Source organism: Hypanus sabinus, chromosome 6 (genome assembly GCF_030144855.1).
Source record: "Hypanus sabinus isolate sHypSab1 chromosome 6, sHypSab1.hap1, whole genome shotgun sequence".
In the NCBI taxonomy this organism is placed as follows: domain Eukaryota; kingdom Metazoa; phylum Chordata; class Chondrichthyes; order Myliobatiformes; family Dasyatidae; genus Hypanus; species Hypanus sabinus.
Genome location: NC_082711.1, coordinates 46394974 through 46625787, shown reverse-complemented (window position 1 = coordinate 46625787; position 230814 = coordinate 46394974). Strand labels below are relative to the sequence as shown.

Below are 230814 nucleotides of genomic sequence, written 5' to 3'. Positions count from 1 at the left end.
GCGGCACAGGGTAGCGGTCCGGCGTGGTAGCCTCGTTCAGCCAGCGGTATCGCCGCATGGTCTCCAGCCTCCTGTTGCTTTGGGCACCATGTGCAGGGGGGAGGTCCATGGGCTGTCGGACCGCCGGATGATCCCCAATTCCTCCATCCTCTGGAACTCCTCCTTCGCCAGTCGGAGCTTGTCCGGGGGAAGCCGCCGAGCGCGGGCGTGGAGGGGTGGTCCCTGGGTCGGGATGTGGTGCTGTACGCCGTGTCAGGGCATGGCCACTGTGAACTGCGGTGCCAGAACCGATGGGAAATCCGCCAGGACCCTGGTGAAGTCGTTGTCGGACAGCGTGATGGAGCCGGGGTGAGGGGCTGGCAACTGGGCTGCACCCAGGGAGAATGTCTGAAAGGTCTCAGCGTGTACCAGTCTCTTCCTGGGCAGGTCGACCAGTAGGCTGTGAGCCCGCAAAAAATCTGCACCCAGAAGCGGTTGGGCTACGGCGGCCAGTGTAAAGTCCCACGTGAACTGGCTGGAGCCGAACCGTAGCTGCACCTGACGGGTGCCATAGGTCCTTACTGTGCTGCCATTCATGGCCCTCGGGGGGGACCCGGTGCCCTGCTGCGGGTGTCGTAACTCGTCGGAGGTAAAACGTTGATCTCGGCACCAGTGTCGACCAAAAACCAGCGTCCCGACCTTCTATCCCACACATACAGGAGGCTATCCCGATGGCCAGCCGCCGTAGCCATCAGCGGCAGCTGGCCCTGGCGTTTCCCGGGAACTTGCAGGGCGGGCGACAACGGCGGGCTTCAGTGCCCCACCGCTGGTGGTAGAAGCACCAGTGTTCATTGGGCCGGGGGTTGGCGGGCTCTGTGGCCGGGCCTTGACTGGTTTGCTGCTGGGAGCATGGCTGGGAGATCTGTGCGATGAACGCCCCACTCACCTTTTTGGCGTTCCACAGCAAGTCCGCCCGGGCTGCCACCTTCCAGGGGTCACTGAAATCCGCGTCGGACAGCAGCAGGCGTATGTCCTCGGGCAGCTGCTCCAGGAATGCCTGCTCAAACATGAGGCAGGGTGTGTGTCCGTCGGCCAGAGACAACATCTCATTCATTAAAGCCGAAGGAGGTCTGTTGCCCAAGCCATCCAGGTGCAGTAAACAGGCAGCCCGCTTGCATCGTGAGAGTCCGAAAGTCCTGAGGAGCAGGGCTTTGAATTCCGTGTACTTGCCGTCTGCCGGGGGCGACTGTACGAACTCCGCGACCTGGGCCGCTGTGTCCTGGTCGAGGGAGCTCACCACGTAGTAGTAGCGGGTGTCTTCTGAGGTGATCTGGAGAACGTGGAATTGGGCTTCGGCTTGCTGGAACCATAGGTTCGGTCGCTGTGTCCAGAAACCCGGCAGTTTCAACGAAACCGCATGAACAGAGGCGGCGTCGGTCATTTCTGGTCCAAAAATCGTTTGGACCGTTGGGGTCACCAATTGTAGCGGTGTGCTACATGCAGCGCTAAAATTACGACATGGAGTCAGTAACTTCAGTCGAAGGAAAAAACTTTATTCAAAATCCTCAGCCTCACTTTTAAGCCTCCCTCAACCTGCCCCCCGTGGCGCAGAGGCTCCAAAGCTCTGTGCTCGCAAACCCCTGTAGGCTATCTAATTGTGAGCCGGTTCAATGTGCCAGGAAATGGGTCGCCACAATAAGACCATAAGACACAGGACCATTTGAAGTGTGTGAGGGAAGAGAAGTGTGTACAGTTACTATTACGAGGGAGAAGGTGCTCAAAAAGCTGAAAGACCTAAAGGTAAATAAGACACCTGGACCAGATGAACTGCACCCTATAGCTTTGAAAGATGTAGCAGTAGAGATTGTGGAGGCATTAGTAATGATCTTTCAAAAACCATTGGACTCTGGCATGGTGCCAGAGTACTTAGTGACACAGGACAAGATAGAACAAAGGGAAAATCTTGGCCAATGAAACTGTTGGAATTTTTTGAGGCGATTACATGTAGGATAGATAAAGGAATGTTGTATATTTGGACTTTCAGAAGGCTTTTGACAAGGTGCCACACATGAGGCTGCTTGCCAGGTTAAGAGCCTGTGGTATTACAGGAGGCAGTGAGTGGAAGTAAAAGGAACCTTTTCTGGATGGCTGCCAGTGACTAGCGGTGTTCTGCAGGGATCGGTGTTGGACCAGCTTCTTTTTATCCAGTATATCAATGATTAAGATGATGGAATAGATGGCTTTGTTGCCAAGTTTGCAGATGATATGAAGATTGGTGGAGGGGCAGGTAGTGTTGAGGAAATAGGTAGGCTGCAGAAGGACTTAGACAGATTAGCAGAATGAGCAAGAAAGTGACAAATGAAATACGATGTTGGAAAATGCATGGTCATGCACTTTGGTAGAAGAAATGAATGTGCAGACTATTTTCTAAATGGGGAGAAAATTCAAAAATCTGAGATGCAAAGGGACTTGGGTGTTCTTGTACAGAACAACCTGAAGATTAACTTGCAGGTAGAGCCACTGATGAGGAAGGCAAATGCAATGTTAGCATTCATTTCAAGAGGTCTAGAGTACAAGAGCAGGGGTATAATTCTAAGGCTTTACAATGCACTGGTGAGGCCAAACCTCGAGTACTGAGAACATTGTTGGGCCTCTCATCTAAGACATACTGGCATTTGAGAGTTCAGAGGAGGTTCACAAGGATGATTCCGGGAATGAAAGAACAAGGAATATTTGATAGCTCTGGGTCTGTACTCGCTGAAATTTAGAAGGATGAAGAGAGTTTTCATTAAAACCATTCAAATGTTGAAAAGCCTAGATAGAGTAGATGCTAAGAGGATGTTTCCCATGGTAGGGGAGTCTAGGGCAAGAGGGCACAGCCTCAGGATAGAGTGGCATCCATTTAAAATAGATGTGAAGAAATTTCATTCGCCAGAGGGTGGTAAATTTGTGGAATTTGTTACCACAGGCAGTTGTGGAGGCTAGGCGTTGGGTGTATTTAAGGCAGATATTGACAAGTTCTTGATTGGACACGGCATCAAAGGTTATGGGGAGAAGGCTGGGGAGTGGGTCTGAGTAGGGTAAAAAGGATCAGCCATAATTGAATGCTGGAGCAGACTCAATGGGCCAAATTACCTAATTCTGCTCCTATGTCTTATGGTCTAACCCTATTCCGCCATTCCTTCATGGCTAATTTATTATCTCACAACCCCATTCTCCTGCCTTTACCCATGCCCCTTGACAACCTAACTAAGCATGAACCTATTAACCTCCACTTTAAATGGACCTAATGATTTGCCCTCCACAGGCATCTGTGGCAATACATTCCAAAGATTTGCAACCCTTTGGTTAAAGACATTCCTCATTATCTCTGTTGTAAATGGATTTCCCTCTATTCTGAGGTTGTGCCCTCTGAGCCTAGACTCCCCCACTATAGGAAACATCCCTCCACATTCACTCAAAACAGACCTTTCAATATTCACGAGGTTTCAGTGAGATCCCTCCTAATTATCTAGAAGCAATCCCACACATCATTCCCTGCAACTTCCGCCATCTTCACAAGACCTACCATCAAACACACCTTTACCTAACCCCACTCTCCACTCTCTGCACGGATCACTCCCTCTGTGATTGTCTTGTCCACTCACCTTTCACTACTGATCTCCATCTTGGCATTTTCCCTAGAAGCAGCAGAAATGCTACACCTGCCCATTCACCACCTCTCTCACCTCCATTCAGGGCCCTAACCAGTCCTTCTAGATGAAGCAACACTACACCTGCAAATCTGTTTAGTCCAGTGCTCTGATGCGGAATCCTCTACGTCGGTGAGACCCAATGTAGATCTGGGGATTGCTCTGTTGAGCACACCTGCTCCATCTGCAACAACTGGGATTTCCTGGTTGTCTACCATCTTAATTCCTCTCCCCATTCCCACTCTGACATGTCAGTCCATGGCCTCTTCTGCCATGATGCCACCCTCAGGTTGGAGGAGCAATGTCTCATATTCCTTCTCGGTAACCTTCAACCAAATGGAATGAACATTGACTTCTCCAACTTCATCACCCAAGGATGCCCTCTTCTCTTTTTTACCATCAGGAAGGAGGTACAGAAGCCTGAAGGCACACACTCAGTTATTTCCCCACTGCCATATGATTCCTAAATGAGCATTGAACCCATGAACATTGCCTCATTTTTTAAATATATTATTTCTGATTTTTCATTATTTTTAATCAATTCAAAATACACATAGGGTTGTGGAGGTGGATATGATAGGATCTTTTAGGAGACTCCTGGATAGGTGCCTGGAGCTTAGAAAAATAGAGGGCTATGGGTAGCCCTAGTTAACTTCTAAATTAAGTACATGTTTGGCACGGCATTGTGGACTGAAGGGCTTGTATAGTGCTGTAGTTTTTTCTATGTTTCTATATACCTGCACATACTTACTGTAATTGATTTACAGTTTTTTCTTTCTATATTATCATTGAACTGCTGCTGCTATGTTAACAAATTTCATGACACGTGCCTATGATAATAAAACCCAATTCTGATTCCGATTCTATTTGATGAAGGCTTTCTAGATTGGAATGAGTTTTCATAAGGAAAATAATACTGGATTATTTCCTCTGGTTTGCAAGATTGAAATAAGACCATAAGTTTAACATAATTATAAAATGTGGTAGGGGATTAAAACAAATATGCTGAAACCATTAAACAGGTCGTATAACATCTTCATCGAGGGTCTTTGATCTGAAACACTAAATGGTGTTTCTCTCTTTACAGATGTTTCTAGCTCACTGAGTGGTTCCAGCATTTTCTGTATTTATATTTATTTATTTTGTGATACAGTGTGGAGTAGACCCCTCCAGCCCTTCAATAGCACCCCTGCAATTCCTGATAAACCCAATTAACACTAACCCAATCATGAGACAATTTACAATGACCAATTAACCTGCCTGGTTGGTATGTCTTTGGATTGTGAGAGAAAAGCAGAGTACCCAGGGAAAACCCATACATTCCACATACAGACTCCTCACAGACGGTACCAGAATTAAACTCTGAACTCTGGAACACCCCAAGCTGTAACAGCGTTGTGCTAACCGTTGCAACACCATGGCACCCAATCTTTATTCTTAATTGTTATTTGTGAAATACTGTAGATCGAATACAGGCAAAGGGAGTAGCTCTGGAAATCCCTTTGTCCAGATTGAACAAGTTGGAGAAAAGGGCCTGTTCCCAGGATCATATGTTTTTTTAAATGAGAATTCAGTCAGTATGTAAATGGTTAATGTCCTTCATCAACAGTAATGCTGCAGTCATAACCATCTGAATTTCACATCAGTGTATGCGTATGTGTAGAAAAACGTCCCTGTTTGGTCTCCTCATTCTTTGTTGATAAAATACTTCAGACGTTGCAGATGGAATCCAATTAAAGTGCTGTCTCACACATAAGGGAGGCTGTGATTGATCTCAACTGAACAGAGAACCAGGCAAGTCAGACAAGTTCCTCCCTAGCTCCATGGGATTAAATGATTTCAGTGTGTTACTAATAGAATGAATGTGACAGAAACACATTTCTGAGTTAATCACTTGCTGATCTTCTAGAAGAGTAGAAACTAAGAGCAATTAAAAAGGAATTTGTTTAACTAAGGGCTCTGATGTCACCATATGTTATGAAACTGTTTACTTGGTTGCCCAGATTGCATCTTAAACCTTCTCCAAAATACAAGTTAATGCACTGGCATGTTTTCATTCAGTATTCTCCTCCTCTATCACTACTAAGCAGTAACCTAGAACTCACTCTTTCAGCTTCTTTGCCTTGATTGTTCATGCCTCCTTTCAAAATTTCCTCAAAATTCCACAAGGGATAGGAGATGGAGCAAGAGAAGGGAAATATCTGGTATGAGGCAAAGGAGAAGAGGAGGGAGGATAAAGTAGAGCAGAAAGATGTCTGGGGTAGAAGAGGAGAGGAGAGGAGGGGAAAGGTGGAAGGGATGGAGAAACGGAAGGAAGCATGAGGAGGAGAGGGGAGGTCAGTAGGAGGGGAGCAAATAGAAGAGAGGAAGGTGTGGGTAGGGGGGCCTGGTGAAAGGACAGGAAAATGGGGAGATGGTCGAAATGATTGAAGGGTAGGAATACAAAGGGAGAGACGAAGAAGGTGTGTGTGCATAATAAAGAACTTTAGTTCCCAGAGTGACATTGGTGAACAGGACACACATACTCTTGGCGGGCTGGAGTGTCCCAGGTAAAATGTGGTCGAGCTGAAGCCATTCTGTAAGTAAGCAATGTGCCAGGTTGTTCTTACCAATGCAAGTTTATCTTTATTAAGAACAAGCATTAAATGATGTCAGAGGTCGACGTGAGGTCAAAATACAAAGCATAACTGAATACCACCAATGACCAAGAAAGAGATGCTAGGTTCCAACAGAAAGAAGCTGCTGGCAAGAGAGCAAACTGTCTCGAAGTTCACCAAGAAATTGAGGTGAGAGCCTAAATATCCCTTCAACGGATAACCCAAGTCCTCCCACAACTATGCAGTTTACCAGCAATCCAACAGCTAACTGGGAACGCTTCAAATAGCGATTCAATATATATTTAGCAGCCAGGAGAGCTGGAGGCGTGGATGAAAAATTGGAGGTGTCTATTTTTCTACATGTAATTGGCGAACATGGTTTGGACATCTACAACAGCTTTCAAATTGATGAGACAGACTTTAAATTGGACACTCTGATGACAAAATTTGAGGAGTATTTTGTCCCAAATAAAAGCATCATGTTCTTTTCCTATGAACAGAAACAAGGTGTTATCTTTGACGAATACTTAGCTGATCTTCGCACACTGAGGAAGTCCTGTGTGTTTGAAGATTTGAGAGACTCACTAGTTAAGGATAGAATAGTCTGTGGAATCCCAGATAATGGTCTCAGAGAAAACTTGCTCCATGAAAAATATTTGATGCTAGAAAAGACTGAATATGTGTAGGGCAGCAAAGACCATACAGGCACAAACTAAGGAACTGCACAGAACAGAAACAACAATCCATGCTGTGAAAACAGAAGGGCAGAGCACAAGGCATTTCCCAAAGCAACATCAAAGAAAAGAGGTAGGCTGAAACAGCAAATGCAGCAGAAGTGGAGGGAGAGTAATTACAAAGATGCGCTCTGATTATGGAAAGTCCTGCAACTAATGTGGGAAGAAGAATCACTTTGCAAAGTGCTACAAAATGCAACCAAGAGAAAGGTGTACATGGTTGCTAAGGAAATGGAGGAGGAAGTCTTTGCAGATTCATTACAGACTTCTGGGTCTTTGTAAATTCTCTACAGACTGTCGGATGTTTGTAACCATATAACCATATAACAATTACAGCACGGAAACAGGCCATCTCAGCCCTTCTAGTCTGTGCCAAACACTTACTCTCACCTAGACCAACCAACCTGCACTCAGCCCATAACCCTCTATTCCTTTCCTGTCCATATACCTATCCAATTTTACTTGAAATGACATTATCGAACCTGCCTCTACCACTTCTACTGGAAGCTCGTTCCACACACCTACCACACTCTGAGTGAGGAAGTTCCCCCTCGTGTTACCCCTAAACTTTTGCCCCCAACTCTCAACTCATGTCCTCTTGTTTGAATCTCCCCTACTCTCAATGGAAAAAGACTATCCATGTCAACTCTATCTCCCTCATAATTTTAAGTACCTCTGTCAAGTCCCCCCTCAACCTTTTATGCTCCAAAGAATAAAGATCTAACTTGTTCAACCTTTCTCTATCACTTAGGTGCTGAAACCCAGGTAACATCCTAGTAAATCTTCTCTGTACTCTCTCTATTTTGTTGACATCGTTCCTATAATTCGGTGACCAGAACTGTACACAATACTCCAAATTTGGCCTCACCAATGCCTTGTACAATTTTAACATTACATCCCAACTCTTATACTCAATGCTCTGATTTATAAAGGCCAGCATACCAAAAGCTTTCTTCGCCACCCTACCCACATGAGATTCCACCTTCAGGGAACTAAGCACCATTATTCCCAGATCACTCTGTTCTACTGCATTCTTCGATGTCCTATTTTAATTAGTCCTACCAAAATGTAGCATCTCACACTTATCAGCATTAAACCCCATCTGCCATCTTTCAGCCCACTCTTCTAACTGGCCTAAATCTCTCTGCAAGCTTTGAAAACCTACTTCATTATCCACAACGCCACCTATCCTAGTATCTATACGCCACCTATACTTACTAATCTAATTTACCACCCCATCATCCAGATCATTAATGTGTATGACAAACAACATTGGACCCAGTACAGACCCTGAGGCACACCACTAGTCACCGGCCTCCAACCTGACAAACAGTTATCCACCATTGCTCACCGGCATCCCCATCCAGCCACTGTTGAACCCATTTTACTACTTCAATATTAATACTTAACGATTCAACCTTCCTAACTAACCTTCTGTTTTCCTCTACAGATTACTGGGTCTTTGTAGATTCTCCACAGACTGCTGGTGCTGGTAAAACAGAATGGATCATTCCAGTGACTGTGAGTCCAACAGTAATTCCATTCAAGCTTGACCCAAGATAATCTGTGGATGATTACATGACTGTTAACATAAAGAGCAAGATTTACCCAGTTAAGCTAAAAGTGTCTGGCTACACTGGGAAGAACCTTCTAGTAAAAGAGGGCTGTATAGTGACCTTCAGGCTCAAAGGGCAACAGCTAATGATTGTAGATAAGAAGCACTCAGTTAGTATTAGGTCTGAGTGCACGTGAAAATCTCAGCTTGATGGAAAAAGTGTTCATAGTGGCTTCACACACCAAAGATGACCAGGCAAAACTGATGAAGAGCACACAGATGTCTTCGAGGAGCTCGGATGCTCACTAGGTGTAACTCAAGAAACTCGCAACAATTGTTTCTCGCAGATTTATGGGGACATTGTATTACATTTGGTTTTCTTTAAACAAGGCAGATGAGTTATTATGTGTGTACATAATAAAGAACTTCAGTTCCCAATGTGCAATGCAGGCAATTCAGCCGGAATCGGAAGTGATGATGGTAAAGTAGGAGCACGCACTAAAGTGTGGAGCTAGAAACCGTGATTGTTAATAAATGTGCTAGCATTTGGAAACCCACACAAAGTTGTCTTTTACCAAGAACAAACAGAGGGGAGGGGAAAGCAGGGGTCAACATAGGGACTGAAGGAAGCATAGGAGAGGGAAGGGCAGGAGGAAAGGAGGGAGGAATAGAACGAGAGAATAGGGAGAGGCTGTATAGGGAAGGAATAGGGACAGAAAGAAGAGAGGGAGTCTGAAAAGGATGAGAAAGAGAGTGGAAGGAGGTGATGGGAAAGTCAGTGATCCAGGTAACCCTAGTCACATAAACCAGTCACCAAAAAAAAAGGAAAAACAAACTGGCTGTGGTGAACTACATATACCTGTCTGGACACGCTCCCTGCTGACTGTTCCTGTGGCTCCTCCCACAGACCCCGGTATAAAGGCAATTGGAGACACAGATCCTTCCTCAGTCTCCAAGATGTTGTGTGATGGTCACTTGCTGCTTGTGCTTTCTTCCAGCCAATAAAAGCCTACCTTAACCCACGTCTCAGTGTTATTGATGGTGCATCACTGGCTCTGTCAGAAGAGAGTGCTTTACTTCCACACTTGTGTGTGTGTGTGTGTGTGTGAGATCAATCCTCATAATATGCAGCACTGCAGTTTCCCATTGGTGCTGCCACTGCTTTGAACCTACTACAGAACAGAAGACAGTAAAATATCCTTTGCACACAAGAGTTGCATTGTGAGACAGTTAGTGGTTCCACAGCTTTTTTTAAGCACTAGTTCCAATATGCACATGTCTTCTGTGAATGAGGAATGTCATTTGTATTCCTGGTGAATCTTCAAAACCCTTCCACTAAAAATGCAAAGCTCTTTAAAAAAAAGACTTTCCCACAGCTTCATTCTAACAACATACCTCTGGGAAATAAGAACACGATAAATAGAAGCAGGAGTAGTCCTGCCAATCTGTCCCACAATTCATCACTGATCTATAGGTACTGAGCACCATTTCCCTCGATTCACTAAATGCTCAGAAATCTCTCAATAGCTGCTTTTAATGAATGTGATGACTGAGCATCCACAACCCTTACGAAGAGAGAATATTCCTCATCTCAGTCATAAGGAACTTATTCCTTATTCTCAAACAGTGTCCCTTCTATCCCCCATAGTCTTAGATTTCCCCATCAGATGAAGTTCCCTTCAAAAGCATAAGTATTTACTAAGTTATGATGAAAATGTTGGTTTGTTAAAACTCAAAGAAAACACATACTACGGCAGGTTGCAATCATGGCTAGAACCAGATCAGAGACTTTCAGGCCTAGTGACCAAGAGGTCCACTTACAGTCTCTGGAAAGCCATCTCACAGGCACAGTGGCAACTCCGGACTAAACCTGAATCAATGAAGAAAGCTTTACAGCTGTGACAAGGCTTAAATGCTATCACCTCTTACCTGAGGGGTGATTGATAAGTCCGTGGCCTATGGTAGAAGGAGTCAATTTTAGAAAACCTAGCACATTTATTTTTCAACACAGACCCCTCCCACATTACACACTTAGTCCAGTGGGCATGGATCATACGGATCTTGGACCTCCAGAAAGTGTCCACAGCATGGCTGATTGATAAGTTCGTGGCCTAAGGTAGAAGGAGATGATTTATACAGCTCTTGTTACATGCACATGCAGTTCAACTCTTCGAGAGATTATGCAGAAAGTTTGAAGTTAATAATTCATCGGGTGATTGATAAGTTCATGGCCTAAGGTAGAAGGAGATAAGTTATTAACTTCAAACTATCCAGGCCATGCTTTCTTCTCACTGTTACCATCAGGGAAAAGGTACAGGAGCCTCAGGATTCACACTGCCAAGTTCAGGAGCAGTTATTACTCTTCAACCACCAGGCTTCAGAACCACAGCAGATAACTTCACTCAGTTTCACTTATACCTTCACTGAACTGTTCCCACAAGCTATGTACTCACTTTCAAGGATTCTTCATCTCATCTTCTCAATATTTACTGCTTATTTATATCATTTTTTTCAGTTCAAGATGGTAATACCTGTGGTACAGGCATAGCCAAGCACATTTAATTCAGCATATTTGTGGTGTTCTTCACTTATTGATTTCTGTGTGTTGTGTGTGTTTGGAATGGCTATATCTATTAAGTAAGTTGTTCTTGCTTGTTTATCTTGTAATAGTATATCCAGATCTTTAACCATAGCTCGATAGTTCCATTTACTATCAGAGAATGTATACAACATACAACATGCACTTCTTGTTCTTCACAGACATCCACAAAGACAGAAAAGTGCCCCAAAGAATAAGTGACAACAAAAATGATAATACCTCAAAGCCCCTGTTCTCCCCCTCCCACACACAAGCAGCAGCAAGCAACAATCCTCCCCCATCCCACTTACACTTACTTCAGCCAAAAAAAAGCATCAGCACCCTCCACCTACCAAGCAATAGCAAAGCTCCCAAGAAAGACCATTATCTTCAATACAATAAAAACAAATTGCATACCCAACAATTTGACATACTTTGGGCTCTCTCTCTCCCCCTAATAAAGGGACAGAGAGGTGCTCCCCTTTCACAGTGAGAGGGCAAACCAACAAAGACAAAAAACTCGCTGATTATGATGTAAAGGTCTGCTGTGTCACTTTTTTTCCAAGTTTTTCAATACTCCCCCACTAACAAAGGAAAGAGAAAAAGCACGCAATTCACCGAGTACAGAGCCCCCGGCAGCCAATCCACTGTTCCCAATGTTCCTTTTTCTCCAACGACACTTCAGTCGGTGGCACTGACAGAGAAACAGCCCATCCACAGGGCTGTGAACCCTCAGAACCCCAAAGGCGTGCTCATCTTCTAGGCCACGTCTTTGGGATATCGAAAAATGGCCAGTCATAAGACCCAGGAGTAGGTCCCACATCCATAAAGAACTGAAATTTGAGTGTAGCCCTAGGTCAAGATCTTCAGTGAAACCCCATCCACTTAAAAAAGGAAAAAGAGAGCCATTAAAGATATAAATTAAGCTGTTCTGCAAATGACCTCAAAGGAGTCACTGTTGACTGCCATCATAGCTCCACCTCACAATGTATTGATCATAATATAATTTGTAGGACCCTGACTCTAAGACTGCATCAGAATTGTATTTTTTGCAAGGTATTGTCTCTTTTATCAGTTTGTACTTTAAAGCAATATTTTGGTGAATGGCGTTGGTAACTTTATTGTGCCTGTGTAAGTAATCAGATTGTATTAAACTTTTGCAGGATCTTGTAATGTGTTGGATTCTTTCCAGTTTCTCTTGGCATTTTCTGCATTTGTCATCGTGAATTTGTTGGACTTTTGTAATTATGAAAATTTTTCTGTTAACCACTTGCTCCTGTATTGCCAGAAATTTTTTGGGAAGAGGTCTCCAACTCTGAGCCAGGCGTCCAGTGCTTCCTTGTCAACATCTCGACTGCTCGGATCATGGGGATGTCTTCCATGGAGGCTCATGCTCTTCCATTGGTCAACATTTTCTTTTACAGTGATCATCTCTTCGTTTATCTGGGTTGCGCTTTCATTTAAGTTTAGTCGTGTATACTTCTTTTTAGAATTGCATATGCTCATGTGGAGTGCTGAATCTGGTTTTATTATTTTTATTATTATTATTATTATTATTGTTGTTGTTGTTATTGTTATTGTTGTTGTTGTTGTTGTTATTTAGTCAGCTCAATCTTGGGTACCAGCCTACAAACGTACCCAGGACATCTTCAGGGAGTGGTGTCTCAGAAAGGCAGCGTCCATTATTAAGGATCCCCAGCACCCAGGGCATGCCCTTTTCTCTCTGTTACCATCAGATATGAGGTACAGAAGCCTGAAGGCACACACTCAGCAATTCAGGAACAGCTTCTCCCCCTCTGCCATCTGATTCCAAAATGGACATTGAAACTGTGAACACTACCTCACCTTTATATTATTTCCATTTTTGTATGATTTTTAATCTATTCAATATATGTAAACAGTAATTGACTTATTTATTTTTTATTATTATTTTATTATTTTTCTTCTTCTTCTATATTGCATATTGCATTGAACTGCTGCTGCTAAGTTAACAAATTTTACGACACATGCCGGTGATAATAAACCTGATTCTGATTCTGATTTTTATTGTACTTGCACAGTTTGCTTACTTTTGCAAACTGGTTGTCCACCCTGTTGCTGCAGCTTTTCATTGATTCTATTATTGTTCTTGGATTTATTGAGTAGGCCTACAAGAAAATGAATCTCAAGGTTGTATATGGAGACATATACAGTCGGCCCTCCTTATCTGCAGGGGATTGGTTCCGGGACCCCTGAGGATACCAAGAAATGCAGATGCTCAAGTCCCCTATTTAACCTGTTTCAATGCGGTGGACTTTAGGACCCGGCAGAGCACCAGACCTTATTCAACCTGTCACAGTGTGGTGGACTTTAGAAGCCGGCGGGGCTCAGGACTCGTCACCCGTGGCTACTGCTGAATCCGCAGTGTTTCTGTTCCATTGACGGAAAACAATCACAATTGAAAATAAAGTGGAAATAATAAAGCGATCAGAAAGAGGTGAAGAGCCATTGGTCATTGGAAAAGCGTTAGGCTACTGTAGGTCAACGATCGGAACAACTTTAAAGGATAGAGTGAGAACAATGGAGCATGTGAAAGGCCCCGCCCCAAAGAAAGCTACAATTATTACTAAGCAACTCAGTGATTTAATTATTGAAATACATACGTTTCTTAAGTGTCTTATATGCATAGAAAGGTAGAATATATACTATATACTAAGACAAACATTTGACTAACTGGCACTAAATAATACCGGATGTACCTTGTTCCAACTCACTTATAAAACCTAATACAAAGTAAATGCTATGTAAGTAGTTGTTATACTGCATTGTTTAGGGAATAATGACAAGAAAAAAAGTCTGTACATGCTCAAACAACGAGTGCTGGAGAGAAACTTCTGTTTTTTTTATCCCGATCCACGGTAAACTATGCACATCCTCCTGTATACTTTAAATCATCTCTAGGTTACTTATAATACCTAATACAATGTAAATGCTATGTAAAATAATTGTTATACTATATTGTTTAGGGAATAATGACAAGAAAATAAGTCTGAACATACTCAAACAACAAGTGCTGGAGAAAGAACTTCCGCGTTTTCCAGAACCCATGGTTGGTTGAATCTGCGCATACAGGAGAAAACCAAGCATTCATGGGAAATCTACAGTCACAGGGAAAATGTGCATACTCCACATGGACAATACTGGAGGTCAGGATTCAACTGTTGTTACTGGATATGAGACAGTACAACTACTAGTTATGACACTGTGCTGTCCAGGTTGAGATCTCAGTGCAATTCCCACCTCTTATTTAACCCTGATCTGAGCTTAACCATTGACGGATGCCTTCACACAGATGGACCCCATGCTTCAGGCCTCCACCTGAACCTCTTGACCTTCTTCTCTACTCTCACTCCACTTTTAGTCACCTACCCCAGAGTTTTATATCAACATCTATATGCTTACAATCATCTGAAGCTGAAATTCCATCGTTAGCCCAGGAGATGGAGCTGCACACCTCTGTTTTGTGACCGTGTCCATGAGGTTGGAGGAAAGTGGACAGGATGGAGCTTTAGATAAGTTGATGAATTTTGTGATCAGAAATGGGCTGAATAAAGCTAACACGTATCCAAAAGAAGTGTAATGGTTTGCATGCAGCTCAGGTGTTAAAGGAGAAAGAGAACAAACTGAACCATGTGATCACAGAAACAGACCATACAGCCCATCAGATCCATGTCAATTATTTCGTCCATCTGCACAAATCCCATTTACATTCGACCTATAACCCGTGTCCTGTCTGTTCACACTCCTGTTTAAATAACTCAAAAAGGACAGATTGTATCTGATTTCACCACATCCTCTGACAGTGAGTTAAAGACCTCAACCACTTGGTCACTCTCTGTTTAAAAAACCTTCCCCTCAAATCCCTTTTAAAAATCCTTCCTACTACCTTAAATGTATGGCTTCATGTTCTTGATAATTCCTTGCCATGCGTAAAAGAATCTATCTAATTATCAATGCCTGTCATGATTTTACATACCTGTTTGGCTCACTTATCAGTCATCTTTTCTCTAGGACACGCCCAGCTTATACACTCTCTTCCCATAACTAAAACCCTCCCGTCCTGGAAACATCTTGGTGAATCCTTTCTGTACTCTGTCAATCACCACTATACCCTTCCTATAATATAGCAACCAAACCTGCAGACAATACTCCAGGAATTCCAACTTTTATATTCTATTTCAAAGGGGATTTGATGAATTTTTGCACAAGAAGTGGCTGAGTGGTTGAAGTCTAGAACTGGCAGCCAGAGGGAGGTGATGGAAGCGGACGCAATCTCCGCATTTAAGCGTTGTTTGTATTGGCCCTGACTGACTATAAAAGCAAACACTTTCTTCACCGCTCCTGCTATTTGTGTTCCAGCTTCAGAGCACTACGGACTTGAACCCCAAGTTCTGTGTTCCTCAACATTCATTAGATTCCTGCATGTGTCTTACCCCTATATGACTTCCCAAAAAACAGCATTTAGCACATGTCAACATTAAGTTCCATCTGCCAGTGCTCCACCCATCTGCGGTCGTGTCAGACAACCTTCATGACTATCCACAACACCACCAATTAGCCAGCCTGTCAAGTACCATGTACCAAATAACAAGTGTCTTAATTTCTATATTTGAATGACATGTAGGACCTTGTCACATGTTTTATAGAAAATATAGGTGATGTCTAAGCCATGTCTATTGCCCTGCCATTATCAATCTTATTAATTATTTCCCCAAAAAACTCAATGAAATCTGCAAAAGAGAAGGCTCCCCACACAAAACCATGCTGATTACCCCTGAACTAATTATATTTGAAATGAACCTTACCCTTTGGGATTTTCTCCAGTATTTTCCCTATCACCTACACAAGCCTCACCTGCATTTATCTGGCTTCTCTCTGCTGACCTTAATAAATAAAGAAGAAACATCAGCTATGCACTAATCTTCTGGAAAATCTTCTGTGGTAACAATTTCTTTCAGGGTCCCAGCTTTCTCCTCCTTTCCTTCTAGTAGCAACCTGTGGGATTGATCTCATCTGGGGATTTAGCAATCTTCATTCATCTAACAACTGTTCCTTATTAATCCTCCAATTTTGAGGAATTGAGGAGATTTGCTATGCTATCAAAGACTCTAGCAAATTTCTCTGGATGTACCTTGGAGACCATTCTAGCTGGTTGCATCATTGTCTGGTATGGAAGGACCACTGCGCAGGATCAGAGAATGCTGCAGAGGGTTGTAAACTCAGCCAGCTCCATCATGTGCACAGTCTCCCCACCAAGGAGGACATCTTCAAAAGGCAATGGTTCAAAAAGGCAGCATACAGCCTACCACCAAAAAGATGTCCTCTTCACGTTACTACCATCAGGGAGGAGATAAATACTGTAAAGCCTGAAGACACACACTCAATGTTTTAGAAACAGCTTCTTCCCCTTTGCCATCAATTTCTGAACAGTTCATGAATATCATATTATTTTTGCTTTCTTTTTGTACTACTAATTTATTTTTTAATATATTTCTTATGATAATGTATAGTATAGTTTAGGTATTGCACTGTACTGCTGCCACAGTTTCATGACATATGTCAATGATAATAAATCTGACTCTGATTATGCACATACCTCTCCCTGAACTCATTTCATTCCATTTCCTCCACAGCTGTGTGATGTTGCATGCAAAAAGCACAGAATATTTGCATTGGAGAAATGCAAGCTAAGGGCCCTTATCTAAGAGTCCCTTATTTAAGAAAGGACGTGCTGGGGTTGGAGAGGGTCCAGAGGAAGTTCATGAGACAGTTAATGTACGAGGACTGGTTGATGGCTCTGGGCATGTATTCACTGGCATTTAGAAGAATGAAGTGGGGAGGTGGAGGATCTCATTGAAACCTATAGAATATTCAAAGCCCTAAATAGAGTGGACGTGGAATATTTTCTATGGTGGGGGAGTCTAGGACCAGAGTACACAGCCTCAGAATAGAGGAACATCCCTTTAGAACAGAGCTGAGGAACATCTTTAGCCAGAGAGTGATAAATCTGTGCAGTTCATTGCCACAGATAGCTGTTGAGGCCAACTCACAGGGTATATCTAAAGTACAGATTAATAGGTTCTTGATTAGAAAGGGCATCAAAGGTTACAGGGAGAAGGCAGGAGACTGGGATTGAGAGGGATAATAAATCAACCATGATGGAATGCCAGAGCCGATATGTGTAAAATGTTTATATCTTATTAATAACCTTCAAAGAAGGAAAATGGTGTTCTATCTGTCCAGCCTTAAATGTGACTCTTGTCTAACTTAATATTGTCGATTCCTAATGGCATACCTCTAACAAAAGAAACTGCTAATTCTCGGCCCAATCAGAGATCAGTAACTCTGAGCAAGTTAAAGAATCTTTGCTCAGCTTGGTGCTCTCTTTCCATTGGTGCCAATAATGCAGATCACAGTGTGTTGTTGAGTGTGCCAACACTTACATTAACATGATTAACACAGGTAATCAGTAGTTCCACTTGTCAAAAACTGTTACCTTTCAGATCTATGGGACCCATGGTGGAATCAGACTCTTGCTTGCATAACCATTTATGGGAGAGGGCAGAAAATGAGGAAATCCATTCTTACAAACATCATTCAGCAGTCTACACTTGAGAATATATTAATCACCAATTCTCTGTTTATAAATATTGTACTGAATGGTTTTCAAACCCTGCAGTAATGAAAGCATACACTTCTCTGCACACAAGATTCTGCAGATATTGGAAATCTTTAACAACACACACAAAATGCTGGCAAAACTCAGCAAATCTGGTAGTACCTATCAAGGAGAATAAAGGGTCGATACTTCAGGCTGAGACCCTTCATCAGGACTGAGAAGGGTCTCAGCCCGATCTGACTCTTTAATCCCCTCCGTAGATGCTCCATGACTTGCTGAGTTAGTAACTCCGGCATCTTCTGTATTGATCTACATTTCACTGGTAGGCTTGCACAATACAATAAAGACCTTTCAATAGCACTGGGTTCATACTTCATACTCAAGTCCATTTTCAAACTTAATATTTTCTTATTCTTTCTTGCTTTATCTTATTCAAATATCATTTTAATGTTAACTCCTGTAACTTTCCGTGGATATCTTACAGCCAATTCTGTATTCAGAACTTGCATTTTAAACAAGTGCTAACCATTGTGACGCTTTACCCAGCCAAAGTGCTTCATGATCAATAAAGCACATCAGAGATGCAGTTGGTATCATGGGAAAAGCATTGTAATATCTGACAAATGACTTGAGAAATGAGTAGATAAATTGTTGCTGTACTGATCAATTGCTTTGTAATTTAACTGGGTCAATTGGAATTGGAATGTTTGTGAGCAGAGGACTGCAGTCTGAGATTCATCATTAAGAAAATAATTGAGAACATAGAACTGTATGGCACAGGAACAGCCTCTTTGGCCCATCAAGTCTGTACTAACCATGACACCTTTCTAAAGTAATCCTATCTGCCAGCAAATGATCTGTGTATTGGTTTGTGCTTTTTAAACACTGCTGTGGTCTCCTTGACAGTGCAGTTCAGACTCCTATCACACTCTATAAAAAATGCTGCACATCTTTAATTTTTCTCCTTCTCACCTTGAATCTAAGCCCTCTTGCATAATCCTATCAAGGTGAAATGATTTTGCATATCTTCCCTATCTCATAATTTTATATACCTCTATCAGACCACCCCTCTCAGACCACCTCTCATCCAGCAAGGCTCCAGAGAAAACAATCCAAGTTTATCCAAACTCTTCTTATAACTAAAACACTCCAATCCAGACAACATGCTGGTGAACCTCTACCACACACTCTCGAAAGCCTAACCATATTTCCTATGGTGTGGTAACCAGAACAGCACATAATATCAAAATTAAGCCTAACCAAGTGTTTGTACAGCTCCAGAATGACTCCCCTACTGTTATAATCAATGCTCAACTGATGAAGGTAATTTGCAACCCTATCCACCTACATTGCATTTTCAGGGAGCTATAGACTTGTGTTTTTTTTTCCCCCTGATTATTTATTTATTTGTTTGTTTGTTTGTTTATTGATTGATTGAAATTTTAAAACAAGAAGTGAAAGTTCTTAATAATGAAATTTATTTTCTCAATTAGCACTTGGCTTTTCTCCAGAAATTTACTTTAGATCCCAAACCTTCTCAATGAATGCCTCCATAATCCCAATACCAATAATAACATTACCAACATCTCCAACTACCAACACCTAATTATCTCTAAAATGCAGAGGATTGCAGACCTTAATGTAACGATTGAAAGGAAATTCACACTTAATTCATCTGTAAGATTTTTCAAGTGCAGTGGCGGTGAACACAGTGCTCACAATGAAGTGTTCAGTGGGTTAGCTCTTGGTGCTCCTGTGAATAGGAATGGCAAGAATAAAAGGAAATCATACCATTCATCCTGACAAACAGGAATTACTTTTCAAGTGGTCAAATTGGTGCAAGGTTGCTAGAAGCTAAATCTAACACAATTGTATCAGCCACAAACATTTAATCCTATTAATGGAAGATATTAATTTGCTCTCTCCAACGGCCATCACTCCCGGGAAAAAATTCAGCATCAAATCCAATCATACTTTTACATTGCAACAAAATACATGTTGAACTAAGAATAATACAGGCAAATGTATCTCCTTTCAATTTCACTCACTCCAGTCCAATAATCGCTGATGAAACAAAATACATTATCAATATATCAGTTCCTAGGAATGTGTATCACCAGCAGCCTCTCTTGGTCCAAATACATAGAAGCCATAGCCAAGAAATTGCACTGGCATCCTTACTTCCTAAGGCATCTAAGGAAAGTTAGCATGTCCCCTTTGACCCCCACCAACTCTTCTCAAAGCACCATAGAAAGCATCCTAATCAGATGCATGATGGCTTGGCAACCTCTCTACCCAAGACCACGGGTAACTGCAGAAAGCTGTGTACACACTCAGAGCATCACTGAAACCAATCTCCCCACCATGGACTCTGTCTATGCTTCTCACTACCTCAGTAAAGATGCCAGCATAATCAAAGACTACATCCACTCCGGACATTCTCTCTTCTGATCTGACTAACAGAGCAGGAGATACAGAAGCCTAAAAACATGTATTTCCAAGCTCAAGAACAGCTTCTATGCCACTGTATAAGTCTTAAGAATAGTTCTCAAGAACTATTAGGTGGACTTTTGACATCACAACCTATCTTGTTACAGCCTTCACCTGATTGTCTACTTGCCCTGCACTTTCTCTGTAATTGTACTACTTCATTTGACTTTATTTACTTGATTTGTATTTCAGGGAGCGCGAAGCACAGAAGCAAATATCACCGTGATGATACGCTCTAGTATCAATTGTTTGGTGACAATAAGGTATCTATATTCCACATTGTTATTGTTTTCCCTTGTTCAATGAACTAATGTGATGAAATGATCTGTAGGACAACATACTAAGCAAAGTTTAGTGTTAGCAAGACCAAGGACTAGATAGTGGACTTCAGGAAGGGAAGTAGGGAGAATACACACCAGTCCTTATTGGGGTGGGGGGGGGGGGAGTCCAGCAGTGGAAAGGATGAACAGCTTTTAGTATTCTGGAGGATCTGTCCTGGGCTCAATGCATTGATGCAATCATGAGGAAGCCATGCCAGTGGTTCTATTTCTTTAGGAGTTTGAGGAGATTTGGTATGTTACCAAAGACTCTGACATATTTCAAAGACATGTTACCAAAGGCTCTGAGCCTGGAGATGTTAGTCATGAAGAGCTTAAAATATGGAAGAGAACACTGAACTAATGGGCTAAGCCCAGTGGAAGCAGACAAACCAAATGCCTTGTTCTTGCCATGCGCTTGAAGGAATGAAAGCTGCCATTTTTTGAAGCTGCTCTGTAACCTCCATTTTGTGAGCTACCTTGTGAACTGTTTTTGCTCAGGAATAGTTCAATCAAAGTGCTTTAAAATGGACACATAGATGTTTCTGATAATCGGATAAACTAGAGATAATTTCCAAATTAGAAGTTATTTCTGAGGTGTTCTTTGGTACAATAGCATGTGCAGGTTTATGAATAGGAGAGTTTGCGCCTGACCTGAGTAAGTTGAACCTAGTAGCTGGCTGATTAAGAACAAAGAGACATTAATTACAAGTTGTCACTTGCAAAAGAGCAATAAATTGATGCTGGCTTGGACTACATCCAATGGAAATCTGATACAGGTCAGTCAGATGACCTCAAGCTAATGAGATTGAAACACAACATTTGAACTATTAGGGAAAGAGTATGTAATGCCCTGGTTAAGAATACCTTTTATTGCATGCTGTTAGTTATTTTTTGCAACAACCTTTCTGAAAAAGGTGTTCTGTTAGTTAAGCTTCATAGCCTAGTGTTTTGGCTTCTGCTAAGATTAGGAACTCTTTGCTCTGCTTGGGAATGTTGTATCAGCCAATCTGGTTTATCTTGGTAACATTCTATAACATTTTGTCCAGGTGGATGCCGTGAAACACTCGAGAGAACTGGGTGGCATCAAATTTCCGACAGACAGTGATCTGGTTTTGTGTTTTTGGTTGGAAGGGGTTGCAAGAAGAACAGAGGTGCAGAGAAGAATTCAAAGGAAGGTGTTCACAGAATTACACCCAGAGTGGAGACCCTGATGGAAGAAATGCTTTGTGCAGTTGAATGGTTCCAAGGAGGAAGTGCCAATACTTATGAGTTAGCCAGTTTGTTCATAATGTTCTTCAAGGGAAGTTTTGAACTGTGTTTGGCACTGTAAGTACTTAAAGCAATACACCCAACTACTTCAGAAACGAGCCTCAACATTTATGTGCATATTTAGACTGGGTTAACCGTAATGGGCCCTTCTTCTTTCTTTTTTGATTAACTGTTTGTTAAAGTTGAAGTATCAGTAAGTATACTTCCACTTTAATTTCATCACAGTGTAACGTCTGTTATTTCCTGGTGAACAATAATTTTGCATAGTGCAGCATTTACACAGCACTCACCACAATTTCCATTCCGTCATTGGAACATTCCAATTTTCCTGTTGGATTGAACCTGAAACACACCAACCCTAGACGTGTGTTGCTCTTTGGCTTTCCCACCCCCCATTACCCATGAGCTGCTGGGTCATGTGCCTGCGTTAGATAAGGGGCTTGGTTTATTATGAGTCACAGTGAGAGGGTTACAATCGTTGGGGGCTCGTCCAGGATAGAATGCTGTATGAACGTTGTATAAGGATTGATTAAGCTGTTTATTTGTATGTTTAAGCCTGTGTTTTTTGGAAGGTGAAGTGCATCATAATTAAGGTACTTTTTTGTAATTTATTTTTTTATTGAAGTTCATGATCAAACAAACATTTCCATAAGATGTATTTCAGACATTGTACATATATATCATATAATCATATATGTCACAAATCTCCACAAAGTATTTATCTGAGGTATACACTTATCGTAAAGAGTGGAAAGAAAAAAACAAGAAAAAGGAAAAAACTATGTACAAGTAGGGAGTGATCTTTTTTTTTACAACATATTCATTGATTTGTGAGAATAAAATCAGGCCTATGAGGCATTATGTTGCTAAACCATTTTCCCAGTATGAATCAAATTGTTCCAGCTTATGATTAACAGATGCTGTTATCTTCTCCATTTTGTAAATGGCCATTGTAATTTCCATCCATGCATTTAAAGTTGGGCTCTCCTGTGATAACCATTTCCTAGTAACCTCCGTTGATACCCCTTCCCCCACCCATACCTCGTCCCTATTCATATTTTTAGTCTGGTTCTCTTTCTCTCTCTCTTTTTTCCCCCTCACTATAATCTCCCCCCAGACCTACCTTTCTTTCTCTTTTATTTTCCATAATTCTCTACCCTCCCCCTAGCTTGTTTCCCTTTAGCCTATCACTACCCAGCTCGCTACTTCATCCCTCCCCCACTTCTTATCCCCCCTTGACCATCCCATGTTACTTCACTCCTGATGAAGGGTTTCGGCCCGAAATGTCGTCACTACCTCCTCCCATAGATGCTGTCTGGCCTGCTGAGTTCTGCCAGCATTTGGTGTTTTTATTCCCTAGTAAGAGTCTTTTTTACCAGCTACCAACAGTATATTCATTAAATATTTATCTCTTTTCAACCATTCTTGAGGTATAAATCCAAAATCTATGGTCTTACTCTCTAAGGGTATTTCACATTTAAAGATGTCTTGTAGGGCATTGTGTATCCCCCCCCCCCCCCCCAATAGTCTTTGATAACAGGGCAGTTCCAAAAAATATGATAATGATTTGCATTTTGATTTCCACAATTTCTCCAGCAAACAGGGAGGTTACTATCATAATGGGATTTCTGAGAGGGTGTAATAAAATATCGTATCAAGTTTTTCCATCCAGTTCCATTTCTGTGAACTGGTACACTTCCATTGATACCTCCATATTATTGTTCATTCTTCCTCAGTTATAATTATCCCTCCTTCCTTCTCCCATTTTGTTTTAATATATGAAGTTGAATGTGTTTTAAGATTTGACAACCCCTTATACATGAAATGATTCTACTACCGTTATCTGAATTATATGCTTTTCTAAATAGCTCTATCAAGCATGTATTTGCCTTGGTTACATTTTTAAGCGTCTTATTTCTCTTGTCACATCTGTAAATACCGATAAAAATCTTGTTTTTCTAATAATTGTTTCTCTATAAGCATTTCAAAACTGAACAGTGTTCCTTCTTTCATTATGTTATTTCTTTAGCTGTCCAGTCCTTAAACCTAGCATCCAATTTATTTGATGTAAAATCCAAGTCATATGCATACTATTTAAGAATTGCAATATCTCCCTCTAGATTATATTCTTTTATAGTAGCTTTCCATATTTTAAGAATCAATTTCACCCATGGGTTATCAATAGTATTTATGTACCTTTGCAGGTTGTTATCAGCCAAAATTGCTTGTATGGGGATGGGAAGTAACCGCTCCTCAATGTTTTTCCATTGAGCGTCATATGATGGGTTGCACCAACATATCACAGCTCTCAACTGTGCTGCAAAATAATAATCTCTAAGAGAAGGTAGGCCCCATCCCCCTTTTCCTTTGCTAATTGCAAAGTTTTGAGACGAACTCTAGGCATTTATGCTGCCAAATATACCTTGATAACATCTTGTTCCATTCATTGAATTGATTTCGATTAATCTCTGTTGGCAGGGTCTGAAAGAGATATAACAGTCTGGGCAGTATATTCATCTTAATAGACTCAATCCTTGAACTGAGACTGAAAAAAGGAATCAGGTTCCATCTTGCCATATCTTCCTTAATTTTTATATAAAGGCTGATAATTACATTCTGATAATTTTGGCAAATCTTTTAGCATAATGATGCCCAAGTATTTGAGAAAATCTGTTTGCCATGCCCAGGGATATCTACTTTCAATTTCTCTTGGTGGGCTATAGTAATATGAAAGTAATTGGGTTTTATCTATGTTGATCTTATATCCTGATAATTGACTATATTTTTCAAAGGATTGCATCAATTTAGGTAAAGAGTATGTTGGTTGCCCTAGATAGATTAAAATGGCATCCACGTAACAAGCCAATTTATGCTCTGTCCCTTTAATAGTAATTCCCCTGATATCTTCATTTTGTCTGATTTATTGAGCTAATGGTTCCAGATACAATGTGAAGAGTAGTGGTGACCATGCACAACCCTGTCTCGTGCCCCTTTCTAGGGTAAGACTATTTGATAAATATCCATTGATTTTAATCCTAGCGGTAGGGTTGTCATGTAGTGTCTGTATAGTTTTAATAATTGTGTCTTGGAAACAAAATCTATGTAAAACTCTGTAAAGAAAATTCCAATTAACCAAATCAAATGCCTTTTCAGTGTCCATGCTTATCACTATTGCTTCAATTTTATTTTTTTGTATATGATCCATAATGTGAAATGTCCTTCGTATATTGTCTTGTGTTTGGCGTTGTTGTATAAAACCTGTCTGATCATTATATATCAGTATGGGTAGAAACTCCTCTAATCGATTGGCCATGATGGAGGTAAATAATCTATAATCTACATTAAGAACAGATATTGGTCTAAATGACCCGCATTCCATTTTATCCTTGCCTTCTTTCGGTATAGCTGACATTATCGCTTCCTTCCAACTGGGTGGCATTTGTGCCTTTTTTAGAGCCCAGTTCAGTGTGGGGAGTAAAACAGGAATTAACTAATTTTTAAATTCTTTGTACCACTCTGCCATACATCCATCTGATCCTGGTGACTTGCTTAATTTAAGCCTACTAATTGCAGCTTTTAATTCATCTTCAGTTATGTCAGCAGTCATCGTTCTATTTTGTTCTTTGCTTAAAGTGAGTAACACTAGAGAATTCAAGAAGGTGTCAATTTGGGTGTGCTTCAAAAGCTTCTTGAATTTCACTTAGCTTATCTTTTATCATTTTCGTTCTTAGGTCCCTAATTCTATGAATTGTATTTTCTTCTATCTTTTTTTTTCAGTTTCCACACCAGTATTTTCATAGACTTTGATCCACTTTCATAATGTCCCTGTTTCAGAAACATTAAATTTTTCCAGATTTCTTGCATAGCCAAACTATGAATTTAGTTCCTGATGTTTTTAATTTCCCCTAATGTATCCTGTGCCCAATTCAATTTGTGTTTTTCCCTAGTTCCTTCAGTCTATTTTGTAATTCCTCTAATGTTTTATTCCTTATTTTTTCTTATATGAAATCGCTATAATTTTCCCTCTTGAGACAGCCTTCAGAGTATCCCATAAAATGGGAGGTGAAACTTCTCCATTATCATTAAATTCTAAGTAGAGACCAATTTCTTTTTTAATTTGTTCCTTAAAGTATGGATCATTGAGTAGACTTGAATTTAGTTTCCAAATAGTATTCTTTGGTTGTATGTCAAAATCAACAGGTAAATATATACATGCATGGTCACTTACACCTATTGTCCCAATTCCATAGGTGTTTATTTTGTCTTTGTCTTTTCCAAATGTTATGAAATAGTCCATTCTTGTACATACAAAATGGGGAGCAGAATAATGAGTGTAATCCCTTCTGTTGGGGAAAAAGTCCCTCCATATATCAATTAAACCAACATCCTCAAAAAGTGTATTAACTTTCTTGTGTAAGGATTTTGTTTCATAGGTTTTTCTATTGGAGGAGTCTAAGTTTGGTTGTAATTGTAAATTTAAGTTTCCCCCACATATCAGGAAACCTTCTGTTTCCACTACCATAAAATCAGAAATTTTCTGAAAGAAACCAATATCACTTCATAGGGGTGCGTATATATTCAATAGAGTAACTGAATTTCCATCTATATTCTCCCTTACCAGAATATATCTGCCCTCTTTATCTCCCATTTCAAATACTTTTTTCAAAATTTTGCTTACTTGAGATCAGAATAGTAACTCCTCTCCTATGTCCTGATTTATATGAGGAGAAAAACAGATTAGTGAAGCCCATTCTCTTTAGTTTTTTTATGCTCATTATCACTTAAATGAGTTTCCTGTAAATATACTACATGAGCTTGTTCTTTTTATCATTTTGGATAAAATTCTATTACATTTGATTGGATTTAATAGCCCATTGACATTAAAAGAAATGAATCTTATTTTGTCCTTAGCCATCTGTATTTATCTGTCAATGTATCATTGAAATTAGCAGAATAAAACTTAATCGATTTACTCCCTGAACAAATAAGAACCAAGAAACACAAATAATAACAAAAATGGCAACGAATATGTGATTCCAAGGCTGAGGTCTCTGGTAGATGACCCTGCGTTGAGCTAGAGGAAATGTCTAGCTGTGGGGGATAACCCCTCCTACTTGTGAGTTGAGGGCCCCCATTGCAGTATTCATAAAGGTCTGTGAACAAATCCATTACACAGAAAAGATTTCCCTGTGTACTCCTCATATATATATATATATATATATATATATATATATATATTACATAGATACACATATATGCACACATATATATATTCTCATTTTGGTGGGGGAAAAGGAGTAAATGAACAAATAAAGAATAACAACTAAGTAATGTAAAATCCACATTATAATAAGTATTTCTCGAGATAGGTATATCACCGTCTACTTTTGCTTCTGTTTAGCTTCTCAGCATTTTTAAAGTTAGCCAAACCTTATGGCTCTTCTGAAGCAGGTGAGGACTGTCTTTGGAAAACTCCCGGTCTCTTCCTGATATACTTCTCTCGGCCTCTTCCTGTCTCCTGCCTTCTCGATTCTTGCACTATTTCCCAAGCGGAGCAGGATAATTCCTCTGCCAGAATTTCCCTCGGTTTGATCACACTGACAGGCAACCCTCCGGCCTTCATGTCTGTAGTCGCCTCTTCCACTGTCTGATACAGTTGGATCCCATCTTGATAAAACACTCAAAGTTTAGCAGGGTACAGAGTTTGAAATCTAATCCTTTCTTGCTTTAGTATTCGCTTTACTTCAGAGTATTCTTTATGTTTCTGCAGGTCCGGGAGGGTGGGGTAATCTTGGCCGAAATATGTTAATTTATCATCTAAAAACACCCTCTTCTTACCCCAGGCCCTTCGTAGAATCTCCGCCTTGGTACTGTATCAAAGGCTTATCTATCTCGGGTAGGCTTCGGGATGAATGCACGATGTGCTCTCTCAATTTCCAGCTCCATAGTTAAGGGAAGCTCCAGCGCGTCCCGTAGCAATGTGCCGACAAACTCTGTCATTACAAGCCCTCCGCTCCTTCAGCAACGTTGTGTATTCTGATATTTTTCCGCCGTGATCTTCCCTCCAGGTCAAGCAGTTTACCTTCTTGTTGATTTAATAGTTTTATCGTTTCACTTAGTATCCGTTCCATGCTTTGAATGCAATCTTCCACCTTCTCAATTCAAGTCTCTGCCACCACTATTTTTCCATTGATGTTGGCAAGCTCTGACTTAATACCATGTAGATGCTGCTTTATATCTTTCTAGAACTCCCTTAACTCTTTCAAAATTTCGATCATATTCGCCGCTTCACCTGAACGAGGCCCAGCGTTCGCCTCACTAGCACACGGTCAGGTAGGAGAGCTGCTCGCTGCACTCCCCTTGGCCGCAGGCTCCGCAGTGTCGCTTTTCTTATTTCCATTCTTTTTCCCCATTCTTGCCCCTCTTATCAGTTCAAATACTTACGAAAAATACTATAATTGATGGGTTAATGGGGCTTAATACGCGTTTTTCCAAAGGAGCTAGTGACGTAAGCTGCCATTCTTGATGATGACGTCACCAAAACCACCATAATTAAGGTACTTTATTATGGATGCTGCGGAGATTAAGGTCTGGTGCGATACGAAGAGATTACCCATATGAAATGCTTGTGTTCTGAGCAGGGTTCCTGTTTGAATTCCTGATGATCTGCTATTTAGAACACTGTAAACTACGAAGCAAAATTACACTGATAGAAAGGCATTTTGATGAATCAGTTGGTAAGGATTACTCCGGACTACCAGTGACGTGACCAAAGTCATGCTGCCCGATAGGATAGGGGCACCTGGAGAGGCAGGGCCACGGGCAGTCCACATATTTAGAGATGGTGTGAATGTAACTAAGGGTGCTGGATATGCTGAGGGTGAAGATTTTAAAGATAAGTTGTTCTCTTTTCTGCAAAGTGAGGGGAAGGACCTGGCTGATGTGAAAGGTCTAATAGGTTGATTTAAATTCTGAGTTGGTTTCAGCTGTTACATTATTGGTCAATAAATGCCAAAGTTTACCTGTGGCGAGGCAAAGCTATTGCAGTCTGGGAATGTTCTCTGGGGTCAAGTCCACACCCAAGGGGGAAACAAAGATATGAGGCTTGGGCTGAGCAGACATCCCAGTTATTGGAATAATGGCAGTACTCAGATAATATGAAAAAACAGAGACTGGTAGAATGTTTTAAATATCTGGCTGCTGATGTGGTGAGGCTCATTAACCCAGAAAATCTGTTGGTCACATGCAGGCACCCTTGGCATGTCAAACAGCCCAGCTGATCTAATGATGAAGTTTAGGCACACATTCCAGGAAAAAGGAGAGAAGCTTTCTGCCGACCATTTCAAGCTGGATAGACAGCAGCACTGCTTGTGCTATAAAGTGGACATTCAACTGGCTAAGATAAATCAGTTAAGTGTGGGGCAAGTTGTGAAGGGCACGCTGTCACATAACCTGACTGTTCTACACATTTGAATGACTCACAAGATGTGTCCCCTTCCCTCTTTTGCTGAGCTACTTGGAGAGAAGGAAAATATGACGAAGGAGTGGAAGGTTTCCAACAGTCAGTTAATGTCCTCAGTTGTAGCCTTTGTTGCTGAAGAGACTCCTGAACCCACACAAGTAGTAGTTTTTCAAAATGAAGTGAAAATCCTGCAAGCCAATGTATCTTGGTTGATGTCAGCTAGTGCTGCAACGAAGCATGACAAGTCAGCTAGGAACCCTGACACACCTGGAGCACGTTCTAAGCAGAGGAATGCCACTGACAGGGGTCTTTTGACTAAAGAAACAACCAGTATTTTCTGGTACATCTGTGGAGAGGATGGGTATTTCAAGTGGGAGTGTGATGACAGGAAAATCTTCTGAATAGAACCCAGCAGTTACTTAAATAACAAACAAGAGAAAATCTGCAGATGCTGGAAATCCAATTAAAAGGAAGTCAGGAAACCTTGGAGGGATCCAGTAAGGGAATAGATTGGTGTCTCAGAGAGAACATGTTCCAATCAATATATCAAGGGAAATACTAAAGTGCAAAACACAATTCCTGAAGGTTTAATGGGACCAAGCTCTGATGCATCCATATGGTTTGAAGGGTTTTAAGTTACTGCCATACTTAACACAGCTTCTCAAGTTACTTTACTCTACTGATCTTTTTAGAACTGGTATTTGATCATTCACCATTGACACCACTCAGTGCCCTTGAGATTTGAGGGCTTAGTACTGATGATTAATTGTACAATGGTTACTTGTCATTGAAACTGAAATGTTCGGAAGCAGATGTTGGAGTACCTAGGACTATTGAGACACTAGTGTCGGTCTACCCAGATCTTGTCAGAAAAGGCGAAGTTTCCATTCTTGTGGGAACAGGGAAGTTGACAGCGAAGTCATTCAACTTTGGTGACTCCCCAGTACCTGAGGAGTGGAAAAAGAGATCAACTCAGAAGGTAAACATGAGGAAATCTGCAGATGCTGGAAATTCAAGCAACACACACAAAATGCTGGTGGAACACAGCAGGCTAGGCAGCCTCTATAGGAAGAAGCGCTGTCGATGTTTCGGGCCAAAGAGTACTTCCTCCTATAGATGCTGCCTGGCCTGCTGCATTCCATGCATTTTGTGTGTGTTGCTTCAACTCAGAAGGTGTTGGAGCACAAAGGTATATTTTCTACTAACCAGTTTGATTTTGGTTGCTCCAAAAGTAGTCACCACACTATCCAAGGGACAGAGAATGGTCCTGACAGTTAGCTCCAACGGAGACAGAAAATATTTGGCAGCACCTGCTGAAACTGAAGGAAGCTGGACTAATTCGAGAAGTCCCTATGCCTCACTTCTGGTGGTGGTGGTGAAGAAGAAGAATGGGAAGGTATGAATACATGTTGATTATCGAACACTGAACAGACATACAGTCCCAGGCCAATACACTGTTCCACTGACCAAAGTTTCTCTGGCGTGCTTGAGTGGAGCAAAATGGGTCAACGTGTTGGATTTAAGAGTGGGTATTATCAGATACCCATGAGTGAAGCTGATAAGGAAAAGTCAGCTTTCGTACTTTCAGTTTGAAAGAGAGCTCTGGGGCATATCAGCAGCACTTCCCAATGTGCCAGCCGGCAACTTTCCATGAGCCTGTTTGAGGTTCTGGTGTACCTGGATGTTCTCATAGTGTTTGGATCAACACCGGAGGCACAGGAGATGAGGCTACTGAAGGTGTTAGATCAGCTAAAAGTTGAAGATTTAAAACTGTCACTGAACAAGTGCCTGTCCTGTAAAACATCAGTCAACTATGTCAGAGACATAGTCTCTCAGGATGGAATGGCTATGAATCCATCCAAAATAGAGGTGGTAACAACATGGCCAAGGCCCAAGAACGTGAGTGCCCTATGTCCATTCCTCGGATTCTGTGGGTACTACCGGAGATTTGTGAAGGACTACTCCAGAGTAGGCCACCCTTTGAATCAGCTTCTGTGTGGCTACCACCATCCCCCCCCCCCCCCGCCCCCCAGGGAAGAAAGGGAGAACAAATGGAGAAAAAAACAAAGTTTATCTTAGCCCTTCGGAGACTCTTGGGGAAAGATGAGATACAAAGTGTGAAAGAGTCCTGCTGAAAGAGTTGTTGACTAAAGCACCTGTGCTTGCTTTTGCAAACCGCCATTTGTCACATGACACAGCCATGAGGAATTAGGAAGTGTTCTGTATCAAGACGAAGGTAAAGGGCTGAGACCTGTTGTTTTCGTTAGCTGGAGCCTGTCGCCATCCAAATGAAACTCCTGCATACAGATTTGAGTTTCTCACACTGAAATGGGCAGCAGTGAATAAGTTAAATGACCATGTGGTGCCAACTTCAAGGTGAGGACCAATAACAATCCACTGACTTGTATTCTGACCTTGCTGAAATTGGATGCCACTGGTCATCGCTGGTTGGCAGTATTGTCTGCGTATGATTTTGGCCTTAAATATTGGTCAGGGTGTCAGAACATTGACATGGATGCATAGTCACAACATTGTCATGAGGTGCCGGTAACAGACAGAGAGTGAGAATGCTCATGCCTCTGGTGTTACAGCAATGTGCCTGTTTTCCACTTTGATAAAATCAGAGCCAAATCAGGGCCTAATAAAGCTGTTGATCATTTAGGAGCTTCCAGCCATGCCACTCCACCAGCATATTGCAACTTGACCGCACTGACTACGAATCAGTTATCCTCTTTGAGTCCTGTGCAGTTGGCAGCAACCCAGCAAAATCACCCAACGTATAGGTGCCATTTGGTCACCTGTTGTCAAAGGGGATATGGCCCAAGCTGAGAAGACAAAACACCCTACCATACCCCTACCAACGAGGGAATGGGACAGACTGAAATTGAGGAACAAAGTTTCATACAGGGTTATGTCTCCTCCAGCCAGGCCTAAGTGTTCCCAGTTGGTTTTGCCTGAGAGGTACCAGAATACTGTACTAAATGATGACTCAGGTCATTTGGAGTTTGACAGGACCACAGACTCACAGGTTAGTCTGAGATAGGTTCTATTGGCTCCAAGTGAAGCCTGAAGTTGAAGAGTACTGTAAGTTGTGCATCCGATGTATTCAGAGAAAGACGCTACCTGAAAGATTTGCTCCATTATCTCATTTACAAAGTACGGGACCAGTTGCTTTAGTGTGTATGGATTTCCTTTCCATAGAGCCTGGATTCCAGTTGTGCAGCAAATGTCTTGGTCATCATGGATCACTACTCCAAATATGCTCAAGCCTTCCCCACAAAGGATCAGAGCGCATCTACAGTTCCCAAGGTGTTATAGGAGAAATATTTTATTCATCATGGTATCCAGAGGAGGGTACACAGTGATCAGGGAAGGGATTTTTGAGAGTCGGCTCAAACATGAGCTGCTAAGCATGCTTGGAGTCGAGAAGTCAAGGACCAGGCTATATCATCCTCAGGGTGAACCTCAGCCTGAAAAGTGTAACTGGACATTACTAGATATGCTTAGATCTCTGGATGCCTACAAAAAGAACAAGTGGAGTCATTTGGTAAACTGCTACAACTGTACACAGAATGAAGCCACTGGCTACTCGCCATACTATTTGATGTTCAGATGCAAAGCAATATTGCCTGTAGATCTTTCTTTTGCAACCGGCAGTAAGGACTTGCCACAGAAGGCAGATCTCTGGTATATGACCAGCATGAGGAAAGAACTGCAGAAAGCTTACGAGCTAACATCAGTCTCTGCTATCCAGCAAAATCAAGGAAACTAGAAGAGATTTGATCAAACAATCAGCTTTTCTCAACTGATGCTGGATTCAAAGTTTTATTAAGAAATTTGGGGCTACAAGGGAAGCACAAGTTGGCCGGCCACTGGGTTTCTGTGCCTTAGGTAGTGGAAGGCCAGATGCCCCCAAATTTGAAAGTTTTCAAGGAGAAGCCAGAGGATGGGAATGGTCCTATCAAAGTTCTCCATCGGATTCATCTTTTACCTCTAGGGCAGGAAGTACATGGTGACCCAGAGTCTGACACAGAACCTATACCTATTAGGAGAACACCGTGCAGAAGGAGGACAACAGAAGGGCAACAAGCTGAGAATAATGTGGTTTCAGTGAAGAGAAACCAGATGAACCCACTGAATACTGTACAGACTCAGAGGATGAGGAAATGGGAACGTGGTGTGCTTTACCTTGTGCAAACTCCCCAAGAACTGATGAAGAGATGTCTGAATCTACAAACTGGATATAGTGGGGAGGGCTACCAATGGACAGACAGTTGTGATAATAGACAGTGAGGGGAAACTGGGCTCAAATATAATTGGAGGGGTTGCAGGAGTAAAAAAGGTGTGGAGAAGAGCATAAGGAAAGATATTCACAGAACCCCACCAAAGGGGAGACCCTGTTGTAAGTGTTTTGAGCAGATGACTGATTTCAAGGAAGAAGTGCCAATACTTCTGAGTTAGCCGGTTTATTTTTAATGTCCTTCACAGGAACTCTTGAACCGTGGATGGTGCTGTGAGTACTTAAATCAATACACACAACGACTTCAGAAACGAGCTCCATGTGTGCATTTAAGCTGGTTTGACTGTAATGGGCCCTTCTTTCTTGTCCAATTACCTGTTTGTTAAAGTCAAAATATTGGTAAGTACACTTCCACATTGTGCCGGTGTACAGTCGGGTGAACAATAACTTTGCCACAATGTCCATTCCCTCGTCAGAACATTCCAACGTTCCTGTTGGATTGTACCCGAAACACACTGACCATAGGTGTGTGCTGCTCATTGTAAGTGGCCTTCCCACCATTGCCCATGAGAAGCTGGGTCACGTAGCTGTTAGCCAGGGTTAGCTGACGAGCCTGGTTCATTATGAGCCATGGTGAGAGGGTAACAGGTATAAGAATGAGAGCCTAAGTGGCGAGAATCCCAGACACTAACTATTGCAAGGAAGAATCCCATGCTAGTGGCTGGCAGAAGAGTCTTTTGGCCAGCAGGAGATCCCCTATTTCAATGTTATTAATTGGGGAAGCGGTACAGAGAGCACAGTAGAACTCATATTTTAAGTTGTTGGCCTGGGGTCAACATGGTAACGTTACTGTTTGTCCAGAGGCAATAAGGTGAAAGCTTCAACTAATTAAGAGTTGCATACTGAATTACCTAGCTGAGATCACACAGTAATAGTCAACAATGCCACTAAAGACTGACATATTTTTTATAAATACAGTAGCCTGAAGACCCACACTCAATGATTCAGAAACAGCTCCTTCCCCCTTGCTCTCAAATTTCTGAACAGTCCACGAAAACTACCTCATTATTCCTAAGACGCTGATAATAAACTGGAAGCTGATTCGGAATGCCAGACTAGAGAGTTTCGACCTGTCCATTGCTATTCTTTGGGTAAAGCTGCTGGGTCTCCCTCCCTAACAGCATTGTGCAGTTACAGAAGGCAGCTCATCATCGACTTCATATGACCAATTGACTGCTGGCTCAGCCCGAGAAGCTCAACATGTTTGAATCATTAAAAATGTCAATCGGACTCATTCACCAAAATATACAAGGTTCAAAGGAAGAGTTCTCTACCAACCTGTCCCCGCTCTTAACACAGCCCTCTAATAATACAGGTTCATGATAACACCCTAGAAGATGTGAACCACCTCTTTGTCTCCTCAGAGACAACAGGAAGGGTTCAAAGATATTCTCAAATCCTTTTTTTTCCCCAAAAGTTACAGCTACCCCAACCAACACTCAAAGTGGAGAAAGAACTGAGGATCTCAGATACATAGGAAAGAGGCATAGGGAAACCCAGGATATATAGCAAAACTAGCAGACCATTTTGGAATCTACCCACCAATCTGCCCTACCAATACATCTGGCTATTCTGTGTTTCTCACATTGACACAATCAACCAGTTCTAAACCCACAGATATTGAAAACAACCGGACATGTAGTTTCAGGGAAGAGGAAGGAGTTTTGATGGGGAATTTAGAGGAAGGTTGCTCACTGTTAGAGAGTGTGATGTTATTGGATATAATCACTACACTTAAATGGGCAAGGCAGCTAAGGATGTGGACCTAGTGTAAGCAAAATGCTGGAGCAACTCAGCAGGTTAGGCAGCATTTATACATGAGGAATAAACAGTCAATGCTTCAGGCCGATATCCTTTAACAGGGATTAGTGTAGCTGGGCATAAAAGGTTGCAAAAATGTGGAGGAGGTTCTATTTCTCTGCTGAATAACTCTACGAAGCTATGAATCCATGACACAGATACGTCAGAAACAGGTCATGCTCAAACTGAAGCCACCACCCAGGAAGAAATATCCTTGTTTATGTTTCACTTGTCCCTTTGATTTCTTGTGGCTAGGAGTCAATGTTGTAGGCTTCTACAGCCTTTTCCTGTCAACTGTGTTCCCCTATTGGCACTGCCAGCTGCTGCCTGGCAGTGGGCCAGGTGTATCAAGCAATTATGACGAAAAAGTGTGGTATATCAGAAGGCTTGATTCCATGAGTAGGACACCATCAACTAAGACAGATCACAGCACAAGTTATTACCTGCATGGAAGAGCTTACATTTTGTAAACTGGCTGTCATTCTTACTGCAAAACAGCAACAATAACACTTGGTTATTTTTCAAACATATTGGGACATCCTTTAGTTTTAAATAATCACAATAATAGTACAACCCTTCTCCCTTATTATTCACAGAATCTGGATGTGTGGCTCAGTGGTCGGGCCAGTCTTTATCCATCAATCATTATTGTACGTACAGATTGGGATACAGATGCAACTGGTTACTTAACAGATTGACATCTTATGCCCTTACACTTTTCCTACATAGCAATATAGCTCCAAAATAATGTGTTCAGAAAAGATATAGACATCCCTGGTATGGAACAAGTGCTTTGTAAATACTGTTACTTCACGTTCTTCTGGCCTTATAATGGCTCATCCAATGTTTCCTACTTTATTAATTATCCTTCAAATTATGAAACTCCTTAAAGGAGCTTGAAAGTTTCAATATGTTATTATTAAATGTGGTTTCTTACTTTTTTCTTGATTAAAACTGAAATGTTAAATCAGAAAAGCAAACTTGATTCTCTAAGTACTTTGACAAAATATTTAAAACCACTGCACTAGTCATTACTGTCAGAGGAAGTTGGTTTCCCTACTATAAAGGAAATGAGATGCTTTGATATAGAAAATGCATCTGTTATTAAATATGTACATCATTTCCAGATGAAAGCACATTTGGAAAGAATCAAATATAAAGGAATGTTTAAGAAATCCAAGAGCAATATGGAGCCTTGGCCATGTGCTTTCAGTACCGTGAGTACTGTGTGAGGTGGAATACAGGCCATTGCACTGGAACTGCCTGCTGGAACAGGATGTATCATTCCACCCCACCCACTGCACTGGCAAGTATTGCACACAGATCAGAATCCAAATGGTTTCAGAAGAGATAGACCTCAACTCATACCCAACAGCATAGTTTACAGTAAACATCGGAGCAGCTTACGTACAATATAGAACATAGAACAGTACAACACAGGAACAGGCCTTTCGATGCAGAATGTTGTGCTGAAGCCATTAAATTAGTAATCAATTGGCTAACTAACCTCTTCTGCCTACACAACATCTATATCCTCGCACTGTCCTCACATTCACGTGCTTATCTTAAAAGTCCCTAATATACCTGCCTCTACCACCATCCCAGGCAGTGCATCCCAAGCTTTCACAACACTGTGTAAAAAAACATATCTGTCACATCTCCTTTGAAATTAACCCCACTCATCCTGAATGCATGCCCTCTGGTACTAGACATTTCAACCAAGGAGAAAGATACTGTCTGACTACTCTATCTGTATCTTTCATGATCTTATAAACCTCTTTCAGATCTCCCATCAGCCTCTGCTCCTCCAAAGAAAAGAACCTATGGTTGTCCAGCCTCCCATTAGCGCACGCGCCCTCTCATCCAGGCAACATCCTGGTAAATCTCTTCTGCACCCTCTCCAAAGCCTCAACATTCTTCCTCTTATGAGATGACCAGAACTGTATGCAATACTCCAAATGCAGCCTAACTAAAGTTTTATAAAGCTGTTACATATCTTCCAGACTTATGACGTCAATGCCACAACTAACAATGGTAAGCATGCCATATGCCTTCTTAACCACCTGATCAACCTCTTTCAGGGAGCTGTGAACTTGGACCCAAAATCCCCCTGCTCATTATCACTTCAAGGGCCTTGCATTTAATAATGTATTTTACATTAAATGTGTAATGTACTTTACATTTTATATACGGAGGTGCAACACTTCTCATTTAGCCACGTTAAACTCCATCTATCTTTTTATCTGCTCGTATCTACAACTGATAATATGAAGACTGCAATGGACCTATGCAAAAGACACATCTCAGATTTTACTAATAATGTAAGCCCGCCTTGAATGATTTCACAGTACTGAACAAAAAAAATAAATCAGAGGTCTAGAAATAATAAACCTGACTTATAATTACTCTGGGTTTAATATCCTTTTACAGTCTCAAGTGATGGAAGATGGAAATACTCACTCATTTTCTTAATGCTTTCAAACTTATCTCACTATAAACTATATTTCCTCTGCTTTTCTGTTTGTCACACTCTATCACTCATTTTCATACATTCTTTCTAAACTGCGTCTCTCGTTCCCTATTCCCCTTTTCTCCCAAGTGCTGTCACTTCAGGAATTCCCAATGCAATAAATTTCAAATGCAAAGCTTTGATGGAACCCTAATTACTTTGTACAAGGAAGCTAAAGGTTACCAGAAAGATCAGTTTGCTTGTCCTAATAGACAATGATTATTGATTGTTGTCGGGAAGAAAGTGGTATTTATACACTGACCCATTAAAATCCACCACAGGAAATCAGTATCACTTGAATGTGATGTAAAATCAGCATTATTTTATTCCACTTGAGAGAACAAGTAGAGACTATGAAAGAATTATTTCTTGTTCCTTTTGAAACCCAGAACCAAGCTTTCATTTCTTGATTCTTAAGTATAGTTTCTACACATGAACATAAATTAACATTGTTTGTTTTAACTCAAATAAAGCATTAATTAATACATGTCATACATGATATACATGTCATGAGTTCAGAAAGCAAGAGTTATTAGAATACTTCTGAAATATAATCACTATTTATATATACAATTAATGTTCACTGTTAAAAAGGTTACAATGAGCTAGGAAAATAGGTCTTTGGTTAAGATTAACAATTCAGAAATTACTCAATGTTTTCTTTAGTTCACTCTGCTGCCAAGACAGTTATTTTGATAACATAGGAGATGACATTAAGCTAACTGCGACTCAATTCCTTAGGAGTAGTTTAGTATCTTAAAGAGTTTGATATCTGGAAGTTTTAGAAGACTTCAAAATAAAGAGGCTTGTTGGAAGAAGTGATATCCTGCAGAGAAGGAGAGCAAGCAATGGTGGAATTCTGATGGCAATCAGATATTTAATAACATTCAATCACATCCAGCACTCAATATAGTGTATGCAATAGCACTTTCTTATTTGTCTTATACATGTCATGAGTTCAGAAAGCAAGAGTTATTAGAATACCTCTGAAATATAATCACTATTTATATGTACAATTAATGCTCAGTAGGATACTGCAAACAAGGTAAGAGCCTATGGTGTTACAGGAAAGATACCAGCATAGATAAATAATTGTCTGACCAGCCGGAGGCAAGAAGTGGGAATAAAGGTGACCTTTCTTAGTTGACTGCCAGTGACTAGTGCTGTTCCACAGGGTTAGGTGTTGAGATCATTTATTCTTACGTGATGTCAATAAAATGGATGATGAAGTTGATGGCTTTATGGCCAAGCTTGTGGATGATACAAAGGTAGGTCGAGGGGCAGGTAGTGTTGATGAATCAGAGTCTGCAGAAGGGCTTAAACAGATTAGAGGAATGGGCAAAGTGGCGGATGGAATACAGTTTAGGGAAATGCATGCTCATGCACTTTGATAGAAGGAATAAAGGTGTAGACTATTTCCTAAATGGGGAGCAAATTCAGAAATCAAAGGTGAAAAGGGAATTTGGAACCCTCATGCAGGATTCCCTAAAGGTTAACTTGCAAATTGAATCAGTGGTGAGGAAGACAAATGCAATGTTAGTATTCATTTTGAGATAAAAATAACTTGATGGCTCCGGGACTATACTCACAAGAGTTTAGAAGAATAAAGGGGTTCTAATTAATATCTATCAAATTTTGAAAGGCCTAGATAAAGTGGATGTGGAGAGGATATTTCCTACAATGAGGGAGTCTATGCCCAATGGCAGAGCCTCAGAATACAAGGACATCCCTTTAGAGCAGAGATGAGAAGATATTTCTTTAGCCGGAGGGTGGTAAATCTGTGGAAATCATTGTCACAAACAGCTGTGGAGGACAACAAATGGGCCCTAACTATGCCTGCCTTTTTGTTGGCTACATGTAACAATCCATGTTCCAAACCTTCACTGGTAATGCAGCCCAAATCTTTCTGTGCTACATTGACGACTACATTAATTCTGCTTTATGTATCCATGCTGAGCTCATCAATTTCATCAACTTTGCCTCCAACATCCATCCTGCCCTTAAATTCACTTGATCCATTTCTAACACCTCTCTCCCCTTTCTCAATCTCTCTGTCTCAACTCTGGAGACAAACTGTCTACCAATATCTATTATAAACCTACCAAATCCCACCACTATCTTGACTATACCTCTTCCCACCCTGTCTTTTCCCTTTTCTCAGTACCTTCACCTCTGCTGCATCTGTTCCCAGATGAAGCTTTCCTTTCCAGTAATCAAAGATGTCCTCCTTCTTCAAAGAATGGGGTTTCTCTTCCTCCACCATTGATTCTGCCCCCATCCACAACTCCTCCATTTCCCAGACATCCACACTTACCCCATCTTCCTGCTACCTCAAAAGCAATAGAGTTTGTTTTGTCCTCCCCTACCACCCCACAAGCATTCACATCCAACATGATGATTCTCTGCAATGTCCAACACCTTCAACTGGACCATACCACCAAATATAACTTTCCTTCCCCTCACCTTCCCTGCACTCCCTTCATGATTCCCCTGTCCATTCATCCCTCCTCACTATTCTCCCTCCTGGCAGTTACCCTGTGAGCAGCAAAATTGCTGCACCTGCCCATTCCCCTCCTCCCTCACCTCTATTCAGGGCCCGACAGTGTCCTTCCAGGTGAGGCAACATTTCATCTGTGAACCTGTTGGAGTTGTCTATTCTATCCAGTGCTCCCGATGTGACCTCCTCTACATTGGAGAGACCACTCATAAATTAGGGGGACTGCTTTGTCAAGAACCTCCATCTACAAAGAGCAGGACTTCCCTGTGGCCAGCTATCTCCATTTCCATTCCAACATGTCAGTCCACAGCCTCCACTTCCGCCACAACACTCTGATACACCACGAAGGCTCAAAGAATTCATTACACCAATAGATTAAGAAATAGTTATTACTGTACAACCATCAAGCTCTTGAACCAGCAAGGAATAACTTCATTCACTACTCTGAACTGATTCTACGACCTACATCTCAGCCGCAGGGGCACTCTCAGGTTGAAGGACAACACCTCAAATTTCGTCTAGGTATGATGACAACCTGATGACATGAACATCAATTTATCCAGCTTCTAGTAATATTTTCTCCCTTCCCCTTTCCTCTTCATTTCCCCACTCTGGCCTCATACTTCTCTTCACGAGCCTATCACCTCTCCCTGATTCCCCTCCTCCTTCCCTTTCTCTCATGGTCCACTCTCCTCTCCTATCAGATTCCTTCTTCTCCAGCTCTTTATTTCTTCCACCTATCACCTCCCAGCTTCTTATTTCATTCCCCTTTCCCCACACACCTGTCTTCACCTATTACCTTCTGGCTTGTCCTCCTTCCCCTCTCTCCCTGCCCCACCCTCTTCTTCCTTTGCAGTTCTGATGAAGGGTCTAAGTCAAAACATCAACTATGTATTCATCTCCTTAAATGATACCTGACCTGCTGAGTCCTTCCAGTACTTAGTGTATATTGCTCTGGATTTCCAGCATCTGCAGGATCTCGTGTTTAGGTCAAGGACCAATTGCCATTTTCAATATCGGAACACAAGTCCAGAGAAAAGTCAGACTTTGATGCAGAGATGACAATGAGAGTTTATTCATAATTCTACAAGGACATCAGTGGCTCACCCAAGCAACACCGTGAGAAATAACATTCTCAACACTAGGACCCTGAGATTAGCACTAATGGGGCATCTGCTTATATAATACAAGTAACACAGAATCACCAAGCCTATCAAAATAAACTTAACAAGCTTAAACAGAAAGCACCAGGAAACCGTAGAACAAAGAGCAAGTTGCTCAAGAAAACACAAGGAATTCTAAAAGATTAACGACTGTCATTAAACTACAATCAACCAATTCAGATACTTTAAAATCTTTGGAGCCCAACACTCTGATTCCCTACACAGGCTCAAAGAACTCATTACACTAATAGGTTAAGATAGAGGCTAAGATACTGTACAAACATCAAGCTCCTGAACCAGTGTGGATAACTTCATTCACCACTACTGTGAACTGATTCTGTGACCTACAAACTCAGCATCAAGGGCTCCTTACAGCTTATGTCCTCAATATTACTTTGTTATTTGCACATTTTGTCTTCTTTTGTACTTTGTCAGTCTTGGTTTACATATAGTTTTTCATAATGTCTATTGTCTTTCTTTTTCCCTATAACTGCAAGAAAATGAATCTCAAGGTAGTATATGGTAACATAAACATAGTGTGACAATAAATTTACTTTTAATTTTGAACATTTTATCATTGTAACATTTTATTATACCAAAAGTTGTACAGATATTTGGAAATAATAAATGATTTTTAATAATCCTCTGCCATGATATGTTTAAGCTGCAATGTATATATGATAAGCACAAGACATTTTGCAGATGCTGGAAATCCAGAATCTCACAGGTAAAATGCTGGAGGAACTCAGCAGGTCAGGCAATATCTATGGAAGTGAATAAACAGTCGATACTCTGGCTGAGAACCATCACCAAGACTGGAAAGGAAGGGAGAAGAAGCCAGAATACTGTGGGTGGGTGGGGGTGGGGGGGGAAGAGAAGGGGTACAAGCTAGAAGGTGAAATGTGATGGCAGGTAGGTTGGGGAGGATGAAGTAAGAAACTGGGAGTTGATGGGTGGAAAAGATAAAGGGCTAGGGAAGAAGAAATCTGGTGGAGAGGGGAGTGGACCATCAGAAAAAGGGAAAGAGGATGAACACTGTGGGAGGTGACAGGCTGGGTGAAGCCTTTTGTCTTTGGCAGCAAAGTCTGTATGAATAATTATGTGTATATAACAAAATGGAGGAACAAGTTATAATAGTGATTTATTAATAGCAATGGTTCTAGGTTATTAAAAATAAAAACAAGACTTGCAAATGTCCACTGTACATTTTCATATATAAATCTGAAATAAAGCATGCATATAATTCTTAATGGTTTTACTAGAAAACATGAATGTACTAAGTGTGGTTGTAATTAAAACAGACATGATTATCTTGTCTAGAATGTGAACACAACAACAAACAATACAAAACCACATTTGTTTGAAAGAATCTCATATACCACATTATTAGCCAGCTTTCTGTTTTACCATCTCTACAAGTTCCTCTGGGACTAACATGATATTAAAATTACACTGTGGGAATATTAGTAGGGCTGAACTCCACATATCAGGGATCCTCAGAATTTTGATCATCTGGATTACTGATGGGTGAGGTTCAAGAGAGTGTAGGAAATAGATCCCCAGAGAGTTTAAAGGAAACGTGGGTAACAGAAACAGGCAAGACATGATTTCTAAAAACTGACAGCAGATCAGAGCTTTAATAGGCAGATTCCCATTTGCTTCTGCTTCTGATCACAGAATGACTTAGAATAAAAATTGACTTCATTCGATTTTTTAAAGAAATGGCAAATGGGCTCAGCAAATTTTATACCTTAATATTTAACTAGTAATCTTCATATCCATTTGTTTTAGAGATATTTAGAAAGACATTAGCTTTATTTGCCGCATGTATAATCGCTTTTGTGTCAACATCCAACACAGTCGGAGAATGGTGCCACCATAGCATATGCACAACAAACTAACCGTACACATTTTGGAATATGGGAAGAATCCAAGCACCCAGCGGAAATCACAGGGAGAACTTATGAAGTCCTTACAGAGATCAGCAATTGCTGGCACTTCAAAACAGATTCACCGACTGCTATGCTATCATGCTGCCCAGATAGTTTTGATTGTCCATCCTGCATATAATGCAGTGAAAATGTGATCATAATCAAGTTTTCTTCATAAACTAATTGTCTGCAGTTGCATTTTCCACTAGGAAGCATGGGGAAAATATCACTCCATTCACCATGCACAACAGTAAATACAGAATGTTCACCAAAACACTGATTTCCATTCCTGCTGTACAGTCATCAGAACATATTTTCACCACCACACTGGGAGCAGTTTTCTAGATCTAATGAGCTTATTTTTCTCATTTAACAGCTGGTGCAGTGCCAAGGATCTAATAAAAGGCAATGTGAATAATCATAAATCAAAAGACTCCATGCAAGAATTCTTGCTAGATTTTCAACAGAATGATTTGTATTACTCTGAACTGTTGCTAACCTTGTGATCAACTGTTCTTATTAGCTGCACTTAGGTAAAGATAATGATTTTTTCCCTGCAGTACTTTGGCACAATTCACATCGGAAGTATGACTCCCACCGTACTGGAGGGAAAGGTTGTATCCCAGATCCCATAAAAAACTATATTTATTTGTGAAAACATACATTTCAATGCTAAAAGCAATAAGTATCCTATTTACTGCTAGCAGAGGATGATGTGCTAACTCTTGTGTGCACTTGAGCTGAGTCTACTAAACACAAGCAGACCTTACACCCAAAGTCACTACTCACACTGGTGAGAATCTGTAGTTCTTAACTGAAGTCCTCAAGTCCATTCTTCAAGCAAAGTAAAGCCAGGAGCATAGACTTCTGCCTTGCCACCTGCCCCAGTAGTCTCCTCATGGATGGTGCCAAGTAGTGACATTGGAACTGGTTTCGTTGAACATAATGAATAGCAGGGGAAGGAAATTTCTATAGGTCTTCTAGCCACTTACTTCTTGACTGGACAAAGCGTAAATAGGTACATTTCAATTTAAGAAGGGAACTGTAATAATCACATGTCATTTTCCACATACTAATTGGACTAATCAATCTGCTAAGGGTACCATGAATCTAGAATTTCTGCAATATTTGGGGATTGTTTCTTGGAGCAGTTTGTTACCGAACCTACCTGGGTACAGGTTACTTTAGATTTAGTCGTGAGTAACAAGGTAGGATTAATAGAAGGCATTGTGATGAAAAACAAATCACAATATGATGGAATTCTGGACACGGTTTGAGAGCAGACACTTGGGGTCCACAACCAACATTGTCAAATTAAATAAGGACAGTTGCAATGGTATGAAATTGCCTGGACTGGTCTTGGTACATGGGCTACGGGAGAGGTCAGTGGATGAGCAATGGCAGTTATCTGAACATCAACTTCATTACCTAAGCTTATCTCAATGAGAACCAGGAAAAACATTAAATATCAATGGTTAGCAATAGCTAATGAAGACTGTAAAAGAAAATATCAAATCAAAGGCAAGAGAATAGCAAGTAACAAAGACTAGTGGGGACCAGAGGAGTGGTAATATTATAAAGACCCCAGTAGGAAGAGACCAAAAGGTTAATCAGGAGGGAGAAAACTGATCAAAAAAGAAATCTAGCAAGTAGTATCAAAACAAACAACAGGGCTTATTGTGGATATATACAAGTAAGGGAGTAGCTAATGGTAAGTATGGGGACCCTAGAAAGTGAGACTGGTGAAATAATGACCGGAAACAAGGAAATGGCCGATAAATTAAATCAATACTTTGCTACAATCTTCACAGTGGAGCGCACCATGACATCCTAATGATCTTGCATGGGCTGGTTTTAAATACAATGGAAGACCTTGCAACAATCGCCACCATGAGAAACAAGATATAAGAAAACAGGACTAAAAGGCAGAAGATTCACCAGGTCCAAAATGCCCACAATGGTCTTAAAGGAAGCGTTGCAGAGATATAGGACACCATTGGTTGAGGTTCTTCAATATTCACCAAGTTCCAGGAAGATACCTGTAGGCTGAAAAATGAAAAGCACAACTATATTGTTTAAAGAGGGAGGAAGACAAAAAGTGGATTACTCTCGGTCTGCCAGCTCAGTTTGTGTTGCTGATGAGATTGTGGAATCAATATTAAGGAGGAAGTAACTAGTCGTTCAGAGACACTGAATGCAATCAAACCAAATCAATGTAGTTTTAGGATAGGTAAAACCACAAAGTTGTTTGACAAATTTCTTGGAGTTCCTTGAGGTTGTAACAAGTAGCATGGAGCATTTGGGTTTTCAGAAGGCATTTGACAAGACGCCACATAACAGGCTGGTTCATGAGATAAAAGCAAATGATGTTGGGCTAAGTATGTTCGCAGGGATTGAAGATTAGTGATACAGGAAAAGGAGATGAGGCCTGGACCATGCTCAAGGCAGCAGAATTTCAGTGTTAATATTCAATTACACTTGGGAATGTTACAGTTTGTGATCAGCACTAACAGTTTAATTACCTTCTGAAAGGAGCTGGAAAGAAATAGATGGAAAAAGATGTTGCATAAGTCCTGTTCTTATTATATAGTAATTGCACAGCTATTGTATAAATCAGGATATGATGTGTGGAGCTTGCATATTTTCAAGTGATACGTGGTCCTCCAGGCACTCGTTTCCACCGGCATCCCAAAGTTGTGGAGTTTGGTGGGTTAATTGGCCACGCTAAATTTCCTTAGTGAGTAGATGAGTGGTAGAATCTGGGGCTGTGGGGGTGGTAATTTTCTGATGAGTATGTGGGAAGAATAAAATGGGATTAATATAGATGGATACTTGATAGTTGGGCAGAATTAATAGGCTGGAAGACCCATTTCTGTGCTTCATTATTCTAGTCATTATAACACTTTTATTATTATTATTAAAAACAAGGTGTAATGTTGAGACTTAATAAAGCACTGGTGAGGCCTAATTTGGAATATTTTGGGCATTTTAGGCCCCTTATCTTAGATGTGCTGACATTGGAGACGGTTCAAAGAAGATTCACAAAAATGATTCCAGGATTGAATGGCTTGTCATATGAGGAGTGTTTGATAGCCCTGGGAACTCTACTCACTGAAATTCATTAGGATGAGGGGTGACCTCATTATTTAATGTTGAAAAGCCTCAATAGAATAGATGTAGAGAGGATGTTTCCTATGGTGGGGGAGTCGAAGACCAGAGGACACAGCCTCAGAATAGAGTAGCATCCTTTTAGACCAGCGACCAGGAGGAATTCCTTGAGCCAGAGGGTGGTAAATCTATGGAATTCATTTCCACAGGTGGCTGTGGAGGCCATGTCATTGAGTATATTTAAGGCAGAAAGAGATAGATTCTTGATTAGTCAGGCAGAAGGCAGGAGATTGGGGCTGAGAGGGGAAAAGAATAAGCCGTGATGAAATAGTGGAGCAGACTCAATGGGCCAAATGGACAAATTCTGCTGCTATATCTTATGGTATTATTGCATTCACAAAAAGTATACTCATAAAAGATTGAGACCTGTATCATAAAACTTGTCTACTGGATCACCACAGAGGACCTTTGTAGCTGTAATCTTACTGAACATTGTATTAATTACATTTTTGCTGTTTTTCCTATTTAGCATCACTTTCCAAATATTTTGGCTTTTCTTTTCTTTTCACACTGCTATGTTAGGGGTGGGACACCAAATTCAAACTTGCATTCAATTTTTATTCTTCTTCCTTCCACGTTATCACGAGGAGTTCAAACCTATGATCAGTAATAGCTGGAGCCCGTTATCTGAAATCAGTCCAGAAGTGATACTTTTGGTTGATTAAATTTTCCTTCCTGTCATTCTCCTCAGTCAGTAGAGCACTTCATGATGAAACCCACAAAATGGAGAAGCTCGTCCCATGTCGCAGTGCGATCTGATTAATCCGCCCTCGAATACAGTCCAAGGAGATGTATGCCACTGTGCTGTTCCGGACAGCAAATGAAGCATGCAGGCTGACACTTGTCCACTGACTACCTAAAGGCATCTGACCTCCGATCTGTTGTGCGACAACAGAAGGAGGGCTGTGATCGTTCTGCAGCTGCTGCAAAGAAACTTTGACGATATCACACGAGTGAATCAGTTTGACGTTGAACGCAATGCTGGCCACCCCACTGCCGAGGAACACAACATGCTTGTGTGCAAACTGCCCCGATGTTACGAGTACCACCTGCCCCTGCTCGGCTGCGGGCAAAACCTGCTGGAAACTGAGAAGCCTGTTCCTCACTGCCCCGGTGGGCAAGCCGGACCCTGACACGGCTAGTGTGAGGACCGAGGATATTGCCGACGGAATCCAAATGAGGCTAAGAATGCTGATCCCAGACGAGTCCCCAAAGTAGCGCACACTACACTGAGCAGGGGTGTGGATCTGGAAGCTGATCGTGTCCCCGGCGTTGACCACAGCAGCTCCAGAGGCAGATATTGAGGTGTCTCGATAATTGACACCAGATTTATAAACCTGTGTTAACTCCTCAGCGGTTCCATTCCGGTTAATGTAGGAGAGCAACGTGAAGCCTTCGTGGACGCAGGTGTGGCCCATGGCATAGAGTGCCTGGTGATAGACGAACTTCACCACCCCTTCCTCGGTGAATCTCACAGCCCTGCCATCGTGGCACATGGTGACCATGTAGGGGTCAGAGGTGGAGAGGAGCTTGAAGACGGGCCGGTAGTTGGTCTGGTAGTGGATTGAGCTTGACACGTGAGCACTCATTGCCACCGCACCCGTGTCATGGGATAGCCAGAAGAGGCTGAATGGGTTGTGGAGGTGGTAGAAGTTAAAATTGTTGCTCCGGTTGCAGAACTGATTGGGGCTTTTCACAAAGACGTGGAGCGTGTGGCCAGGCTCAACCTCAGCTGAGCTACTCACACCGGCACTCTGGTAGTACTTTCCCTCGGGCTGCTCAATTCGAACACCACTGAGTACATGACCCTCCTCCTCCTCCTCTTCAACACCCTCCGCCTCCACGTTCATCCGCAATGAAAACTGCAGGAAATTCCTGCAGTTGTGCCGGATAGCGATGTTGTAATCGGCCCAGATCAGCCCGTGCTGCCTGAAGACCAGCCTGCCATCTTCATTGCTCAGCAGATGAGACTGGGCATTCCCCTTCAAAGGCAGGTTCAAACCCAGATGAACGGGCGTCTGTCCAAGCTTTATCAACAGGACCTCGGTGCAGGTCGACCAGGATTCTGAGAGGTGGCTTTCAGGCAGCGGGGTGCAAATGGTGTCACTGTGCTGGGAGCAGCGATGAAGCACTGTGCCATCATCACACAGTGAACAGGCCTGGCATTCCTGCATTTCCTTGCTGAAGAAGTAGCCATGCCCACAAAGCCCCGGAGCAGCGTCACGTTCAGCAAAGCCCAGACATCGGAACCCACCTGTTAGGGGAGTAGGAGAGACAAAGGATGAATTGAGGGATCCCCGGTCAAGCTTGCCAATCTTCATTCTATGAACAACCAATATTATAAAAGAGCCTACCTGGAGTGTTAAGGCACTTTAATCGATCACCACAAAGACCGGTCGACTCCGTGCACTCGTCTTTATCCTGGATTTAAGAGGAAAAAAATAGAAAAGCCACCATGACTGAAAGTCATTCAATAAGTGCAAACTTATTGCCAAAGCAAACTTGTGCTAGTGTTAAATGTCTGCAAAAGTGTCTGTCGCCAGTGGCACTCTTCCCCACACATTCACCGGTGGACATCACCAGCAGCAAATACACTCAAACGCTTTTAGCCTCAATGATATCTACAATTTATGGAGATGAGACAGGAAACGTCTTGCAGTATCCCAAACACATAATGAAAAAGAACCCATGTTTGTGCCCACACTTTAGATGAATGCAGATACTACCCTGACAGGCTTATTCGTTTAGTGATACAGCACAGTAACAGGACCATTGGGCCCAATGAGCCCACACCACCCAATAACATCCATGTGACCAACCAGCCTACTAGCCTGTGTGTCTTTGGAATGTGGGAGGATGTAGTCATGGGGAGTACTTACTGACTGACGGTGGCAGATTTGAACCCAGGTCGCTGGCACTGTAAATATTGTTACACTAACCACTGTGCAACCATCTCATCCCATTTAATTCAAGCAATGCTGGACAAATGAGACAAAGAGAATATGTTCTGTTACTTTCATACCCTAGATTACTTATAAATGTGTTCCATCAATAATGCAATAATCCATTACAACCTAACTCTAAAATTCAAGTTTGTGCCTTCAAGAACGCTGAACATCAGAGGCAAAATACAAGATACTGCACGTACTTTATAGCCTGAGTAATGCAACGCATACAGGATGAATTTCTGGATGACAGCATCACACAGACATACTGCACAGACAGAGGTCCTGACCTACTATACCAAAGAAGTATTCCAATAGTCTCAGTACCTATTCTTTTCCCAATTCCTTACAGACAGCAAAGATGGTGACAAGGAGGCGTACAAGAGTGAGATAGATCAGCTGGTTGAGTGGAGTCACAACAACATCCTTGTACTTGTAAGACCAAGGCATTGACGGAGGATTTCAGGAAGGGGTCATCAGAAGAGCACACACCAGTCCTCATTGAGGGATCAGCACTGGAAAGGGTGAGCAGTTTTAAGTCCTTGGTGTCAAGATCTCTCAAGATCTATGCTGAGCCAAACAGGCTAATGCCATTTTGAAGAAGGTTATATTTCATTAGCAATTTGAGGCGATTTGGTATGTCAGCAAACACTTTAACAAATTTCTACGGATGTAGTGTGGAGAGCAAGCTAACTGCTTGTACAACCATCTGGCCTGGAGGGGCCACCGTAGCTTACAGAAGCTTACAAACTCAGCTAGCTCCATCAGTGCTAGCCTCCCCAGTATGGAGGACATCTTCAAACGGCAATGCCTCAAAAACAGGCAGGATCCACTATTAAATATCCCCATAACCTAGATCTCCTTATTATTACCATCAGAGAGCTACACAAACCTGAAGACATACACTCAACATTTTATGAACAACTTCTTTTAGGAATTTTTTTAGGATTTTAACATTTTAGGATGGCTTATGTGAGAATGCTGTTCTTAGACTACAGTTCAGCATTCAACATCATACTCCCTCCAGGCTCGACAAGAAGCTCAGAGACCTCCCCCTTCACCCTGCCTTGTGCAGCTGGATCCTGGACTTCCTGTCAGATCGCCAGCAGGTTGTAAGAGTGGGCTTCCTCACCTCTGCCCCTGAACACAGCAGTCCTAAGCCCCCTCCTTTTCTCTCTGTATACCCATGACTGTGTCGCCACACACAACTCCAATCTGCTAAGTAACTTTGCTGACAATACTACATTGAATAACCTAATCTCAAATTGTAACGAGGTGGCCTACAAAGAAGTCATCACCCTGACACAGTGGTGTCAAGAAAACAACCTCTCCCTCAATGTCGTAAAAACAAAGGAGTTGGTTGTGGACTACAGGAGGAATGGAGACAGGCTCAACCCTATTGACATCAATGGATCTGGGGTTGAGAGGGTGAACAGCTTTAAATTCCTCGGCACACACATCACCAAGGATCTCACGAGGTCTGTACATATGGGCTGTATGCTGAAAAAAGCACCACAGCGCCTCTTTCACCTCAGACAGTTGAGGTTTGGTATGGGCCCCCAGATCCTAAGAACTTTCTGCAGGGGCACAACTGAGAGTATCCTGACTGGCTGCATCACTGCCTGGTATGGAATCTGTACTTCCTTCAAACACAGGACTCTGCAGAGAGTGGTGCGGACAGCCCAGCGCATCAGTAGATGTGGATTTCCCATTATTCAGAACACTTACAAAGAGAGATGTGTAAAAACAGCCTGAAGGATCATTGGAGACCCTAGTCACCCCAACCACAAACTGTTCAGCTGCTACATCCAGGAAACGGTACTGCAGTATAAAAGACAGGGCCAACGGGTTCTGAAACATCTTCTTCCGCCAGGCTATCAGATTGATTAATTTGCACTGATACAATTGTATTTCTATGTTATATTGACTGTCCTGTTGTACATACTATTACAAATTACTATAAATTGCACATTGTACATTTAGACAAAGTAACGTAAAGATTTCTACTCATCTATGTGAAGGATGTAAGTAATAAAGACAATTAAATGCAATTCTTCCCGTTCACCATCAGATTTCTGAACAGAACTGAACCAACCCATAAACACTACCTCAGTATTTTCATCTTATTTATATATATATTTACTGTAATTTATAGTTTTAAGTATTGCATTGTACTGCTGCCACAAAACATGTTTCTCAACATATATTAAACCTAATTCTGATCCCTTTCATCCAGTTCTTTGTTGCAAGTTGCTATTGGAACTACAGTACATCTGCCAAACTCTCAGGCAGTGCAGAAATAACTCAAAGAATTTTCCATTTACATAGAATTAAAGGCTATTCTTTAGTATGTTACCATCAATAAATGTCTTCCGGTAAAATACCCTGTCTTTGGAAATCATTTCTCCATAGTTTTTCTCTGAAGGTCAGTTTTTTCACATTAATCTGCACTGGGGAAATAAGAACAGGGAAGACTGCAGAAGTTTCTTAGTGTGGCAAATAACCTGTAGCACCTGAGCAATTTTCCAAATGCAGAGAGGGGCTACAGATAATCCTACACTTCCCACGCTGATCATCTCTGCAATCACAACCGTTGCAGATAATTTTGCATAAAATATCTCCAACAATACCACTGCCCCATCCAAAACAGGCAACTTTACAACACAGTGCAAATTCAAAATGCCACTTGGAGTTGAAACTGTCACCTCAAAAATTTAAAGGAATAGATATTTCAATCAGTGCCCAGCAGCACATTAGACCACAGGACATAGGAGCAGGCTTACTCATGTGGGCCCTTTGAGTCTGCTCCACCATTCAATCATGACTGATTTATTAATCCTCTCAATCCAATTATCCTGCCTTCTCCCCATACCTTGGATGCCCTTAAGAACCCATCAATCCCACTTTAACTACACCCTTTGACCCAACCTTCACAGCCATCTGAGGCAATGAATTCCACAGATTCACAATCCTCTGGCTAAGGGAATTCCTCCTCATCTCTGTTCTAAAGGCACATTCTTCTATTCTGAGGTTGTGCCCTCTGGTCCTAGACTTCCCCCACTGTATGAAACATCCTCTCAGCATCGCTAGGTCTTTCAATATCCAATAGGTTTCAATTAGACATCCCCTCATTCTGCTAAACCAGCAAGTAAAGGCCCAAAGCCTTAAAAAGCTTCTCCTACACTAACTCTTGTATAGTACATGTTAATTCAATCCTGTAGGACTTAAAACAGTGGGAAGCAATAGGGAGGGTGTAAAGATAGGAATTGACAGCCACTCCCACTAGTTAGACTTGCCTAAAATTCTGAACTGATTTCAATGGCAAAAAGGCATTCATGTGATATTACCAGCATTATTCTAACCACACACATCTTGGCCCCAATGTACTGACAAAAGCTGGCAAAGATCAGGAGGTAGTGAATCCATTTTAAATATTTGAAACATTCTCAAGAGGTACCATCTGGCAATCTATTACGGCCTTGCATTAATTTGTCTGCCTGCACTGCACTTTCTCTGTGACTGTGACACTTTATTCTGCATTTTGTTATCACTTTCCCTTCTACAACCTCAATGCATAGTTGTAATGAATTGATCTGTATGAGTAATATGCAAGACAAGACTTTCCACTGTGCTCCAGTACAAGTGACAACAATAAACCAAGGCTTCTCATCCTCCTCCCAAGACTAAACAAAGTGGAACATGGTATGAACTCAGTAATCAAGAAAAATCCTTGGAGGCAGAAACTGTTAAGTTGATATTGCTTCAAGTCAAGACCACGTATTCTGGTTTTGTTCTAGATTCCAGAAACTGTAGTCCCTCTCATCTCCTCGGACCAGTTAGCCTTATACTGCTTGGAAGCATTTTCGCAATTCCCTTGGAATCACAGCTGGCATCCCCACTCTGAAACACTGACTGACATATTGCAGACATTGTCCACAAGATACTGGGTGGAAATAAACTGCTGGGCACACAACGGAGGTGAGGAACTACCACCCAGGCACAGAGCTCAGAGGTGGCTGGTTGGATCACAATATGCATCCCAAATCCCCTGCCCAAGAATAAAGTCAGTCTTTACCATGATCATTAGTGAACCTTTGTACACACACTTTTACACTTGTTATTCCTCAGAATGACTTCTCAATCCACAACAGCTCCACATGTAGAAAGTTTGATCATAAAAGGAAAAGTGGAGACAAACTGGAGGAAAAACTGTCAACTCTTTCATGATATTTGTCAGGTTTTACTGATGACAGGACAAGGCATGGGGGATTGATGTCATTCTAGGCTTGATAACATCCTCAGCATGTTGGGAGCATCTGTGAAAGTATCAAATCTTTTATTAACCTGAAACCTGAAACATTAAATACAACAGAGTCTGACTTGATAAGTGTTGTTAGTATTTATAAGTCAAGGACAAATTTATTGCCATTGCAGTATACCAAGTAGGTATAGTGTAAGTGTAACAGCACAGACACATAGCATTAGAGACAAAACATTCACAAGAAAAACAAATTATATAAACGTACAACTAGAACAAATAAATGAAGTCTACTGCAGTGCAAATTGGTCATAGCTGTTGTTTACTGGAGTGGTGCAGGCTGGTTCAAGAACAGAATAGTTGAGGGGATGTAGCTGTTCTTGAACCTTGTGGTGGGGAACTTCACAAACACAGAGATTCTGCAGGCGCTGGAAATCTTGAGTGACACACACGAAGTACTGGAGGAACTCAGCAAGTCGAGCAGCATCTATGGAGGGAAATAAATAGATGTTTCTATTGGTTAGAAACGTCAACTGTTAGGTACATGGAGAGGCAGGGCCTGGAGGGATATCCCTTGAACAGGAGGGAATTGGAACTAAGTGAGTGGCCCCTATGTTCAGCATGGATTTGTGGGGCCAAAGGGTCTTCATCCGTGCAATATTAGGTGCTGCCTAACTGCTGCATTTTGTGGGTGTGGAACTTCAGGTTCTGTAACTTGCCCTAAAGGTGACAGTGAGAAGATGCCATGGGCCAAATAATGGTTATGTTTGACGATAGATACTTTTTATGTACTCCTGTATCCATTTTCAATGGTAGGCAGGGATGTGCCCATCACATTGGGATGGAGTTACTACTCTCTGCCGTTTTATGTTCCTGCAATCATGACTGAGTTTTCCAGCATCCTCAATTGTTATAATATATAGCTGGTTAATTAATAACATCCTCCTCTTATTATGATTAATGGCTTCTTGCCAGAACCCACTCAAACAAAGGCATGAACACTAACAAAAAACAGCTGGCACATGGCTGTTGCAAAGCAAAAACTATTTGAAGGAATCTCTTGCAGCCAGGATTCACGACATCTGGCCCTCCTTATTGTAGCCTGTGCAGTTTGGGCGATCTTCCCTTGCTCTATCACAAATCATTACACAATTAGACTTGACTTCCCATACTATTCATTGGGCTACATCAAGAAAATATCCTTTTACCTACCTCTGAGTTGTATGTCAGAAGGGACCCCAATTATCACATGTCAACAGACATCCAAAGGCAAGGAAATGTGGCCCAAATGACATACCGTACCTTTTGTTAAAACTTAAATAGAGAAATATTCCTATCAATGTTTCCACATAATTTCTTGAGCCAAAGTACAGGACATCAAGTTTCTTGGAATCTTCACCAGATCTACACGAATTTAACATAGCTTCCTCTGAGAACAGCAAGTTGGATACAGACAACTAAATAAAGCAACAAAAACACAAGAAATTCTGCAGTTGCTAGAAATACAAATAAACATACACAAAATCCCGGAGAAGCTCAGCGAATCAAGCAGCATCCACGGAACTCGTCTCTTCTCACCAGCCTATCACCTCCAGCTACCCCTCCTCCTTCCCTGTCTCCTATGGTCCACTGTCCATACCTAGCAGATTTTCCTTCCTCACCAGCCCTTTACCTTTCCCACCCACCTGCTTGACCTTTCACCTTGGAAACATAGAAAACCTACAGCACAATACAGGCCCTTCAGCCCACAAAGTTGTGCTGAACATGTCCCTACCTTAGAACTACCTAGGCTTTACCCATACCCCTTTATTTTTCTAAGCTTTTCTAACCTTCTAGTTATCCTCCTTTCCCTCCCCCCACCTTTTTTATTCTGGCATTTTTCCCCTTCCTTTCCAGTCCTGAAGTAGGACCTCAGCCCAAAACATTGACTGTTTGTTCATTTCCATGGATGCAGTCTGACCTGCTAAGTTCCCCCTGCATTTTGTGTGTGTTGCTTTAACTAAAGTATCACACAAAATGCTGGAGGAACATAGCAGGCAAATAAAGCAACAGACAGCATCTGTCTTTTACCATTAAGCAAGAAAATCTTTTGATGTGGAGCTATGTTGAAGAATCTACCCTGTTTTACTGTATTTTTCTTTAAGAGAATTTACCCCATTATCAAACAGATATAAAGACACAGACTTCGGTAAAAGGTTAACCCTTTAATAAATGATCATGAGGAGCCGTTGCCTTGCAACTCTACCATTGTCAGGTTTCATCTTAAATCTAGATGTTAAACATTGGGCAATAGCCAACAGCCTAACATACTCAATCAGCGATTTCAAGAAGCACTTGTTAGGCATCAGTCAGTTCACAAATGTTCTTGCATGATACACAAAATTAGAACTGCACGTCTTAAGTCAGTTCCTCTATTAACTAGACATTCTTGGACAAAAGTTAACAGTACCTCATTAATGGCATGATCTATTGCTAGCCATTGTTAGCCAGCACAAGCAAGGTAGAGTCTGCATTTTATCTTGCCACTCCATCACCCAAATCTTAAGCAATACTTAGCTAGTCAAGCTTGACAAAATTCAAAACTTAATTTTCTTCTTAATTTTTCTTCCACAAGCTATCAACTCAAATCTCAAAGATACAAAGGACATCTCTCAAAAATTATAACTTGCAGTTGATCCTCCCATTGAGATGAAAGTAAATCTATGAGGTAAAGCAAACCACAGATACCATTTATTAAAAGGGCGAGCACTTTTTCCCAGAAAAACAATGATAATATTGCTTGAGGAACTAGTCAAATCAACGTTAATCTGTTGAGAGAGATTCTGCCAATAATGACAGAAAAAAGTGGCACTTAATTTGGAAACCAAAAGTTAGAATAGAGTATATTGCACTTAGATTTGAAAGAATTACATGACATGGCAATTGAGTCTTTGGCTAGTTGCAAATTCAGAAAGATAAAGTAAAATAAAAGGGAAAAGAGAAAGGTGAAGCAGCTCCCTTTTTCACAGGTAGAGCTTCAACAGGGAGGTGAAGTTGCTTCCGCTGTAGCTTTGTGGGTTCTGACAAAAATGTTGAGACCAAGAGGGTAACCGTAGAGATCAAGTTTTTCACAGAGTATGCAGTAAGTGGCTGAGAGGTCAGAAGAATGGGTAGTTTGAGAGGTTGTGGACGCTTTCCTTCATTATGGATAGTGAGATTCTCAATGCCATTCTGTATGTTTCTTCTCCACTTCAGCAGTCATGGGCCAGGGATGCCCAGGTGTCTGTGAAGATGTTACATTTCTTCAAGAAAACTTTCAGTGCATCCTTGAATTGTTTTCACTCTACTCCTGGCAATCTCTAAACATGACAGATCATAGAATAATACATCTGTTTCAGAAGTCTGTCATTAGCATTTACCATAAACAATGTGGTTAAGGGCGTATAACTTGAGCCTCAATACCAGGGATGTTGGCCTGGGATAATATAATGACCTTCGTTCACTTACATTTCCAATCTAACCTCCTACTTGAGTAAAGCTAATCTTCTGAGCTAATGGGAAGCTCTTCAGCCTCTGGTATCTGCACTCTGTAACCAGGGTCACACAATCAACAGTTGTTCACCTATAGGATGGAGTCAATGTTTGTGGTTTGGAAATGATCAGAGATTATCCATTTTCAGTGCTCTCAGTGATAGAATGAGTCTTACACTCACTTGCTAAGCTCCTCCCTACTGTACCACACAGCTCTCCAACAAAAAAATGTCCACGGAAAGACACTGGAGAACAACTACTTTCAATATCTCAGAAACCATCCTTCACAAAGGAAGATAGCAATGACTTCCATTCATTGGCATATGTAAGTTCATATGCCAGCACAGCTTTCATAAAGAAAAAAGACAGCTGATGATCAAGACCTCAAACCTTACACAATACTCAGTCTACAGGTCAAGACTAATATCAACCTTCATAAAGCAAACAACAATGCGGACATGATCTGCAGCAGTCCTGTATCAAACAATTCTAAAGATGTGCATGTACTCACATGGGAGAAGGAAGAGGAGAAATTGCCAGCTTACTGAAACACCAGACCTATCTAGTTAATTTCTGTAGAACTCTGCCTGAAATGTTACTGATGAAACTGCAAAAAAATGTGATAGCATAGTGATGTGCACAACCACCTGAGCAATCCAAATTGATGCCATCAAATCTGACAGACAAATTTTGAGACAGAATTTAACTTGAGGGTTTATAGGAAGGAACTTTGTTGGATTGCTATTAAAGGTCCTGATATTAAAAATAAATTTATTGTCAAAGTACATACAGTATGCATCCAAGTACAATTCTAAGATTTATTTTCTTGTGGCATTTACAGTAAGTACAAAGAACACAATAGAAGCAATGAAAACAATACACACACACAGATGGACAAACTCCCAGTGTGCAAAAAGGAAACTGCTAATATATAAAGAAAAAACAATAATAATAATAAATAGGCAATAAGTATCAGGAACATAAGATGGAGAGTCCTTGAAAGTAAGTCTATAGATTGTGGGCAAAGCTAATGGGAAGCTCTTCAACCTATGGTGTCTGTCATCCAATCAACAGTAGTTCACCTATTGGATGCAGTGAAGTTGTCACCTTTGGTTCAAGGGACTGATGGTTGAGAGGTAATAACTATTTCTGAGCCTATGGATGTGGGACCTGAGGCTCCTGTACCTCCTTCCTAATGGCAGCAGCGAGAAGAGAGCATGGCCTGGATGGTGGTGGTTCTTGATAATGGATGTTGCTTTCTTGCAATAGTGTTCCTTGTTGATGTGATCAATGATGGGGAGGGCTATGCCTGTGATGGTCTGAGCTATTCCTACTACATTTTGTAGGTTTTTTTCCCCCATTCAAAGACATTTGTGTTTCCATACCAGGCTTCAAGAGACTGTCTGTACTTAGCTTCAGAGAAACATGGTATTTTGGATGCAGCACTGCAACTCAATGGCTCCAGCATTCTCTATAAAGCAGGACAACTCAGTCTTTTTAAAGATAGAGCATGCCTTATGGTTAACTCATCACGGTGCACAGCGCTGCTCACACGACTTGGAATATCTAGCAGTCAAAAGTCGTCCGTTTATCTACCGAGGGAGTTTTCCATCATCATTCCTGGTAGTGGTGTGCATTCCACCTCAAGCCAAAGTCAGGCAGGTACTGGAGGAGCTGGGCACTGTGATCAACAGTCACAGAACATGCACCTCAGATGCCTTGCTTATAATTACAGCGATTTCAACCAGGCCAGCTAAAAGAAGTCTTTGAAGAACTACCACCAATATATCACCTGTGGGACCAGAGGAGCCAACACACTTGACCACTGTTATACCACCATCAAGAACATTTACCGTGCCAACCCATGCCCACACTTTGCCTGATCACCCGGCTTTACTTCTACTCAATTTGTAGGCAGAGACTAAAGATTGCAGCACCAGTGGTGAGGACCAAGGTATGGTCAATGAAGGCAGGACTGCTTAGAGTCTGTGAACAAGACAATATTAAGGGACCCATCTTTGAATCTGAATGAATGCACAACAGTTGTCACAGATTTCATCAAAATGAAGATGAGCTGAACACGTTTGATGCACACTTTCAAAGGGAGAATACTGTGCAAACCCCTGCAGATCCCTTTATTATATCTCTTTTCCTGCTGCCAGTCTTTATGTATGCTAGTATCTTTCCTGTAATATCATGGGCCCTTTTCTTGTTAAGCACCTCATGTGTGCACCTTGTCAAAAGCCGTCTGAAAATCTAACATCCACTGACTCTCCTTTATCTATTCAGGCTGTCATTTCCTCTAAGAATTCCAACAAATTTTGTCAAGCAAGATTTCTCCAAGGTAATCATGCTGGCTTGGAGTTATTTTATAATGTGCATCCAAGTACACCAAAACTTCATTCTTAATAATGAACTTGAGTACCTTCCCAACCACCGAAGTCAGGCTAACTAGCCTGTAATTTACTTTCTTCTGACTCCTTCTCTTCTCGAAAAGTGTGGAGTGATTTCTGTGATTTTCCATTCCTTTGGAAGCATTCTAGGATCTACTGATTCTCAAGTGATCATTATTGATGCCTCCACAATCTCTTCAACCACCTCTTTCAGAACCCAGGTTGTGCTAATCAGGTCCAGGTGACTTATCTACTGTACATTCAGACCTTCGCCTAAGAAATCGCAACTACACTCAATTCTGCCCCCAACAGTCTCAAATTTCTAACATACTGCTAACGTCTTCCACAATGAAGACTGATGGAAAATAGTTAAGTTCATCCGCCTTTTCTTTGTCCCCCATTACTATCTCTCTAGTGTCATTTTCCAGCCATCCAATATCAACTCTTGCCTCTCTCTTTTACTCTTTATATATCTGAAAGGAAAACAGTTGGCATTCTCTTTGATATTATTGGCTAGCTTACATTCATATTTCATCTTTTCTCTTGTGTTTTTTTAAAGTTATCTTCTGCTAGTCACCCACGGTTGCCTCATCCACCCTTCAGAATAGTTCTTCATTTTTTGGGATACATCTTTCCTGTGCCTTCTGAATTGCCCCCAGAAACTCCTCCCTTTGCTGTTCTGCTCTCATCCCCCTCAACTTTGGCCAGCTCCTCTCCATGCCTCCGTAATTCCCTTCACTCCACTGTAATAGTGATACATCAGACTTTATCTTCTCCCTCTCAGACTGCAGGGTGAAATCTATCATATTATGATTAATGCCTCCCAAGGGATCATTTACCTTATGCTCCCAACCATATCAAATTTCTGAAAAGTCCACAAAGCCATGAACGCTCTCTCGCTTTTCCTCTATTTCACTATTTGTGTATTTACAATTTATAGTAATTCTTGTCTTGGACTGTACCATTGCCACAAATTCTGATTCTGATTCAGTCTGCTGGAGAAACAGCAGTTCGAGCAGCATCTGCGGGGGGAAAGGAATTGCATCAGGAGCTGCCACCTGTCATAATATAGGATTTGACCCTAAAAGTCAACAATTTGTTTCACGCTCCCGCCTCCATAGATGCTGCTCGACATCTGAGCTCCTCCAGCAGATTGATTGTTGGGTAAAAGATCCATGTTGTTTCACAGGAAGATGCAGTTAGCCACATGGTCTCCACAAACAATGCCCAGGCTACATCGTGGTTCTGTTCCCGAGCACTGTTTGAAAGCTGAAGTGCTCCTAAGTCAGAGGTGAAGAGAAACAGCTCGTGGGAGGGGATCACCGAAACAGCTGTGATGGGTCAGTGAGCATACAGGGGAGGACCAGCCACGGTCCAACTCAGTGAATGATTCTGCTCAGCGCTCTCCACTGTAACACACATAAAACGTTGCTGGAATTCAGCAGGTCAGGCAGCATCTATGTAGAGGAATAAAGAGTCAATTTTTCAGGCTGCGATTCCTTCATTGAGGCTTATCGATGGGGACAGAAGGCGCACAGAAATGACCCGTTCCCAAACAAAACAATGACAATTCCTTCCCAGATCACACAGATACCGCTTGACATGCTAAATTCCTCCAGCATCTGCAGTCTCTTACAACTTCAAAGAGGGTGAAGTTTTTTTAATCCTTCTTGGAAGCAAAAGCCAAGGCAATGACACACAGACAGAAGGAACAGACCTTGCAGACTGAAGCAATGGAAGATCGCTTTACCTGACATATTCGATCAGCAGTGGCAGAGCACTCAGTAACCTGGAAAAACCCCGCCGGGCAAATGGTACACCTCTCACACTGCGGCGGCTCTTTCTGGAAATCACAATATTCATCAGCTTGGCAAATGCCACACTCCAGCAGGTGGTCGCCAACATCAATAACCGTCGCATCTACATCCACCTTATGCACCGCATACGTTTTCTGAAGTTGACTTTGTATCTCGCTCTGCAGGCCTTGAAAATGAGAATCAAACTGGTTCTGAATCTCGGCCTGCAGATTCAAAAATGACGTCTGCTTAATGGTATCAAAGAGCATGCCATACTGGACTTTCACTAGCTCCATCTGTTCAAACATCTTCTTCTGCTGCTCCACAATTTCCCTTTGCTGCTTAATCAAGGTGGCTTGCTGCTCTGCCAGAGTCTGCTGCAAATCACCAATCGTTTTCTGCTGACTCTTCAACATCTCCACGAATTTCTCTTGTCCCTTCGACAACTGGAGTTGCAAGATCAGAGCATCTTCTGATGGCACCTCATTATCTCCTGAAACATTAAGGGAAGGTAACAGTTATTTAATACAGAAACATACTTTTCCGTTGGCTTGCCCACTTAACCAACAAACACTGACCTGTGGTCCTAAGTGCTTCTCCTGACAGCAGTGTACCTGACTGAAACAACTCAAAACAAGGGTTACAGAGGGCAAACAAGGTGCTGGAGGAAGTCAGCAGGTCATGCAACACTTACAGAATGGAATAAACAGTCAGTATTTCAACCCACACAAAATGCTGGAAGAACACAGCAGGCCAGGCAGTATCTATGGAAAAAAGTACAGTTGACGTTTGGGCTGAAGGGTCCCAGTTGAAACATCGACTGTACTCTTTTCCACAGATGCTGCCTGGCCTGCTGAGTTCCTCTAGCATTCTGAGTGTGTTACTTGGATTTCCAGCAGATTTTCTCTTGTTTAATATTTCAACCCAAGTCCCTTACAGAGCAACAAACTCACAAACAACATATGCATAGAAAGTTTAAATTTGCACCTAATAAACAGTTCTCCAACAAAACAATGTGTTGTTTCGATAGTACAAGGAATACAGAGGATATTTACATATTATAATTTATGCATGCTTATGAATAAACTATTTTTTTAATTAAAGAAACTAGTCCTCTAACAATGCAACTGATGCACCATCAATAACTCTCTGAGACGTGAGGCGAGATATCGGCTTTTATTGGCTGGAAGAAAGAACAAGCAGCAATTGACCACCATGCTACATCCTGGAGGCTGAGAGGCCGGGCTCAGGCCCCAATCGCCTTTATACCGGGGTCTGTGGTAGGAGCCACAGGAGCAGTCAACGGTGGGGGGGGGGGGGGGGGTCCAGACAGGTATATATAGTTCACCACAGCAATACTCTACATTCAATTGCATGGAAGACTCAGGCAACCTTGCAGGGTTCAACTTTAAAAAAAAACGCTGAAGGAACTCAGCAAGCCAGGCAGCATCCATAGAGGAGAATAAATAGATTATACTTCGAGTTGAGATCCTTAACCAGAATTGGAAAGGAAGGGGACAGAAGCTAGAATAAAGTGGGGTGGGAATGTGGGGAATACAAGCAGGCAGTTTATAGGCAAGACTAAGTGAGGGGGAAAATGGGTGGGTGGGGTATCAAGGATGAAGGTAGAAGCTGGGAGCTGATACGTAGAAGAGGTTAAAATTTGAAGTAGTAACCTAATAGGAATGGACAGTGAACCATGGATTAAAAAGGGAGAGGGGAACGAGGGAGCTGAGGAGATCAGTGTACATTGGTGAGATCTGATGCAGATTGACAGAATGCTTCACCAGCCACCTTGCACAGTCTGCCACAAAAGGCGAGTTTTCCCAGTGGCTATCAATTTCAAATTCACTTTCCATTACTATTCTGACATGTCTGTCCACGGCATCCTCTAAAGTGATTAGACATTAGTTTCATATATCACATGTGCATCGAAACATACAGTGAAATATATTGTTTGTGTCAAATCAAATCAGTGAGGATTGTACTGGGCTGTCTGGCTCCAATATAGCACATCTACTATTCACTAACTCTAAGCATACAGTACATCTTTGGAATGTGGAAGGAAACCAGAGCTCCTGGAGGAAATACACACGGGGAGAATGTACAAACTCATTGCAGGCAGCAGTTGGAATCGAACCCTGATCTTATAGTGAGTACTGTAAAATGATTGCACTAACCACTAATCTACTGTGCTATCTCACCTACACTACCATGCTGGTTTACTGTCAAGATAAAGCTAAACTCAGGTGGAGGAGTCACACCTCATCCATTATCCGAGTAGCCTCCAACCTGATGGCATGAACATCAATTTCTCTAACTTCCAGTAATCGTTCCGCTGTTCCCCCTTATCCATCTCTTCGCTATTGTGGTTCTCCCCCCCCAACCCCTTCTCTTCACTTGCTGAGCCTCTCCAGCATTTTTTTCTGTGTTGCTCATGGTTTCCAGCATCTGCAGAATCTCATGTTTATATTTTGTTCATTTCTTTTCGGCTGAATAGCACAAAGTCAGGGAGGGGTCTGATTTACAGTTCTGTACTCTGACCCATAACAACTTGACTGTAATCAAAAAGCAACAGAGAGCTGCAGGTGAGATTCATTAGGCAGATTGTTCCTTTCTCCCTTGTATTTCAGACTGACCAAACATCAGGCAGCACTTTAACCTGGGCTTTACTGGTCATGAAACTACATAACACACCAATCTTTCTTTACAAAGGTGGCACTCAGGAAGAACTATAAATGGTACAAAATGGCACATTTAAGGAAAGAGCTGTATTTGAAAAAGGGTGATTATATCTCCTTTACAAACATCCCTTAAAATTGTCTTTTTTGCTTTATTATATCAATTTGTTGGCAAGTTATTCAGGAGATGATCTCTGGCCTTATCATATGGAATTAAAATTAATGCTATCATAGCTGATGAGCAAGCAATGACATTGCTATAGAAAAAGGGATTCCAAGGAAGAGGCCACTTGGGCTCATTTTAAGCCTAGAAAATCTACACATTTACTAGGTCCAAAAGTGGCCTCTGGTCTAAGGCTTGTATATTATATGGAGGCCATCTTCCAATGTAAACTATCCTGTTTTGGGCCAACACAGGTTACAAGGACACTAGAATCAGGAGACTTTAGTTACATCAGTACATCTCAAGTTTGATCTCGTCATCACTGAAGGCACAGCTTCAAAGGTGCAATTGCTGAAGTCATACAGGTAAAGGTTATAGAGGCCAGGCAGCTACACTTCTTTGAAGATGCATTGGTCAATTTTACGTTTGAATGATCTACAACAAAGCCACTCAAAAGGAATTTAACAGACTTGCTTGGTCATGTAACCTTTTCATGGTTCAGTTTTAAGAGAGTGTGCCATTAATAACCTACTGGTTGCTTGGCACCTTATGAGAATACCCAATGCAAATAGTAAAAATCAACTTTATCTACGTAGTAGTATATTGGAAATTCTTTTTTTTAAATCTGAAAAAGTCTGTTCTTCATCTATTACATATATTCAAAGATTAGGTTACAGACAGATTCAAATGAATAGCAAATATCTTGAGGTTAAGGTTAAAAAATACGAAGAAAACTGTATTGTAATGAAATCCTTGAAGAAGCTAAATTAGAAATACAATCAAGCAAATGGCACAGCACAAGAAGTTGGTTAATATGGAATGAAAATTAATCATTGATTCAACAAATACAGATTCCAAACATAAGGCAATTTTATTTTATCCCTTTGGCAAAATAATACCAATTATGGCAGTAGTGAGTTGAATAGTCTGTTCTTTCTACAACCACAATTAACATAAATAACAAGCAATTCTAAACAGAATATAATCAACATTGATGCTTATTATTTTATACCAATATACTACAATTATATATTGTATTTGAGAGAACACATCTTGAATTCAGTCTACCCTTTTGATCTCTGTAACCAAAAATAAATGGTATACTTGCTTTAAAAGAGTTTGCATAAAAGGTTTACTAAATTAGTTTCAGGGAAGACATGTTTTTCACATGGGAAGGATTGAGTAGATTAAAAGTTACAACATTCTTAGAACATGTCGTTCTTAGTACAACATGCATAGGCTGAATGCAAGGAGAGGGTGTTACCTTTGGTGAGGAGTCTAGACCTAGATAGTCGAGTTTCAATGAGTTCATCCAAAAGTAAAAGAAACTGATAAATTTCTAGACATTACGTGGAACAAGGGAAAAAAGAATATTGCTGTAAGTTCAGCATGAAAACAGTGAGGCCAGATTGAAAGGCTTAATGCAAATAAAAAAAAAACAAAAGATTCTGCAGATGCTGGAAATCTTGCTCAAAACACACAAAATGCCGGAGGAACCCAGCAAGTCAGGCAGCATTTATGCAGGTGAATAAAAGTCAATGCTTCCAGCCAAGACCCTTCATCAGGACCGGTAGGCCATAATAAAAGGTGAGAGGAGGCTTGCAGATGATAGATAAGATCAGGTGAGGGGTACATTGGGTGGGTGGGGAATGAAGTAAGCTGGGAGGTGATAGCTGGAAGAGGTAATGGGCTGAAGAAGAGGAATCAAATAGAAGAGAACAATGGACCATGGAATAAAGGGAAGGAGGAGGGGAACCAGAGGGAGCTGATAGGCAGTTGAGGAAAAGAGGTGAGATGGGAGGGTAACCAGAATGCAGAATGGAAAAAAGGGAAGGTGGGAGGGAGGAGTAGAAACATAAAAAACCTACAGCTCAATACGGACCCTTCAGTCCACAAAGCTGAGCCTAACATTCCCTTACTTTAGAAATTACCTAGGGTTACCCATAGCCCTCTGTTTTTCCAAGCTCTATATACCTAAACAGGAGTCTCTTAAAATTGTTTCCGCCTCCACCGCTGTTGCCAGCAGCCCATTCCACACCCTCACCACTCTCTGCGTAAAAAATTTACCCCTGACATCTCCTCTGCACCTACTTCCAAGCACCTTAAAACTGTGCCCTCTCGTGCTAGCCATTTTGCCCCTGGGAAAAAGCCTCTGACTATCCACACAATCACTGCCTCTCATCATCTTATACACCTCTATCAGGTCACCTCTCATCTTCCATCGCTCCAAGGAGAAAAGGCCGAGTTCACTCAACCTATTCTCATAAGGCATGCTCCCCAATCCAGGCAACATCCTTGTAAATCTCCTCTGCACCCTTTCTATCGTTTCCACATCCTTCCTGTAGGGAGGCGACCAGAACTGAGCACAGTACTCCAAGGAGGGTAATTACCAGAGGTTCGAAAAGAACTGATGTTTATGGCATCAGGTTGGAAGCCTAAGCAAATAAAAATAGCTGCTGGAGGTTCTAAGTAAGTCAAGCAGCATTTGAACAGATAAAGGGATGGTCGACATTTCAGCTTAGGTATTCTACATCAAGATTAAGAATGTAGAAGGGAGATAGCCAGTTTAAAGAGCTGAAAGGAAGGAGGTAGAAGCTGGTGAGTATTAGGTGGATCCAAATGAGGTGGGCGAATGAAGCCAGATGGAAGAGGGAATGGGGGAGGCAGAATCAGGTTTAATATCACTGATTTGAAATTTGTCAAGAAGATGACATAAATCAGTAAGCAACCTCACTATCCAGTACATGTCCTCTTCTTATTATTGCCATCATGGAGGTGGTACAGGAGCCTGAAGACACACACCGAAAGATTCATAAACAGCTTCTTCCCCTTTGCAATCAGATTTGTGAGTGGTCCATGAACTCAAACCTGATATTCCTTTCTTTGTTTTAGTTATTTTGTAACCATATAACAATCACAGCACGGAAACCGGCCATCTCGGTCCTCCTAGTCCATGCCGAACTCTTAATCTCACCAAGTCCCACCTACCCGCACTCAGCCCATAACCCTCCACTCCTTTCCTGTCCATATACCTATCCAATTTTACCTTAAATGACACAACTGAACTGGCCTCTACTACTTCTACAGGAAGCTCATTCCACACAGCTATCACTCTCTGAGTAAAGAAATACCCCCTCGTCTTTCCCTTAAACTTCTGCCCCCTAACTCGCAAATCATGTCCTCTAGTTTGAATCTCCCCTACTCTCAATGGAAACAGCCTGTTCACGTCAACTCTATCTATCCCTCTCAAAATTTTAAATACCTCAATCAAATCCCCCCTCAACCTTCTACGCTCCAATGAATAGAGACCTAACTTGTTCAACCTTTCTCTGTAACTTAATTGCTGAAACCCAGGTAACATCGTAGTAAATCGCCTCTGCACTCTCTCTAATTTATTGATATTTTTCCTATAATTCGGTGACCAAAACTGCACACAATATTCTAAATTTGGCCTTACCAATGCCTTGTACAATTTTAACATTACATTCCAACTTCTGTACTCAATGCTTTGATTTATAAAGGCCAGCGTTCCAAAAGCCTTCTTCACCACCCTATCTACATGAGACTCCACCTTCAGGGAACTATGCACTGTTATTCCTAGATCTCTCTGTTCCACTGCATTCCTCAATGCCCTACCATTTACCCTGTATATTCTATTTGGATTATTCCTGCCAAAATGTAGAACCTCACACTTCTCAGCATTAAACTCCATCTGCCAAAGTTCAGCCCATTCTTCTAATTGGCATAAATCTCCCTGCAAGCTTTGAAAATCCACCTCATTATCCACAACACCTTCTACCTTAGTATCATCGGCATACTTACTAATCCAATTTACCACCCCATCATCCAGATCATTTATGTATATTCATCCAGATCATTTATGTAATATGTATTTTGTAATTTATGGTAATTTTATGTCTGCACTATACTGCTACCACTAAACAACAAATTTCACACCGTCTAAGTCAGTGTTAATAAATCTGTGACTGATCCAAAAAGATGTCATCCATTTTACATAGAATGATAATTGTCAGCCCCATTATTCCTTTCACTCAAGACTTCTAAATTCAAATGTTATCGATATTTCAAATGCACTACTTGATCTTAAAGTTATTCTGGAATTCCACTTGGGCCTGCCCAGATAAGGCAATGATGATCTCCAAGTACAATGACTCAAGGTACTAACATGTGATTAGCTGTCATCTAAATACTGCAAGAACAGAAATACTTGAGATATTCAGCAGTTCAGACAGCACATGTGGAAAGAGAAACAGAGTTAACCCAGAGATTCTTCTTCAGATCTTCAACCTGCAATGTAAACTCAGTTTCTCCATCCACAATGCTGCCAGAACTGCTGAGTGTTTCAAGCATTTTCAGTTTTATAGTTGAGTTTTTGTTCAGCAAGTGATCTCTTGAACCACTGTCTACTCTATCTATGCCTCTCAATCTTATAAATCTCTATCAAGTCTCTCTTCAGCCTCTGCTACTCCAGAGAAAAAACCCCAAGATTGTCCAACTTTGCCTTATAACACATACTCCTTAATCCATCTTCTGCACCCTTCTATAATAAGGTGACCAAAAATGACGCAATGAATTTCCTGTTGGATGGATACAAGGCATTTCTACATGCCTTCTCCTCCAAACCCCAAAAATTCAATAATCAAAGCTGGGCTGAGCTGAGCGGAACTTGGAGCACTGAACAGACCCTCTTGTACCGAGGACAGCTGGTGGCTGCCCTTCCTGCGCCCTCTTGCTCTCCCATCACAGTCATTATCTGTGATCCTCTCCCATACTTGTTTTGCTGTTCACTTCCAGTTTATGAAGAGTTCAGGTTATTAGCAGTTCTCAGAAACAGAACCCTGTCATAACCTGTACAGACTATCATGCAATTAACTATGTCTCACTGTGGAAAGAAGAATAAGATATGTCTTTTGATTATTATTCACTGAACAGATAAATGAACACATTATCAGGAGCTGCTGTAAAACTGCTGCATATTGTTATGTGTATTGACCATTCAATCAATTTGTCTTTATTCTACCATTCCTCAGCTATTAAAAGAATCATTCCAGGAGGAAAGTCTGTAATAAAAGAGAAGCATATGGTGAAGGATTAATGGATCGAGCAGGAAGATTAAGCTGACATATCGTATTCTACTTAATTAATCATAAGGAAGGAGGGATAAGGAGAAACTGCAGAACCTTCCTTGGAAGAAAGAAAGGTAGAGTACATGAGAAAGTATGTTGTACATAGCCTGTGGTAAGTTACTTGATAAGCCTTCTCTCATTCTTCCCTTTGTTATATCTACTATAAACCAAGGAAACCAGATGTTTCCTAGTGAATTACAAGACACAGTAATCAGTGAAGTTCAGGTCAAATCATAGATCAAAGTTCAGGTGTTTTATGTCTGAATAATGAGTAAAGTACTATGCTGTCTGGGACTGCTTTTGCTTTACAGTTTTTGATTAATGAACACATGGCTACAACTACAGATAATATCCCAATCTGGCTCCGGAATTACCTACAGCTTGGTTTGGCTCCATGTGTAGCGGGATAGATTTAAAATTGCTCAGCTCATCTGCTGGAGGTCCTTACCCTTCAGAAACTTTGTGCTTAAGCCCTGAAATGTTACCCATGAGGAACTGACCTCTCCTCTCTATGTATACACAAAGAGGTGATCTGATGCACTGGGAGATCACCAAATACATATTCTTACTGGCCCCAAAACTGCAGTATAATTTTCCAGTTGGAAACATCAGAGACCTTGAATGCATTCAGAATCTGATGACACTTACAATTTGACAGCCTCAAATTTATGTGCAACTTTAGTGAACAAAGAAACTTCTCCAACTTCTGAAAAAGTTGTTGACCTGCAGCATTAACTTTGCTCCTCTCCATGAGTGCTGAATGCTTCCACTATCTTCTACTTTTATCTCATACTTCCAACATTGACATTTTCTTCCCTTTCGATTACCCACTGACTTATTGCAATCCTGATAGAAATATATAGTGCATATTCTCTGTAAAGTATCATATAAAATGCCAACATGAAAAACTTGGGTGCTCGGGTGGCAATATATCCCTACCAAAAGAGTTAGAAGGTGCTCCTTCCCTCCACTAGCATGCAGGTGTCACACCTGCTTAGCCCCTTCGATCAGTCACATGAAACCATGGGAGCTGGTGGTGGATGGTCAAATGAGCAGGTGGTGCATACCACAAGTCCTGGTGTTCCCAACCACTGATGCCAGGCAAACAATCTCTGATGAGTATTGACAATGGCTAAGGTCACCCATCTTGTTAAGACACTGCCCAGAAGAAGGCAATAGCAAACCACTTCTGTACAAAAATTTGCCAAGAACAATCATGTTCATAGATAAGGAAAAGCAGAAGAAAATCAGACAGAAGGGGGTCTTAAAGACAGATGGAAGACCTTGATTGCACATGTCATACGACATGGCACATGTGGATGATGACATGAAAAACTGGCATATGTTCAATAAATCACCTCAATGAATATTTTTTATAAAACCCAAAATATTTAGGATCCTCGAGAACTGAAATAAGCACCTAAACAGGCAATAATATTCTGTAGGTCTTATCACTGCATGGCAAGGAAGCTGGCCCTTGGCTACAACACATCCATACTCACCAAGTTGCCAACCTGAACAACTTTCATTGACCTGTACTTGGGCTATATTCCTCTGAAATGTTCCCATCTATGTACCTGTCTAATGTAGCAATTGTACCACTTCCTCTAGCAGTTCATTCCACATAACCACCACTCTGCCTGAAAAGGTGCCCCAATCATCCCCTTTAAATTTTTGCTCTCTTAGGAAAAGACTGTGTCAACTCAACCTGCCTGAGCTTTGACTTACTTTGTAAGCCTATGTAAGGTCATTGAGCAGACATAGAGAAAGAAACCAGGTCAAAATTTCAAGTTAATGATCTTTCTTTAGAATGATATTGATTTTCTGATGCTGTTTAAAAGACATTCTCCTGAAAAATTGGCTCTGGTTTTCCCCCAATGGAGGTTACCTCACCTCAAATAATTTCAAATATTTCCTGCTTTTATTCCTGATTGTTCCTGGAAGATTGTTTCTAGGACCCAATGAGTGAATTGGTGGTTCCTTTCCCTAGATTTTAGTTTAGAAAATATAGTTGTTGAAATCTGAATTAAAACCAGAAACTGCTGGAAACACTTAGCAGGCCAGGCCACATCTGCAGTAAGTTTTTCTACAATAGATGGTGCTTTTACGGAATGAGCTGCCAAAGTGTTTTTAGAGGCAGGTGCAATTAGAACATTTAATAACATTTGGACAGGTTCATGGATAGAAAAGATTGAGGGCAATACGGCCAAGTACAGACAAAGGGGATTTCCATAGAAGTAGTCAGGAAAACATTCCTCAGTCCTCACTGAGGAGTCAGCAGTGGAGCGTGTCTCCACCTGAAACATGTCCAAAGATGCTGCCTGGCCTGCCGAGTTCCTCCCGTGGAGAGGGTGAGCAGCTGTAAGTTCCTGAGCACAACATCCCTGTAGATCAGCCCTAGGTCCAAAACATTGATCCAATCATGAAGGCAGCACGGCAGAGGCTCTGCTTCATCGGGAATTTGAGGAGATTTGGTACCAAAGAAGCTGGCAAATTTCTATCCATGGGGGACATTCTGGCCGGTTACATCACAGCCTGGTAAAGCAACTCCAATACACCTGATTGCAAGAGGCTGCATTGGGTTTTAGACTCAGCCAGCTCCATCATGGGCATTACCCTCCCCATCATTGAGGACATCTCCCCAAGGCACTGCACCCAGCATTAAAGATCCTCAGCACCCAGGACATGCCCCCTTTTAGTTGCCACCATCAGACCATAATACATGGGCCATTCAGCCCATCAAGTCCATTCCACTATTCAATCATGATTTATTTTCCCTCTCATCCCCATTGTCCTGCCCTCTCCCCTTCATCTTTGACATCATCAGATGCCACCGTAGCGTAGCAGCTAGGATGATGCTATCATAGATCAGGGCATTCCAGAGTTTGGAGTTCAGTTCCGGTGCCATTCCATAAGGAGTCTCTGTACACCCTCCCCGTGGAAAGCTTGGGATTCCCCGAGTCTCTGGTTTCCTCCCACTGTCCAATGACATACCGGGTAGGTTGATTGGAAGTTGTCCTGTGATTAGGTTAGAGTTCATTGGGGCTGGGGGTTGCTGAGGCATGGCTCAGAAGGCCAAAAGGACCCATTGCATGCTGAATAAATTCTTAGGGAGGAAGTACAGGATCCCGAAGACCCACATTCAAGGTTTTAGAAAATTTCTTACTCCTTGATTACCATGTTTCTGAATGGCCCATGAAGACTACCTCACTATTCACCTTTTGCACTATTTATTTAATTCGTAACATACGATTTGCTGTGTGAAAGCAACTTTCACATGTCAGTGATAATAAACCTGATTCTGATACTAAACTCTAAAGAGGAACAGTTAACCTGGATAAAATACCTGAGAGAGGTTTCTAAGAATATGGTTCTGACCCTTTCCCAGTTTTTTAATCTGACGCTTCTCTCTCCACAGACGCTGCCTGACTCCTGTGTAACCAACACTTTGCTTTTTATTTCACTCTTCAAGAAGTTTATTTAGTGTAAAGAGATGGAGAAAGTGGCAATACAGAATTAAAATGTTAATCTTGTTTGTTTAGCAGTGTTTCCCTTTGAATTTGCATTTTGAATCGAGATCCCAGAAGACTGTGCCACCGACCTGGTTTGATGTCACACGTCAGCTGAATTCCCAGCGCCGATGCACCCAGCTCGGTGGTGGAGTAGCCGAGATCAGGAATCTCGCTGATGAATTGAGCTGCGGTATCCCGCACGTGGATCGGGCTGGGCTGTCCAAGTTGCTCAGCTCCCAGTGAGAGAGGGGCAACGGGACAGTGGTCCCCAGTACACTGAGCGCCGGCTTTGGGCTTCAGTCGGATCCTCAGGGGCAGCCTGCACTCGATGCCCTTGCATTCTTTCGTCCCGTTGTGCTTGCCTTGTTTCCCTGGGCAATCGCCCCCGGCTCGCAGGCAAGGAGCCTCTCTGTCACCCAGGTTTTCCCTCCTTCTTCCAGCATGCTGGAAATTCTTGGGATCAGCGGTGGACCTAGAAATCGTCCCGCTGCTGCCGTTCCTCGGATATCCTCTAAATGCCGTGCTAGCTCGGTCCGGAGTAAGACCCGAATTGGCCCGGGACGGTGTGAAGGGTCTGGCCTGGCAATGGACTCCGTGACAGAGCCGGCTGCCCTCTCTGCTGACCGCTGTATAACAATGACGACCGCGGCAGATCTCCGCTGTGGCACCGGCGCTCGGCACCGAAGACAGCCAGGTTAGGACAAGCAGGAGTGGGATCAACGCTGAAGGCATCCCGCTTCGTCGCGGCAAAAAAAAATCTTTATTATCTGGGGGGGGAGAAAAGAGAGAAACACGATTCCTAAACATATTTAAATTAAACACTTTCGCTTTCTGTGGAATTTGGCAGCGGTGAAGATTAACAGTGAAACTTTCTTACCTCAAGCAGCAGATGCGACTGTTGGCTTCGAAGCGAGAGTTGTAAACCAAGTTTCTCTTTCTGCCCAGTGTTTACTCATCCCCTCACCCACCAAGACCACTTCAGAAGTCTGTGAGTGGATGCTAAATGTAGCATTCCAGAAACTAATGAGGGGTTTAACCTTTTCACCGCCGTGACACATCAACTGCAGGTAGCGCTTTCGTCAAATATTAAATAAAGCACAATTACAACGACATAACTCGATTAACATTTCGTTGGGGGGGGGGGGGATAGCTCTAAACGGAAAGTTAACACAGGGCAACAAGTGTCCATGGAAGGCGAGCTAACTGGTGCTTGTGGGGACGTTCATCTACATAAGAGTTGGAACAACTAGTCGAGGGTTAACCTCAGGCAGAAAGCAACAGCGGCACAGCCCAACTGATAACAAATAAGCTAATCACTTTCAGATCTTTTAAAGGCTCATCTGTTTTATTTTCCCCAATGCATGATTTTCCTCATGCTTATTCCAAGAAATTCCTGTGAAACCCTCCGTTGTTCGGAGCCGACCGTGGGTATTACGCAAGCCAGTGCAATACGATACAGTTGTCCATGTAGGAGGCTCCCCCCTCTCCATTCAGCTGATGAATCCAAAGGAACGGCGGAGTCTGAGACAGGTTGGCACCAACGGCTTTGCAGGAGTTGTCAATCAGCATTGAACTCAATGTAGCTCCGGATTTTTCCTCGGGGTTTGCTCTCGAAGCCTTCCCCATGAGTGGGTATAGCCGCAAGGCAGCAGAGGTTTGAGTTCAGCGTTTTCCTTCCAGATGAGCTGCCAACCACAGCTGACGAGCCCCATCTGCCCGGAGCAATTGATTTTAAGGCGCCAGTAACCCGCCTTTGCCCCTTCTCCTGTCAGAAGAAATGGTTCCGCCCGCCGGGCTCGGTCGCTAATCCACACGTGAAGGTCAGGATCTGGACTTGGTTGTCAGACGCTATTTGAGACGCACTCCCTTGGGAACATTTAATAGATAGTGGGATCTTATCCCCACTACCTCCCCCAGCTATGACTACCTTAAGGAACCAAAACATTCCTATATTAGTTTGTTGTCCATGGATCCTTCTTACAGTTACCGTTCTATAGATTTGCTAAGTATACTTACAGAAAACGAATCTCAGGGTTGCATGTGATGACATATATGTACTCTGACAATAAATTTTACTTTGAACTTTGAACTAACCACAGTTTAATAACGTTGCAACATAACCCCAGACTTTTGAACTCAATGCCTTGACTAATAAAAGCAAGTATTCCATAAGCCTCCTTAAACACCTTATGGACCTGGCTATACACTTTCAATGAGCTATTGACTTGGATTCCAAGATCTCTTGCTCAGCAATGCTGCTGAGGATCTTGCCCTTAATAGTCTACTATTGTCACAAGGAGGGGTTGGGAGCAGACGCAAGTGCAAGACACAGACACTGAAGTAGGACTATGTTTATCAAGAATACTAGGGAAGCCAAGGAGCGAGGACAAAATATCAACCTGGACCCGAACGTTGAATAACAAACCAGAAAATCTGGACTAGGACTTGGGACTTGGATTTGACTGAGAACTGAGGTCTTGGCAGGGACTAGGTACCTGGGTCTTGACTTGGCTCTTGACTTAGAACTCGGGCTTGACTTGACCAGGTGTTTGGGCTCAGATTCAGATTTGACTCGATCTGGACTGAACCTTGGACACAGGACGCAGGGCTGGGACCCGTCTTGGACACAGGACACGGGCAACCTAGAGTCCACAAAACTCAGTAGCTCCTATAATGGTCCACACTGGCTGAGGCCACGTTTCAGGTAACGAGATTCTTGGTGTAGGATTCTGATGGGGACAGTCCAGCAAAGGAAATGCTGGACCCCTGAGCGATTTATGTTGCAAGCTGGAAATGAGGATCAGCTCCCTCAATCAAGACGCTCAACAGAACCGGGGAAAAAGGAATAACCGAAATACAGAATCCACGGTCCGGACCATGAACCGGAATGCAGACTTCACGGACCAGACCTTGACAACTGTCTCCTTGCATTTACCCTACCGAGGTGCAACACCTCACATTTATCTGGGTTAAACTCCACCTGCCATTTCTCAGCCCATATCCGCAATCGGTGTATATCATGTTGTATTCCTTGCCGGTCTTCCACACTATCCACAACTTCACCAATCTTGGTATCATCCACAAACAGCAGAGCTCCCAGCACAAATCCCTGTGGAACCACTAATTACAGACCTTCAGCACTACCCTCTGCCTTTTATGTGCTGGCCAGTTCTGGATCCAAACAGCTAATTCTCTGTGGACCCCATGCATTTTAATTTTTGGGATGAAGCTTGCTTGCAGGACTGAGAAATTTCTTCATGCAGAGATCAGTGAATCTTTCAGATCTGCTACCCTGAGTGCTGGGGAAATTCAGTCATTGAGTTCACTCAAAACGTGGATTTATATATTATGCACATTTTATTCCACATCTGTCCTTCAACCTCCAACATAACTTTCATAATTCTTTATAACTGTTGAATGTCGTTCCTTTTTGTTGCACATTGCACCTGACCAACACGCCATAATAAATTCCTAATACATGTAAATGTACTGGATATGGCGAATAAAGCTGATTATAGATCATTGAATAGGTACTGTAGATGTTTATCTATTATGGGAATCAAGGATTAAAGTGATTGTGCAGGATTAAAGGAAGCACGATGAAAGAGAAGCTGTGATATTGATGAATGAAAGAACACTAGGCTTACACTCCTGTAAAATCTCTTAAGTTCTTAAACTCCACCTGCATAACATGCCAAGTCTGAGAAAACAAAAGAATTCTCCAGGTGGGTCCCTTCCAAAATCAATAAATAACTGTAGAGTGTCTGCATAAATCACAACATTTGCTGGTTTAATTATAATGAGTTGAGTTCCAAGTAACCTGAATTTACTTGCTCTGATTCAGTTTTAATGACATTTCTTGAATAAATGGCACCTAAGTGATACTTAGCAACATTGGGCAGGAGAAAGAAAGCAAGAAAGCCACAACAGATTAGGAAGAATAATTAATTTTCCTTCAATAGAATAATTATTTTATTGCACGTTGTTTGGTACAGGACAGGGATGAATGAAGAGGAAGGGTAAGTGGGAAAATACATTGATATCTCAGCAGAGTCCCAATACAGACCTGGATTTTCAAAGTATGTCCCACGTGCATTTGCATTTTCCACACAGATTGATAGCAGACTTCATTCGCTTGTGAGTTGGGTGGTGAGAACAAATCTCAAGTATTTAAATTTTACTGCTTTTAGAAGAAAAAGATCAGAATGATACAGCTTGGAAACAGGCCCTTTGATACAACCCGTCCATGTTGGCAAAGGTGCTCACTTAAACTAGTCCCATTTGCCCACGTCGCTCTATCCTTTCCTATCCAAATACTTATCCAGGTGTTTTTTTTAATATAGATATTATCCCTGCTACAACTGCTTTCGCTGGCAGCTTGTTCTATGTAAATGCCAACTATTGCATGAAAAAGAAGTCCTTCAAGTCCTTTTTAAATCTTTCCCTTCTTAAACCTTTAGTTTTTTTGGATTACTTTCTCTGAGAGAAAATAATCACCCTATCTATGCCCCTTACGATTTTAAACACCTCTACAAGGACACCCTGCAGACTCCTACATTCCAAGGGATAAAGTCCTAGCCTACCCAACCTCTCCCAAGAAATTGGTAAATTGATAAATTAGCTCATTATTGTCACTTGTACCAAGGTACAGTCAGTACCTAGTCTTGCACAGCATTCATACAGATCCATTCATTATAACAGTGAATTGGGATAGTGAAAGGTAAACTAATAAGAGATTGCAGAATTAAGTGTAACAGCTAGAGTGAAAGTGCAAGGTTATAACAAGGTAGATTGTGAAGTCAAGAGTCCACCTTATTGTACTAGGGAACCATTCAATAGTCTTCTAACAGCAGGATAGAAGCCATCCTTGAGACTGTTAGTACATGCTTTCAGGTTTTTGTATCTTCTGTCCGATGAGAGAGAGAGAAGAATGAATGTGTGGGTTGGGTAGGGTCCTTGATTATGCTGGTTGCTTTATGGAGGAAACATTTAGTGTAGACAGAGTTGGTGGAGGGAAGACTGGTTTCTGCGATGCCCTGAGCTGTGTCCACAACACTCTTCAATTTTTCTGTGGTCTTGAGCAGAGCTGTTGCCATACCATGGTGACATATCCAGAAAGAATGCTTTCTGTGGTGTCTCAATAAAAAGTGGTAAGGGTCGAAGGGGACATGCCAAAATGAGCAATAAGGTGGATAAATCCCCAGGACATGATGAGATCCGCAGATTTTTGAAGGAGGCAAGAGACGAGATTGCTGGGGCCTTGACCAGTATTTTTGTGTCCTCCCTCGACGTGGTCAAGATTCCAGATGACTGGCAAATGGCTAATGTTGTACCTTTATTTAAGAAGGGAACAAGGGAAAATCCTGTGAACTATAGACAAGTGAGTCTCCCGTCACTTGTAAGTTAATTGCTGGAGAAAATTCTTAAGGGTAGGATATATGAGCATTTGGAAACCCATGGACTAATTCGTGCTTGGCAGGTCGCGCCTTACCAAGCTGATTGAGTCTTTTGAAAAGGTAGTAAGTGAATCTGATGAGGGTAGGGCAGAGGATGTTGCCTACATGGTTTTTAGAAAGTCATGTGGCAAAGTTCCTCATGTGAGGCTAATTCAACATGGGGTCTGCAGTGAATTGACTGCTTGGATTCAGAACTTACAGAGGAGACAGAGGGTAGTGGGTGAATTGACTTATTCAAACTGGAGGTCTGTAATTCGTGGTGTTCCACAGGGATCTGTGCTGGTGCCTCTGCTGTTTGTGATGTACAGTGTGTAAATGTAGATGGGTGGGTTAGTAAATTTGCAGATGTTATCAAGATTTGAGGAGTTGTGGATAGTGTAGAAGACTAGCAAAGGATACAGTACGATATAGATCAGTTGCAGCTATGGGTTGAGAAATAGCAGATGGAGTCTAACCCAGATAGGTCTGATGGGCTGCCCCTCGGTAGTGCAATTGCAAGGATAAAGTTCACTGTTAAGGGCAAGATCCCTAACAGTGGTCCTGAGCAGAGAGAACTTGGAGTCCAAGTTCATAGCTTTTTGAAAATGGCTACACAGGTCAATAGGGTGGTTAAGAAGGCTTATGGAATATTTGCTTTCATTAGTTGAGGCATTGAGTTCAAAAGTTATGCTGCAACTTTGTGAAAATCGGGTCAGGCCACATTTGGAGTTATGCATACAGTTCTGGTTGCCCCACTAAGGGAAGGATGTTGAGGCTTTGGAGAGGGTGCAGAAGAGGTTTACCAGGATGCTGCCTGGATTAAAGTGCGTGTGTTATCACAAGAGGTTGGATAAGCTTGGGTTGCTTTCTCTGGAGCACCGAAGGCTGAGGGGAGATCTGATAGAGGTTTACAAGATAATGAGAGGCATAGATAGAGTGGACAGAGAGTATCTCTTTCCCAAGGTTAAAATGTCTAATACCAGAGGGCATCCATTGAAGGTGGCAGGAGGTGGGTTCAAGGGGGCTGTGAGGGGTACATTTCTTTACTCAGAGTCATGGATGCCTGGAATGTGTTGCCTGGTGGTAAAGACAAATACATTAGAGGCTTTTAAGAGACATTTGAATAGGCACGTGTATGTAAAGAAGATGGAGGGATATGAACATGGTGTAGATGGGATAGATCAGCATTTGGGTTTTTTTGATTTGCTTTTTAGCTGGTTTGGCATAACACTGTGGGCCACAAAGCCTGTTTCTGAGCTGTGGAGGAACGTTGGGAAGTACAGGATCATAGAAATATACCACATCGAAGAAGCTGACCATGACCTTGCCAGCTCAAAATGGATCTGTTTCGCTATCAAACAACACAAACAAAGTGCTGGAGGAACTCAGCAGGCCAGGCAGCATCTATTGAAAAGAGTACTGTTGATGTTTCGAGCCGAGATCCTTTGGCGGGACTGTCGACGTTTTGGGCCGAGATCCTTCAGCAGGACTCCCAAGCTTCCTCCCACTTCCCAGTTTCCAAAGCATGGCTTTCTAAATTCAAGTTCTCATCCAGATTCGTTGCACGTTTGAAGAAGGTTTCAACGTCCAGCATCCTTTCAGTTATCAAATTCAAGACCTCCAGTACTGCCTGGATGAAATACATTTCCTCAGTCAATCTCTAACATTCTTCCAATTCAGTGAAACTTATGTCCCCGTTGCTTACAATCTCTCTATCAAGGGAAATCAGTTCTTTCTCATGAAGTGTCTTGTTTGATACATCAGATCTTTTTTTCCTCCCCATTGATGCTGCCTGGCCTGCTGAGTTCCTCCAGCATTTTGTGTATGTTATGAAGGATTTTCAACATCTACAGAATCTCATGTGTTTATGCTTTCTCTTCACTCTCTTCAAGTATTTTCATACAGTCCTTATTAAACCACCTTGGAGAATTAAGCAACAGGCATACACATCACCAGAATCTGGTGGAAAGGTTTGCAAACTTAACCCAAAAGGTGAATTCTTAAGAAGCCTAGAAGAAGTAAGGCATTCTAGTTCATTGCCATAGACACTTGAATTGAACCCATATAGAGCATTCATAACTGAGCACTGATCCCCTGTCTGTTTGTGCAGATGGGTACAAAAAAGTTGGCATGAAAATGGTGTCTGAAAAACCTGGTTCAATGCTATATGACTCAATGACATTATCCCACTATTGTTGCTAGATTCCAGAAACATATGTGTTATAAGACAGCAGTCTATCTTTTTATTCCTGAGTGTATTATCAAAAATTTTACTGAGATAAAGAAATCCAGTGAAAATATGTACAGGAAGCTGGAGCTCAGCTGGACCTCATTCTCCCAGCCTATAGTTAGGGCAAATTTGGAATACTGTGTGCAGTTCTGCTTCTCACATTACAGGAAAGATGAGGAGACTTTAGAGAGGGTGCAGAAGAGATTCACCCAGGTGTTGTCTGGATTGGAGAGTATTAACCATAAGGAGAGTTTGGACAAACCTGAATTCTTTTCCCTGGAGTCCTGAGTTGAGGGGCAATCTGATAAAAGTACAGCTCTTGTCTATTTTACTTGACTGATGTACAGCCCATACATATGAGCAAGCATTTGGAGACTGGCAGGGTGGATTTGCTCCTTCTACAGGACTGCAGACATCTTTTGCCATCTATCACAAGGGAATTCACTGGAGTATCACCAAATAAAATCTGTCTTCAAGGTGCACTACTGTCAAGGAAAATTTATTCATATATTGTAAGAGCAGAGGGATAAGCTGTTAACTGAGACCGAGGCACAAATAAACACTTCGTCTGAAATTCAGTAGCGAATGGAACCAAATACAGCACAATCATTTGTGAACTTGTCAAATTTCAACACATTTGAAGGAAGATCAGTGATGAAAATGCTTGAGGCGAGGTTTCTGCTCTAAGAAAATGCACTGGTGTTCTGATTCTGGGATGATTAGATTCTGACAACCACAACTACCTTACTTTTTGCCAAGTTACAATCCATCCAATAGAGTGTTTTCCCATTTGGTGCCCATTGATTTCAGTTTTACCTGGAATCCTTGATGCCACACACCACAGAAAGCTACTTTCATGCCAGGAACAGTCACTCTTAACTCATCTCTGGCGTTCATCTCTTTGGTCTAAGGCAGAAGAAATCTGGAGCCAAGTGAGTGATTCTCACAAAACCTAAGCTGGGCATCAGTGAGCAAGTAATTAGTAAGTAATTGCTGCTTGATACCACTGTTAGCCACACCTCGCGTCATTCATTGATGATAAAGAGATGGGGAAATAATTACTCAGAAATGCAATTTTTGGCAATTTTTCACCCTGTTGTAAAGATATATGTTTCAGCACTAGTTATGATGGCAAAGTTGCATGGTACTGGAATGCACTGCACTTTCTTATAACTGTAACACTTCATTCTACATTCTGTTATTGCTTTTTCTTTGTACTATCTCAAAGCACTATTGTACAGAAATTACCTGTACGCACAAGATGCAAAACAAAGTTTTCACTGTCACTCAGTACTGGGGACAAAACTAAACCATTTCACTGGTTTATTGGTAGTAAATAAACCAGTAAATTAAGTTTTATTTCAGCAATAATTTATCAATTTACATAATGGTCCTATAAGTTCAAAATGAGCAATTGAGTAATTGTAAATAGAGTAAAATAGAGCAATAAGTTTTTTGTTATTAATAGCAGCAACAACAAAATGAATCTAAGAGAAGGATCCAACCTATCACTTTGCAACCTAATTGAGCAGGTGTGCTTTTTTTATGTAACGAGAAGGACCCTGAGGGTCTAAAACTATTGTGGCGTTTTCAGCTGAGACATGTTTTCTTCCCCTCCATATCACTCCTCATAAAACTAGAATGATGGAAATTGGATGTGCAGGATCTGTTCGGCCAGCCCACGTCTTTCACCTGAGAAGTCTTATTAAATCAGCACATTTAAGACCGTAAAATGGAAATAGCTTGAAATCTTATGAAAGTGAACTTGCTTAGTTCTTTGAGTATCTTCTGAGGTTTAACAAACAATGCTGCCAATTCAACAAATTTAATAAATTTAATTCAATAAATGAAACATTATATATTAAGCCACCTGACAACCCTGGCTTTGATGGATATTCATTGTGGTTCAGGTCACATTCACCTAAATGCTGCCTTGATATCCACACCAGTGAATTTCAACACGGATTCAGGACCGTGTTAGGGCTCAGTCCATGAGGAGGTCTGGAGCTGGCTGGTCCTGGTGGAACTCAGAATGGCTACTGGTCCTCACAAGACAACGTCCTTTCTCACAGAAACCAAACATCTCTAAATTGCCTATAGTGTTCATCTTTAATTCTTAAATGCTTGTAGATTTTTGTGTGGAAGAGAGCAAATTAATGGGCATTAATTTCAAGTTTAATTGTCATTCAATCATACGTGAATATAGTGAAATGAAATGGCGTTCCTCTGGGCCAGGTTGCAAAACATTTTACCAACAGCACATATAGCACATCTGGTTATGATAGCAGATAGCAGACATATAGTCGTACAGTCACAAAATAAAATATTGCCAAAATCCATGAGTTATGTGGCCTTTAGATTGATGAGGCATGGGAAGTTATTCTGGTCCAGCTTGTTCTTCCAGAGAATGAACACTTGAAGGCAGCACCGAAGGAAAGAAGAGGACCCCCTTCCCCCTCAACCCAACATAGATTCCAGCTTGCCCACAGAGCCCTCTGCTGTCTCCCACACAAGAAACTACAGACATTTAAGAATTAAAAATTAACATTGGAGGCAATTTTGAGATGTTTGGTTCTGTGAAAAAGAACGTGTCTTGTGAGGAACAATAATAGGTTTGGCTTGTTGGAAATTTCAAAAATGGGTAGTTATCTTATTAAAATATAAGATCTTAATTTTATCTTTTATATTAATTTGTGTTATGACTAAAAGACAAGATATTAAATGGAAGACTCTAAACCCAAGAAGTTTTGCTTGAAAATAAAATCAGCTATTTAAATCAGAGGCGAAGAAGCTTTTCCTTTAACTTTTAGAAACTCTCCTCACTAGAGAGATTGAAAGGTGACATCATTCAATACATTTAAATCTAAATTTTGAACACCAGTTTTGATCTTCAACAGACAGAAAACCAAGACCAAGATCAAATCGGGCCTGTTCAAACTGAATTGCAGAGCAGGTTCAAGAGTCTGAAAGGCCTTCTAATGCTTTAAGTTCTTACGTACACAAGTTATAGGGCCAAGGAATGAATGGTCAATTTGACCATGTTGATGGTCAGAAGGAGCTTGGAGTTCAAGCCTGTAGTACCCTGAAAGCCACAGCAATAGTAGATAGGATGATGTAGAAGGCTCATGGCATACTTTCCTCTATAGGACTGGGCTTAGACTTTGATTTTAAATTGCAACTTTACAATACATTGGTGAGGCTGCACTTGGAGTATTGTATGCAGTTCTGGGCATCATGCTATAGGAAGGATGTGGTCATGCTGCGGAGAGTGCAAGAGGAGATTAATCAGGATATTGCTTAGATTGGAGTTTTAGACACTGCGATGTATACAGAGGGGAAATTATCCAACACGCTACAGATTCAAAGCTGAAAATCTGCCAAGAGGGAAAAGAGCATGTGATTAGGTGTGAAACAGAAGGAAGCACTGGAGAATCCCCATTTCTCCTTGAGTGGAGAATCTCTTCATTGCAACCTGAGCTGCATGGAAGTTGATCAAATATCAGTGAGATCAGAAATGCTTGGCTGAAAAGTTAATGTGGAAAGAATGACGAATAAACTCTTCTTAGGATTCCAGCTGGATACTGGTATTGATTTTAACCGACATTTCGATGACAAACTCTGCCAATTTCATCAGGGATGATGCCTAGGCATTTCTAGTTTGGTGGTATTTATACCCCTGTTGTCCATCCCTCCTGATTGGTTAGTCCTCATCCAATCAGGTTTCTGCTGTGCCGACTTGTTTACAATTGAATTCCAGTTCTTACTTAGAGTGAAACCTTCATCTTTCTTAAAATTCTTTTCCTCTATTCTTATTTCAGTGGCTTCTGTCATAAGATAATCTGGTACTCAAGACAGCTGGTGTTTACAGAATTCCCTATGAATGTGGAGCAGTGTACATTGGCCAGACAGGACACATAGTGGAAACACTCATCAAAGAGCACAGGAGATGTATCCATTTGGGTTACCAAATGTCAGTCGCAGAACATTGCAATTGAAATGGCCATAGGGTTAATTTCAAAGGCACAAAGCTACTGTGCCACACCAATAGCTTTTGGGACCACCTGGTGAAGGAAGCCATTGAAATAAAACCAAAGGTAAAGAATTTTAACAGAGATGAATGTATTGCTCTAAGTAAGAACTAGAATTCAATTGTAAACAAGGTGGGACAGTGGAAAACTGATTGGATGAGGGGTAACCAATCAGAAGGGACAGATAACGGTATAATACTGGTGTAAATTTGGTATAAATACTACCAGACTAGACATGTCCAGGCATCATCCCTGATGAAGATGGCAAAGTTAGCAATCAAAAGGTCAGTTAAAATTGATATTTGCACCCGGCTGGAAGCCTGAGATGCGTTTACTCGTCATATACACCGGGAAATCACCAGATCCTTTTTCATGGGAAGGATGAGTTTCAATTGTGGGCCACCAGCAGCAAAGGGAAGCTTTCTCTGTTGGTTGGGGTTTTCACCTAAATTGAGCAGGGACCAATGTCTGTGTAATTCCAATAATTAGGACTATAAGGCTTTGAACTAAGTCATTGGGGATGGGGTCAGGATTCAAATAAGGGAAAATTTAGAAAAATAAAATAAAAGATATAAGACAATAATGCAGGGCAGAAAAATGAACAATTTAACTAGAGTCCAACAGGTATGAACAGAGGATATAAACATTAAACAGTATACCCTTAATGAGAGTCAGTTGTAAAAAGACAACAATGAAGGATCTTTATGTAACGTTCCTAACAAGGTTGGTGAATTGAGAGCATAAATGGAATAGATAAGAAATTTCTCAGAAGTGATGGTTGCAAGGTAACCAAGGATTGGAAATAAATGTTGGAATTGGAGTTGAAATTGATTTATTGGTATTGTATATACCAAGGTAAAGTGAAAAGCTTGCTTTGCAAACTGTTGATACCAGCCAGTTCATTACAACAGTGCATTGAGGTAGTACAAGATGAAACAATAACAGAGTGTACAATAAGGTGTAATGGCTACAGAGAAAATAGAAGAAGAAAATAAGATGGAAGATTATAACAAGGTAGACTATAAGGTCAAGAGAGCATCTTCTCACAGGAGGTAACCAATCAATAGTTTTATACCAGCAGGATTGAGGCTGCTCTTGAGCCTGATTGTATGTGCTTTCAGGCTTTTGTACTTCCTGTTGAAAATCTGGAATTGGAGCTGGGCAAAATAGTACAAAAGGATTAGCAGACTAAGCAGGTATAGATGAAGAATAATCACTCAAAAAATCCCAATCAGAGTTAGAATCATAAACAGAAGAAATTCAGTTTGAGTGGATTTCAGGAACAACAAAGGGCAGGAAAGTTTGGTGAGTGTATTATTTACAAGTTCCCAAAGAGTAACGGTGATGCAGAAATCAGTAAATTAGGGCCAGGTATAACAATGGTGATAAAATAAACAATGACTAATGTACAGGTGGACTGGGAAAACCTAGTCTGTAATACCGCCTACCAGCCTCTCGCTCGCTGCTGCTGAAGAGGCTGTCTGCGCATGACGGTTTCTCTCCCCCCCCCCCCTACTCACTGGTGAAGAAGGAAGGTTCCTGCATTTGGATTATCTCTCTCTCCCTTGCCGTTTTCCAGGGTGGTGCCAGACCAGGTTTGTGCATTGGACCACAGCTCACATTGTGATCTGTCCTCTTGTTTCTGCTTGCTCCTTCTTTTGATGCTATTTTTGAGCAACTTTGAATTGAGTTGAAAGCAGCACGCACAACACACTGGAGGAGCTCAGCAGGTCGGCAGCATCTGTATGAGTGGTAATTCCCTCCCCACCCTTCCCCCATCTCAATTTCACTCTGCCTCCTCTTCCAGCTGCCTATCACTTCCTTCATGGTTCCACCTCCTTCTACTACACATATGCTTTCCCCTTGCATTCCTTCTTCACCTTTCCTGCCTATCCCCTTCTCCACCCCTTGGTCTTTCCCCTTACTAGTTTTTCACCTGGCACCTAACAGCCTTCTCCTTCCCACCCTCACCCCACCTTCTTTATAGGACCCCTGCCCCCTCCCTCTTCAATCCTGACAAAGGGTCTTGGCCCCGAAACATTGACTGTTCTTTTCCACGGATGCCGCCCGACCTGCTGAGTTCCTCCAGCATGTTGTGCTTGTTGCTTTTAACCCTAGGATTTGCAGAGTATTTTTTTGTGATTTGAATTGAGGTGGCCTGCAGATAATCAACCCTCATCTGAACTGAATATGGATACTTTTGTTTTTGTGTATAATATTCCGTGTTTTTACTCATACCTTTTTTAGCCACTGTGGGGTACAGGGGGATGTTTTTCTGTGAGTGGGTTCCATGGCTTTCTCTGTTTCATGGTTGTCTGTGGGGAAGACGAATCTCAGGGTTATACACTGCATACATACTTTAGTAATAACTCAACTTTGAATCCTTTGAAAAGTGTAGAGGGCAAGTTCATGGGACACATGCATGATGTTTTGAGGAGCTTAAAGAAAGAGTGTTCATAATCCTATTTTAAGATTGGTAATACCATAGTTTAACCCAAACACAGGATCTTAATCTAAACAAAGCAAATTATTATTGTACACACAACACCTTATATTCTGTTTGAGTAGCCTCCAACCTGATGGCTTGAACATCAACTTTTCAAACCCAGTAAAGCCTCACCCCTCCCCGCGCCCCTCACCATTCCCCATCCCCTTGGTCCTCTCTCATGTTATCTCCTTGCCCACTCATCACCTCCCTCTGGTGCTCCTCCCCACCCCCCTTTTTCTCTTTCTTCCATAGTCTTCTGTCTCCTTCACTAATCAAATTCCTAGGTCTTTGCTTCATCCCTCCCCACCTCCAAGTTTCACCTTTTGCTTGCTGTTTCTCTCTCCCCTCTTCCCACCTTTCAAATCCATTCCTCAGCATTTTTTCTCCAGTCCTGCCAAAAGGTTTTGGTCTGAAACGTCGACTGTAGTTTTTTCCATAGATGGTGCCCGGCCTGCTGAGTTCCTCCAGCATTTTGTGTGTGTTGTTCGAATTTCCACCATCTGCAGATTTTCTCTCCTTTGCAATTAAATTATTATTGTAGTTGGCTTTGGTAGAATCTGGACCTGTATCATTGAGTATGACTGTACATAAATAATGGCTAATATTTTAAAAATTAAAATATACTTTATAATTTTCATCAATGCTCTCCCACATATTTAAGATATAAAAATCTGGTGAGAAAAATAATCAAATTGCTGCTAAGGAGAGTAGTTAAGATAATATGAAGAAAATTTACAATTTTGCCTAAAAGAACAATAGGCCTGAGGATTGGGGAAATTTGAAATTTATCGAAATGGTGATAAAGACAATAAAGTCAATTACGAGTAATTGTGAATGAAACATAATAAGCCTGTAAAAATATATATATAACTGCATAAAATACAAAGGTTTAGTTAATGTTAATATGAATACTTTATTGACTCTGGCAGGGCCAATTGAGGAACAAAGAAGTGACAGTGAAATTAAGCAGATATATTGTGCTTGTTTTTGTGGAAGATGCAGAAATTTTAGAGAGCAACAGCAAATGAGGAACTGTATAAATCAGCAAAAATATAAAAGGAAGTTGTAGAGCCACAGCATCATGGAAACAGGCCCTTTGGCCCAACTTGTTAATGATAATTGTGTTGTCCACCAAAGTAGTTCAATCTGCCTGCATTTGGACTTCAAGTCTATCTACTAGTCTGTAGCCTTACAGGGTCATGGAGCAGTAAAACACAGAAACAGACCCTTTGAGTCCATACTGAACTGTTATTCTGCCTAGACCATTCAGCCTGCACCTGAACGTTAGCCCTCTATTCCCTTCCCTTCCATATACTTATCCAAACTCCCCTTAAGTGTTGCAATCAAACTCTCATCCACTGCATCTGCTGGCAGATCATCCCACACATCCACTACACTCGGAGTAAAGAAGTTCTCCCTCAGGATCCCATTAATATTTCACTTTTTTTCATTTAACCCATGACCTCCCGCTCTATAACCATACAGCCATATAACAATTACAGCACGGAAAAAGGCCATCTTGGCCCTTCTAGTCCATGCCCAACGCTTACTGTCACCTAGTCCAACCAACCTGCACTCAACCCATAACTCGCCACTCCTTTCCTGTCCATATACCTATCCAATTTCTTAATTTAAAATGCCAAAATCGAACCTGCCTCTACCACTTCTACTTGAAGCTCATTCCACTCAGCTACCACTCTCTGAGTAAAGAAATTCCCCCTCATGCTACCCCTAAACTTTTGCCCCTTAACTCTCATCTCATGTCCTCCTGTTTGAATCTCCCCTACTCTCAATGGAAAAGCCTATCCATGTCAACTCTAGCTATCCCCCTCATAATTTCAAATAACTCTATCGTCCCCCCTCAATCTTCTACGCTCTAGCCCTACCCATCCTCAGTGGAAAGGCTTGCTTGGATTTACCATATCTATAGCTCTCAATTTTGTATACTTTTGTCAAATCTTCCCTCATTCTTTTACACTCTGGGGAATTAACTTCAGAACCAGAAGCAGAATCCGGTTTATGATCACCAGCATGTGTCATGAAATTTATTAACTTAGCAGCAGTAGTTCAATGCAATGCATAACACAGAAGAAAAAATAAATAATAAAATAAATAAATAAATAATCGATTGCCGTATATGTATATTGAATAGATTAAAAATCGTGCAATAAACAAAAATAGTATATGTTAAAAAAGTGAGGTGGTGTTCAAGGGTTCAATGTTCATTTAGGAATCAGATGGCAGAGGGGAAGAAGCTGTTCCTGAATCACTGAGTGTGTGCCTTCAGGATTCTGTACCTCCTACCTGATGGTAACAGTGAGAAAAGGGCATGCTCTAGGTGCGGGAGGTCCTTAATAATGGATGCTGCCTTTCTGAGACACTGCTCCTTGAAGATGTCCTGGGCACTTCCAACCTAATCAACCTTTTCCTGCAACTCAGGTCCTCAAATCCCTGCAATATATGTGTAAATTTTCTCAGTAGTCGTTCAATCCTTCTAGTACTTTAACAATTAATAGGACTAAAAACTAGTAATGCCATGGAACATATTACCTGAAGGCTAAGGTTCTGTCAAAGGTAATGATGGACACAGTGGAAGGACAGATTGTCCTTCAAAATTCTATAGATTCTTTAGCAATTCCCACAGGCTGGAAGGTAGCAAATGCATTATCTAAGAATAGAGAGGATGAGATAACAGGGATCTAGTTAGCCCAATGTCCAATGCCAGTTGTAGGTAAATTATTAAGGGAATGGTAATCAAGCACTTAGCAAATTACGATGGAATTGGACCGAATCTACAAGAAAGGGAAAAAAGTTTGAAAGATTTGTCAGTACTTATTGAGGTTATAATCAGCAAATTGATTAGTTAGAAAATTCTGGATGAGATGCATTTGGACTTTGACATATATTTGGGCTTCCAAAGGCCTTCAATAGAGCACCAAACATGATTTTATAGAGCAAAATTAGAGCACGTGGGAGGGTATAATGTCATTAAGTGAGAGCTGATTAATGTTCAAATACAAGATGTAGAAATAAGCATATTTTTGGAAATATATAAACAGCAAATTTTGGAAATTGAAAATAAAAACAGAAAGTGCCGGAAGGCAGTTGGAGTTCAACCCAGGTAACTGTAAGGTCGTTCATTTTGGAAGGTCAAATATGATGGCAGAATATAGTATTAATGGTAAGACTCTTGGCAGTGTGGAGGATCAGAAGGATCTTGGGGTCTGAGTCCATAGGACACTCAAAGCTGCTACGCAGGTTGACACTGTGGTTAAGAAAGTATACGGTACATTGGCCTTCATCAATCATGGGATTAAGTTTAGGAGCCAAGAGGTAATGTTGCAGCTATATAGGACCCTGGTCAGACCCCACTTGGAGTACTGTGCTCAGTTCTGGTTGCCTCACTACAGGAAGGATGTGGAAACCATAGAAAGGATGCAAAGGAGATTTACAAGGATCTTGCCTGGATTGGAGAATAGGCTTATGAGAATAGGCTGAGTGAACTCGGCCTTTTTTCCTTGGAGTGACGGAGGATGAGAGATGACCTGATAGATGTGTATAAGATAATGAGAGGCATTGATCATGTGGATAGTCAGAGGCTTTTTCCCAGTGCTGAAATGGCTAGCATGAGAGGATACAGTTTTAAGGTGCTTGGAAGTAGGTACAGAGGAGATGTCAGGGGTAAGTTTTTTACGCAGAGAGTGGTGAGTGTGTGAAATGGGCTGTCGGTGACGGTGGTGGAGGCGGATAAGATAGAGTCTTTTAAGAGACTCCTGGACAGGTACATGGAGCTCAGCCCTAGGTAATTAAGGAAGGGACATGTTCAGAACAGCTTTGTGGGCCAAAGGGCCTGTATTGTGCTGTAGGTTTTCTATGTTTCTATGTTTCAGTCAGCACGTTAAGCTGCACCCATAGAGCTACAAAGACTTAACATTTCTGGTCAACGTCCCTTCACCAGATGAAGGTTCCAATTGTCAGTCATCAACATGAAGCAATACATTTGCTTTTCTCTCCACATCTATCTGACCTGCTGGATATTTCCAACACCACCCATTTTTATTTCATATCTATTTTGGATTGGAAGGTTGTAACCAGTAGGAAACCTTAAGGATCAGGGACGTGAGTTGATTTGATCATGCTCTATGTCAATGATTGGGATGATGGTAACTAATTTATTGAAGTCTGTTGATGTTAGTGCAAGTCGTCCATTTTTTATGAGTCTTCAAGGGATTAAGTTCAGTGATTGGGGCATGGTCAGGGAAAATGGAATACAAAGTAGGAAATTGACAGAATATTTTTTAAATATTCTAAATATTAAGAGAATAAAATATTATTGTTTGAAGGGACATGAGTGTCCTTCAACATATATGACTGAAACTTAACACACGGATAGTGTATAGCAAACAATTTGAAAGGTAATTGCAGTTTTGATCTTTATAGCAAGAGTAATTGAGTATAGAGTATAGACTGGAATTACATAGTGCCCAGATGAGACAATGCCCAGAATATTGTGTACAGGTCTCATCTTCTTATCTAGAAAAGATTATACTTGCGATAGAGGAGTGAAACAAAGGTTTACCAGATTGATCCAAAGTTGTCTTTTGAAGAGAAGCTGATGAAAAAGAAATGGAAAGAAGTAAAAAGAGAAACAAGGCTGACTTGATCAGATGAAATGAGCAACACACCTTCTCCAGTAGATGGCATTTAGAAGCTTCTAAGAGTCATTTCTTCTTTAAATTATTTTCAACGAACTTGCAACCAGTTTCCGTTAACACAGGAAACAGTCAGTCCCAGCAAAAATAGTTACCCTCAGAATCAAGCTGGAGGACGTTGTATATTACAAATTTCATGTTCACTGAACAAATCTGAAACTGGTTTGAAGTTCATCAGACATTTAAAGGTGAGTTTTGCTCCATATACTTAGAAATATGTTTTAAAAGATAAAATTAGCGTACGTAGTAGCACATGGAGTGAGAATTAACTACAGTAACTCAGATTCCTTTGCTGATATTGCGTACTGAGATTACTCAAACTTCTAAAGCCATAAATGAAGTAATGAAAATTTGCAGCTGGAAAAAAAAGTGACAAGATAGCGCCTCAGAAAAATTTGCTTTGGTGTTGTAGACTACGCTCGAGTCATACTGTGAAAAATGTAAATCCTGTTATGGTCTATCTTGTAAGAAGCTGACAATAATGGCATATACCAACTCCAGTACCCAGTGTTGGCTTTCTTTCGGTTGAATTGACTTTTCTTATAGCTGTAATACTGTGTGAAGTTTTCAACCAAAATGAATTGACAAAATAGAAATTCATAATATGAAGTATCTAGACCAAACACTAAAAATATCATCCTGGCCACATCAGAAACCAACAAACGATATTTTGGATGTCAGTATGACATTATATGTGAAGGAAAGGCAAGAGTAATTATCGATTAGGTCAAAGGAAAATTGGACATTGGTATACTACAGAACCATAATGTTTCTTTCAAGAATAGAATTTCCTGTGAATGGACAGACTGAAATATTTTAGCACAGGAGGAAAATTCCTGATCTGTTGATGTGAATGTGCCCTCACCAAATCCTCTAGTAATTCCTCCTTTAGGACAGAACCAATATATAAATTGCATTTGCAAAGCTTCTACAACACCAATGGAAGATAAGTGGCTCACTATACATGGTCTGGTCTTTGAGCATCTGAGTAACTTAGCAGCAGTTCCCAAGCTTCAGTTTGGAATGCACCAGGAGTGCTTTGAAATAGAGTTGTAATTGTGCTGAGCCAGGCTTTGAAATAAAGCTGTAATTGTTCATTTATTTCCTTCAAATCTCTGGCCTATCCTTTGAATTTTCAGTTTGGAATTGTCATTTGAAGATAGTAGAAAAGACTAATCCAATGCCACAAAGAACATATATCCAATTCTTAGGATAGCATTTTATAAGAATTTGAAATATAAACCCAGTAGGATCATTTCAAAAATATGGGCTGAAAAATAGCAGATGGAATTTAATGCAGACAAGTGCAAGGTGTTGCACTTTGGTAGGACAAATCAAGGTCGTTCTTACACGGTAGGGCACCGAGGAGTGCAGTAGAACAAAGGGTAGCAGTGAATGGGTGTTTCTCGGACTGGCTGGAGTGACTAGTGGGGTACCACAGGGCTCTGTATTGGGACCACAGCTCTTTACGATTTATGTCAACGATTTAGATGAGGGCATTGAAAACTATATCAGCAAGTTTGCTGACGATACTAAACTGGGTGGCAGTGTGACATGTGAAGAGGACGTTAGGAGAATACAGGGAGACTTGGATAGGCTGGGTGAGTGGGCAGATACTTGGCAGATGTCATTCAATGTGAATAAATGTGAAGTTATCCACTTTGGAAGCAGGAACAAGAGGGCAGAGTATTGTCTGAATGGTGTAGAGTTAGGTAAGGGAGAAATGCAAAGAGACCTAGGAGTCCTAGTTCACCAGTCAATGAAGGTGAATGAGCAAGTGCAACAGGCAGTGAAGAGGGCAAATGGAATTTTGGCCTTTGTTACAAGGGGAATTGAGTACAAGAGCAAGGATGTCCTTTTGCATTTGTACAGGGCTCTGGTGAGACCACACCTGGAATATTGTGTACAGTTTTGGTCTCCAGGTTTAAGGAAGGACATTCTGGCAATTGAGGAAGTGCAGCGTAGATTCACTAGGTTGATTCCTGGGATGGCAGGGCTGTCTTATGCAGAGAGATTGGAAAGATTGGGCTTCTACACGCTGGAATTGAGGAGATTGAGAGGGGATCTGATTGAAACGTTTAAGATAATTAAAGGATTTGATAGGATTGAGGCAGGAAATATGTTCCAGATGTTGGGAGAGTCCAGTACCAGAGGGCATGGATTGAGATTAAGAGGTTAGTTATTTAAAACAGAGTTGAGGAAGAGCTTCTTCTCCCAGAGAGTTGTGGAGGTGTGGAATGCACTGCCTCGGAAGACGGTGGAGGCCAATTCTCTGGATGCTTTCAAGAAGGAGCTAGATAGATATTTGATGGATAGGGGAATCAAGGGATATGGGGACAAGGCAGGGACTGGGTATTGATAGTGAATGATCAGCCATGATCTCAGAATGGCGGTGCAGACTCGAGGGGCCGAATAGTCTACTTCTGCACCTATTGTCTATTGTCTAATACAGATCCATAATTGGTTGAAAGTGACATCATAGGTAGATAGGGATGTAAAGAAAGCTTTTGACATATTGGCCTTTATTAATCAATGTATTGAGTACAGGAGATAGAATGTTATGTTAAATTTGTATAAGACATTGGTGAGACCTAATTTGGAGTATTATGTGCAGTTTTGTCACCTACCTACAGGAAAGATGTAAGTAAGATTGAATGAGTACAGAGAAAATTTACAAAAATGTTGCTGGGTCTGGAGGACCTGAGTTGTATGGAAAGATTGAACAGGTTAGGACTTTATTCCTTGGAATGTAGAAGATGGAGAGGAGATTTGATATGGGGTATACAAAATTACGGGAGGTATAGATAGGGTAAATGCAAGTAGGCTATTTCCACTGAGGTTGGGTGGGACTAGATCTAGAGGTCATTGGTTAAGGGTGAAAGGTGAAATGTTTAAGGGGAACATGAGGGAAAACTTCTTCACTCAGAGGGCTGTGAGAGTGTGGAACGAGCTGACAGCAGATGTGGTGCATGTGAGCTCGATTTCAATGTTTAAGAGAAGTTTGGATGGGTACATGATGGTAGGGGTATGGAGGGCTACAGTCCCAGAGCAAGTTGATGGGACTGACCAGGTTAAATGGTTTCAGCATGGATTAGATGGGTCAAATGGCCTGTTTCTGTGCTGTACTTTTCTATGACCTTATGCCTCTATGACTCTAATACGTGGGCACATCATTTATCAACACACAGAAGAAAACGCAGCACTGCTGTAGTGGCAAAGAGGACTGATGAGATGGTATTAATAATGAGCAATTCTTTCATTAAGGCTTAATCGTGAAAACATTAACCCAGAGCAGTCTTCAAGGGGAGACTAAAGGCACTCTCCCTCCTTGTATCAGGGTCTATTTGTGTCCAGATGAATTTGTTGCCACTTTTCTGCTTCCTGTCCCAAATGTTCTGAAGTGGGAAACAGAGTAATTGCTAATAGTGAAAGACTGGCCTGCATTACCCACACAACAGCTTGCAAATGAGTGCTTGAAACTGAGGACTCATAATTCCCCTTCTGGCTAACAGAGTGTCCCCATTTCATGTTGCAGTAGTAATAGTAATAGCAACATTTCATGTTGCAATAGTAAAACTATTGACACATACTTAGTAGGTGTGGAATAGAGAGGGTTTGTGATGTGAGTTTATTGGATGTCTTTCTTCCTAGAATGAGCTTGACTTGACGTGAAATCCAGGGTGATTCCCAGACTCACTTGGATTCTGGTTACAAAGCACAATGAGTCATGTTGATGCCAAGTAGCAAAAGCAAGGGCTGAGTCTATCATCTGCTTGATGGCAATTAACTTGACGTACATTATACCTTTAACATAGCAAAATATCTTATGACAACTCACAGATTAAGTTGAGAGAAAGCTGAGTTCCAAAAAAGATAGCTGTTCATGCGACTGTTCACTTACACTGTCTGGGGAAACGTTCAGATTTAAAATACGTAACATCTTCCTTTTCCTTTTTCTCAAGAAAAACCACGTCTATTTTAAAATAAATGCCAGAAACATGTATTATTCTTCTTACATCTGAATGGGTCAACTGCAGTGCAAAGTAGCTTTTTATCAAGCTTTTCTGCTGCAGAGTCACGATCAGGGCCACTCAGCTACAAAGCAGCCAGGTTTTTATATGTTGTCTTCCTGTGTGAAGCACGTCTTCTGCCAAGTGGAGCTTGCTGACCCAAACTAGGGTTCCTGTCATCAAACCCCCATTGATAGGTCCTTTTCAAAATTAAGTGACAAGAAACCCCAGAAATCATGCAAAAAGTTTTCATGTTCATCAGATCAGAAGCAGCCAAGCCTGATGATGACGTACAAAATAGATTGGCTGCAATTGTGAGGAATTAACCTAGTAAACCATCTCTTCAGTGCATCCTTCTTTAAATAGGGAAATGAAAACCAGTCATGGTCTGTCTGGCACTCTGTAAAATTTCATCAGAACCTCCTTATGTTTACACTCCATAGCAATGGTGAGGAGGACACAACAAGCCTCCAAAGTGATAGACAGTAAATAGGTTGAGTCAGTGGCCCAGAAATTAACAGGTGAATTGTAATAGGGGAAAAAGTCCAGATTATTGACTTTGGTTACTAATTTTGATATGTCGGGTGAGACTACAAAGTGTTATGGACAAAGATATCTGCAGTATTTGCCACTAACTACAAAAGAATGGCATGCCCATTAAAAAGGTGTTGCAAGTTTGGTCTTTATTGCAAGAAATGCAGAGTACAAAAATAAAGGAAGTTTTGATGTAACTTCACAGGTGCTGTTGAGCCCATAGCAAGTGTTTTGCATAGAGTTTTCATCTACCTAATTAAGGAAGGGTGTACTGCAGAGAAGGTTCACTGTGTGTAATTCCTGAGATGAATGGGTTGAAGTATAAAGAGAGATTGAACAGGCTGAGTCTATATTCACTTCAGTACAGAAGAACATCATGGATTTCAGATGAAAGTTGGGAGTTTTACAGGGACTCTGAGGGATATTTTACACTGAGTGCCTGATATAGAGAACACACTGCCAGAGGAGGTAGTGGAATTAGATATGGTGACTACACTTAAAGAGGCATTTATACAGATGATTAAATAGGCAAGGTATAGAAGAAATGTGGTCCTAATGCAGGAAACGAGATAGGCAGAAAGGTCAGCATAGATTTTGTGAGCTGAAGGGCCCATTTGCACCTTTATGGGTCCAGAGAGAGGTGACCTTATTACATAGAACATAGAAATCTACAGCACATTAAAGGCCCTTCAGCCCACAATGTTGTGCTGACCACTACTCTTGAAGCTGCCGAGAATTACCTTACCACATAGCTCTCTATTTCTCTAAGTTCCATGTCCTATCTAAGAGTCTCTTAAGAGACCCCATTGTATCCACTTCCACCACCGCCGCTGGCAGTGCATTCCACACACCCACCACTCTTTCTGTGAAAAACTTACCTCTGACATGCCCCTTGTTCCTACTTCCAAGCATTTAAAGCTATGCCTCCTCATGTTAGCTATTTCAGCCCTGGGAAAAAGCCTCTGGATATCCACATGATCAATGCTTCTCATCATCTTATACACCTCTGACAGGTCACCTCTCATCCTCCATTGCTCCAAGGAGAAAAAGCCAAGTTCACTCAACCTATTCTCATAAGGCACGTTCTCTAATCCAGGCAACATCCTCTGCACTCTCTCTATAGTATCCACATCCTTCCTGTAGTGAGGTGACCAGAACTGAACACAGTACTCCAAGTGGGGTCTAACTGAGGTCTTATATAGCTGTAACATTACCTCACGGCTCTTGAACTCGATCCCATGGATAATGAATGCCATCACAACATACACCTTCTAAACAAAGCCGTCAACCTGTGCAGCAGCTTTGAGTGTCCTATGGACATGGATCCAAAGAATTCCCTGATCCTCCACACTGCCAAGGGTCTTGCCATTAATATTATACACTGGCTTCAAATTTGTCCTACCTAAATGAACCACTTCACACTTATCTGGGTTGAACTCCATCTGCCACTTCTCAGCCCAGTTCTGCATCCTATCGGTGTCCCGTTGTAACCTTTGACAACCCTCCAGACTATCCACAACATTCCAACTTTTATGTCATCAGTAAACTTACTAACCCACCCTTTTACTTCCTTAAACAACACACATAAAATGCTGGTGGAACACAGCAGGCCACCAACATCCATAAGGAGAAGCTCTGTCGACATTTCGGGCTGAGACCCTTCGTTAGGACTGACGATGTCCTGACTAAGGGTCTCGGCCCGAAATGTCGACAGTGCTTCTCCTTATAGATGCTGCCTGGCCTGCTGTGTTCCGCCAGCATTTTGTGTGTGTTGTTTGAATTTCCAGCATCTGCAGATTTCCTCGTGTTTGCTCTTCTACTTTCTCATCCAGGTCATTTATAACAATCACAAAGAAGAGGGTCCCAGACAGATCCCTGTGGAAGATCACTAGTCACCGTGAAATATCTCAAATTTAAAGGAGGTTGACAATAAAGGTAATGGGAGAATGTTTCTCCCAATAAGGGTAGTCTTGAACTGGGAAAGATAGTTTTTGCCCATTTTAGTGGGAGATGAGATAAAATTTCACTTCTCAGAAAGATGTGTATCATGAAGTTTATTGTTTTATGACAGCAATACAATGCCAGACATAAAAAATACTATAAGCCACAATAAATAAAAAGTGCAAAAATAGAAACAGCAAGGTAGTGTTCATGGATTCGTGGACCTTTCAGAAATCCGATGGTGATGGTCAGGAAGTTCATTCTAAAATGTTGTGTGCGAATCTTCAGACCCTTCCCGAATGCAGTAATGAGAAGAGGACACGTCCCAGTGGTGAGGGTCCAACGATGGGTGTCACCTTCACGAGGAATTGGCTTTTGATGCTGTCCTCGATGGTGGAGAGGGTTGTGATGAATTCTCATTGAAACATAGAAAACCTACAGCATAATACAGACCCTTCAGCCCACAAAGCTGTGCTGTACATGTCCCTACCTTAGAACTACTCCTAATAAAGTATAGCGTCTGCCATGCCTTCTTTATGATTACATGAATATGTTGGGCCCAGGATAGATCCTCTGACAGGCTGACACCCAGGAACTTGAAGCTGCTCACCCTTCCCACTGCTAACCCCCCTCCCCCCATGAGGACTGGTGTGTGTTCTCCCAATTTCCCCTTCTTGAAGTCCACAATCAATTCCTCGGTCTGGCTGCCACTGAGTGCAAGGTGGTTGATGTGACAGCACTCAACCAACCAATCTAGCTCGCTCCTGTATTGCTCCTCATTGCCATACGTGATTCAGCAAACAGCAGTGGGGCCATCGCTGAATTTATAGATGCCATTTGAGCTCTGCCTAGCCACTCAGTCATGAGTATAGAGAGGATTAAGCAGTGAACTAAGCACGCATCATTGAGGTGTGTCTGTCTTCATTGTCAGTGAGGAGGAGATGTTAGGGATCCAGGTGCAGACTGATAGGTTTTGGAGCTTGTTGATTAGTACTGAGGTGTTGATGATGTTGAAAGCTGAGTTGTAATTGATAAGCAATAGCTTGATATATATAGTATATTGCTGTTAACCAGGTGAGTGGAGAGCCAGTGAGACTGCATCCACTGTAAACCTGTTGTGGTGGTAGGCAAACTGCAGTGGATCCAGGTCCAGGTCCTTAACTCAGGCAGGAGTTAGCCATGGACAACCTCTCAAAGTAATCACAGCAGGTGTGCATGTTTCCCAGCGATAGTCATTGATCCAGCTCACCCTGCTCTTCTTAGGCACTGGTATAATTGATGCCCTTTTGAAGAACATGGGAAATTCTGACTGTAGCAGTGAGAGTTTGTAGATGTCCTTGAACACTCCAATCAGTTGGTTGGCACAGGCTAATTGCTTAGTCATAGACTCATAGAAAACTTCAGCACAGAAATGGGCTTTTCAGCCCATCTAGTCCATGCCAAACCATTTAAACTGCCTAGCCCCATCAACCATTTAAGATCTCCCCCCTCTTTTGGCTCTATGCATAAATTACCATTCTAATCTTCCTGAGGACCAACTTTGTCCATTGCAATCCTCTTTCTCTTAACATTTCTGCAAAGGGTCTAAGGATTCTTCTTCACCTTGTCTGCTAGACCAATCTCATGCTTTCTGTTAGCCCTCCTGATTTCCTTCTTAAGTGTTTTCTTGCATTTCTTATACTCCTCAAATACTTCATTTGTTCCAGCCTGCCTATACCTGCTATGCACCCCCTTTTCTCTCTTAAGCACGGACTCAAAACCTCACAATTCTGTTTCTTATGGTTTTAATACTCTTAATGAATAAAAAGATGAGAAATATATTCGACAAAAAAGCAGCACTAAAACCATTCTCCAACCTCTCGTGAATCTTTGACCTCAGGATAAAGTATTCACACAAACACACAAAGGCTCTAGTGTGAATTTGTGACTTTCAGAAGTTGAGGACAAGCCTTAAATCGTTCACAGGTATGTGTACTGCTGTGAGAGTCAAAATGTTGTGTGGGCTCTGTCACTATGCTTCTGTCCTTACAAATACCTCTCTGGGAACTTCCTGCTGAAATGGTATTTTGGATTATGATACTGACTTCCATATGTACTGTATTTCAGAGACTTCTACAGGTTCCTCTGCCACTGACCCTAAACCCTCCTCCATCTTATTACCAGAGAGCTTTGTCTTCTCGCTCCCATCACTTCTTGTAAACAAACCCTAATATCCCTTCCATTCAAACGAATGTAGGTTGTAGATGAGGACCTTTTTCTCGGATCTCAGCTGTGAGGAATAGTGCTACTAACCTGACAGATCTGATGTATCAAGCCCATCACAATTTTTTTCAGATCGACTGTCCATTCCTCCAGCTTTTTGTATGTTGCTCCTGATTCCAGTTTCTGCCATCTCTTCTGTCTTCATTACACTATTTTAAAACCGGGATACTGAATTTTATAAATTCCTTGAGGTTATTTGAAATAGCTTGAGGGACATTAGTAACATTATATTTAAGGCCTGTAAAAAAGCAGGGGCAATTTTACAGGCCTCAAGCAGCACACACAAAATGCTGGAGGAACTCAGCAGGTCAGACAGTATCTAACAATATGAATAAACAGTCATCTTTTCTGGCTGAGACCTTTCTTTGGGACATTTCTGTAGATGCTGTCTGACCTGCTTAGGTCTTCCAGCATTTTGTGTGTGCTGCTTTGGATTTCCAGCATCTGCAGACTTCCCAGTGTTTATGATTTACAGCCCCAGAAGCCTTCACTTAACAATTGCAGTACTGTTACATGACCAGATATTATCTTAAGAGAGGAAACAAACTTATGGCCACATAACAGATGAACATCATGCAGATGCTCAGCTAGTAAAATTAGCAACAATAGATACTCAGGAGCTGTTTCAGATGTGCAGCAACACATGGTGCAAAGCTGTTTTAAGTTTTGACATTTCCATAAAAATATTGAATGAAAGTCAAGAAAAAATGTTGGAAACACTGTTGGATGTATTGCTGGGGATTTCTAGCCTTATCAACTTCATTACTTATTTGGCGACAAGAGGAAAGTTTAAAGAAGCTTCAAAGAGATATGCTTTATTTGTCACACGTATATTGAAACATGAAAACATACATAGAAATTTACCCCCTTGTTCAGTTGTCTCTCTTCCAATTAACGTTTTCTGCAACCACACATTACTTGGTATCCTACAAATATTGCCTGCTATATCCTCATCCTTCTATTCCTGAACCTCAAAGCTTACTTTGCTTTTGCCAACACAGTTACATGGAGCTAATTACCTATTTTATTTAGCCTCAGGAATGTGATGTGTATTCAGAACTAGGTTTATTATTACTGACGCATGCTGTGAAATTTATTGGTTGCAACAGCAGTATAATCCGAGACATAGAAATATCTATAAGTTACAAAAATTAATAAATAGTGCAAGGGACAACCTAGCCCTGCACTGCATCTGCAAAGATTTTTAATGCTGTTATATTTGATCAATATTTTTTTCTTTTTATGACTATGGTAAAGTAACTAATTCTGTGTATCTGAATATGTGGAATAAAAGAGGGAATGCCTCTTACCTGTATTACATATTCATCAACCTTTGCCAAAGGAGAATTCAGAAATTGCTTATGTCAGAATAATAATTACAATGAAAGCCCAGCTGTCGTATTGAGGTTCTGAGATCTACAAATATTAGGTGCTCCACAACGTTCTGCTTTATGCTCTTCCATCTATTGAGCACTGGATGAACAATGATTACATAGTGATTTCTATTTTTTATAAGGCGTTTGAAGTTTAGTTCAGTCAGCTTTGAGCAATCTTGAGGAAGCACTTGAGATACTTTGCCTGTGCCCTAATAACTGCCCTTGAACAAAGAACAGAAGCCTTCTCTTGCATTTTTATCTCTTACTTTAAGGAACTGAAATTCCTCTAAATAAAAAGGAAGTGAGGAGTTCCATATTGTCAATAAGAAAATCTGCAGATGCTGGGAATCTGTGCAACACACAAAAAATGCTAGAGGAACTCAGCAGGCCAGGCAGCATCCATGGGAAAGAGTAAACAGTAAATTTCAGGCTGAGAACCTTCATCAGGGCATATCAGTTCCATATTATAGGTGAACTTTCAAGTTTATTTTTCAAAGCTAGGGGATTGAAGGGTTTGAGTGTAGACTAAAGAAGAGCATATACATTTTGTACACCTCTCTCAGGCCGCCAGCATCCTCCTTTGCTCCAAAGGGGAAACTCTATTTCACTCAACCTATGTAGCCCTTTGGTCCAGGCTGCATCTTGGTAAATCTCCTCAGCACCCTTTCTTAAGTTTCTAAATCTTTCCTATAATGATGCAACCAGAAATGAATATAATACTCCATGACCATAAGACTTAAGAGCATAATTAGGCTATTTGGCCCATCAAGTCTGCTCTGCCATTCAATCATGGCTGATACTTTATTACCCTCCTCAGCCCCAATCCCTGGCCTTCTCCCATAATCTTTGATGTTGTGTCCAATCTATCAAGCTCTGCCTTAAATATACCTAATGAACTGCCCTCCACAGCTGCATGTGGTAATAAATTTCACAAATTCACCACCCTCTGGCTAAATAGATGCCCCTCTATCCTGAGACTGTGCCCTCTTGTCCTAGACTCCCCTACTATTGGAAACATCCTTTCCACATCTATTGTCTAGGTCTTTCAACATTCAAAAGGTTTCAATAAGGACCCTCTTACCCTTCAAAATTCCATTGAGTACAGACCCAGAGCTATCAAATGTTCCTCGTATGATAACCTTTTCATTCCTGGAATCATCCTTGTGAACCTCCTCTGAACCCTCTCCAATGCCAGCATATCTTTTCTTCGATGAGGAGCCAAAACCTGTTCATAATACTCAAGGTGAAGCCTCACCACTGCCTTATAAAGCCTCAGCTTCACATTCCTGCTCTTGTATTCACGCCCTCTTGAAATGAATGCTAACATTGCAATTGCCTTCCTCACACCAATGATATTTGTAAGTTAACCTTTAGGTTGTTCTGCACAAGGACACCCAAGTCCCTTTGCACCTCAGAATTTTGGATCTCTCTCTATTTAAAAAATAATCTGCACATTTATTTCTTCCACCAAAGTGCATGACCAGGCATTTTCCCACATTGTATTTCATTTGCCACTTTCTTGCCCATTCTCCTAATCTGTCCAAGTCCTTCTTCCTGCCAGTTTCCACAACACTACCTAATCATCCACCAATCTTTATATTATCTGCAAACTTGGCAAAAAGCCATCTATTCCATCACCTAATTCATTGACATACAGCATAAAAAGAAGTGGCCCCAATACTGACCCCTGCGGAACATTGTTAGTCACTAGCAGCCAACCAGAAAAGGATCCTTTTATTCCCACTCACTACTTCCTACCAATCAGCCAATCCTCTAACCATGCCAGTAACTTTCCTTAATACCATTAGTTCTCATCTTTCTTTTTATTACATACTTGAAAAAGCTTTTACTATCCACTTTAACTTTGTTTGCTAGCTTGCTCTCGTATTTCATCTTTTCCCTCCAACTGATTTTTTTAGTTGCTCTCTGTAGGTTTTTAAAAGCTTCCTAATCCTCTGTCTTCCTGCTAATTCCAAGTGTGGTCTAACCAGAGTTTTACAGAGCTCCAACTTCACCTTGTGGCTCTTGAACTCAATCTCTTAACTAATGAAGGCCAACACACCATACCCTTTCTTAACAATCCTATGTGCATGTACAAGAGATGGATAAAAAAATGCTTCTCCCAGCGTTTCTCATTTGTTTGTAGGACTACTTAACCAATTCAGAGGGACGTGTTAAATATTGATATGCATATATGGTCATGAGCATCCACAGGCATCCTTCATGGGGCTTGTGCCCCTGAGGCTTGCCACCCATCACCCCTATCCTTATTCCTTCTCTAACCTCACATTTGCCCCCATTCCTGGGGAGTTTACGAGGAATTCACTGGGCAGCTACAAATTCAAGAGCGCCTGTATATTTCATAAACTTTATAAAGGCTGGACCTGAAAACTAATTATTTGAGGGATTTCTCATCATGTTTCGGAAATAAACAATTTGTTTAAACCTTTCTTGGTGTGATCCAAACCATGATGAAAATTAGCTGAAATTGAAGACCGTATTTTGAAAGGACCTGCATAAAAGAAAAACTATTGTTTAGAATTTAATTCTTGTCCTCTGTTTCTCTCTCTCTGAGTCTAATGAAAAGTATTACTAACAGCTGCTAATTCAATTCTGAAATTACTATATATTAAAATTTAACCTCTTTTCAACGGTCTAGAATTTAAAATATTCATTGGATTCAGGCAGTTCAAACATATAAAAGACCATCAAGTTTCAAAGTGTGTTTGCCTTACAGTATTTACAGGGAATTGAAACAGCAAATAACTTGAAAATTAGAAAATACTGGAAATACCTATTGGATTACGTAACATCTGCGGGGAGAGAAATAAATTTAACTTTTCAGGCTAACAGATTTTTTTTCATCAGAACCAAAATAAGACAAGGAAAGTTGTTAGGTTAACTGGCAGCTGTAAATTGTTCCTAAAGTTGACAGCTGGCAAGAGAATCAGGGGGAGGAGGGAGGTAGGAATTGATAGTGGTGTGAGCCAAAATTAGGGTTAGATGGCACAGGTGCAGTGACAAGAGAGCCTGTTTCTGTGCTGTACAACTGTAAGAGTTTGAGTCCGTGAGAGCTGGAGAATGAGGGGACCAGAGGAAAGATCAAAAGAGGGTGGAAATCTGGGGAAATAATTATCAAGTGGCATTATGACAAAGAGTTTATAGTATTAGGATGAGTAAAGAAATAAAAGATAAGTCCTGAGGAAGTATAAGTAGCAATAGAAAGTCATCGGTAGCTGATGTCTGAAATGAATTTTGTATTGACTGCAAATAATCTACGGTAATTGCTGAATAGACACTGAGCATTTTCACAAAAATAATTGAGTAATTGTGAGGAGAAAGGAAAATCAAGAGAACCCTGACATATCTGTAGGGAGTAGATTCATAGGAGATTATACCAAATCTCTCTCATATGATCATTGATACCCCTCTTGCAGGCTAATATTGAAAAATGCTTAAATAAGCAAATACAAAATTTTAAAATGGTAATTAAAGAAACTACAGCTGCTGGAAATCTGACCTGCTGAGCATTTCCAGCACTTGCTGATTTTAATTTCAGACTTCCAACATTTGCAGTTCATTGAATTTTCATTTACTGTTCCTGCATTGTAAGTATTCATTGTTCAATGCTGCAGGGGTCAGACAGCAGTGCACAGGTGGTGCTTCTCAAGAAGTGTGGCCACCTAGGATTAAGCAACATGACAACTTAAAAACTACCTCATTTAGATTTTTTTATCAGGCAGTTTTGAACAACGTTTGCAGCATGAAGGCTTGCTAAAAAGTTTCATGAATTACAGATGAGGTAATGTCATTATAAGAGTTTACAGCACAGAATGAGTTTATTATGCCCATCCTGCCTCTGCCATCTAATTAAAAGAGTTTACAGTCATTACTTTCTCCTTTATCATTTCTTTTTTATTCCCTTATTTTTCTTATATCTGACCTTCCTCAGATGGTCTTTAGGGTTGAGTTGACTTGTTTTCACTGCATTTCTGAAGGTTTCAAAGTAACTGATGAGCCCTATGTGAGATCTTCAGACTCAGCAAACAGAGGGGAAGGTGGGACTGGATAGGGTGGATGGCGGATTGCTTGGGATCATTCCACACTCCCTCCACTGATCGTGCTTGGCCTCTCCCTGCCCTGTCCCTTTTCTACCAAGTTGACCAGGCTCCGGCAAGGAATCACCCGCCTCAGTGATTCCTTTCTTTGAAGTTTCCGAAGGTTTCCTTGCAATCTCTTGTCATGGCGGAGCTTAGAATGGAAGTCTGGTTTCAGGTACTATGTATGCAGAACAGGACACTAATACTGGTTTGCCAGTTCTTTTTTCGCCAATAGTGGATTTGATAGATTTTATGAAAACAATGTAAGGTTTATTGCAGTGTTTTGAAGTATATAAGTAACCCACTCTCTAGAAGATGCTTCTAGGCATTGCTTCTCTATTTCCAGACAATGTGCGTGCTCTGAGGCTGAGCTCCAGACCATTGTAGATCCCTTCATACTCATGCATGAGAGTATAGGCCTCCTGCTTAATACATAACTGTTTTCCCTTTACAAATTTTGGTTATATCATGACTGTGTACCTTCAGTCTGTCTATACTCATTTTGATTTTATACACATTCCTGTCTCACTTAAACAATGTATTATGATAAATAAAAAAACTGTGAACCTCTGCTCTCTTATGATGAAATGCATAAGAAATAACATGGGGAACTTTTGATTGTGTAGCTCAGTGAGACAGGCAAAGAGGAAGTGTATATCATAATATCATGAAATGTGTGATGAACAAGTGGGTAAATTATATATGCACATAAACACAAAGTACACTGCAGATACTGTGGTCAAATCAACACGTACAAACATGCTGGAAGAACCCAGCAGATCGGGCAGCATCCATTGAAACCAGCAGTCAACGTTTTGGACCAAGACCTTTTGCCAGGACTGAGGAAGGAGGAGCAGGGGCCCTATAAAGAAGGAGGGGGAGGAGGAAGGTGCCAGGTGGAAAACCAATCAGAGGAAAGATCAAGGGGTGGGGGAGGGGAAGCAGAGAGGGGATAGGCCGGAGAGGTGAAGAAGGAATGTAAGGGGAAAACACTATGGGTAGTAGAAGAAGACAGAATCATGAGAGAGGTGATAGGCAGCTGGAAGAGGAGGCAGAGTGGGAGTGGGATGGGGGAAGGGAGAGGGAGGGAGTTACTGGAAGTTGGAGAATTCAGTGTTCATAGCAAGTGGCTGGAGACTACCCGGACAGTAGTCCATACATGGCCTGCTCTACTGCCATGATGAGGCCAAACTCAGGTTGGAGGAGCAACACCTCATATACCGTCTGGGTAGTCCTCCCCCCACCTTCTTTATAGGGCCCCTGCCCCCTCCTACAGTCCTGACGAAGGGTCTCAGCCCAAAATGTTGACTGCTTGATTCCATGGATGCTGCCAAACCTGCTGAGGTCCTCCAGCGTATTTGTAAATATATATATACGTACTTCCTTCATATCACTAACAACTCTGTCTCCTGGAGTCCATGCATCTTGATAGCTTTTTAAATAATCCTTTTATTAGCTGCAATGTTGGAGATTCAGTATTCCTTTCATAACTGCGATCATTCTGATCTTAGAGTTGGTAAGAGGCAGTCTTTTCACTACTCTGCTTCACAGGCTGATTGTTGTTCGAATTTGTCCATCTGTCAGGAGTTGACACACCCAGGTAGAAAAATGGGGATCCTGTATCAGAAGCTCACAGTGTATAAGAAAATTCTCCCTGTCTTAGAATTCAACAAAATACTCCATGTCCTATACAATTTGTGTAAGATCATTATTAAGCAGTAATCCACTCTTTGTTCCCCATTTTTAAAGTTTGACCAATCCCTACCACACTGAGTTTCAGTTTCAAAAGCACAGTACCAACTATGCAAAATATTTTCATAATGAGTAGTCTAGGTTAGTAGTTCAGCACTCTTTAAGAACTATGGTGTCAGGAACTCAAGTTTCTTCCACCAGAGCCATCAGAGTATGGTTTTCGACTGCACCCCTCATGTAAGAGCTTTCGTATCTTCAATTTATGTACCAGCTGACTTCCCTGTCAAAGCATTTGAGCCAATAATCCTGTCACCAAGCCCATGCACCAGATAAACTGAACCATTAATAATTCAGGGCAACAGCTCTTAATAGAGTGCTGACAACTATTTCACACAGTTGCTGGAAATTATTAAGAAAAATTACAGTTGCTTTAGATGCTACAGGAACTCTGTCACCCAGCAGGGTGTGGCTTCCACTTCAGTACCTCCATAAGCTCATGGACGAGATAGGGAGCCACAAGAAGCCTGCGTGACTCTTGGAGAAAGAAACATCAGTGACAGAATCCCAGAATAGGATCGTTCCCAAATATCGCAGCATCATTCTAATAAATGAACTGGTTGTAAAAAGGAATGGTTTCTTTCACAGGAGTTTTTATTTGCTGTCACTCATGACAAAGAGCAGTCAGAAGCTGCATCCCACTCCATTAAAAAAATAAATAACAGGAGGAAGATACTTTTACTGAACCACTTTTACTGCGGTATGCGTACAACTATAGCACACTTCACTGGTTTTTGTAAAGAGTTGCATGCGGTTTTGCCAGTTCTTATTCAAAAATGGATTTAATTATGCCTCAAAGTTTAAACAGTTGGGCAATTTTGGCATAACAGCTTTTGTAGTAACTTCCTGTAATGAATGCACCAATCATATGTCATCCCACAGTTAATATTTGCATCCAGTGGGAACTCTGTTGCCAAATTTTACCAACATGTACACAAAATGGCTAATGGCCATTTTTCCGTCACAATAGACAGGACTTCCTGGTTGTCACCCACTTCAACTCTGCCTCTCATTCCCACCTAGATATATCCATACATGGCCTCCTCTACTGCCATGATGAGGCCAAACTCAGGTTGGAGGAGCAACACCTCATCTACCGTCTGGGTAGCCTCCAGCCTGGTGGTATGAACATTGAATTCTCCAATTTCCGGTAATTCCCTCCCCCTCCCCCTTCCCCTATCCCAGGTCCCTCTCTGCTTCTCTCCCCTTTCAACTTTCTACTTCTTTATCTCTACAGTTCTTTCATGCTTATCCGTTCCTCCTCCCCCCTTTATCTTTCCTCTGATTGGTTTTCCACCTGGCGCCTCTAGGCCCTACCCCCTCCCCATCTCTATTACTGGGTTTCAGCCCTCTCTTCCCCCCCCCCCCCCATTCCTGCTGAAGGGTCTGGGCCTGAAATGTTGGCTACTGTTTTCTCACAGATGCTGCCTGACCTGCTGAGTTCTTCCAGCGTTGTGTACATATTCTTTGATCCACAGCAGTTGTATTTTTGACCTTTAGAATGTGATTGCTCAAGAGTGTCAGGGAACCCTCAGATGGAGGAAACAATAAGTATAGTGTGGACGGACAGTTGATGATCAACATGTTGGTTGGCTGATGGGTCTCCATGAGGAAATAAAAGATCTGATCCCAAAATCAAAACAAGCTTTGCAACTGTAGCAGCTTTGAAGAGTTACATGGGGTGAAGAAATTCTATTGATGCATGGTGCGTCAGTTAGTGCTATTATTTTACAGCCCCAGAGATCTGGGTTTGATCCTAACCTTGCTTGCTATCTGTATGAAGCTTGTACATGTGGATTTCTTCCAGGTCCTCTGGTTTCCTCCCACATCCTAAAAGAAGTGTCTGTTCATAGGTCAACTGGTGAGTTAAACTGTAGGTGAGTGACAGAAGATTAAGGTGGTAGGAAGAGTTATTGAGGATGAAAAAGGAAACATGGGATTACTGCAGCTGGTTAGTACAGATCAATAGGAATATAGGACTACTTTCTGTGCTATGCCAAGTTACAACTGTTAGAAAATTAAAAGGATCATATACTGCAGAGCTCCAGTTTTAGCTAAAGTCCAATGTAACTGCATTTCAGAATCAGAATCAGGTTTATTGTCACTGGCATGTGACGTGAAATTTGTTAATTTGGCAGCAGCAATAGCTGTTCACTCTCTCCACTTCTGATCCCTCTATGAGGTATGTGTTCCTTCAACAAACTTCTACCCTGTTTACATCTCTACCAACCTTCATCTGCAGACTTACTATCCCACCCTTCCACTTCCACACCCAAGTAATTTATAAAAATCACAAAGATCAGGGGTCCCAGAACAGATCCCTGCAGAACACTACTGGTCACTGACCTCCAGGCAGAATATGCTCCATCACTACCACCGGCTGATTTCTGTAGGTAATCCACACAGCCAAGTTTCCCTGCACTCTATTTCCTGAATTTCTGAATGAACCTACCATGAGGAACTTTTTCAAATGTCTTACTGAAATCCATATACACCACAGCAACTGCTCTACTTCCATCAATGTGCGTTGTCATATCCTCAAAGAATTTAATCAGGCATATCTTGCTCCCACAAAACCATGCTGACTACCCCTAATCAGACTATGCTGCTCCAAATGCTAATAACTCCTTTCTCTAAGAATCTTCTCCAATAATTTGCACAGCAGTGAAGTAAGACTCATTGATCTATAATTCCTACCGTTGCCCCTACTCCCTTTCTTGAATGAAGTACTAACATCTGCCAACCTCCAATCATCTGGCAAAATAAAAACTATAAAAACGCTTGGTACTGGATTGTAAATCATCTCCATGGTGGGAGTAAAGGACACTTCTGCTTGTAATATTACCCCTCTCAGACTCAAGACAGTCACTGAGAGACCTCTGGAAACCACTGCATCAGTTTCTCAAAGCAGCCACAAGCTGCCCACACCTTTGAAATGAAAAATATTTTTAAATGGTGTAGTTGAAGGATTTGTTAACCTTTGCTAGCCAACATTGGTGATGAATGTGGTGATTACATTGAAATATATAAAGTTATTAAGGGAACTGACAAAGTGGATGAGGAACTGTTGCTTCCTCTGTCAAGTCACAACCTCAAAGTTAATTGGTTGGCCATTCAAAGCATCACAAAAGAGAATCTTTTTCACCCAGCAAAGCACTTGGATTTCACAACCAAAGGATGTTCTGAAACTTCAATCAGTCAATTATATTCAAGGCCGAGATTTGTCAGTTTAATAACTTAAGGGAATCGTGAGATATGGAGTCAGCAGAGTAAAGTGACACTGAGGCTGAGATTAAGCAGGATGGTATTGAATGACAGAACTGGCAGGCAGGATGAAATGACTGCTTCCTGCTTCTGATTCTGATGTTCCTATGTTTTGTCAAATTTAGTGTGCCTGCTGAATTTATGATGCTGATTCTGAAAACAGTAAATAGTGATGAAGATGACACAGACAAGCAGGTGAAATGAACTATCAGAAGTCAAATGAAATTCAACACAATTACAAATGGGGAATATTGTGTAGAAGAAATGAGGAGAACGAGTGCATAACGGATATCTCACTTTATTGGAGCAGCAAGTGCCTAAATAGACATTCCCATCACAAAGACCTTTAAGTGATGGTGGACTAAACTTTTTTTAATTAATTTTTTTTATAAGTTTCTACAATTTAACAAAAAAGTAAAAAAAAGTGTTTTATTCAGTGCAAAACAAACATAACAAATGTACAGTTCATAACAGTTAAGGAAAAGTACCTATAGTAGAATCGTATAAAGTTAGTTACTGCCCCACCTTCCCGCTACCCAACTCCAAGCCATCCTTACCATATATAGAAAAGTTAACCAGAACTTTTATCACCACAGAGCTGTATTTATAAAAAGAAGGTATATTGCCTACTACCTGAACTATAATATGTTTTCGCATCAAAAACTGTAAATCTTAACCGAAAGAAGCTGGAAGTAAGGGATTTAAATGCAAAAAAAAAGGAGGGATGAATCCTTAATCTAAACAGGAATTATGAAAATATTCAAGAAAAGTCCCCACACCCTTTGGAACTTTATGTCCGAATTAAGGACTGAATAATGAATCTTTTCAAGGTCTAAGCAGAACATAATGTCTCTGAGCCATTGAGCATGAGCGGATGGGGCAGCATCTTTCCACCTAAGAAGGACTGCGCGTCTGGCCAAAAGAGAGGCGAAAGACAATGTACGGCGTGATGGACTAAACTTTGAGGGCTGCTGGGCAGTACCGTAGGTAGTGGTTGTTGGGAAGTCTTATAGATTGCACGAGCATTTCTGCTCAGCCAATCCGCCAGCTACTGTGTTGAATTTTTTCCTGTTGATGTGAGGAAATTTACTGCAAAGGTTTCAGGAGTGCACTGTGACAGATATTTGGCTGGATGGGATGGCTTGTGTTCCTTCATTACAGCAGAATGAAGTGAGGGGATTTTGAAGGAGATTTTCAGAGTCAAAAAGGTTCTAGGTAGAGTTGGCAGGAGGGGCTATTTTCAGTGGCTGAGAGGTTGCAGAACAGAGTACCACAGAGTAATTGGCAAGTGAACTGGGACTTGAAGAAATAATTATGTTGCATGGCCTAAAGTTAAGATTTGAAGTATAAAGTCAAGGAGAGTAGTGGATATCATTTCAATAAAAGTGGTCAAATGAGAACAGAACAAATAGTTGAAGGGGATAAGAGAGAAGGAATGTGAGAATGGGTGAGAAAGTGGGGATGAAGCTACCTCCTCAGAGTTCAATTATACCACTGTGATGAAAGAGAGAAAAAATGGCATCTTAAGTGTCCAGGCAAGAATATGGTTATTAGGTTATATGTGCTACTTTTATTCTACAAACGTTTGTAGTTTCTGCCCCAGAGAACATGAAGAAATAGTAATATAGTTTGAAATTAAGATGGTGCATGCGTTGGCGGTAATGGCATCCATGTGACCCTGCTGCCCAGCTCTTTCTAAGAAATATACATAACAGATTTGGGAAGTGATATTGAAAAAAAGGAGCTGTGCCTCTTGCACACAGCACGCATGTTGTCATCGTGCACCTGGTGCCGGAGGAAAAGTCAAACATGTGATTGTTGTACCCTGAGCAAAACAGAGCTTCTTGAGTATGCTTGGGGTTGTACTCAACCAGACAAGAGTAGATTGAACCATCACACTTGCCATGTGCCTTGATATGTAAGTGATAGAATCAACTTATCACATGACTCACAGACTCTAGCTTATCTGCGATATTTATGTAGCTGAAAAATATGATTTTCTGGTGAAAGTTTACACACTTCATCTTCCACCAATGCCCTGCCTTGAATTTAGTAAAGCTTTCTACAAGGTCTTACAGCAGAGCTTGATCCAAAAGTTTACAGCCAATCATGTCTAGAACAGGTTTGGGATGTGCTTAGCTGTCTGTGACCACTGAACGATTTGGACATGAATATACAGTAGAAGATACAGTTAGTTCACTGATGACACTAAGATTGTGGATATGTTAGCAGGATGGAGGGTCATCCTGGGGTACAGGGAGATGTTGATGCGTTAGTGAAATGTGGTGAGAAATAGCAGATGAAGTTGAATTCAGGTATATGCATTTTGGGAGTACTACCAAGGCTAGTGGTATCCTTGGCAGTACTGAGGAACAGAGGGACTTTGATGTGAAAGAACAGCAGTCCTTGAGATAGAACTACAGGCAGTTAACATGGTTAAGAAGGTGCCTATCCATTAGTATAGATGTGGTGGTATGTTCTATGATAATAGAAACTTTGGAAAATGCAATGCCATTAATTTCAAGTAGAGGTCTCCCCTCTTTTTTAGTGGGCATTACTAGGGGACAAATGTTATTTTGTCACTTATTAGTCTATGCCTGATATTAGAATAGGACTTGCCACATGGAAGTATGAAATATTTTCTTTGCAAATAAATGAGAAACTTTGTGCAGCTGTCTGAATATCCTGGGTTCTGAGTTTGTGATAGAGGGCAGTCACTAATTGATTGGGCCTGGGAAACTGCCCCTGAGGAATTCCTGCAAAAGATGCCCTAGAGCTGAGATAAGTAACTTCCAGAAATCACAACCATCTTTCCAGTTGCCACACTAGTTACTGTGCATTTTTTAATGATAGAATGGTCTTGGTAGAATAAAACTACAATTAATCAAAGACTTGAGTTCAAGAGTCAGGAAGTTATGTTATGGCTTTATAAAAGTCTGAGTGTTGCATTCGGTTCTGGTCACATCTTTATAATTATGTCAAGGTTTTGAGAGGTTGACCAGGATAGTCAACTTCCCAGCTCTTTGCTTCACCACTCCCACTCTTCCCATTCTACCGAGCATCTACCAGCTTGTACTTCTTCCTCACCTCCCCCCCACCTTTTTACTTTAACTTCTCGTCATTTCTTCCATTCTCAGAAGCGTTCCGGCCCGAGAGATCAATTGTTTACTGTTTTCCATAGATGCTGCCTGGCCAGCTGATTTCCTCCAGCATTTTATGGGTGTTACCAGGATGCTTTCTGGATTAGGGAGCCCGTGCTATAAGGAGAGGTTGGGCAAATTTTATGTGTTTTCTCTGGAGCAGCAGAGCAATTTCCAGTCAGATGGAGGTGTGCTCATATGCTGTGGGCTCTGCGGGACCAAACAATGGTGTTACTGTCTTTTTTAAACATCCTTTTTTGTGGTTACAAGACACTGTTGGACATTAAGGACTTCAAGTACTGCAGCCCTCCCCATCAGTGAGTTGCTTGTTAGCAGAGCAACTGGATTTAGTGCAACCATGTTGCTGCCTGCTACAGAAAGTTATTGGAGCAGGTGTGCAAACGTGCTGTGCAGTCTAACAGCATCGTGGACAATTTTCTAGTGATAGTGAGACCCTGATGGACATTTGTAGCATTCACTGCTTTATTGGCCAGACTGATGGCAGGGGCCTCAGTTGTAGCACGGACAAGACTTCATGATGTAGTGTCACCAGTTGCAGCCATCCAGGAGAGGTGATGCTGGAGGTGCTGTCCAGCATAGTGTCCATGCTGGAGTGGGCACTGGTCTCTCCCATCAGTACTTCTGCCAGTGTCCATTCGGTAGAGGACAAGCTGGACTGACTTCATTTATGGACTTAAGGGGGCTTATTCAATCCAACAACATCCATGGACTCAGTGAGTTAGGCTATATTATTTTTTTTGTGCGACTGTGTGTTTACTGCTGTCTTGTATGTGTTATTTGTGCCATGCGCTGTGTATGACTTTTGTCACAGTCTTTTGCACGTTGGCCCTAGAGGAATGCCATTTCAATTGGCTCTCTTCATGGGTATTCATGCATGGTTGAATAACAATTAAACAACCTTCAGAGCCTGAGGGGAGATCTGATAGAGGTCGATAAGATTACTAAAGGCATAAATAGAATAGACAGCCAATTTCTTTTATCCCCAAAGGTTGAAATGTCTAGTACCAGAGGACATGCTTCTAAGGTGAAAAGAGGTTAGTTCAAAGAAGATGTGTGGGCCAAGACTTTTGCATGGAGTGGTGGGTGCCCGGAATGCTGTGCTTTTGGTGGTGGTGGGACAAATATGATAGGGGCATTATTCAAGAGGTGCCTAGTTAAGCACAGGATATGGGCACTGAGTAGGCAGAAGAGATTAGTTTAGTTGGGTGTTTGATTATTTATTTAATTAGAAGGGCCTGTTCTTGTGCTGTATGGTCTACAGAGATGTTTTTATTGCAGCTTCCTGTTCACCATCATAGGAAGAACAACTCACCTCTAGTATTCAAAGGCAGCTACTGCAAACAAGGCTCTTGCCAAGGTGTTAGCATGGAAAGCAAAGCGGCGAGAAGATGGGAAGTACTTCAAGGCAAAGGAAATTGTACAAAAATGATTCCGGCGGAGTTTGACAAAAACATAGCACTTTATGTTAAGCATGATTATTGTTTTAATTCCATTAACATAGGAAGGGATGGAGCTGCATTTGTTAACCTGAATTCTTAGCATTATTCTGACACAAGGGACCACAGATACTAGGATCTGCAGCAAGATGCTGGAACTCAGCAGGTCAAGCAGCACCTGTGGTGGGAAATTGGCGATCAACATTTTGGGTTGAGATCCTTTATGTATCTGGATCTACTCAGTTCAGAAGCTTCTCAGCCTAGACCTTCGATTGGCATTTTCCCTCTACAGATGCTGCCTGACCCACTAAGCTCCTCCAGCATCTTGTTTGTTGTTTTCAGTGTCATGTATCAGTGCTTCCATTGCTTTAACGTACTGTATTGTCACATGACCCTTTTGTGGTTTGCCACTTCCTAACTTAGCTGCTTGCATGAAGCGTGTAGTGAAGCAAAGCATGTGTATGGTAACATTTGAACTCAGCAGCAGCTGAGTATCATCTTTATTTTAAGTTCACTTATCAAAAATGAAATGTTAAAATAACACTCTCTACATTGCATCTTCTTTTCCACTTCCAATGAGGCAAACAAGAAGCTTACTTAAGAATGTCAGAGTAAGGTGTCAAGTTCCATTTGGTCCAAGTCAGAAAATTTGAACTATCAATTAGCAATCTAACACAGGCACTCCCTGAACAACCACAGGCTTGCAATATGCATGCAATATTATTAAAATAGGCAACATGCTCACTTTTCTCAAAAATGTTGCCAGTTCATTTTCAGGTCGACTCTGCAAATGTTAGCTTGTATTATACACAACCACAGCAGAACATGTTTACATTGAGGAGGTGACTTTACAAGCAGGCATTTGGTTAGAGAACTGTGTGAATTTGGAAAACCACCTGCTTACCTCCATCATCTGATGCCCTGGGCACGATCTGACGTGCAACCATTTTGTCACTCTTACAATTGGATGTGCTGCAGTAAGTTTCCCTTGGTCAATGTTACTATATGCTTTTAAAACAAAACAAAATATAAATAATTTTGATTAAAAAGTCATGTAAGAGGTTTATTCATACTTCAGCTGTGAGAAGTGATTCAAACCGACAAAACTTTATGCTCCCAGCTACTTTGAGTGATGATTAAAAGCAGATCAATAGATGACATAAACATTGCTCTCTCAATTATAACACTCGATTGTTCTTTCAACAGTCACCAGCTAATGCTATTCTGCTGTGGAAATTGCTCTTCCAAAATCCAATTCATATTTTAATGTATTCTCAACAGAAGGCAAGTTCCCACTTGGTTACATTGCATCTATACTATTAATGTGGCATCCAAATGATTTGGCTCACTACTGTTCTATATCATTCATAATAGCCTGCTGTAGGGTTTTCCACAAATCAACCTACCTTTTGTTCCAGTGTTTTATCTTGCTGAACCTTTACCTTCAACAAGAAATATAAAAGTTGCAAAGTCTTGCTGCCGCTCTGTAAAACTTGGGTTAGGGCTCATTTGGAGTTTTATGTACAGTCCTGGTCACCACGTTATAGGAAGGATGTTGACACTTTGCAGAAAGTGCAGAAGAGGTTCACCAGGATGTTGCCCAGATGGAATGTATAGCTATAAGGAGCAGATGGAAAATCTTAGCATGCTTTCCCTAGAGGCGAAAGAGCAATCTGAGAAAAACACATAAAATTATGAGACATACATATAGGTTAGAGAGTCAGAGCTTTTGCACCTAGGCTGGAAACGTCCAACATTAAAGGGCATAGGTTTAAAATGAAAGGGGAAAAGTGCAAGGAAGATTTGCAAGTCATGAATTTTTTTGTTTTGAGATTAGTAGGTGCCGGGAGTCTGTTGCCAGGGGGGTTGGTGGAAGCAGCTATGATAAGAAGCAGGTGCTGGATTTCCAGCGTCTGCAGTTGTTCCTTATAAATTTTCATTTACTGTAACATTGACGAATTGCACCTTCCAGTCATTCACATTTCGGCAGATGGGGCTCATCAGGAGTGGTTGGCAGAAGAAAGAGCATTCTGATCTCTGAGCGGCTATTCCCACTTATGGGAAAGGCTTTGGCAGTAAGCCCCAAGGTGAACTACAGAGATGTGTGTGTTACAGAAATACCCTGAGGTTTGCCCACCCTATGTACAATAAAAGCCTTGTTGCCCCATTCCAAGAAGTGAAACAGGGCCGTCGTAAGGGGGCTTAAGGGGGGTGTTGATGTGCATCATGGTGGATAAGAACAACGAGGTAGAACCTAGGTCAGCAGGAACCCGAATGCTATATGCCATGATAGGAGGTGGGGAAAGGTGTAAAGGAATTGAGTTTACTGTGGGGGGGGGGGGGGGAAGCGGAACGCTGCTGAGATGCTGACCAGGCGGTCATGGCATCCGGATTAAAATCACCCGATGCGGCTACCCATACAGGTCCTCTTTCGGAGCAGTTCTGACCCCAGCAGGACCCAGGGGAGATGATCGTGCCAACACTCATCCACCAGGAAGGCCCTTGGAGAAGCCTTTAAGGAGTGGTGAAACCACTCATACAGACCATTGGGCTGGAGGTGATATGCCATTGTGTGATGCAATGGTTCTGGGCCATTGAGGCCCAGACATCTGACATGAATTGGGGCCTGTGGTCAGAAGAAATGAGCTGCCAAAAACCAAGCAACCGGATGTAGATGAATGCCTGAGCCACATCCACAGCCATCATCAACTCTGGCCGCCTGGTGGTACGGTCCACCATGGCAAGGAGATGTGTGAAAACGCCAGCTAGAGGGATAACCAGGTCCACATTGATACGGTCAGACCATCACTCAAGGACCTTAAAAGGTTTCGACGCTGCCTGAATGTGATGGTTAAGTCTTGCCCGCTAACGCAGGCAGCTCTCCAGTCTGCAGGTTAGGCCGTACCACACAAACTTTAAGGCAACCAGTTTCTGTGAAGCTTTCTCACCCGGATGTAAGCAGTCATGAATGGAGTTAAAAACAGTACACCTCCAGTTTACAGGCACTGTGGGGCGAGGCTGACCGGTTGAGACATCACACAGGAGAGAAACTCGTCCATCCCAGAACTTGGCACCAGCCAGCCACGGGTCCGTGACTGCTGACATCTGGGTTGGTAGCTTAGTCGGTTGTCATGGCATCATAGCCAACCCCGATGTATATGGCATTGACGGCAGGCCGTGAGAGGCAATCAGCCACAGCATTATTATTCCCTTTGAGGTGCTGTATGTCGGTCATGAATTCCAAAACGTAGGCCATTGCTGTTGCTGCTGTACAGACCAAGGGTCTGTGGCTTTGGTCATCACATGCATGAGGGGTTTGTGGTGTATGGATGCTGTGGAATGCCAACCCTCCAGTAGAAAATGAAAATGATGGACGGCCATATAGAGACCGAGATGCTCGGGGTCAAATGAGCTGTGCTTCCTCCCAGGTGGATGGGGGTAGGAGCTGCCGGATGAAGAGGTGAGAAGCTGCTTCACGCCTCCAACCAACTGTTAGTGCACAGCATTGTCTGAGGCATCAGTGGAAATAGCTGTAGATGCATTGGCGAGCTGGTGCACCTGTAGGGTTCAAAAAAGGCCGATTGGTCTAATCAAATGCTCTGGTCATGACCACTGACCATTCAAACATCTGATTAGGAGCACCATAAATATAAGTTCAGCAGCTCACGGAATGAAACGATGATAGAAATTCATCATACCTAAAAAATCTTGCAGTGCTTTGCTAATGCAGGGCAGTGGGAAGTCTGTAATAGCGGTGACTTTTGACAGCAGTGGTGTCACACTTTCTGCAGAGGTATGGCAGCCGAGAAACAATAGTAGACAACCTGAATTGGCATTCAGCAGGGTTAGTAATCAGCCCATGTCTCCTTTAGAGGAGATGTAATAAACGTACGGTTTTAGATGTGCTGGCGACCAGTATGTCGTTCAAGTAAACAAAAAGAAAATCTAAAATCCTTTAACACAGAGTCCACTTGTCACTGGAAAGTCTGTTCCACATTTTCCAGCCCAGATGGCATGCACAGAAACTCAAATAGGCCAAATGGGGTTGTAACAGCAGGTTTGGGAACATCCTCAGTGCACACAGGCAAATGATGGTAGCCCATGACTGAGTCCACTTTAGAAAAAGTTATTTTTCCAGCTAAGCATGCCAAAAAGTATTGAATATGTGGGACCAAGTAATGCTTGGGGATGGTGGCCCAGTTAAGGCAGCATGGACGGACACCACCGTTGGGCTTAGGGACCATGTGGAGGAGTGACACCTGTGTAGAATGTTGACAAGCACAGCCCTCACACTGGCCAGCTTTGCTGAGTCCAGTCTATGCACATGGGCGTGGCCCAGTGAACCGGCTGCGGAAATGTGGCTCTCGGCCTCATGTTTGGTGACTGCAGGGGCTGCAGGGGAAAAGGTGGGTTTGTTGAGGTTTGGGAGTTCGCCCAGTCGGTGAGTGAGTTCACTTGTGGTGGGGCATGCACTAGACAGACTCATAGTGGGGAATTTACTAGGGTTACAAGGTGACGACCCAAAAAAGTACTTTGCATCCACAAGCCAGCAGTTCTTAGGATCTACCAACAGTTCTTCAATGCACAGGAAATCTGCGTCGAGCAGAGCTGTAGTAACTTTAGCCAAGATGAAGTCCCATGTGTACCGATGTTCATTGAGCCTCACGTGCCACCGTCAGGATCATGCTGCCATCAGTGGCTTCCATCGAGGGTTCGCCACTCTCTGCCTATAATCACTAGGTGATGCTGGCAGCACACTCACTTGAGCACCCATGTCAGACAGGAAGCATCCCCCTAAAAGGGTGTCTGCAATGAACAATGGACTATCCTTATAGCTGGAACCCATGGCATTCACAGACCACCGATGGCCAGATGCACCGGCACTGTGGGAGCTGCATGGTGATCGGCACTCGTCGGTGTTCATGCCAAGGCGTGCCTGGTGCATAGATCCGTTGCTGTCTCATTCAGAGCCATGGGTCTGAGTCTACTGGAGGCTCTGTTGAAGAACCTTATTGAGACAGGGAAGGAAGGAGGAACAATCCATCTCTGCTTGGCTGAGTGTAGTCTAGCGAACATTTTTGCAAGCTCACTATAGTCCTTCAGGGGTGCATTAGTGAGGGCTGTGTGAAGCTGATTAGGCATTTACTGCATAAAGAGTTCTATAAGATGAAACAAAGATGGTGTTAGCCCAGGAGAGATAGCATGTGGCCCATTAGTTCTAAAGGCCTAACGCATCCAGGCCAGCCAAGGAGAGTAACTGCTTGGTGCCCTCAGACTCAGACTCTCTAAAAGTCTGTAATAGGTCAGTTTTCAGAGTTTTCATTTATCATATCCAGGCGGGTCTTCCAATAGACCTGCTACTCTGGCTGCAGACGAGCCACTTAGCAATGCTACAAGGAATAAAATATGGTATTGTCCGTAGTGATTTCTCACTGCGCTAACTGGGCTTCCACATTCACAAACCACACGGCAGAGTGCTGCTCCCAAAACCGCGGCAGCTTCAAAGCAGCACGTCGGTCAACATGTCATTGAGTAACTCTGGAATCGTCCAAAAGCATCCGAGTTACCAATGGACGATTTTGGAAACAAAACATGCAAGAGTTGTTTTACGTGCTTAACGAAAGCTGTAGCCCTTTACTTCCATAACAAAGAAAACCAAAATCAATTGCCACACCCTGATGTCAGACACTGTCCCTTAAAGTGAACATAACAACCCATTGGCAGTGTTTGGGAATTATGTGGAATGGTTTCTATTATGAAAAATATGTGATGTGTCATCTCTCATCCATTGGATTACCCTACAATACCTATGTCAGGCCGCTGTTAATTGAATATAGCTCAGTGTTCAACATAATCATACCCTCACTTCTAATCAACAAGCTCTGAAACCTAGGCCCCCATACCTCCTCTGCAGCTGGATCCTTAACTTCTTCACTGGCAGACCACAATCTGTGTAAATCATAAATAACATCTCCTTATTGACAATCAACACCGGTGCACTTCAAGGATGTGTGCTTAACCCACTGCTCTACTCTCGTTACACCTATGGCTGTTGGGCTTGGCGCAGATCAAACACCATCTATGAAATTGCAGAATTTCAGATGATAATGAGGGGGCATATAGGCATGGGATAGTTCAGCTGGTTGAGAGATGTCACAGCAACAACCTTGCATTCAATGTCAGTAATACCAAGCAATTAATTGTGGACTTCAGGAAGGGAAAGTCAAGGGAAAACATACCAGTCCTCATTGAGGAATCAGAAGTGGGAAGGGTGAGCAGTTTCAATTTCCTGGGTGTCAACAGCTCTGAAGGTCTATTCTAGGTCCAAAATACTGATACAATTACAAAGAAGGCAGGACAGTGTCTCTATTTCATTAGCAGTGTGAAGAGAATTGGTATGCCACCAAAGACATTTGCAAATTTCTACAGATGTCGGGTTGCTATTTATTGACTATAGTTCAGGGTTCAACATAATAATTGCCTCAGTTCTAACCAACACGATCCAAAACCTGGGCCTCTGTACCTCCCTCTGCAACTGGACCCTTGACTTCCTCACTGGCAGACCACAGTCTGTACAAATTCCACGAATTGCATATGCCTTGCAGCCTCCACAGTGCCAGCACATCAGGACATTAGAGAGTTGTGGGTTCCATTCCAACTGGTTGCATCACAGTCTGGTGTAGAGGGGCCACTGCACAGATCAGAAAAAGATGCAGAAAATCATGAACTCAGCCAGCTCTACCATGGTCACCAGCCTCCCTGGCATTAAGGATGCCTTCTAATGGCAATGCCTCAAAAAGGTGGCATCCATCATTAAGGACTCCCAACGCCCAGAACGTGCCCTCTTCTCATTGCTACCATCAGGGAGGAGGTGCAGGAGCCTGAAGACAGACACTCAACATTTCAAAAACAGCTTCTTCCCCTCCGCCATCAGATTACTGAACAGACAGTGAACCCATGAACACTTCGTGAGGTTTTCCCCCTCTCTCTTTACATTACTTTTTAAATTTAACTTTTAACATATTATTCTTATTGTAATTTATAGTTTTATTACTATGCCTTGCATTGTATTGCTACTGCAAGAAACCAAATTTCACAACATATGCTGGTGATATTAAACCTGATTCTGTATCAGTCTCTGCTGTTCCCTTGGAGTCATCAGCTTCCTGGAGACAGGAAGCTGCTGCACAGGCAACCGCTTGCTCTCCATATTGTACGGCCTTGGCTTGCGTACCGACTATGTACATTGCTTGGACATAACGTTCATGGTCGACCCTGACCAATGGAGGCCTCACAGTCCCCTTGAGATGAAGATCACAAGGAAAGATTGGCTGTATGGCTGAAGAACATCTTTTATTCATCGCTTAATTGTATGGGATATTAAAGTGCATTTATACAGATACTTGACAGGCAGGAGAGCAGAGCATCAATCACAGAACATAGGCCTATGATATTGTGCCAATATATATAAATCCACTCCATGATCAATCTAACCTTTCCCTTTTGCACAGCCCTTAACCCTCCCATTATCTTGCAGTACATCCACTTGTCTATCTAAAAGTTTCTTAAATATCCCAGTCTTTACTACCACACCCAGCAGTGCATTTCAAGCCCCTACCACTCTCCATGTAAAAAATAACCTATCTCTCACATCTCCCCTAAACTTTCCTCCATTCACCATAAACAGATTGGAGTATGTGTAATATTTCAGTAATATTTGAACAACATTGTAAATATTGAATCTTGCCCTCAATAGCGTATTGCTTCTTTACATTTGACCTACCAAGGTGCAACACTTCACATTTGAGTGGGTTAATCTCCATCTGCCATCTCACCGCCCATATCTGCAACTGATCTATGTCCTACTGTATTCTTTACCAGTCATCTACAATATTCGTATCACCTACAAACTGAGTAACCCACCCATCTACATTTTTATCCAGGTCTTTTATATACATCAGAAGCAGTAGCCTCCCAGAACATATCCCTGAGAAACACTAATCACTAATCACAGACCTCCAGCTAGAGCAGGTCTCTTTGACTATCACTCCCTGTCTTTTATGGACAAGCCATTTCTGAATCCAAATGGACAAATCACAATTGATAACATGCACCTTAATCTCCTGGATGAGCCTCTTACGAGGGACCTTGTCAAACATCTTAATAAAATCCATGTAGACAACATCCACAGCTCTCCTTTCATTGATCATCCTCATCATTTCATCATAACAAACAAAATTCCAAATTCCCCTTAAATGTTGAAATTGACCCAACATCCACGATTTGCACTGGCAGCAAATCCCACATTCTCACAGCTGTCTGAGAGAAGAGGTTGCCCCTCATATTCCCCTTAAACATTTCACCTTTCACCCTTAACCCATGACCTCTAGATCTTTGTATACCTCTAAAAAATCTCCACTCAGTCTTCTACACTCTTGAGAATAAAGTACTAACCTATTCAACCTTTCCCTAAAACTCAGGTTCTCAAGTCCTGGCAATATTCTTGTAAATTTTCTCTGCACTTTTTCAAACTTATTGACATCTTTCCTGTAGGTAGGTAACATTCCAAATCCTCTGCTCAACACATTGATTAGTGAAGGCAAATGTGGCAAAAACTTTCTTTATGACCCTATTTACTTGTGCTACCACTTTCAAGGAATTACGGATCTGTATTCCCAAATCCCTTTGTCATACCACACTCCTCTGTGCCTTACCACTCACCATGTAAGACCTGCCTTGGTGGGTTATCCCAGAATGCAACACCTTGCACTTGCCTGCATTAAATCCCATCTGCCATTTTACCAGCTAGTCCAGATCCCACTGCAAATTTTCATAGCTTTTCTCGCTGTCGTCTACACACCCAATTTTAGTGGCATCCACTAATTTGTAGATGACACCAAGTTTACCAAATTATCATCTAGATCATTGATATAGATGACAAACAACAATGACCTATCAACGATCCCTGCGGATACTTCTGCTCACAGGCCTACAGTCAAAGAGACAACCATCTACAACTACTCTCTGGCTTCTTCCAGGAAGTCAATATCTAGTCCAATTTACTACTTCATCTTGACTACCAAGTGACTGAACCTTCTTCACCTGACATGTATTTTGTTCATCTCATCATCAAAGTCCCTTTACAATCCACATCCTCTTGAGCCTAACTCATTTCCTCTAACACAGTCAGAATTCATTTGAACTGTATCTCATGGATGACAGCTGACTGGGTGAGAGGTTGCAAGTAAGATATGGCTTAAAGGGATGCACAAATCTCCATAAATAAATAAAATGCTAAAGATACACATCTAAAGAAACTTTGCACATCTGAAATAGTAACTCTGTTTCTTTCTACAGAGACACTGTTTGGGCTGATGGATATTCCCAGCATTTTCTCTTCCTGATTTCTACCATCTGTGAGCTGGGTTTTTTTTTGCTTTTCATCACAGACTTTTTTCTTCCATAATGTTCACTTTTGGTTCTGGACTTAGAGACTCCATATGTTATTGATATGAGTATACCATGAAGGTTATCCTTTCCTCATCAATTAGTTTCTAATCTGGAAAATGGTAGCTAGTGAAGAGATTGAAGGTCAAAGTAATGGAACCTGATCTCAATGACCCTGGGAAGACAGAAAGATTCTCAAACCTGCATCCCTTCAACCTACAAGGATGATTCTGGGAATGAAGGGGTTAGCATATGAAGAGTGTTTGGCAGCTTTGGACCTGTACTCAATGGAATTTTTATCTGCAATTTGAGAAGGATAAGAGCAGATTGGAGGTGTCGGTGTTGCAGTTGAACAGGAGAGACTATGGAGCCATGAGGGAGGAGCTGGCCAAAGTTTACTGGATGGATATCCTAGCAGAAAAGACAGTGGAACAGCAATGGCAGGTATTCTTGGGAATAATGCATAAGATGCAAAATCAGTTCATCCCCCGGAGAAAGAAGGATTCAAAGGGGGGAAAGGGGCCACAGTGGTTGACAAAGGAAGTCAGAGATTGTATAGCATTAAAAAAAGGAAGTATGATAGAGCTAAGGTGAGTGGGAGGACAGATGATTGGGAAATTTTTAAGGAACAACAAAACTTAACTAAAAAGGCAATATGGGGAGAAAAAATGAGGTACGAATGCAAGCTAGCCAGGAATATAATGGAGGATAGCAAAAGCTTTTTTAGGTATGTGAAGAGAAAGAAGATAGTTAAGAACAACGTTGGGCCCTTGAAGAATGAATTGGGTGAAATTGTTATGGGTAACAGAGAAATGGCAGAAGAATTTTGTAAGTACTTTAGATCTCCCAGATGTATGGATGGGTCAAGGACATAGGGTAACAGAGGAAATGAAACAGATTGACATTAGGAAGGAAACGGTGATGAGTAGACTGATGGGACTGAAGGCTGACAAATCCCCAGGTCCAGAGGGTCTGCATCCTAGGGTATTAAAGGAGGTGGCCCTGGAAATTGCGGATGCATTGGTAATCATTTTCCAATGTTCCTTAGATTCAGGATCAGTTCCTGAGGATTGGAGAATGGCTAATGTTATCCCACTTTTTAAGAAATTAAGGAGGGAGAAAACAGGGAACTATCGTCCTGTCAGCCTAACATCAGTAGTGGGGAAAATGCTAGAGTCCATTATTAAAGATGAAATAGTGGCATATCTAGATAGCAGTGATAGGATTGTGCTGAGCCAGCATGGATTTACCAAGGGCAAATCATGCTTGACTAATCTATTGGAGTTTTTCGAGGATGTAACCAGGAAGTTAGACAAGGGAGATCCAGTGGAAGTAGTGCAACTCGATTTTCAGAAGGCATTTGATAAGGTCCCACATAGGAGATTGGTGGGTAAAATCAGAGCTCATGGCATTGGGGGGAAGATATTGACATGGATAGAAAACTAGTTGGCAGATAGAAAGCAAAGGGTAACAGTGAATGGGTGTTTCTCGGAATGGCAGGTGGTAACTAGTGGGGTGCCACAGGGCTCGGTATTGGGACCACAGCTGTTTACGATTTACATCAATGACTTAGATGAAGGCATTGAGAATAACATCAGCAAGTTTGCTGATGATACTAAGCTGGGTGGCAGTGTGACATGTGATGAGGATGTTAGGAGAATTCAGGGTGATTTGGATAGGCTGAGTGAGTGGGCAGATACTTGGCAGATGACGTTTAATGTGAATAAGTGTGAGGTTATCCACTTTGGGAGTAAGAACGGGAAGGCAGATTATCATCTGAATGGTGTAGAGTTAGGTAAGGGAGAAATACAAAGAGATCTAGGAGTCCTTGTTCATCAGTCACTGAAGGTGAATAAGCAAGTGCAGCAGGCAGTGAAGAAGGCTAATGGAATGTTGGCCTTTATTACAAAGGGAATTGAGTACAAGAGTAAGGAAATCCTTTTGCATTTGTACAGGGCCCTGGTGAGACCACACCTGGAGTACTGTGTACAGTTTTGGTCTCTAGGGTTAAGGAAGGTCATCCTGGCTGTAGAGGAAGTGCAGCGTAGATTCATGAGGTTAATTCCTGGGATGTCTAAACTGTCTTACGCAGAGAGGTTAGAGAAACTGGGCTTGTACACGCTGGAATTAAGGAGATTGAGAGGGGATCTGATTGCAACATATAAGATTATTAAGGGATTGGACAAGATAGAGGCAGGAAATATGTTCCAGATGCTGGGAGAGTCCAATACCAGCGGGCATAGTTTGAGAATAAGGGGTAGGTCATTTAGGACAGAGTTAAGGAAAAACTTCTTCTCCCAGAGAGTTGTGGGGATGTGGAATGCACTGCCTCAGAAGGCAGTGGAGACCAATTCTCTGGATGCTTTCAAGAAGGAGCTAGATAGTTATCTTATGGATAGGGGAATCAAGGGATATGGGGACAAAACAGGAACCGGATACTGATAGTAGATGATCAGCCATGATCTCAGAATGGCGGTGCAGGCTCGAAGGGCCGAATAGTCTACTTCTGCACCTGTTGTCTGTTGTCTATTGAATTTAGAAGAATGTGTCGGGATCTGATTGAAAGGACAAGTGGACCTTATCCATAAGGAGGATGTGGAGTGGATGACCCTCTGGTGGGGGCATCCAGAACTAGAAGTTGCATCCTCAGAATTGAGGGGTGACCTTTTAGAACAGAAGTATGGAGGAATTTTTTTAGCTAAAGAGTAGTGAATCTCTGGAATGTTCGGCAACAGACTGCAATGGAGGACAAGTCCGTGGGTATATTTAAAGCAGAAATTGTTAGATTCCTGATTGGTTGGGGCATCAACGAATATGGCGAGAAGCTAGGTGAATAGGATTGACTGGGATCTGGGATCTGCCATGATGAAATTGCAAAGTGGACTCAATGGGCTGAATGGCCTAATTCTGCTCCTATCTCTTATGGTCTTATGATCTTATCCACATTCAAAAGTGGATATCAGTTAAAACGCTTGCCTTCTTTTCATGTGCTCTTAGATACCAGGGATAGGGACAATTTTCCCCAGCAGTGTGTACTCCCTGACTTTGTGCATTGTTTTCCCCTGTAGGGACAAAGAAGTATGTTAATTGGCTGTGGTAGGTCATATGAAAGCAGCATAAATCCATAAGCAAATAGAATTACTATTAGGAAGAAGGAATCAAGGGTTTCAGGTGTGAGCAACACACAAAATACTGAAGAAATTCAGCAAGTCACGCAGCATCATAAGTCCTCATGAAAGGTCTCAGCCAGAAATGTTGACTGTTTATTCCACTGCCTGAGTTGCTGAGTTTCTCCAGTATTTTGTTTGTTGCTCAAGATTACCTGCATTTGCCAAATCTCTTGTGTGTCAGGTACAAACTTCCATTGTCCTGTCAGCTGTTGCAAGATGTGGTATTTTTAACATAAATTTTAACAAGTGACTTTGCTTTTGGAATGAGGCTACGGGACCCTGTACTTGGCAGTTTGCGTAGGAACAGCTCGTCTCTCTCTGGAATTCATTTGCTGGCCCACATTGGAGGCATTGTTTACCTTTGTTAGGTTAAGAATCTCTTTTACAAGAAATTGCAAGGAAACCCTTGGGATAATGGAAAACCCAATCCTATTCCCAATCCCAGTCATGGTCCCAGGAACCTCCTTCCACATTGAACAGTGGTTTTCCTGGTTTTCCAGCACAAGCATCACTCTTTATTCTAACATTTATCATCAGCACTTTAGCACTTTTGGAAAAACAAGACACTTGAATTATTCCTCCTTTTATTCCAATCTTTATCTTGTCTCATTTATAAATGGACGATGCTTTCATGTTCATCACCTCTCTCTGAATCTTCTTGGAAGCTCTGCCCTTCACATTTCACACCCCCCCACCCTGTCCACTACCTCTGACATAGCCCCCACCCCCTTGTGAGGTATCGGCATGCTCCACCAGAAGTTGGCTAACTCTGGAAAGTACAAGGTCAGCTGGTAATGGAGGGCATAAATTCTGCTCAAGTACATTAACAGAACTGATCTTCAGGAACTTCCTCACACTTGATTCTCCCTCTTTCAGTTTGCATCGTATCCAATACTACTCTTATGGTCTTGTGATCTTATCCACATTCCAAAGTGGATATCAGTTAAAACGTTTGCCTTCTTTTCATGTGCTCTTAGATACCAGGGATAGGGACAATTTTCCCCAGCAGGTTATAAAGCAGCATGGAAGGGAGAACTTCCATCCAGTGGAACAAAAACAAGACTAAACTACTATGGTGTATTTCAATGCAGTTCATATCATGTCAAGTTACAAATCAAAACTATCTGACAACGGGCTATAAATTATCATTATGTTTATATGTGCAAATCAAGTATGTGTGTGTGTATATATATGTCAACAGCAAAAGCTGACCTCCTCAATCAATGCCAACCTCTAACCATTGCCCCTTGGCTTCTAATCTGATTAGTCAAGTTATACTGTGCAAGCTCGCCTTGGTCTTCAACCTAAATCTGTCAACTAAATCAAAATGTAAGAATTACCTGAAGTAGAATTTAAGACCAGAAGCTAATTTAAACTAATCTTTAACTGTTATAAAATGGATTTTACTCAAACAGATTGAGCTTTGATAGGCCCATATCTTTGCTAATCTGATAAAAGGTTTTGGGTTTGAGACAGATAGGTCTGAGTCTCAGTAAATGTCACCATTTGAGTATAAAAAGATCTCCCTCTGTCAAGATTGTCAAAACATATGTAACATTATATCTTTTCTGAGCAGCCTTTCCCATCGTCACGAACAATAATTCTGGCTGCTCTCCCAATGTTACGTTCTCTTTAATGTGAAGACTTATATCTAGCTTAAAGGTTAAAATTAATCATGTACCTGAGAGAATGTACCCAGGAAATAAAGAGCAACAGGAGGCGATCCTCACTAACTGTTCTAATGGTACCACCTTAACAGAGGAAAAAGATCAAAGGTTACCTCAGTAAAAAGTTAACTCATAGGTTTAGGCTAGTAAAGTGATCGTCAGAGTTACCCTTGCTTGCCAGAATGACCCCAGGCCACCTTGACAGATTCAAGTAAGATAAAGCCTAGACAAGTCCAAACCTGGTATCAAAGGCTTAATATTGACAGCCACAGGCCAAGAAACAATGTCTGTTTGTCAATAAAAAGAAGCAATGGGAAACTCATTTTTACCTATATTACCCTTGCTGTGTGAGTCCTGCCACATTTTAATTTGTGTAGGAATCAGAAATGGGATTGGAATTAGGATTATAATTGATTTACTATTGTCATATGTACTGAGATACAAAGATTTGCAAGCCATCCATTCAGATCATTTCAAAGCATAAGTAGTCAAGAGAGTACAAGTGAAAAGCAGTAATGTAATAAAGACTATCGTGTAACAGTTCCAGATATGGGCAGTGCAAGGGCCATGGCAAATTAGACTGTGAGATCAGTAGTTCACTTTTAATGTATGAGAGATCCCTTCAAGAGTCCTCTAACAGCAAAATAGAAGCTGATAAATAAAAGCTAAAACTTGCTCTGAGCAATATTACTGCACAATTACCTTATCCATTGTCCACAATTTTATTTCATTTCCTACCTCCTTTAAAATTTCTTACCTCCAGTCTTCTATGTGGTGGTGTGCTGGGACAACGGCATCAATGCAGTTGATGCCAGCAGGCCTCAATAGACTGATTAGGAAGGCTGGCTCTGTCATAGGAAGTCAAACTGGACACACAGGAGGCTGTGGTAGAACAATGGACCCTATGGAAAATCCTGGCAATTTTGGGCAATGTTTCTCACCTTCTGCGTCCCACCTTGGCTGAACAGAGAAGCACTTTCAGTAATAGACTAAGACAACTGCGCTGCTCCAAAGAGCGCTATATGAGGTCATTCTTACCCTCGGCAATTAGGCTCTAAAATGAGTCAACCTATAGCCAGAGACTGTGGTAACCTCTTTTTTATTCTTTTTACTTCTCTTCTAATATTTATATCTGTGCACTTGCAATGCTACTGTGACACTGTAATTTCCGTTGGGATCAATAAAGTATCTCTCTCTCTCTCTCTCTCTCTCTCTCTCTCTCTCTCTCTCTCTCTCTCTCTCTCTCTCTCTCTCTCTCTCTCTCTCTCTCTCTCTCCCTCTCTCTCTCTCTCTCTCTCTCTCTCTCTCTCTCTCTCTCTCTCTCTCTCTCTCTCTCTCTCTCTCTCTCCTCTCTCTCTCTCTCTCTCTCCCTCTCTCTCTCTCTCTCTCTCTCTCTCTCTCTCTCTCTCTCTCTCTCTCTCTCTCTCTCCCTCCCTCTCTCTTCTCTCTCTCTCTCTCTCTCTCTCTCTCTCTCTCTCTCTCTCTCTCTCTCTCTCGAAGTGAATCAATGGCTCTTGAAAAGACAGATGGTGAAATTTCTGAGCTCAGAGTTCTTTTTTCTAAAGTTGTAAACTTTTAAATCTTTTCAACTAAATTTCATATGAAAATATATACTAATAAATGAAATTAATACAATTTTTTAAAACACTGAACATCAAAAGAACTGCGGATACTAGAAATCTAACAGCAACTCAGACCATTTCGACAGAGTCAACATTTCAAGTCAAAGCCCTTTCATCACAATTGAAAAGAAGACAAAGGAAACTTGTAAGGCTGCAGAAAGGGTTGTGAAGGGACATCTCTGATAAGGTAAAACTAGGGTAACCATGGAGATAAGCAGTAAGGAAGGCTAACTGGTGAATAAATTAGCTGTGAATAGTTAGAGGGGGAGAATACAGATAAAAAAAACAAGACAAAAGATATATTAATGACATATGCATTGGAATAACCCTCAGTTTCCCACATTTCTTTTGTCTCTGGCCTTGTTCTCTAACTGCTCCCCTTCACTCATTCATCAGATAACTTTTTTGAATGCTTATCCCCTAGGCTTCCTGATTTTACCCTGTCACAACCATTCACCCCAACACCATGCTTCGATTCTTTTCGCGGAAGATTTTGAAGCTTCTCTTACATACTGGAAATGCCAGCACATGCTACAACATTATTGGTTGTTTTTCTCAGGCTTAGCTTTGCTGGGATTACATCTTTCAATTTCATATTACATAGAATATGAACTGTAAAAAATCCAAAATGATTTAATGCTAAGAAATTAGTCATTAACCCTAATATCAAACATGGTACACCCACAACTCACTAACCTAACCCACAACCACACATCTTAGAAATGTGGGAGGAAACCAGACCAGTTGGGGAAATCCATGTGGTCACAGGGAGAATGTGCAATCTCCTTATAGACTGGAGTGGGAATTTAACCCCAATCAATGATCACTGGGGTAGTGAAGAAGATGTATGGCAGGCTTATCTTCATCATATGAAACACTGAGTGTAAAAGGTGGGTTGACGTGTTACAGTTGTACAAGACCACACAAACGATATTGTGTTCAGTTCTGGTCATTTTAATAAAGGAAGGATTCAATTTACAGAGAAAGTATAGAAAAGATTCACAAGAATGTTGCTGGGACTGGAGAACTTCAGTCATGAGTAGAGACTGGGATTGTTTCCCATGTACTGAAGTTAGCTGAGTGGTGATTTATGATTGAAAAATGCATTATACAAAGTTCTGCAAAATAATTTAACTATTGCATAATGCATTCTGAATTATCTTCAAATGATCAATCTCATGCTGCGAAAGCTAATTTCTAAACTTACTGATCACCTGATGGGCACTTGAAGCAAACGATAACTAAATAACTAAAACCCAAGAGATTCAGAAGATGCTGGCAATTGAGAGCAACACGCAGAAATTATTGGAGGAACTCAGAGGTCAGGTAGCATCTAAGGAAATGAATAGACATTTCTGATGAGACCCTTCATCAGGACTGGATTTTATTTCTGAGTTGGAAAGATCCAGAGCAGGCAGAAAACCGGAGCAGGGTTCAATAACAGCATGTGTTACATCCCAAGGTACTTTGCAGCAATGGTACTGAGGGGATTTTAAGGCAGATGACTACAAACTTGGTCAAATAGATCCTCTTTGAAGATGGTTTAAAAGGAGGTAGGGAAACGGAGGTGTTTGGGAGGTATTAGTCCAAGGCTGAGAGCCTCTGTATCAAAAAGCATGGCAAGAGGAATTCAATTCAAGGCGACTAAGAAACTAGTTTTAAAATAGTACAGATATCTCAGAAATTACAAAACTGAAGCAGATTACGGGGAAGATTATGTCTTGAAAGGAATGAAAATTCTAAAGTTAAGGATGTTTTCTGCCAAGGGTAAAACAGTAGGAAACACACACTGAAGCTGCAAATTAGATTCTCCTTTATTTGAAACAATGTAAGTACAGAACCTAGAGTCCAGAATAATGGGAGATGAACTCACTGAAGCCATCCAAGCTCTTAGGAGCCCTTAATGGCATCAGGGAGTTATTTCCTCCCATTGAAGCATCTTGAAGCATTGGAATACCCATCATAAAAGATTGGCTATCATTTACTGAGAGGAGATGCTTCTTCACCAGAGGTAGTGAATCTTTGGAAATCTCAACACAAGACAGCTATGATACTTTATTCCTAAACTTGTTCAAGACAGAGGTTCATGGATTTCTGGATTTAAGTGGAATTACTCCAGGAAGGAGATGGCAAAGTGTTAAATGGCCTTCACCTGCTTCCTTTTTATATTTTCCAATGTTCTTGCATAAATATTGCAAAACCTGCGCCTCATACATTTTAACCTGCAGTATAATCCTGCCATTAACAAAGAATAAATTCTATCAATTAGGACTCCTTTATACCTCAGAAAGCCCCCATGTTAATACGGATAAACCCACATATCATAACTTTCACACACTCCAGCCAATAAACCATGGCTGAAAAAAATAACTAACCCTTGCTAACTCACCAATATTGTCTTTTCTGGCACGACGTGGCGGACTTGTAGAGACAGGTCTCTCTCTCTCTAACAGCTCCTTCTCCTCACCATACCTTCTTGAGGAGGAAATTTAGGAGCTAAATGGATATGTGGGTGTAATGAAAATTTATCAGACAAGTTCCAGGACTGGGGGATATGCTATTGAAAGAGAGATTAAATAGTGTATTCCTGCATTCTCTGGAATAGGGATGAATAAGATGAGTCTGCTCTGCCACTCCATCATGGCTAATTTATTATCCCTCTCAACCCCATTCTCCTGCCTTCTCCTGTAACCTTTGACTCCCTGATTAATCAGGAACATATCAACCTCTGCCTTAAATATACCCAATAACTTGGCCTGCACACCCATCTGTGGTAATGAATTCCATAGACTCACCACCACCTGGCTAAAGGGTTTTCCTCATCTCTGTTCTAAGTAGATGTCTCTCAATTCTGAGGCTGTGCTTTCTGGTCCTAGATTCCCTCACTATAGGAAACATCCTCACAACATCCACTTTATCCGGACCTTTCTATATTCAATACATTTCAATGAGATCCCGCCCCCCCCCCCATTCTTCTAAACTACAGCGAGCATAGGCCTAGAGCTATCATACACTCCAGATATGTTAACACTTTCATTCTTGGGATCAATCTTGTGAACCTCCTCTGGGCCCTCTCCAATGCCAGCTCATCTTTTCTTAGATAAAACTGCTCACAATACTCTAAGAGCAAACATGAGGAAATCTGCAGATGCTGGAAATTCAAACAACAACACACACAAAATGTTGGTGGAACACAGCAGGCCAGGCAGCATCTATAAGGAGAAGCACTGTCGACATTTCGGGCCGAGACACTTCATCAGGACGCTGATTTATCAGGTCCTGATGAAGGGTCTCGGCCCGAAACGTTGACAGTGCTTCTCACAATACTCCAATTGGGATCTGACCAATGCCTTATAAAGACAGCATCATGTCCTTGGTCTTATATTCTAGTCCTCCTGAAATGAATGCTAACTCTTTGCCTTCATCACTGCCAAGTCAACCTGCAAGTTAACCTTTTGTGAATCATGCACACAGATCCCAAGTCCCTTTGCACCTCTGAGTTTTGACATTTCTCCCCATTTAGAAAATAATGTACACCTTCATTCCTTCTACCAATGTACATGACCAAACACTTCCAAATGCTATATTCCATCTGCCACTTCTTTGCCTATTCTCCCAATCAATCCAAGTCCTTCTGCAGACTCCCTGCTTCCTCAACACTGCCTGCCCTTCCACCTATCTTTGTATCAGCTGCAAACTTAGCAGCAAAGCCATCAATTCTGTAATCCAAATCGTTGACCTATAACATGAAAAGAAGCAGTTGCAACACTGATCACCGCAGAACACCACTTGTCACCAGCACACAACTAGAATAGGTGCCCTCTATTCCCACTCTTTGTCTCCTGCCAGTCAGATAATCTTTTATTCATGTTAGTATCTTTCCTGTATTGCGATAGGCTCTTACCTTGTTAAGCAGATTCATGTGTGATACCTTTTCAAAGGCCTTCTGAAATTCCAAGTTAACTCCATCCATTGACTCTCCTTTGTCTATCCTGCTTGATACTTCCTCAAAGAATTCCAAGAGATCTGTCAGGCAAGATTTTCTCTTAAGGAAACAATGCTGACTTTGGCCTACTTTATCATGCACCTCAAAGTACCCCAAAACCTCAACCTTCACAATGGACTCCAACATCTTCACAACTATTGAATTCAGGCTAATTTGTCTATAATTTTCTGTCTTTTGTCTTCCTTCCTTCTTAAAGAGTAGAGTGACAGTTGCAATTTTCCAGTCCTCCAGAACCATTCTGGAATCTACCGATTCTTGAAACACTATTTCTAATCCCTCCACAATCTTTTCAGCTACCTCTTTCAGAACCATGGTCCATCTGGTTCAAGTGAGTTATCTACCTTCAGACCTTTCAGCTTAACAAGCACTTACTCCTTGGTAATAGCAACTGCACTCACTTCTGTCCCTTGACATTCTCAAATTTCCGGCATACCGGGAGTGTCTTCCACAGTGAAGACTGACACAAAATACTTAATAAGTTCATCTGCCATTTCTTTGTTTCCAATTATTGCCTCTCCAGTGTCATCTTCCAGCAGTCCAATATCCACTCTCACCTCTCTTTTACACTTTATATATCTGAAAAAATGTCTGGTATCCTCTTTGATATTATTGGCTAGCTTACCTTCATATTTTATCTTTTCATTCCTTATGTTTTTTTTAGTTGCCTTCTGTTGGTTTTTAGAAGTTTCCCAATCCTTTCACTTCCCATGAGTTTTTGCTATATTATATGCCCTCTCTTTTGCTTTAATGCTGCCTTTGACTTCCTTTGTCAGCCACAGTTGCCTCATTCTCCCTTTAGAATACTCCTTCATCTTTGGGGTGTATCTATCCTGCAAATTCCATATCGCCCCTAGAAACTCCAGCCACTGCTGTTCAACGCAGCAAAGTATAGCTAAGACATACGATAGGGTTAGCAAGTTGTGGCCATGCTTTGATAGCGTTAGAAGTGTGGTGGCACCAGTGGGCTTCCCCCATTACAAAGCTTGAGTTGTGCTCAATGATGCAAAATGACACATCTCACTCTGTATTTCAATGTAATAAAGCTAGAAGCAAGGGTCAGCCTCAGAATTAAAGCTTAAGCCATTTCAAGCTGAGAGGAGGAGAAATATCTTCACAGATGGTGGTGGTTCTTCTAGGAATTCTCCGTACAAGAGGTCTATGGAATCTCAGCCATTAAGTTCACTCATGATTGGTTATGAAGGGAAAAGGGCCGTGCAGGAAAATACAAACCCCATATCCAGAAAAGTTGGGATATTTTGCAAAATGCAATAAAGACAAAAATCTGTGATATGTTAATTCACGTGAACCTTTATTTAACTGGCAAAAGTACAAAGAAAAGATTTTCAATAGTTTTACTAACCAACTTAATTGTATTTTGTAAATATACACTAATTTGAATTTGATGGCTGCAACACACTCAACAAAAGTTGGGACAGAGCTAAAATAAAATTGAAAAGTGCACAGAATATTCAAGTATCACTGGTTTGGAAGACTCCACATTAAGCAGGCTAATTGGTAGCAGGTGAGGTATCATGACTGGGTATGAAAGTAGTGTCCATCAAAGGCTCAGTCTTTGCAAGCAAGGATGGGTCATGGCTTACCCCTTTGTGTCAAAATTTGTGAGAGAATTGTTAGTCAGTTCAAAAGGAACATTTCCCAACACAAGATTGCAGAGAACTTAGGTCTTTCAACATCTACAGTACATAATATTGTGAAAAGATTCAGAGAATTCAGAGACATCTCAATGCGTAAAGGGCAAGGTGGGAAACCACTGTTGAATGCGCGTGATCTTCGAGCCCTCAGGCAGCACTGCCTAAGAAACCATCATGCTACTGTGACAATTATAGCCACCTGGGCTTGGGAGTACTTCGGAAAACCATTGTCACTTAACACAGTCTGTCGCTGCATCTAGAAATGCAACTTGAAACTGTATTACGCAAGGAGGAAGCCATACATCAACTCTATGCAGAAACGCCGACGAGTTCTCTGGGCCCGAGCTCATCTCAGATGGACCGAAAGACTGTGGAACCGTGTGCTGTGGTCAGATGAGTCCACATTTCAGCTAGTTTTCGGAAAAAACAGGCGTCGAGTTCTCTGTGCCAAAGATGAAAATGACCATCCTGATTGTTATCAGCGAAAGGTGCAAAAGCCAGCATCTGTGATGGTATAGGGGTGCATCAGTGCCCATGGCATGGGTGAGTTGCATGTATGTGAAGGTACCATGGATTCTGAGGCGTATATTAGGATTTTAGAGAGACATATGTTGCCATCAAGGCGACGTCTCTTCCCGGGACGTCCATGCTTAATTTAGCAGGACAATGCCAGACCACATTCTGCACAGGCTACAACAGCATGGCTTTGTAGACACAGAGTGTGTGTGCTTGACTGGCCTGCTGCCAGTCCAGATCGATCTCCTATTGAAAATGTATTGTGCATCATGATGACAAGAATCAGACAATGGAGACCACGGACTGTTGAGCAGCTGAAGTCTTATATCAAGCAAGAATGGACAAAATTCCCATTTGCAAATCTACTACAATTAGTATCCTCCGTTCCAAAACGATTGAAAAGTGTTATTAAAAGGAAAGGTGATGTAACACAATGGTAAACATGCCTCTGTCTCAACTTTTGTTGAGTGTGTTGCAGCCATCAAATTCTAAATTTGTGTGTATTTACAAAATACAATTAAGTTGGTCAGTAAAGCTATTTAAAATTTTTTCTTGGTACTTTTGTCAGTTAAACAAAGGTTCACGTAAATTAACATATCACAGATTTTTGTTTTTAATGCATTTTGGAAAATATCCCATCTTTTCTGGAAATGGGGTTTGTAGATCTGAAATAGAAAATCAGCCATGATTTTGACAAATGCCAACACAGGCTTGAGGGACAAACAGTCTACTTCTTCTCTTGTTTCTTGTGTTCCTTAAAGAAGTGATTAAGATGCAAGGAGGTTTCAAGTGTTTAAGGACAAGCCAAGTGAGCATGCAACAAATGGCAGATGGGAAAATATGATGTTATCTATTTAGGTAGATAAAAAAGAGGCATTTTGCATTTTTAAGTAGTAAAAGAATATTGTAGTTGGCACTCAAATGGACTTGTGCATTTCATACATGCCAACAGGTGCAGCAGTTAGCTAGGAATCTGAATGGTGTGTTGACCTATATTGCGAGAGAATTTGTGTAAAGAGTAAAGATGACATATTACAAATAGATAGAGCTTTGGTGAGAACATCTGGTGTCTTGTGTACAGTTTTGATCTCATATCATTCAGCAAAGGTTCACCAGACTGCTTCATGAGATGGTGTGTCTGTGGTAAGAGGTATGACAAATGATGGGTGACTTTACTGAAATGTGCATGATTTATAGTGAGCTTGATGTGTATATGCAGAGATGCTTCTCCTGGCCAAGAAGTTGAGATCCTGCAATCAATAATGACTAGGCCATTTATAACTGAAATTTCTCCTTCAAAGCACAGTGATCCTTTCAACTTTTCTACCATGTAAGTCTGTTATTGCAATGATAAGAGAGAATTATGGGTCTTAATGGATTAAAGGGATGTGAGACAGAAGGTGGAGTTCTTAAAGTAGAAGACCAACCACATCCTTGCCAGATGATGGAGCAGGCCCAAGGGGGAAAAGCCCACTTGTGCTTCTATTCCTTAAGTTCTTACGAGCACTGCTGGACTGACAGTCACGCACACTGTGACTAAATTAACAGCAGAAGTGTGCATCCAGTCGAATTGCTGCCCTACATCTCCAGTGACCCAAGCTTCAATCCTGACCCTTAGTGATCTCTGTGTGAAGTTGACAGGGTTTTCTCATAACCAGTAGGATCCTTCAAGTTCAAGTTTAATTGTCATTCAACCATACATGATTACCCATGAATACAGCCAGATGAAAATGCATAACTCTGAGGCCAAGATTCAAAAACACAGTACCAGCAGTCATACACAGCACAAGGTGCATATAGCACATATAAGATAGCAGTAAACACATAAAATAGCAAGCACATATAAGATATCAGTAAAATAACATCATAAGGAAAAATAAAGTTCAAGACTCTGTGTCCATGAATGTTGCAGTAGTCTGCAGTCGAACACAATATGGGTTGTCTCTGCCAAGTGAACACTGGGGACAGCACTGACTCCAGCTGAGATGCCACATTACACAACCCCTGGCATGCCAGTGGAGCACACCAACCCCAACGTCTTTCACCTGGGTGACCATAAACAGGTGACACCGCAAACTGACCATAAGATATCAGAATAGAATTAGGCCACTTGACCCATCAAGTCAGCTCCACCAATTCATCATGGCTCATCCAATTTTCCTTTCAGCCCCAGTCTCCTGCCTTCTCTCCATATCCCTTCATGCCCTGACCAATCAAGAATCTGTCAACCTCTGGTTGAGGCCTTGTCCTCACAATGACTGAGGAAACCAGCTCTCCCCACCCCCACCCACCATCCACCGCCATCCACCAATAAATTAGTGACTTGGACTTAAAGCTCAGACACTAACAGTGTTCAGCAGTGTCATGAGGTCACAAGAACAGTGACTAAGATGATCACTCTCTGTTACTCACTGCCCTCATGCCCTGACTCCACCAACACCCCTCTGACACAGGCAGCAGTACAATCTGCTCCAAGTCCAGTTCCTTCTCTGCCAACAAGCAATTCGCTGAAGGGGTAGACCTGCAATACTTTAAGCTTTTAGAGTACAGCAGGGTCTTGCCATCATAAAAAATACATTTGGAAAAGACAGTAACACTTTGATTGGCCCCTTAGAAGCCTCTGCGACTGAGTGACTGAACCATCTCACAACCATCTTTTCCTCAGAATCCCACTGTTACCTAATTAAGTGACCACTGGGTGTAAGTTGCCCCTAGTGTGTTGGTGAGTGATACAATCAGGACAGAGTTGATGGGAATATGGAGAGAATAAGCAAGGTGAGGATAAATGGTGCTTGATGCTTGACTCTAACTCATTGGGCCCAAGAGTATTCTATACCCTTTAGGGTATGACTTGCACAGAGACTGCCCATAGTCATGGCAGCAGAGTCGTTGTCTGAGGAAACATTACTGATGGCCGAGGGGTTCTCTGTACTTGTATTCCCTTCTTATGTGTAAACTATGATGTGCTTAATGCACCATCAATAACTCTCTGAGACGTGAGGCGAGATATAGGCTTTTATTGGCTGGAAGAAAGAACAAGCAGCAATTGACCACCACGCTACATCCTGGAGACTGAGGCCGGGGTGGTGTCTCCAATCGCCTTTATACCGGGGTCCGTGGGAGGAGGCACAGGAGCAGTCAGCGGGTGGGGAGGGGGGCATGTCCAGACAGGTATATGTAATTCACCACAGAGCTATCCTGAGGCAGCTGTTCTGAGGATAGTTATTGTTCCAAAATCACCATCTTTCACTCTGGCAAACAGAATACGTGAATCAGAAATGTGGAACAGAAGATACAGACATGTGTTGTAATGGTACAATTATAGCAGCTGTTCCAGCTCACCAGACAGGAAGGAGTAAGAACTAATGGCATCACCATGTGGGCTGCATAGTGATGGTAATGATGGTTTTCAGCTTAAGTGTTCCACCTGAGGAAGGAAAACTTTGGGGAACCAGCAAATTTTAGTTTATTTCAAAATGGATCAAGGGGTAACTGAGTTACAAAGACCACATTGGTCTTTGGTTTATCTCCAGCATACTGATCACAGATCAGGCACATGTAGTGAATCCACAGTTGGAGGTGTATGTGAATGTAGAGTTGACGTTACAATTAGATCAACCAGAATTTTATTGAGACTGGAGCAGGTAGAAGGAAGTGAGTGACCTCTGCCTTGAATAAATCAAAACTGGACTCTGCATTTAAGGCATTAGCCATTATTGAACAGCTGGACATTCAGATAGTGGAATTCTTTGTCATTCCCAGGTTGTTGTGTGACACCTCAAGATGATGGGGATGCAATAGATGACATTTGATACTTCTAAGAAATCTCATAATCCTTAGGATTCCACATTTTTTGCATTGCCTGCTATTGTCCACTCAGTGAGAAACAGATGAATTGATTCTGTTAACCTCCACTTCCTCCCTAATATTGCTATCTTTGATACGTTTGTGCATTCAGTACCAGCCTGAAAAGATATCCAGGTGAAAAAAAATCACAGCAACCATCACGTTCATTTGCATTGAGAGCAGGGGGTTGGTCTGTGGCTGTAGGTTTTGAAGGGCACACCAGTGTATGAGCAGGACATCCTTACACATTACTCCCTCATGAATTGGGTATAGAAGAATTGCTGCATGGTTCCAGCCTCCCCTCCATCTCAACTAAAGCAGATAGCCTTTCCCAGCAACCATCTTCTCACTCCCCCATCTCGCTGTAGACTTAAATCAGTGGTCACTAGAAACCTTCTTATCCAGTAATTGTGCCTAAACTTAGAGGTAACTTCAATATTAGAATTCATAGGATCACACAGCTCAGAAGCAGTCCCTTCGGCCCATCTATTCCACACAAACCTCCGCGCATCCCATTTGCTAGTATTTGACCCATATCCCTCTAAACCTTTCCGATCCACATGCTTGTCCAAATGTGTTTTAAATGTTGTTATTGCACCTGCCTCAACCATGTATGAACATCAGACCAGAAGTCCCTACAAAGGACTGTGAGAACAGCTAAGAGGATCATAGGGGTCTCCCTACCGTCCACTGGGGACATTTGGCAAGAGCGCTGCATACGCAGGGCCCTTTGTATTATTAAGGATCCCACACACCCATCCATCCAGCATCCTCTTTGACTTTCTACCTTAAGGCAGGAAATTACGATGCATAAAAACAGGAACCATCAGGATGAGGAACAGTTTCTTCCCCTGGGTCATTAGGCTTCTGAACTCCCGGCCGCATCATATTTAAAGTGCCTCTGGTTAATCTGCTCTGTAGCTTACAATATTTAATATTAATGCATGTTAGTTTGTTATTTATGTGTGATTCATCTGTAAATGTTATCCTTACCTTCAAAAGTTATCATGTGTTACGTGTGTTATGTACTTTACACCCTGGCTGAAAGAAAAGCTGCCTCCTTTCTATATACATTATATACAAATGTTTTATACATGTCTGTGGTTAAATGATAATAAACTGCACGTGACCTGACTTTCAGTATATTTTGTAACTCCTGTATCAGCCACATACTGAAAAGCACCACCACCTTACAAGCGACCTTCTCCAATCATTCACCTGTGAATAACTAATGATATATTTAAGTAGCGAAGATGGTGAAAATTGCTGCTGCTAAACATTAGGCTTTCCAAAACTACAAGCGGCATGTTTAGCAAATATTTGGCAAATAGCAAACAGTGTCAGTTACTCATGGAAGTTCAATTTCATCTAATCTCCTGATGAGTTTTATCTAATCTCCTGATGAAGGGTTTTGGCCCGAAACGTCGTCACTACATCCTCCCATAGATGCTGTCTGGCCTGCTGAGTTCTGCCAGCATTTTGTGTTTTTTTTTGCTTTGCAAAGGATTACTGCTGAAATCTGCATTATTCTGCATGTTTCCATCATGTGTAGATGTCAGTGATCCTCCTCTCCAAATGTAGCCAATCTGTATGTATGTCACACATAAAATTCTGCCAAATCCTGCAGCCAGAGCATCTGAACAACCGGCACAATGGAGGTTATTTTCAAAGCCCGAGAGCCTAATATTGTCCTTGGACATAAACTTCTATACGAGCTTGGGTTATGTACCTGGGTGCTGGATGCAAGACCTTTAATATCCCTCATCCACCTGGGTTCCCTAACCTGGTTAGACTTGCCCTTCACTCTAACAAGTACAGGCTGGGTCTGAACTCTTCTCACTGATAAAAACTCACCACCTGACAGACATTGCTTTACCTGGAAACAGCTTCAAAGTAACATTGAAAGCTCTTGTCTGATACCAGCAAAATTAGCCTTCCCCCAATTTAAGACCTAATTTCAGTTCTATCTGTTATTATAACTATCTTGAAGCTAATAGAATTATGGTCACTGGTTCCAACGTACTCCCCCACTGGTACATCAGCCACTTACCCTACCTGGCGGAGTTCAAATTTTACACCCTCTTTAATACAGTCTTCAACATATTGCTTGAGGAATCTTCCCGGAACGCACTGAACAAATTATGATCCATTTAATCTGTAATCTATCACTTGCTGGCTTCTATTTTCACTCCCCAACTCCCCCCCCCCCTTCTTATTTATTCTTCTTCTCACATCCTTTCCAGACCTAATGATTTTGGGTCCTGGCCCAAAACATTGACTTTCCATTCCTCTCCATAGATCCTGCCTAACCTGCTGAGTTCCTCCAGCGTTTTATGTTTGCCCCTGTGGAGAATTTCTCGTGCTTATGACACAGTCCTATGTTCTGATCCATGCTCATTGATTCATTGGTGTTCTGTGTTCATCTCATCACCCAGCTTCCTGTACTGATGTCATCCTGGGGAAAAGACTCTGAAGGTCTTACCCTATTTAAGCCTCTCACAATTTTATGTACTTTGACTCTCAGCTTCCAATGCTCTCTCTACTAATCTTGATTTCATAACTAAGGGGAATGGCTTCTGCCTTCATCTTTTATTTAGGACTGACACAACCTCAAAACTTCTAGTTAAATCTCCTCTCGAACTCCTTTATTTCAGTCTCTAATGGGGAGAAGGCCGGAGAATGGGGTTGAGAGGGTTAATAAATTAACCATGATGGAATAGTGGGGCAGACTCAATGGGCTGAGTAACTTAATTCTATTCCTGCAGTTTGTCTTATGACCAGCATGGGCTGGATAATAGTGATGCAACTGACCTCTGATTTTGCAAGAGTACATGTGGTTATGATATAAACTTAATAAACTTAATTCAGGTTTAAATACACCCAACTTCTGACATGACACTTTTAGTTCTCCCATTTCCTCATTAACATTATTACATTTAATCCATTTGCTTAGTAAAGAGAACAAAACCAAGGCGCTGCCTGCTGTAACATGTATAAATGATGATCCTAATACAATCACTAAACCACATTGAAATGAAACTCTTTGTACTCATCCTCTGTGCAGAAGGTATTTTTCACTCCTGCTTGTTGGAACACGGCAGTCGTTCCAGCCTGCCTGAGTTTTGATGTTACATTCTTTACCCAAGCCCTAGCTTGTCATCTCACTGGAAGAAATGCAGTAGCTTCAGCAAAGTGTGTTTACCTAAACTAAACAGTGCAAACTGCTGGAGAAATGCACATTAAATTGCCGTTTCTCAAACTGCTCTCGAACTTTTACCATTGAGACCGGCACCTCATACCAATTCTGTGATGTGACCGTGAATAATTACTGAACTGCATCTGAAGGTGAGATTATTTTTTTCCCTTTTACTGCTGCTTTCTGCTTTTACTTACCAATGAAATATAGATTCCTGCCTGTAATCAAGAGTCACGCTCAGACACTGTTTGTCTACAGTTTCCCTCAGGTGTCAAATGTCAAGAAAGTTATTTTTACAAAGAAGCTATGCTATATATCTTTCTGCTTTTTCATCTCCTTTCTTATACATGCACAAAACGCTTAAAAGAACCATGTTGATATAGGTAACAACAGGATAAAGGCAAGGGTGGAGCACAAATAGAACTGTAAAATTAAAACTCCTTTGAATGCCTTCAGCTCTTGTGTTCAGTTCAGCTATCTGTAGATTTCATAGATGACCTGAATTATTACCTAGGTATCACACACTTCTTTCACTGCAGTTCTGAAGACCACTTGCCATTGACAGAAGAGATGAGACAATTCATCATTTCTCGACCCTGCTCCTGTGCACAACTTCATTGCAACTGGGCCACAGTTAATTTTCTAATTTATGGTCATTTTTTTTATTTTTTCGCCTCACTGTGATATCCCAACCATCAGCACGCTTTAATGAACTAAAGCAAAATACTGAGGGTGCTGGAAATCTGAAAGAAAGCCAGAAAATGCAAGATTGAAGGTTCAAGATCCAAGATTGTTACTCTGGATCTGATGCAACATAGAAAATAAACACAAAGAACTTAATAAAAAAAGAAAACAAAAACAGAATAAATATAAAAAGCAATCCTATTAAGCACAATGTACAGTACAAGTAACAGTTATATCCATAGACTGATTGTATGCACATACAAATATGCTAGGTGATGTGTATGTTGTGATGGGGGGTGTGGTAAGGTGGAAGTGTTGATCAGCCTGACTGTTTGGGGGGGAAGTAACTGTTATTGAATCTGGTGGTCCTGGTGTGGATGCTGTGCAGCTTCTTCCCTGATGGGGTGGGGCAAACAGTTTTGCTTCTGTTATGAACCCTGTAACTGGGTCACTTACCAGCAAAGACAGGGAGATCCGTTGAAGTCTGATGGTACTATTTTTAAGAGTATTTATTGATAAAGGGGCACAAAATAAGATCAATGCAAACATACAGATAATATACGTCATCAATATTAAATCTAAAAGCGCGGGTATAATAATAATCAATAAGAAATAGCTCTATCGTTGTCTAGGGAATAATGTATTGTCCGATGGAACTATAAAAGTCACTGTTAGTTCGTTCAAGCTGCAGCATTTTGGGTTTGAGAGAGAGACGGGTTAAACTTGCCCAGTTCTTGGATGATGCCAATCCTTCGAGTCTTTTTGGGAATTGGTTTCCCCATTGTTAGCTAAAAGCCGTTTTTCCGTGGTAAGGGCACCGGTTTCCGGGGAAAAATGGAACCAAACGCATATGGCCTTCCACCGGCTTCTGCTATCACGGGATCGCTAGCGTTTCTTCTGGTGTGTCTGAGGGGCTGTTCCCACAGACCCTCTTTTATCCTGACTCACAGGGTCTCAGATGTCAATCAGGTTGGGGTGATGCAATCCCTCCCTCAACCAGCCCACTTTGTCTGAGGGCTTCCACGTAGCACAGTATTGCAATACACAAGTTCGTCTTCAAGAGACAATGGCTGTATCCCGTAGCTTTATATCGCCGGGGGAGCAAGACATTCCACACGTGTCTCTCTCATTCCATGGGTCTCCTGACCCAAATCAATAGTGATCTTGCGATTCTCACAAAGGAGTGGGCTGCAAGCGTAACACTTCTCATACCCAGTTTCCTATTATGGAAAGGTGGAATATGAGAACTTCAAGTTGGGGTCCTACAGCAGAACTGGGAAGAGAATTTGCATCTTCCTGCAGCTCTCTGTGTTTGACAAGGGTTGGAAGACTTGAAGGCAAAGCTGGAGCTGCTGGCTCCACAGGGTAATTGCTTCTTTTGGAAAATAGTCTAAAGCAGGTTTTCCCAGCCTGGGGTCCACAGACCTCTTGCTTAATGGTATTGGACCATGGCATAAAGAATGCTTTCAACCTTCCGACCTCAATCAGTCACCTTCCCCACAACCCTGAAAGCCAGTGGCCATTCTAGCTTTCAGGATCATGAAGATCAGTCCAGGCTTCCTGATTGCAGGTTGCTCTCCCACCAATAGCCAGCAATCATTGAAGGGTCAGTAATAGCAACTCTTGACTTCTCATAGAGGCATACAGCAGGTTGTCCACCATGTCTGGCTGACAGATGACACCCCTCTGTGTTAATCCATCATTTGGCCCAGTTTTCAGTGTCTGGGTAATCCAGATGCAATTCAAATGCAGTTCTCTTAGATTTCCTCATCAACGTACCCTTCCCAAACCACAATCAGTCTCTCAAAGCAATGATTTCAAATGGTGGCAGTCACAATCATGACCGCAATGGTGGCCCTATGTGTGAATTTTCTATTTCATGCAATACATTTAGCTCCATATATCAATGTCTGCTTCATTCCTTTACAGATGGAGCCCGGAGGAGGTAACGCCAGCGATGACATCGATGCCATGTTCAGCAATCTCCTGGGAGAGATGGACTTGCTGACACAGGTTAGCTGTACTTTATTTGTTCTTTACATTAGCAAACGACAAAACCAAGTACAAATGATCGGAGAGCAGCAGGAAGAGTCCAGCATTGAGGAGAGAAATATTTCATTGAAGTGATTATGTTTTGCTTGAAAGTGAAGACAATATAATCCTCAAAAAGATGTCCTCTTCGTAGGAAAATTGTTTAAATTTTGAAGCAAGCAGGAAAAAAGAAATAGAAGAGTTCATGTGACATATTGCTCACAATGTATGAACTTCTTTGATGCCTTCAGTATTAATCTTAACCACACCATTAAAAGGAGCAAACAGATAAACGTTATAGCGAGAGGCAAAATTCTGAGGAACTCAGCAGGCCAGGCAGCATCGATGGAGAGGAGTAAACTGTCAGCGTTTCAGGCCAAGACTCTTCATCAGTCCTAATGGAGACTTGAATTGTATTAGGTGGCTGTTATTCCTTTGAGAAATTGTTTTCCATTTTCTTCAGACTGTCCTGATGAATGTTCCTGAAACATTGACTGTGCACTTTCTCCCATGGATGCTGCCTGACCCATTGAGTTGTCCCAGCTTCCTTATGCTTTGCATCAGAATATTTACGTTCAGTCCATTAATATCCAACACTTTGCCCATAGACTCACTATATAAAAATAATTACTGAGCATTTCAGTCAGTTATTGAGGTTTCTGTATGTATGATTCAGATTAAGCTTCTTCCACCCTCCCCAATCATTCCATTGTCAGATAGAAAAGAAAAAAAATTGTTTTTGGACAGATTCTGAAAATATGCAGGTCTCCAGATATCATTTATATCCAGGAGGACAGTGGCAGTAAGGAGATGCTTTGGGAGTACTCAGGTCATCTCCATTGTCCTGTAGTTCAATGCAATAACTCACAACCAGTGGAAATATTTACAAATTTATCCTTGTAATTCAACAAAAATCATTCCTGAGGTAAGGCTTTTGCTTGGAATGCTTAAGCCGTTGGTAGTGACCTTTCTCAAACACTTAGAGAGCTGGTAGTGAAGGTATTCCCTCAAGAATAAGAAGGGAATGATGATGATAGAAAGGTGAACATTGTCCAGAAATTCATACGTTTGGTGCACCATATGACATGACAGTTCATTGCTCTCTGTCTCTGAAAATCAGTTCCACTGAAGTGAATAGAATGAATGTTGCAGACAGTGTACAGTCAGTTGTCATTATTGATTATATAAGCAAACTCATTGAATTGGACAGAGAACTTGGTACGAAAAATGCACACATCTATTGTCCCTCCAAAAGGGATGGTAAGCACAGGTTTTGGAGGTGCTGAATAATTAAATGAATGTAACATCAAAGTCAAATGCAAATTTGAGCTTATTGTCATAGGAACAAGTACATGATGCACAGGTGTAATGAAAAACTTAACTTGCAGTAGTGTCACATGCACGTAGCATTATTTAAGGACCAGTCACATTAAAATACATAAGTAAAACATGAAGTATATACATCTTTTACTAAAGAAGTTCACTTAGAGCAAAACAAAAGTCTGCTTTAGTGCAAAGTGATCAACTATTTACTTCTCAGAAAAAAAAGCTATGAAGTCACATTTTAATTCATTTGACTTCAGAGAAATTAACAGGATAGAGTGAAATGAAGCAGCAAAGGTGAGCTCATTCTCTTGTTTAAAGTTAATTGAATCACTGACCGAGTACGCTGGGAAACCTGAACCAATAATGAGACTAATAGTTGAACAACACTGTCGCTGGAGGTGAGGAAGTGCAAAGCCACAGGCTACATCAGAATCAGCAGTCTCCACTTAGACACTCAGAAACAAGAGTAAAACTGCAGCTGCTGGAAATCCAGGCAACACACACAAAATACTGGAGGGGCTCAGCAGGCCAGGCAATGTCTATGGACAAGAGTACTATTGACGTTTCAGGCCAAAACCCTTCCGCAGGACTGGAGAAAAAGAAGAAATACTCAATGCTGCATTGTGCTCCCCTATTGCCTCAGTCAGCTGAGTGCATCGGGGTATTTCAATAGTTTTATTACACATCTGTTTAGAGTGTCCTTGTGTAAAACTTGACTAGACTCCATAGCATAATAGGCAAAGAAAAATAAAACCAGTAACATGGTGCTATGGTAAACTATGTATATCTGTCTGGACACACCCCTCTGCTGACTGCTCCTGTGGCTCCTCCCACAGACCCCTGTATAAAGGCGATTGGGGCACTGCTCCTCCCTCAGTCTCCAGGATGTCGTGCTCCCTTTTTGCTGCTAATAAAAGCCTATCGTTCACTTCCTGTCTCCGAGAGTTATTGATGGTGCATCAGGTGCTTAGCCATCTTCCGTTCCTCCTCAATGGAACCAAAGGGTCCGATCTTTAAATAACTTAGAATGAGCACAAGGCAGCCTGAAGTAACCAACAAATTAATTGAAATTTGATTTTCAATTCAAACCGTGCACGACTATTTAATTTACAAATTACAATAAAGTTTGTCTTTCATTTCCAATTTCAAAATTAAATCACTGATAAGAGCAATTAGTTTAATTCTAAATACCATCTGATCAGGCTTTCAACATATTGCTGCAGTAGGCAGTATAAACCAGAATATTCATTTACTCCAGTACTGGATTAGCATTCTGGGCTGTGACATTATCTCTTGTTCCTCATTTCCCACTCCAACATTTGCCCATCTACCCTATTCTCCCCAGCACCTCACCTGCATCCTGTCACCAAGCAAGAACAGAGTGATATCACAAACACGAGAAAACCTGCAGATGCTATAAATCTTAACCGACACACACAAAATGTTGGAGGAAGTTAGCAGGCCAGGCAGCATCTATGGGGAAGAGTAAAGAGTAGTTGTTTTGGGCCAAGGCCCCTCATCAGAACTGGATTACTCTTTACCTCGTCTGTTTACTCCTTCCCATAGATGCTTCCTGACCTGCTAAGAACAGAGTGGCAATGGATTAAAGGCAGGTGACATCCACACCCACTGAAAACTGGAAGCGCCCCACACAATATGATCCCCACAGGAGGATCCTGAAATGGGCATCATTATAGAGAGGTCATATTTAATTCGGACATCAGATCTCTCTGTCAATTACAGGTCACTTTCAGGCAAGATTCATGCAGTCTATCGGTCAAGGCACATCCTGGCATTTGGTCACTTTTACAGGCAGGCTTATCAGCACACCCTAAAAGTGTAAGGAAAAGGTGCATTTATAATAAATGCTTTGGAAGCGGTGGGGAGGAAGAAGGCTCAGAGTTAGCTGGAGTGCTGCTTGTCAACCTGCAAGTTAGTCCAGCCCACTTCATGTTTCCAAGTAACCATAACCCTGGGTTTCGTTCTCTCACAGGATCCCCAGATCTGCACTGCTGTCAACCTTGCATTGATTACAGCCAGTTTTCCACTGGTGAGCTGGCCAGGACTAGACCTTGAGTACTGCTAACTTGTTAGCCTAAATACTATCAGAGTACATTCCCCAAGGTGATTTATGCAGCTAAAATAGCCAAAAACAATAACAAAACATTATCAGCCCCAAGGAAAGTAACTATAAAGAACAAAGTGAGAATTATTGTAATCAATCCTAAATTTTGTTTAAACTGTTTGGATAGAAGCACAAACATTAAGCTGTTCATATTTCTGTTTGCTCCTTTTAATGGTGTGGTTAAGACTAATACTGAAGGCATCAAAGAAGTTCATACATTGTGAGCAATATATCACTCAACAGCAAACAAGGGAAAATCTGTGGATGTTGGAAATCCAAGCAACACACACAAAATGGACCCTGATACGCCGATTGTACTCTTTTCCATAGATGCTGCCTGGCCTGCTGAGGTCCCCTTCCTCCACCATTTTGTGTGTGTTGCTATTATTTAAAAGGCCCAAATGTTAATCAGTCTAACATTAGAAAAAATGGTGTATTCAATATACCATTTTTGGTGGTGTTGTGTGATTAAAAAAAAATAAACTGCTTGATTTTCAAATTTTCTTACAGAGTCTGGGGGTGGATGATAATCCACCTGAACCCACTAAACCCAATCAGAACACAGAGTTCAACTTCTCCATTGGCTTTACGGATGTAAATGGTAAGAACATATTAAACAATGCAACCAGAAGTGCATTAAACACTGATTATCGAGGAGGGTTAGCCGTTTCAGTGCCACTTCTTATTTTTGGCCACTCTTGACTTCTGCTTTCTCTAATGCTAGCTTGTTCATTTTTAGGAACATCATTTTTGATTCTAGGCCTTTGCTGCTCCTAGTTACCTATACTGTAAATGTCAATTACATCTGAATGATATTAGAACAGAAGGAAAAGAGTCATAGAGTCATAGAACACTACAGCTCAGAAACTAGTCTGTGCCAAACGATTAATCTGCCTAACCCTACAGCCGTCCTTGACCCTTCCATTCCTGTACCTATCCAAGTTACTCTTACATGTTGAAACTGACCCCGTATCCACCACTTGCACTGGCAATTCACCGTCCTCCAAGTGAAGACATTCCCTCTCATGTTCCTTTTAAACTTTTCACCTTTCATCCTAAACTCATGCCCTCTAGTTGTAGACTCACCCAACTTCAGTGGAAAAAGTCTGCTTGCATTTAATCTATCTATACCCCTCTTAATTTTGTATCTCCCTATCATATCTGCCCTCAATTCTCTATGTTCTATAGAATAAAGTCCTACCTAGTCAAATTTTCCCTCAAATAGAGCTCAAATCCCAGTAATATCCTTGTAAATTTTCTCTGTACTCTGTCAGTCTGATATACAACTTTCCTGCAGATAGATGAACTAAACTAAAGACGATACTCCAAATTAGGCCTCACCGATGTCTTATACAATTTCAACATAACATCCCAACTTCTGTACTCAGTATATTGATTTCTGAAAGAAAATATGCCAAAAGCTTTCTTTAACACCCTATCTGCTTTCAAAGCATTATGGATGTGTGTTTGCAGATCCCTCTATTCTACCACACTCATCAGTGCCCTACCACTCACCGTGTAAGACCTATCCTAGTTGCTCCTCCCAAAGTGCAGCACAGTTGCATTAAGTTCCATCTGCCATTTTTCCAGCTGGTCCAGATCCCACTGCAGGGTTTGATAGCCTTCCTTGCTGCCCACCACACCCCCAATCTTGGTGCCATCCGCAAATTTGCTGAACCAGTTAACCACATTATCATCAGATCATTGATATAGATGACAAACAGCAATGGACCCAGCACCAATTCCTGTGGCACACCACTGGTCACAGGCCTCCAGTCAGAGCAGCAACCATCTACAACTATTCTCTGACTTCTTCTATGAAGCCAATTTCTAATCCAATTTACTACCTCAACTTGAATGACAAGCGACTGAATGATCTTGACCTTGTCAAGGACCTTGCTTACTCCATGTAGACAACATCCACTGCCTTGTCTTTATCAACATTCCTGGTAACTTCATTCAAAAAGCTCTGTAAGATTGGTTAGACACAACTTACCGTGCACAAAGCCATGTTGACTATCCGTAATCAGTCCCTGTCTATCTAAGTACTTACATATCTGGTCCCTTAGAATACCATCCAATAACTTTCCCACTCCTGATATCAGCCTCACCAGTCTTTAATTTCCTGGTTTACTCTTAGAGCCTTTCTTAAACAATGGAACAGCATCAGCTATCCTCCAATCCTTCAGCATCTCGTCAGTGGTTAAGTATGTTTTAAATATCTCTGCTAGGGCCCCTGCAGTTTCTACACTAGCTCCCCAGTGTCCAAAGGAACACCTTGTCAGGCTGCTGCATTACCTCACATCTGTAGACTCTGTCCGTCTCTCAAGTAAATTGAGATCCAAAAAAATCCATCCATGCATAGATGACCACTCCAGAGGACCAATTGTGTTCCTTAATATCCTTCAGCTCTTAACATACAGTATCTGTAGCAGCCTTAGAATCCTCCTTCACCTTGTCTGCTAGAGCATTAGTCTTCTTTTAGCCTTCCTGATCTCTTTCTTAAGTGTTCTCTTGCATTTCTTATTCTTCTCAAGTACATCATATTTTCCATCCTGCATATACCTGCTATACACCTCCTTCTTTTCTTTAACCAGGAACTCATACATCTCAAAAACCAAGGTTGCCCAAAACTGTTATCCTTGCCTTTTATTCTGACAGGAACATACAAACTCTGTACTCTCAAAAGTAGGCCTTCTACTTTTATCCTTCAATTCCCATTCTATCTAAGAATATCAATCTTCATTAATTACACTCAGACTCCATAGCTCTCTTGCACAGAGAATTGCCAAAACGTGCTGTTCTCTAAAGAAATCTATTCTCATCTCTGTCCTGAATGACCATCATCTTATTTTGAGACAATGACTTCTGATTCTAGATTCTCCAGCTTGGGGTAGCATCATCCCTTCGTTAACCTTGTCACCTAAGATCTCTTTACTCTACTGCTCAAATCTTCTTACAATAAAGACAAACATAATGTCTTTCTCATTGTTTGCTGTACCTGCAGGTCAACATTCAGTGACTCATGTACAAAGACTCTCAGGTTTCTCAAAGCAGTAACATTTTTCAAACTCTCATCACTTTAAAATAAGTCACATTCCTAGTTTTTCAATCAAATGAGATCACATTTTCCAAGACATATCCTATTTAACATTTCCTCAACAATTCTCCTAGCCTAAATAACCTTCTCTTTTCTCATCTTGTCATCCAGCATTTTATCATCAATAAATCTGGCAATATTACGTTTGGTGGCCTCCTCTAAATCATTCACAAAGATCGTGAAAAGCCAGGGTCTTAGCATGGGTCTCCAGCATTCTAACCTGAAAATTACTTTGTCCATTAGTGAACCTTAACTAATGGTACAGTTAGTTGCAAGTACAGGATCCTTATTCTAAGTGATCTAAAAATGCTTAAATATCATACATGGTACCAAAAAGAAATTCAAATGACCCCATACCTTTGGTTTTCCTTTAGCTATTTGGTTAGTTACAACCTTGAAAATCAGTGGTAGATTTGTCAAACATGATTTCCCTTTCATTAACTCTAGTTGATGCTAAGTCTCCCTTTCCCTTTTACTTAATACTATACTACAGCATTTTCCCGATCATTCTCTCTGCCTCTTAAATAGTGGGTTACATTTGCTACGCCCTGATCATTTGAAACAATTTGAGTCTATGGAATTTTGGAAGATAACCAATGTATCCACAGTCAGAACTTTGGATCACATTCACTCCTACAATATCAGTATTTTTGTCAAATGGTTATTCTTATTTTTGCCCTCACTAGGTGCATTGTTCTTCACTATATTCTGCAGGTTTTCTGCCCTTCCTACATTTAGAAAATTAGAGGTAGAAGAATGAGAATTAAGGAATAATCTCAATTCTAAACTCGGCAGGTAGATGTTGAGATGATACTTCTCCAGCCATGGACCATTGATCCAGGGGTCACAGTGGCAAAATAAGAGGTTAGAACTTAGAAGCAAGAGGGAAGAAAAAATGTCCAGACGGTAATGAAACTTGGAAATGTTGTAGCCAAGGTGGATGCAGAGGCTAAGTTGCTGAATCATTCACAACAGAGGTCGATACATTTTCTAAACAAGAGAAATTAAGATACAATAGTAGTAGATGAAAGGAAAATGGTTACAATGTCACTATAAAAAATTAGTATTTTCTTTTTTATTGCTGTTTCTTGGTTCCATCCAGACTACTTCATTCAAAGTTAGGAGCCTTTTCTCTGTCGCCTGATCATACGTGCTACTCTTCTTCAATTTCCATTTTTCCCGTCCCTTCTAAAAGTTAAACACCCTGAAATATTTATCTCCCAAATCTGATCACTTTAAAATCACATTTTCTAAGGTTATTGGATTGTACCTATTTCTGCCCTCAATTCATCTAGCTTGTAATAAATTCCAGATCCACTCAGATAAACAGCTTTCATTTTACCTTCTGTACCATTTGTTACGTTTTCTGACACAGTCGATTCACAAAAGCATGTTTGTATGCCCTGTGCATGATGTGCAGTTGCAAAGAAAACAGATGCAGTACTTTAACTTTTCCTTACATCTTTTTTTTCAAAGAATCAAAAATTCTCCTCTGTGGTTTCTCAAGGACATAAAGATTGATGCATTGGCACAACAGAAATGATATATCTCCGATGTAATAGCAGAAATATAAATTTCCTTTTCTGTTGAAGATTGATCAAAAAAAAACAACTTCAGACGCCTCGTGTGAAGGAGTATTTGGCTGTGAAAACATTTCTTTCCCAATGCTATTAATTCCCTTCCAATTCCTCACTGACACATGAGTGTTGCTGCACCCCATTCTCTAGCCTACTCCTTTAACCTATGACTCCCAGATTATTCTAGAACCTATCCATCTCCTCCTTATATATACTGTACCTAGTGACTTTGCCTGCACAGCCATCTGTGGCAATGAATTCCACAGATTCATTACGCTCTGGCTAAAAAAATGTTTTCATCATCTCTGGTCTAAATGGGCAGCCCTCAATTCTGCGACTGTGCCTTCTGGTCCTATACTCACCTCCTATAGGAAACATCCTTTCCCCATCCACTTTATCCAGACCTTCCAATGTTAAATAGGTTTCAATGAGATTTCCCCTTCATTCAACTAAACTCCAGTGAGTACAGGACCACAGCCATCAAATGCTCATCATATGTTAACTCTCTCATGCCTGGGATCATTCTCGTGAACCTCCTCTGGACCCTCTCCAATGGCAACATACCTTTTCTTAGAGGGGCCCAAAACTGCTCACAATAATCCATGTAGTCCAACCAATGCTTTACAAAGCCTCTGCATTACATACTTGCTTTCATATTCTAGTCTTCTTCTCGAAACGGATGCAGACATTGCATTTGCCTTCCTTACCACCAACTCAACCTGAAGTTAAGCTTTACAGAATCCTGCACGAGGACTTCCAAGTCCCTCCGGCACCTCTGATTTTTTAAATTTAAATTTTTTCTCCATTTAGAAAATAGTCCATGCCAAAGTTCCTTTTGCAGACACTGTGTTTCCACAACACTACCTGCCTCTCCACCGACCTTTGTTTTATCTGCAAATGTAGCCACAAACCCATCAACTCCTTCATCAAAGTCATTGACATTCCATGTGAAAAGAAGCACTCTCAACACTGGCTCTTGCAGAACACCACTAGTCACTGGCAGCCAACCAGAAAAAGCCCCTTTTGTTCCCACTCTTTGCCTCCTGCCTGTCAATCTTCTATTTATCCTAATACCTTTCCTGTAATACCATGGGTTCTTATCTTGTTAAGCAGCCTCATATCCGGCTCCTAAAAACATTGCCATTTTTACGTGCATTTTCTGTCTCCCATTGTGACTTGTAGCCCACATCCTGTCTACTGTTCTGGGGCCTGTATATAACTGTCATAAGGGTTGTTTTACCTTAGATTTCTTAACACTAACCACAAGGATTCTGCATCTTCTGATCCTATGTCATCTCTTTCCAAGGATTTGATTTCATTTTTTACAGATAGGGGCACTATAGCCCCTTTGCCTACCTGCCTGTGGTTTTGATACAATATATATTCTAGGATGCCATGACTCAGTGATGCCCACAACACCATGCCTGCCAATCTCAAACTGAGCTACAAGATCATCGACCTTATTCTACATTCAGATATAACACCTTCAGTCCTGTATTCATCACTCTTTTTTGACTTTGGCCTCCTGTTACACTTTAACTCATCCCACTGACTGCAATTTTGCCCTGTCATCTGCCTGTTCTCCTCACTGCCTCACTGGACACTGCATCTAGTTGTAGGTCAACTGCATCATCCTCAGCCCCATCATTCTGCTGTCAATTCCCCTGCCAAATTAGCTGAACCCCTTCCCAACAGCTCTAGCAAATGTGGCCGCGTGGATATCAGTCCCCCTCACTTACAGGGTAACCCAACCTTTGTGTGCAGGTCATACCTCAGAGGAGGTCCCAATGATCCAGAAATTTGCAACTCTGGCCACTGCACCAATTCCTCAGGCACGCATTCATCCGCTGCATCATCCTGTTCTTAACCTCACTGGCATGTGGCACAGGCAGCAACCCAAAGATTACTACCCTGGAGGTCCTGCTTTTCAGCTTACTGCCTGACTCCCTGTATTCTTTCTTTAGGACCTCCTCCCGTTTCCTGCTTGTATTGTTGGTACCAATATGTACCACAACTTCCTCCTTTAGATTACTAAGGACTTGATCCGAGACATCCCTGGCCCTGGCACCTGGGAAGCAACATCCACAAAATCTGCTTCCTGCTCCTCTAGTTATGGAATCCCTATCACTACTGCACTCCTTTTCTCCTCGTTTCCCTTCTCAGCACAGATCCAGGCTCTGAGAGTATCATGGAAAGTGGAAGTCTCCCAGATTTCTCACATCTCACACAAGGAATGTATCACTAGCTCCGGATCCATTCTCAGCACAGTAGCTACTTACCAACAGAAAACAAAACTTGCTAGAAGCTTTCCTACTTACGTACTTAGAACCTGTGCTTTCTGTGCTTTCCTGTGCTTAGAACATGTTGAGCCAAGGCCAGCCACTCAAATACTGGCCCACTCCAACAAATGTAAGCTCCACTTACATCTTTCTTTTTATTGGCCCTGCATTGATTTCTGGCAGCCGAAAGAAAGGTGGAAGTTTCCGAGCTGTTTTTAAACCTTGCCCGGCTCCACCATCGAGCAGCCTTTCATGCTGATTTCAGCCTGTCAATATCAACAACTTATTTCCCTCCACAGATGCTGCCTGACCTGCTGAGTTCCTCCAGCAATTTTTGCATGTTGCCTCAAATTCACCCATTCCCAATTTTAACAGAGCTAGCAGTAGGCTACAAATACCCAACAAATTGCAAGAGGTGGGTCAGTTGATGAAGCCATTCATTTTATCAGCATCTGGATTTTGCTGGTCAAGTATTTCCTAAAGCTTCCTTCCCTCTATTTAGCACATCACTATGTAGAAAACAGATTGATTAATTAAACCTAGCCTGAGGAAGATAGCCTCTTGCTTCCCCACGTTATACTCCATCAGCTACGAAAACCAAAGTCTCCTTTGTAAATCACTGTTCTCATTGACACTATCAAGGTACAACCTACCTTGATAACCATAATAGGGGAAGCCAGGCTATTCAGCCTATCAAGTCTGCTCTGCCAGTTTATTTTCCCTCGCATTCTCCTGCTTTCTCCCTGTAACCTTTAATACTTGAGCTAATCAAGAACCTATCAACTCTGTTTTAAGTATACCCTATGACTTGGCCTCTACAGCCTTCTGTGGTGATGAGTTTTACAGATTCAACATCATCTGGCCAAAAGAATTTCTCCTTATCTCTGATCTAAAGGGATATTCTTGTACTCTGAAGTTGTGCCCTTTGGTGCCAGACTCCCTCACTATTGGAAACATCAGGACTAACGAAGGGTCTCGGCCCAAAACGTCGACAGTGCTTCTCCTTATAGATGCTGCCTGGCCTGCTGTGTTCCACCAGCATTTTGTGTGTGTTGTTTGAATTTCCAGCATCTGCAGATTTCCTCGTGCTTCCTCTCTACATCCACTCTGTCTATTCCTTTCAATATCCAGCAGGGTTCATTCTTCTAAACTCCAGTGTGTACGGATGCAGAGCCAACAAATGCTTCTTCTCCTTCAACCCTTTCATTCCCAGGATCATTCCTGTGAACATCTTCTGGTCTATCCAATGCTGGCACATCCTTTCTTAGATAAGGGCCCAAAGCTAGTCTCAATACTCCAAATGCAGTCTAACCAATACCCGATAAAGCTTTTTGCCTTCCTTACTACTGACTCAACTCAACTTGCAAGTTAACCTTTAGGAACTCTTGCATTTGGGCTTCCAAGTCCCTTTGCACGAATGATTTCTGAATTTACTCCCAACTCTGAAAATAGCCTATACCTTTATTCCTTTCACCAAAGTGCATGATGCTGTCAGTAAACCTTGGCATACAGCCTTCACTGATATCTGAGTAAACTCCATTGTTATATTGATCACAGCTACAATCACCAGTCAATCCCAGTGATATTATCTTGTTAATGAAAATTGCTTTCTTCTTCAACATCATCCCAGCTATTTATAGATTATGGTGTGCCTGAGATTGCAAATGTGCTAGACAATTAAATTCCTGATGTATGCATATATTCTGGGATTATGTTAGCAGTGAATACACAACCTAAATGGTTAAAGATATTATCAGACATTTCAGGCAACATAATTGCACAGAAGGCATTATTTTTCAATGCAGTTAATGTACTGTTTATCCAGTTTCAGATCCAGCAGTGTTGGTCATTACCACAGCTAACAGAGGCTCTCACCTCTGCTGTTGAATTAGAAGGAGCTTTCCCAGTCCATTTGCTTCTCTGGACGTGTTCTTTCAAAAGCAGTTATCATGCCTTAGTGTAGGTTTCTTCCATCATCCTCCCACATACCAAAAATACATATAGATTGGTAAGTTAATTGTCCACTGAACATTGACCCTAACGTGTAGGTGAGTGATAGAAACCATGGGGAGTTAATAGGGATATGGGGTAAATGAAATTGAACTGGGAGTTTGATGGTCAACACTGACTGGGTAGGCAGAGGGCCTATACCCATGCTGTGTGACTATATGATTTTATGACTATAAGAGCTTTATCTGAGAACTGCTGAAGAATGCAGAACCACTCGTGAGGAGATCTGAGAATACAGGTAGGTTCTTCATTTGACTGCTGGGGCTTCAACATAGCTAAGTTGCTAGCCTAAGCTAAACTGAACAAAGCAGGAAGTTACTTCTGGAGTTCTTATAGATTCTGACAGTTTCACCTCAGTTATTAGAATGGATCCAAAACTAATTTCGGCTATGCTCTGAGTTTTCAGATTGGGTTATGTTCGTCAGCTTTGACTCACGCCTCATAAAAACCATTCAGCCAGAGTAATTTGAAATAGTTTTGTGTTGTGCCTCATCCAGAATTGAACTGAGTACAGAATCATTGAATCAGCAGCCCTAATGTAAAGGAAGCCCTTCACATTAAAAAACTGCTTTATTAATTCCACTAAGATTCATTTCACATCTGAAAAGCAGAGTACATTTCAGATCATCCCTGAAGGCAAAGTTCAAAGGTCTGCAGTGACGGGAGAGTAAGCAAACGCACTATTTATTCCTCTCCAGAATTTGGTCCTTTGGATTTTCATGTTGCTCCTTTTATTCCTTGTTCCATTAGAGTCTCTCAAATCACTGGAAGAAACCGACTTTGATGCTTTAATGGCAGACTTGATGCAGGGGATCGATGAGGCAGAGAAAGCCACTGCCATTAAAACTGAACCTTCACCAGCACTAGCCGTGACACCAAATATTCCAAATTCCCATTCAAAAGGACCGCCAAAGCCACCAGTCAGACACACTGAGCCATCTAGTCATGATTTACCACCACCCCCTGTGGACTTCTTTCCCCCAGCCCCTTCTGTTTCTCTGCCTGATCCATTGCCACCCCCTCCAGAACCTTCAGAGCCATTAACAGAGGTAAGAATTCAGTAACATTTTGGTTTTCTGGGGAAAAATATTGAAAGTTTTGAAATTTACTGTCCAGAGTTACATTTACATGTGAATGTCCTGAGCATAGAAGGTTGTAAAACCACCTGAAGTAAATAGGATTGGTATAAATGGGTGCAAAAGTTAGAAAGGATATGGTGGACTGAAGAGCTTGTTTCTGTACACTGCGTGGCTCTAACAAATCTATTTGAAGACATTCACAGGAGGGTGTCTGTGCCTATGAAACCAACATCCTGCATAAGGAACAAATTGAGAAACTGAGATAAAAAAAAGAGGAAGAAACTGGTTTGAGAAATTAAAATTAGAAATGAGGAAAACAGTATGAATTTCTTTGCCATAGATTGAGTGCAGCAAGTTTTGATGACCACACTGTATCTGTATTTGGAATAATTGCTGACAACAAAGTTCCAGCATTACTGCTGATAGAAACAAGTCTCACAAATATTTGATTACTTAAGTCAAAGGTTCATTCTATTATTGCTGTCTGCTAATAACGTAATCCATGATAGTTACTATAAAGAAAGCACAATGACATTATGTAGACATTATGTAGTCACTGCAAGACCTTTATTGTCTTGTAAAGCAGAAAAAGGCTTGCTAATGATTGAACACAGAAGAAGGTAATTTGATATATCATGTCCCTGTCGGTTCCTTGGAAAGCAACATTTTTAGTCCCATCTTCTTGGTTTCTTGTTTCTATTCCCATAACTTTTCATACAATGAGTTTGTAATCATCCCTGCTTTTGCTGTAAATATGTTTCTTTCCCATATTTCAATTATGCACTCAATGGCTTCTTAATTAGGTGCACCTCTAGGCCTGCTCTTTAATGCAAGTATCTAATTAGTCTATCGCGTGGTGGTAACTCAATACATAAAAGCATGCAAACATGGTCAAGAGGTTCAGTTCAAACATCAGAATGGGGAAGAAATGTGATCTAAGTGACTTTGACCATGGAATGATTGTTGGTGCCAGACAGGATGGTTTCAGTATCACAGAAACTGCTGATCTCTTGGGATTTTCACACACAACAGTCTCCAGAGTTCACAAAACAAACAAAAAAAAAATCAGTCAGCAGTAGTTCTGTGGGCAAAAATGCCTCGTTAGCGAGAGATGTCGGAAGAAAATGGCCAGACTGCTTCAAGATGACAAGGGGACAAAGGTAATTCAAATAACCACACATTACAACATCCTGAATACACAACACATCAAACCTTGAAGTGGATGGGCCGCAGCTGCAAAAGACCACGAACATACACTCAGTGGCTATTTGAGGCCTTCAAAAGCAACATGTTTAGATGACAATGCTTCTGTGGGCCTTTCAGAATTAATGGTAAATATAACAAGTGTAGAGAACTTTGGTTTTCTAGGGATATTGAGGCAGCAGTTAAGAGAAAAAGGAGGTACGTAGCAGGTACGGGAGGATAGAACAAATGAGGAGCTTATGGAGTATAAGAAATGCAAGAGAACAACTCAGAAAGAAACCAAAAAGGCCAAAAGAAGGCATGAAGTAGCTCGAGCAGACAAGCTGGAGGAGAACCTTAAGGGATTCTACACATATGTTAAGAACAAAAAGATTGCAATGAACAAAGCTGGTCCTCCAGAAGATCAGAATAGTGGAACCAAAAAAGATAGGGGAGATCTTAAATTTTTTTATTCATCTCTATTTACTCAGAACATGAATACAGATTCAATAGAGGTGAGGCAAAGAGGCATCAACCTCATGGACCCTGTACAGATTACAGAGGAGGCGGTGTTTGCTATCCTGAGGCAAATCAGGGTGGATAAATCCCCAGAGTCTAATAAGGTCACCTACAGGAGGCAAATGCAGAAATTGCTGGGGCCCTGACAGAGATGTATACATTGTCCTTCCTGATAGGAGACATGCTAGAGGATTGGAGGATAGCCAATGTTGTTGCCCTGTCTAAAAGAAAGCTTTAAATTTAAGCCAGGAAATTATAGGCTGGTGAGTTTGACACCAGTTGTGAGAAAGTTATTGGAAGGTATTCTAAGGGAGCAAATATATAAGTATTTGGATAGATATGGACTAATTAAGAATAGTCAGCATTTGTGTGTGGTAGGTCATGTCTAACCAATTTTATAGAGTTTTTCAAGGAAAGTTATCATGGCTTGCAGAGTGTTCTGCATCAACTGGAAAAATGGACTGAAAAATGGCAGATGGAATTTAATGCAGACTTGTGTGAGGTTTTGCACTTTATAGGATAAAACAGGGTAGGTCTTACACACTGAGTAGTAGGGCACTGCAGAGTGTGCTAGAACAAAGGGATCTGGGAATACAGGTGAAAGTGGCAACAGAGGTAGATAAAGAAAGCTTTTGGCACATTGGTCTTCATAAATCAAAGTACCGAGTACAGGAGTTGGGATGTTGTGTTGAGGTTGTATAAGACGTTAGTGAGGCCTAATTTGAAGTATTGTGTGCTGATTTGGTCACCTACCTATAGGAAAGATGTTAACAAGGTTGAAAGAGAACAGAGAAAATTTAAAGGATGTTGCTGGGTCTAGTGAACCTGAACTTTAAGGGAAGATTGAATAGGTTAAGACTTTATTCCTTAGAATGTAAAAGATTGAGAGGAGATTTGACAAAGGCATAAAAAATTATGAGGGGTATAAATAGAGTAAATGCATTCTGGCTATTTCCACTGAGATTGTATGGGATTACAACCAGAGGTCATTGGTTAAGGGTGAAATGTGAAAAACATAAGGGGAACATGAGGGGAAATTTCTTCACTCAGAGGGTTGTGAGAGCGTGGAACGATCTGCCAGCACAAGTTGTGCATACAAACTCAATTTCAATGTTGAAGAGAAGTTTGGAAAGGTACATTGATAGTAGGGATATGGAGGGCTATGGTTCCAGTGCAGCTTGATGGGAGCAGGCAGTTTAAGTGGCTTCAGCACGGACAACGTGGGCTGAAGGGCCTGTTTCTGTGGTGTACTTCTCTATCAGGTACTTTATCAGGTACAGAAAAAACCTTATGAATTGACCTCTGGAGTGAACTTTATTCTTTGCTTCCCTTGGTGCTTAAAGCATTGCTGGAGGAGTAGCTTCTCTCTGTTTACCAAACACATCATACTCTTGGGCATCCTTATCAAGCACTTTCAGAAGATGTAGAGGAAATTTTCTCAAATGATACAAGGGAACAATGATTATACCAACACACAGTGTCCAGAAATAAGTAAAAGAGTTCTGCTGTTACAGAGAAGGTATAATTTGACAGAATTGTCCAAAATCTTTCTTTCTTTCTTTTTCAATCTTTTTATTGAGTTTCATATATATATAAAAAAAAACATAACATAGTAATGAATAGGTTATGAATACTTGAAATTGCATTAGTAATAAGATAACAATATCCTATTAAACATCAACAAAAAAGAAGTACATTAATCAATCAAGTCTATATAACTATATATGAAAAAAAAACAAAAATAATCATCAAAAGAAAAAAAATTGAAAATATGTAAAAAAAATATATATTGAGAAAAAAAACACTAAACTAAACTAACATGGGCAATAATAACAGTTTATAAGTATATGATAGTGTCAAAGAACTCCGGAACTCCATACCTGAACAAGAATAAGCAGAAAGAAGGTCTGGAAAAGGCCAAATTAATTCATATGAAAATGTCGAATGAACGGTCCCCAAGTTTCTTCAAATTTAATTGATGAGTCAAAGATAGTGCTTCTAATTTTTTCCAAGCTCAGATAAGAAATAGTTTGAGAAAACCACTGAAACGTGGTAGGAGGATTTACTTCTTTCCAGTTTTGTAATATAGACCTTCTGGCCATTAATGTTACAAAAGCAATCATTCGTCTGATTGAAGGGGAAAACTGATTACCATCCTCATTTGGTATACCAAAAATTGCAGTAATAAAATGAGGTTGTAAATCGATATTCCAAATTGAAGAAATGGTAGCAAATACGTCCTTCCAATAGTTATGTAAAGTGGGACATGACCAAAACATATGGGTCAATGAAGCCACTTCTGAATGACATCTGTCACATTGAGGGTTAATATGAGAATAGAATCGAGCAAGCTTATCATTAGACATATGAGCTCTATGTACAATTTTAAATTGTATTAAAGCATGTTTAGCACATATAGAAGAGGAATTAACCATTTGTAAAATTTTTTCCCATTTATCTGTTGATATATTATATCGAAGTTCTTTTTCCCATTCTTGTTTAATTCTATCTGATATTTCTGGTTGTATCTTCATAATCATATTATAAATAAAAGCTACTAATCCCTTCTGACAAGGATTTAAGGTAAAAATCGAATCTGAGAAATCCATTGAAGTTGAATTGGGAAAAGATGGTAGAACTTTATGTAAAAAATTTCTGATTTGTAGATATCTGAAAAAATTAGATTTAGGTAATTTAAATTTGTTGGAAAGTTGGTCGAAAGACATCAAAGTACCTTCAAAAAAAAGATCACGAAAACATTTTATACCTTTCCTTTTCCATATGCTAAAAGCTTGATCTGTCAAGGAAGGTTTGAAAAAAAAAATTAAGTAAAATAGGGCTATCAAGAACAAAGTTTTTCAGAGTAAAAAACTTACGAAATTGAAACCAAATTCGTAATGTATGTTTGATAACAGGATTAGATATCTGTTTATTGAATTTAACTAAATCAGCAGAAAGAAAAGAACCAAGAACGGAGAATAGAGAATATCCCTTTACCTCATCACATTCCAAATTTACCCACTGTGGGCACAATGGTGAATCCAAATCTAATTTCCAATACATTAGGTTACGAATATTATTCGCCCAATAGTAAAATCTGTCCAAAATCATAAAAGAAGAAGAAGCGATCTACTGCCTGGTGATTTGGTAACCAGAGGGTGACTATTGTGGTGAACTACGTGTGCCTGTCTGGTCATGCCCCCTGCTGACTGCTCCTGTGGCTCCTCCCACAGACCCCGGTATAAAGGCGATCAAGGCCTGAGCCCGGCCTCTCAGTCTCCAGGATGTAGTATGGTGGTCACTCACTGCTTGTTCCTTCTTCCAGTCAATAAAAGCCGATATCTCGTCTTACGTCTCAGAGTGAGTTATTGATGGTGCATCAACTATCTAAGATAATAAGTAAAAGAAAAAGAGGCAAATATTGGAACGCCTAAGGTTACAGATAACTTGACTAATGGAAATCTGACTTCATACAATTTCTCCCATACGTTTTTAAAGAAGTTTTCAAGATAGTGGTAATAATGAAATGTTTCATGATATTTATTAATGACTGGAGACAGTACATATTCCATTAGTTTAATTATGGGTAGTGTTAGGATTAACATACATTAGAATTAAAGAATTGGAGAAAGTGTATGTAGAGTAATATGATATAGGTGGCAGTAGAGGATGGCTGTTTCTGACAGGGTCAGAGACTTACAAGAAATCTGGTTGCAGATTGTTGCCAGGAACAGAACCTTTTCAGAACCATGAACTGCCTGTAATACGGAACAAAGGGCCATGAAGCAAATTCAGAAAGTACTGTGAGGAAACCACAGGAGATTGGGATGAATTGGTAGCTCTTTCAAAGAGTAGCCTGACATAATGGGTCAAATGGCCTCCTTCTCTACGATTCTATGAAATGAACTCAAACCACAATGATCACATCCATGGAAACGCAGCCACAGCAAATACAAGAGACTGCTGGTGTGTTACATTCACTGCTATGAATTGAGGAAATTAACTGCATTGTACAATTTTCCAGTGCCTATATTTAGTTGTATCAAGGGAAAGCTGCTTTGACATTTTAAGCCTTCTGTTTATTTGTATAGTCTGATGTAGAATGCTACAAGGCACTTCTTTGTATAAAATTAAAAATAATTGAATAAATGAGAATGTGTTTAGTCAGAGTAAAAGAGAAAATAGAAATTTGATGGAAGTTCTGTAATTATATTATGATTTTAGATAAAATGTGAAGAGCTTTTTGTCAAGAGTAAAAGTCTTAGAGACAAGAACCAAGGTAGTAAAAGGTTCTGTTATCTGTGGAGATATGATAGGTGGCACACAATATAGTGTTGGGTGGTATAAATTAGGTAGTAAAGATGAAGGGAATTTCATTGCTTTTTAATTCTGAATGCTTTATAGAATTGGGATCACTGTATTTGAAGGTCACTATCCTTGCCTACAAATAAGTGACCAATGTTGCTCCTTTAGGTAATCTGAGTGGAGGAGAGTTCTGCCAAATTAATTTCCAATGACAAGAATCCCACCGCAATCTTAATCAATTGTTAAAGATCCTCTGGATTTTGATGTGTTCCAGTGGTAGCTTGCTATTAAGGGGCAGCCACACACGATCACACTGCGCAGTTACGTCTTCTGGAAACCAGTGATGAAAGGTTATTAGTCTTCATGCAGTGACCGCTGTCTGCTTTGCAACAAGCATTGCACTGAGATTGGACGAGCTGAGCAGTCAAACTTCAATGTCAGGGTGGGGAGGCACAGACAGAATTACTGTTGATGGACAGTCTTTGATATGCCTGCTTAAAAAACTATAAACAGATGAAGACCATAATCCATGTAGACCAGTTTCCAGTGCTTTAGTATTTAAATTTGTCCAGAACAGAAGTTTCCAAACTTTTTTATGTGATGCGCCCCTACTAATAACCAAGAGGATCTATGGACGCAAGGCTGGGAATCCCTGGGCTAGAAGATGCCCATGAGGCTGGTGGTAGGGGCTTCCATGCTTTTGTATCTTCTGCCCAACGGGAGGCCAGAGAAGAGAAAATGTCTGCTCTAGAATTTATATTCCTAGATATTTAGGCTTACCACACATGATCAATCGGCAGTGGGCAGGAACACAAACTAAGATTTTTTCTGGAGTTATGGGAAAGGAAATTTCCTGCACATAATGCACACAAGGAACCCTGTGTGCAGATGTCATTACTCTAGGACCTCTGGCTCAGAAATGCATGATAACTATGTGCAGTTTCAAAATTGATACGTGTGATCTCATATCATGAAATAGAAGCAACTTCTTGGCATGTGTTGTTCTTGTTCCTCTCCTTGTGGCACAATGGGAGGCAACCCTGCCATTGCTTTAGCACTCTGCCTGTTTTTCACAAGGCCAGTTGCTAGCTCAACACTCAAGCCAACTTAAGAAGCACTCAAACACTGGACCACTTGCCTTAAAGACCATTGCTGATGCCGCTACAGCACCGCCGGCTACCTTGACATGTGGTGCACCAGATATTAGAGCAAGTAGCCCACTTCTCCAATGATGATCAATCCGCCCACCATTTGAAGTTCCATCAGACTAACCAATCATCTACCAACCCTGAAGAGAGCAGGAGCAAGGTCAGAGGCATGGGGCACATTGAAGAGGCTTCCACTAGTCATCATTCACAACAAATTCCCTCACAGAACTACTATCCTTTAACTTGCAGCTGAGCAGATGCTCCTCCTCCTAATAAGAGTTGCCTTTTCCATCTGGGCTCACGTAGTTTCTTCAGAGATATTGCGGCCAAAATGTCAGATATACTTACATGCAAATTACTGCACATAAGGCCAATAAAAAATTCACTTCGCACACACAGGTGCTGATCACTTCCCACAATTGATTTTAAACTTAAAAACTATTGCGTGCTTCCTACGATTATGAGCTATCCAACATAATTTCTAGTCATCAATGTTTACACTAGAATTAGAATCAAAATCAGCAATTTTGAAAATACATTTGACGCATGTGTCAGAGTTAATTGCAAGATTGTTCAGTGTGGTCAGCTTTATGAGTTTCTAAATCATCAGATTATTCTTAGTCAAGGTAGTGTTCTGTTTTTACAGTGAATTAACGATGTGCTATTTTGTGCATATGGTGCTTAAAACTGTACCTTTTAATGTAATGATGGTGGGTGAAGTCGGGATATTGAGCAGCGTGTGTGTGTGCAAGTTGGTCCCATTCCTCACACCATGTTGAAGGACCTTCAAGCCTTATTAAAAAACATCCAATGGGCACACAATGATTGTTCTTCCTGGTTTGCCCATTTCCTCCTCAGGGGAAGATATTTTCAGGAGACAGAAGTGAAACTGTGGAGGTTTCACCATCTGACTTGGAAACAAGGATTTTAGTTGCCTTAATGCCTGGGGGCAAAATATACTAAACGAAAACAGCCACATACCTGAGAAAGAAATATTTCTGATGGGCAATTTTCATGTTGAATTCAGTAGCCTTTTCTATTATTCATCTTTCATTTTGCAGGAAGAACAAAAGGCCAAGGAAAAAAATGACAAGATTAAACTGGCTTTGGAAAAGTTGAAAGAAGCAAAGGTTAAAAAGGTCAGTAGAATACTAAAAAGATTTTTTAAAAAAAGATATGGTACTTGGACAGAAACCTGGAGGTCATTAAGGCTAAGTCACACCCTGCCAAACTGCAAAATTTTAAACATCAAAAGGTTCATCAGCATCACATGATTGCTTCATAAAGACCTCCATGGAGCCCCATGACAAGTTAGCAAGTTTTACCTAAATATTCCACCCACCAAAATAGTCAGCTATCCTCTTGTGTTTGTTCTGGGATGCTCCTGGATGGAGATGAGGGCTGCAGCATCACTGATAGGTCAGCCCTTGGTAAGTTCTGCAAAGCAAAATTAATATTCTCAAATCAACAATCTCTCTTATTCATAGACAGCCAAAAAAATAAGGGTTCTAATTACAAATGTTCTAGAACCATCAACAACAAAGATAAACTATTGACAGTTTAAAAATAAACATTCCCTTCTATAAAGTACAGAGAAGTGTGCCTGATGAATTTATAACTTCTTTTCACGATTACATAATCTGGCAGTTTTTTAACTTAAATGTACAAAGAACTGAATGATTTGACAGCTTGTTTTCATTCAGATAATATAGTTAATTCCAAATGGAGCATTATAAATTTGCTCTCTTTAAATGGCTATTTCTTTATCATGAACTTGCTTGGATACTGTATTTCTTTACCTGGACGAGTCTTTCCAATTCAGCCTCTAGCTTTGGTTGAGGGTGTATGGAACAGGTCTCCCCTTCAGGCATTTGAGTGTTGTGTTGGACTAAAGAGGCAGCTTAACACTGATTGCTTTCATACTGCCCAATTCTCCATTGATTACTTCTCTGTTTGTCGCAATTCCCCATGTAGACCGGTGCTCCAACTAATCAAGTGCACTTCATGCCAGTTGAGTTAGAGCTGCTCCAACCACAAACATCCCAGAAGCACTGGGTAACTACCTTCAACAATGTACATTGGAAGTACTCCAGTGTAACATTGACTACTCCCCCCACTAGAATAACCTCACCAATGTAAGTCTCCTTTGCCCCTTCTGGGGTGGATGCTGCAATTTCAAAGCTCAAAGTAAATTTATAATTGAAGTACATATATGCCACCATATACAACCCTGAGATTCATTTTCTTGTGGGCATACTCAGCAAATCCAAGAAGAATAATAGAAGTAATGAAATACCACACTCATCATGATGGACAAACAACTAATGTGCAAAAGACAACAAACTGCAAATACAAAAGAAAAAAAATAATAATAATAAATAAGCAATAAATATCAAGGACATGAGACGAAGAGTCCTTGAAAGTGAGTCCATTGTTTGTGGGAACAGTTCAGTGATGGGGCAAGTGAAGTAGAGTGCATTTATCCCCTCTGGTTCAAGAGCCTGATGGTTGAGGGATAATAACTGTTCCTGAACCTGGTAGTATGGGTACTGAGGCTCCTGTACAAACTTCCTGATGGCAGGTGAGACAAGAGAGAATGACCTGGCTGGTGGGGGTCTCTGATGATGGATGCTGCTTTCCAGCAAAAGTACTCCATGGTGGGAAAGATCTTCACCCATGATGGACTGGGCTGTATCCATTATTTCTTGTCACATTTTCTATTCAAAGGCATTGGTGTTTCCATTACCAGGCTCTGAACCAGTTAATATGCTCTCCACCATTTATCTATAGAAGTTTGTCAAAGTTTTAGATATCAAGCCAAATTTTTGAAAACTTCTAAGGAAGTAGAGGCAATGCCGTACTTTCTTTGTAATTACACTCACATGCTGGGCCCAGGAGAGATTTTCTGAAGTGACAACGCAGAAGAATTTAAAGTTGTTTACTCTCTCCACCTCAGATCCCCCAATGAGGATTGGTTCATTCTTCCTCCTAAAGTCAATAACCAGCTCATTGGCCTTGGTGACATTAAATGAAAGGTTGTTGTATTGGCACCACTTGGCCAGAATTTTAATCACAATTCTATATGCTGATTCGTCACCACTTGTGATTCAGCCTGCAACAATGGTATCATCTGATTCATTCCTCATGAAGTCAATAATCAGTTCTTTGGTCTTGCTGACATTGAGTGAGAAGTTGTTGTTATGACACCGCTCAGACAAACTTTCAACCTCCCTCCTATATGCTGATTCGTCACCACTTTTGATTTGGCCAACGACAGTGGTGTCGTTTGTAAACTTAAATATGGTACTGGAGCTGAACTTCGTCACACAGTCATAAGTGTAAAGTGAGTAGAGCAGGGGCTAAGCACACAGCCTTGTGGTGGATATATGCTGACAGAGATTGTGGAGGAGATGTTGTTGCTAACCTGAACTATCCATGGTCTGAAAATGAGGAAATCAAAGATCTAACTGCACAAGGAGGTACTGAGGCCAAAGTTTTGAGAGGGTGATAGTATTGAATACCAAACTGTACTCAATTACAAGCATCCCAATATATGCATCTTCACTGTCCACATGTTCCAGGGTTGAGTGAAGAGGCATTTGTTGTGTACCTGTTGTGCCAGTAGGCAAATTGGAGCAAATCCAGTTCACCTCTCAGGCAGGAGTTGATAAGTTTCATCAACTACCTCTCAAAACACCACCATTGTGGATGTAAGTGCTGCTAGAGGATAGTCATTGAGGCAGGTTACCACATTCTTCTTAGGCACCATATAACTGAAGCCTGCTTGAATCATGCCAAACTGCCATCAGACTGCCAAAGCAGGAGGTTTATGATATTGATGAATACCTCTCTCTCTCTCTCTCTCTCTCTCTCTCTCTCTCTCTCTCTCTCTCCCCCCCCCCACTCCTTCTCCCTCTCTCCCTCCCTCCCTCACTTACTTGTTTTATTTAACTACTCATCCTCATTCTCTCCCCTCGGATTCTTCACTCACCTGTAGCCTTTTTTTTTGCTCGCCCACATTACACAACTACATACCAACAGCTTTGCACACTTTCCTTGCCGAAGGGAGAGCAAAACAATAAATATTGAGTGAGGTCTTGTCACCTGGTCGCCATTTGTTACATTTATGGTTCTGGGATGCTGAGTGGCCGTGAATAGTACACACGAGAGATGGAGAGGTTAATCTCGCTTGTAAGTCATCTACCCAGAATGCCCTCTCACATTACGCTCCGTACGTAACACACAGGGAAACTTGACAGCAATCCATAAAGTTCAAACTACACATGAATACATAACAAATATGCTGTAATTAGGTATACCTCTGTAGGTACACTTATAGGATTCTATTCATAAAGAATCTTCCACAAATTCCAGTCTCTCTCTTTCTATTATTACCAATGCTATTTTCAACTGCTTATTTATTAAGTTCATTGGTAACAGAAAAAAATATGATTTGACCTTGTCTAGACCACTGTTATCGTTCGGCTGGTACTGCAGCCATTGGCTTCAGGATTGTCTGGCACAGGAGTCACTTCTTCCTCCTTGGCTTCTGCTGTCAATCAAACCATGTGTGGGAAATGAGGCACTTCCTCAAGAAACAGAAAAGAGCAAAACACAAGGGTTAGATTATGTTCTTATACACTTCCTGATGATTACTCCTAGGGAATAATGAGCGAGGTCCATCTACCCGATTTTCATAGAGAGAGGCAGCAGAGTTGTCCCAAGTATCAGGCAGATCAAATCCATTGTCTTCGGACCCTGCCACAAACTGGAACCATTTCTGCTAAAGGGCGAGATTTGTTTTACATGCTATTCCAAAGATTGTGCTTTGCTGCACAAAAAAAGGACTTGCGTTCTTAGTAAAAGAAATGTTAAGAAATTAATTTACTATTTTAGTTGAGAGAACTGAAACATCTGTTTCCTTTTTAATTCCAACAAAATACAATTTGATGAATGAAATAATTGGACAATTGAAAATTCTGGGAATGTAGGAACAAACAGAATTCATTTAAACCTCTACTACCCTTTGCATTAAGAAGACTTAAATAAATATTTTTCTGAAACCTGTCTTTAATACTTAAGGGATTCTCTCAGTTTTCAGTCCTTAAAACTTGCATATTAAGAGATTTGACATTAATACATGAAAGCATGCTAACATTATACTTAAGAAAACAGTTTTTCCTGATCTATATATTGCATTAAGAAGTATTTTATGTTTTTTTCTCAGAAGACCTGGCTTTAATACTTAGGATATCCTCTCAATATTCAATCCTTAGGACTTCCTTATTAAGGAAATTAAGATATTCGATGTTCGTACATGAAAGTATAGTTTCAATTCAAATTCTATTGTCATTCAATCATTCATGAATACACATGAATACAGCTAAAGGAGCAGTGTTACTATGGGGTCAAGGTGCAAATCACAGTATGAACAGTAACACACAGCACAAAGCACACACAAAATAGCAAGCACAAATAGTATCATTATCACGCAATAAAAAAAGTCAGATCAATCCACAACTGAACAGAGTAAAGCTCTTCTCCTCCAGCCCAGACACCTCTTCCCCCCCACCCCCCTCACCTCCAGGCGACACCAATGACATGAGGCCCAATCCACACACATATAAGGCAACTAGCTCAGATAGAATGAAACTACACAAAATATACTTGCAGATAGTCAGACTCCCCAGCCCATTGAAAACTTCAGTTGACCACAATGACACCAGTGGATTGCCCCCTCCCCACCACTCCCCCAGCAACATTGTGGCTTGAGACTCAGTCCTCGTATATATTAAATGCTGGTAGAACACAGCAGGCCAAGCAGCATCTATAGGGAGAAGCGCTGTTGACGTTTCGGGCTGAGACCCTTTGTCCTGACGAAGGACAACAGCATTTCTAACAGCATTTTGTGTGTGTTGTTGTTTGAGTTTCCAGCATCTGCAGATTTCCTCGTGTTTCCTTGTATATATTCCTTATTCCATAGATATTGCCATTAATTTCTTCAAAGCATTGATCAAGTCTTTCACTAACCTTCTAAATTTTATTGATTAATAATAATATTAATATTATTAATTTTATTGATTTTATTTTATTTATATTGATTACTGTATGTTCGAATTTACGTACTTATTGGAAAGTATCAGTTCATACATGCATGTTCAATCTCACTAATATTTACCTTGCAGCTAGTTGTCAAGGTCCTCATGAACGACAGCAGTAGTAAAACACTGATGGTTGACGAAAGGCAGACCGTGCGAGAGGTTCTGGACAGCTTGTTTGAGAAGTCTCACTGTAACTGCAGCGTGGAGTGGTGCCTGTATGAAAATAATCCTGAGCTACAGATCGGTAAGAAGCGGGATTTTAAAACAATGTCCAACAGTCACAGTCAGTTCAAAGCAAGGACTGGATTTTGCAAAGAGAGTGAAGCTAGTGGTGTTCATCTTCCATATTCTTTGAAACCATCAGCAGATTCACAGATGTGTTACTTTAGCAAAGAAAATACATTTTTATACATTATTTTTTCATTTTTTAAAATGTAAATATCACAGTCAAGGTAAGTGGTTATTAAAAGGGTTTATTATCGTCACATGTGACAAGCTAGAGTGAAAATCATGATTTTGCTTTCCGGCCAGACAGTTCATTTCACAACATCCGTACACGGAGGTCGCGTGATAGAAAAGCAATAACGGAATGCAGAATTCCAGCGACAGAGAAAGTGCTTGCAGGTGGACAGCCAGATGCAAGGACCATAACTGGGTAGTTTATGAGGTCAAGAGTCTATTTTATTATATGAGAGATTTGTTCAATACTCTTATTAAAAAGCAGGATAGAATTCAATCCTAGCACTGAATTGCCAGTAGTGAACCATCTGCTTAACTGCAACGGTCATTTAGGTGAAGGACAAAGCTGTTGGACAGGGAGATGGAGGTAGACTTGATGATCAGAAAGGAATGGAGATATATTTCCAAGTCAGTATGTTGTACAACTTGGAAGGGAGCCAACAGGTGTTAAACGTTCCTATGTGTTTAAATACCTTGTCCTGCTTAATGGAGGCAATCGTGAATTTTAGAAGTGCTATCAGAATAACTTGGGAGAATAAATGTAATTCATTTTGTAGATGTAATATATGATGCCCGAATGACGTAGAGAATGAAAGTTTACGATGAAGGATGGGATGCCAGTCAAGATGGTATTGAGCTTCTTGTGAGAGCTGCACACATACAGGCAAGCAGGGACCATGCCCCTTCCTCGTGTCCTGTAGGTGGTAGAAGGGCTGCAATATTCTTTTTACTTATTCACGCACAAGGAAGGTGGATTTGGACGAGAATTCTGCATTAATTGCCCCTTCCTTATCACCCTGAGCTGAGGACACAGTGAATTCTTTAATATTTATTTATTCATTGAAGGGATGTAGGGTTTGCAGGCTGAGCCAGCAATTAACTGACAATGTCTGTGGGTCTTGAGTCCAATAGGTCAACTAAGTAAAAATATTAGATTTACTTGCCCGAAAGAAACTAATAAATAAGATGTTTCTACAATATTTCAGTAATTTCATGGTCATTGAAATCAGCTGTAACTCAAAATTTGAGTAAATAAGTTGAAATTCCCCAACTGTAACAGCAGAATTCAAACTCATAACTCGGATCAATAATCCAGAACTCTGACTGCTGTCTGAGTGACTGAGTTTCCTCACTACCTGGTTGTTGCTGCAGCTGTAATCCTGGTCAGTGGTGAGTCTTGGGCTTTTGGTGTTGGGGGGATCGGTGATGGTAATCCCATAATGAGGTGATTATACCCCCCCCCCTTTTAGAAATGGGCATTGCCTGGCAATCTTGTGCTTTGAATGTTGCTGGTCATTAACTGCCCATGTCAAAATGTCTCTCTGTCCTGATGCCTGCAGCTAAGAATCAATGTCTATTATAAGGAGGATAAATTGAATTAAATATTGTACGATTATCTGCAAACATCCATATTTTTGATCTTACAATAGAAGAAAAATCAATGAAGAAACAGTTAAGTCAGTTGGGTGTAGGGCAGTGCCCTGACAAACCCTCGCAGCAAAGTCCTGAGGATGGGATGATTGATCTCCGAAAATCAATATAACTTCCTTTGTACAAAGAATGACTCCAACCACTCCTTTATGTTCTTTGACTTCAGTGTTACCAGGGCTCTCTGACGAAATATTTGGGAAAATGTCTGGACAGTCATTTTCATCTTGGCTTGGACCAAGGTTATGATGAGGTCTGGAACTTGTGAAATGCAGGCTGATCAAGAAGACTATTGAAGAGTTGGTGGTACATCATAAAGTTGTCAATGATATCTTGCACTGTTTTGCTGATGATTGAATTTGGGCAGATTGAGTGGTAATTAACTAGATTGCATTTGTTTTGCCTCTGGTGAACTAGCCATGCCTGAGCAACTTTCCTGATTTCCATATAGAAGCTAATATTTTAACTGTACTTGAATAACTTAGCTAGTAGCTCAGCTAACTCTTTGGGACAAGCCCTTGTGAAAGTGACACACTAATAGATTTGCTGCCTCACACTTCAGATGACCCATTTTCGATCTTGACCTCTGGAGAAGTCTGTATGGAGCATATTCCCCTTGTAATAATGTGGGCTTCCTTCAGGTGCTCTGGTTTCCTCCCACGTTCCCAAAAATTGCAGGCTGGTGGACAAATTGGCCACCATTTGTCTCCATTGCGTAGTTGGGTGGTGGAGTCGGGGGAGATTGAAAGGAATACAGAAAGAATAAAATGGGATTAGGATTGATTTAGTGAACAAAAGGGCCTGATTCTGTGCTAGGTGACTGATGTTTGACACAATAACCTGATTAAAACTGACTTTTAAAATAGTGGAAATCTCAAGTGGATCATCCATTCTGGGTGGCATGGTTACAAATTCTTCAGTCCTTTCTTTCAGATATGCATGCTGGGCCCAGTCATCATTAAGGATATTCCTGATCCCTTCTCTCATCAGCTGTTTAAGCATGACTGCCAATTAAATACACCTTTACAGGCTCCACAGGTTCACTGCACTCTAGGAAAAGCTGTTTTTCCTCATCTCCATCCTAAACCTATTCCCCTGAACCTTAAGGCAATGTCCCCTAGTTCTAGTCTCACTTACCAGTGGAAACACATTTACCTATCTTACCTATTCCTTTCATAATTTTATACATATGTTTCTATAAAATCCCCTCTCATTCTTCTGAATGAGCAGGGAATAGATTCCAGTTAAACATTATTTTTATTGGCTCAATTTATCCTATTTTACACATTGGTTACTGTCAATCTTTATGTCCACCCTTTTTTTTTGTAAATTCTGTTGAATTTCTTTATCTTACTGCAAATGCCTACAAGAAAATGAATCTCAAGGTAGTGCAGTGGATTCCAGTTAAGTGAGGCACTGAAAAACAAAAATCTCAAAACTCGAGAGAATAGCTGGGATTTCCCGCCACACTATGCCACTTACATGAGGCAGGAGACGGCTACCCGGTAGTTTCTAACTAGTGTCAGTCGTTTTCACTTGTTAGATACTACACCTTGCTTAGAGCGGACAGTTTTTGAACAGCATCAGTTGTGTAAGCTTGTGTTATGTTACTCATTTGGGCTGACGTACACGGAATTAAAAAACAGTGATTTTGTATACTACTTCATACAGGAAGGCCATGAAGGCAGTCCATTATCTGCACTCGGTGTCTGTAATGATTTTATTCATTTACGGTCAATCAAACGAACAGGGCAGCATACACTGGATGAATTCCTCCATCGAACTAATACACAGTTTTTTAATACTGTGCTAACAATTTAGATGAAGACATTGAGAATAACATCAGTAAATTTGCTGATGATACTAAGCTGAGTGGCAGTGTGACATGTGATGAGGATGTTAGGGGAATTCAGGGTGACTTGGATAGGCTGGGTGAGTAGGCAGATACTTGGCAGATGGTGTTTAATGTGCATAAGTGTGAGGTTATCCACGTTGGGAGTAAGAACAGGAAAGTAGATTATTATCTGAACGGTGTAGAGTTGGGGAAGGGAGAAATACAGAGATCTAGGAGTCCTTGTTCCTCAGTCACTGAAGGTGAATGAGCAAGTGCAGCAGGCAGTGAAGAAAGCTAATAGAATGTTGGCCTTTATTACAAAGGGAATTGAGTACAAGAGCAAGGAAATCCTCTTGCATTTGTACAGGGCCCTGGTGAGACCACACCTGGAGTATTGTGTACAGTTTTGGTCTCCAGTGTTAAGGAAGGACATCCTGGCTGTAGAGGAAGTGCAGCGAAGATTCATGAGGTTAATTCCTGGGATGTCCGGACTGTCTTACACAGAGAGGTTAGAGAGACTGGGCTTGTACACGCTGGAATTAAGGAGATTGAGAGGGGATCTGATTGAAACATATAAGATTATTAAGGGATTGGACAAGATAGAGGTAGAAAATATGTTCCAGATGCTGGGAGAGTCCAGTACCAGAGGGCATGGTTTGAGAATAAGGGGTAGGTCATTTAGGACAGAGTTAAGGAAAAACTTCTTCTCCCAGAGAGTTGTGGGGGTCTGGAATGCACTGCCTCGGAAGGCAGTAGAGGCCAATTCTCTGGATGCTTTCAAGAAGGAGCTGGACAGTTATCTTATGGATAGGGGAATCAAGGGATATGGGGACAAGGCAGGAACCGTGTATTGATAGTAGATGATCAGCCATGATCTCAAATGGTCTACTTCTGCACCTATTGTCTATTGTCTAATATTGGCAGTGTTCTAATTGGTTCTGTATTTCATTTAAAAACATAATTTGTTACTCAATTAAATAGTAGTTTGACTTTTTTTTTTAAAAACTATTTTCATTAAAGTTCAGCTAATTGGGGCAGCCATGTAAATGGACCAATATGTATTGTTCCTGATGTGACCTAATTAATCAAAATCCACTGTATATGGTAACATATATGTAATTTGATAATAAAATATACTGATTTCTGGGATTCACTGCCCTATAAAAGTTAATATTCTTAAAAACTTCAAGCCCTTGCTTCAGGAATACAGTAAAGGTTAGTGTAAATGACAGAAGGGAGACAAGCTACCCATCAGCAGATACTTCCTGTAGCATATATGGTGGAGCTGAATTCAAAGATCCAAAGGTCAAAGTGGAACAAAGTCATCTTTGATGCAAGGATCACCTATGAAATCACTTTTTAACAGTGCAGTTTATTTTTATAGCTAACACACAAAAAATGGTGCAGGGACTCAGCAGGTCAGATAGTGCTTATGGAAATGAATGAACAGTCAATGTTTCGGATTGAAACCCTTCTTCAGTACTGAGGAGTATAGCTAAACTGGCTTTTGTGGTTAAAGTGTAGGTTAATATATTTTTGGAATCGCAGAAATATAGTAGGGAAACAAATATTTTTGCCCAATTTGACAGTGCAGATGAAGATTCCAGTCTAAATGAGTCTCATTTGCCTATGTTTGGCCCATATGCCTCTCAACCCCTCCTATCCATGTTCTTGTCCAAACATCTTTTTAATGTTGTTAAAGTACCTGTCTCATTCACTTTCTCTGGCAGGTTATTTTATATGTGCTCCACCTCTGCATGGAAAAGAATTGGTGAAAGAGCTAAAAATCTTCAAACCAATGCCCTCTAGCTTTCAGTTTGTCTTCACTTGGAAAAAGGACTCATGGCAGCATCCTCAAAAATCTTCTCTGCACTCTTTCCTGCTTAATGATGTGTATTTTATGACAAGATGACTAGAACTGTACACAATACTCCACATGCCGTCTTACCAATGCCTTTCACAACAGCAACATTACATCCCAATTTTTATACCCAATGCCTTGATAAAGGCCAGCCTGTCAGACACATTCTTTATCACCCTATCCACCTGTGATGCATTTACAGTGAACCACCGTATGCACTTGTACTCCTAAATCTCTCTGTTCCACAACACTCCCCAGGGACTGACCAATCATCACATAAGTCTCAGCACTTGCCAAAATTCACACAACTGATCTGAAAACTATTTGCCAGTCCTGCCTACCTAAATGATCAATGTTCCCTGTAATTTTTGATAACATTCTTCTCTATCTACAGCACCTTCTATCATCTGCAAATTTGTTATCTGTGCTTTGTGTATTCACATCCAAATCATTGATACAAATAACAAACAACAAAGGTCCCAGCGCCAAACCTGATTACATAGCTCTAGTTACAGCCCTCCAGTCTAAGAAACAATCTTTGACCATCACTCTCTGCTTCCTCCCATTGAGACAACTATGAATCCAATGTGCTCGTTCTCCTTGGATCCCAAGTGATCTAATCATCCAAACTAGCCTGGCACAAGGGGCTTTGCAAAAGGCCTTGCTGAAGTCAATATGGACAACATCCACTGTCTAAAGGGTTTGTCAGATATAGTTTCCCATGCACCAAGCCACCTGGATTTGCGTGAGTATTTCAAAAAATAGAACACATTTAAAAATCACACACAAAATGCTGGTGGAACACAACAAGCCAGGTAGCATCTATAAGGAGAAGCACTGTTGACGTTTCGGGCCGAAACACTTCGTCAGGACTAACTGAAAGGAGAGACAGTAAGAGATTTGAAAGTAGTGGAGGGAGGGGGAAATGCGAAATGATAGGAGAAGACAGGAGGGGGTGGGATGAAGCTAAGAGCTGGAAAGGTGATTGGTGAAAGTGATACAGAGCTGGAGAAGGGAGAGGATCATGGGATGGGAGGCCTCGGGAGAAAGAAAAGGGGAGGGGGAGCACCAGAGGGAGATGGAGAACAGGCAGGGTGATGGGCAGAGAGAGAGAAAAAAAACAAACAACTAAATATGTCAGAGATGGGGTAAGAATAGGAGGAGGGGCATTAACGGAAGTTAGAGAAGTCAATGTTCATGCCACCAGGTTGGAGGCTACCCAGCTGGTATATAAGGTGTTGTTCCTCCAACTTGAGTGTGGATTCATCTTGAGAGTAGAGGAGGCCATGGATAGACATATCAGAATGGGAATGGGACGTGGAATTAAAATTAAAATGTATGGCCACTGGGAGATCCTGCTTTCTCTGGTGGACCAAGCGTAGGTGTTCAGCGAAACGGTCTCCCAGTCTGTGTTGGGTCTCACCAATATATAAAAGGCCACACCGAGAGCACCAGACGCAGTATACCACAGCAGCCAACTCACAGGTGAAGTGTCGCCTCACCTGGAAGGACTGTCTGGGGCCCTGAATGGTGGTGAGGGAGGAAGTGTAAGGGCAGGTGTAGCACTTGTTCCGCTTACAAGGGTAAGTGCATTTAGCTCTGGTTCCTGCAGCACAATTCATTAAGATCGAAGTTGACCCTTTTTACCTGACTACCGCTGCTTTTTCCCATTTCCATTGATTTTATTACTATTCAAATGTCTCTCCCTTAAATATACCCAGCAAGTAGACCTCTACAGCCCTTCAGATTTCCAAAAATTCAGAACCCTCTGGGTGAAATTATATCACAAACAAGAGAAAATCTGCAGATGCTGGAAATCTGAGCACCACACACAAAATGCTGGAGGAACTCAGCAGGCCAGGCAGCATCTATGGAAAGAAGTACAGATGACGTTTCAGACCGAAACCCTTCGGCAGGTCTTTAGCCCGAAATGTCGACTGTACTTTTTTCCATCAATACTGCCTGGCCTGTTGAGTTCCTCCAGCATTTTGTGTGTGTTGCTTGAGTGAAAATATTTCTTGTCATCTCTATTCCAAATGATACTATTTTATTGAGACTCTGACCCCTGTTCTGGGAAATCCAGACCGGAGAAATGTCTCCTGTACATTTCCTCTTCCTTAAAATTCTTTTTAAGGATCTGGGCAGTACAGGCAAGGCCATTACGTATTGCCCATCCTTAACTGTCCTAGAGAAGGTGATGATCAGCTGACTTTTGCAATTGCTGCAGTTCCTTTGGTGAAGATATTCCAACATTTATACATTTCAATGAGATCATCTCTCTTCCAAACTCAAAAGTGCACCGGGCACATCAGCTTACTATCTCCTTAGATGAGGAACCTCCCCATCACAAGAATCAATCTTAAACCGATTTAACTTGTATCTGTAGTTGTAATTTCTGTAATTCTAACTTTGAAACTTACTCCAGCAATTGTTTCAAGGAGTTAGTTCCCATCTATGTGGTGATAAATCCTTTCTGCAGTTCCCTAGCAAGTTTCTGCAGGTTTGACCTCAAGCCCTCATAACTCCAGAAATTGGTTGATTGTTGTCAGCTCTTGTTACTGTTGTTTGCTGATAAGTTAGTTTGAGGAAGAGACAATTTTTATCTACTCAATACTGAAATTTTTCTTAAAAATTCAATGCACAGTCGTACCTTAGAAGCTATAAGAGCGGGGAAGAAAAGCCTTGTAGCCTTTTTTTGTATATGAAGAATGTCTTTTACAAAAATCTTCAGAATACAGTCTGTTTTTAGAAGTACAGTGGATTCTGGTTAATTGAGACACATTGGGATCAATGCATTTTGGCTCAATTAAGTGGCTGTCCCAATTAGCTGAAGTTTTAATTGAAATAGTGTAAAAGATATAAAAAAAGAAACTACCATTTAACTGAGTAGCAAATTATGTATTTAAATTAAGTATAGAACAAGTTAGAACTTGACCAGAACTACTACAGTACTATAAAACTGTGTATTAGTTTCTGATATCTATTGGCGGAAGAATTCATCCATTTTCTCTTGATTGACTGTAAATGAACAAAATCAGCGCAGACATCTCATGCAGATAATGAAGTGCTTCGAAATAAAAAACAAAATTATCAAAAATCACTTCTTTACGAATTTGTGTCAGTTGGCCCAGTTGGATATCATAACACATGTACACGCAAAGAACGCTATCCATAAACTGTTCGCTCTAAGCACTGTGTGGTGTCTAAACGGTACACAAGTACACGCTGCTGATGCTAGTTAGAAACTGTTTGGAAGCAGTCTCCTGTCCCAGTTGAGCAGCAGAGTGTCCCAAATAAATGAAGGGAAACCTGGCTATTTTCTTGATTTGTGTTTGTTGTTTAAGAATTGCTGAAAATAACTGGCTGCCCCAATTAACCTTTTGGGCCAGTTTACTGGAATCCACTGATTAATTCACCAAAATTATACTTTTCCTCTTCAAGAGCAAACACGAGGAAAAAACATGAGGAACAAGACCTTATATACCGGCTGGGTAGCCTCCAACCTGATGGCATGAACGTTGACTTCTCTAACTTCCATTAATGCCCCTCCTTCCCTTCTCACCCCATCCCTGACATATTTAGTTGTTTGTTTTTTTTCTCTCTGCCCATCACCCTGCCTGTTCTCCATCTCCCTCTCATGCTCCCCTCTCCCCGTTTCTTTCTCCTGAGGCCTCCCGTCCTATGATCCGTTCCCTTCTCTAGCTTCACTTTCCCTTCACTTTCGCCAATCACCTTTCCAGCTCTTAGCTTCATCCCACCCCCTCCGGTCTCCTCCTATCATTTCGCATTTCCCCCTCCCCCCCCCCCCATTGATGCACCATCAATAACTCACACTGAGTCGTAAAGGCGAGATACCGGCTTTTATTGACTGGAAGAAGGAACAAGCAGTGGTTGACCACCATACTACATCCTGGAGACTGAGAGGCCGGGCTCAGACCTCAATCGCCTTTATACAGGAGTCTGTGGGAGGAGCCACAGGAGCAGTCAGCAGGGGGCGTGTCCAGACAGGTATATGTAGCTCACCATACCCACTACTTTCAAATCTCTTACTGTCTCTCCTTTCAGTTAGTACTGACGAGGGGTCTCAGCCCAAAACGTTGACAGTGCTTCTCCTTATAGACACTGCCTGGCCTGCTGTGTTCCACCCGCATTTTGTCTGTGTTGTTTGAATTTCCAGCATCTGCAGATTTCCTCGTGTTTACACATTTAAAAATATTGATATTTGACTTATTTTTCAGATCCCAGTTTCTTATTTAGCTCTCTGCATTATGTTTAAAAGGTTAATCAATTATTTTCTATTTGTGACAACTTTTTCTCTAATTGGTAGCTCAGCTAGATGGTTGCATTGCAGCTGACAGGTGCTGGGGAATCTCCTAACAGCAATAGTTGGAAAAGGGGAAATTCTTACCACAAAACCTCATGAGCTGTTTTCAGCAAAGTCAACAGGAACACTGTCACTTTACCACGGACTGCAAACACAGTGCTTAGAATTCACAGATTCTGCACCCGCTCTGTATTCTGTGCTGTAGTCTGCCGGGGCAGCAGGGAGAGAGCAGCAGACACTAGGACGTTTGATAAGCTCATCAGGAAAGCTGGTTCTGTTCTTGGGGTGGAACTGGATTCCCTGGTGGTTGTGTCTGAGAGGAGGATGCTGTAAAAGTTACGGAGCATTATGGAAAATCCCTCTCACCCCCCTCCATGACATACTGGACAAACAGAGGAGAGCCTTTAGTAAGTTCCACCAAGGTGCAGAACTGAACACCCCAGGAGATCCTTTCTCCCTGTGGCTATAAGACTCTACAACTCCTCCTCCTCCTCCTCAAGCATATAAATGTACGCTTTCATTGCTCATCTATATTTTGCACTATTACTTTTTAATGTACATTTTGTTTTTTTTACCTCAATGCTTACTTTTTGTATTTTAAAGTATATAATTCTGCCTGAGCAACCTTGCAACAATACGTTCCTTCAGGATAAATAAAATTTTGTCTTATCTTAATTCTTTAAGGCTAATTCTTTTATTCATCTCTAAGGTAATGTGACATTCCTATATGAATTTATTAATTGCATACTTATGAATTGCTTCTTACTGCTTGATTACAATATTGGCCTGGATTGTGGCTGTTTCCATACTCTGTTTGCTTTAGAGACCAATTTTTTTCTTAAAAGCTTCGTGCAATCAACCATCAGCACAGAGTACCCAATGATGCTGTTTGCTATGGCAACAGACATTGTCTGAGAGTAGGAAGCCAGTGGAATGTGCACATTAGGAGAAGACCCCAGAGACACAAGGTGCCACTGCTCTTTTCCAGGTGTCAAGTGTCATAACCAAGACCCTGCTCAGTCCCATTACCCTTTATGGCTTCAAAGTGATCTTTCCCCAGTTCCTTGACCTCCAAGGCATTGTGAAGTCAAGTCAGGATTTAACACTCGAATGCAGAGGAGGAATATTTGTTCAGTCATGCATGAAGGAGTGTGAAGGAGGAGTCCTTTTCAAATTGTAGACTTAATAAAAGCAGAAGGTGCTGTAAACATTCAGTAGGTGGGGAAGCAACTGGAGCAAGAGAACAAGATTAGTGTTTTAGGTACTCGGAAGAGGGACAGAAAGAAAAGAAGAAGCAGACAAAATGGAGTAATGGATAAAATAACGAGGACCTCTCTGACAAGTGAGTCCAGAAACCTGCAATGTGCCCTTTCATAAAATGAGGCGTTATTTCTCAAACTTTCCTTGGGCATTGTTTCATTTCCAAGGACAAATAGATCTAAGTGGGAGTGAGATGGAGATTTAAAATAGCAGACTACAAGGAGCTCTTCCAGCAAGTTGGAAAATGCCAAACTGGCCGAGGGCATCCAGTGCATCCTGGATATATGTGGGAAGGGAGAAGAAATGTTTGGTGGGGGTATACGGAGTCAACTAAGGGTGCCACTGTCCTTTTTAAACATATATTTTTATGATTGCAAGACCCTGCTAGACATTAAGAATTTAAAGTACTGCAGGTCTACCCATTAGCGAGTTGCCCCTTGGTGGAGAAGCTGAAGGAGCAGGACTTGGTGCAGATTTTGTTGCTGTCCATGCCCATGATGGTGCACGAAGGAGGCAGTCTAATAGCAAGTGACAGTCTTAGTCACTTTTCTTGTGATCACTAGACCCCTCTGGAATGTTTAATGTGGAATGCTGCAAGTTCAATTCACTGACTTATTAGCGGACAGCAGGGGCAGATGGTAGTGGTGCTGCGTGGCCTTGGTCGTAGCAAGGACTAGGCCTCAGGCTGCTGTGTGCCTGCTTACAGCCGCCAGGAGAGAGGGATCAGAGCCAGTGTGCTCTGCTGGGGTCGGGGTGGCACAGCATCCAGTGCTGCCCCCTGGTGTTTGCTTGGTAGAAGTCAAGCTGTATTGTGGTCGACTGCAGATTCCTTGTGCCAATCAGTCTCAGGGTCTGGAATTCTGTTTTTGTTTTTGCGTGGCGGTGTTTTACTGAAGTGTTGCATGTGCTTGCTATCTTATATGTACTATGCGTGCCCTGTGCTGTGTGTGACTCTCGGTATTGTGTTTTGCACCTCAGCTCCAGAGTAACGCTGTCTCATTTGGCTATATTCATGGATATCCATGTACAGCTTTATGTTAATATAGCCAGCCAGTGGTGTAGTGAATTTTCACCAGGCTTCGAGGCGAGTGGTCCCGGGTTCGAATCTGGCTGGTTCCATGCTGGGTAGAACATTGAGATGGCCTAGTAGAAAACAGAAAAAAATGGCATAAAGCTGCCCGATGCGCCATGAAGCACAGAAAGCAACAACATTACCTCATGGCTCTTGCAGTCAATTCCCTATCTTTTCTTATTCTTCCAACCAAACTACTACTTCACATTCAGCATTAAATTTCAAGGATCTCCCATCTTCCTACTCTATCACACTATATCTCCTTGAAATCTTTTGCCATCCTCCTCTCAGTTCATTATACCATCAAGTTTTGTGTCATATGCAAATTTGTAAATTGTGTTCTGCATAGCATTGTTCAAGACATTGATAAATGTGATGGTGCCTGGTATGGACAGTTGAGAACTCCACTGTACAACTGCTGATCTCTTCAAAATGCTAAAATCTGCCAGCTTTTGTTCCATGTTACTTATGTTTTATCCATATTATTTGTGGTTAATTAGTCAGGATGTTTGCCTGTTACTTTACCAATACTGTATACCAATGGCTATCGGGTAACTGTACATATGCCATTATTGACAAAGTGCTGTTTGCCTTCATTTCTGTGCTGAGCTTCTCAATATATTCTGCAACATGAAAGCTGCCATTTACTTTCCCTTTTTTGCAAGCATATTGAATGTGCTTTTCTTGTGATTATTCATGTAAGTTTCTATGTACATTGATTTATTTCACATCGTTGCAGAAAATGCACATTGTTGGGTTAGACACAGCGGAAAAGTCACGTCATTGACACATGATGCATAATCACATCAGGGCGAAAAGATTGAGCAGTTGTCATATGCTTTGATGAGCATTTTATATAAATTTTATTAGCAAATAGGAGAAGAATGTCATCATAATATCTGATTTAAATGGAAGAAAACATATGACCTATATCACACTCTGAAAACCTTCAAGTGATGTATTTGAACAGAGATCTTTACCTCTCTAATTCAGGAAATTCTGCTGCAATGACTTTCCTGATCCAGGGTTTCGACCCAAAATGTTAACATCTTCTATCCTTCCACAGATGCTGCTCAGTCCCCTGAGTTCCACTGTTCTCTTATGCTGCTCCAGATTCCAACACTGTCATCTCTTGGTCTCCAACAGCATTCTTAACCTGCTCTTTCCAAATTGAGGCTAACTTGTTATGCAAACTTTAAAGTGCACAGCAGGCCACAGTTCTTGTTGCCCATTCTGATGCAAACATCACTGTCCTTTGCTGTGTTTTCCAGATAAACTTTACATTTCAGTTGTTATATGATAATCAGCACTGAGTAAGGTCACACACACACACTTCACACACACTTTGACACAAGGGCAGCATATTTGCTTTGTTGCACAGAACAAAAAAGCAGAGTACAACTTTCATGGCACGTGCTGGTGATAAGAAACCTGATTCCGATTCTGAAATGATGTGATTAAATAGTGTTGATGTTCAAAGGGAACTTGGTGTACTTGTACGCAAATCACTGGAAGCAACATTCCTGGTATAACAAGGAAAATGGTAAGTTTGCCTTTGCTAACAGAGAAGTAAGAAGAGGAACAGGGAAGCAAGGAAGTCATACTCCAGTCATGCAGGGCCTTGGTGTGATTGCACCTGAAGTAAGGATGTACCTATTACAGAAGGTGGACAGCAATGATGCATTGGACTAGCTGCAGGGAAGGTGGGTTTAACAGACGAGGAGAGAATGAGAGACTAGACCTGTACAGTCTGGAGCTTAAAGAATGCAAAATCTTAACTGCTTAATGGTGCAACAGGTTAGCTGCAGGAAATATATGTCCCTAACATAGGGGACAAGTCATAGCTTGTGCCCACGTTTGAATATGAGTAGAGGATGGTGAATCTCTGCTCCAGGGATTCATATACTGAGTTACGAAAAGACCTTGTTTTGTAACCATTGTAATACATTAGTGCATTGGTGATGTTAGAGCAGGAAGCTTGCATCACCAAAACTTGTTGAACAATAAGTGGAACTTTCAAAATAGTTTTGCAATGTTCCAACAGATAACAGAAACAGTCACAAACAATAAGGGAACTTATGTGTGATTATCTTTCAACTTTGCTTTTAAAACACCATTTTGCATGTATGATGATAAGTGCATGCATATCACACATTTAATCTTTCCCCAATAAACATAAATGTATAACTTGAAAAAGTCAGAATACGATTTTCTGCACAGATAGATATCACGTGGAGACAGTTCCCTTTTTGCTGACCATAAGCATGGAAACAAATATTTGATTAGGGGATGCTATCAACTAAAGTGAGACTGGCCAATTAGCTCAAGGCCACCAGACCCAAGAACAGCTTCTACCCTCCTTTTAAAAGACTATTGAACATTTCCCTAGTATGGTAAAATGGACTCTAGCCATAACAATTTACCTTTCACCTTATTGTCTACCTGTTCTACACTTTACCTGTAACTGTAACACCTTATTCTGCACTTTTGTATTGTTTGTCCTTGTACTACATCAACGTAAGCAATTTATCTGTGTGAATGCAATGCAAAGCAGTATTTTACTGGACCTCAGAGTATGTCACTATAATATGTCAATTATCATAAACCAATTTCAATCTCATTTTCAGTTACACACCACACTCTGGGTAAAAATGGTCCTCCCACATTTCATTCCACTTACCCTAGCTCTGGATGTTATAGTTTTCCGATTCAGATCCATTTATTCATCACATATATATTGAAATACTTAATTTACATTAACAACCAACCCAACCTAAGGACACGCATTCCAGTGCCGATAGAGCATGCCTACAATGCTCAAAGCAGCAACGCAGAGCAAAATAAAGCAGTAAAACAACAACAGCAAAACTAGCCCCGTTCCTCTCTCCCACCCAGCCACACACACGGACAGTCCTGCAACCCTGGGGCCAAGTTTATCTGGCTGCAATATGAGAAAAGTTTCATGCAAACTATCCTATCAAGATGCTTCATAGTTTTAGATATCTCAATTACATCCTCTCTCACCTCCTTTTCTCCAGGAAAAACAGACATAGCCTCTCCATTCTCTCTTCTTTCTGTCATGGCTTCAGATACTCCAAAGCCACTCCATCTGCTGTTCTGTATTCTGTTAATAACAACCCAATTATAATCTCAAGGAACTCAAACATGATTTCCTTCTCATAACTCCATGTTACTTCTCCCCAATGCTCTTACTATTTTAATTAACCCTTTATCACTTTCATACTGATAACTTCCAGCATCATTTAGAGAAAGAAATATATTCCACAAATAAGATATAGTAAAACAAATAGACATCAGGGTCCGAGAAAAATATTTCATCCCTGGAAACTTGTTTAGCTCGTCTTGCAGCTCCTTGAAATTGAAGGGCTCCTTAGAAGCAAACAAACAAGCTTTGTCTTAGAGCCCAAAATGTAACAATGTCAATATCAATGCAGAGGCTTCCAATTGAAGCATCTAAGATGAAACATTGCTGTATCAGGGTTTAAAATGGGGGGGGGGGAGGAACTAATCATGAATTGCAAAAGGTTTGTTTGCAGGTACAGCAGACTATCAAGGAGGCAAATGGAATGCTGGCTTTCATTGCTAGAGGGATTGAATTTAAGTGCAGGTGGGGGGTTATGCTCCAACTAAACAGGGTACTGGTTAGGCTACCCCTGGAGTACTGCATGCAGTTCTGGTCTCCTTTCTTGAGGAAGGACGTATTGGCTTTGGAGGCGGTGCAGAGAAGGTTCACCAGGTTGATTCCAGAGATGAAGGGGTTAGACCAGGGGTCAGCAACCTTTACCACTGAAAGAGCCACTTGGACCAGTTTCCCACAGAAAAGAAAACACTGGGAGCCGCAAAACCCGTTTGACATTTAAAATGAAATAACACTGCATATAACGTTTTGTTTTGCCTTTATGCTATGTATAAACAAACTATAATGTGTTGCATTTATGAAATTGATGAACTCCTGCAGAGAAAACGAAATTACATTTCTGCATGCAACAAAAACATTTTGAACTCCGAAAAAAAGACGTTGGGTTGAAGGTTACTTTTAAGTAAAATACTCAACGTCTATTTGAGTCCTTCTTGTATTTATGAAAAACGCCAAACTTAAATTTGCCGCCAGCAGCAAACCAAAAATAACGTCAGCCAGCTGTCAACCTGAAAAATAAAAGGACTATTTCACTGAACAATGAAAACATATGAATATATGTAAAATAATAGGCAATTAAAATATTTATCATACTTGGTCAGGTTGACTCACACCTGACAATGCAGTCGTATTCAGTAGGGATGGATCGATGCTTAGGGGAGTGACCGGGAAGAATAATGTGTTTTTTTCCTCTCTGAACTCACAGAAGCGTTTCCCAAACGATGTTTGCATTGCGATGATTGCAGAATGTAAATACTCCGAATTTATCATGTCGTGACCTTGTTTGAACTCTCTCAAATTGGGGAAGTGAGACAATGTGCCTTTCTGTAAATCTCTGGCAAGCACTGTCAACTTGCGCTCAAATGCCAAAACATCCTCCAACATGTGCAGGGCTGTACGTCCTTACCCCTGAAGAGCTGTGTTCAGCGTGTTCAGGTGCGCTGTCATGTCTACCATGAAGTGTAGCTTTTCCAGCCACTCTGGCTGTTCCAGCTCAGGAAAGTTGAGCCCTTTGCTGCCCAGGAAAGTTTTCACTTCTTCCAGACACGCGACAAACCGTTTCAGCACCTCCCCTCTGGACAGCCAGCGATAAAAACACGTTGTAGCGGTGTGCTACATGCAGTCAGTAAACTGCAGTCAAAGATAGCTTTATTCGAACTAAACAGCCTTGCTTTTAAGCCTCCCTCAACCCGCCCCCCATGGGCCCGGATGCTGCAAAAGACACGTACTCACAAACCCCCGTAGGCTATCTCCCTTAGCCTGAACGCTGGCTAATTGTGAGCCGGTTCGGATGTGTCAGGAAATGGGTCGCCACAACGTCTTATTTAGATTGTACAAGATCACCATAATCTTCAAATTTAGAATTACATTTCAAAAACTAACAAACTAACATAAAATACATTTTAATTAAATACTGACCATGTAGCGGTGTGCTAAACGCAGCGCTAAAATTACGACACGGAGTCGGTAACTGCAGTCGAAGGATAAAACTTTATTCGAAATCTTCAGCCTCACTTTTAAGCCTCCCTCAACCTGCCCCCCATGGCGCAGAGGCTCCAAAGCTCTGTGCTCGCAAACCCCCGTAGGCTATCTAATTGTGAGTCGGTTCGGATGTGCCAGGAAAAGGGTCGCCACAACCAATTATTTCCCAAAGCAACAGGGAGCCGCAGCACAGACGTAAAAGAGCCACATGTGGCTCCGGAGCCGCGGGTTGCCGACCCCCGGGTTAGACTATGAGGAGAGATTGAGTCACCTGGGACAGTACTCTCTAGAATTCAGAAGAATGAGAGAAGATCTTACAGAAACTTACAAAATGATGAAAGGGATAGATAAGATAGAGGCAGGAAAGTTGCTCCCACTGGTAGATGAGACTAGGGGAAGGGGACATAGCCTCAAGATTTGGGGGAGTAGATTCAGTATGGAGATGAGGAGGAACTGCTTTTCCCAGAGAGTGGTGAATCTGTGGAAATTTCTGCCTAATGAAGCAGTGGAGACTACCTCAGTAAATGTACTAAGACAAGGTTGGACAGATTTTTGCATAATAGGGTAATAAAGGGTAATGGGGAAAAGTTAAGTAGGTGGAGACGGGTCCATGGCCAGATCAGCCATGATCTTGTTGAATGGCGGAGCAGGCTTGATGGGCCAGATGTCCTACCCCTATGTTCTGATCAGTTCTGTTAATCTCTGCAGATAGATAGTCCTTGACCTAATTGGCATCAGGAGATATAGGAGATGCCAACAATCATTTTGAGAGTATCACTGAGCACCTGATGAGATGTCAGTAGATACCAAAGAGGCCAATAGATACAGTAGATACCAAAGAGGCCAATAGTGTTCATGGTCTAATAGGCAACAAATCAAATTCTTGCAAGTACAGCTCCATTATATGCTTCAATTTCATTTAAAATGGTGGGATTGGTTAGTCAATGGAATATATATGCTTCAATTTCATTTAAAATGGTGGGATTGGTTAGTCAATGGAATAGCAGAGGTATGAAAATAAAAGTTAATATAGGTTCAGAAGGGGAAGATGGTTTGTTGATGTCTTTGAGGAAGTGGCATCATGGGTAGACTGTGGTAAGTACACGGAAATTCATTTCTAGACTTTCAGGAGCCACATTGACACTTTATTTTTGCAGGAAAATATTAGTTAAAGTTAAAGTTGTTGGGACATAAGATTGACTAATATCTATTTGTTCATCTTCTGTAAGGATTGGAGCAAGTGTTGATTAATGAATAATTGGAGTATTGATGAAGGTAGCCCAGGGATCAGTACAGGTTAAAGGGAATCAGAAGAAGCAGCAAAATTTTGGTGAATTAAGATGGATGTTACCTTTTCTTTTAAAATAAAATAATCAAATTAGGTAGGTTTCATCACATACTGGTGAACACACTTGCCAGAAATACGTATTTTTTATGCTGTTAATAGAAGTCTAGTCATCATGGTACTGATCAAACAAGGCTGAGTTTTTGCTCACTGCAGTACATAGACAAATATAATGAAGCCATCAGGTATTATATAAGGTATATTTTATCCAGCATTTAAATATATCATTGTGGTTAAGATTTCATGTAAAATTGCAAAGACCCTAATCTCACAAAGGTTTGCTGAATGAGTTATTGCAATACCCAGACAATGGTAAAAAAAAATCTAAACTTAAAATGATTCCCATTTACAACTGTTTTCCTTTACAAAGAATAATTGATTATAGATTTGATCTTATAGCCATAGTCTGAGATGTGATAGTTGCATTGAAATTATTGGATCTGCTTTGCATTTGAAATGTCTTTTGAAATATATATTATATATTTTTAAAATATCAATAATTGTTAAATTTGTTCAGACTTTTTACAGATGAAGAAGCTGAGAGCGTGTTTCAAAGTTTTCAGTGCAGAGCCTCCTCACTATTTCTCTAAGGCCTAGCCACAGATCAGAACACACACATTCATTCCACACAATGAATCCAGCACTAATAATAGCAAGAGGATAAACAACAATATCAGATGGGTCCCAATAGTATAAAGCATAGAAGAAAGATTAAAACAAAATATATAATAAAAATCCTTGTTTAATAAACGTATTAAATGTTACCCACAGATAATCTTGCTAGGTACTAGGAGTACTGGATAGTAAACATAAAGTACAGTGCAGATGCTGTAGTCAAATCAACACATACAAACAAGCTGGATGAACTCAGCAGGTTGGGCAGCATCCGTTGAAAGGAGCAGTCAACCTTCTTGATGAAGGGTCTTGGCCCGAGACGTTGACTGCTCCTTTCAACGGATGCTGCCCAACCTGCTGAGTTCATCCAGCCTTTCCGTACGTCTTGAGTGGTACTGTATATCCTGCAAATATTGACGAGATATGTGATCAGTTTGTGGTGGAAAATTGTATTTCATTGACTGCTGTATCCTGTTTCATTGTTTTCTGTGATCTTTTTGTAACTTTGGCCTTGCTCCTTTTGTTTAGAGAGATTTCTTGAAGACCATGAGAATCTGGTGGAAACTTTGTCCCACTGGATGCGTGACAGTGAAAACAAACTTATGTTTGTTGAAAGACAAGAGAAGTATGCTGTCTTTAAAAATCCACAGGTGGGTAAGAAGAAAATTATTATAAAGCTGAATGTCAAAATTTCCAACAAGAGTATTACATGGGTATTTCTGTATTTCATCACTCCATCTTAGGATGGTGACTTGGCTATAAGGCTTTCTTGCATTTACTTGCTTCAGTGAGATAGGTCAACTCAAGTACACTGGACCATTTAGAGAACACATGACCGGATAGTAATTAAACATCTGCTGCTTCAAGATAATTATAAATAATCAAAAACATTGATTTTGAAAGGCAGATGATACATTTGCTGTGATTGCATGGGAAGGTGTCAGGAGAACAGGTGGGAGTGTGAATGGTTGTGTCACTAGATCTGACTAATGAATATAATCCATGTTAACAGTGTCAAGCTAAATGGCCATTTTCTCTCTAAGGCCTTTGTTAGATAATGGGATTACATTTGCTCCAGTTCAGTCAACAAGAATGTGTTCTGGAATCCATGGAATTTTGTAAGATGTTTTAGGATTTATTTTGGAAGGAACTTTGAAGATAGTGGTTGCAAGTCAGTGCATCCACTATCTCCATTAACGCCTCTTCCCGAATCCTAGGATGCAGGTCAAGTCATAAGAATTTATTGGCTATAAATCCTATTAATTTCACAAAAACTAAGGCAATTTTTGGCTTCTCGTTCACTCCTGACCTATTATTCTCCACTATTTCAAAAAGGTCTTTTGAGAAGATTTTCTTCTTTCTGAAGTCAGATTTTTTTAAAAATGTATTTTCTGCTATATCCTTATTCTGCACATAATATCTCCTGCTTGTGTATGTAAGAGATGCATATTAATTTTCACTAATCTTTGCCCTCTGACTTAACAATCGAAATTTTCACAATCTTTTATGTTTGTTTCTCACTGGATTATTTCAGCATTCTACCTCCCCCTATAAATCCCTTGATGGTCTTATGTCAAGTTGTGACTTTTTCCAAACCCTTAGTTTCATGATGATACCACCAATGTTTCCATTGAGCTAACACCATTCTTAAATGTTCCTAAATAATGTCACTCTGGGCCACCTTTATTGGGCTTCAGTGCTTTATATTACCATATTTGTTACCATATTACCATACACATTGATGTGATTGACTAGATTGAGTCATACAGAATCAAAAAGCAGTCAACATTTTGGGCCGAGACTGGGCTTGAAAAGTCAGCTATTTATTTTCCTCCATAGCTGCTGTCTGGCTTGCTGAGTTCCTCCAGCATTTTGTGTGTGTTGCTCGGGACGAGTCAGAGATAGATCATGTAATAGAGCAGCAGAAGTTGTCAGGAAAGGTGATAAATGATTCGAGTTCAAGAATTGCCGTCAATACCTGCCCTGAGAAAACAAATGGTGGTGGAAGCCATGCAGGTGATCCTTAATTAGTTTTATCTTTTTTATAATGTACTTGAAGACAAGTATTAGACTCTTAAAGTACACTTAGTCTGAACTCTATTGCAGAATTCACAGTGGAAGCTTTCTTGTTACTATTAATATATATGGACAACATAATTTATCTGATACTGAAACTAAAATTTCTCCTTTTCCATGAATTCTCAAACTATGTTGAAATGATTACATATTTTAGGATAATATCTCTTTCACACATTTTCAGGAATTATATTATTAAAATTATGTGATTAAATTGTGACATGGAACATGTGATTCTCATTGAAACTGTATCTTTACCATGACAGCTGGTTGTAAGTTAGGCAATTAAACCTCAGTTACTCTCCAGGAGAAGATGGCATTGAAAAGTTACAGCGAAAGTATTTTCAGTATTTCAGATTCACTTGCTGAGATAGAATAAAATTAAATGAGACTGAGGATTCCTCTATTTTGATGCATTTAATTGGCATATCTCTGCTGCAGAATAATACCATCACTGTTGATTTGAGCTAAGTTCAATGTCATAACAGTAACTGTGCCATCACTGAATTTCAGCATATATTAAATATATTAAAGAGATCCTCCTTCCAAACCCTGAACCACTAAAAGATAAAACACTATGGTATAATTGGGCTAATGATCCTAGTGCTTGAAGGAACATATAACTCCTGGAGAAAGTGTTTTGTTTTCTGTCACAATTCAAAAATGTCTTTTGTGCCCAATACCAACTTTACAGGATTTGAAATCTGCACAGCATTCCTATCTTGAGGCAGTTGCCTGCTTTTTAGTTTTCCCTTCCATTTGACTCATCTTTGCATTAACCCCAGATGGACTGGATTCACAGACACATTGTATCTTTAAAATTTTGATCCCAGTTTGGAGAAGTTTATGTACGCAAAGCCTTATTTTCTAATTTAATTGACAACCTTCTGGGTTAGATGGTTCTAAGTCCAAGAATCACTCCAGAGATGTGAATGCACTGTCTAGGCTGACAGTCAAGACTGAACCTAGGGAGTATCGCATAGTGAAACCACTCCTCATTTTCCAACTGAAACATCGAACAGAGGATTTCCTTTTCTCTCATATGATGTGAAGCATGTAAAAGCTTTGTTCCTCAAGAGCAGAAACAGAATCACAATCAGGTTTATTATCATGGATAGGTGTCATGAAATTTATTGTATTGTTGCAGCAGTACCATGCAAGACATAAACATTAGCCGTAGGATAGATAGATAGATAGAACAAGAAAATAATGTTGCACTTTATGGCTGTTCAGAAGTCAGATGTTGAAGGGGAAGAAGCTGTTCCTAAAACACTGAGTGTGGTTCATCAACCTCCTAACCTTCTCCATATGGTAGTAATGAGAAGAGGGCATGACCAGATGGTGAGGTTATCCCTGGCATCCTGGAAAAGATTTAATCCACATTAAGTATCAATGTAGTGGAGTACCTGGTCATGATCACATTGTTACAGAGTCATGCAGCACAGTAACAGGCTGTTTGGCCCACCCAGTAGGTGCAGCCCATCTCTTGTCACTTTATGCCATTCTTTTAGACCAATGGTTGATCCATGCCTCTCTAGGCCTTGGCATTTCTGCTGCTCATCTCTGAATAATTGTTAAATGTTACGAAAGTGCCTACTTTCATCATCCACTTAAGCAATGTGCTTCAGGTTCTAAACACCTTCTAATTGCAAACATTCTCTCTCAGTACTCTTAAACCTCATCCTAAAGCCACATCTTCTAGTTTTTGACAACTCTGTAAAATGTCCTCCTATCTTCCCTGTCTCTGTCCCAATTTACATCGGAACATGGCCTTTTAGGCAAATTAATGTACTACTGATGCATGCTGCAACCTTCTTCCTAACACTGTATGAGAGCGTTGGACTAATGGGCCGGTTGGGCGGCACTATATGAGATTGTGAGCTGAAACATGAGGGCAGTTCTGGGTCCACGTTGAATTCCATTTGCCAGGGTTTTTCCCATTCACTCTATCTATCAATATTCCACTACATGACCACAGCGTCCTCATCACAACATGCCCTTTATATTATCAGCAAGCCTGGAAACTGTTTTGTTCCCTCCTCAAGGCTATTAAAACAAATAATAAAGCATTGAGGGCCACGAACTGATCCCTGAGATACTCCATTGGTTACATCCCTCCAATCTGAAAAGGATACATTTGTCCCAATTCGTTGTGTTCTATGTGACAGCCAGTTTTCAATCTTTGAGCTCTCTTTAATAGCACCTTATCAAATATCTTTTAGAAATTTAAATACACCAGATTTACAGGTTCTCCACTATCAACTCTCCTTGAAGCAGCCTTAAAGTCTGATATAGTAACATGTATAATAGGTTTGAATATAAGTTTCTGCTTCAATTATTGACTCCAGTATCTGGACCTGTGGTTTCCTCATCTTCTGCCTTCCTCCCTTTTTGAACATCGGAGTCACATTAGCTCTTTCCAATCCTCTGGTACTCTTGTAGAACTCAGCAAGCTTTGAATCAATGGGTCCATTTCTTTTAAACTCTCATTGAGGGTGGTGAGTATATGGAACAGGTGGCAAAGGTAGCAGTAGAGGTTGCCACAATTACACACATCTACAAAGCATTTAGACAATTATATAGACAGGAAAGATTTAAGGGGATATGGGCCAAATGCTGGCAAGCTAGGAGGCTACTTGTTCAGCATAGATGAGTTATTCCAGAGGACTTGTTTCCATCCTGTGTCTCGATGACTCCAAACCCCATAGGTGCAGGTCATCATGTCTGGGCAATAACTGAGAAACATATTGACACAAGTTATCATCTAATAGGCTTTGATCATCGGCTTTGCAGTCAGCATTCAAAACTATGATCATAATAGTCTTCTCTTTCAGAAATAAATTGCTTCCTTTTATATCTAAAAAAATGTCTTCATTGTGTGTTTTTTTATGTCCAGAATTTCTACATTGCAAAGAAGAAAACAGAAGGAAAAAATATGAAAGAGAAAAATAAGGAGGCTTTACTGGAGGTGAGTATATCTCTGATCTCAGTAGCAGCCACTAATTTGGTTGTGCATAATGACTGGTACCACAACACATCAAACCAAACATTTGCATCAGTGTGAAAAACAAATATTAACTGGCAATTGTGAAGTCAAGTCAAGTCTATTGTCATTTAACTGTATATATGCATACCACCAAATGAGCAATGTAAAGCACAGTAGTAACACAAAATAACCAGGAAAGTAAGAATTAAGTCCACAAATGAATTATGCAAGATACACAAAGTAAAGTACATTAAATTAATTATTGTAGATACTGTTCAAATTCCAGTGGCACTTCAAATGCAATGCAGCAGCGAGTTCAGAAGCCTAATGGCCTGAGGGAAGAAACTGTTTCCCATGCTGACCGTTCTTGTTTTCATGCATCGTAATCTCTTGCCTGATGGTGGAAAACCAAAGAGGGTGCTGGATGGATGGGTGGAATCCTTAATGATATTGAGCCCTATGGACACAGCGCTCCCCAATGGGCGGTAGAGAGACCCCTATGATCCTGCCAGCTGTTCTCACAGTCCTTTGTAGGGACGTTTAGACTGATGCTGTCCTGCTCCCACACCAGATGGAGATGCAGCTTGCTGGCGCACACCCAATGGTGTTCTTGTAAAATTCACTTAAATTAGGATGTGGGGGAAATGCTTGCTTGCCTGAATTTCCTCAGGAAATGGAGGTGCTACTGCACCTTCTTGCTCAGGGAGGTGATATTGAGGGACCAGGTGAGGTCATCCATGACATGAAATCCCAGGAATTTGGGGGGGCTTAACTCTGTATATGGAGGTTAGCCATGTATGTGCAGAGGGGGATGGTTCATCTGCGCCTTCCTGAAGTCCACAGACATTTCCTTGATCTTCTCCACACTTAGAATTAGGTTGTTGTTCTCACACCAGCTCACCATCCGCTCCACTTCCTCTTGTCCTCCGACTTGTCATCATTGTTGATGAGGTCAACCACTGTTGTGTCATCCGCAAACATGATGACATGGTTTGAGCTGGTTCCTGAAACACAGTCATGTGTCAGCAGTGTGAACAGCAGTGGGCTGAGCACACTGCCCTGAGGAGTGCCAGCGTTCAGTGTAAAGGGACAAGAGATGTTGCTATCCACATGACTGCCTGGGAGGAATTAAGACCCAGCAAGGACATTTTCCCCAACAGTTTCTGAAGTATGATGATGTTGAATGGAAGTCTATAAACAGCTACCTGGCATATTAGATCCCATTTTCCAGGTGGGACAGGTCAGAGTGGAGGGCAGAGGCTACTGTATTGTCAGCAGATCATTTTGAGCAATACGAGCTAGGAAAGCAAAACAACATTGAAAACATATTGGTTCATTCTACGATATTCTGCCTGCAAGAGTTTTGGGTGCACATCAAAAGTGACTCTGAAGAAGGCATTGATTCAATGTCAAAAAAGAAAAAAAAAAGGACCTTACGGGAAAAAAAGAGCAGAATGATTTGATGGTTCTTTCTATATTGTTTGATTATACAATATAATTTTAGACCATAAGACATAGAAAGAATTAGGCCACTCAGCCAATTGAGTCTGCTTCACCATTCCATCAGAGCTGATTTATCATTCCTGTCAACTCTATTCTTCAGCCTTCTCCCTGTAACCTCTGACACTATTACTGATCCTCATCTCTGTTGTAAATTGACATCCCTCTATTCTGAGGCTGTGCCCTCTGGTCCTGGACTTCCCCACTATAGGAAATATCCATTCCACATCTATTCTATCCGGGCCTTTCAACATTTGATAGATTTCAATGAGCTCCCCCTTCGTTCTTCTAAACTCCAATGACCACAAGCCCAGAGCAATCAAACACTCCTCGTACGTTAACCATTTCATTCCTGAAATCATTCTCGTGAACCTCCTCTGGACCATTTCCAATACCAGCACACCTATTCTTCAATGAGAGACCAAAACTGCCCACAATGCTGGTCATAATCCTGTCTGACCAATCACTTATAAAGCGTCAGCACTATTTTCTTGCTTTTATATTCCAGTCCTCTTGAAATTAATGCTAACATTGCATTTGCCTTCCTCACCGCAGACTCAACCTGCATGTTAACCTTAATCCTGCATAAAGACACCCAAGTCCCTTTGTAGCTCTGATTTTTGAATTTTCTCCCCTTTTAGAAAATAGTCTAAGCCTTTACTCCTTCTACCAAAGTGCACAACCATACACTTCCCTACACTATAGTGTTCAAATTTTGATAACAACACAGGGGAACCAGTTTGTTCAAACTGCAATACCTACCAAATGTTTTAGTATTGGGGGGACAGAAACAACAGTTTGCAGTTTAAAGATATGACTGCAGCAAAGTAACACAGAAGTTGTTGACAACAGTAAAGCCCTGAGCACCGTAACAGAGAATAGCCAAGACTGAGCTAAATGAAACCTCTACTTTATGGTTGAGTCAAATACTTCTGGGTGCATTAGACCAAAAGGACGGTTTCGCAGTGAGGAATATATTCTGAAATGCAATTAGAATAAGTGTCTTCTCTCCTCACAATTTTTATCTCCCTACTGAGAACATGACCACACTAAAGTGAAGAAAAGGAGCAGCACACAACAAAGGAGTGCGGACACGCTGTGTCACAGCAGCCACAAGCTTCCAGAGTGTCAGTCTTCAAAGTACTCTAGAATTTCCTCACCTGCATATTGAATATTAATAGAGCAGATACTGGTTGGGGGTTCAGATGCTGTCAGTACTGAATAGAGCAACATTTCAGGCATAAAAACAAAACGATGACCTAACTTTTACCTTTATAAATGTCGACAAACTATTAGGTGTTTCTTGCACTTCAGATTTTGCTTTGAACAATGTGTCACCTTGATCACTCTGGTCTTTATCAACCCCGGTAGACCATCTGTTCATTTATTCCTAATGGTTAAGGAATAGGAAGATGAACAGCAGTCAGTAAAATAACCAGCAGAATCAGAATCAGGCTTATTATCACGGACTCCCAACATCATCAACAATATTGTTTTGCGGCAGCAGTATCGTGCAAAGCATAAAAATCACTACAGGTCTCAAAAATAGATAGATAGATAGATATAAAAAAATAAATAAATAAATAAATAGATAGATAGATAGATAGATAGATAGATAGATAGATAGATAGATAGATAGATAGATAGATAGATAATTAGATAGATAAATAAATAAATAGATAGATAAATAAATAAATAAATAAATAAATAAATAGATAGATAGATAGATGGGTGGATAGATAGATAGATGGATAGATAAATAGACAGATAGATACTTCAAGAGTACTAATGATAAACAATGAGGTAGTGTTTATGGAGTTCATGCAACGTTCAGAGTAGTTTTATATAGAAATATTGACATAAATTTGAACTCTGCATTAGATACTGTATAATTTGAACTATTAAAACTGAATGTGGTTAAGCATTGTGAAGGTATTTAGCATAAAATTATAGTTATTAATAATGGAACACAATAAATTAGTCTATGTATAAATGCATTATGACAATTTTCAATTGCTTTGATTGCAACTATTCAGAAATAATGCATCAAGCAGACTCTATGGCTCTTGTGTGGCAGGTACAAACCACAGGCAATGCTCAAATGGTCTCTGTTGAGTGATCGACATGAGAAGCTTGCACTGTTTTCATCCGTATCTTCACTTTGACAAATTGTGTATTGTTTTTGTACTTCTAAACAACACCCACAATGTATGTGATGTGTGATTATTTTTACAATGTTCAATAGTGGTGATCTAAGCAATAAGGACACTCCTTTGGTGGACGATAACACTCACTGTCATTCTCAGCCTTGTTAAATGCCATTAACACCCTTCAAGAAAACAACAACTGTTTTTTTCTATATTTTCATTTTCTACGTATTTGCAATTAAGCTCTGGCATTTGTAATTTCAACCAAGTCTTTGTCTCCTTGCCACAGCTGTCTGAATTCTGTGGGTATTTTCATATTGTTATGATTGAAATTGTTTTGAGTTATAGAACCATACAGCACAGAAACTGATCATTTTGTCCAAGCATGCCCATGCCAGTCTTAATGCCTCTCTTCCATTAGGGCCATATCTCTCCATGCCTTTCCTTCAAGTTCAAGTTTAATTTTTATTCAACCATACATGAATACCCATGAATACAGCCAAACAAAACGGCACTCTACAGGACCAACGTGCAAAACACAGTACCTACAGTCATTCACAGCAGAAGGCACACATGGCATAGATAAGTCAGCAGTAAAATACAGTCAGACATAAAACAATATAGTCCAAGACCCAGAGTCCATAAAGATTCCATGAATGTTCCAGCAGTCTGCAGTCAGACACCATTCATCTTGTCACAAACCTGAGAAAGCCTGCTGATGCTGGAAATCCAAGCAACACGCACAAAATGCTAGAGGAACACAGCAGGCTAGGCAGCCTCTATCATGCCAACACTAGAGGGCAGCACCAACTCCAGCATAGATGCCGCTCCACACCACCTCCACACTCTGGTGGAACACAACAACTCTGGCGTCTCCCTCCAGGGACGCTGCAAACAGGAGACACCGCAGCTTGAGGCCTAGACCTCGCTAAAACGGAGGCCATGCAGCCCCCTCACCATTCACCAAAAAGAAAGTGGATCAGACTGGCAGTATTCCACATTAACAATGTCCAGCAGGGTCCTGCAATCGGACGGTGACTAAGACAATCACTTGCTTTTAGACTGCACACAGTTTTCATGCACCAGTGTCTCTTTGATGCAGATGACTGCACAATTTGCACCCAGACCAGCTTCTTCAGTTCTTCCACCAATGAGCAACTCACTGATGGGGTAGAACTGCAATGCTTTAAGTTTTTAATGTCCAGCAGAGTCTTGCAATCGCAACAAATACATTTAAAAAATACAGTAACACCTTAGGTTGGCCCTGTAGATGCCGCAGCATCCAAGCTCACCACAACCTTTTGGGAAATTCACCCCTCAGCTTCGAACGTTCCAGTAAGAATGAACCCAGCCTATCTAGTCTTTCCTTATAATTGCAGCTCTCCACTCCAGCAATATCCAGAAGATCTTTTGTGCTTTCTTTATTGCTACCTCATACTTCCTGTAGTGTTGCAACTAGAACTGTCCACGATACTCAAAGTGCTATCTAACCAACATTTTGTACAATAACAAACATGACATCTCAACTCTTACACACAATGCCTTGACCTATAAGGGCAAGCATACCAAATACATTCTTGGCTAGTCTATCCACCCGTGTTGTTTCTTTCAGTGAGTTATACACTTGCATCCCATTATACAGCAATGTTCCTAAATTCCCTGCAATTCACTCCACATATCCTACCATAATTTAACTTTCTAAAGTGTCACCTTACAATGGTGGAACTAAATTCCATTTGATATTGCTTTGTCCAACTTTACAACAGATCTTTGTCGACAATCTTCTTCACCTTCTACAACATCACTTACTTACTGTGCGTGCTGCCTGCCAACTCACTACTCCTACCAACTACATTTTCACCTAAGTCATTTAGAGATATATATTACTAAGAATGAAGACTTTGAAGATGTTGAATGAAAGTGCATGTCGAATGGACTAGGCAGATTAATAGTTCGGCATGGGCTAGGTGGGTCAAAGGGCACCATCTGTACTTTAATATTCTATGACTCAAAGACTCTGTGATCCCAGTACCAATTCCTGTCAGAAAACATCTTGCTACAGCTACCTTCTGCTTCCTATCATTCACGCAATTTTGTGTCCAGTTTGCCAGCAGACCTTCAATCCCTTTGCTCTCCACTCTCTCCACCAATCCAGAATTTACTATCAAACCCACTGACCAAGAGGTGCTGCTATAGTGTGATGGACCGGCCTTTACTTTGCTGAGGTCAGACGGTAATTCTCAGACATCCCCTCTTCCCTGCTCCTTGAAGAGAACCTCACTCTGAACCATCAGAAACTTGTCTCCAAAACCATCACTGACCTCATCAGATCTGGAGAACTCCCATCCACTGCCACCAAGTTCATAGTTCCCTTACATCACACTGCTCAATTCTATCTCCAAGCCAAGATCTACAAACCTGACTGATCCATTGTCTCAGAATGTACTTGCCCCACTGAACTCATGTCCTCATACTTCAACTCTATGCTATCCCCATTGGTTCAGTCCTTTCCCATCTACATCAATGACACTTCTCAACAATCCATCTCCTCAACAACTTTCAATTCCCTGGCCCTGATTGTCTCAGTTTCACCATGGGTGTCCAGGCCATGTACACTCCTCTTCCCCATCAAGAAGGCCTTAAAGCTCTCTGATTCTTTCTCAACAAACAAACCAACTAATTCCCATGCACCACCACCCTCCTCTGTCCAGCAGAACTGGTCCTAGCCCTCAACCATTTCTCGTTTGGCTCCTCCCACTTAAGGGATTGCCATGGACACCGCTTAGGACCCAGCTATGACTGCCTTTTCGTTGGATATGTAGAACAATCCATGTTCCAAGCCTTCCCTACTAATTCTCCATAACTCTTCCTTCACTACATTGGTGACTGCACTGGTGCTGTTTCCTGCACCAATGCAGTGTTCATCAATTTCATTATCTTTGCCTCCAACTTCAACCCTGCCCTTAAATTCACTTGGTACACTTCTGATACCTCCCTCCCCTTTCTCAATCTCTCTGTCTCCATCTCTGGAGACAAATTGTCTACCAACGTCATGTATAAACCTACCAATTCCCACGGCTATCTTGACCACACCTCTTCCCACCCTATCTCCTGTAAAACTGAAATTCGCTTTCCTCAGTTTCTTCACCTCTGCCACATCTGTTTCCAGGATGAGGCTTTCCTTTCCAGAACGTCACCACCCCATGAGCCCCTGCAACTTCTGCTGTCTTCTCAGGAAACCTATCACCAAACACATCTTTATCTTTCCCTCGTCCTTCACTTTCTGCAGGAATCACTCCCTCCATAACTTCCTTGCATTCGTCACTCCCCACTAATCTTCCTGCTGGCACTTATCCCTACAAGTGACCGATGTGCTACACTTGCCCATTCACCTCCTCCCTCTGCTCCATTCAGGGTCCAAACGGTCCTTCCAAGTGAGGCAGCTCTTCACCTGCAAACCTTTTGGGGCCGTCTGTTGTATCCAGAGCTCCCGATGTGGCCTCCTCTACATTGGCAAGACCCATCATAAATTGGGAGACCACTTTGTCGAGCACTGTCTGCTCCTTCTGCCAAAAGCAGAATTTCCCAATTGCCAACCACTTTAATTTCCATTCTCATTCTCATTCTGACATGTTGCTCCATGGCCTCCTTTTCTGCAATGATGAGACGACACTCAGGGTAGAGGAGCAATAAACTCTGTCTGGGTAGCCTCCAAACTGATGGCATGAACATCGATTTCTCCTTCTTGTAAAAAAAATTCCCTCCCCCTCCCCTCTTTTTCTATTGCCCACTTTAGTCTCTTACCTCCTCACCTGCCTCTCACCTCCCCCGGTGCCATCCTTCTTCCATTTCTCCCATGGTCCACACGCTTAACAGATTCCTCCCTCTCCAGCCCTTTAACTTTCCCACCATTTGACTTCACCTATCACCTTCTAGCATTCCCCCTTCCTCTTCCCTCACCTTTTTATTCTGGTGTCTTCCCCCTTCCTTCCCAGTCCTCAAGAAAGAACTCGGCATGAAACATCGACTTTTGTCCATTTCCATTGATGCTGTCTGACCCACTGAGTTCCTCCAGCACTTTGTGTGTTGCTTTGAGTCCCTTTTGCTTTAACTTTCTGAGCCAACCAAAAGGGGACATCTTCACAGGTCTTATTGAAGTCCAGAACCAAACAAACCACATCACTGTTCTAACTCCTTATTTTCTTAGATACCTGCTCAAAAAATCTCAATCCAAAATGTGAGACATTATCACCTCTGCACAAAACCTTGCTGACTCCTTATTCGCCCCCGCCTTTGCAAGTGAATATAAATGCTGTAGCTCAGAATCCTTCTTACCAGGGATGAGGCTTACTGGCTTGAATTATACCATTCCTTTGAACAATGGAACATCGTTCGCTATCCTCCTGGTCTCCTGGGACCACATCCATGGTTTATAAAAGCGGGAGACTTCTCTGTTGGTCCCAGCAGGCTCCTTTCTTGCTTCCCAAAGAATTGAAGGATAGACTCCATCAGGCCCTGAGATACATCCTACAGTGCTCTTAACTTTCTAAAATTTCCTCCCTCTAATAGAGATAAGCTCCAGAATATCAGTGTACCCCTTCCCAACTCTCCAACATCCAAATCCCTCTCACTGGTGAATATAAATTAGAAGTTTAAATTGAGGACTCCATTCATAACCCCTGGCTCCACAGAGAGATTACTCATCTGGTTCCTGAAGGGACCAATTCTTTCTTAGCTACATTTTGCTTTTTATATACTATCAAAATGTTTTAGGATCTATTTTCCAAAACCCTATTTGCTAATGTTATTTCATCCCCCTTTTTAATTTTTTAATTCTTAATTTCTTTCTTAAATTCTCTCCTTTATCCCTGTGGTGAACTACATATACCTGTCTGGACACGCCCCCCTGCTGACTGCTCCTGTGGCTCCTCCCACAGACCCCTGTATAAAGGCGATTGGAGGCACTGCTCCTCTCTCAGCCTCCAGGATGTTGTGCGATGGTCTCTTGCTGCTGACGGTGCTTTCTTCCAGCTAATAAAAGCCTATCTCGACTCACGTCTCCGAGAGTTATTGATGGTGCATCAATCCCCTATGAAATCGATATCGTTCACATTTACCCGACATGCACTTCCGCCTTTTCCCTGACAGTACCTTCAATATACAGACTTTGTTAACCACAGTTCCCTATTTTGCCATTTTTGCTTGATGCAATTAAAACTCAGCCAGCCACAAGATTGAAGAACTTTGCTCACAATTGTAGTTCACAGCAAATCCATTTCTGTGATAGTTGAGATGAGACTAGCTTCTGAACTGTAACAAAATTGAGAAATAAATTGGCAGGTTTCTCTCACACTGTAAAAGCAAAGTACTACTGTTGCTGTAAACCTGAAATACAATCAGAACATGCTGGAAAGACTCAGAAGGTTAGGCAGCAGAGGTGGAAAGAGAAACATTTAAGGTCAATGAACACTGAAATTTCAAGACTTCTACAACTCATGTTTTTAGTATTACTTATTTAATGAATTATTAATATTATTGGTCATTTTGAATTTGCACAGTTAGTCTTCTTTTGCACATTGATTGTTTGTTAGAAGGACTCAGTCAATAACATTTACCTTTACCCAACATGCACTTCCTTCTTTTCCCTGATGGAACCTTCAATATACAGACTTGGTTAACCACTGTTTCCTTCATGTGTTTTTTATTAATTCTATTGAATTTCTTTGTCCTACTATGAACATCTGCAAAAAAAAAAAATTCAGGATAGTATATGGTGACATATTTGTACTTTGGTAATAAATTTGTTTTGAACTTTAAGCATTGAATAATAGGAAGTTCTGACAATCCTGATTCTATGAGACCAATTAGCCTCGGTGCAGACTCGAGGGGCCGAATGGTCTACTTCTGCACCTATTGTCTATTGTCTATTGTCTAAATTCTAGTATAGGTTGAAAATTCTGAAGCTTGCCTCAAGTATCAAGTTTATCCTTAACTGTTAAGTACACATTAAGAGCCATTTAATCATATAATCTGCACAAAGAGTTGAGAATTCTCCTGCGGTCTCATTGATTCTCACTGTTCATGATGTCTTCACTCTTAAAGGAAGATGACAGGTTTATTCACCCAGACTCAATGCAACAGCAAGCACTGCAAAATCCCAAATGAACACCCAACTTATAATGCTCTATTTTTCCACACATTCTGACTCTATTTATGTCAGATCTTACCCTGCATGCAATCAATACAAGTACTGAGAATTGCTAATCAGGCAGATCTGACCTTATTAGCACAGGTCCAGCAGGAATATAAAATAAACTCAAGGGTGAGAAAGGTAGAATTTTGGATGATGGAGGAACAGACAGGAAAGTGAAGCTGAGATCAAGATCTAATAAATTATAATGAAATGAGTAGCACAGCTGGCTTGAGACCACAAAATTTACTCCAATTCTTACTTCTTAAGTTCTAATATAAGGCAGATTTAGAGTTATAGACTCATCTAGCATGGTAATAGACCCTTTGACCTAGTTCATTCATGCCAACTCTTTTGACCCACGAGCTTATCCCATCTGCCTCTATTGGCTGTGGGCTTCTAAACCCCCTTCTATCCATGAAAAAGGTTCTTTTTTTTATCAAAGCATGTGTACAGAATACAACTCTGAGATTTGTCTTCTCCAGATAGCCATGAAATGCTTATGTCACAAAGGTTGGGAGCATTGTGAATAGTGTGGAGGGCTGTCAGAAGTTACAGCAGAACATTGATAGGATGCAAAAACTGGGCAGAGAAGTGGCAGATGGAGTTCAATGCAGATAAGTGTCAGGTGGTTCATTTTAGTAGAAGTATGATGGCAGAATATAGTATTAATGGTAAGACTCTTGGCAGTGTGGACAATCAGAGGGATCTTAGGGTTTGAATCCATAGGACATTCAAAGCAGCTGCTCAGGTTGACTCTGTGGTTAAGAAGGCATATGGTGTATTGGCCTTCATCAATTATGGAATTGAATTTAGGAGCTGAGAAGTAATGTTGCAGCTATATAGGACCCTGGTCAGACCCCACTTGGAGTACTGTGCTCAGTTCTGGTCGCCTCACTACAGGAAGAATGTGGAAGCCATAGAAAGGGTGCAGAGGAGATTTACAAAGATGTTGCCTAGATTGGGGAGCATGCCTTATGAGAATAGGTTGAGTGAACTCAGCCTTTTCTCCTTATGGAGGATAAGAAGTAATCTGATAGAGGTGTATAAGATGATGAGAGGCATTGTTCGTGTGGATAGTCAGAGGCCTCATGCATCCTCCCGTGGAGAGAGTGACCACCGACCCTGGCTCCTCCACATCCATCTTGATGGCCCCACATGCCGTCTCTGGTCTTCTGCTCAATATTGCTTATTGTCACGGTCCTCTCCTAGAATTTTCTTGTACTTATCTACAAGTTTTTATCTGTTGTTAATGTACCCATCTCAATCACATTTCCTGGCAGCTTCCAAATGCAGACCTCTTTTTGTGTGAAGAAAAAATTCTCACCTTTGATACTCATTCCACTTAGATGAGGAAGTGGAAGGGTGGGTTAATAAATTTCCGGATGACATGTAAGTTGATATTATAGTGGATACTGCAGAAGGTTATCATAGGTTCCAACCAGACATTGATATGATGCAGAGCTGGGCTGAGAAGTGGCAGATGGAGTTCAATCCATCTGAGGTAGATATACTTTGAAAGTTCGAACCTGAAGGTACCGTGCAGGGTCAATGGCAGGATTCTTAGCAGTATGGAAGAACAGAAAGATCTTTGAATTCACACCCACATATTCCTCAAGATTTCCCTACAGGTTGATGGGATGGTTAAGAAGACTTATGGTAAGTAGGCCTTTATTTGCCAAGGAGTTTAAGAGTTGTGAAGTAATGCTGCAGCTCTGTAACACTGGTAAGGCCACACTTGGAGTATTCAAGTCTGGTCACCTCTTTATCAGCAGGATGACAAAGCTTCAATGCAGAGAAGACTTACCAGGATTCTGCCTGGATTAGAGAGCATGTTTGATGAGGAAAGGTTGAGTGAGCTAGGATATTTCTGCTTGGATCTAATGAAGATGAGAAGTGACTTGCTAGAGGTGTATAACATGATAAGAGACATTGATCGAGTGGACAGCCAGAGATAATTTCCTCGGGTGGAAATGACTAATATGAAGGGGCTTCATTTTAAGGTTATTAGAAAAAGTGTAGGAGGGATGTCAGAGGTAGGTTTTTTACACAGAGAGTGATGGGTGCTTGGAACGTGCTGCCGAAGGTGGTGGCAGAGACAGATACATCAGGGACTCTTAAATCAGCACATGGATGAAAGAAAAATGGAGGGCTATGTGGGAGGGAAGGGTTAGAAACAGAAACATAGAAAAACTTACAACACAATACAGGCCTTTCAGCCCACAAAGTTATGCTGATCATGTCCCTACCTTAGAAATTACTAGGCTTAACCAAAGCCCTCTATTTTTCTAAGCTCCATATATCTATCCAAAAGTCTCTTAAAAGACCCTGTGGTATCCACCTCCACCACCGTTGCCGGCAGTCCATTCCACGCACTCACCACTCTCTGCATAAAAATACTTACCCTTGACATCTCCTTAGATTGACCTTAGGGTAAATTAGAAGTTTGTCATAACCTCATGGGCCAGGGGCCTGTACTGTTGATGCACCATCAATAACTCTCGGAGACGTGAGTCGAGATAGGCTGTTATTAGCTGGAAGGAAGCACTGTCAGCAGCAAGAGACCATCACACAACATCCTGGAGACTGAGGGAGGAGCAGTGCCTCCAATCGCCTTTATACAGGGGTCTGTGGGAGGAGCCACAGGAGCAGTCAGCACAGGGGACGTGTCCAGACAAGTATATGTAGTTCACCTCAACTGTACTGTACTGTAATATTCTATGTTCTACATAAACCTCTGTTGAAGAGTCACAGCAAGGGTCTTAAATCTGGTGAAGGGTCTCATCCTGAAACATCTACAGTTCACTTCCCCCCATAGATGCTGCCTGACCTGCTGAGTTCTCCCAGCATTTTGCATGTGTTGCTTAAATCTATGCTCTCTAGTGTTTGAATACCCCTACCATGGAAAAAAAGACTAAATACTTTAGCTTTGTCTGTGCTTCTCATGATCGTATCTGGTCACCCCTCAGTCCCCTACAATAATATCCAACCTCTTCTTACAACTCAAGCAACATCCTGTTAAGTCCTTTTTGCACTCATTCTAGATTAACAACACCTTTCCTATAATAGAGAAACCAAAACTCTACACAATACTCCAAGTGTGGCCTCATCAATGTCTTATATAACTGCAACACAATTCTCCAACTTCTATACTTAGTGCCATGTTTAAAGCTAGCATGCCATTAGCCTTATTAACCACCCTATCTGTCTGTGATAGCACGTTCAGTGAGCTATGTGTTTGCACTCCAGGTCCATCTGCTCCATAGCACACTCCAGGACCATACCATTCACTGTATAAGTCCCACCCTGGTCTGATCTCCCAAAATGCAATCCATCACATTAATCTGGATTGAAAGTGTTTTGCCAGTCTTCAGCCCACATGATTAAGCTGATCTAAATCCCCATTATTTATCATAACCTTTTACAACACCATGTTAGCATAATTCACAAACATGCTAACTATGCCTTGTATGTTCATGTCCTATTCATAATTACAAATAACAAAGAATCCAGCAGCAACTCTGCAGCATACCACTATTCACTGGCCTCCAGTTTGAGAAACAAAGTTAGGACTTGTGAAAGTACAGTACAAATTAACAAAGTTCTAAAATACACCTAAAGATCAATTTTTTTAAACATGAAGCATAAAAAGCCACCAGTCTCAAAACACCGAATCAATTTATTTATAGGTATTATTTAACATCGTAATAGTAAATCATATCTTTGTCTTAAAAGCTTTGTTTTTGAACTACCAGAAAATCAAACATTTAGGATTTACTGAATATTCTCAAGAAATGCAAGTAAAGTGAATTCTAGTAAGTGAATAATTATTCACATGATGATGGAATTTTATTCATAAATATATTCATTTGGCATTGCTTTAGCTCATTTTGATTAATAGTTCATAGCACTTGCACAGTGTTAAGAGGCTGCAATTTGTTATATCGCTCCAAAGCATATTCACTTTGGAAGAGAATATTAATTCAATTAGAACAATCCATATGATCAATTTCCTCATGACAAGAACCTATATTTCCAGAAAATTAGTTAGTGTAAAGGATACTCATGAGGAAAATCAATTTTATCATCAAATTTTCAGCTCACATATAATGTAATTAATTCTGGTTAAATAGCTGTCCACACTTGAAAACAGGAAGATAAAGCGAAGGAGGTTCAAGCCAGCTGGATCCCCATAAGTACATTGATTTGAGCCAAGGCTACAATCATGTTAGTACAGTACAGAATTGTACCATGAATCACAGTAAAAATTATGCCTAGTGCAAGACTGACCCAAAAATACCAAGTTCCAAAGTCAATCTGTAACCTGCTCTGAATCACTTGGCCTCCACAGTAGGATTGATACAGTTGTTTCGGCACATCAGGATGAGACAGTTTCAAATATTCAGAATCAGAAGCAGAATTAGTTTTGGTATCACTGACATACTGTAAATCCTGAGATTTAAACACAAAGTACACTGCAGATGCTGTGGTCAAATCAACACGTACAAACAAGCTGGATGAACTCAGCAGGTCGGGCAGCATCCGTTGAAAGGAGCAGTCAATGTTTCGGGCCAAGGTCCTTCATCAGGACAGAAATGTTGACTGCTTCTTTCAACAGATGCTGCCCGACCTGCTGAGTTCATCCAGCTTGTCTGTAAGTCCTGAAATTTGTTGTTTTGTGGCTGCAGTATACTGTATTTCAATACTTAGTAATAAAGAGCTATAAATTACAATGAATGCATATATTAAAAAGTAAGTTAAATAATTATTGCAAAAAGAGGAAAAAATAATGAGGTGATGTATATGGATTCATTGTCCATTTGGAAATCTGATGGCAGAGGAAAAGAAGCAGTTCCTGAAGCATTGAGTGTGTGTCTTTAGGCTCTTGTACCTCCTCCTTGATGGTAGCAATGAGAAGAGGGCACGTCCTAGGTGTTGGGGTCCTTAATGAAGGATGCCACATTTTGGAAGCATTGCCTTTTGAAGGTGTCCTCAATGCTGGGGAGGCTCGTGCCCGTGACAGAGCTGGCTGAGTTTACAACTTTCTACAACTTTTTCTGATCCTGTGCAGTGGTCCCTCCATAGCAACCAGTTAGAATGCTCTCCACAGTATATCTATAAAATTTTGAGAGAGTCTTTGGTGGCATACCAAGTCTCCTCAGACTGCTAATGAAATACAGCCGCTGTCCTGTCTTCTTTGTAATTGCATCAATACGTTGGGCTCAAGATAGATCGTCAGACATGTTCACACCCAGGAACTTGCAACTGCTTGTCCTTTCCACTGCTGATCCTTCAATGAGGAATAGTGTGTGCTCCCTCCACTTCCCCTTCCTGAAGTCCGCAATCAATTCCATGGTCTTACTGACACTGAATGTAAGGTTGTTGTTGTGACACCATTCAAACAGCTGACTATCTCACATCTGTACATCTCCTCATCACCATCTTAAATTCTGCCAACAATAGTGTGACATCGGTAAAATTATAGATGCCAGTTGAGCTGTGCCAAGCCACACAGGCTTTCTTGAGGTGCAGTGTTGATGGTCAGCGAGGAGGAGATGTTATTTTCCATCCTCACCGCATGAGGTAGTCAAGAATCCGGTTGCAGTTCCACTAAATGTTTGACCGTTATCACTACTGGCATCTTTTTTTGTGTTTACTGACTGAGGACAAGATAAGTCTCAATTCAAATCTCTTCAAAATAAATATCAGTTATCATTCCCATAATTTTTAATCAACTGTAAGACATCACACAACATGCAATTAGTATTCACATACACTGGCACGGAACTCCTGCTTCCTTTTGCATAGTCTGAGTAGAATTGGCTGAATCACCACAAAATTTTAGGGAACTAAAAGACTGTGGCAATCTACTTTATCAAGACTCCTCGTGATTTCATAAACCTCTAAAATGTCATCCATCAGGCTCCTATGTTATACAGTAAGTCCCAGCCCATCCAGCCTTTCCTTATAAACAAATCCTTCTAGTCCTGGCAAACATTGTCAATTTTTTCTGTACTATTTTCAGTTTAATGGTATCCTTCTGAAACCAGCATAAAACGATGAAGTGTCTCCATGTCCAGAGTATTACGTTTCTCCTTACACAGATGCTGCCTGGCATACAGTGTATTTTCAAAATTTCTTATTTTGTTTTGGATCTCCAGGTTTTTGATTTTCCTTGAGATTTATACAGCTTTAAACCACTCCATCATGTGTATCTGACCTGATTGCAACTCAAGGTTATTAGCTCTGTTATAAAACACTCATAATGAAAACAAACTGCTTAAATTTCCAATCATTTTAATTAAATCTATATGTACACACAGGAATGCTTTTGTGGAACGTCTGTCATTATACCAGAGCTAGAAGGAGCCCTTTATGTAAGAGAAGATGGAAAAAAATCATGGAAGCGGCGGTACTTTCTCCTGCGTGCATCTGGGATTTATTATGTTCCTAAAGGAAAAACTAAGGTCAGGAAATGTAAAAATCTACTTTTACTAAATTAAGAATCCTGAATGTTAAAGTCAAGTAAAGATTCCCAATGAAAGCCCACAATGGCATGAGATCTATTAATGAGCATCAGAAGTGTTCGCACTCCCCCTAGTGGCAGTAACATATCAAGTAGCCCGCCAAATTTATCCATTAATCTACCAGGGAAATTCAGTAAAAATACATTGATGATGAGTTCTCTCTTCAGTATTTCCATGACTTGCAAATATATTCTAAAAGATTTGAATTTTCCAACAGACATCTTGTGATCTGGTTTGTTTCATCCAGTTTGAGAATGTCAATATTTACTACGGAATGAATTATAAAGCAAAATACAAAGCACCGACCGACTATTGCTTTGTACTAAAGGTAAATCACGCTAACGCTATATTAGAGTCTTCTGTTTCTATTTTCTTAAGAATTAAGTATGAAATTGCAAACTCAACCTGCTTTCAACTCTGCTTTTAAGTTAGGACAGAGTATCTAGAATCAGCTCATATCTTTACCACCATTTTGAATATTTCTTCATTGGAATTTGGAAGAATGTTCCATTCTTCATCTCTAAGTGACAACAATTCAGAAACAATGAGTAGAACTGCTTCAGATTCAAATTTACCTAAACTTTTGCACATGTATTCACTAAGTCCTAGCTTCTAGAACCCTTACGTAGCAGTCCCTTACCGGGATATTCAAAATCAGAATCCGATTTGATAGCACCGGCATATGTCGTGAAATTTGTTAATTTTGTGGCAGCATTCCAATGCAATATGTGATAATATTGGAAACAAAACAGTGAATTATAGTAAGTGTATATGTAACATAGTTAAATTAAATGAGCAGTTCAAAAACAAATAAAAATAAGTAGTGGGGTGATGCTCATGGGTTCAATCCCCATTTAGATGGGAAGAAGCTGTTCTGAATCGCTGAATGTGTGCCTTCAGGCTTCTGCAGTTCCTTCCTGATGGTTACAATGAGAAGAGGGCATGTCCTGAGTGGTGGAGGTCCTTAATGATGGACATCACTAGCGCCCTGATTGAGCTGACTAGTTTTACAACTTTCCGCAGCTTACTTCAAAGTAGCCCCCCCACCCCTATACCAGACAGTGATGCAGCCAGTCAGAATGTTCTTATGGTACATCTGTAGAAATTAGAGAGTGTTTTAGGTGGCCCACCAAATCTTCTGAAGCTCCTAATGAAATATATATTGAAAGGTATTATTATTGTATTTTAAGTTCCTGTGCTACATCAGCTGGAATGCAGTGCGTAAAGCAATGATTGATCTTCTGCTTGTTGGTTCAGCTACATAGTTATTTCAATTCCTTTATCTTTTAGGTCAATAGCTTATGAATTGCATTCCTTTAGAGACCCATATCATCAATCCAGCTACTTGCTGTGTCACATTCTACTTCAGTTACACAACTAAATGAAAAAGTCTGTGCCAGTTATTGCAGTACTCACTGCAAGGTGACTTTGCTTTGCAGTGATGATGTCATCAGGATGTAGGATAGTAAATTATTTGTTTGCTTGATTTCTGGCAAAATTTATAACGCATAAATAAAGTCTACAAAGATATTAAATCTTCCACCTTGTTTATTACAGAAGAAATATCATATACAATTAGTTATCCAAAAAGGATTCTGTTCAAATATCTGTGGATCTAAAATATGAGGAAAGAGTAAAATCAATATTTTCATTTATTTTTGAAAGCTAAAAGATATAAGGGCATTGAACTGAGGGACTGAGATACGGGGAGAGGTTCAACAGGCTAGAACATTACTTGGAGTGTAGGAGATTGATAGATTATATTATAGTAGTGTGTAAAATCATGACAGGCATAGATAGGGTAAATGCAGTCAGCCTTTTCCCCTTTTCACACTAAAAAAGCAGTTGCTTAAGGTGAGAGGGGAAGATTTAATAGGAACTTGAGAGGTAAATGGTGATATGTATGTGGAATGGTGGTATGAGTGAGGAAGTGGTTGAGGAATTTGGACAGGTACATGGATTGGAAAGGTTTAGAAGGTCATAGGGAAATGAAACTAGCTATGGGGTGACATCTTGGAGTGATGGACCAGTTAGCCTGTTTCCACACTATATGACTATGAGTTCTGTGAACATTATAAAAAGGAACATTACTATAAAAAGAAATGCAGTCCAATTGTTACTTAATTCCCCCTATATTCAGGAAGGGGATAGTACACTCAGCTCACCTGGATGAGTACAGTTCTAACAATATCCAAGATGTTCATTGCCATCGATGGCCTACTTGATCAACACTCTATCTACCACCCTAAACGTGGTAGATAAACGCATTGCCTGGCCACCGGCATGCGGTGAATGTAGTGTGCTTTGTTTTCCAATTTTATTTTTATTTATTTAGATAAGTAACAAAATAAGTAAGTTGGGCTGCATGAACTTGTCTAGGTCATCAATAATATCTCCCAAACCTGCAACCACTGCCATAGAAGGAGAAGCACAGCAGATGCATGGGAGGGGGGGGGGGACCACCATTTACAAGCCCCATCTCAATTGTACGCCACCCCGAGCTTGAAATATTCTTAATGCAGTTTCTTCATCATTGCAGGGTATATATATTCTGGCAGACTGAGAGATATTACTGTTGTGAAAACAGGAATCTGACAGCTCAAACATCTGGATTAATGCCACGGATCTGTTGAAAGAGAATGTGAAACATTGAGCAAAATTAATAGAAAAAGTATTGAAATGAACATATAGTAAGCACAACGTTGCAGGAGTACTTTCATCAGGACTGTAGGACTTCAATAAGTTAGTTCACCATCATCTTCTGAAGCACATTTAGTGATTGCAAATAAATGCTGGTTTTGGAAGTATCATCCTATGCCTTTTTAAAGCTGTGTGCCCTTTACCCTAAATAAAGTCTGAAGTGCTGAATTGCTGACTTCTAAATTACAAGTGAGCAAATCTCATGTTCATCCAACAGCTGAACTTTGTCCACCCAATAAGTTTCTACTTTGCTTTTGACTTTAGTTCTTCCAAATTTGGCAAGGCTTTTTTCACGGGTTAAATGCATCGCACTTATATCCGATTTTCCTAACACTCAAAGAGAAATGCGAATATTGCTTGTACTTTATTTTTAAAAGATCAGAAATTGGTTCTGATTTTGACAATGGATTTCATTTGCTAGCACCCTCAGATACAGAAGGACTCACAATACATCAAGTACCTGTGCTGCGACAATGCTTGGACTCTACAGCAGTGGGTAACCGGGATACGAATAGGCAAGGTGAGTGAAAACAGAAATGTTGAAACTCTTAATAAAATGTAGCAATGAAAACAGAGACATAAGATTTCTTCTGGTAGTCTGTATTTCACAGTAATAATGAAATTGGCCAACATCTATCAGGAAATATCTCTCTGAAACGTTTTCCTTTGTTTTGTTGTTTGTAATCATACTTTAAAGATTTATTTTTCTTCTCTATTAGTTTCTACATTTTACCCTATTCTTTCACTAAAAACACAGCTGAGACCTGCCAAGCAGCTGTAACCCCTGTTTGAGCCAATATTTATACTCCTGGTATCCTAATATTTAAATAACACATAAAACATTAAATACACAAGTGGGATGAATATGTTTGGTTTAACTTATTGAACCAAATAATTGCTTCCATTTTGTCAGTGCCGTTCCTGACATCAAATTTGGGTGAATAAAACTGAACATTGGAAAATCAATCCATTGTAGAACATAAATAAGATCGGAGGTAAACAATACCGAGCATCAAGGCTGCTCTGCCATTAGGTGAGGTTTTGGCTGATTTGATGTTTGGCCTTAGCCTTCCTTACTCTGTGCATTTTCCCTGCATGATATAACTGAACTTTGTTTTAGTAGTACTTTTTAACTTTTTTTAATTGTCTATTTTGATATACAGTGAATTGCAGTTAATTGGGACACATCAGGACCAGAATATGTTCACCCTATTAAGCATCTACCCCAATCAGCCAAAGTTTCATGGAAATAGGTAAAAAGGTATAAAAAAGACAAACTACCATTAAACTGTTCCAAGCCGAGGAGAGAGGGTGGGGCCAAGCTCCCACTACCTGAAAGTGCTCCTCAAGGCATGCACCTCAAATAGCCTCTGACAAACAAGTCCAACTCCTGGCCTTCTCGTGTGGTTTATCTTCTAAGCCTGGCAGAACTGCTTCTACCGATAGGAGAAGGGGCGAAGGCGGGTCCTGGTGCCTTAAAACCAGTGCTTCAGGTAAATGGAGCTGGTCAGCCTGGGAAGGCAGTCCATCTAGGAGAGGGAAAACTCTGATTTCAAACCTCCGCTGCCTTGCGGCCATACCCATTCATGGGAAAGGCTTCGGGAGTAAACCCGGAGGACAAATCCGGAGCTGGCGTCCCTAAGACAGTCCGATGTTGCCTACAACCTTGCTCTGGCAACTCCTGCGATGACACTGGTGCTAAGCTGTATCAGCCCTGGCCCTTCCCTTGGAAAACATCAGTGTCGTGGAGAGGGGAGACTTGCTGCTTAGGCAACTGCCGGTCTTCCAGACAACCTTCCTAAGGCGTGCGCCCTGGAAAGAGCAAGACTTTCCAGGACTTTCCATCCATGGTCTCACGAGACTAATGGATGCCATTCCCAATAAACTAGGAAACAACTTATGTACTTAAATGAAATACCCAACAAATTAGAAAACTGCAGTAATATAAAACTGTGTATTAGTTCCTAATTGATTTCAAAGGAGGAATTCATCCAGTATATGTATGCTGCCATGCTGGTTTGATTGACTGTTAATGAACAAAACCAGCGCAGACACCTAGTGCAAGATAGTGGACAGGCAAATAAATGAAGGAATCCGGGCTATTTTCCTGATTTGGTTTTGTTCTTTAAGAGTTGTCCCAAGTAAGCACAGGCCCCAATTAACCGGAATCCACTGTATATGTATCTATCAGCCCTTACTTGGAGATGAATAAATTCTAACCATAGAATTAAAAAAAAAACAAATACTGTAGATATTGCTCGGCTAGGATCCATTTGCCTTAACTAATCAAAAATGGGCACATCTCCAATCAAAGATTAGTGTTCGTTTGCTATGAATGTCAGATTTCTGGCTGAAGGAGTAAATCCTGCCAACTTAACACCTATATTAGTAATTAAACATAGATTGCTGCTCAGTAAGTAAGGATATCATACTGTTCCATTGTTGCATGACCAGGCCACTCTACTCCATACAGTGTTCTAAAAATAGAGATATATAATGTTTTTAAAGTGGATACAACATCAAACATAGTAACACTTGAGAATGCATCTTCTGTTAGCAAGGCCATGGAGGATAATGAGTTCTCTTTTCTATATTTAGTACAATAAGACATTGTATGACAATTACAAAGTGGCATTGCAAAAGGCTGGCCTGGCATCACGATGGGCGAATTTATCGAACACAGAGTCAATCAATACAACCACCACCAATCCAGGTATGCAAATGTTTTAATATCTTCCATACTTCTAATATCCATGCATTATTATTGAGGAAAACAATGTATTCTCTCAGTTCATTTGGCACTTATGTTAATTTTGGGAAACACAGAAAAAATTTGCCTCTTTTTCACCATCAGTTTCCAACTGTCAAATACATTAATCATTCTCCCTTCAGGCTAGCTGCAGATTACATTTGTATAGCACTTTGTGCATCCTTAAATCAATCATTGCCAATAGTTTTAATTAGAACATTATAGCTCAGTAGAGGTCCTTCGATCCATGATGTTGTGCCAATCTCCAAAATCAATCTAACCCTTCATTTCTATATAACCCTCCATTTTTCTACCATTCATGTTTCTTAAATGCCCCGATTGTATCTGCCTCTATCCCTAACATTGGCAAGGCACTCATTACTCTGTGTAACAAAATTACCTCTGACACTCACCCTATACTTTTCTCCAATCATCTTAAAATGGTGTCCTCTCATATTAGTAATTTCTGCCCTGGGATAAACTCTTTGGTTGGCTATTTGACCTATGCCTCATATCATATTGTACATCTCTGAAAATTGTTTTTGCATTTTATAAGCAAGTAAAGCATTGCCCCGAATGTGTCATGACTAGACAGTTAAGTCAATATCCAAATAAACCTCCAAAAAAAGCAGATTTTCGGGCTCTGGTCTCAACAGGCAAGCCCAGCAGTTATTGCCTATTCCATAAAGACCATTAAAAAGTGCCTTTTTGAACACTGGCATTTTGTAAGAGAATATTATTTAAAATTATGTATATAACTTTGGCTTCAGTTCTACATCTCATCCAAAATGTTGAGTATGCTGTAAGCAGCCAACTTGGAATCCTGGAGTAAGACATGAACCCATAAACTGGAAATTTAAAAAACAATTAAATAATTTAGTGTTCTCAACTAATTGTCTTCTAAAACCATTTTTAATATTTGCTGCAATCACTAATTCCTGATAAGTTCATCCATGCTGAAAATACTCCCAATGATTTTGTTAGAATTAATTTTAATTTTTCTCTGCATCCACTGGTATCGTACGTAATTCTTTGCATTATTCATTTGGTCATCTTCATCACTTTGAATTCATAATATTGAAGACTATCACTAATTCACCTCTTTAACAGAAAAGATTGACTCAGGTCTCAAATCCGTAGCATTTGCAATTTGGATTTTTTGCTTTCAAGGTCAGATGTGGAAGAATATATTCCATAAAATGACTATTGACTGTTAGGACAAGAGAATAAAAACCAGGACATAAGAAAAAAATTTCTCTCATCATCTTATGTAAGTGCGTGGGTTAGTAAATTTGCAGTTAATACCAAGGTTGGTGGAGTTGTGGATAATGTAGAAGACTGGCAAAGAATACAATGTGGTATAAATCAGTTGCAGATATGGACAGAGAAATGGCAGATGGAGTTTAACCCTGATAAATGTGAGATGTTACACCTTGGTAGGCAAATACAGGAAGACAGTTCACTGTTAAGGGCAAGATCCTTAACACTAGTGCTGAGCAAAGAGATCTTGGGATCCAAGTTCATTCCTCCTTGAAAATGGCTACACAGATCAATAAAGTGGTTAAGAAGGCTGATGGAGTGCATGCTTTTATTAGTCAAGGCATTGAATTCAAAAGCCAGGAGGTTCTGTTGCAACTTTATAAAACTGGTTTAGACCACATCTGGATTATTGTGTACAGTTCTGGTCACCTCACTATAGGAAGGATGGTGAGGCTTTGGAGATAGTACAAAAGAGGTTTACCAAGATGCTGCCTGGTTCAGAGGGCATGTGATAACACAAGAGGCTGGATTAGCTTGAGTTGGTTTCTCTGTAGCGTTGGAGGCTGAGGGGAGATCTGATAGAGGTTTACACGATTATGAGAAGTATAGATAGAGTGGACAGGGAGTATCTGTTTCCCAGGATTGAAATGTCTAATACCAGAGGGTATGCATTGAAGCTGAGAGTGGGCAGGTTCAAAGGAAATGACAGGGGTAAGTTTTTTACTTAAAGAGTTGTGGATGCCCAGAACGTGCTGCCTGGTATCATGTTAGAAACAAATAAAGGCTTTTAAGGGGCATTTGAATGGGCACATGGATGTAAGGAAGATAGTGGAATATGGACGTGGTGTAGGATGGAGAGATTAGTGTTTGGCTGTTTTTGATTTGCTCTTTAGTTGGTGAGGCACAACAATGTGGGCCAAATGGTCTGTTCCTCTGCTATCCTCTTCTATGTTATATCTTGCAAGAAAATTCAGAAACAATACAATGTTAGATCAATGTTTTCTTCAAATACTACAGGTGTTTAGTTTTGTGTTAGTAGCATTGATGAAAGAATTGTCAATATTGTACTAATATTGGAAAATCTAAAATCTAGTTATATTCAAACATTAGTACCTAAATCTTCCTAATTAGAGCTTTCTTCTTGCTCTTTATTAGAGGCACGAATTAAAAAAGGTTATTGATAAAAAGAGCTTTCCATACTCCTGCTTCATATTGTAGGCAAGGCAGGTAGGAAAGCGCAGGTCTCCTACCATCTCAATCATTAAAAATGAAGACCAGATATATAATGAATTAGAAGGAACGAAGTTGACAAAGGAGATTATTCACTGTGGCAATAGATTAGGATACCAAGGGATGCTGTGAAAAATTAAACTCAGTTGTAACAAAAATCATGGGGCATGGAAGAATTTAGCAAAGAACAGATAATGGAGTTCATCAGAACTAATAAATTCAGAGACGATAAAAAGAAATATCCTCATTCCAAGGACATTACATTTATTTTTTCGCTCTAACCCTTCCTCCCCAATGTAGGCAAAAGCTTTTTCTTTCTCAGAAAACATTACCTGGCTCCTGCCAGGCTGGCCCAACAGCTTTCAAAGGCCAAGAGTCAGGAGGTGTCCATGAAGAGACCATCTTAGACCAAATTTACTTACTACTTTTACAATCCATCTACCTCCTTCAACATAGAAATTTGGAAGTTAGCAGGAGGCATATTCAATCTGTGAGTGCTCCATTCCTATCACATTTTAAAATTAAGATAAATAATGCATTATCTTTCTATTACACAGTGCTGTGTATATTTATGTTTAAAAATTTTTGAGCTAATGAAGGTGCAATTATGCTTAGCAACTAATGTCCTTGAGTTCATTCATCTGTCATTCAGCAATTCCTAATAATTATTTTTTCATATTATCATCAAGCAGCTCCTCAAGCAAATGGACATGCAGGACGAGCCCAGCAATCAATGAATCCACCTCAAGCTCTGTATAATGAAGAGGTAGGCAAAGACAAAATCTAGAGTGAAATGATAGAATTATTCTTGTGAAATCTTAGGTGACTAGTGAATGAGTAGATTTTCCCTAAAAGTTTCATTATGTTGTTATCAACATTACAAACATCAGCTTGGAAAACAGGCAAAAATGGTGCTGCAAAGAGGACCTGCAAAATTCAAGGTATATTTATTATTAAAGTATAGATACAGTATGTCACCATATAAAACCCTGAAATACATTTTCTTGCAGGCATATGCAATCAATGCAATAATCATAATAGAATCAATGAAAGTCTGCACCAACGGGGTGGACAAGGATTCTATATCTTCTGATCCTACGTCACCTCTCCCTAAGGATTTGATATCAGATTTTACCAAAAGAGCTACCCACCCCCTTTGCCTACCTTCCTGTCCTTTTGCTACAATGTGTCTCCTTGGATGTTAAGCTCCCAACTATGATCTTCTTTCAACCAAACACAGTAGTGCCCACAATATCGCAACTGACTACAAGAACATCTACTTTATTCCATATACTGTGTGCATTCAATTATAACACCTTCAATCCTGTATCCGTCACCTTTTTTGATTTTGTAATCATGTTACACTGCAACTCATCTCACTGACTGCAATTCTGCCCTCTCATCTGCAGGACCTTCCTGACAATCTCATTGCACACTACATCTAGTTGCTTAGCAACTGCAACATCCCCAGCCTTATCACTCTACTTCCCAACCAATTTCCATGCCAAGTTAGTTTAAACTGTCCACAACAACCCTAACCCTAACCCAAACCTGACCACAAGGATATTGGTCCCCCGTGGGTTCAAGTGTAACCCATCCCTTTTGTACAGGTCATAACTTCCCCACAGAATAGATTCCAAGGGTCCAGACATTGAAGTTCCTGTACCTGGTGGTGTGATTCCCGATGCTCCTATACCTTCTTCCTGACGGCAACTGCAAGAGCTTTCATTTGAGTTGAAAGGGTGGAGATGTGGATGAAGATTTGGTGCATGTAACTATTGCAAGGAGTCTGCAGGTCAGCTCCAAAGTTGTGCACGCAGCACAAAGGATATGACCATGAGAATGCTATTTCAGTTAAAGCAAGCAACTTGGATTCATCTTTGTTCTGAGCGGCTGATGGGAGTATAAGTCTCTGACACCTGATGAGACCATGTAGTAACCTAACATTGAGCAGAGTGTGATCATTAACTCTCCTCCACTTCTCATCCTCCACATAAAAAGAAAGCATTACCAGTGATATCAAAGGCATTGGGAATAACTTTGAGTATTCCAGGACAGGATTCAAAGGCAGTCTCACTAATGACATTGCATTTCATAGCATGAGGTCACCTGTGCATTGCAAGTTCACTAACCAGACTAGCCCATGTACACAGTATAGGTGTGTCATAGGCAGAGAGGACCATGGCATACTTTACCAGAGGTAATGACTATTTATAGCAATTGTTTTTCCTTTTTCCAAAAATTTAAAAGTTAAACATGTTAAAAGCAGCCAACATCGGATGTTCGTCCGATCTCATGGAACTTCCTATATACAAACATTCCAAAGGACAGTCCATGAGTGAGACCAAGCCGCACATCTCAATATCCCATCTTAGACTAGTTTATAATGAAGAGAGCCATTTTCAACTGTGTAAGTATCTCCACAGTTTCTAAAAATTGAGAAGTATGCTGATGCAAGTTAATTAACCTTTCACGGTAATTAGAACAAAAGTAAAAGAAAGCAAACCGTATACCTTTGCTTAACTTTCCCAGACATTCAAATGAATGTAGCCATGGCTGATATAAGCTAAGGAGTCAGATACAAACTGCATCAAACGTTCCCCAGCAGCAGATCAGGAAAAAGGATGCATTGGCATCTGACCACCAACAGGTTTGTGATTTCCACGGACAGGCACAGAAGTCAGGAGCATAAAGACCTGGGGAAAGGACTTCTCCAGCAGTTCACTTCCAAGCTGCCAGCAAATGTTAATATATACTTTATCCCAGTGAGGTCAACAATGGAATTATTAGCACCTTTCTTTAATAAGCTAGGTTGGCTGAGATGTCACGTTGAAGTCGTGTAAGACATGGGTGAGGCCTAATTTGGAGTAACATGAGCAGGAGAGATGCAAATAAGATTGAAAGAGTACGAGAAAATTTACAAGGATGTTGCTGGACAGGTGGACCTGAGTTGTAAGGGAAGATTGAATAGGTTGGAACTTTATTCCCTAGAATGTAGAAGATTGAGGGGAGATTTGATAGAGATATGCAAAATTATGAGGGGTATATATAGTGTAATTGCAAATGGGCTGTTTTTCCCACTGAGTTTGGGTGAAAGGTGAAATGTTTTGGGGAAGCATGAGGGGAAAGTTTTTACTCTGAGTGTGCTGAGGGTGTGGAACAAACTGCCAACACAAGTGGTAGATGTGATTTCGATTTCAACGTTTAAGAGAAGCTTGAATAGGTACATGAATGAAAGGCGTATGGAGGGCTGTGGTCCAGGTGCAGGTTGATAGGGCGAGGCAGATTAAATGTTTCAGCACAGACTTGATAGCCTGAAGGGCCAATTTTTTGCACTGTAGTTTTCTATGACTCTATGCGTACAGTGAATACTGGTGAAGTGTCTTATGCAGTGGTTCACAACAGTTTTTATGCCATGGACCTATACCATCAAGCAAGGGGTCCCCAAGTTAAGAACCCCTGTTCTAACAGTTTCTCAAAACCTGACTTCACAATTAATTAGTTTCCAATTAGAGCATAATATATCAAGGGATGGAATCCATAAAAGCAATCCCCTCCTTCATCTAACTGGGAACATAAAAATTAAATCTATTTGATTTCTGAACACAATTACCTTTCACAGAAACCATGCCATTTGTTTTTTAATTGGTAAGTAATCTGAAATTCACAATGTAAAGTTGCACCTTACAAGCAAATTTTAGGTAAATAGGGTACATTTTGCAAGATTCTTCCCGGATATCTTTGTAGGCCTGATGCATAAAATCAAGAATATGAAGTTAGATTTTGTATGTTAAGATCAATATAGCATTGTAGATCAGTAACCAGAAGATACTGAGTTAAGATAAACCACAAAAGGTATAAAAGAAGATGAATATCTTTGCTCCTTAGTTAGTGTGTACATTTGTGAGTGTCAGAGATCTATATTTTACTCCCTTGCTTTGCAGCTGAAATACAAATCACATGCAGAGAAAATTAAGGCCAGAAGTAATTCTGAGAATCATAGAATTTTACCATGTAAAAAGCAATATTTTGCCCATGGTTCTGAGGCAGATGCTCAATTAGAATCCCATTTTGTTATTTCCCCTTGGTCCTGAGAAGATTTCCTTTCTAAGCAAACACCTAGTTTCTATCCAACAGGTACAGCTGAACCTGCTTTCATGCAGTGTGTTCCTGAGCAGATAAACCCATTAGATTAAAAATAAGTTACATCTCCTCTTCTTCTGGTTCTTCCCTACGTTATATTAACTCTATGTACTCTGGTTACCACCAGATAATAAGAAGCAAGGCCACAGTGAGGTACCATTCAATACGTATTCAATAAACAGAACTGTGAGATGCAAACTGCGTGGTGTTATAGGCTTTTAGACGTTTGGATTTTTTGTCCAATGGGAGGAGGCTGAAGAGAGAACGTCTGGGCTGGGTTGAGTTTGTTGGCTTCTTTACTGAGGCAGTGACAATTGTAAGCAGAATACTTGGGTGGGAGGCTTGTTTTGTATGTTGTGCTGTGTCCACAATTCCCTGCAGTTTCTCATAGCTCCCAGGCAGCACAGATTGCTTGATTTGGAAAACATCTACTGTTCACTCTGTGAGTGGCTCAGAAAATAACATTTATTTTCCATTTTAAGGAGAAGACAGCCAAAGACACTGACAACTTCCTCCCACCACCGCCTACTCAAGTAATGTATCAGGAGTCGGCTAATTTTGAAGATGAGGAGCTCCCACCTCCTCCTCCTCCAAGCTTTGAACCTCCTCCTCCATGCTTTGACCTTCCTCCCCCACCTGTCCAAAGTCCTGGACCCACAACAGTGCCAGCTAAGCCAAAGCTCTTCTCAGGACCTCCTCCAACACCTGTCCGGCATTCTGCATCTGCTGCACCGTCAGCAGCGCCACCTCCAACCTTAATCAAGCGGAAGAATTCAGCCACAAGAAATCAACCAAAAACAAATGCTCTCTTTCAGGATTTACCACCACCCCCACCAGATCCACAGAATTTTACAGAGCCGCCACCTGATTTTCTGCCTCCGCCTCCTCCCTGCAGTAACAGCTCTTCAAATGGAGGACCACCACCTCCTCCTCCTCCTCCTCCTCCTCCACCACCATCTCAAACCAACAATGCTCCCAAAATAGTCATCCCGCCGAAGAGGAGTGAGAATAGCATGATCAATCCTAGACCTCCTCCTGCATCAGACAAGCCAGATCTTATGTCAGATCTCATGAAAGTCCTACAGAAGAAAAGAGCTGCACAGAATGAATAAGTACAATCAGTTTCAGATCAAAGCTTTGTGTCCATACTCGACCATTTACTAAAATGTTTTACATAATACTTTAAGAGAGAGGACTGAAATTCCAGCAGATGATAAATGAGATATGGTAAGGCTCCCTTTTCAAATTCACTAATTGATTTAGCTAAATTCAAAATGGTCCAACATTGAAATTGTTGTTGATATATTGTACGATTGAAATTGTTGTTGATATATGATCGCCAGTTTAGAAAGATGTGACACACGAAGGACTTGCACATCTAAAGGATATAACTTGGGTGTAATCAAATTATTATTGCTTACCCACGCTACGATTTGTGGTCAAACAGCTCATGGAGTACTGTACACTCAAGCTCATACAATGAAGAATGTGTATTGGTACCTTCATTAAAAGGACTTCACAAACCCACCAAATACATTCTTCTTCATTTTTAATATACCAGAACAAAGAAGTTGATTAACCTGGTAAAAACGGCTCTCCGGATTTTAATCTTCCTCAATTTCATGCCTTTCTGGTTAACGTAAAGGTCCGTTGAAAATCAGAAGTTTGTGTTTGTAAATCTGAACTATGACATTGGGGGCATTGAGAGATGAAGCAATGTTCAGTACTGGCTGACACCTGCATGCTTAGGTTAGGCCTGCACTGTTTCATTATTGGCCAATGGTTTATTGTGTAAGTTGAACCATAGGAAGGAAAATATAGTTTTGAATTTAACTAACACACAACCAGCCCCACTGTTTTGTTTGTGATTATTGTGCATAAACTCTTATTCATTGTAAATTTCTATTTACATCAGTGCCTGCTATAAACATGACTTTATGCGGCTTTTCTTTAAACAGAACTATATTATGTCTTTGTTCTATTGTTATTAAAATCATATAAAAATAATAATATGGCTGTCTAATGTGCTGCACACCTCAGAGAGGATTTTGAATATTATTTTCATCTATCTTTGAGAATCATTTCCCAACACCAAGAATTTCATTTCTTCACATGTAGCAGTTGCTATTGAAGTGAGAGATATGGCCAATCAAGGGTAATATTTATGATAATACAATATGCTAATGTATGAAAAGTAATTCTTGCATGATTGCCTGACAAGCTGAGGCTGCAATAATCCTTGAATACTCTATTTCAAAGTCTGAAAGCATGGTCTTGCTATCTGAGTAGTCCTATGACTGGTATTAAAATGGTGGTGACTTATATTCTACTGGGGTTTCAACAATACCATCTCAGTGAAATCAATGACGTTGGATGAAATTTCCACTTTGTACAGCCAAATTCATTTTACAAAGAAAAAGCAGCCCTGAAAATTCATAGCACCTGCAGCACCTACTCCTAACAAGATGAAGGGTCCTGATGAAGGGTCTCGGCCCGAAACGTTGACAGTGCTTCTCCTTATAGATGCTGCCTGGCCTGCTGTGTTCCACCTGCATTTTGTGTGTGTTGTAAGAGTTTGTGTAGTTAGTGAAGAACACATTCACATGAAGCCTATTAGTGACCAAATCAATATGGGTGTATCTCCCAAGCCTGCAATTGAAAACACTGTAATTTTGTCTTCATTCATCCTTCCTACCTGAGGTCCTCTGAGCAAGGTCACATATCCATTTCTTCATATATGCATCTTCAGATCATCTAAGCCACTTATTGTTAAATGGGGCTTTTCCATTTTCTCCATTTGCACCTGTTTGGATGCCACCACAAATCATTTTGCCCAGCTTACCGACCTCCAGTAAAGGTCTGAGCTGAATCAGTGAACTAAGTACACTCAAAAGAGAAAGACCCCACTGAGCACTAAGGTTGCTATTGAGGTCATCGGATTATAAAGGTTGGACAGAGCTTGTTCTGCTTACAAAACCAACTGAAATTCTGAAGATTTTAGGGTCTTGTGATGGGCTCCCATTAGGACTTTCACTAGGAAGTCAGGGGAAGGCCAATGTAAATGTATTTGGAATTAGATACCACAATATTACTAAAATACAATAGAATATTTTTAAAGGCATTCTTATATGGGACAGGATAATGTTGCAACTGGGCAAAGAGACACCCAACACATAAGCTTCCCTTACACTGACTTATATCTTCATTGTGCATGAGGTGTGAGAAATCATATTAAAGACTGTAAGTATGAAAATTGAGTAATTACAGAGAAAACAATTAACATACATGATCAGGCCTCCTTATATAGCACACTGTAGAGGAACCACGATAAGCAGCTTGTTAAATAGAATGGCTATAATTCAACTTTAATTACCAACAATAATTAAGTGCAGAAGTGCCTATTGGCTATAGATTTAGTTCCATTGAAGGTTAAAGAAGGTTAAAATATCCAATAGCCAATATTCTCCTATGCACTTAGAAATGGCAACTAGAGATGAATTTCCCTTTCCACTGTGTCTTAACAGAAAGAGAAGGATAGAGATTCCCT

General features: G+C 41.0%; 1 protein-coding gene across 3 annotated transcripts; it reads left to right on the top strand.

The window, feature by feature from the left end:
- The first annotated feature begins 92068 nt into the window (after positions 1-92068).
- On the top strand, positions 92069-229267 carry apbb1ip (amyloid beta (A4) precursor protein-binding, family B, member 1 interacting protein). Of its 3 annotated transcripts, none has more exons than XM_059971331.1 (14): positions 92069-92188; positions 147569-147652; positions 151632-151722; positions 160838-161136; positions 169382-169459; positions 174506-174665; positions 194288-194409; positions 198732-198803; positions 214982-215125; positions 215403-215513; positions 218307-218405; positions 220484-220598; positions 223814-223890; positions 227750-229267. In XM_059971331.1, exons 2-14 carry the CDS (start codon positions 147569-147571, stop codon positions 228377-228379), a joined length of 2082 nt encoding a protein of 693 aa, XP_059827314.1. In that variant the 5' UTR covers positions 92069-92188; the 3' UTR covers positions 228380-229267. The 3 variants fall into 3 exon arrangements, with proteins under 3 accessions (XP_059827314.1, XP_059827313.1, XP_059827311.1); XM_059971330.1 differs by lacking the exon at positions 92069-92188 and adding an exon at positions 125664-125724 and having other exon boundaries at positions 223817-223890; XM_059971328.1 differs by lacking the exon at positions 92069-92188 and adding an exon at positions 125664-125724.
- The last annotated feature ends 1547 nt before the right edge of the window (positions 229268-230814 follow it).

What these genes read in the sequence shown, in the direction of transcription:
- apbb1ip (XM_059971328.1), top strand. Translation starts at nt 125,683, where the DNA reads ATGGATATCCTAGCAGAAAAGACAGTGGAACAGCAATGGCAG. An exon ending in ACTATTGCTTTGTACTAAAG is followed by an intron (nt 215,514 to 218,306) that starts GTAAATCACGCT and finishes TTCATTTGCTAG; the next exon opens with CACCCTCAGATACAGAAGGA. An exon ending in CCGGGATACGAATAGGCAAG is followed by an intron (nt 218,406 to 220,483) that starts GTGAGTGAAAAC and finishes TTCTATATTTAG; the next exon opens with TACAATAAGACATTGTATGA.